Source organism: Pithys albifrons, chromosome 9 (genome assembly GCF_047495875.1).
Source record: "Pithys albifrons albifrons isolate INPA30051 chromosome 9, PitAlb_v1, whole genome shotgun sequence".
Lineage (NCBI taxonomy): Eukaryota > Metazoa > Chordata > Aves > Passeriformes > Thamnophilidae > Pithys > Pithys albifrons.
Window position 1 is genome coordinate 13,083,355 of NC_092466.1, and position 224,443 is coordinate 13,307,797.

Below are 224,443 nucleotides of genomic sequence, written 5' to 3' on the forward strand. Positions count from 1 at the left end.
ACTGAGGCTGAATCAGCACTGAGCAGCTCTGAGAAGCAGCTGGCTTAAGACCTGCAGCACAAACCTCCCTAGCCTGGAGTTAAAGTTTCCCAAGGCCAGCCACACACTGAGGTAAAGGGAATTCTGTAATCCGGGATCATAAGTAGTCTTGGTTGTTTTAGTGCAACTTTGTTATTGGAAAAAAACAAACACACAACCAAAAATAAACCTACCATGCTTCAAAGCTGTCTGACAAGCTCAGCAACATTTTCTCCACTGAGTTGTTGATTTCCTGGAGTATTTTATTTTCTTTGCCTCATTTACTGCATCAGTGTTGCTATGTAACAAAAGGGATAACATCACTGAAAAATTCTTTTTTATAAGGTCAATTAGCAGATTTTTGGTCCATGCCATGACTATTATTACAGTATTACCTGTCACAGAGTAGGCAGAGCAGATAGAGCCAGCCACTAGAGATTGATTTGAGGCCTCCTAGTAGTAAAACAGTTTTACTGTAAGCTTTGTTTTCAATTCTTTCTTCAGAGATTCAATTTCTTTTGTTTTCCTTATTTCCAGGCTTTTTTAAAAGCCCTCTTTGCAATGTGCTGGCTTTCATCAGAAGTCTAACAGCCTGGAGCTTTGTCATACAATTATGTCTATACTACAGCACAGAAATGTGCTTCCTGCATCTGTAGACAATGATTGTACACCACCAGCACAGTATAGGGGCTTTTCCACTGAACGCTCTGTTGTGTGTCTGGAAACAGTGTGGACACCAGCCATTCCTTCCAGCTGCTGCTTGGTAATTGCTCTGTGGTTCATTCCAGGGATCTCCCTCTCTCCTTCAACATTCCATTTCATCTAAAGTTCAGGAAAAAAGGCTGATTTACACTTAGTTCTAGAGACATAGCATACTCTATTCCAGCTAGAGGCATCTCTAATCTCAGTTTTTATTACCTCTTAGAAAAGATCTCTGAGAAGAAACATGATGTGATGTTGTGTGATGGTGGACTTTGACATTTTTTTCAGCACATTGAGAATAAAGAGCTGAACATGAGGATGTTACACAAAGCAAATTCAAGTCTGTCACATGCAGAAAACCTGCAGTAGCTCTTGTCTTCTGTTGTTGCCAGACCTGTGTAGGAGGACAACTGCAAGATTACAACAACACATAGCAGACTGAATATTTCTGCTGCTCTAGTTCAGTAGATGATCAGACCTTAAAGACCTGGGCATATTTGCTTTCAATGCCCATATGTTGTTTAACTGTTTTAGATGGCAGGAGCTGACTCAATAACTACAGGAAGAGGTCCTGGGCTTCTACAGTCTTTTCTTTTGGGGCAAGAATACAAGTAAATTTACCTCCTCTCTTATTTTCCAATAAAAATCCTCTTTTGATCATTAGAAGCTTTCCATAAAGTCTCCCTGTAACATTTAAATACTTCACTGTTTTGCATCTGTGTATCTAAGCCATAAACTGAGAAGTCACAGTAACTGCCTGCTATTCTGTGCTGGGTCTGCAGTCTGGCCCCATGACACTGATATTGGGCATTGACTGCCACTTCATTTGAAAATTTCAAAAGAGCATGTTAAATGCTGGAAATTGGGAAGTAGATCAAATAACACAAGAATGGCAGATATAATAATAGCTGTGAAACTTTTCATTTTAATGAAGGTTTTCAAATACAGTTCAGAGTTCTTTCAGGGTCCCAAAATGCTCAACTCATGAGTTTGATGAAGTCCATCATCACAACCCTCTCCAAGCCCACTAAGACATATGCACCTTTCTCAGACTAATTCCTTCATCCTGGGGTAGTTGTAACTGCTTCCTGACTGCTAGGAGCTCCCTCAGGTAGTCTGTCTTGCCAGTAAGCCTAAGCTGAGTCACATCAAGCATGCAGATGAAAGGACTAACACATACATCTGTAGCACATCTCTCCAGAATGACGAGCTGCTGAACCTGCTACAGCCTGGTCCTCCTCACTCTACACGAGTTTCCCCACAACATTTAAGACAGATTACCCCTGTGTCATGAAAGGTCATGACAAGCTGGTGATGTAGGTCCAGTCTGCATCTCTTTTCCAGCACCACAACAAACTTCACTGGACAGGTAACACTTCTAAATGCACTAAGTAGCCTTTTCTACAAGCACAAGAAAAATCCTGAGTAGTTTACATGGATTTGACATGAAACATCCGTGTATTGCACATTCTTCATTATAATCAGATATGTAATTCTGATGTGTGGCTGATACTAAAGATCTGCAGAACTTTGAAACATTGTGGGGGTTTTCCAGAAAGGAATGGATTGCTTTTTCCTAACTGCACAATGTTGTTTTGCTACTGTGCAAATCAGATTGATGTTTGTGTTGATAAAAATTAGGTCTTGTCAAGTACTCAGTCATCCAGGAGACAGGCAGGACAGAAAAGCCAGGAGAATAATTTGCAGCTTAAAAATTTATCCAATGACTTTTTGCCACTTACAGAATAGCTGCAAACAAAGACAGAATCTCCTTTATTTCAAGCAGGCAGAAATATCTGCTATAAAAAAGCAAAAACAACCTCAGAAGATATGGTGACTCACAAACATGCTAACATTAATTTGGTCAGGTACTACTAGCAATCAGACTGGTAACACCGGTCTCAGAATGGGATACTGCTCAGGATTTGCCTCTGTCTTGAGTATGCTCCATCTCTGTTCAGTTTTAAATTATGGTTTGTTGCTTGCAGAACTAAAAGCTAACTCAGGTGTCAAGTCTGTCCCCAAGTGCCATTGGCAGAGGATCAGATATGTGCCTTGTATTTAACTGGATTGTATTTGTTTGGGAAAAAGACATCTCAAGGTATTGGCTCAGTGTATCCAACCAAACAGGTGAGATGTTGTGTCCCTTCCAGGTAAAATTCCAGGCAGTCCTGTCTTTTTCTAAAAATGATAAATTCCATATGGCAACACAAACTAGGTTATTTTAGCCAGTTTCCTATGCAGTCAGTCTGTTCATGCATATGGACCAGGGAGGAGGAAGGTCTGTCCCTCCACCTCCTGCCAAGTAACTTTGGAATCCATCAAACAACTTTCACCAGATTTGATAGATCTGTAGAGAGCTCACCTCCAATAAATTTTAAGCAAGCAGGCAGATGGATAGAAGACACACTCATAATGCTGTGAAACTACACAAGAGGTCTTTTAAATGTCCCCAGTGCAATAAAAGACAGTTGTACTCATGTCTTTGTAGAGCTGAAGAAACAAGCTGTGAGGAAACAGGGCTGTGTTACTACTTCGTCTACTCTCAAGATGATGCACCCAACTTTGCACCAGAGCCTTGAGGGAAAATGAAGGGAAACAGACATTCCCATCATATTGATTGGACAAGTCTGGTCTCAGAAATATGAACAAGCCCCAGCTGTGGATCAATGTTACAGCGTTCTTCAAAAGAAACTTCACTTTCCAGTTCTGTTACATTTAGGAGTGTCATCTTGGACTCCTCAGATGCTAAAGCAAAATCTTTGGCTGCAGAGGCTTGAGGGACTCTATAGAGCAAAGCTGCTGAGTCATTGTTTGCAGAGGTGCTGCCTTTGAATAAAGCCACCGAGTTTCCAAGTAATTATAAATCTGTCTAGCTAAAACCAGAGCTCAGTGTTAGAGGAGGGGAAAAAAAAGGATTAGCAATTTCTGCTTTGGAGGTGAGTATTCTGTTTTATTGATCTGCTCTGAAGGGAAAATGCAGAAGGTGCTGAGGTAAAAACACTGTTTAGGCATTGGAGCATTTGTAAAATGTCTGTGGCACTGTTTAAAAATTATGCCCAAAAATAAAAAATAAAACCCCACTGACATTCTTAAAAGTGTCTTAGGTGCTCTGCAGGAAAAGGATTGTTTTAGATGTGAAATTATCTTCAAATCCACCACTGGACTCAGCCATTAACAGTCTCAGCTCAGCAAAGGCTTAATCATGTGTAAAGAGCCAAGATTCAATTTATTGTGCTACTTTCCAGCAGAGCCATGACACTTTAAATGCCATTGGAAATCCAATTAGGCACCTTTTTGCAGACAATTTAATATTCAGAATTCAACACAGTGCAATACAGGCCCAAGGGGCAGAACCAGGCAGAACTGGGATCAGTAACCACACTATTTACAGGCTGACTCATCAGTCCTCATTACCTCTCCAGGTGCGCCAAAGCAAAAATTCATTCTATGGCTCATAACCTTCAGTCTTGCTCTCTAGCTCTCTGCTAGGAATCAAACAGCACAGAGGGATTTCCCAGATCTTCAGGGAGATGATGCTCAGCTTGCTAACATGTTCCAGGTCTCATCCCTGCCAGCTTACCGCAGGCAGGGCAGGGCAGAGTAGGGCAGGGCAGCCCTGGGTGGTTCTTGTGCCTGTAAGCACAGATGATGCACCACAGCCCTGCCTGGCCTCCGTCACACCGGCGTTCCCACACAACAGAGGTGCTCTGCACTGTCACCACCATATTCCTGCCAGTTCAGTTCCCCCTCAGGGTTATCACATCATGTCTGTATTACGAAGCTCCTGTATGCAAAAATAGAGAAAAGCAAGGCTTGTCCACATGCAGCTTTCTACCAATGGCCCCACACTGACTGTCCTGCCAGAGCCACACCTGGCAAAGCTTTGGAGGTGAAAGGTTTGATGCAGAGCAGAGATACAGCAGCACAGAACAGCCAAGATGCATAAAGCATATGGACAGGAACTGAGAGGCAACAAGTCTGTGGGTTTGAATACACAGGTTGTATCAGAGCTGTCTTCCCACACAGAACAGCTGATTAATCACCATGCCTTAATTATTAAAATTAAGAGGAGACCAAACTCAGCTTCAAGCCTAAACAGGCACAGAAAAGAGCTATGTGATGAATATATAGGGGGGAAAAAAACCCAGCCACACTCAGACATGTCAATTGGCCCAGAACACATTCTTGATGAGAGCTCCCTTCTGAGGATGGTTTGAGTGACAGAAGGAAAGGCACAAAAGCATCCTTTGGGGAATGTTGCCAAGAGCCATGGAAAGGACAGTATTAAGCCATAATACCTCTGTTGATCCTCATCAATTCTTCAGGCAGTCTGAAGTTGACAACTTTTTTTCTCCCATTTTCCTCAGCCCTCCTATGCCTTTCCTATGTAGCCTCGTAGGTGACTCATACAAATGGTTTTCAGCTTACAGGAAACACTGTCTGTTCCCTCCCCAGCTTGTGGCTGTTCAGTGCCCCTATTCTTGGCTCCCTTTCCCCTGGAGAGATGGCTTTTTCCATCAACTTTGCCAAGAGTGGCATTCCTAAGACACAAACCTGCAGCATGTGCTGTAATTCTCATGAGCTCCCTCCTGCACATCAGAAGATGCTGAGAGGCACAGAACAGGCTCAGTTCATCAGTCCCCTACCACCACCTGCATTCTCACTCCCTCCTGGGCTCAGAGTGCTACTGCAGACTGCTAAACAGATGTCACACACCACCCCAAGCAGAGCTGTATCTCACTGAGAAGTTTTAAAAATTCTTTTTCAGTAAAACAAAGTGGTTTAGTAGCACATGGCATCACTAACTTACTCAGACAAAGCAGAAACTGCCATTCTTGTTGGCTTCAACCAGCACAAGGAAAGACTGTTTCCATCACAGAAATTGAGAAATTGGGGATGATTTAGGAAAAAATTGTGCCTGACCTCATGACTGTGAAGAGACTGCATTTGCACCAGCCATTCCCATGTGAAACCTGTGTCCAAAGAACAGTGGTGAAATAATCAAGCACTAGTAAAGAAAGAAGAGAGGATAAAAACAGCCAGTTCTCAAAACCTGCTAATGCAGGGGAACACCACAGATGCCACGACAGTGGAAAACCAGGGAGAGCAGGCCCAGGACATGTAACATTGTGCCAACACCACACGCCCAACACATGTGCTCACACACAGCCAGGCACGTCTGGTGAGCTGGACAGACAGCTGTTAAATCAGGCATGGCAAGAAGCTGAGATTTCCTTTTCTGCTCCTTTTTAATGGATTAGAAAAAGCAACAATTCCACAGGCATCTATATAGAGTTCACACAAGTGTTTCAGGCGTTCCTCATATGTGACATTTGAGACTTTTTAAACCAGTATTTCCAGTTACTACCACTTTAAGTCCAAGAACACAGAGCTTTCTAACACCTGCCTGGACAGAAACTTCTCAACAATTTCTCCAAGCAAGAGCCTTCTGTCATACTCACACACCTATTCACCCAACTTCCCACTCAACTCACCCAGAACTCTACAAAACTGAGAGCCTGGGATCCCCATTTCTCCCTCTCTTCATCTTGGTTCCCTTCCACCTTGCTCTTAGTTCAATACAAGAGCTCCTAAAATAATGAGAACACAAAAGCTGGACCACATCTCCCATTACCTTACCAAGAACCATCTCAAGGACATCAGTAAAGATGTAGAGGCATGTTACAAATGCAGGACAGAACAAGGCCCAATGCTTTGCTAATCTGAAGTTTCTATTATCCATCATACTACTAAAGTCAGTACTGTTACAAGACAGACTGTCCTTTTTTGCTTGACAGTGAATTTATCTTCTTTAACCTGTGCTGAGAATAGTTCTATTTGGTGACTCAACCAGAACAAAAAAAAATCAAAAAACTAAAACTTTTTTTGAAAGCCATAGTGCCACTAACAATTTTTAAGGGCAAAATGTGGAGCAGATTGTGAGTAAAGACTGTATTTGCTGTACAACCTGATCCAAAGATGATTGTAAGGAGAGCTCTGAGCAAAGGGCAGAGCTGTTCATCTGCTTGATCCTTTTCTTATCAACTTCCATCTTTCTCTTCTGTTAACCAAAACTGAAGATGTGCATTTTCTTTTCTTGGCCTCTTTAAATTAATAGTGTCTCCTTTAGACCCATCCACAGAAAGGAGAGAGCCAGTCCATTCCATGTAACTTGTATTTTCCTTTGAAAACTGGGCCAAACTGTTGCACATTCATTACCACATTAAAAACACTTTGCCTGAGGCCTGCATTTCTGGCTGTGCTGTAATGAGTGCAAGACCCCAGCTGTCTGCCTGGGGGTTTAGAACACAGATATTTAATAGTAAATTATAAGGCAGAATATTTCATTTTACTTTTTTTTTGCTGAGGTAGCACATTTATAATGGTACCCTACAACCACTAAGTAAAGATGGGGAGAACACATCTTTCTGTTTGGACAACACAGTCTCTGGGTTACCACGATCTGGCTCTAGTCAGTTCAGTTTTTGGATGCCAGTCTCTGCTCTTGTTATCTCCCTAAAGTCTCATCTCCCACTAGAGCCCAATAACACACTGAAGCAAACTGTAACATATTTCTAGCACTATACTAACAGCTTTTAACAAGCCCTACACAAAGCAGAGCAGCTAATAAAACCAGAATGTTCTGCAGTTAATCCTTGGAAGTTTGCCACTGAGATCCCACCAACACTACTTCAGAGATAGTGGCTTTATAAAGCTCAAACCCTGCTTTCATCTAATGAAGAGACCTAGATCCACATTCTGACAACACACTTCACAGCTTTATGCTTCCTCTGGGTTCTCTAATGACAACCTACAAAACACATAATAGCATCACATCCCAACTGGGAAATATTTTAAAAGACCTTGGTACTCTAGCAGGAACTGCAGAGTAATAATTATTTCTCTAAGTAGTGCCAGATGTGTTTAAAAACCATAAAGATAAACAGGAGAGGAAAAGCCACATTGCTTGAATTAAAGCTAGTAAGAGCATAAACAAGCCTCTCCAATAGCTGTAAGGCTGACAAACCAAGCTCCTACTCATTCTTTTTCCTCATCAAATCTGTCTCTCGTATCTGCTTTCCTGCTTTTATAAAAGCATGCACCTCCTCAGGGTTAGTGTGCTGGCACAGAACATGTTAATGGTAAAAAAAACATTAGTTCACTTTTCCTCCAGAAAAGCTCCAAGCCTCAATTACCATGAAATCCATGAACCACCAGCTTCTGCTATGCTATCTTACCTTACTGCAATGTGAGACAGATTGAACAGTCTTGGGTATCTCATGACAACCACCTCAGCACCACATGAAACACAGCCCTGCCCCTGGACACACTGCTTTGCCTTATTTCTTTATGCATGCTTATTCCCTGGAATTATGGCTGGTTTGGGTTGCTAGTGGTCTGACAGATACAGACATGCACAGCTGAGCAACATCGAAAGGGCTCATAGGTCTTTTAATCCCCTACGTGAACGGAAAAAAAGGAAAAAAAAAAAGGAAAAAATAGGAGAGAAAGTTTTTCCTGTGACTGCTTGTGATTCAAATAATCTTAAGCCCACTCTGCTATATTAGCATAGAGGATTGCTTCAAAAGATGTTCAACTGAAAAGCTCTGACCCTGCCATTTACCTGATGGAACAGAATTATTCATTCCCTCACCAGCAGCAAGACACCACCAGTACATAATTCTCAGACTGCTTCTGTTCTCTGATTTTACCTATACCTTGGCAAGTACAGCAATGCTTTGAGTTTTGGAGCAGAACAGAAAACAAAAGTCCTCCTGCTGAGGATATGGTTTCTGTTGGCTTTACTCCCTACTCCAGCTCTTAGGTTAGAAGCTAGAATAAACACTACCCTACTTCAGAAGGATAGAGAAGGATTACAACCATACACTCTCCCTGACCATTTGTAGCCCAAACTGGAATTTTATTAGATGGTCCCTGTGAACACGAGTTCAGAAGGGATAAGTGGGTAGGACTGCAAGGTCAGCGGTTTGGCAGTAGCTCTGGCTAAAGAGACAGTTTGTACTAAGTAACCACATATTAACTTCACAAGCCACACTATCTGTTTTAGCCTGTACAGTCCACTGCTCCTCTCTGCATAACCCAGTGACTCATAACTGCCCGGAAAGAGGAAGGAAAAACTGTTTAAAGACAACATTGTTTGCTTTTTATTAATTTTAAAGACACCAGTAACACAATTTTTAAACAAGGTAACAGCATCAGTTCAGGCACTGCCCACCAGCAATGTCTACAAAAAGCCCAGAAATTACAGACCATCACCTCTGAGTAAAGACATTTTCCTTTATGCAAAATACAAGGCCAGCAATGACTTTCCATGTCCTGCTTCAAGCCAGCACATCCTTCTCCTGACAGGAAGGAGTGGGGTTCACAGAAATTTTCTCAGCCTTTTCAGCACAGATTTATTCCCAGTCACGAAATGCAAACAGAAGAGCCCACACCAAATTACACTAACTCTCCACAATGGAAAACAGCACTGACACTTCAGCAAAGCTCGTGCCTACTGGCACCTCAGAGCCCATAATCACAAGCCTCAGGGCTATTCGCCAAATACAGCTGGAGGTAGTTTTTGAATGTCTGTGGGTCAGTCATTGTAGCCTTGACAGCAGGGTCCTCCTTCATGGCCTCCATCCAGCATTGGAGTTTTGGGGTGTTATTCAAAGAGCTACAGGAAAAAGGAAGAGACTAAGCAACACAAATGGAAAAATTGGAGGGCATCAAGGAAGCAAAACAGCTTCAACAGTTCCATTATACAACTTTCTCCCTCCCAGTAAAACGCTCAGCTTAAAGCAGGTGACAAATAAATATCAGGCTGCAGAAGACAAACCAGCATTTGGAATGTGCACTCTGGAAAGCCGAGCAAAAAACACAAGCAAGCAGTTATTGTGCAACATATCAGCATGTTTTTGTTTACTGTTATCCCTGCTGCAACAGACACAGCTCTTATTTATCATCTGCCCTGAGCTGAGGGCAGAGGCTTGTGCTCCACTGCCTCCTTCAGGAATGCTTTGTTCATGGTGCCTCTGGAAGCAAATGCTGTGTGCAGTGGTTGAGTTCTCCCTCACAACCCATGAACCTCTTAGCCCTCTTGAACAGCAAGACAAGCTGTGCAGTTTGTACAGCCCTACAACCCACCAGCTCAAAACAACATAGTCTATTGAGGAAGTTGAGGATTTGACTAAATCCCATAGATACTAAAAACAAAACGAAACAACAAACACCCAACCCCCACCTGCCCTGGCCATGTAGCAAATTGAAAGCTTAACAGTGTAAATTATCTTCATTCTTGGTCAGGCTGACACAACTATTTTACATTACAATTTCCAACTCCCAAGATAATTAATGCACAGCTTATCCAGGTAACTCATTTTACAGCTGGCAGAAGTTTCAATACTAAGGATTCCCAGCATCTTTCTTGTTCTTCAAGAATGGTTCAGACAGCAGGATGACACTAACTGTTCTATACCCATCTTCCACTTATCACTCACTTCCTCACACAAGTTGACTTTTCAGTCCTGTTCTAAGCCAGCTATATCAGTTTTATTTTGATACCATTCCCTGCATATTAATGCAATACCATGGTAACTGGAGCCGTTTTAAGACTAACAGACCAAGGCATTGATTCACATACTTTAAAAATCCTATTAAAATAGAGACATTTATAACCTGTAACAAGGTAGGATACAGTTTACTATTCTGAAAACAAAATTATTTTCCTTTGTCAAACTAGTGTTTCCAAACTGACACAGAAGACTGCACAGTCTGAGGTTTTAGACCAAGAAATTTGAACCTAGGCTGCCATATCTCCATCCCTTCAAATAAAGGCCATTTTCATCTGTGATACTAGGGATGGAGATAAAGTCCTGTATTTCAACCACTTCTTCCAGGCCTGTCACAATTATCTGGTAGGAAAACAGACTCAGTGAAGAAACCTTGTTTGCAAAAGATCCTTGAACAACTCATCTCTCTTTTGATAAAGTGCTTTCCCCAAACTGCAACACAATAAAAGCCCTCTTCAGCAGCCCCCAGGAGTGTCTCACTGCTCCAGCGTATGCAAAGAACGTGTGCAGCACACAACAGAACACAGCAGAAACCAGGCAAGGTACTCACTCTTTCAGCTGGAATGGTTCCAGGCGTTCAAACCACGGCCAGATCATGTAGTCAAGCATGGAGATTGAGTTCCCACCATAAAACACAGTGTTGCGCTTGGACAGAATCTGTGAACAGCCAGAGATGTCAATTGCCCCAGAAGGAAAAGTACAACAGAGCACTGTGATACCAGAAAGTCCACTTCAGTGGAATGCAGAGATACTGCAGGGATCAGACAGCAAATAAAGGATACACAGTGCATTTCTCTTGTCCATGCAATATTGGCAAAGTCAGAGCTAGTCAGTACAGTTAAGCTTAATATTACAGCTGCTATTGCATAAACTGTCAGTTCAACTCTCCTCCTGAGGTTCAAAAACTGTCACAAAATATGAATCATTAGCAAGATGCAGCATGTGCACAAACAAAGGAATTTAGCTCTCAGAATCTGTCAGTTTGTGATTTCTTACTTGTCAAAAATCATTAATGGCACAGACTAATCAAACAATACAACACACATGCATTTTTTAGCAATAAATACAGCTAAATGTAACATCCAGGTAAATTAGAGCATCATTTTAGAAGGGACTCTTCCCATAGCAGTTGAGGCCAAGTGGTGCCAGGGCAGTACTTCTAACATTACATCTTAAAGTGCATTTCATTCCAGGTGCAAAGGCAACAGGAAGCAAGTGTAAGTTACACCAGAAAGAGATACTCCCAGCTCAGCATAGAAAGCAGGGCCACAAGAATGTGGCTAGTTCTCCTATAACATTTACAATTCCAATGCATTTTTAATCAAGTTTAACATGCTTTAAGGACCCTCCAGAGCTTGCTCTCTTCTTTCATTAGACTAGTCCTTCTGTTTTCAGGCATTAGGCATTTCGAGATGGAACTCTGGAGACCTTACAAATCTTTGCCTTTTTGGGCACTCACCCCTATTCTATACTCATATGGCATTTATTCCATTTCCTAACCCCCATGATGTAGTAGAAATTTTACAGCAGCCCTTCAGGAAGCATCGAGCTGTTTGAGTTCCCACGTGTCTGGCAGAACACAATCAGCCTCCACACAGGTGCAGAGATGGGAACACAGCCCCCTCTGTCGGGCAGGAATCGAAATAGAGAACTGTTTGGAAACACTTTCCCTCTGGAATATCACTTGCCATAGGCTGAGGGAAGTTTGCATGGCTCTGTTCCTGCCTCCCATCCTCAGCTGACCATCAGCTGCTGCTGCAAAATCATTCTGAGAATAGTAAAATAGAGACACTGAAGGAACAGCAAGTACTTCACAGCATTAATCAAGCATGAAGTTTAATCCTTCCTTAATGTTTAATACATTTATATTTCAGGGAAGTGAAACACACATGACTTCCCCCAAAGAACTAATTTGTCATCTGCACTATTACAACTTCAGCCTGATCAGACAAACAAGACTACCCTGAAAACAACTCAGCATATTCTATGAACTCTTCTCAACTGACCCAGACAAGCAGTTATGACTGTTAAAGAAACAGAAGGAATGAGTTCATGACAAAGGCAAGTCCAACAGCTGTTCAGACCAGCCTGGAACCACTATTGACAAGTGACTAATACAGCATCAAAGCCACCTGAGAGCGCTGGAGCTCTGCTGAAGTGGCATTACACCACCAGTGGCAGAACATGGTCCAGGGCTGAATTTCTAAAAGGCACAGACTACGTTCTGCTTCCTCTTACCCCCAATAAATGTAATCTGTAGAATGAAAAAGACTTTATATCATCACTGGTGTGTCTACACTAATTTCAGCAGAGTTACAGCACAGATGGTCTTCAGCAGCTCAGACTCCTGAGCCATTGCTCTTAGTACATCCTGCAAGGTGTACCTACATTTAAACCAAAGGAGAGAGATTCAAGGCAACAGGAGTCTGTTAGAATTTAAAAACTCCAGAAGTCCACACAGTCTTCATCATCAGATAAAGTTTAGTTTAGTTACTTGGAATTTACTTTAATGGTGCTGTTGTGCATCCCAGGCTAGGGGTATTGTTCCCTTGTTGTAACTATCAGCTCAATGGGATCTACCTCCAAAGGCCACAGCAAGAAACAAAAAAAGGGATCATACAAAGGCTGACAGTCTGCTCATTATCACGAAATCCTCTTACCTCTTCAAGTTTGCCAAACTTGTCAGCAATCTCTGCTTTCAGTGTTGTGGTGTCCTGTCCGTCTTTGACTGCCACAACATGCTTGAAAACTAAGGATGTGATCTATACAAAGGAAAGTATAAAGATTTTTATATGCCTATTACAATAATACAAGTGAGTCACTCAAAACTGAAAATATTAACTTAAATGTTAAGATATTAAATGCAAGTTAAATCCTATAGATTTGACTTTAAAGTGTTAAATAAAGTCCATTAATAAAAAATTTCTATACTTCAAAAAAAAGGTAAGCAAATGCTTAGAGAAAAAATGAATACAAATAGCAATGAATTTTAGTATTGTAATAAGAGGAAAATAGTTAAAAGAAGGGCCTGTTTCCCATCTGCTCATTTTCTTTCTTGCAATATCCTTCCCTGTGACCCTCCTCCCACCAGATCTATACAGAAAGGCCTGTTGCAAATATTTTGTCCACATATCTTTGCATCTTTGTTGCTTCCTCTCCTGTCTCATAGCCAAGCTTTCTTTCAGTTCCTAGCTTGCCTGTACAGAGGTAATTCCAGTCAGCCATCTCCAACCCCCAGTGAGTGCCAAACCCAGCCTCCTTATACAAGTCTCACATCTACAGCCATTTGCCATTTCTTGTCCATGGTTATAGGCTTTCTCCATCAGGCACTCCTCACGTTCTGTATTCACACAGTACTTCTAACACAAATACTCAGGATAAATACAGCAATTGTCACTGCCTAAGTCTCAACTATTCAGCTGGTTTGGCCTACTAACCTCTGCTCTCTTGTAGGATGCTCAAAATCCTACCTCAGTCATATAAACTTTCACTAGAGTGTCTTCCTGCATCCATCCCCAGTCATAAGTGCTGGGAGCAATTCAGAGATAGCAGAAGACTCCAAATACCCTGTCTGGTTATTTAAATGCTTTTCCCAGACAAGACCTGCCTTAAAGGATGAAGGCAGCATCAGCAACAGAGCTGCAGTTTTTGGTGTGATGGTGAAGTAAGAAGCACACAATCCCACACAGATCAAGCACTACCTTTGAGAAATCTTCCAAGAGCATCTTCTGAAAGGCTCGCTCATACGGATCTGAAGGCATCAGCTTCTTCTCTGGAAATGCCTCATCCAAATATTCACAAGTGATTGGGGACTCCCAGATCAGCTGGCCCTTGGTGGTCTCCAGAACAGGGACCAGCCCAGAGGGATTCTTGTCAAAGAACCACTCAGGTTTGTTCTTCAGATTTATGTTGATTACTTCATGGCTAAGACAGCAAAAGAAACAAGACAGTCCACTCCACAGCTCTTGCTGTCAATGCTAAAAACAAAGATCAAAACTCAGCACACTTATCACATGTGAGTTCAACGGCATGGTGAAAAAGAAATAATTAACTGCAAATAAGCTATACCCCAATTAAGAAATGCAGCTGAACTTTAACCTGTCCCTGCACCAAAGAGCAAATCAAGAAAGCATCCTACCTACTTATCTTCCCAATCTATGGCCTCACATAAAAGAAGTGTTTAAGGTAAAGGCAAATAGATACTCTTAAAAAAAAGATACATGGGAAATATGTCCATATTAGCAAACCATAAGTTACATGCCATATGTGTGACCCTAGAAAATTCCTAGTAACCCCAGAAATCTGCTAAACAAGCTGAACCTACAAATCACCAGAAGGCCACTACCACACCTAGCCATAAACCCCCTCCAGAACCACAACAAACCTCCCAGCTCCAAAAATCATTTGAAAGACACTAAATGAAGACAGAATTATATTGACCTGGAAGTTTTACTCCATCTGTTCTTTCAAAAAAAGACCCATGAAAAAACCAAAACTGACTCAACTCTCATCTTGCTGTCAGGAGGATGAATGGTAAGCATTCCACGTGCTGGATGAACTCCCATCCCAGCACTGTGTGGGTTAACAAATCATTAGCAGGCCTGGGACTTGGTAAAACCATAAAAAGATATATCCTGTTACTTTGAAGTTTTGAGGGAAACGTTAGACCTCATTTATGAACGCTGAAATGACACGGCTTTCTTTAAAAGAAAAACACAAGTACTGAATTCTATTACTTACTGCAGAACAGAAATGAATGTTACAGGAACACAGTTCAGTTCCTCTTACAAAAAGGCCACTCAGTCAGTATAGTGTTTTGCTGGGCAGTAATACAACAGAAACACTTAATATTCACAGCTCCCAGAATTTTCACTGCCGCTCTCATCAAAAACAAACCAAAGCGTTACCTCTGTACTCACGTTTATGCAGGACAAGCTCCATCGCTATCACTGTAAACATTCAGGATGACCACCGAGAAGAAAGAAAAGCAGCAGCTTGGGGTATTGCCCTATGGATGTGGACAATTTCCCTAAAGTTTGGACAACGATCACAGGCACAGGGTGTGACTCCTGGGGATGTCCTGTGCAGGGCTGAGTTGAACTCGATGATCCTTGTGGGTCCCTTCCAGCTCAGCATACTCTGTGATGCACTCTGGGCCTTTACGCAGTTCATCTCATACATTTGCTCCAGAACCCTCCCCCCCAAAACAGCGTTAACAAGTTCAAGCTTTAGAGCAAACCCACTCACTGAGGAGGGCGGCGCACAGCTCACCTGATGCCCTTGGCGCGGAGAACGAGGCGCGTCCGCTGCGCGTACGGGCAGAAGCGCATGCTGTACAGGCGGACCCTGCCCGCGGGCACCGGCCCCGGCGCCGCGCTGCCTGCGGGGACATGGACACGGCCGGTCAGCAACGCGCCCCGCCCGCCGTCCCGACACCGCCACCGCGCCGCTTACCCTTGCCCAGGCTGCGGGAGTGATCGCCCGCCATCACGATACGCCGCCCTCTGTCGCGATCTGCGCTGTCCCGCCGCGCTGCCCTCCCCCCAGCACCGCCCGCCCCGCCCGCGGGGGCTGGGCACGGGGCGGGATGGAGCCACCGCCCGCCCCTATCCCTGCCGCCTTCCTTCCTTCCCTGCCTCCCATCCCTCGGGGTCAGGCGCTCTGTGTCTGCTCCCCGGTGGTCTCTGAGCTGACCGCCCTCCCCACCCAGCCGGGACAGGCACTGCCGAGCTGCTCTCGGTGCTCTCCCCCTGTAACCCCAGCACAGCTGGCGCTCCCGTGGAAACGGGACACCCGCGGCCGGGCTGCGCCCTGCAGGGCAGGTGTGTTGTTATAAGCAGTGCCTCCAGCACCTGGCGGGGCACCAGGCTGCCCTCACTGCATCACCAACTGCCCTTCAAAACCCAGCGTAACCAGGAGGGCTTCTCTCTCCTGCAGCTACTCTGCCTCAGGTGAAAATGCAAGAGGAGAAAGCAGATAACCCATCGGACAAGGAGGTACAGCAAAAGCTAGAATTAACTTCATTACTACCTTGCAGTCATAGGGGGTTCATGTTTGTTTGGCAAACAGGACCTGTTGGGAGCATCAGTGGGTGCACCGAGCAAAAGAACCAAAGCTCAGACCGCTCTCCACCCCTTCTGCTCCCTCTTCAGCTGAGATGAGGCACCAGGGCCTTGCTTACACCATCTTTTCCTGTCGTATAATAGTGGAAATGGAGGAGCTTTCCTTTTAATGTATTTTACACACAGTGTCCAAGTTGATCTATAACCACTGAAGTGATTCCTTTTCCAGGGCTCCACACACTTATACCTAATCATAACATCAATTGGGTTGGAAAAGACCTCTGAGATCATCAAGTCCAACCCTTAGTCAAACTCCAGTCCATTTACTAGATCATGGCACTCAGTGCCACATCCAATCTCAGTTTAAAAACCTCCAGGAATGGTGAATCCACCACCTCTCTGGGCAGCCCATTCCAATGCCTGAGTACTCTGTAAAGAATTTTTTTCTGATCTCCAACTTAAATTTCCCCTGGCAGAGCTTGAGCCCATGCCCCCTTGTCCTATTGCTGACTGCAATAATCATCAGGTCAGAGCTCTCCATTGTCAGAAAACAGCACCTTTCTAGGGACCAGAGGGCTGGGGCAGCCCTTTCCAAAGGGAAGGAAAGTCCCAGTCTTCCTGACAAGGCCCACATCTCTCTCACACCTGCAAGGCTAACAGAGGAACCAGGGATTCTCCAGTCTCATCAGTGGATCTGTACTTGCACAGTGAGTCACTGCTGGTGACTTCTGGTTTAGTTTTGTCACTGGAGTTCAACCTCAGGAATCACATCACAAAGACCCATATTTTCCATGGTGATCTCTCCTGTAGGCAAACACCAAGATGGCCACTAGTAAAGTAATCATGAACTTGACACCATTACCCATTGAAATAGAAGCACATGATTTTTATTAAGTCATTGCTGTTTGATCATGTGAATAACAAGCAGCTCAGCAGAGAAAGAGGGTAGTAATTTGTTGCACAAGTCTGCCATGCCCCAGGCAAACAGAAGCTGTTCATTAGATGCCCTTTGCCAACAAACTAATTTCTGCAGCCATAAAAACAAAACAAAACACACACTATCACTACCCTATGTTAGAGGGATTATTTCTCATTCCTCTGAGCACCTATCCTTAGGAAAGGTTCAACAAAATTTTGGGCAATGAAAAAAGACACAATTTGAGATTAATTAAATCAATTTGATATTTCTCATAGCAATTAAGAAATACACGAGCAGTCCATTGACTCACAGCCTGGACACAGGAACCCAAAGCAGCATGCTACAACAGGCCCCCAAAGGCACCACAGAAAATAAACCTACTTCCTCATTCTCTCCTGGTTTTGTGTGGCACACAGAGCACCTGTGGATACAAAAGGCAAGGAACAGGCATGTCCTGCTGCCTGTGGACAGGAATGTACAGGACTCTGCGGTGTTGCTCTGCACTGTTGTGGGTGCACAGCAGCACTGCAGAACCACACTCTCCACTGTACAGATAAATAACAGCAAGCCAACGCAACCCAAGACACTATCAATTACATTCCTCCCTTTAGAAAAAGGAAAAGGAGATCTTGTTAAATCTGCATTTTAAATATTCAAAGGTTTTTACAGTGTTACCAGGCTAAAAGCCCCAAGCATGTGGGCAAAGCCACAGCTGTACTTTTTCTTTCTCCCAGCACACTTCTCAGCTCTCTGAAGCTTCAGGAGCTCCATCTTACACATTCCAAGAAGGACTGAAGTGCCTTATAGACTCACCAAGACTGGAAGAGACACCTAAGATCAGCAAGTGCAGCTGTCCACCCAGCACTACCACTGCAGCCCCTAAACCAGCACCATATACAGATCCTGGGAACACCGGTAAGGACCGTGGCTGGCACCTCTCTGCTGGATGCATGATCTGTTTCGTTTTCTCCTGGAAAGCCCTTAGCTTGTTTTATCAGCTCTCTAGCTGCTTTAGCTGAATTCTGATTGGATAACCTTGAATTAAGTTATATTTTAGCTTCTGCTATGCCTTGTGGTATCTGGAAAAAGGTAAATTTTCAGTTAGTGAACTCCATAGCGTGTAGCTTTTCTCATATGTACACTCAGAAAGCCCCCTCCCGAACTAAAACTTAAATCTTATAACTAAAATTGCCAAAGTTACATAAAAAAGTATTTAAATTAACATGTCTTATTTATACAATTTCTTATCAACTCCACCAGGAAAGGAAAGACTCAAGAGGCAAAAAGGTAACAGGTACAGCTGTCCCGGCTATCTAGGCCGGGAGCAGGGACACACAGGGTCACTGAGGGAGGAACCCACCGTCACTCCCACTTCTGCACCTGACACAGCTACCTGCTTCCTAGACACAGTTGCAATGATCACCCAGGTTAGAAACCACAGATATCAGCGGCTCACGGGCAGAACAACTCCTATCTTAGCAACAAGAACGGCTCCTTCCTCCCCTTTGCACCACCCATCCTCCCTCCCCGTACGCCCGCCCGCGCCAGCACTCCTTATGGACTTCTGGCGCCTTGCTGGCCATTTAAACACTGGCCCGAGCTCATCGATTGGCTGACTCACGGGCGCGGCCCAATCAGGTGCGCGCTCCGAGCCCGGCCAATGGCAGGCGCCGTTGCTGTTGCCGGGGCGCGGGGCCGCGGTGTGATGGCGGCGCCGGGCGCGGAGGGGGCGCCGGGCCCGAACCCCCCGGCCACGGAGGCCGCGCTGGAAGTGAGGTGGGGGCGGCCGGCACAGCCCCAGAGGGCCCCGCCGTGGTGGGGTCTGTCAGGGCAGGGGGGGAGGACAGGGGAAAAAGCACCTGCACGGGCACCAACCATAGAATGGGCCAGGTTGGAAGGGATCACGAAGGGTCACTTGGTCCAACGTCCCTGCCCAGGCAGGGTCATCCCAGAACACATGGCGCTGGATTGCATCCAGATGGGTCATAGAGTCATAAAATCGATTGGGTTGGAAAAGACCTCCGAGATCATCAAGTCCAACCCTTGGTCCAACTCCAGTCCCTTTACCAGATCATGGCACTCAGTGCAACGTCCAGTCTCAGTTTAAAAACCCCCAGGGATGGTGAATCCACCCCCTCTCTGGGCAGCCCATTCCAGTGCCTGATTACTCTCTCTGTAAAGAATTATTTTCTGACATCCAACTTAACGGTCAGGAATGCCTCCAGTGAGGGAGATTCCATAGGCTCTCTGGGAAACCTGTTCCAGTGTGTGGTCACTCAGACAGTAAAGAAGTAATGAATATAGTTATATATACATAACTTTATATACAAACATATGGTCAGTGCTCCAATTCCCCTTTGGCTACACTTGACTCCTCTCGTGTGTAGCAAAAGAGGCCAAGAGCAGAAACTTAGAAAAGATGACAAGAAGTTATTGCTGAACATAAATATCTCAAGACTAGTAATTTTGAACAGTTCCTAAGTATGAGAGTGTTGAGCCTGTAATGTGGTGATCTCCTAGGATTACAAAGGATCAGCAGCTGAGCTGATCTTATGACTGACTTATGTTCGTAAAAGGAGCATAAAAATGCTTCTGGCAATTCCAGAGAATAAAGGTCTCTCCCAGGCAAATGCTTTTATTTGGAAGAAGAGCAGAGATGTTATATTTCTGAATAGAAATTAGAAGGGAAGGTGATAACAGCAATGTTGTTACACTGCTGTTACACCTCTGGAACTGGCCTGTCAGTACTGCCAGGCTAAACTGACATCTTCGTTTAGTGGTCAATGCAAGTCCCTTTGATAAGAGGACCCTGGTGTTTATCCACACACTTTCTGAAAGGTAAAAACATCTGCAGGCAGTTACGAATTTGTTGACATGTAAGTTCATAATCTGACTCCGCTTCAGTAATTTATTTCAGTTCTTGTGTAACACATCCTGTTTACATTCCAGAGTTTTGAAATACTGGTGTCTTTAAAGCAGAACCGTCCTCCTGGTTGGGTTCGTATAATCACAAGTTGTGCCTTCGTATGTTTTTATTTTATGGGAATGAGATGAACTATGACAGTGTAAAAAGGTTGAGCAATCACAATTGGTTCCCAAGGACATATTGTACCTGTGCAATTCTTTCAGAATAAAGGCATTTCATTTACTGTGATATATGAATACAAAACCAGAGCCCGCGAACTGGTTAACTTTGTTTTTAGTGAAAACTGAAAGAAATACAAACATCTCTCCATGTTCTTATTCCAGTCCTTTGTGCTCCATCAGGGTAAGATTGACCCTGTGCTTTTAGAAACACTGAACTACTGACTCATAATACAGATCTTGAAGTTATTGTGGTTTTGCAACATTGTTGTGAGGATGAGTCTAACAAATACAACTTAGTGTAACTTAGGCTGCAACATTCCCTTTAGCACAGTATTTTGAGAAATGTGTGTCTTATATTAATGTTTTAATATTCGTCTGCTCTATTTTTAGTTGGGTTCAGGGATTCTCAAACAAGAACTTTGGCTTTATCAACAACCAAACTGTCTGCTACCCTTGTGGTAGTTACATCCTCTTCCTGGACATTGAAACAAAGAAGACAACAGCACTGCCGTGTCAGTCAGGCCAGGTGGGAGCCTTTGCAGCAAATGCCAGCAGTGAAGTGGTGGCCTTTTCCGACCGGAAGCTGAATCCCATCATATATATCCACAGTTTTCCAGAACTGAATAAACTGACAGAATTAAAAGGTAGTGATGTGGTAACCCTCCTCATCACCATTTCATTAAAACAATACTTTAATTATCCAGTTTGTGAAGGGTTTTTTTATTAAGACTTGAAAAAAGTGTAACAGGAAGCTGTGTCAGGATGAGATTCATGGAAAGCAGTGGAAGGAGTTTTCCACTGCACTACTTTTACTTAGGTTTAAGCTAGAGGGTGATACGACTACATAATGAAGCTGATTTAAAAGGAAAACAAAAGGAATGAAATGGAATTAGTTTTAGGAAAATATAGTCAGAATAAGCAAAAAAAATCATACTGCAGTAGACTCCCAAGCAGACTGCTGAAAGCCAGATGAGAAACCCAAGTTGTGAAAGCAATGAGGGTTCGTGCAGGTAAACTTTGGAGTCTGGGATCTAATTTATATTTCTGCCTGCCTCATAGCATTACTTTAGTCAAATTACTTACCCTACCCGTGTTTCAGTTGCCTTGTCATTTAAATAAAGATCATGCTACTTGCTTTTTCCATGTATATGAGTGAAATTATGACTGCCAAGGATTTCAGGGTACTTGGGGAAAAGTGCTTTACAATTTCAAGGTATTATTGAAAAAAAATTGAATAAATTCCAAGCAGGGATACATAGGAAATATTTTTATGATCAAATCAAAAGAATAATCTGGAAGGAAGCAAAGAAATCAAGAGCCTGAAGAATATCTTTGAAGAATTAGAGATGATATAAAAGGAGGAAAGAGTATCTGTGATAGTGTACAATAGAGTGGGGCAGTAAAAGACCATGTGCTTTATTTTTACATTTCAGGTAGTGCTCAGCTGGACTACACCTTACTTGCATTTAGTTTCACAGGCCCATATCTAGCCAGTTACTCCTCGATTCCAGAATTTGTTCTTTCAGTATGGTAAGAGTTAAAAAAAAATCACTAATACCATTTGCATTTAATTCACATTTTTGTGTGTGTGCTGTTCTATCATAGATTAATAAATGTAGAACACATACTGATTGCCTTCATCTTGTTTTTGTTCCCAACTGATTGTTGTCTGCAAACTTTCTGTGACCAAAATTGCTGCTTATTTTCTAGCATTGGTAGCCACTAGTCAAAATGGCTGTTAATTTTACTAGAGCTGTCTTCTACCATCTTGCAAATTTTGTGTTTTGGAGTACTTTCAAAGTCTTCAGTGTCAGTTAATTATCTGTTCACTGTTGGAAATTGAGCCCCATGCTGTTTGAAAAGAGGAAGAGGGTTCTAAAGCCGATTTGTACCTGTTTGTCTCCCTGGACAGCTCAGTGGTCCTCTTAATTACTCTTGCTTGATCTTAGTTCTGGTTTATGATTTTGCTCAGTGATTACAGTAAAATGAATCACTGGATTAGGTCATAATTTTCTGCTCATTTTCACGGAAAAAAAATTACATAATAGGATGCTGGTAGAAAAAGTTGGAATATTTAATATTTTGATTGTACTGGAAAATCCCAGTCCTGCTCTTGCCTCCATTGCCCGCAAGCTCCCATTGACTGTGGAGTCTGAGGGTGAAGTAGAAGGAAGACAAGCAAGGACATGTAAGGAACAGTCTGTGTAGTCCCAGTTTAATGAAGATCTCATGTGCAATGATTAGTGAAGATGCAGGAACTCCTGTAACTTCAGAATTTTAGTAACAATAGTAGATACTATTACAGGTGCCTCTTGTTTATCCCTCATGAAGAAGAATTCTGTTTGCTGTGAATTCTGATCCTACACAGTAGTTCAGGAAGGAGGTCTGTGTGTCTATCACAGTAGAAATCAGCACAACAGCCTCACTGGCCTGAAGAGCTGACACACTTGTCACTTACAGCAGAAGTAACACACATGGTCCACTGTGTTCATTGTGTGCACTTAAACTAAAATCCACATCTGGACTTGTCTAGATTATTCTTAAAATCAGAAATACCTAGAAATGTTTAAATGCTTTAGAGTAGTGGCAATTTCCAAGGTCAACCATGTTTAACCAGTTTGAATTGGCTTGTTACAGCTATCAGCACCCAATTGTCATAAAAAGACACCCTACATTCCAGTCAGAAAGAATTTAGCAACAAAATAAAATTACGTTTCAGTATTACTTAGAATTTATAATAACTTAAACAGAGGTGTGTGAATTTACTGTGAAATGAAGACCTTCATTTTTGTAATTGGATTATCTTGTGCAATCATTGTAGAAACGTGTGTGTACAGGTGATGGAAACCTCAATGTTTTGCATTCTTAAGGTGTCATTACAGTATGATGATTGCACAGCTCCTGTATTTTAAGCAGTTAGTTTGGAATCAGAGATAGAAGAGATGTTTTGAAAGTTATGTCAGTCTGAAAATATAGAAAGCTTATGGGTAACTAAAAGCTGCCTTTCTTCTGAGATACTTTATCCCTAGATCTTTATTCTTTTCTGCTCAAAGGAGAGGCTTAATGCCAGATTCTTTTCCAGATACATGTATCATATAGTTTCAGATCCTAGTAAATTATCTGCTATAAAAGCATGTTGACATTATCTGTTAGGTATGAGACTAGAACATGCTGACAGATTTTTAGAAAGAAATCTAAATCTGCACTGATACCTTTAAAATTCAGAATTGTAACTTGTAGCTTTCTGTAATTTTGATGAGAGTTACTGTGTATGTGTGAATCCTTCTCATTTTTTGCATATGCTGCCAATGTTAAACATTGTCTTCCATCCTGATCTGTTTCTGTGAGTGAATTTATTACAGGCCAGAATAATAGGATTATACTAAATCCATTTACAGCAGTGTATGCATTTCCTCTTACCAATAATGACAAGTACTAAAGCTATAAAAGTTATTTAGATTAACAGTCATATATTGTCTAAGAAATTAAGAAACGGTTTTAACCATTTTTTTCAAATGTTGTTAATCAGTTCTTGGACAGCACCTAAAAGTGCAAATGCAATCAAGAATTAATCTGGATAATGCAAATTAGATGAGGAGAACGTAAAATAGCTGGACAAAACATAAAATATACTGGATAAAGGAAAAGTCAGTGGAAAGCATATTCCCAGGCTTCTGTCAGCTCTACATAACAGCTCCACACAAATTCTACCCTGGTTTGTGCTCAAGTTACTTAATGCAGCCATAGCTTTTATGTCTGCATTCACTACACAATTAGTGTATTAACTGAGTAATTAATCCACAGATAATCACGGGCTGACTGTGTTTTATTTCTTAATTAGAATACCCTGCTGCAGCCAGCATTACAGTCATTATATATAGATTGTAAAAGCAAGGCTGTGGTGCTGAAGAGTTAATTGTTTGGGCCCATTTGAGTAGTCACTGATGGAACTGCTGGAAACAAAATCCATTTCTTTTGAGTCTGTTGGTCTTTCCACAAAAGGAAATGCATGGTAATGTTTCTAAAATGTCAGCTATTCATTTTCTAGCAGTAACAATTTTACGTGTGGCTAATTAACCACATCCTTTTCATTCTCAAGAGAATCTAACTTGTTTGGCAGCAGAAATTTTTTGTCAGTGACAAGGTATTTCTTTCCCAAACTGGATCTTGAACGTCAGTCATAATCAGATCTAGATCTTTGTCTTCAATGTTTTTTACTTTTTAATGGATTTGATTTTCTTTTACTCTCCTTAATGAAGGAACTGGCAAGAAAACACCCTCCTGTGCAGCGAGTCTCAGCCAGGGGTAACAGCAACCTCTCTAAGTTTTAACCCTATGAATTGGCAACAATTGTGTTTAGTCGCTGAGAGCTCCGTTTCCATCTGGCACATTGAAAGGAACAATGACGAGTATCAGCTTAAGCAAAAGTAAGTGTAACACCCTCTAGGTTGAGAGTAAAATCTAGAAGCATATTTCAGTAACTAAGACTAGCAACACATCTCTTTGCAAAGGATTTACTCTGATTTAGTTCATCTAGCACTTGCAATCAGAAATCCTAAATCCCAGCCACCATGAATGCATGTGGTCAGTCAAGTGAATTGAATTTATGATTTCATTTCTTGCCACTCACATGACCAGATTATGCACACTATGAAGCTCATACTAATCAGCTGCTTTGGCAGCTTCCATGAAAAGCTGCGTGACTGAAATAAGGTACTGCCTGCTCAGTTTTTCTGTAAGTCACTACATTGAGCATTGCTTTTGTAGCTATGAAACATCAAATTTGGATCAATTTCTTCCTTGTAAGCATAGTTAAACAATATGTTGTTGTGATCACAAACTATACCAGAAGCAGTATCAGCTTTCTTTGTGATTTCCAGCTTGTATGGCTCATTTACAGGTCCAGAAAAGGTGTTTCAGTCAATGCAATTCTAGTAAACTAGGAAACTAGTATTTATGTGTGCTAAAATGTTTTTTAGGGTTGGTATAAAAGTATTATGGATCATTCAAGTTGGAGTCCTCAAAGTATAACACTGGTGCTCTTTCAGTGGCAGCTACTTTACCATTCCCAACTGTGTTTAATGTTGTTAATTGTAATATGATCAGCATATTGCCACCGACACAGTTATACTAAGGAATATATAGATAATGCCTTAATTTGTGATCTGAAAAGAACACTGAAGGGTTCTGTGCCTTTTATCATTGCAGAGTATGTGTGTAAATACATATATACACTGACGTTTTCTCCATTACTTTTGCAGAAAAAAAGCCCATTTTGAAAACATGTTCCTCCATTTTGTATCAGCATTTACTATTCATAATTCTTCTCCTCAGAGTGTGCCTTTTGGTTTTTCTCAGCCCTGTGGAACTCCCTGATGAACAAGGGACTGTGAGTCCTCATGAGGATTTGTTTTTCCCAGTTTCTCGTAGTGATGATCCATACCATGGCCCTGATTTGCCAGTTTCAGCCATTGCTGGGCTCACAGGAGATGAAGCAGAAACATTTGTGGTAGTTATTGATTTTTTTCTTTTTACTGTGCCAAGTCATTATACTTTCTGTGCAAATATATGTAAATAAATGAATAATTTTAATGTTTGTTAAATAGGTACCACCTAGTAAATAGATCTTTTATCTCAACAATATTTTTGAAATCCATTTTGACAGGAGACTGAGAAGACACAATGCTGCTTCAATGTTCAGATTTCTGACACAGGCATTAGCACAGTAATGTATTTGTGCAGTGTAGACACGGATCTCTATCCCAGAAACAGAATGAAGTGTGTCAGCATTTAACTATGCCCACACTAATATAACCTGCTGAAACCTGGAAAACCTATTCCCGTGCTAAACCATCAAGTATCCTTACTTCCCCTTGGGATTGCTTTCTTTTTGACTTTGAATATGTCTCAAGGTATGGAAACATTGAAGGCTTCCTTGCAGACTGCAACCCCTGCTTTTGAAATCCATTTCCATATATATGGCACACCAAAACCCAGCATGCATAAGATGATACTGGCATTATAATACATCTTCTCTACAGACAAATGTGAGTTCTCTATTATCAGATTAGTATACCACGGGTTTCTGCCATAAACTTTTCTTACGAAGCAGAACTGAAATATAAAAGCAGGGAATGATGCTTTCCTGACCCCACCCTCTTCTTATGACTTCTTGCATTCAGAATCACAGAAGTTTTTGACTGTGTAACTCATTTCCCTTGGTTTCCAGAATGATCAAGAACTATAATGTCCTTTACTGATTCTGATTACATGTGAACTGTTTATATCTGAGATCACTTAGGACATGGAAAACGAAGATTAGTTTGCTCATCTGGGGCACTGCCTTTTCTTCTGCCTTACTGCCTCTTAGTTTAGGTGCAGATGATGAACTGCAAAACCCACTTTGTTCTTTAACCTGTAAAGTGAATTACAAGAAGTACAAGAAGTATTGGAGGGAAAAAAGCTCCTCTAATTAGGTTTGTGAGTCTTAATAGAATTTGTCCTTGAATGGATACTATTCCGTTCAGGAGTTGTAGGTTCTTATGCTTGAACTTGCAGAACCATGTCATGAACTTTTCCACATAGGCAAGTCTGTGCCTTTAACCGTACCAGATACCTCTATAAGGTCTTTGCATTCCCAGCTGCCTTCAAGAAAACTAGATTTCTTTTTATCACCTTTAAGGAGATTATTTTCTTCTTATACATAGAAATATTTCTGCAGTAAGAGTAGATTGTTCTTCTAGTCTTCAATGAAGATTTCCTCTTCTTTCAGATTATATGGTAAATATTTTGATACTTATTTACTATCCAAATTTCCTATTTTGGTAGTGAATATTGACAAAGTAATGAACATCAGGTTATTTATAAATGAAAGGTTTTATGTGGAAATACAAGCTGTTGTTCCTTTTGCTGTGCTGGTGGTATGATGCTTCCTGTGTGCAAAGTTGTGAGGTGATACACTCACAGTTTAGCACTGGGAAGCAATGAGTCTGTTTCTGACATGTTTCCACCTTGCTCCAGGTTGTGGTAGCTGAACAATTTTTTGCAGGATTGTAATTTATTGTGCCTTAGAGCACTAATTTCCCCATCCACACATGGCTGTGCATGTATACTCCATGTCTAACCGAGCAGAAAAATGCTGCTGGAACTTGGCACTGGGGGGAAATCTAATGCACATGTCCAGCGAGGTTAAACAACCCCTTCCAACACCCCAGCATTGCACATACAGTTTTGGCAAAGCAATTCCTGAGTAAGTGCATCAGAGTATACTTAAGGCGGAAGATACTTCTTTGAAATACTGTTTTATCAAGAGCCTTGTGTTGAAAAGTATGCAGGAACTTTTTGAGAGATTTAAATGAATGAAGTTGCTGAGTTCCTCTTATAGACAGCAATCTTCATGCTGCATTTGCTGTAATGGACCAGACTGTCCCACATAGAGGTGCTACAAGCAGCATTCTTCAGTGTCTTTATAAACTGACAGGCTGCTGTGGCACATCTGTCAGTGGTTACTGTCACCAATGATTTACATACCAATGCAAATGTCCACGAGCAGTTATCTGACTCTGGCCCAAAATCTATGCCTCAACTTTTGGAAACTCTGTAGAGTTGTTTTCCTCTCTACCATCATAAATGGTTTTTCAATTAGAAGGAGAAAACCTGCTTCTTCTGTGGTGGTTAATGAGGTGTTTTCAGCTGAATGTAGTGGGAGTGGTATCATGGCCTGAAGAAATGCTTCCTGTCTCTGCAAAATTAGACAGAAGGATTTTTGTTCTTTATCACTAAATCCAAGTTAGTTGAGATTGATGTTTTTTCACATTGATGTCAGTGGAGAACCATTTATTCAGGCTATTATGTAAAGGAGTAACCTGTATTCCCTTCGAGGCTGTATCCCACTCCTAAGGAATGGGTGAGAGGCAAGTAAGGAAAGCAAGCCCGATGCCATTGTGATTGATTGCCTCTTGGAAAAGTGTTCGTGTTCCATACTCTACAACCACATACTGAGGCTGGATACGTACCCAAGTGTAACCACAGCGGGGCAGCAGAGGGAAAGGAATTGAAATATCCTACAGCTTTCCGTCCTTTTCCTTCTTGCCTTAGATTGATGTAATTTTGTTTCTGTATTTCTTAATGTTGAGACCTGAGTTTTCTTAACATTCTTTTCCATGACAAGCTCATTTGAATCCACTTCCTCTCTACCACCAATTTTATTCAATTGTCTTTTTATAAAATATCATGGATTTTTTTTCCCTGATGGGGTGCTGCTCAAAATGGAGAGAAGTTAAAAAAAAAGACAGTGTTGTGATTATGATTATGATTATTATGATGCACCACTGTACCAATGCACGGTTCAAGAAGCAATCTGGTTTGGGATTTACATAATTTCATCCTAGGATTAACGTATTTTACCTAGTTTATGTGTAAAGACAGTGATGACAGCAGGTACAAAGGAATATTATAGAAGTTGTGGTTACACAGGAATTGCAGAAATTCAGTTACAACGTTCCCAAAGATTTGTGGTGTTCAAGCCTCATAAAATCACTGAAAGTGCCTGTCGTAAATGTTTCTCTGGGTGATGTAAAGCCCTATTGCCTATAGATTTATTACTGTTAGTCCTATTTGATTTATAAAGTAAATATTAATATACTTTATTTCGGTAACATTTTCCCCTGAGAAATTAAAAGTGCTTTGTAAGCATAAATAGTGAGTTACTTACCCAGAATCATATAGCAAGTTCTTGGCATATTTTGCTAATGAACTCCAGGTACTTATGAATCTCTGTTCTATGTTTTCAGCACAAGTCCATCCATATTTTCTGTTTTTATAGAACCTTTAGGAGCCAGCAGGTGTTTTATCAAATTATATAATCTTTTCTTCTTTCATCCGTCCTGTTGTTTGGTGTTCCTCACCGCTTCTGCACCCATGCACAGTGCTTGGAATCCTCTCTTGTAAATGGTTTCCCAAAGTTTTCTTGTGTTTTGTTCCACTCTTCCCCTCCCTGAATTCTCTTTAATCTGGTTCTATCTATCATGGTATTTTTATGATACCTGTTATTGTTGTATCTGAACAGGTTACTCTCTGTCTTTAATAATATTTGGTGGAGAAGTTCTGTTCTTCCTGTTTTGCGGTTGACAGATTTACAAGACTATTTTTAGCAAAATGAAATTCAAGGCATATGACAAGTCTGGGTTAGGGATATTCCTAGCACTAATTAGCAGATGACACAAAGGTTGACAGAGCTGTTTTACAGAACAATTTGGATTTTACAGTAAGATAAGCTGTTCAAACAAAGTGTGTTTTAGTACTGCCAAGTATGCAAGAACCACATGCTTACGTTATGGCTACAAAGTAGAGGAATATCCTGAAAAGCAATTTGAAAAGCTTTTGTCACAGTGAGTAACCATTTAAATTCGGGCTTCCAGTGCCCTTCTGACATTTAAAAAAATCTAGGAATCCAATGTGTTGAATTTTATGATAATTTTTATCATTAAAAATTTGGGAGATGACATGGTTATCATGAGACAATATCTTTGTGTGGATGGGGAAGACACCAGAGAGATTTTCAGACTAGACGACAAAACTACAACAGATGCAAGTGCTGGAGAATAAATCCAGATAAAAGCAAATTTTAAAATATATAGGTTTTCATTGAAAATACAATTCATCATTTAAAAAATCTTCTAGAGAAAGAGAAGTGGTTTCTCCACTGCTATCTCCAGACATACACTTTTCTGGAGAATGTTCTCCTTTCTCAAGTTATTGGCTTCAGTGAAGAGATGATTGAATAAAATAAGGCTGATGTTAAACAAGTGGTCAGACTTTATAAGGTAATGATTGTTTGGAGTTTTTTTCCTTGAAATGTATGTAACTGCTTGTAATGGTATTTCCCAGCTGTTGATTGAACTTGTTTGTTTTCATGCTGAAGCCTAGAAATTTTATTAAGACTGCAGTGCATCCCACTGCCCACTGCTGGACTGCAACTTCAGAAATCTACATGGGCTGTGAAGAAGGATATGTTCTGGCAATTGATGCTGAGAAACACAGTGCTTCTGTTCTCCAACAAAAACCTCCACCTGGTAAGAAATAGCTGTCTGTGTTTTATTCAAGTAGGGAGGAAAGTGGATAAGTGAAAGCATTTCTGCTTCTGTTCTCCTGTTGTGTACCTTATGGAAATTAAAAAGCTGTATTGTAGAACCCTGCTCTTTTTTTTAGTATGGTAAACATTTGAGAATGTCTTTTGAGCTTCTGTGTGGGTTTCTTTAGCATCCAATAACTGACTTTCATTTTTCTTTAAATAAAAACCCTCTGAATACATCAAAATTGATAAAATTATATTTCCAGGAGCCCAGATTGTATTAACCAGCCTTACTGGATTAACATTAAACTATTCATATAACAGGTAGATACAATGTTTTTACTATTAGTTAGGTAGCAATAATTTATTTTATTTTACATTAAATATTGGATAATCTTCATTTGCTATGTTAGGTATTGCTAGAAGTGATCTCTGAGGGCTCATGATGAGTCTTCAAACAACAAAACTCAAGTAGTGTTGCTTAATAGCGTTCCTTAATGTCAGTTCTTATATAGACTGTTCTAGAATGAAAACAGGGGTGTAAAGAGTACCAGGCTTTATTGCAGAACATGTGAAGCAGAGAAAGTGAACAGAAGATGTCTTTGGCTTCAAACAAAGAAATCTGCTTTTAATTTATTCTAGAATTAGAGGACCTGTGATTGATTGCGACTTGCCAAGGTGATTTGTCTGCCCTATATATACTCCCAATCTTTTCTTCTTTTTTCCTGTAATGCATGACTTTTTAAGCTGCAGCAAGTATTCCTGACTTTTGCTTTTGATAGTTAATACTGAAATGGAAGACTGCTTTAAAAACCAAAACCACCACCAACAAAACCCTAACCCCCCTCAAACAAACAAAACCAAGACTCACAAAAACCCCCAAGCCAACAAACCAGCATTATTGCTGTTTTTGAAACTATCAGAGTGTTAAATTTAGCAAATCAAGAGACAGAAATCATAAAAAAAAAGAAGAGGTGTGACCAGAGCTGGTTTTGCCAGTTGAGTAGAAGGCAACAAGAATATTTGCCATTTGGGCTTTTTCTTGGCCTGTATATTCTTCTTTGAGTCCTGTCCTAAAACTGTATCACAAAATGGTCTGTAATTATGTTATACTGAAGCTTTTGTTTAATTTAAAACATACTGAAATCTGTATTTAGCAAAATGCTTGAGTGCATGTCCAGCTTTAAGCACATGCTGAATTTTTGTTGTGGTGTTGCAAACAGAGTCATAAGCAGCCCCATCATTTCACTTGGGCATTTTTTATGACTGGCTGAAGTTTCCTTTGTAAATATATCAACTTTTTAAACAAATCATTGTTAGAAATAACAATATCATAACTAAACACTAGAAGAAAGACGAATCTTTACCACTCTCCATGCCAAGTGCTGCTCTCTCCCTTTTACAGCTGTGAGCTGAACCACAGAACTGTGTTTGCTGAGTTGCACAGATGGCAGAAATGGTGGATATTGGGGAATTAAACTTAACCTGGCCTTTGGTTCAGCAGAGCAGAATACAAGTGACTTTTGTTGCAATACCAGCATATAAACAAGGTTGACATTATAAATTGTTTTCTTTTGTGCAGAGTACATGCAAAAAACATCAGATGTGGTGTCGTATGTTCGTAGAGAAGTACAGAAAAAGAAAGGTAATTCTATGTTCAAATCAAACTAATATATTATTAGGCAGCACCACTGATATCTGGGAGTAAATACGTGACTACAGCTGGTTAGAAAATTTCATCTCGCATGAGGCTCTGTAAGACACATTATTGGCAATCTTATGTGTGCTTACATGAGACAAGATTAATAGCTTTTGTGCTAATAGACAGCCTAATTAAAAGCCTCGGGAGAAACAGCAGCAGTGGAATAATTTCTGATTGTTCTAATTTAAATTGGAATAAGTGATGATAGAATAGGTTACCTACTGCTTCGTTTTAGCAACTTTTTTTAGAAATGCAATCACTTGTAATTTATTTGAGTTAGGATTTAGGGGTTCATTTCAAACATTGCTTTGAGCTCCATGGTACAAAAAAAATTAATTTTGTTATTTTTTGTTGGATTTGTGCCCTCAGGTGGCAAACCAAATGATCTGCAAAACCCAGTATTTTCCATGGCATTTTGTAATGAGGGAATGTATGCAGCTGGAAGGGTAAGGCATCCTTTATGCTTTTAACTTACTCTTATTGTGTGCAAATCAAAGAACATTCAAATGGAGTATATTTGCAGAGTTCACCACAAAAACAGGAGTTAGAAGAAAGTGAAGGACTTAAGGACTATAAACGTCTGGTGTTGTCTTTATTTTCTTTGTTAAGACAGGACAAATGGGAGCAGGGTGTGAAAAGATTACATTTGTGTAGTCAAGGAAGCAACAAAAGAGGACAATCCTGTTTTTAACAAAAGACAGAACATTGTAGAGGAACAAAAAAGAAGGATGGACAAAAAGTAGAAAAGGAGAGAAAATGGCCAAAAGAACTGCCAAATTGTTTTCTGCAAAATCTAACTCAGTATCTAACTCAATCTGACAATGCCATTGTGCATTCCTGCTCAAGAGTGGGACAAATTCTTATGCTGTCTCGAACAATACGAAATCTTAATTAGTAGCTGACGAGAGAGTCTGTTGTTATCAAACACTGACTGTTACTAAGAATTGTATTAAAGAACACCTTCATTTTCAATAGACTTATTATCCAGTGTAAGAGTCCTTTGGATTTAAGGATGCTAAAGACAAATGAGACCAGTAGTGGTGGGATACAGTTAAACACTGCTACTTTAGAGGTTTTCAGAAATTCTTGCACTTCAGTTTGCCTGATAATATAAATGATATAGACCTTATGTGGATTTGTACTTTTCTGCACAGGATGGCGTTTTACTGTTTTATCACATCAAAGATCTGCAGTATGAGATGAAACTCTGTGCTGATATCTCACAACCCATATCCAGCCTCGTATTCTCGCCTGATTACACCTTTCTTCTGCTTGTCACTGAGCAGGTATCACATTTGAGATAACAGCACTGCATAATGGCATGTTCCTGTGATTCTGTCTGTGTATACTGATACTATTAGTGTGAAATGTCTCATGTAATCACACAAGTCAACAAATTATATCAGAAGTGCACACAGTCCTTTCTGTGTTTTTTACTGAAAATTGGAAAGACTTTTAATGAAGCACAGAACAATTGTCTCCTAAGTACCTAATGTTGTGATTTCCCAACGGAAGTACTTGTATGTGTACAGCAGAGTACATGTTCAGGGTCTCCTGTGTGTCCAGGTCATGGGGGACCTACTGAGCATGAAATGTAGGGTTGATATGTGCTTGGACAGCATGAAAAGTGTGTCTGGGGCATATCAGTCCTACTGTGACTCTGCAATTGTTCTCTCCGTAAAGTTGTCTGGCAACCCAGTCCAAGATCCTTCTTTGACTCGCCTGATGTCCACAAATCTTACACAAGGGTCCCAAATACTCAAATTCCACCTGTTTTCCCCGACCTTAAATAATTTAAATTGTCATTTTTAGAACTCTCGAGCTGTTGTCGTGTGTGAGTCAGGAGGTTCTGTGTACAGGACAGCAGTGCAATGGTAACTTTGCTCATGTTCCCTCTCTGATTTCATTCTCCTTTTGTAAAATGAGTGGAAGAAATTCTAAAATCTTTGTCAATACCAGCTATGAATTGTTTTTAAGAGATTTTGAGATTTTGAGATGAAAACATCTTTTAAAGCTTAAGATTTATTATTTTTGTTTTGTGTTGTTTTAGAATATTTATTAATTTCTGGAGTAACATGAAATTGGGTGGATTTAAGTTATTTTATTAAAGTAGTTTTGAGAAACAAAACGTCTTGAAAATGTGACTAGCTGGATCTCTCTAAAATGAACTAATCTGATTTTCATCTAGCATCAATTAATATAATTCACTAGATTGAGAAGAATCCAACTGAGCACTTTTTACCTCAGTTTAGAGTCAAGTATAAAACTTCAAAGAGTGAAGCTCAGAAAGATGGGTGTTTTGCTGAAGCCTTTGAAAGCTTATAATGAAAAGTTTCATAGCCCAGTGATGGACTATTTCTCTTTATTTATCAGGGTCCAGTCTATAGTTACAAACCTGCTCATAGTGGAGAAGCTGTCAAACTTTTGGACACAAGCAGCAGTTGTTTTCTGGCAGCTGATTTTCTTATTCCAGGGGAAAAGTACTGTGTGGTAAGAAATTGCATTGTTTCTTGTATAGAATAGTGGCTCATTCTGGGTTGCTAAGGGACAAAATTAAAGGCCTTGCAGAAATTGGGACTGTTCTGATATTTGTTACAGTTGTGTAATTTCTCATTAAGGAAGGAAATGACATTAATTCAGGTATAGCCTATAAAAAGGTCAGAACTTGCCCTAGAATGCAGGTTGTATAATTTATGGTTGCTGTAACATTGTATCGGTTCTGCTGCTGATTTGTATGACTTCCTAGTGTTTGGGAAGATAGCTGAGCAAAAGGTGAATTCAATTCAGAGAACTGATGTTGGAAAAAGACATTTCTACTGATCTTTTCAGCCTTCTGCACAAATTGGAACATCCTAAGAGATACCTCTGTCCTGGGTCCAGGGACAAAGAAGGCCTTCCTCATGGATCTGTTCATTCTGAGAAATTCCTTGCTTTCCTCCTATGTCTTTTACTCCTGCAAGACATGTACTTTAGCCAGCAGTTCAATTCCAGGCCATGAATTCTTCAAGTAGGCAGCCCAGCAAACCTGGTGTCTGTGTCAATTAAATTGGCTGAATTGCTTTGTTGGCCATTAGTCTGGGAACAGAAAATTTTACTGGACACTGAATGAGTCATGTGAGGCTTGAGTGATCTCTAGTCTTGCTTTACTGTGGAATTACAAAATAGCTTATAATATATAGGCTATTATATATTATAAGGCTATATCCTTATATATAGGATATAAGAAGAACTCAAGTACCGTTATATGCATCATCTTTCTTGTGAGAAAACAAGACCCCTCCTCAAGTTGCAGCAATTCACAAAAATTATTAAATGTTTTCCTTAGGCAGGTGTACCTTGCAGCAACGAGACTTAAAGGAAAAACTAGATAATCCCAAGTGAAACCAGTAACCCTTGATCTGCTGTGCTCAGGATCAGTTGAATTTATTTTCTGTAGAAGATCAGTAGTCACTTCCTGACTATTTGATTATTTCATCCCCTTCTGACCATGTTTTTCTCTTTTCAACAGTCCGTAACAATTTCAGGTGAAGTACAGATTTGGGTTCTGGAAGATGGAACTTGCCTCAGCAAGCTAAACCTTGGTATTGAGGTACACATAACCAGAAGCTTATATAGTGATTGATACTTAATTTTTTTAAATTATTTTTCAATTGACAGCATAATATTACACAGATTTGGATCAATCAGTGCTGGTGGAAGCTTAGTAATGTCTTTGAACAACCCATGAATGAGATTTAAAAAATCAGAATGTTTCCTTGAACTAATCATGTGTTTAATTTGACCATAAAGCAGAGAAAAAATTTCAACTAAATGTCCTAGTGATGTGTCTTTAAGTACAAATTTGTAAATAACCTCTATATTTTTATATTACTTTTATTTTTTAATGAGTAACAGAAACTTTTTGGGAGTATAAGAACTAAATGCCATGATTGATTGGTTTTAAGAATTAAGTTGATAAAATTATTGCTTTGTCCTGATTTAAGATTCATTCAAACCCTGAAATCTGACATAGTAAGAAAAAAATCCCTTTCTATAACAGCTACTTATAACAGTACACATAACAGTGCACTCACTGTCCTATTTAGGGGAAACTTCTTTCACTTCAAATCTGGATACTGGATATGATGGTTGGGTTTTTTTCTGAAAAGAACAGAATAAGCTTTTGACGTGTAGCTACAGAGCGTGGGTAAAATTCCTGTGATGTCTCTTAAACACTTTCTCTGTTAAAGAAGTGGGTTTTAGGTAAACCACTTGGGGTTCTTCTTCAAATTTTAGAGACTTTTAAATAGCAAAAGAAATTGCATATTAACACATAACATAAGATATAAAAATATATGGAACTGTTAAGTATCTTTTACCTCTCAACTAGGCAACTGCTATGGCTTGCTGTCCCTCCTCCAACAGTGTTGCTGTAGGGGCCAAAAAAGGTCAAATCTATTTCCTTGATGTTACCAAAGCTGAAGCTCCACGGGTTGTTCACAGAATTTTTCTTTCCAACTTTCCAGTGCTGTCTTTGCAGTAAGTATGTAGTAACAAGGGTAGGAGTACTGTTCATTTATTGCTTGAGTAATAATATTGGAAGTTGAAAAAAAAAGGCAGTTTTTATTCTAAGAATAATGAATTAAAATATTTTAATAGCTTCTATTTTTCCCAACACAGTCTGAGCTGCCTGCAAGAGGACTAGTAGCAGGACTTATATGAGAGAAATATAAGAAATCTGTATTTGAAAAAGGTTTATCTGAGCACTGAGGATACTGATATATAAGACACTTTCTGAAAGATCACCATATGCAGTAATTATGGACAATTCCATGTGTCTAACTCTAGAGAATTACTTCTCACTGAATGTAAATTTGAGGTTTTGTGAAGTTAAGCTTAAGCCTTTTGGTAATGTCTTCTTATATGGTGGATTTTTGTCACCATTATTCATTTGCTTAAAGTTCTGGACTTCAGTTGTGTTTAAGTTCTCAGTGAAGTTAGCAAGTTATGGGAGTGAAATTATTTGACTTTTTATTGACTGTATTGAACTGATTTCTACTTATATTTTACCTAGTTATGATCAGAGTGGCCAGTTCCTCATTGCAAGAGCTACTGAAGGACATGTCTTTATTCTGGATGCTCGGCCATCAAAATTATTCCAAGTTCTGGGATATATAGGTAATATATGTAACGACATTAATTTTCTTTTCACTGTTTTCTGTAATTTAAGTACACTTGCTGATCAGACTAAGCCATTCTCCTTCATTCTACTTATTTTCTTGGAGGACTAAAGATATTCTTCCCACGTATTTTCACCAGTCCAGATTTTTTCCCCTCTGTAATTTTAGTTAACAAATATACCAATATTACCTTTCTTCCACAGCATGTATAAGTAACAGGGAAAAGAACAGATTAGCTGACCAACTGATCAGAGCTCCAGCACAAAACTAATAGTGATGGAAAGGAAGTAAAGACCTTTGTGAGAATTTAGACTAAAACTGCAGGTTGTGATATCTGTGTGCAATCTCCTGTTACAAGTTTGCACAACAGACTCTTTAACATGGGGACTGCTGAAATTGTCAGCTTTGCTGGCTGATCATGAAGAATAAAATGTGATGGAATTTTAACTCAGAAAAAAAATCTGAAATTTGTAAATTTATTTTTCCAGTAGCATCTTACAGATCACATCTTTTTCCATTCCAGTAACATTATTTTTACTGATCACATCTGTTTGTATAGATCTTCAGCATAATTTTAAGTATAAATGACATTATTTTAGCATTCTAATTGGTATAACAAATAGGATTTTATCTCCTTAAACAATTTTCATAATTTGCCTGGTCATGTTCTCATTGTCTGTCTGGCATTTTAAAGAAGGGTTTTTCTGTGCTTTATCTGGCAGTTATCAGCAGACAGCCTCAAAATTGCAACAATTCAAGCTAGATGTAAACTCAGATTTGAATGTTTAATATAATAATAACACTCTGGTGGTTAGGGATTCCCAGCAGCCAAAGCCTGCAGGGGAGCTGTGTGAATGCAGCACTTCTTGAAACCAAGTTGAGATGAAGTGTATTCCCAGCAGGGATCTTGCTTTGTTCCACTTGGTATCTTAGTGAAACTAATGTTACCATGCTTCAGTAACAATTTCATTGGTATTTCTTACCTGCTTCAGTGTTGGCAGATGAAGTGCTTGATCTTTCTGTTGTTTCTGACTTCAAGAATGACTTAGTTGAAGTCATGGTACTTCTTAATGTAGCAGAGGTCCCACGAGCAAGACTGGAAATTTTTTGTCTCTCTTCAGCAATCGCAACAGGTGAGAACTGAAATACAAACTATGTGATCTTTTCCTAAGGCTTAAAACTTAGTGTCAGATTATCTAGTTAGTTACATTTAATTTTTAAAAGGCCTTACAGTTAAAACATTTTTAAAAAAGAAGTTTTCAACTAAGTATTTACTTAAAATATTCACTAATGTTGGACTTCTTGTGCCTATATTTAGACCTATAAAACAGGGCTTGATTTTCAAGCTTCAGATCTACAGGTTTTGTCTTAATTTCGGTCTTAATATCAGGTGTCTTATCAGTCTTAATTTCAGGTGTCCTCAAATTAAGGAACCAGAAGTCCTTTTGAAGATGTGAATTTTTAGTATTTTACCACCCAGACTATGTGTTCCGCATGGCAGAGATGCCTAAAACAAGTTCTGGATGCAGGCAGTGATGACATCAACCTGCATGCAGACTAATTAGCACTGATGACATAATATTCAAGATGCAGAGTAAATTAGTGTATGCAAATTGTCACATCACTGTGGATAAACTGTTTCTAGTACTTCTTTAGAGCCAGTAGAGCTATTGCTCTGCTTCACATCAGCACAGCTCAGAGTTAATGTTAAATCTAAGTATCTTAATTCCCAGTCTCTTCCCTGAAAACTCATATCATGCTCACTCCTTGCTGAGAATGGTTTTCATAACTACATGGTAGGCAAAAGCACTTGCATCAGAGGCAGTGATGCCCTTCCTCCCTCTTTCTTTTGTCAATCTTTTAGATAATGATAAGTATGTGAATGAACAAGGAATGCTTAATGTTACTGCCCTTAAAAAGAAGCAATATGATCTGGATTACCCTTTGAGCTCAGCAGTCAGATTGAAGGATAACATTGTGTATGGCTGCTGTATCTGTGCACCTTTCATCTGTAAATACCATCTCTCTGAAGAGGTAATTCTCTGAAGTTGTATTATTTTGGGTGGTGGTTAAATATCAGCAAACAAAGGCTATAGATGGAGTGAATATAGCAGGCTGTTATCTTGAAGAAATCTTCTCTGCTAAAAATACCTACCCCATCTGTACTCCTCAACTTTCAGTATCCTACCAACTACTCAGAAACTTGGCAAAAGCCATTTCCTTGTTCTGCTGTATTGGTTCTTAAACTCATACAGCTTGCAGGCAGTTTACATGTGGCTCCTGTGCTGGAGCTGTATGTTTGTGCAGTCTGCTGAGTGATCTGGGTACCCAGGTAGTGAAGGAACTGAAGCAACGTGAACCCAGGACTCTCATATGCAACTGCAAACCCAGCCCAGCCCTGCCTCACACTGAAGGCAGTGGGAGCTTCAGGAAGTCACTGCCATTGCCTGCTGAGGAACTGCAGCTCTCTGCAGCTCACAGGGCTCCCTCAGTTTAAGTGTTGAGTCAAGTAACAAAGTGAATTCCAAAGGTCAACATTTCTCCTTGGCAAATCCCATCCTTTCTGAGCCAAGAAACTGCAGGACCAAACATACTGAATACAGACCTTTTTGAAGAGATGAGATGCTAATCAGCAGCGTAGCAATTGGCACTGCTTCCTGAGCTCAGTAATCCAACAATCCAACAGCAGCTTAAATTGCAATGTGTGTGGTAACTCAGAAAGCCTTCATTAGTCTTCTTAAAATGGCAGGGATATTTCCATCATCTGAACTGCTGCCAACATTTTGTTTGTATGGCAGAATATGTTGGAAGATCCACCAGTATTTTCATCAGAAGAGAGGATTCCTAGCAATCAGTTTGGATCAGGTTTCCTCTGTTTATCACCCAACAGCCAGTGGCTGGCAGCAGCAGCAAAGGATGGTGTTTTGTTTATCTACAGTACTTCTACTATGGTAGGTGGGCATCTGGGTACAGGCTTTGTTTGCTTTACATGAGAAATGGGTGTGTAAAAGTTACTTTCCTTCACTGTAAACTTTTCTTCACTTGAATAAAAGTATTCTAGAAAAATTTATGTTGAACATGAACTGACATAGCATTATACAGGACAATTGTTTTTGTAATGAAGATGTATCTGATCATACAAACAACTTACTTGCTTCTTCAGCAAGTCTTAGAGGAGTTATTTTGTTACTCTTCTTTATCTCTTGCGAAATCAACGTACTACAAACCTACCCCATCTGTAGTCAAACCTTTTAAACTTATAAATCCTAGTATCTTATGTACCTTGTATTGCCATTTTGGATTGACTTTTATCTAAAGACAGAGAAACATTAAAATATTTAAAAAATTTAAACATTAAATATTTTTCAGACATATTGCACTATAAAATTTATTTGCTGATACTGCTTCTATGACTTTTCTAGGATATACTTGCTCAAAAGCATTGTCACTCATATCAAGGAGGAGGAATCAGATCCATGATTTTTTCGCTGGATGGCAATTTCATCCTCATTAATGATGAAAATGATGGTGCCCTGGTGTGTCTGAAGTGGAAGTATGTGTAAAGAGGCAGACCAGTGTTGATGGTGTCAATTCCTGTACCTTGACAGATAAATTTCTGCATCTATTTGTGTTCTAGACTTCCTTTTTCTTGACTCCAAGTAAGGAGAAGAATTGGATAGAAATAAAACCACTCTTCTCAGCTTTAGAGGTGGTCTGGTCTTCCTAGCTCAGGAAAAGTCTTTGGGTATGGTTGCAGCACAAGATATAGGAGTATCTTCTGAGAAGTTTCACCCACAGTGAGCTTCTTACCACTCTCAAACCACCTGGAATGGGATATAATCTCCTGAGATACTGTTTGATCTGGAGACATCACAGCTTTTATGGGAATTCAGCTGTGGCTACAGAGAGCTCTTAGCAGACATTAAGAGTAAGAGACACTTGAAACCACAGTTTTTCTGTAGTGTAACAAATGTTCCGGTAAATGCACAGATTAGAGATGACTCCATCAGAGCTGTATTTCTAATCTGGGTAATCCATCTTTCAGAATTTTTACTTCTGTGGAGACTTCACTTAATTATGCAGTTTTAGAACTCAAACAATACTGACTCATGTAAAAATTTTGAATAGGCACTTCTAAACAACTTAGTAATTATGTTATAAAGAATATTTAATATTTCATCCATGCACAAAAAATGCATCAGTTCCCTTTTTGTTCACAGGAAGATAAAGCAAACTGAAATTGAGGAAGCTGCTTGTTACTGGCAATCTCTTCGTGATATACTGAACAAGTCTACTTCAAATGAAAATGTTGTTCTAAAATCTATGGCAGAATGGCATTTTGACCCTGAATCCACATCAAAATCACTTCCAGAAGAGAAATTAAAGGTATTTTCTTCATTTTTATGGGGGGGAAAATGTTTTATTTTTATCATAAACTTGCACATGATAAAAATTGTCCTCAAAAAAACTCACTGATCCTCTTGTTAAAGTGGAATAATACCTCTGAGCATAGATGGAATATGCTTAATTATTAATTTGTGGAAGAGTACTATCGAAGAAATGAAATAATTATGAGATGATAATATTCACATCTTCAATTTCACTTGTTTTCCTCCGCCACAGAAAACTGTGAGAGTCAGTTTCTCCTTGTGAAGTTACTGTTGTTCCAGTGTGATGTTACTGTGACACATCATGTATTATTAGCTGTATATTTTTCTGATGAAATAAGTAAAAAAAATTATTACAGAGATAAGCACAGTCAGCCCATTTCAGTCAAAGGGGTTTGCATAATAGCAAGGGTTTGCAGGATCAAATCTGGGAACTGGTCAAGGAATAAAACTGTAACACTGTAATTTAGCGGTGGTGGTGGTGTTTCTAATGTGAGTCCATTTTTTATTTCATTTCTGTCTCACTCTCCTTCTCTCTAAGTACCTAAGTACACTTATGTCCTTAATTTCAGGAGGCACCACTGGAATCTCTCAGTGTAGATGTGACAGAAGAAGATGAAAATGTCCCGAATACCAGTGACATGACATGGATAGGTCAGAAAATACAGAAGGTACTTTCATAGAACAAATATTAATCAACGTCTGAGTTTTCAAGAGTCATTAGTGATTTGGGGTGCTAAATTATATGCTGTAAAGTTGTCTGGTTGCTGAAGCTTTTCTCAGATTTGGACCTCTCTTTAAGGCATTGTGATCTAGACTTTTAGAAATCCTAGTCGCCGTTATAAACACACCAGAAGATGCTTAGCATAACAGGAACTATAAAGACTAAAGGGCCACTTCTACACACTGAGTAAACTGAGGAAAAACAGGAAAAAAAAAGAAAGTCTGAGAAATTGGCTACTTTTAGAAATTTATAAAAACATTTAAATTCTAAATGTCAAAAAGTTGCACAGATTATTACCAGACAGCAGGCAGGTGCTCTCTTCTTCTCAAGGGCCAGAATAACAAATAGTACAGCACTGGTAAATCAATACTCAACAATAGGACATTAATTGCAAAATCCCTGAGGTTTATTTCAGATTAAGGTAGGTGACTGTGTTACATAACCAAAGTTTTTATAAGTAAGAGTGCAAAGATCAGTCAACAGAGAGGGAATTTAGTTAGCACTTTGTGAACTTAGAATATGCTATTTTTGTGTTAGTATAGATAATTTTTTCCCCAGAAATATGGATTTATAGATGCTAGGAAATTCCTTCTGATATGAGCCAGTTTATCCCACTTTTGAGGCTAGGTGATAAGACAAGGGCAAGATACTTTGCTTTCTGGCTGATATCAGGAGTGACTCTCCAAATTATGATGCAGCCTTACAAGGGGTGCAAGTCAGTCTAAAACGTTACTGCCAATGAAAGTGAAGTGTTCTCCACTGCTCTCTCAGACAGGTATTCCCGTCTCTGCTTTGATGCTGGCACTCATGTTTTGGTGTCTAGTCAGATTTTTTGACAAATGTGACTGTGAATACACAAGTACCACAGACTGTTAGTATCAGATAGGGACAGGTAATGAGAGGCAAAGGGCAACATTGTGTCCCAGATTGTTTTAGACTGCTTATTAATGACCTAAGAGACTTCCATCTGATTTTTAGAGGATGCAGGCCTTCAGAATGATACACACATGCCAGAGGTGCAGGCTAATTGCAAAATTTTCCCTAAGAGATGAATTGGCAAGACTGTAGGGACAAAGAAAATATCACAGCTCCCAGAATGACTAACAGATATCAGTTTATTTATGTCCTTAAATATCCCACTGAAAATCAAAAATACAAGGATTAAAAAATTCTGGCAGTAGGTTTTGTGCAGTTCATTGCAGTTGTAATTATTTCTTTCTTTAATATTTTATTTCTTTGTGCTCTAGTTTACCATTTGACCTGGTTGTACAATCTTTTTTTCTCTTGTGAAATTCTAAGAATCATCCCATTGACTTAGGATTATGTCTTTTCAGTTGGGAGTTTTATTTTCTGTACAGATTATGTTTCTTTAGATTATTTCAATTTTTTTTTCTCTTGTATTTTTATGTCTTTCAACAACCCATTTAATATGTATCAGGTCATGAAGGAAGAGACTCAGAGGTTTGCTAATCAGAAGCAAGATCTGCAAATGGGAATTAAAAAGCTACGTAAAACTGTGAGTTTCTTACAAGGCTAATTGCTCAGCTTCCCAGTTTTGTTTACAAAAACACTTTCTTTTAAGGCTGCCAGCTCTAGTGCTCAGTTACATTTTTGCCATAAACCCTGAGCAGACAGGTAATAGATGTGCTTCTTCAGGGACTATAGGCTGAAACTGCCCAGAGCTACTATCTGGTTCTGTTTCCTTTGCTCCAAATAAATATTTTGTGCCACCCTCACACCTTGAGCAATCTGTGCCCTCAGCAGGCTGGTTTCTGCTTGTCTAACAACCATCCATTATAGAAAATTCTGTCCTCTCCTCTTTTTTCTGTTTCTTTCAATAAAAACTCCAATCTGCAAGAGAATTAGGCCTCTGGTCACCTAGAGCACTCTGCCTTAGGACTGTGTCTGGACAGATTTTGATTACATCCAGAAATGGAGATTCCATGACCTCTCTGGAGAACCCATTCCAGCACTCAGTCACCCTCACAGTAAAATAGTGTTTCCTGATGTTTGCGCAGAATCTTTAGTGTTTCTGTGTGTGCCCATTGCCTCTGGTCCTGTCACTGGGCACCACTGAAAAGAGCCTGGCTCCACCCTCTTTGCACCCTCTCTTGTGGCATTTATATACATTGATTAGATTCCCTAGAAACAATTTCTTTTTTCAGGCTGAGCAGTCCCAGTTCACTCAGCCTTTTCTCATATGAGACGTGCTCCAGTCCCATATCCCCTTTCACTGGTCTCTCTCCAGCATATCCATGCCTCTCACCTCCCTCCCCCTGTAGCGACACTTAGGACAGCCCAGGATGCTGCTGTGAGACTTCTTTGCCACAAGGACACATTGCTGGCTCATGGTCACTTTGGTACACCAGGTGCCCCAGCTACTTTTTTCGAAGTTGTTTTCCAGTTTCCCAGCACCCAGCGTGTCCTGGTGCATGACACTGTTCCTACCCAGGTAGAGGATTTTGCATTTCCCTTTGTTGAACTGCAGGAGACAGATTATGATCTAATAAAGTGGTAACACCTTAGTAAAGGTCCCAGAACTTTAGAATAAAGAAATGTGTACTTCACATACAACATTCAAATCAACTTTAAGAAAAGATTAAATACACTAACATAGTGCTGTCTGTCACCAAATACAGGCAGCACATTCTACCAATTACCACAAAGCAGTTAAAAGTGCAAGTAATTAGAAGAATTTTCTGAGAGAACAAGTTCTGTAGTGTTAAAAATAGTATTTCCTCTATTCATATTCAAATTACTTTTTAGTCCTGATGCTTATTTTTTAAAACACAGATTCAGAAAATGATGCATGAAAATGAGCAGGTGCCAGATATTGAGAAACTGGAGCACCAGGAATTCAACCTGGATATAGAAGAAAAGGAAAGACTGCAGGCAGAGGCTGAACAAGAAGTAGCCAAGGTATGACAGAATGGGGGAACATTTTAAAACTGTCCATAGAAAGGAGAAAAATGATTGAAGAACAGAGGATTATCTCAAAGTTGCTGTTCACTGCCAAGCAATAAAACTGGAAAATATTTAAAGTCACTTTTTGAAGCAGGTGAAAGTGCTGATACAGACATTGCAATCTGGAGTATGATCTATGCCAGAAACTGTAGATCTCACACTGGGGTCTCAGGCATGTTGCTTAAGTTCTAGAATGCTTTTCTTCACGTATAAAATGATGCCTTTCAGTACTTTGCAGTACAGTTTTTGGAAAAGATAGCTGTGATTGTCTAAGATGATGAAATATTGGTAATTCATTTCTCCTGTTAGTTTTCTTTCAATAACTCAGTACATATTGTCCATATCTTGTTATTTTGAACCAAATCTTGTTATTTTCTTTTCTCTGTCTTGAAAGGTGAGAAAGGAGATTGAGATGGAGAATTTAGCCAACTGCTACTTACAGGATTTCATCAAATATGAGTGCTGGGATATTATGTGTGTAAAAGGACGTGCAGTTAAGGTAACCCCTGCTTTCTGAGTAATTTTCTGAAGTATTTATTCCTAAAGGTACAGAGACAAAATAACATATTTCTGATTTGCTTATGGTATGGGAAAAACTTTACTTCTTCCCAGGGCTCACACAAATCTTTCATTCTGTTCATTTGATCTGAGCCTGGTTGATTTTACCTTCTAAGGTAGAAAAGAGTGCTGATAAGCAAATAAGCAGCTCTAGTTCCTTGATCTCAGATAATGTATTTACACAGTACTGCTAAAGGGAGAGGTAAATACTATTTTTCTGTGTGCAATCAGTATGACTTCTGCTACACAGAATATAATGGTGAAATTTAACTGTGATTTTGCCTGTTTAAACACAGGTACATGAGTAAAACTGATGATACTGGATTATCTCAAGGGTGGGGGAAGATCAAATCATTTTACAAAAAGTCTAGTTTTATTTTAATACTGTGGATGAGGAGGCCATATCCATAGCTAATGTGAAAAAATCTGTTTTTACTGTATTGTCTGTATTAATTGATCCTCAATTTTATTCCTGATTTTAAGAAGTCTTAGTAACTGTTTAGTATTCAGGTATTGAACAAGTAATCTTATAGAGGCATTCTGAAGAACTTTTTACTTTGGGTTTGTGCTTTTTCAATTTGAACAGTGCTTCCATATGGATTGTGAAGTAAATAATTATCCACTGGAGGAACGCAGTAAGGAAGAACTGGAAACTTTGGAGAAAGTTCTCAGGTTAAAAAAGATTGAGACAGCAGATCATAAGGTACAATCTGTTTGAAGTACTGCATAAAGGTATTTCATATCAGAGTGTTCTGAGCTGGCATCTTAACACTTTTTATCCAGTTACATTCCTAAGGTCCATTTTCTTGCTGGAGAAATTGTCAAAAAAAAATTAAAAGATAAATAAGGATGAAACATTGTGGTTTTACTCAGAAAAAAATGTATGAGTCTTAAATAATCACAGAATAGTTTATGTTAGAAGAGTCCTCTGGAAGTTATCTAGTCCAACACTTTCAGAGCAATTTACTCAGGTCCATGTCCAGTCAGGTTTGCAATATCTCCAAGGATGAATGATTCCGTAACCTCTATGAACTACCTCTTCCCATGTTTGACAATCCTCCCAGTAAAAGGATTCCCATGTTGTTTGACAACTCTTTAAGGATAAAGAATCCCCCCAGCCTTCTCCTTCTTGATATCAAACAATTCCACTTCTCTCAGTCTGTCCTTGCATGTTAGATGTTTCAAATCCTTAATTGTATTAGTGGCCTGTTACTGGACTTGCTTCAATATGCCCATGTGTTGTACTGGAGAACCTACAAATGGACCCAATATTCCAAATATGATCATTTCAACTTGCATTATTTTGATCACTGAATTTAACTGAAGAATATAGTAGCCTCTTGAATTCTTTTCATTTGTGGTCCACTGGATTGTATACAAATGTAACACGGTGATCATGTTTGTGAAATGCAGATTCAAAAGGAAAATCATGAGACTGAGTCTGAGACTGTATCTGAGGAAGAAGGAGAGAAGGCAGCAGAAGTTGTGGCTGATGGTGGTGGATCTTTCTGCCTGACTGGAAGTCTGAGCTCTCAGTATGGTGGAGACACATCTATCCTATATCAGCAATGTGACTTGCACACCAGGGAGCAGAGAGTCAATCAGATAGTATTATTGAAGGTGACATCTTCTGAAATTTGTCTTACTGCAGTGACACTGTCATATCTGTTTGTTTTCACAGCAGTCACAGCCACTTAGATTTTGGGCATACTGACACTAGACAATGGAGAGTTGCACAGGTCTCTCAGTAATTGAGACAAAAGCTGGCACATGCACATAGTGTAGTAGAGCACCATGTAGATTTGCCACCTCATGTTTGGAAGAACAACATTTTTATGAAATTGGTTACCCAATTTGAGGGTATCTGTATCTGCCCACTGGTACCTCAGTTTGAGTTTTCATAGCCAAAGACAGCTTGCACATCTCAGCATGCCCTGTGACATCATGACCTCCTTCCCTGTTATCTCTCTCCCTGTTATTTGCTGCTGAATGCAAGTTCAGCTGGATCCTCACACAATTTCCTTTCTCTACAGTCTTACCAACCTTTCATTTGTAGTCTTCAATATTTCTGTTATTTATTATTCATTAGTATCAGAATCTTTTCTCTACCCTGTCCAGTTTATTAAGTCATAAACATGCTACAGAATAGCTTCTTAGGAGTGGTTAAATGAGTTTAAGGCACTGCCTTCTCAGAGCTCTTTAGGGCTGTCAATGGTAGCAGAGCACAACAATTAACCATCATTATACATAAAATCTGGTAGATCCCCTAGTGTTTAACGTAGATGGTAAAGAAACACAAGGAGCACTTTTCAGTGTAGGCTTAGATATAACAATCTTTTTACTGCGTGGCTTTACAGACTCATATAACTAAGTGTAGATATATCTTCAGTGCCCTTGGCCAGTGCAGTGAGTTTGCTGAGGGCCAGATGATCACTAGACTTTGGACACAGCCTTTTTCCTCCCAGCAACATGGTACCTTATCTGCTATCCTGTCTGACTACATCCTAACTTATTATTACATTATAAATCAATGAAATAAGCATCAGACACAAATATTTATTGCAATACAAATTGCCAACAGCTAAGCATCTTAAAATGTGAGGTTTAATGATAGAACTTGAAATCCTTTTCATGGTGTATTTTAGCAATTTGACACAGTAAGAGAGACACATGGTTTTCTCTCTCAGTGTTCTACTTTTCTTTGTTGAGATCAATTATTTACACAAAAAGATGTATCCACTAAAAATATATACTTTTTAAAATCATTATAAGGTCTCAGGTGTTTTAAAAGTCAGTTTTTAATGTTTGTTTTTTTAATAGGCACATTTTATTCTTCTATATCAGAGAATCACATGAAAGCATATTGAAATTGCAGTTTGCATCAGGAAAGTATGTCCTTTGCTCTAACTCCCTGCATGTGGGATTTACAATCTCTAGATTTACAAATCACATGTTTTTTTCTTTGAACCTCCTTCTTCTTCCAGCTGAAAAGGGCAAAACTCCAGCAAATAGAGGGCAGCCTAATTTTTTCATCTAGCTTTGACAGCCGTATGTTTCAGAATCTTTGTCAAAGGGCAAATATGTAGAAGAAAATGAATAAAAATGTCTAGGGAAAAAAATAATCTGCCCAACTCCATGTAAAAAAGTTGAGCTCTGCCCTTAGGATTTTCACAAAATGGCTTTATCATTTATCTCCCTGTCTCACATACAAATACACACAATTATGATTCTGTTGGCTTGTTGGAGTAGTGTATAAACATGGATGGATGTGACCTGTGCAGTACTGCTCTTTCCTTTTTTGGTGTTTCAGGACATCATTTACAAAGTGAAAACTGCTTTTAATAAGGAATTTGACATAGTTGTACAACAAAAGGAGCAGGAGATAGCACGAGTGAAAGAAAGAAACCTGAAGATCCGAGAAATCTTGGCACAACTTGACCTTGAAGTGGAAGTGTGGGAGCCAGCCCTTACAGATGATGAGATGCCAGAGCGAGCACTCACTGTTCAGGATTCAGAGGTGTCTGAAAAATACATCTTTTTATTTCACCTACTCAAATACAGTTCTCTAATTCTTCTCATTCCCAGGCCTTTTGTCAGTACTGAAAACCCCTAAGCCAGATGTACCTGTGTACTTAAATTCATTTTTTGTCTCATTTCCTTCCCTTTTGTTTTAAGGGAGAAAATTCTTAATAAGTCAATCTGAAATGAATGAAATGTATACAAACTTAATTTATTGCTGTTAAAAGTTTATAAATGCCCATAAATTCAGTAGAAATTCCCCCTGTTCCTGAGATTCAAACCAGGCTTTCAGGAATAGCTTCCACAGATAAGGGTTTTTCTGTTTTCTATGAGGACCATTTTGAAATTAAGTATCTAAGTACTAAAGCATTCTCAGTGTTGTACTTATACATTCAATTGACAATTTATAAAGAAACACCATATTTCTTATACAATATATTTAACTGATCTTATCTGCTCAATCTTTTCCCACTTCTCTGCTCTCTCACCATCCATGTTATTCCACTGTCAGAGAAGTCATGCACAAAACACAACTAGTATCAACAAAAGGATGGTAGCTTGTACTTTTAGGATATTTAAATACAGTTTTCGGATTTGTTCAAAAGGAGAATTTTCATCTTGAGGAATATTATCAGAGAGATACAAAAAGCATTAGTAGTTAGTATTACACCACTGTCATGGTTTAACCCCAGCCAACAACTGAGCACCACACAGCTGCTCACTCACTTCCCAACCCACCAGGGTGGGGAGGGAATTGGAAGGGTAAAAGTGAGAAAACTCATGAGATTAGAACAGTATAATAAGACTACTACTACTAATAATAATAATGGTGATGATGATGTCATAATCATAGATGTAATTAAAAGGAAAATAACAAAAAGAGAAAGAAACAAAACCCTGGAAAAACAACTGATGCAAATGAAAAACAATTGTCCACCACCAACACTCTGATGCCCAGGCTGTGGGATACACTGTACCAACTACCTGGAAGAAAATTAACTCTATCCCAGCCAAAACCAGGACCACCAATTTTCCAAAGGTTCTTAGTTACTATGTATGATCACATTTGGAGAAAAGAACCCCGATCAAACCTCATTTTCTTCCTTCAGATTAAAGCTGAGAAATACTTGACTCAAGAGGAGAGGGAGAAAGCAGAAATGCTGGCTAAGCTTGAAATGGAAAGACAACTCGCAGCTACGGTAATTAAAATAGTGTCCTTTTACTGAATAGGCCTTTATCTCCAGTTAGGCTTATTTAATTAATGCTGCACTGGAATGTTCCAGGAATGTATTATAGAAAAATAAATTTGAAATGGCAGGTAATGATGATGTGTGCCTTTTCCTTCTGATTACTGTTTACAATCAGACCTACATAGACCAGCTAGGGGAAGAAAAGACAGAGTGTTAGGCTCATAGTTTTTAAAAACATGCTTAGTGGCAGTCTTAAATACTGTATCAGGTGGCTGGGAAGTAGATACATTTTCAAATTCATGCTACTGTTCATGCTTTGTGCTTGATAGATGTTTGTTGATAGAGCAGCCTCTGTCCTTCAGGGATCAGACTAGAAGATCGTAATGCTTTCCTCTGGCTTTAAAATGCATCTGTGTAAAACCTAAGATGGTTCTGGCCCCTAATTTGATATATAGTAAGACAATGACAGTACAACTTCCTTCATCATAGCTTGCCAACTGGCCAGGAGTAATCTATGTCTACATTTTCTTCACAAAACTGCCAGAATGGCAGTTTTAGTAAGTTATTTGGTATATGAACATCTGTCCACCAGAAGAAACTGTGAGACTTTTGGCATGTTTCAAATGTATCACCAAAGGGCATTATTGCATTATTAGTTGACAAGGTGGTATTAGGTCATAGTTTGGACTTGATCTCAGAGGGCTTTTCCAACCTAATTGATTCTGGGATCTACTAAGTGACACACAGAATATTTGTAGGGGTGATCTAGAGGTGAACACTACAATCATCCCCAAAACTTACAATTACTACCCTTTCTTTTGTACCTGAAAATATTTCTCTGTGGTCATTGCCAGGATGATGAAAGACTGCGTGCTCTTGATGACATGATGGGTGGAGTGCTGGAAGTCAGAAAGGAAGACATCCTGAAAATGGTGAGATGCATTTCTGCCATGTTGTTTGGTAGCCTGTGGGCTCTAATGGCAATGTGAAATTCAACTAGCAAGTATTTCCAACCTAAGTGACAGAAGATAGTTGGAGAATTGTAGAATTGCAGTATGACTGGATAGACTCCATAAGAGACACACTGAATTCAAAGGAGACCACAAGATTCTACTGCCTGTATGAGATTTACTCATCGACACCTGAACATACCACAATGAAATAGTGTAGGAACATAATCCAGTATTACCATTACAACAACTACATTCCTTGGGGAAGGGTCTATTATCCACGTCTATAATCTTACAGAAAAACATTGTGTTCCATTTAACTCAGCAAATATAGATAGTACAGTAGTACAGGAAGAAAAGAATGTGAAGGAGTGTCACAGAAAATAGGGTAAAGCAGACCCAAGCACTTCCCCTGGAATTGATCTGTGTTGACAAATTAGGACTCCACTTAAATGTTTACATTAGCATGGAGTTATGAAACAGAAAATGTTGTATATCTTGTATTGACAGTTGTGTATTTGAGTACAAAATGCTTGTATTTTACGAAGTTCAGTAGTGAATACCTGTAAGCAAGTAAGTGCTAGTGGTGCAAGTAACAGACTAGAGCAACAGAATATATATATTACTTTGACTTGAGGCTTGTACCTTGCTAAGAAATACCTTCTGTTAAATTTGATGCTTGACATAGTTCATTAGTGTGCTGATGAAGACTTAATATTGCTTTTTAAGTATATTTTTCTTCAATACTTGCAGGATATTCCTCCACCTCCTTTTATATCCAAACCTGAAGAACTTTGGAATGATGAAGAAAAGAAACTATTTGGAGAATATGAGAAAAAAGTCCAGGAATTGAATGAAGAAAAGGAAGAGTATAAACAAGTAAATTAAAATGAGGAAAGGAGTGGTTTTGTTCACAGTGCTCTTAAGCAAAGCTTCTGATCTTTCTCAGGAGCAAGTTCTAAAAATTAATACTAATAAATAGGATAAAGAAAGAACAAATGAAGAGCAAAGATCACTTGGCATATTAAATAAATCCTAGCTTGAACAGTAGAATAAGGCAATGCCCACTTATACCAATTAATATGTGCCAAAATTTGGGGTATCTGAAAAAGGCAACTTTCCTTCACAAATGGAATATTTGTATTCCTAAAATGTTTTTCATGTTCCGTTCGCCGAGTTGCTGATGCCATTCACAAATAACACAATTGTATTTGTTCTCAAAGTGGTATTTGAACAGCCTAACTTGGTAGCCTGGCACTCTCTTTCCAAACAAATATTTCTGGAGCCTTTTGGCTGAAGTATATAGTTCCATATTGTGCATTTTCCAGCATCTCATATATGTATATATAGATATAGATATATCAGAGATGATTTGTTCGTCCAGATGTAATATTGTTGTTCTTGTCCTTCCCTTCCCCAGTCACTGGAAAATGAGTGGAAGAAACTTGAAGCTTCCATCCAGGAAACAACACAAAAGTTTGATGAGACTGTCTACAAACTCTTTGAAAGGAAAGTGAAATCAGACATGGTCATCTACCAGGTATTGCAAAAACCATTAATTTTTCATCTCTGTCTCTGAGCATCAGGAGCATTAAACATTTTTTATTACAATCATTTCACAGGAAGAACTCAAAATAGCCAGTCTCACTTGTGCTTTACTCTTGGATGAAGAGTTGGACACTAGAGAAGCTGGTCTCCGTAACTGTCTTACAAAAAAGAAGAAAGAAAAAGTAAGGTATCATTTGGAATGCTGTTCTTGGGAGAAGTGTAATATTGACAGCACAATTTCTTGTGAAGTCTGCTCTTTCGAAATCAAAATCTTGCCATAGAGGACTTTCTGACAATTTAAAGAGTCACTGATTCTTTCTTTTCAGTGCCATACATTATAAGTAGATCTGGGGTTTTTTAACAGATACTTGACTTGGTTCATCTGGAGTTCTTTGGTAAAACTCCATACGTTCAGAAGGACATGCTGCTATTTGTTTGCTGTATAGAATGTTTTTTAGTATCCCATATCAAGCTGAAGTACCAATTATGATGCATTTGTGACAAAAGAATGTGCAATGTCACCACATTTTTCCTGAGTTACCCAGTGGAGGCCAGGGCCACGCTGACTTGTGTTTGCCAGTTCAAAGCATAGGCAGAGGTGGCATGTAAGAATCTGACCATGGAAGCAGAACATACCGTGGAGTACAAAGTGTTTATAGTTTTATCAACCAATTTAATCTCCTGAAGAGTTTACTTATCCCTTTCAAATCATACAGAAGTCAACAAAAGCCTGAAGGGCACAAGTAGTAGGTCTGAGTTTCAATATAAGTGCTTACTGTGATAGTCTGAAGGTTGGTTTGGGCTCTTAGGACAATATTATCCCATTTGCCTACTTTGTCTTCATGGAGCCGTTCATGAGTCCACAGATAATACTCTAATGCCTCCCCATGTCACATCTCCCACTGAACCTGTACAGAGCACTGTGTTTGGAGCTGCAAGCAGCCATTTCTCTGTGAGCTACAGGGTGGAATTCCAAAGCAGGCATCTAAGCCTCTACCACTCAACAGGCTGACCTAGTTTTAAAATTATCCAAGGCCAAGAGTATACCAGCTTACATTTTTCAAAATTCATCTTTTTTTAAATTTTCTGAATGGTTCCGTTGTTATCTTTTTGTCCCTGCAACCTGTCAAATACAACAAAATGGTCTTCACAGCAGAGTATTAGCATTTGACAGCCTCAAGAAAACAGATGCCCTTAGTATCCTGACCCAGAGTAGAACTGTGTCATGACAATGGGGAAATAGGAACTCTCTACTGAACCACATTGGAGATTGACTGGTCTTACCTGGTATGACATGAAAGGAAAAAAATCTACATGGCAAGTGAGAAAAAGTATCAACAGATGTCCTTACATTCAGTGTTTGAAAAGACTTGTAAGCATTTCTAGCACAAATTTTTTACATTCTTAAGCAGTGGAGTAGTTTAATTTCCTACCTGTCCATCTTTTAGCAGTATCTACAAGTGACCCCTAAAGAAGGCACTATATTGTTAGTAAAAATAGCTAACAAGGTTTTCTCTAGAAATAAGAAAGTGTCAGCTTCCTCAGTGTATATGAATAGCCATTCAGTGCTTCTGCTGGCTGTTTCAGTCCTGAAATGTTTTGGTTTTGCTATAGGTCAAGAAGGCAAAAACAGTCCTGATGGCACAAAATAAAGTTGAGGCTTACACAGGCACCTATAAAGATGCAACAGATGAAGAGAAGGTGAGACTCTCAAGAAACACAAGAACGTACAGAAGTTAAAAGCTAATGTTATGTCTTGATAATGAGGAGAACATACTGCTCTGTAAGCAAGAATCTGGTCAACTTGCTGATTATTAAAGTTAATAGTGCTGAAATAAAGCAGCAAAGGACAGTGTGTGCATAGAAGAATGTATGTAATAGTTCAGATTCCCCTGATGCTTGGGAGTGCTTGGAAGAGCACCATATTCTGTATTTCTGAGAGATGGGCAGGCTGATGCCTTTTTAAAAAAAATAATATTGTGGTAACAAGAAAGTTTTCTTTCCCTCCCCAGAATCTGGAACGTGGTTTTGTAAAGCAGTTTGCTGATATACCTAACGATCTCCTTAAGGAACTTTTCCAACTTTACACTCATCGACCAAAGTAAGATCCCCTCTGGTTCCATTGTTTAAACACTAATATTTCTTATGAGTCAAGAATGAGAATGCTACTTATTTCAATATTCTAAATTATTTTGCCTGGTTTTTATTGAATAGTTAACAGTGGTTGATTTCCCATCACACTAACAATTGCTGTTCTGAGTATTTACCTTATTCACTCCACAAAATCTATTTTAAATGCAATCCAAATAATCATCAGGTCTCAAGACCATATATTCTTATTTTGTGTACAATGTAGTCTTACCTATTTGCTTTTTGCAAGAGATTGAGAGTGTGAAGCATTGTTTTTGTTTTTTACTTTCATTTATGCAAGAGAAAATAAAAAGTAAATCCTGTCTGTGCTGTGTTTGTGCACCAGGAGCCCAGGGACAGAAATGCTCCTTGACACACCTAATCCATATGGGAACTGGTCAGGATCAGCTGAGGATTACAAAGATGCACTTACCCTTTTAATGAAAGCCATGGATGAACTGGATAGTCCTGAGCACATGCCTGATGGCTTAGACGAGTCTATATGGAAAAATTTTTGTCTAGCTAGACGAAATAAAATCGAGAATGAGGAGCTGGTATGTAAAAATCTTTATTTTGCCAGTATACTTATTGACATTTTCAATTCTAAAACTTCAGTGGAGTTTTCATGTCGGGTCAAGCTAGGGGGAAATAACAATGCAGGATACATAAACTCCATTTGACTTTGAAAGTTTCTTCTGACCACATTTAATTCAGAATAACAGGGAAACCTGTTCCCTAGTTCTAGCTGTAGTTGTTCTTCAGAGGAAAAATTAGCATATGTATGTGGACAGATTTTATCAAAATGATTGCAACCTTGATTTGGTTTCATTGCAAATAAAAAGATAATTTTCCTTTTCTTCTTCTGTATCAACAAAACTGTAAGGTATTTGATTCCCACCATCTGTTGGAGTAATTCTCTCCCATTAGCTTTCTACATTTGCACCAATGAATTCCCATATTTTTCTAGAATATAAAAAGCAATTATTAACAAAGGGTGCTTCTGGAAAGTTCTAGCAATCTGTTTGTTCAGTATAAAAGCATGAAGGCATAAATCTGAATTATCCAGAGACAATGTGAAATTTGACCAAAAGAGAAGGAAATATGATTTCCCTTCATGGGAATAAACTATGCATATATGAACAAATAATTTTCTGAGCAGAATGTAAGGATTTTAATCTCTAAGTCTCATATGGTTTGCTGGGATTCTCAAAATACCAGGCTGCACATTTATATATAAATAAATTTTCTTAAGAACTTGTCTTCTCTGTTCTTGGAGAGGCTGACAAAGCTGGGTAAGTTCAGACTGTCACAGTGTTACTTGCCCAGGTGAAATGGAGGGCCCGAACACTGGCAGAGATGCAGACCTTTCTCCAGAGAAGAACGGATGAAAATGAGAAGATGAAGGCACGAATAGAGAACATTTTCAAGGAACTCACTTGGTAATTTTGTATCTTTTCCTATGTTCAGTTACACCTTAAATGCTCCACCAACACAGAACCAAAAGTTACAAACAGAATTACACGTGTGTTCTTCAACACTCTTACCTAGGTTTCATTGCTGCTTGGACCTGCAATATTTCAGTTTTTCATATACATAACGTAATTTCCATGTTCATTATCATTCAAGAACAAACCCCAGAATAAATTATACAAGAAAAGCAGTGCTGGCTAGAAGTCTCCTCTGTTTTCTTTTCATCTGATGTTTAGACTTCTTTTCAGCAACAACAGTTGCTGTCAGAACAACTGCTGGAGTATATTAAACTGCATCCAGTAGTTGAAAACTTCATGTATATAATGCCAGGATTTGCAGATTTTGTAGTCACTTTTGGAGCAAACAGAAGACAGGCTGTCAAAGACTAACCCCTACATGAACATACCTCTTGCCTGTTATTAATATAAACATTTATATAATCGTGTTGAAATCACTGAACACTATTTTTATTTTTTGACATTTTAGGCTGCAGGAGGAGAAGATGAAACTTCAGCAGAATGTGACTGTCCAGTTTTTGCTAAAACAAGGACAGGTGGAATTGGCAAATACTGAGATCCCAGACTACTCTGATGCTATTCTCATTAAAAAGAATGTTGTTGAAGAACTGAATTGCTCTATCGCGGTAATTTACATGATCTGAAAGAAATTTAAGCTTTTTAAACAAATGTATTGTCCTTCAGGGGTTCTGCTTTTTCTCCAGTTTGACATCTACTTTCAGTTCTTTACAACACACCAGCAGAATGAATTGTAATCCAGAAACTATTGGGAATTCCCTAATGTCTCTCATCATGATGTAAAGATTGCAATGCAAACTGCTTTCCTGATGTTTGGTCAATACAATTCAGATCAATGACATGGCAACAGTTTCTAGACACACTCTCACTTACACATATACTGTAAATAAAAAATGCTAATATCCAGTCCAAAAATTCCCTCAAGGCAAACTTACAGTCATGTTAAGAAGCATTTAAACAGTAGCTTACATTCCATTTTAAAAAATGAATACAGTTTTTTATGTTAGGTGAAACTGGTGATGATATTTAAAACGGTCTTTCATACCCTCATTAGATATTCTTTTTTTAGACATTCTAGCTGTACAAAAATTGTCTTTTACTGCTCCTGCACAAAGCCTTCAGTAACAACTGCAAAGTATCTCATACAGAGCAAGCTTGTATTTTGTAGACCTAAACATTATTTCTTTCTTTCTTATATGAAATAGAAAGATGGAGAAAGAGATTAGTTGTCATTTTCTTCATCTGCTTCTCTGATCCAAGGCTGTGCCACAGAGCATAAAAGGGAACAGACTTCCATGAAAGATAACCATCTGGAAAGAAACTGCAGTATAGCATGTTTAACTGACTAAAATTATAACTTTGGAAGCTTGCCCATCTTGTTGCAAGCAATTATTCCATAATCTGTAAAATGTGTTAAGATTGATCTATTTTTTCAGGCTCAAGGAGAAAAAAAAATTACTGCCATAACAGAATTTAAAGAATTCTCTAAAGGGATATTGCGTCTGGAATGGGAACACAAGAAAATGAGAATGCAGATAGAAGATTTGAAAGAGAAGGCTCGGGATATTGTAATACTACCTATTTCAAAAGATTGCCAGCTAGTGAGTTGCTTTCTCTAATTTATATTTTGACTGCAGAAAATTATGCTGCCTATACCTGTAGGAAAGATTGTTTATACCTCTTAAGTCTTCTACTACAACAGAGAAATGTGATGCCTAAAAGGTCAACAATTCTGCTTTCAAAGGGAAGATTTACTCATGAGACTGATCGGTGATGAAATTCTTTGGGGTGTCCAGGTATAAATTAAGGCAAAATTTGCCCTTAGTGTTTCAAAATTGGCATGAGTAAGGGTTTAGGGTTTTGCAGCGACAAGGAGCAGATGTTTTAAATTGAACAGCATCCTTTTTAAGTGAAAGGTCTGAGGTGCCCCCATCTGGTATCACACAGAAATACTGTAATTTTTGCTCAGTAAACAGAGGGTGAGTGTTCCTACAGGAGCCTCCCTGAGTCCCACCCACTCCCACCAGCAGCAGAACAACAGGGAGTTGTTTGCCATGCCTGGCAGGCAAGAGGGTGCAGCTGGTCAGCAAGTCAGCACCACACAGCTTTGAACAAGCCCAGCTGGCAGGCCAGGAAACACAGGTAAAGGTTGTCAGAGAGCCAGGGATACCACTTGGAGAGGAAGGGAGGAAGAAGAAAGGTTGTGACTTGACAAAGAGGTATTTTAGTAGAAAACTTAATAAATTCAATGAGCAATGAAGAAAACTTAATAAATTCTCTCAAATCTCTGTTACTATGCAGATAGAACAATAAAAGAGGTAAGAATTACTAGGAAGCTATGAGACACAAAATAATAATTTTCCTCTCTAGCCTAAAGACAGACTGTATAGCACTTTGACCTCCAGCTGTGAAAGCTTAGATTGCATAAGCAAAAGCGTAGCTTGAGGTTCTTGACAACCTCAACAAAATTGGTCTTTGTTTCCATTAATACATGATAGATAACATCCTTTTTAACAGTGACACACTCTAGTACTCACACAGAGCCCAAAAATATCTTTACAATGTCCATTTATGATCACTAGTAAGCCTTTCCACTACAGAATTATAGCTTTTTTCCATTTCACATAGTATGATTGTCTTTATAGAGGTATGGAATTGTTGAGAATGAACTGGCATAATAATAGTTTATTTCTGGTTTTGCTTCTTCAGTTCCTAACTGTGCTGAACTACGACAGCCACATTGCCCAGCACCTTGCAGGGATGAAGCAGACTCTTGAAGTCATGGATAAGGTAAATCCTAAGTGAACAACTGCAGGGGTCAATAACTCTTTGCCAGAAGATATTGCTGCCAATGAATCAGTTGTTTTCACTGAAAAGCTTCCTTGCCACCTTGAATATGCAAAGCTTTCTCTCTGATATGTGAGGAAATAGCAAATGCCACGGGCTTTTCACCTCCTGCAGGGAGAAAGGGGGAGCAGAAATAATAAAACTCAGAGAAGAATGAGGTGTGTCTTTTCTCAGCCCAGTGCTTTTTGCAGCACTGCTAGAAGTTTTGCTTTGTAAGTTCTCTAGTGTTCTCACCTTCGAAATAAGTATTTTTGGATTCTCTCTACTCCCTTGGCATTTTGGGGGATACCTGCATGTATCTTACTTTACAGACCCCACATATGAGAGACACATCCTTAGTTTAAATACAACTCCTTGCCTTCATTAGCAAGTGTTTGTAAGGAGTAAGTGCAATTGATACAGGCATGCTAACTCAAGGGCTGTTGGCCTACAGCCATAACAGCACACACAGATACACAGAGTAAAGTATGTCCATCTGGCTTTCAATAGTTTCTTCAACTTGAGCTGCGCTGTCTACAGCAGCAGTTCTCTAAAGTCTCTGGAAGCAGTCATCATACATGCATTGCTGCAGAGATCAACCCTATGGAGAGAAATCTACTTGCTTTGTTAGGGGAATTAAATGTTTTCCTATCCTGAACATCTGAATGCAGGTCTGCTAATTACTTCTTACACAGCACTCCCATAAAAGTCACTCTTCCATTTCTAATGAAGCATTCTTTCAGTCCTGACTGCTTAATGTTTCTCTGCAGGAGCACCAGCTTATTCCTAATATCCCTACCCCCCTGTATTCAAAATAACAGAGACATAACAATCTGATTTACTGGCTCCCTCATCTATTTCATCATTCAAATTATGATTATCCTTTTTTTTAAGAGATCCCACTGGATTTTGTCCAAGTTGCACTAACTGGCATCAGCCTCCTCTTCAAGCTTTAGTATTTATCCTGTCCCTTCCCAGCCCATCCATCAGCTTCAGCACAACACCACTTTCTTCAGGAGCTCCCAGCAGCCAAGAGCATGTCCTTAAAACCCACTAATTCCATTGACTTCCTATTCTCCCTTTGCCTTTCATCTTTAATGTATCTTTAATATCTTTCTCTCTGACCCACTCCTCTTTCTATTAAAACTCCTTGTAACAGAATTCCATAAATGTACTGAAGATACAGCATGGGAAACACTATAGGAAATAAAGCTTAGAATGTGCTACTGGTCAAATCAAAATACATGAAAGTTTATTGAGCCACAACACAGTGCTTAAGATGGTAGGTTTCCATCATAAGTTTGCTTTTTTTAACAGCTTTTTTATAACCTCATATATTTGCTTTATTAATTTCAAAATGGACAGTTGCACAAGAAGAATGTGAAGAACCATCAGAAAAAAGTTAGAGAGCTGAAGAAGTGCATTCGTTTAAAAGAGCAAGCAAACTACGAGCTGAGCCTGGAGCTGAGGGAAATGCTTGTCTCTGTTTCAGAAAGGAGGCACATCTTTGAGGCAGCTGGTGAGTCCAGTAATGCACTTTAAGTCACAAGGAAAGAACATTCAGAAAGTAACTCCAAGGCTATGCAATCCTGTTCTCCCCTATCAACTAAGGGACAAGGAGTGCCTGGTCTGTTCCTATATGTGCACAATTAGCAGCGTCCTTCCTACCAAAATCTAACACTGCTCACTGAAGAGTGTATCTGGAGATTGTGCCTCTTTGTAACCAAAGCTAGTTGACTAAATTCCTGAAACTATTCAAGTAAAAATTGTATTTTCATTGGGCAACATGCTTTCATTCGTTCTCAGCACTGTTCAATGTGCTTCTCTCCACCCTTTCAAGGGTACAGAGGAAGTAACGTGGAGCTGAGAAGGGTATTCATTAGAAGGAAAACCGTAGAGGTCTTTCCACTAGTGGAAAACAGTGGGTACTTGCCTTTTTGAAATATTTTCCTTTATTCAGTGATATAAAGGCTCTTAAGCCCAACTGTGAGCCTTCTTTAAAATGCCTGCCTGTTTTATACAGAACTTGGAATAACTCCAGGGCGGGTCCAATATAAATATAGGCTCCACATCCCCTATGAGCACAGGCTAACCCTTGTATTTTGTTCTGTGCAGACACACGGGATATTTCTGAAAAGATTGCAAAGCAGCGCTACCGAGAGATTTTGAAGCAGACGTATGTAAGGGGTCTTATAAAGGAACAGAAAGAAGAGTTTGAAATTCTTCAGTCAGAACTTGAAATACTAAGAACAAGATCACCTCCTCATATATAAAAAATCAGACTCCAAGTAAATGTATAATACCATAGTCTTCTCTAAGAAAAAGAGCTTTGACAGCTGATTTTTCTCCTTGAACTTGTCTTTGACAAAAGATTTCTTCTGTAATTTCCTTAAAAATAACTTCAGTTTGAAAGATGCATTTGGCTGGTTTGTGTATTTTTCACCTGATCTTATTCCCATTTTATTTCAGTTGGTGAGATTTGTTTCTGCTGGTGTCACTACATAAACCTCATTGCAGAAAACAAAGGGTACAAGATACCCTAGAGTGATAGAAGGACAGGTGTGTTTGTGTGTCCACTGTCTGCTATATGCAATTGTAGAACATTTTAAAGGCAAAGCACTGCAAGAAATCTATGAATTTGCATCTGCTAAAATTCATGTCTGTGCCTTTGACTTAATATATTTTATACCTATAATGGCAAAGGTGTAGGTTGCTGAGAAGATACAGGTGTGCTTCATCAGGGCCATGTGTGCTACCTGGCCCAGTCCCAAAAGCTGCTGTGCCTCATGACAGCATAATTACCCACAGCCACCAGTAGCTGTGGCTGCTGCCACTGGCAGAATCACAGAAAAACTGAGTTTGGAAGCATCTGGCCTCCTGAAGTAGGTGCTAGCATCTCCCATCCCTTTGCACTGATATGCAGTCTATTCTCCTGCCAGCTTCCTCCAAGACAACTAATTAAAGTAAAGAAACTGTGATAGCCTGATCTACCTAATCACACATTCTCACTGCTTTTCATTTCCCTTGTCCATGGTGTGGAAGAATTCTTCTGCTTTCATAAATTCACATAACTTCTAACATTCCATTGTGAGAGCAGCAATAGCTTTACCTTAGTTTAACAAAATCCTACACTTTTAAGAAAAATTACTTCTGTTGTGATCCTGTACAGTACTGCCCTTTTTGCTTTACCATCTCTAACTGAGATCTGTAAGGACTCTAATTACACCTTGCTTCTTGCACGACTTTTTCTTCCTGCTGAAACTTCCTAGAAGCAGCAGAGTTCCAAATCTGCCAAGGATCTTAGGGAAGAGAACTGGCCCCTGCACCAGGTACCATCATCTTTTCTTATGAACCTAACGAGGTAGAATAAATAGTGCTTCAATACTCAAAATGTGATTAGCAATAAATGTTGTTCTGCATTAATTCTCTGTGGACAGCAGCAGTCAGTATTCTTAAGAGCAAGTTCCAGGTACAAGTTTAAGTGTAATGAGTCCTTATTGATGTTAAAGGGGTCTGTATGATCTTTGATTTTCTTTCCCTTGAGATGTCTAAGGAATTACTCCTTTATTAAGGACATAGGTAAGGTTTAATCAATAAGGAATGTGATCACATAGAAAACAATTCTTAGCAGGGAGACTTGTAAATAAATAAATAAAACCAGACGGAAGGCACCACACTCTGTGCTCAGGCCATGATGAGAAAATAAGCAATTAGAAGTTAAGATGAAAAAAAAACTTTTTAAAAATACATATATTGGAGAATAAATGAACTGGTGAAGGTTTATTCAGCTTTATGATGCTGTGTTTGAAGCAATCCCATTAGACAAGGCCTTTTTTTTCTTATTTATTTGAAGAGAGAAAACATCTTGACTGTCAGGTGCAGTAGTAGAGTAGAAAGGTGGTTGCAATTTTCTTGCCTTCCCTTCTATTATGTCAGGCTGGGGCAGAATGATAATGAAACAGTGGCCCTGAAGGCAACACTCTGGACCAGAACCCAAAAGCAACTGCATCGCGGCACATTTCCCTCCGTAACAATTAAAGGCGGTGAGAACATCTTATCACAACCTCAGAATATTAACATGACAACTAGTTATCTTAAATTACAAAATGCTGTCATTAGCCTTCATTCCCTGACTGGCAGCAGGAAGACATTTGTAAAACAGGGATGTATCATGAACAAAACAACTGAACTCTTCTCCATCTGAACATGAACAGAAATTACAATTTATTTCAATACAAGTAAGCATGCAAAGACTAATCAAAGAATGGACTGCCTTCTGCCTGTTCAAGTATGACTTCATTTTATTTTTATTAAATAAAAATTCACTGACCAAGTTATTAAGCCACATTCTCCAAAACATCACAAGTTTGATCTTTTCCTTAAATAATGCCCTTTACAGTGCCTACTGTATCTAAGTAACCAGCTTTATAAGTATCTCTGCAGAAAACCTCCTAACCCGAAAGCATCAAGTCCACTGCCTGATCAACACTTCTGATGTAATCAGAATTCATTCAGTCTTTTCTGTTTTTGTGTCTGTGAAATGAAAGCTTTGCACCTGTAGATTATGCATCTACAAAATCTTCTTCTGTTCTGTTGTAGTGCAATAACTGGTCTTCTAATCCAAAAGTATCAATCAGCTGAGTGAGACTCACTTTCTTGCCACCTGCAGAAAAGGCTGACTGTAGTTCATACAGCATCAGCTGGGTGCTGCTTCTCCACTTCACTATCAAAGCCTGCAGTTCACACAGGTTGTTCTGAAATTGGGAAAATAGAAAACAGAAATTGCCATTTGCTGACCTGTGGGGGGTTTGATACCCTGCAGATATTGTTATAAAATGCCTTAAACTTACACAATACACAAAGAGCACACACCAACAGACCAGGGAGTCAGTGTTTGCCTCACCTTAGATCGATACATCTTCACCAGTTTGAGCCTACGAAGTAGTTCTTCCTTCTCTTGCACTTGTTTCACCAGCCTTACTTTTTCTTCCAGGGACTGCTGCTGACCAAGATCAACCTGTAGCACATCCAAATTCTCTGCTGATCCACAGGGATCACTCTCCTGTGAGGGACTTTTGACACATGTATTTCCAGTGCCGTTTCTTTCCTGGTTTTCAGAACCATCTTTTAATGTGGAACAATCTGTACTTGTCTTTGACAGGCACCCTGTGGCAGGATCAGCACAGTCTTTTTCTTCAGTGTCTATTTTGAGCCGCTTTGCCACTGTAAAATTGGCATTAAATGAACGTCTTGTTTTCCTTAATCGCTCCCTCAGAGCTGCACTCATTTGCTAAAACACAAACAAACAAATAAAAACAGGTAGTGAGAATAATCTTAAATTTTTATCAAATCTCTAACTTACCTGGTTATTATTTACATAGAATATGTAACACAATTAACAATCATTGTAAAGCCAGACTTCCTGATTCTTTCTATAGCCTTCACAAACTTGAACAACTGTAACTTCTTCCTTTCATGTGTATTTGCACACACAGCTGTAAGATATGGAAAGATGTAACTCCACATTTTCTAGGACCAAATCTTTTATTCTATTGAAGCAAACCTATTCATCCTGTCTTTGTGCAGAAGAAATATAGCATATTTCAACTTGGCTAATTCTATTCTATCAAGTTCAGTTTCCCCCTCTAGTTTAATGGAGATAAGGGGTTATTTTCTGCTGTTCCATCTTACCACACATATACATCTGCACTAGCACTAGTATAAAACATCTGTATTATACTTGAGCATATTGCAGATATCTGTATAACTCTGACTTGTTTGTGCTTTGAAATACTTCACCAATAAGCACCTAAAAAGTTGGTGGTTTTCCTCAAAATAAGTTAATTATTTTTTATAACATGTCTTAACATTTTTACTTACAGAAATACACTAAAATACAGGAGCATGGGATTAGGTAAGGAATACTTGCAAACTAGCCCTGTCCTGCAGAGATCTGGATGCTGTGACAGCATCACTGTAACATGTGCCAGGATGAAGACCAAAGCAGAGCTCAGCACTATTGAGGATATACAAACTGAAAGCAGTGCACTTTGTTACAGTGCAGGCAGAAGTCACAGCAAGTCATCCTGCATGCACAGCAACCCAGAAAAGTAGGATTTGAGAAAGCTGAAAATGACAGGTTAAAACAAACAAACAAATAAATCACCACCAACCCTAAACAGTATCTAAATTTATTAGTATGTCATTTAGGTTATGTTGCTCCATCACTTTGTGTTCAAAGGAAACATCTGCATATTCACAGCCAAGCATACCAAGCACATTCCTTACCTGGATAACCCTATAGCTACAGGTGTAAAGTACCTGTCCTGAGCCTTCCAGCAAACACTATTCTCAGTGACTTTTGACTCCATTATTTCACAAGAATTTTTTTTGCTATGAAGAATCATGTTACTGAAAAAAAAAAAAGTTTCCATACCTGTTTCCCTGAACTAGTCACCTGTGGAGCTGCTGCTCCAGAATCCTTTGGAGTATTGCACAAAGATGGCAATTTATCCAGCATTGGTTCCTCCATCTCGGGATGGATAGCAGTCTCTGTTAAACAACAAAATGAATTATGGTGTCATTTCCACCTGATTATAATGAGCCATGTGGCTGCAGAAATGAGTACAAAGATCTAGTATGGAATTCTAAAGCTTATTTTCTAATTAGCATGTTCAAAAAAGACATCTGCAGAAGTTACACAACTGTTTCATGTGCTAAGGAGCATCTTGCTTGGAGAACAGCTTTCCTTCAAGAGGGATGCACGGTACTGCTAATTGCTGTAAAATATGTTACCATGAACTTTATATATTACATTTTTCCCTCACTCCTAAAGCTCTATGGAGAACAGCTTAGGAAGCAACTGAACCCATTATGGTCTGCCAATAAATCCAAGGTCAAATCCTGCAACATCAAACTCATAAAAAAAATAATCACTCCAAACAAACTGTATTTTCTTAACCTGAACGACTCTTACTGCTTGTCTAACCCAAAGGAATAGTCCTTATTAAGTCAGTTATTAAGAAACAGTCCTTTCATTTAAATGCATCCCAGATAGTAATAAAAGGATTGTTGGGAGCCAGATCTTTGTTGTCCACATTGTGTAAACTATTCCATCTTTTCTATAGAAGAAAATTGGGTATCCAGGTCTGTGAAAATAATCTGCTGTATCATTTGATCTTTCAGGGGGTGCTGCTTAACAAAAGTAATTACTCACAGAAGTAGAATGTTTGATTAACAGGTAACATCCCCGTTCCCTCAGAAAGGCACGTTAATTAAATTGTTAAGTCACACCTCCCAGCACGAACCAACTTCAAATCGATTTGGTGTTTGTTTCACTTAGTTTAGCAGTTATGAAGCACCTGCTAATGACCAGAATGCAGCTGGAAAATCGACAACTACACCTCTGCTCACCTGAAAATTGCAATTAGGAGTTTTGAAACAGAAGCCTTGCAGGAATAAAATGCTGTAAACAAGTCACTGGGGAACGTAACACGGGCACAAGGGCTCCCTCCTCAGAGATGAAAAATGCCAAGGCTTCAGTATGGCAAAGCCTTAATACCCAGCAACCTGCTCCTCTTGGCTCTCTCCCAAAGGACGGAGGTTCTCATGTATCTGTAAGATAAATGAGTGCACGTTCCCTCCCAGGTGTTCAAAACTGAACACACTGTGCTCTGTTAAAAAGCCCCAGACCCTTCGTGTGCAGTTGGGTATTTTAGCAATCCATCAATTTAACAGCCAGCCCACAGCATCCATTAAATATAATGAAAGTTTATCAATATTATTCCTCAATGTAAGCAAGAGCCTAAAAGCTACATCTTGCCTACGTATAAAGCATGTCACAAATATGTAACTTTAGTAAACAGCAAAATCATTTCAAGCCTGAGTTGGCTTAAATAGAGAGCTTTAAAAAAAACCTCATAAACAGTGCCTCTCTGCCTTTACTTTCTAATGCAGATCCATCTTCCAATGACCATACGTACCACAAATACTTTGCTTCACTGATGCTGTTCCTGGACAGCAGAGTCACACGGATCTCCCTTAAAACCCCAATATCGTATCCTAAGAACCCTTGGCGTTTGCAAGCAGTGATGCCTTTCAACACAGAGAAATGAACTATTATTATGTCCAGCAAGTAAAGAAAACTTGGATTAGAAGGGGAAAACACGATATTGGACTTCACTACTTACTTGATTTTGAACTTTGGGTAAGTCAGTGAAGCTTCGTTCTCAGCTTTCCTGCTTATAGGCCCGTTCTATAACTCACTGTTTTCACTTTCTCAGCGGAAGACTCTATTAACACTCAATACAACCTTTCCCTCGCCAGCTCCCACCCGTAGAGAAGCGGGATGAGACTGGGCAGGCGCTCAGCAGAGACGGGGCCGGGGAACGCGTTCCGAGGGGATGCACCCCGGAGGGCTCCGAGGCACTACAGGAACAAACCCACTGCACAGACGGCTGCGGGGCGAGGGGAAGCCTCTGTGGGAGCAGGAGACCCCAGCGGGCCCCAGGAAAAGAAGAATCCCCGCGGGCCGCCCCGTCCCGTCCCTGCGGTAGAAGCGCCCACTCCGATCGCGCTCCAACCTCCCGCCCCGCGCGGGGCCCGCCCCGCGCCTGCGCACCAGGAGGGGAGGGGCGGGTGCGCCTGCGCAGAGCGAGGGGCGTTGCGGGGCTGGGGCTGGGAGAGTGAGGGGTCATCCCGATCCCGATCCCGATCCCGATCCTGACTCCCCGGGGGCCCTGCACACAGTTCTGTTGCATGTGAGCACGCACGGCGGTGCTGTGCCACTCAGGCCAGCGCGGACCTGCCACTGGGGCCTGGGCCAGGTGCCGTCTCAGAATTACAGAATCACTTGGTTTGAAAGGACCTCTGAGATCATCGAGTCCAGCCTGTGACCCAACACCCCCCTGTCAACTAGACCATGGCACGTTCGACTGCCTTGAACACCTCCAGGGACAGACTCCCGCCTCCCGGGGCAGCCCTTTCCTGTGTCTGATCACCCCTTTCTGTGAAGACATTCTTCCTAATGTCCAACCTAATCCTCCCCTGGTGCAGCTTACGGCTGTAAGACTGTCCTGCGAGTGTCCCTGTGCCAGGGAGAGGAGCTCATGCCTCGGCAAGGGGCACAGGCCCCCATGGATGGCACGGCAGGCACAGCCCATGGCACAGCCAAGGGAACCACAGCTCCCCACCTCAGGTGCCATTACCCTTATCCCCGGCACTGTCTCCTCACAGCCAAGGGAACCACAGCTCCCCACCTCAGGTGCCATCACCTTTATTTCAGAATCACAGACTATTCTGAGTTGGAAGGGACCCACAAGGATCATCGAGTCCAACTCTTAAGTCAATGGCCCATGACCTTGGCATTATTACAACCAAGTTTTAACCAGCTGAGCTAATCTCAGCGTTTATTCCCAGGCACTGTCTCCTCCCAGCCAAGGAAACCACAGTTCCCCACCTCAGGTGCCATTGGCTTTATCCCAGACACTGTCTCCTCACAGCCAAGGGAAAGACTGTACCTGAGGAGCAGGACCTGAGCCCGCACTGTCTTGGTTGTGGGGAAGGACAAGTGAAAATGAAGAAACTTGACTGGAGAGACAAGCGGGGAGGTTGTGACAGGGACAAGCTGCAGCAGTCCCAGCCGTGGCTGCTTCGTGCAGTTCAGGGTTAGAGAGACCCTGGTACTCAAAGGTGCTGCTGAACCAAATGTGATTTTCCTGTCTCTACAAGCAAACAACCCTTCCAGCTGCACACCTGGCTTTCCCACATGGATTCACGTTTCTCAAAACTGATTTCTACACAATGTTTTTCCAATATAACTGTCAGGACCGACAAAAGGAGCTGTACAAGCCGTAACAGCGACAGCTCCCAGCCCGCAGGGATGAGGTACCAGCAGCTCCTCCAGCAGCACCCACGGCCAAAGTGCCCCAAGCTGCCCCTGGACACCTCACACAGCTGTGCTGGGAGCTGCACACGTGGCACAGGCACCCACATGCCCTCGCTGGATCATGCCCTTGGCTTGTGTGTCAGAAGTGCATTAGTTTCCTGCCTGGTTCCTCCTCACAGCTACAGATGAGGATGTTCACTTTGCCTTGTATAACTCACATCTGTATTGAGACCAGAGACAGTCTTGAACTGAGAGGTGAGTAAGCACTGAGTGTGGGTGTGATCAGATGCTGTGCTTTTGACCTTAAGTATGCCTAGATTCACCCACTTCAAGTAGAACTTGATGGGAATGATAGCAACCTTTTACTCTCCTGCAGTAAAAAGTATCAAAGCATTCGAAACCCATCCATCTAGAACAAGTTGTTTAGGGAAATCTGAGAACTTGAGACCTTTAGGTTACTTCCTGTATAAGATTTTATCTGTTGGTGAAATTGATTTAGAAATAATATTTTCTGTAGCAAATGTGAGAATTTATGTGACTAAGCCATGCGATCTCTTGTAGCATCCAGCAAAAACAATTGGCATGATACCTCAAATACCTCAAGGCCGTTTGGAGGCCTTTTTTAAACCTACCCCTTTTTTGTTGTTTTTTAAAACCTGCAACTAATTTAATGTCATTAATATTGTAACTGGAGTGTTAAAAATGGACTCCTGAGTACTACAGTGAAAGTGCTGATGGAACTTCTGCTGCAAATGTACTGGGTGGGTTTGATCTCAGCTGTTCTGGAGCTTTGAGATGACATGGCTCCAAGTTCACTGGGTATTTCCTTCAGTCTCACGGATGGTCCCTGCTTTCAATTACTCATGCTCTGTTGTACAGACATGTTAACAGATGAGTTGCACAAGAACAACAGAAAGTTTCAGATTTTAGATCATTTGCCAGGTGAGATTTCAGTAAGATTTTACAAGGACATAACACATGAAAAAGTCATCCTGTGCATTATCATTGCTCTTAATTAGAGCAACACCCATATGTGCCCCACCCCAGGTGGGATTACAGTTGTTTGGGACTGTGAACACAGAAAGATGGTGCCACACATTGGATTTGTGAGTTCAGTGTACGACAAAAAGAGTAGAGAAAAGGAAATATTATCCTCAATGTTCATAAATCACACAAATAAAAGATCTTGTTCAGGTTGGTATTTAATGTTTAGCTGTGTTTGCCACATTTTCTTTTGAATTTACTTGGTCTTAACACATAGTACTAGAAAAATAGGCCTTGCCCAGGATCTGACTGGAGGCCCCTGATGGAGGTGGGAACTAGAGTGTCATCAGGCACTATTCAGTTGCTACCCAATACTTTAACTGCAGAAACCCAGTAGTGATGGATATTATGCTATCCTCAACTTAATGATGGCAAACCAGAGTCAGATGAAAACCTTCCTCTCAAAAACTGCACATCTGTTTCACTTGAGAGAAACAGATGATCCATGTGTGACTGATATGGCATGTTTATGGCACACTGTAGAGTGTGTCTCATGCTGTTCAGTGACGTTCACCAGTACGTGTAATAGTAGCACATTCATTGCCATACAGTCTTTAATAAACACTATAATGCTCTTGGTTTATTTCTTTTATTCTTTCTGTGATCAGAATAGTTTGGGGTAAGCAAAATACAAGGAAAAAACATGCTTAGGAAATTGTCCACTGGTTAATAAAATTATTGAGTTCTGTTTCCTGAACATACTGCTTCCCTTCAGAGAAACTTGTTTTCCCAAGGAACCAGAAGGAAAATGTGCTTTCTGGTTTTATTCTCTTTGATGTTTCTGTGATGACATTTTAGTGATAAGAGAATTTTTTTTCCTGAGTGTACACTGGTTTGTCTGCACAATTGAAAGATACCATCTATGTATTGTCTCCTTCGGTGATCTTGGGGTACCAGAAGAGCACTAGGGCTGACACAGCATCACTGATAAGATGAGGATGTGTTATAATTTCCCTATGGGAATCATCTGTAGTAGCAAAGTCAAAGTGGAAAGTAATATGAAAGGATACTGGCTTTGGGTTTAGAGACTCCAGTTCGACCTTCATGTGTTCTCTTCCGGAGTTCCAGAAGCGTCATTAACCTTCCGTTTAACTGTTTGCTGGGTGCAAGAGCCAGGCCTTTTCTCCTTAAATATTGCCACTGAGTAACTGGGATGTTAGTCAACATATTGCCTCTTAAGGCACATATGCATTACCCAAGTCTCTCCTTTTTCCTGAAATCTGTTGGTCTTGTTTGAAGCCAAGTGATGTATCCTGACGCATGAAGTACGCTGTGCACTGTCTGCAGATTCTCTCGCCTGGGGCAGGAGGGTGGGGTGTTTTTGTGTGCCTAACCACCAACTGCTGCAGAAATTTTTAAAATCCTACCCACTTCAGCATGAGCTTAGGGCTGTGTTTTTGCTGGCTGCTCTTCACTGCTTGTAAAACTGTTCTGACTTGCTTATAGCCATGTAAATATATCAAGAGAAGGGCTTCACAGACCAGATTCCTGGAGAAAAGCCGGTTTAGTGCAACCTGTCCTTGAGAGATTGATTTACTCTCATGATGGTGAAAATGTCCAGTAACTAACAGTGAAGCCTCTGGAGTAACATCTGCATAAAGCTAAAGCAAAAGTAAAATTTTGTTGCCTTTTCTGCTTTACATCTGGGGCTTGCTTAGACTACCCCTTATTTTTCACTTCAATTTTCAACGTACCTGTCTTGAAAAGAAAAACTGCCTGGATTTATTTGTAGGTGAGGGGCACTGCAATTCGGCATTACAAAAGATAATGTAAGAGGCAGGCGAGATGGGCGTCCTAGTTCTCACTACTGCATGTAGGAATAACCAAGTGGGTGAGGCACAATGCTTGTAAAAGGGGGCAGCACACAATTGCCTCTCATTTTTGTGTCTGTTTATGGCATTTTCTCCAGCATAACAAGCCAAAGATTACAGTTTGAATCCTTTACGAGACTGTAGCAGATAAAGGAAGCAATAAACAGACCTTCAGTGTTCTTGCCTTTGCTGGAGAACTGGTTGATCGTTATTTTAAGAAAATTCAAGCCTTGCCCAAACTAGTCCCAGGTACATCTTGTCATCTGTGAAGGTCTGAGCATATTTTTGTCATAAAAGTATTTGAATTGTTGTGGAGTTTGGAGAGTCATTTCATTTTCTCACATACTTAATGTAAGAGTTCAGACCATGCTGTGTGCATGTAACTCTTGGGTTGCTCACATCTGTGCTACTGCAACTGGTGAAAGTGAAAAAGCAGACACGGTTTATTTGCAAGTGCAGATGAGCTGGTTTGGGAGCAGTTACCCATAGACTGGAGGCCCTGTGTGGACCCAGTGGATTAAACTGGTGTACCAAACAAGCCATCTAGTAAGCAGGTGAGCACAGATGGAGATGCACATCTCTCCTTCTTCCTGGACTCCTGGAGATTTCATTGTTGCTCTGAGTGCAGGCATGAGTGATCAGTGTCCATCACTATCATCACTTCAGAAGCACCACTGGTTTCTGTTTTGTTTTAGAACAAATAACCATTCTACTGAGCACACCTCCTTCCCTACCAAACTGCATCAGCAGCAGGCAGGGTTTAAAAATACACTTCCTCCCTGTTATTAAGAAGCAAATTAGATCATTTACCTGGGGCTAGAGAAAGCTTTATAAAGTAAAAATTTAGAAGTCTTTACCTAGGATGAAATACAAAAGTGTTTGTTGGAGTTTTCCCTCTCTGGATACTGCTGAGAATAAAGTCATGTCTAGAGGGCTGAGATTTCAATATGGACACGTTGTCAGGCACTGACTGCCCCTGTGTTGCAAATCAGGCTCTCAGTTTAGTACACTGATATGAGAGCTGGCTTAAAGCTCTTTCCTGTTTTCCGTACTGTTAGTAGCACTTTAAATGTGTATAATTGTTGTGATATGGGGGATATGTCTGTGTATTAACCACACAAACAAATCACATGTCTAAGGACAGCTGCCTCAGGTTGGCAATTCACCAAAAATTATGAACAGATATGAAATTTGGCACTTTTTAATGCAGAGGTTGAAGTAAGTTCTTTAAAAGTCAAAGTAGTTAAGGTACTCACAGACAATAGGAACTCAGTAAATACTCGCCTATCACCCCTCCTCCCAAAATGCTCAGCTGTAGGGAAGACAGTAAGAATGTCTTCTGTGCCATTTCCTTTAGCAAGTAAAATGTGCAGTGAAATTTTTTTGATTTCTCCTTTCTTGAGTAAAGTGCACTCTTTAGGCTCATTTAAAAATAATTTTTTCAATGTTTATGAGCTGTATTGCTTTTGTTGCTATTTTTTCTAAAGTAATTTCAATGCAAATTTTCTTTTCATCTTCCTGTTTGAAATAACTCTGAGTCTCTTTGTCTGCACAGGCATAAAAAAAGCTTTACTGATAAGTGTGTGATATTTTCTTAAGACCTTAGTGAGTTCAAGTGATTACTCTTATTTTTACTGTTGTTGTGTTCTCTTCCTGCAGGAGCCCTTGTGACATTTGAAGTCATTGAGAAAGTTCCTCCTGAACTGAAGGGAAACAGAGCTATGCTGATGGAAGTTAGTGGAAGTGTGACATATGGAGTGAACTAATGGTATGATTTCATGTGGTGCTGAGATACTGAAATTGCAGCTGGCTGCATTAGTATAAGTGTTTCACACTGTGAGAAGGCAACCAGTCCCCCTCTGAACACATTAGGAAACTGTATTTTGGGTGAAGAACATTTGTCTTAAGTGGAGTACAGGAACTCTGAGATGATGCCAAGTGAACCAAGTTAGCAAATGCCACCTGCTTTAGCTGGGGACGCTTTCCCATCAGTAGCACATGTAACTCTGAGTCTGTGTCCTGGCCACAGTGACCTCCATCACACATATCAGTAGTCACTGAACATGCTGTCTTTGTCACCAACCTCTGGTGACAGCCGTGCCACACCATTTCACGTGATCCTTCGGTAGCTCCCAGTTCATTCTGAAAATGTTAGTCTGGTTTTGATGTTTTAAAGTTTAGTGTGTTTTTTCCTTGAGTTAATTACAAGCATTTCATGGGTAACATGCCAGAATAAGCTATTTCATCATTGTTAAATGTGTGGTGGTAACTCAACACATGGGTATGCACTGACAAGTTTTCTCTTGAAAGACTTCTCAGGAGTTAGATCAGAAGACAGATCACCGTGAAATTTTAGATTGCACATAACTTGCCTCTTCTTGAGGCTGTGAAAACAGGCATGAGTAGCCTTAAAACTGTCCCCACTGATGTCTGGATGGGAAGTCCTATATGGGATTGATTTTTCTAGGATCAATAATGCACGTGTGGGTGTGGCATGCGGGTGCGAAGACTAATCAAGACTAATCATCTACTCTGTGCAGTTTTCTCTGTTTGGTGACATCTTTCTTCTCTATTTCAGTGAGGAATTCTGGGTCAGAAGTTTTTTTCCGTAAAGCAGGATTCTCACTATCTGAAATCAAGCCTAGAAGCTGTTAAACTCTCTGTGGTTTAACACTTCCTCGTCCTAAGATTTTCTCTCAAGCTTAGAGTCATGCTTTCTCACAAATAGCACTATAATGCAAGAACTGCTATTACTTGGCCCTGTGAATTAGTGTGCCTAGCTGTAACTGCTGATTTTGTAAAGATCTGTTTAACAAAATAAAACAGGGAAAACCAAACTCAACCAACCAACCAACCCCCCAAAAAACCAAAGAAACAACCAAAAAACCAACAAAAAAAATCCAAAAACCAAAGCAAACCAACAACAAAAGCCAAAAACAACCCCCCCCCCAAAAAAAAAACAACAAACAAACAAACAAAAAAGGCAAAAAGCAGAGGTGGGAAACAGCAAAGAAGAGTTTTATTTCTCCAAAGAGAATGTTTGTTCCAGTAACTCTTACTGAAAGGTTTTGGTGTTTTGCTGTTGCCTTCTCAAGGTGTTTCAGGTTCCACTTAGAACAAATAAACAGCTCTCCTCACCATCTTCAGCTTCTCAGGTACACTATGGACGCATCTTGCAGGTGAGAAGGACAAATACATCTCAAAAGCCAACACTGGTGAGATGCTGAAATCTGATGCTGGCACAGTCCCTGCATAGCACTGCCAGGAAAACTGCAAATGAAGATATTGCCCTTTCTGCTCAGTACCACAGGCAGATCTCATCAACTCTGCCAGTGTCATTATTCCATTTTTATTCATTTTTATTATTCATTACTGACTTGTAATTGTCAAGCCTGCAGTCTTATTTTGACACCATACAATCAACCTGAGGTACAGCTCTCTGAAGAGTCCACCAGGCACCAGAGAAGTTGAGAGGGCCTCAAGAAGCGAAGGAATTCATACATTTTCCTTTTATTTTACACTTAAGTTCACCAAAGACCAATTGCCATGCATACTGCCAAACCTCAGAAACAAGGCAGAGGGGTGAAGTCATTCACTGATGCACTTTCAAGTCTCGGGTGTGCCACCAGAAGCACAGGAGCAATACCAGTGAGGAATAACAAAATAGTAAGCACATGGCTCAAATATATATATAGATATCTTACAAAGAAATCTTTTCATAAGTAAACCTGTGTGCAAGAAGTGTCCCCACAGATACCATGGAGAAGCTGCAAAAATTTAGCATCCAAATGTGAAGGATCAAACCCCACACACTGAAGTTACCATGATAAACTCAGCTAAGAATTATTGCATATAAGAATTATTGTTGCAATATTTATTTTTGAAATGGCAAAACCACATGGGCCAATTTCATCTTTAGCTTAGCTGATTGCTTGGGAATTGATGATTTTATACCAACAACTAATTTTGTCTAATTAATTTGTAAGAATTTTATTCACCTGCATAATTTGGGTAGAGGAAAGGGATAAGATTGAATGCTCAAGTGGTTTCTTTGTGGAAAGAAACTATGTGGGACATGCAGCCTTCTTCAGTGTTTTGGCCTATTAAAGCCATTACCAGAATGAATGCAGCTGCACTCTAAGATTCTCTTTACTTTTATGTCCCACAGGTGCACCATGTTCATACTGATGCTGTAAGTGATTAAACTGTGACTTCATGTTCATCAGCTGAGGTGGAGAAATCTCAAGAGATGGTCACCAAATCGGGAAGCTCTTTCACGAAGAGGTTGGTTTGTGTTCAGATTATTAGAATATATTCTATGCATAAATGTTGAATGAGTTTTCCCACTGATGTTTTTAAAATGCAGATCCTAGATAAAGTGTTAAAAAATGCATTGAAGGGACACTTGTAGCACATTCTTTCTAATTCTTTAAAGTACTGTTCCCATTTGCCCCTAACAGTTCCTGAATACTTGACATAGACACATTCTATGAATATTGCATGTTCACACATGTACATAGCAAACAGTTCTCTTGGGTTTGATTATACTCTTGTTTATTGACAAGTTGTTTATGTGTTAGAAACTGTACATCCCAGTTTTTTATTATACACTTGTATTGCTTCTAGATGCTGGTCTTTTTTTCTCTTGTTTGTTATTGTTCAGTTGTGCAAACATTGTGAACTGACACTGCAAATAGCTACAATAAAGTCAACAGAACAGAAACAGGAGCATGTAATTCTAATGTCCCCTTTAATATCAACACAAGCATGGTTCACTGCCCTCCCTCCTGTGAGCTGATTGCTCTCCTCTGGCAAGTGCTTAGTCTCTGTTTCCATTCCGTCTTATTCCCACTTCTTCTCTGTCTGCCTAAGTTTTCATTATAATATTCTATGCACATGTATTGGCTTGTTGATTTCTTTATGTTTTGCTTGGTTGCATACACTTGGCATGCATTAGTTAGCACAGATGCTGTTCTGTCTGCTACACTTTGGTGTTCAAATGGAGGGGATCAAACCTCTGTTGGTGAGGATGGGGATATATGAGTGTATCTGTGTCTCAGTGTGCATTAAGTATTAGGCATGGCTGTTTATTGACAGAAGAATTTGCTTCTGGACATATTAAGAACACCAGTTTCCAATACACATAGTTCATACCTGCACTGTTAAGGAAATGTCTTATGAAACTCTAAGTTATACACTGTCTGCTGTCCAGGTAGTTCAGGTTCACAACACTTTGGCACTGGTCTTAGCAAAATATGGTAGTTTTTCCCTGCAGTTACGAGGGTAAAGGCATTTGCAAAACTGCAAGATTTATTATCAAAACAGTAATTAACTGAAGTGTCATGCAATTAAAGTAGACCAGCATGTGTTTGACAGCCTTGGGCGATGCTAGGAATGAAGTCCCCAGCTTAGCACAGCACTTAAAAATGTGTGTGGCTTTAAGCATATGGGTACAGCCCATGAAGGCTGGAGGTAGATCCCAGCAACCAGAGAAACTCGGGATCAGAGGAAAGCTGCAGGAATGGGAAAAGCTTAGTCTGGTGTTGAAAACCCTAATGGCAAATGTGACAACAGCATTCAAATACATAAAAGGCAATGGCAAGAAAGGAGATAAGTTACCCTGAGAGTGGAAGAGAGGAAGTGATTGTCAGCTGAAGCAGGAGATACTTGTTTGGAACTTCAAGACATTTTCTGACAGCAAGTATGGTGAGCTAATATGAACCAGACCACTTCAGGAAGCTCTGAAATCTCATAGAAAGTTTTAAAAGTCTTCTAAAGAAAAATCTATGAAGAATAATTATGGTGAACCTGAGCTTTGAACAGAAAGATGGGCAAGATACCTAATTGGTGGCCTTTTCAGCCTTATTTTGTACAGTTGCACAGATATACATAAAAATAAATTTATAAGACTCTTCTTTATACACTTCAGCAAATGTTATTTCTACAGAAGTGGGAGCAGTGGATCAATGCTCTTATTGGGCTGCATTATTTAAAAAAAATGAATTCAATGAACTCAGTGTACTGAACTCCAAAAAATACACACACTTGTTAGTGAGGGTTAATCACCCCAGCTCACCACCTATACTGTGTTTTATCCATTATTTTTATCTCATCCTTGTGCCTAACAGAATGATTTTCTTAGTACAGATATTTAATATTTGTGGGAGGAGGTGTAAATATTTTGTTCTGAACTCTCTAATTTATGCTGGAAATTAAAAACCTCATTAGGTGTTATGGAAACCAAAAACACCTTTTAGGTGTTGTGGTTACAAAGCCTTCAGCTGACAACTTTAATCATGGATGTTATTAAGGTAGAATACAAAGAGCAGTTCCTTTGCAGGCACTGGATAAGGAAGGCAGCCACCATTCCATGCATCTGGCAGCCCCATGATAACAATAAATACACCCCAAAAGATCCACACCAGCAGGAACATCTGAAATACATAACATATGGAGTGAGGATGAGCAGAGTGCCTTGATTTTAATAAGAAAAAGCTGTGTGTTATCACAGGTCTCACAAAATGAACTTCTGATTGAAGTAAATTAATGAGAATCTGAATGGCTGTGAAATTAAAAGTTTGAGTAACAACTAAATTTCCAGCCAGTCATCTTGCTGAGAAGTGACACACAACAGACCTGGCTTTTGGAAAAGGCAATACTTTTGTGCTTCAGATAAGAAACAGGATTTTTCAAGCAGAGGCATGAAAATAGAGATGGGCACAGCCAGAAGATTCAGAGCCAAGTCAGAAAACCTGCCAGAAACTGGAAGCAGAGGCAACTTAAATAGCTTGGATCCAAGTTTTGAGTGTTCACTTGCAAATGTTTTCCTCAGAACTATTTAAAAAATAATCTGCTAGTCTGAAGTCAGTGATCAAGCCCTGAAAAGAAAACCTTCCTGTTTCACCAGAGTTCTGCCCTACCAGCTGAGCAGCTGGAGCACAGTGTACTTGCCATCATGCCACCTTTTCTCCCTTTACTTTTGATTTTAATTACAGTCTTGGCATTGGAGAAAAGCTGGTTTGTAAAATGAAATGCTCTTGCAGGCAACATTGTGTGAGGGAGTGATAGAATCACTGATGGCCATTATTGTGTAGAGGAAGGAGTAAAACAGTCACTTGGAGCCTGGTAGGCAGAATATGTAGAGGCTTTTCCAGTAAAGCCAGTTACTGTATATTATATTATAGTATAGTATAGTATAGTATATTAGAGTATATTATAGTATAGTATATTAGAGTATATTATAGTATAGTATAGTATATTAGAGTATATTATATTATAGTATAGTATTATATTATATTTTATTATATCTATTATATTATATTTATTATATCATATTATGTTATATCTTTGTTTATATCTTTGTTGTTTTGCTCATTGCAACTGAAATTGTAATACCTTTTCAAAACTGATGAGCTACTCCAGGAAAAGCCCCACTGTGCAAGGCAGTGTGACCCTCAGCCAGGTCGGGATCACCTTTTCCATGTGACCATCAGGAGAAATGAGGGAAAGAAGTCAGCAGGTAAAATGAAGAAACATCCCTACCCAGCTCCACAGAAATATGAGCCCTGCTGAAAAGAAAAAATGTCCCCATCAGCTTTGGCATGTTTAGGAGCTGGTCCTACCATTGTCACCTTAACATTGTCACTTTGATTGTAACAATGAGTGACAGATCAATAAGATGAATTGTGATAGGTGAGAAACTTGGAACATCTGGTTCTAACTACACATGAGCTCATGTAAGACTGCCATGCCTGAAAGACCTGCATGATTTCTATAATAGTAATATTAACTATTATTATTATAATTATTATTGTTATTTTTATTATTACCACTGTTTGCACTACTATTACACCAGCAGTCATGGATACTCAGAAGACTGCAGGATAGAGAAGAGAAGGCTTTGAGATGACTCAATTGCAGCTTTCCTATATGTGAAGGAAGACTTTTTGGCAAGGGCATGTATTGACAGGACAAAGAGGAATTGCTTCAAACTGAAAGAGGGAAGGTTTAGATTAGATGTGAGGATGAGGTTCTTTACTGTGAAGGTGGTGAGGCACTGGAACAGTTTGCCCAGAGAAGCTGTGGATGCCTCATCCCTGGAAGTGTTCAAGGCCAGGCTGGACAGGGCCCTGAATAAACTGGTCTAGTAGAAGGTGTCCCTGCCCATGGCAAAGGAGTGGAAATAGATGGTCTTTTAGGTCTCTTCCAACTCAAACCATTCTGAGATTCTAGGATTCTACCTCTATGCTCTTACAAGGCAGAAATAATTAATATGAATGGAGTACTTTTCTCTTCTGGGTCACAAATCTCTTTGTTTATCCTTCAACATAGTTTTTGGTTGGAATTAGCATATCGGCTGTGGATTGTATGGAAAAGGTGTGTCTGGCTAAAGATTTGCTTGCTGAAGCATGATCTCTAATGAACAGTGAGAAACTTGGAGAGGTGTGAGGGAATGGGAACATAAGCAAAATAACCATGAATGGTGCTGAAAACTGCTGTAAACCCACATGAGAAGAAAGCTGCAGGCTAAAAGAAGTTCTAGATTAAAGAACAGTGAAGTATCATATAAAAAGATGGAAAAATACGTGTTAATGAGCTGTGACCCATGACTTCTTACTTTAATAATGTTGCTCAAATATTTACTCTTATTCTAACTATTGATACATGGTGTGTCTCTAACTACTCTGTAACTCCAGCCACAGTTTCCAGCTTTTACATATGTCTCTTCATAACTGACCCAGAGTCAAGACAAAAAAAGTGTGTGATCTGTTTTTAATGGATAGTTTCTGAAGAGAAGTAGTGCATCTGTGTTGTGACTGTTCCCTGTGGATCTGGTCTGTTGTTCTGCTGCTGTGGGCACATTTGTATGGTCAGGAGTTCCTTGCCAAGGTGTCAGATGTGAAACTTGATCAAGATTACTGAAGTGCTGCATATCAAAATAGAAGGATGTCCACAAATGCTATAATTTTAACATGTCAAGGTACAGATAAAGTGCACTGTGAAATAGATAATTAGAATTTATAAAAATTCATACTTAGCAGTTGAATTTGAGAATAATAGACCTTGTACCTTTTGGCCAAGATCTTAAAAATAAATCCCCATGTAGAAAAAGGCTGGATTCCAGTTCCAGTCTGTGCCAGCTTCCTCATGAGCAGAGCAAAGATCTATAGTACCTCCAGAATAACCACCACGCAGCAGTACTGCAGACACTTTATTCTCTCCAAACCTTTTCAATGACCAGTTGAGAAAAGAAAGACCACTATGCTTTCTGCAAACCTCATATAAAGGTATATTTTTGTAAACAACCTGTTCATCTTAAAATTCAAGATAGAGTATGTTCTAGACAAAGACACCTATAACATCCCTATTGAAAGAGATCTTTGCACGCTCTGACTCAACTTCAGATCTGCCAAACAGTATCACTCCTTTAATGCCTGGTTTTGATGTGTTCTTGTGGAGTCAAGGGTTGTCTTTCATGCCCTGCTATGGCATTTCTGGATTTTATTACTCATTACAGATAGTTCAAAACTTGTTCCATGTGGTGCATCTGTCCTTATCTTTGTGGAATGATTGAAAGTCATCATGTAATTATTCAGGCCATCCATGTTGTTCCATTTCCTAGGAAATTGGTTGATGGATTTAAAATGGCTTAAAAGTTCCATTATATGGATTAAGGACACACAATTAGGATGAGCAAGATTCTGTACTAGGAGTACCCAAGTGATTCAGAACCAGTGACCAAATCCATCACAACCTTGTGTGGTGTCTCCCCCTGTAAGCCTCTCATTCCTCTGTTGAGGACAAAAGCATTTGCAGATCTGTGGATCAAAGCTTCTGTGGATCCAGTATCAAAACTGTACTTCTGGATTGTATAACCTTAAAGAATTTTGGTCAGAGTTCTCTTTCCATTCCAGGTGCACTAAAAATGAAGTACTTTTCTTACCCTCTCACCTCTTCTCTCTGCATCCTTGCCATGGGCCCAGGGTGCAGTATAGAAGTAGCAGCTTTGGACTTAATGGTTTCTTTGCTTACTGAAAACAGCATTGAAAATAAAATACTTCAGAACTATTGTATCAGTCTTCTAGTGTGGACTCACCTGTTTACTGATGCTATAAACTACTTCTTATTTGCAAAAATCCAGTTCTTCATTTCCTCAGTGTTTACTGGGCTCAAGAGATATGGGGTGGGGATGGGAGTTAGGAAAAAGAGGTACATAGCAGCCTGCAAAACATATATGTAATTTGATTCTGTAACCAATGTAATAGCTGACATTTCTGATTAAATTAATATTCTATCATGAATAAATGCTTATCAAAACAGGTGTTATGCACAACATATCACCTCAGTATAGATCTGATGGTGCATTTGCCTACCTCAGGGGAGTGAATGTCCTTCCAGCAGAGCTTAGTGAGAACTGTGATCTTTCTTTTTCTTGGAAAAAGTGGTCAGGAGAGCTAAAAATCCTAGCACTTGTAAATTAAGGGTTAGGTATGAAATCCAGGAGTAGAAACATTGTACTGTAAGTGAAATGAGCAGTTCCATTGTGTAAATAAAGACCAGCTCAAGGCACAGTTGAAATGAATAGATCAGGAAAAGGTACTAAATTTGAATAACTCACAGAACTTTGCTTCAATATCTATTGAAACAACAGCTTCCCTCCTAGGACCACAAAACTTAGGAATTAATAAATATCCATAGTTCCTTGCTAAGAGGAGAAGATGAGGAAAATTTGTGAAAGAATTAGAAAGAGGCAGTTAATACCTTTGCCTTGAGAAAGATACTTAGCAGTTCTTGAAGACGGGAAGAGAGAAAAAATGTGTTGTAGACATAATTTTGGTAATGTCAGAGAATTTTTCCAAAGAGACAACTGAAGTGAGAGCTAGTATTTAATGAGATCGAATCATCCTTCACTTCAGTAATTTTTGCGTTGTGAGAGAGAAGGGTCTCCAAGGCAGCCTCTGACCTCAGTACTGAGAACACGAGTGAACCTTCCAGCTGCCATGTGAGGTGTGTTCTGGAGAGCGGTTCTACCCAGGAGTGTCATGTCCCATCTTGTGCTTGCAGTCCTGCAGAAGATCAGCAGTCTTCTAGTCATGTGTATTGGATAATAATATTTTATGCCTGTGGAATGTATCCTCTAATAAAGGAGTGCCATTTAAATTGGAGCTTTGCAAGTCTGCACATGGCAGGTTGAGCCTCTGTGCCCCAGGAAAAGCAGGTGCAGCATGACAGCAGCCAGGAAGGATTCAAGCCTTTCTGAGGACCAGTTCAGCAAATAAATATCAGTAGAAATAGGAATAAAAACAATTTCACACACTTTCTTGCAGTTATAGCAAGTAGTATGTCACCTTCAGAACCAAAATGAGATCCAGATTGCTCTGTTGTTGTGTGTTGTTAATCCAGATCTAGACAACTGCAGCAGAAACATGCACAGTCTGGGTTTATACAGATTGGAAACCAGTGTCTTGATTTAAAACTGTTTTGCAATACTCAGATAAGCATATATTTGGAAATTGATTTATGTCTGTGAAGCACCCAGGAGAACAAAGGTGTGAGTTGAAATGCCCATCCCTAATTATACCACCAATCTGTGCTGTGATAAACGCCAATCCATGATAAATCTGTAATAATCAGTGGCAATAAACAGGGCTCACAGCAGGTCGTGTTCCTTTAGAGGGAACACCTTGGTAGCCCAGCAGGGACTTTTCATTCTGTTGTTTACTTTGGCAGTGAAAAGTGAGCACCACCCTGAAATGCTTGAGAGCCTAATCACAGGAAGTACCTTCCTGGCAAAGAAGGAGAAGGTTTATGTTCACAGAGACCATCTCTGGACAGACATCTTGTAAAACTCTGCAGTCTCCCATTCAAAGTCTGACTCAGAAAAGCTGCTGAATGGCCTGAGACTTCATTATCCATGGTCCTGAGGGATAGTCAGAACTTCCCAGGATATATAGAGCACAGCTGTTCTAATATGTTTGTACAAACCCACTTTTTTCCCCCTTCATAAACTTTGGTATCTAAGATTGACAATTCCCTCAGAAATGTTATTATTTAAAGGAAACATTTTCTCAAAACACCTTCAGCCCACAACACCCTGTCTAATCACAGGGTTGGACTGACGTGGATTTGGGGCTGAAGAGTGACTTTTACCCCATCATTATGAATGTAGTGCCAGAGAGTATCTGCTACATCATTTCGTCTCAGAGAACTTCAAATATGAAGACAGAAACTCAGAGAGATGAGTTACTATTCTTGAATCTTAGCTATATAAACCTGGCAGAACTGAGTGAAGAATCCTGACAATATAGAAGAGCCTAGTGAGTTTGAGGATGGGATACAGAAGATGCACCATGAACAGTATAGACTCAGATGCAGTTCAGCTGTCCCTGCAGCAACAGGTCTGGTGCTTTCTTCTCTTATTCCCCAGCAGTGATCCCCAGTGCTTGGCCAGGTTCCTTGGACTGGATATGTGCTGTGGGTTTTATGCACAATCTTGTGTTTATGTTCATTCTCAGTGCCCAGGTACTTTCAGGAGATGTTCTTGTTCTGTGCACAAACTCACCTGAGTGACACAGCAGCATTAGTGGCACTTCTCTTCATAAAAGCTCCTGAAAATCCTCTCTGGCTTGTGAAATAATCCTTGACCAAAAATGACCCTTTGAAACTTAGCAGGGAAAAGGACTTGCAGGGCAGGAGTGTATAGGTCTGGAAAAGGGGAGAGCAATTCAGGATTTTTTTGTCAATATTGAATTTTCTTTCAAGATTGCAGACAGAAATTGGGCTTGTTTGCTAACACCCATCATTTTCTGAGGCAGATCTCCAAGACAAGGATTGTCTGCAGCATTTTTGTCCTGTGTGCACTGTTGCTCTGCAATTCAGCTGGTGTTTCTTTTTGTAATGGTGCTTAAACTCACAAGCTTTGAACTGGCACAGGTAGAACTGGTTGAATTGTTTGTTTGGAATGGTAATTGCTTGGAATGTGAACAATGGATATACTGGTGAACTAGTCACAAATCATATCTTGTTTTCTTTAGGGCTGCCAGAAAGGCGTTATTTTTGTTCACGTTGCCAGTTTTTTGCAAACAGCTTGCTTAGACTTTTCTCCACTGTGGATATTGGCAGCACCACAGCCAGGTCATCTGGCACTGGTTTTGTCCCCTTGCTGCCTGCCTGCTTGCCTTAAACATTTGATGTGTGAGATTAGTTTTTATGTAAAAGGCACCAGCATTAGAAGTTTTAAGCGTTCGTGGGTGAGCTTGCAAACAGACAGTGGTTTTCTAAAAGCCAGAGGATTGGAAATTATTGCATTCTGTAATAAGTAAAATACCCTTTGTCTCTGACCAAGCAGCTGGGCTGACTGGGACAAACTGGCAGCATGGAACAAGAGGCTCAGTCCAGCTCATAGCTGTGCTGCCGTGTGCAGCATGTGTTGCAGGCAACTCTACCTAGAGGACAAAGTGAAAAGGATTATTCATCATCCCAGCACTAGGAAGGAGAGGAGTCTTATGGATGAAAATTACTTAGTTTAAGCTCACAGCAAAGCCCCTCAGAGTGGCAGTGATTCAAATGATTTGCTTCCCAGCTCTGCTACCTGGCAGATGCTGTGGTGTGCTGGACAGCTGGGGTAGCTCCCTAATTTCTGTGGGGACAGGGGCATGAGCTGTTGGGGCTGAGAGACATGATAACAGGTCACCTTTGCACACAGATCTGTTGACATCCCAGCCTTGAAGCCATTAGAGATGAGTCTAATATGGGTGATAACTCCTGGCTCTGCCAGCCAACTCCTGCTGTTCACCCTGACACGTACCAAGATGTAAAATGTGCCCAAGCATAAACATGCATAAAAAGCTGCATGGAAGACAAGGGACCTTTAAGAGGTCACAGATGCGTTTTGTTTGGATCTGTCGGTCACCAAAATTACATTATCAGGTGCAGTCCCAGATGCACAAGGCAATCCATATATCCATCCCTAGCCCTTGGACTGAGCTGGTTGCTAGTAACTATTAGGTGGTTGTATTGCAGGGCACCCTGACGGCACCAGGGCCTGAGTGCCTGTACAGACTTGTCTCTGAGGAGAGGTAGACAGCTGTGTACAGTTACTGAAAAGACCCTCCTGTTTACATGGTAATAGAGCACAAGCCAGGCCTTCAGCCGCCTCCTCCCAGTTGCTGTCCCCCACCAGAACAGCCCAGCCCCTCCTCTGTGGGCTAGTGCAATTCGCTTTGTCCTGCACTGTTGAGGATCAGTGTTTTATGACACTCCCTATGCAATATAGCCTTATAGTAATGATTGCTTTTTAATTTTTGTACTGTGCTAAACATTAGAAGCTGTGTAGGATGTTATACAAAGCCAGAAGAGAGAAGGCAGTCTTTAGCTGTACAGTCTTTGTATTACTGAGGACAAATACCCAAGACTTCCTGATCACTGAAGTCTCTTGGGACCTGTGAGATTGAGTTAGCAATATTTTTTTGTGTCCTGCCATTACTCACCTCCCTGCACCCCAAAAGCATTGATCAGTTCCCCACAAGGCTTTTATTCATGCCCGAGGTTACTCACAGTGAGTTTTCCAAGTGATGTGCAAACTGAGGACTTGGGGCACTGAGTCAAGGGGGTGACTCAAAAGGCTCTGGTTGGTTCAGTGACTGCCTGACTCTGTTGTGTAAAACCAAGGCATGGAGGGAACTGCAGTTGCTACACAGAAATAGGTGTGGCTTCTTCTTCCCTGTGCGAACCATCCTTGTGTGGGCCTGCACTATTCCAATCAGCTTCTTGGCTGATTCACTTGTTATGTAATTTATGTGCCAATCAAGACAGAATTATCAGACCAACATGCACCTTATTCTGTGCTCCAAAGCTCCCTTCCAAATTGAAGACAAGTTATCACAACTTGACTGTTTCTAAATCATGAACACGCCTTAAGGTCTTAGAGAATGGCCATGACAAAATGGTCTGGTTCATTTTTGAGACTCTTTATCTTTGGGCTCTCCTTGCAGAGTAACAAGTGATTCAGACATGCTGTAGCCCAGCCCCCCTCCAGGAGCAATGAATGTGCAGGGTAGTTCTGCCTCAACTTCTTAAGTTTTTCAGTGCCAGCATCAGGTGCTGTAAACTCTTGGAGCATCTTTCACCAGGAGAATGGTGCTGCCTTCCATGGTGAATTGATCTCTCTAACTGACAGATGGAGGCATCAGGCATTCTTCTCGTGCTGGGAGCAGGGCAAGTAGCAAGCTCTGCATCTGGTAGAATATTCCCAGGTGTGACTCCACCTCTACAGACTTCTCCACCTACAAGCATGGAATGGAATGATAGTGATCGTTACCTCCAAGAGAAGCTCAAGGTACCTCCTCTGCTCTAACCACCAGTCCACATACCACTGTTATTGCAGGAGTGGCAGCTGGTGACATGAAGGAAGGCCTGCTGCAGTTCACTGACTATGCTAAACTCTGAGTATCTGAGGCAATCACTGACTTCAGTAAAAGGTGAAGAAGCTCAGGACCTCTCTAAATTACATCCTTGATGTTGATACTTGCCCAGTAGGAACCGGAGTAGATTAATAATGTGTTTTAGCAAACAACATCATCAACTCCATCTTCTCCTAAATTGCCCTTTTTAAATGTGGAGGCAGTGGTTCCCAAGATATGATTTATTTTCAGTTTCCTTTGAAGTCACCTCTATGTCATCCTCCACCTCCACCTTCTTTTCCTTTCCAGTAAGAAATTGGCAAAATGACTCATAAAGAGATGCTCCATGAGCACTTTGTTCTCAATAACCATTAAACCAATATCTTTGTCATGACAACACTACAGGGATTAAAATACTGTAATTTTCTTATTTTATCAAAATTATGATGGCTACCTTTTGTTTATACATTGATAAAGGGACAAAGGAGAAAGGAAATTTCTCCAGTCCTGAGAACATTATCTGAAAATGTGAGGCCCCATCTCTTGCTCCAGTGAAGTCTGTGTGACATGCCAGGAAGTCTCCCTCACACTGGTGGGTCTGACAGAGCCCAGTGCATTCAGTGCTGTCTTTTCGTGGACACCTTCTGTCTGTGGGCAGTCAGGCTGTGTCTGAGCACACAGTGTGGATTGTGCTGGAAGCAGATGTAAAATGAGGTGAACAAAGTGCAGGTTTTAAGTGCAGTTGGTAATAAGAGGGACAGTTTTGTGTTGTGGTCAAAGAGCATGAAGTTCAAAAAGCTAGAGCCACTTTTATCCTTTTGGTCAAAGGGCAGTTTGGCCATGTCCCAAGCTGAGCTCTACAACTCCTAATGACTTAATTACCACATGCAGCTTGTTTAGACAACTGAATTTCCTTTGATTAATGTTCTGAAGGCAGAGCAATGGATGCTTCCTCCATTCAGGGAGGAGATTATGCTGCATAAATCTCTGCCTGAATGAAGATAAATATAATTACAAGTTCTGAAATTTAGGAGATGCATTGATGAATTCTGAAGAAGTCTTGATCCCCATCAACAAACACAGCCTTTGGAGTGAAATGCAGTGCTGTAGAGCAGCCATGTCCCTACACACCTTTGGAAATTTCCAATATGGAATTTAAAAAAACAGAGTGATATCCTGACAGTACAAAGCTACAGCCCCTCAAAAGGTCTGAGCAAAAATCCACATGAATTAAGTTCTTTCCCATTCAAGGGAACAAATCTGTCAAAGTTTGTGTAGGGTGAGAAAAGCCAAGGTGAATTCTGATTCTTATAAAGAAGCACAGGGCACCAAATGGCACTGTCATGTTCAGTAGGAGGAAAAATCTTTACACCAGGTAGAGTAAAGCTTTAAAAATCTTTGCTGTAGGACACTGTACATACTAAAATGTACAATTTCAAAAACTAACTGGACAAATTAATGGAAAATTTCTGTCAAAGAATGACTGCAATGCTTCTGCATTTGACTCTGCACACCAGGAAAATATCTGCATATGCCTGTCCTGTTCATATGGTCTTCGCAGGGCTGTCACAATGAGCCATGGTTAGAAGGCAGGATCATGAGCTAGATGGAGTTTTGCTTTGACCCACCATGGCTGCTCTTCTGCTGTAGTTCTTATTCAGTGAGAAGTTTGCAGGTAATATACATGGAAGAAATTTTGTTCCTTACTCCATTTGGTGTATTTTTATTTATTAATATTGCTGTCTTCTGAATAGAGCATAAATATCTGTGGTGTTGGCAAGGCACTTCAGACCACTGATTTGAGTGGTTTTCAGCCAATTTGTAGCTGCTGGTAGTTCAGCCCCTTGTATTGGCAAGCAGCAAAATATGCTTCACTTGCAGCCAGCTTATAGTGGCATCAGCAGGTGCTGTGTAATTTCCTGTAATAAAATGCCAAAACAGACCTCAGGTCAAGGATCAGAAAGTACTGCCACAACTGGTAATGTTCTCTGACATGAGCCTTCACACATTTGTCTGGGATCTAAATAGTTAACCTACCTAAGCAAATAGGTAGGCGCTTTTCTTATTTCAATAAAGTTTGATTCCTGGAGGCAGATCTTTTTTTCCAGTGAGTGTCAGATAATTGGAAGGGTAGGGTGAGGCAGGAAACCACGACACGCCCTTGTTGGGACTTGTTTAACAGCACGGGAATAGAAAAGCAGAATAAAACAGGTTAAATAAAGAAGAGGTGAACATTTTTGGATGATCACTCAGATTCCACACACCTTTGGAAGGACATGATATAAAGTCTAGGTGGCAAATTTTTGGTAGAAAGGAAGCGGTTGAGGAGAAAAACAGATTTTCAGTTCAGTAACCAAAGCACTGCAGGTAAGTTATATTACTGAAAAAAAGCAGAAAAAGGTGTCCTTTATTTTCTGTCTTCCAGATTCCTTTAAGAACAAGGCTGTATTCTCAGGCAAAATAAAGGAGGTGTTACATTTTTCTGTGGGGAATACAATATAAAAATAAGATTGTGTAAGAGCTGGGTATTTTGGTTTTCTGTTTGCCAGTGAATACTACTCTTTTGAAGTAAGTATCCAGTGAAAGGAGTATACCTGCTGGAAGATTAGAAATATGAAGCCAATTTATGGGTATATTTTTAATGCATTTTGTGAAACTACTGTAAAATAGATAAAGTTTAGCTGAATGTTCTCTCTTCCATAAGGGTACCAGCATGGTGAAATGCAGATCATCTGCTGGCTGTTTTTAAAACTGAGCAGATCTGGAATGTGCTAGAGGAGTAAGAATTGTAACTTGGAGCTTCAGATGGTGGGTACAGGGTGTAATATTAAGTTGATTGCTAGTCCTGAGAATGCCTGGAGCTGCTTCTGAGTGAAGGTTTGTGTTGCTGTGGGCAAACTTTGCTTTGTCTCGAACAGGTGGGTTTATTTATCTGCCGTGACTCATTTACTATGGACTTTGTGCCATATTTTTGTTTAGAAGATTATGAAACACTGTAAGGTGTTTTTGTCACAGTAAGTCAGAAAAGTCTGATTTGAGAATCAGTTTGAATCCTCCTACAGCAGATCTAGCAACTTAAACATAGTGACATAAAGTGAAAGACTTGCTTCTTTTTGTCTTTAGACTGACTTGTAGAGTGACTTTGGGGAAGTTACTTGTCCTTGTGTGACTAGTTGCTTCATCTGTGAAATGGTGACAGCAGCACTTTCCCGTGCTGCAAACACTTATTTGATTAATACAGGTTGTTTGTATCCCTTTCTGTGCCAGAGCCAAGAAGTTGTGCAGGTCAGAATGGCTTTGCCTTGGCCTGTTTCTCTTTGAGTACCACAATTAAGTAGGGACAGTGAGGACACATTTTTGAAAAGAAGGCATCTGGCAGAGCAGAGTGAAGTCTGGGCAGCGCTGTTGCTCGTGATCTGGGATATGAGTACATACTGGTGCCAAAGAAGCCAGGAAAGGTTGTGGACTGGGCAGAATTTGCTTCCTACAGCATGTCCAAGCTTTGGTTGTCCATCTAACCTGTTTCTCTGGCATTAGCATGGGTCAGTGAGTTTACAAAATGAGCAGATTCGGAAGCATGATTTGGTTGATTTGATTCTAACTGCATTGATTTTTGTAAAATAACTCGAAAGAAACAGCTTTTAGAGCAGAATGAGAAGGTCAGATTCCTAGTCTGTGGGGTAAAAAAGAGATTAAGGGCCAATATTAAGCCAGTTTTATTGGGTAGAGGACAGTGGCACCTGAAAGACTTGGTTTAGAGGAAGGGGCACCCTAAAAGACATTTGATATGATGGGAGATAGTCAGTGGCATAATTTGAAGGCATCTACTGAGTCTCAGAGTATTCATGATCAAAGGGTTCCACTGACATTAAATATTATTAATCTCAACACTTGCTGGTGCCTCTTTCTCCTAGTGGAGTGTCTCACAGCAGGAGCTTCATTAATGGAGAGAGAAGAGAGCTGAAAGGATGTGCTGTGAGTGCAACAGCATTCTGACATGAAAACTGGGAGGAGACTGTGGAGGGATAAAAGAATCTGAAACATGCCTGCTTTTTTTCCAGTAAAATACATATTTGTAGCTATTCCCCTACCCTTTGAAATATGTCTGTAATAAACTTTATTACCTCACTGCAGGCAAGTGGCACAGGCGGTGCAGGAGGCACCCTGCACTGTCAGGTTTTTGTGGAAAGCACAGACCTGATCATGCCTTGCAATGCTGGACAGCTGTTACGATCCTGCTTTCAATGGTGTCCAGAGAGGCAGCAGTGTGCACAAGCGTGGCAGTGTCAGACCTCTCCTGGATCCTAGTGCCAATAATGTCTGCAAGTTCCCTGTGTCTGTGGGTGCCACAAGCACACTAAACCCCCTGAACTCGTGTTAAAGTGGCCATAGGGTTGCCCTGCCTTACGCTGCCCACTCTGCTTGAGAGTGACCCCACTGCACAAGTCTCTGCTTGTTGCTCAGGGGTGATTGCAGATGCCTCTGGTTCAACAGCGCTATTGCTGTCCACAGACGTAGCCCACAGCTATGTCTTTGTGAATCTGGATAGGAGCTGGTGAGATGAGTCAGTCCTGGCAGATAATGGAAATGCAGCTCAGTCAGCCTGCTGGAGTCTGGACATGCTTTTGCATCCACGTGGCAAACACGCATGCAACATGGATCAGAATGCACTGTGCTGGGGCTGGGCTGTGGCATGCATGGCTCCAAAGGTGTGCTTTAACCTCTGGTTGTTTTTTTTTAATTGATATCACAGCAAGGTATTCCCCTCTCTCAAGAGGGGGCAAAGATGCATAAGATGCATTCACTCCATGGCGGTGCTAGCCTCTTCCAGCATTCACAACCAGCACCGCTTTCCAGTAGCAGAGCTAAAGTGGAGTTTTGGGCCTAGAAAGCCACAAGAAAGTAGTTTCCAAATACAAAACTGTTCCTTGCCAAAAACACTGACAAAGCCACCAGTGCTGACATCTAGATATCAGCTTCCAGCATCTGTTTTTATGGAGAGAACTTGAAAGATGCTTCCACTGCTGATGAAGTAAAGAAGAGTAGCAGAGATACTGCCTTTCCTTGAGGAACCCTCCCGCTGCAGGGGACTGTCATCCTGCTGAAAGAGGAACTCTCTTAATGCATCTAGCTCCAGTCTTGCCCATGCCTTGGAAACAACACCCTGGATAAGCCCCTGGAAATTCACAGTGTTGGCAATCGCTGTGAGGATTGCTGCAGACAAGGTTGTGTAAGGACTTGGTTGTGTCCTCAGGAATCCCATTTACAGGGCTGTTTAGTTAAGCTCAAGGTCAGCAGTGCCAAGTGAGGGCTGTAAGTGCTGTGGTGTTCTCTGCAAAGTTCAATTGAGTCTATCATGGGAGGCTAAACTGGCTTGGCTGGCAGTGTGTCTTCTACACTCAAAGCGTTCTGTCCAGCTCTGGGAATAGCAGGAGCTGCTCAAAGTCAGAACTGAATCTGAACATTCCTGCAGATTCTCTGCTACATCCTTCCTTGTGCTGTTATTTATACATGGGCAGTACAAGCAAAGCTTCAAGTGGGCTACACTTTCCAGAAGAGTTAAATAGAGTCATGAGGATCAAACTCAAATGGTGGCTGGACTGGAGGGGCACAAACTTGGGTTCTGCCCTGGAAGGAATTTTGCACAAAAAAAATTTTTTTTTTAGACTCGGCCTCTTTAAGTGCATAGGGTTTGGTACAGGTGACCTTTAAAGAGGAGACTTCAAGTACAGTGACGGATTTTAACCTATTGCAAGTTTTGTTTGTAAATTAAAATCTCTTCCATTTCGCTGTTTGTGGCTGCACAAGATGAAAGGTTATCTTAGAGAGTCTGGGAGTGAGCAATTATGTGGTTCTTTCTAGAAGTGTTTTCTTTTCTAGATGAGATTTCTTTCCACAATCACACTTCATTGTGGTGTTCCTGCCTTGGCAGGCAGTCATACCTCTACTAGAGATTATAGTTTTGGCTAAAATGGGATCCAGGTCATGAAAAAAAGTGTATACAACATTCACAGGATTTATTCCTACACTGTGGACTGACCTGAGCTGGCATTAAATTAGATCAAATTCCAAAGCCACAGACAGGGTCCCCAAACTGTCGCTGCTCTGCCTGCAAAGCAAGACAAAGCACTTCTTACCTAAGTCCAGTCCGTGCTGTGGCTTTACCATCAAAGTACCCTGAGAATGCTGTATTACTGTCAACAGAGCTGTAATAGTATCTCTGCCCAGGTTTTGCTGGCGCTACTGACAGAGTGCAGGTAACTTACTCCTACAACTGCCTGCATGGCTAATCCTGTGCTGTTGAGTCCTGCCCAGAGCAGATGTGTAGGAACAGTGTTTGGATCCTGTGATTTTCATCAAACGTTTATAGGGGCACAATGGGAGACCAAAGTTTAGTACCAGAAAGTCTAGATATAAATCCAGGTCTAAACTCCATCACTGAGTGGATTTGCTTCAACTGCCCCTGTCTTACCTGTTGGCTTTACAAACCCACCTGGTGTTTCACCATCCAGTGTTCTATGTGCCTGTCTATTGGTAATAATCATGTGGCTCTAGAAGGGCACTGTAAACTCCCTGGCAGAGATGTCTTGCAGGCAGTCTAGTCCCCAGCTGAAGGGTGCAAAGTGATGGGACTTATGGGGAGCTGTTGTCATTTCCTGCTATTCACAGAGCTCTGAGCACAGTCCCTCTGTTTTTGTTGCAGGTGGCAATGATATGGATTCTGTAACAAAGAAGACGAGACAAGATGGATCAGAAGTTACTGAAAGACGTAAGGAGGAGATTTTTATATCGCGCCTCAGAAATCTCAGAAGCGGATGGCCAGTTTTGTAAGGAATTGAATGCTAAGCAGAGGTCCAGAAGTAAATTCTGACCCTGACCCTGATCTCTCTGTTGAAATCAGAATAAGGAATAGAATGGGCCAAGAGCAGATGTTTAGAGATGTGTATCACAGTCTAATTGTTTAATCAGATGATTTCCCTGTGGTAGCATTTCCAGCTAGCAGTGCAGACACTTGGATGCTGATCCTGCCTCTGATATCAATACCCTGTGTAGCCTAGAAAATGTTCTTTAGATATCTCTTTGGGGCTTTGTGTTAAACAGAGGCTGATTTCCTGCTGACCTTGAGAATTAACTAGTGGAAAGCTAGTAAGGGGTCTGACCTTGGACTTTGCAGTTACAGCAATGGGTGTGGCTCAGAAATGCCCAGAAAAAATACTACTCCTATGTTTTACAGGGGTCTTGTAAACAAAAAAATATTTCATGGCAGTGATGTTCTTAGTTAGAGATAGAAAGATTTGTAAGGAAACACGTAGCATTGTGTGCTAATGTAACCACAGCCCCCAGGCAGTCTGGTCTTGAGGGACTTTTATTTAAATGCACTGATCTGCTTTGACTGAGTCATGATCTTGCATGTAAAATAAGTAGAGCATTGATCTAGTTTGGCTATATTAACAGGACATTGCATCTGCACCCTTTTCTTCCCTCAGTTATTACAGAGACTGTAACCACAAGACTGACGTCCTTGCCACCCAGTAAGTAATTCTCAGTCACTGCATTACTTCTGCTCAGTGTTCTCTGCCCCTCCATGCTATTTGTCTGCATTATTTCCATTATATCCGTAAATCCCTGGGTGCAGCAGGTCTCAGTGCATGAAGATTTACACGCAAAGAAAAGCAATTTTCAGAAATGCCTTTCTTAAAGTACCTTTTATTGGGGAGAAGAAGGAGTATGTGGGGAGCTGTCTGGGTGTTGTCAGAAGCAAAGCCACATGCTCCACTATGACAGATATACCAGACTCTCCACAGATTTAAATCCAGATATACAGTTTCCATTGGTGGCTGGTTTTTGGGAACAAGGATCAAAAGTGATGGGTCTGCAACCTCCACTGCTGGGGCTGCAGTGTATTATTCTCCTGTCATCTTACCCAGCTGACAACAGTGAGTTCATCTTTTTGGGTAATATCAAAGGTTATAGGTCATTTCTCCCTCTCTAGGGAAGTACAAGTACTAAGTAGGGAAGAATCCTCCATAATCCTTATCCCACCATGTTCTTTATTAACTTGCTGCAGCTGAGTGGGAAAGGAGTTGCACTATCATCTCACTTACGGTGAGGTTTAACAGAAATATCCTTCAGTCTGTGTATCAAGCAAAACTTTGACTAAAGACCTGCTGGGTGTGGAGTGTGAATGCTTGTCTGCTCTGCCAAGGCACTTCCCTGCAGCTCTGATCTCTCACCAGACATGAAGCTTTACTTGTAACTGAGTGTGTGGACAGCTTTGAGTCCCTCCTGCCTTGTCTTGCAGTGTCTTTGCTCTTCTTACGTTCTGCCTTGAGACAATGTCTCATTTTGTGCTCATCTCTTTCAGAAGGAGGGAGCAGCAGTGGACTCAAAACATCATCCCATGCTGGAGGGAGTGGAGTGGAAAAGAGGTCTTACACCCATAGCAGCAGCTACATGACCTCAAGTAAGGAATTAAATCATTGCACAGTGAGGAAACAGAGAGCAAAGGCAGCAGAAGTGGGCTGAGGAGAGATTCAGGGCAGGGAAGTAGGAAATGCATATGCAAAGCAAAAGAATTCCTTCCCCAAAGTTGGCTTTGAGGATGAGTGAGTAAATGACAAAAGACCCATTTTTCACGGGGAAAAACCTGATTTCAGGAGAACAACAAAAATGCCATTCTCACTGTTTTTAAAAAGTCATGCAGAAACTCAATTTCCCTTCTTTCAGCTTTTTGAAATCACAATCTTTCTGACCATGTTGTTCCAAAGACCATTTTGGTTAATCTTTTTGTTGATATTGCTGAGGGTAGAATTTTATCAAATGATTTTCTAGAAAAAGTTTTCTTGTTTTTGTGTGCCCATGTCTTTAGCACATTGAAGAGTCTGCCAGATTTTCTGGATGTGCCAAATCATTATGTGCTACCTATTCCATAAAAACGGGGTTCTTCTCTGGCAGCATTCTTTGCTCAGCTCTTAGATTGTCATAGCAAAGGTTTCTAAAGAAGTGTCCTAGCCAGGTAACTGGCACACCTTTCTGTCCCCAGTGGTACTGACTGTATAACTATCCATATAGAAAGCATTCTGTGCTCCAAGGGAGCTGGCAAACCAGAGGGAGTGAAGTGCAGTGTGAAAGTTCAAGAGGAGAGTTAGCCATAGCAAACAGACCTGACAGACACCTGCATGCCAGTTAAAAATCAGAATGTGGGCTCTCTCTGCCTCAGGGCAGATGTTAAACAACTCCAGTGAAGATGTCAGTTTGATTGTCTGGACTGGCACCAGTGTGAGAACTGAACCCAGTCCTGCAAGCTCAGAGGACCATGCAGGATTGCCATCTTCCTTTTGCTTCTTTTCAGTGTGTGGAGGAAGAGAAAAGAACCTGAACTTTGGAGATCCTGAGATCTTGCAGTTTCCCAGAGCATTCTGTAATCTCTTCTTTCCTACTCTTTTGATGATGTTTTGTTTTGACTATAGGTGGAAGTGGTAGATTGAATTCAACATCATCATCCTCTGGCTACAGACAAGCCCAGTCTCCCAGCTCTACTCTCACCAAATCACCTGGCTCAACATTTGAGAGAAAAACCTATGTCAACCGTCATGCAACATATGAAGGTATCACAGAACATGCCATAGAAGGGGGGCAATGTGTACTGCACTCTGAGAGCACATTAATGCAGAATTGTCCCCAATAGCACAAGAATCCCATTGTGGTTTTCCTAGGAAATAAGCCATCAGGGACACATTTTAGTTATTAAGTCCTATTTATAGTAATCCTCATTCCTAAAAGGAGTTACAGCATATATTTGTTGAAAGGCATTAGCAGCTCTTTCATGTGATCCTGAATAGCTCTTCTTTTTTAAATGGAAATGTTTGCTGTGCTCTGGGATTAGACAGCTGGCAGGAAGACATGTTTTGAAAGCTTTTAATGATTTTGTGCAAAGCGTTAATGAACACATTTCTGTTCTTTGCAGGGAGCTCCAGTGCCAACTCTTCTCCTGAGTTTCCCAGAAAAGATTTTGGTATGTTCTTTTTTCAGAACTGTTCCTCTTAACATTATGGCAAGGTCATGTGAGTTGGTGACTACAGTGGCTTTTTGCACATGGCTGTGACTTGCTGGAACTACGATGTGTTCTGTACAGGGCAGTCAGTGCAGCTCCATGACTTCAGAGTAGTTATTTGGGATTGACCTTAACAGCTGGCAGCCTGGTCTGTAGCTGATACATATTCAAATGGAAGGTGAAAACAGTACCTGCTACTCCCAACTGCTTTTGTGAAGCTCCCCATATGGTATAGGGCATGGACAGGAGAACATAGTCAGGAGAACAGGGAATACTTCATAGCATTCCTCCCACCCCCACCATAGCTGGGAGAACAGCTGCAAGCAAGAAAGCCCAGACTCAGGATTTTCAGCTGTTGCTGGATATACTTTTCTAGTTGCTCTTTTCTAGACTTCAGCAAGTATACATGGAAATGTGATCTGGCTATCAAGTGTTATATTTACACTGAATATTGTCAGCGGGTATGGCTTGCCCTGTCCAAACTCTTGAGCTGCTGATTTTAATCAGTGAAGACAGTGAAACACTATGGTCAGGCCATCTTTCTGGCTCAGAGAAGAGACAGGGTTTCACAGTATTCAGCATTGGTCAGTGGGGTAGACAGGCCTTTTAGCTTCCTTTTGCCCATTTGAAATGAGAAATCACCATCTATGAACAACATTTCTGTGTACAAAAAGAAACTGCAGCTAGTCCAGGAATGCTAAAGGTACTACTGATTCCTTAAGATACCTTATGGTCTAAAGAGGGCTTGGTAAAAACTCTTAAGAGTTCAATTCCCCCAGCTGTGCCGTCAGAAAAGTTACTGTCTGAATCTGAGCACGCTGAACAAGATCAGTGTGTTGATTTTCAGAGATGTCACAGGCAGTAAAGGCTAACTAACATTGCTTTTCTCTCATTTCTGTTCACAGCATCAGCCTCCACAAGAGGGAGAAGCCAAAGTCGAGGTGAGTGGTACTGTTCTTTAAGAAGCCTTTTTTTCCTCACTGTAATTCAGGTGTGTTAAAGGGACATACTCTTTAACTGGAATCTACCAGTCTACCTGTAGAGCCATCAGATGAGGTACGTGGATTTATACCACTGCAGATATGAGCCATTTCTCTGTAAGCACCTGTTTAAACAAGCCTGGTGTAAAAATTGATCCTATTGAAGGTCATGGAGGTTTGGAATGCGTCAGAAAAGAGAATCTACTTGGGAATCTGGACATCTGAAGGCATAGGAGATAGTCTTCCATATTCTCTGTTCACTATGATAAACTCAGTCCATCCGTGCTCTGGGACCTGCCTCAGACATATTTACAGTAATTGCATTCATGTTTCTCGTACTGCAATCTGCCTTGCAAACCATAAAGCCATACCCTGAAATGATCTCATGCTGGTATTCAGGAGATGGGGAGCAAACTGGGGACTTGCTGTGGTCTGTGTATCCAGCTCACTGCAAAGCTCTGCATTGTTTAAATCATTCAGTTCTTCTAATAATTTATTAACAGTGTGGGGAAAGAAGGATTATATTAGTCTCTAAGAGTGTAATGTCTGTTCCCAGTTGCTTGAAGAGGAAAGTGTAATATCGCTTTATCCAAGTTAAATTTAGCAGTGGATATAAATCAAAGCATGCTCTTGCACGCTCCTCCTACAGTGTTACATTTCCCAATTACTCTGCCTCAGATTGTCACAGTCTCCTCTAGCACACTACATACCTGAGCTCCCAGCAGAACTAGGTCATACATAATAGAGCAGACACCAGAGAATCAGGTCCAGCTTCTCTATTACTTCAGAAAATAATTCCAATCCATCAACTTCTCCACATGAATGCCAAGATAGTGTTTCTTTTATAGTACATGCACTGTGAAATTTCATCTTGAGGAGCATGTATCACATGCCCTGGCTGGCCACTTTGCTTGTGGGAAGCAAGTCTAAAAGCTTGCCCCAACCAAATCACATTAACTTTGTAGTCTCTTGTGCAGTGCAGTAAAGGTCAGTAATAACACTGAGTACCTACTGAGAATGTTGGCTTAAAACTGACCTGGTTACATTCAGTGACCCAAAAGAGAAATCAGCACATGGCAAGAGACTAAACCACAGAGCCCATTGTAGAGATGGCAGTGTGAATTTTACCCAAGAAGTAGTAGGTCATTTGTGCATTTGGTAAGATTCTTTTGGCTCTATAGTTCCTTCTTCAGAAGGACAATAGAAATAATATTTGCGATGAGTGGAAATATCAACGTGATTGAGAGCTGCATAATTAGACCTTCTATGTGTCTGGCAGTAACAGCAGTATTGAATTCGACAGAGGCCTTCAATGAGTAAAATAGAGCTCTCTGAAATGTAAAGTAACAAACTGTGACCTCAAAACAAAAAATCTCCTAACCAATTTACAAGCAATTCACATGGGCCATGAGCACTGCTCAGATCAAGCAGATAGACAGCAAGATGGAACATAAACAACAGGAAGGAAGGCATTCACTTCAGTCTAAAGACTCATTCCCAGCCCAGGGCACAAATGTATCTCACTCCATATTCATGATCTGCTTTTTCTCTTTCCAGAGAGTGAAATACGAGTCCGACTGCAGAGCGCATCTCCCTCTGGCAGATGTAAGTGCCATGGCTTTTATTCCAGAGGTATCAGGGATATGATAGGGGTGTTGCTGCTAGGGGTATGTCTGCAGTGTCTCTAGGGGCCAGACTTCATGAGGACACATAGCAGCACATCATTATTTTTTTCATGTTAATAAAATTAATTTGTCTCCCCTTTCTGAAATAGAAAGCATGCTGTGGGTTAGGTGGTAGTCTTGCAAACATATAATTGTACTTAGTCCCAGCAACAAGGCTGTAATAACACATAGTCCCAGAATCAGGCCTCTCAAGTTTTGTTATTAGGTGGCACTCCCAGAAAGTAACAATTTCATAGACACTCAGGTAAATTCCACTGAAAAATTTAGCAAGCAAAATTACAGATCAGTGTAACAATGGCTTTTGGGTGACTCTGGACCCTTGCTTTTCCTGCCAGGGACAGAGTTGGATGATGTGAAACGGTTGCTGAAAGGAAGTCGATCAGCCAGCTGCAGCCCAACTCGATCACCATCGAGTACACTCCCGATTCCAAAAAAGGCCGTGGTGGAGACGAAGATGGTCACTGAGAGCTCTCAGTCAGGTACTTGGCTACTAGCCACATTGCAGGCATTCCAAACAGTATTGGATATAAAAATTACTCAGTTGCTAAGAATATCCAGGTAAGAATACATGGTCTCTGTTCCAGAAAGTGGTGACAAGGCAGAAAAAGGGTCAGAATGCTGAAAGGCTGTCCAGATCTTGCCATAACAAAAGCCATCTTGGGTAGCTTTCCAGTGACTTGTCTAAGTCCCATAAAAACAAGACCATTCCTGCTGCCACCAGCTTCAATTCAGAGGTATTTCTGGCAGAGATAAGACCTCTAAGCAAAAGTGTATGAGAGGGATTTGATCTCTTATCTCCAAACAAGATGGAGATAGCACTGGAAACAACATTTTGGTGAGTGTTGGATTTATTGGCCACACCACTTGAAAATAACTCATCAGGAACTGACAGGAGAAGGGGGAATGGCTTCAAACTGAAAGAGAGTATGGTTAGATTAGCTAACAGAAAGAAATTCTTTACTGTAAGGTTGGTGAGGCACTGGCACAGGTTACCCAGAGAAGCTATGTATGCCCCATCCCTGGAAGTGTTCAAGGCCCAGGTGGATGACGCTTTGAGCAACCTGGTCTAGTGTGAGGTGTCTCTGCCCATGGCTGGGAGGTTGGAACTCGGCGATCTTTAAAATCCCTTCCAGTGCAAGCCATTCTGTGATTCTGTAACTGAAGTGGCACTTAAAATAGTACAGCCATCTGTTGTTACTTGTAAGCCTCACCACAGGACCTGAGGCAGTGGAATTCACATTCACTCCAGTGTCTTCCACTGGTATCTAAGAACAAGCAATACCTTTTATCTTACTCATGGGTCCAATCCTGTCTAAAACTGGGAATTTTAGTCCAATACACTAGTGAACCAATCAGAGACATATGTGGGAAGCAAAACTGATATATCCCATGGCCAGGATTATTTATTAAGAGAATGGCAAACTGAAGTGTTTTTTTCTGGTATCACAACATCTACAAGCAGTGAAGTCTCTTAAAGGTGTTTTGTGAATGATCATGCTACCAGGTCGATCTTTATTCCATTGGTTAAAAATTGAGTGGGAGGTAATCAGCTGACACTTGAGGTCAGTTACACCACATTAGCCTGGAGTCATTGTGATTGAAAGATGATTGAAGGGTGATTGAAATTTAAAGTAGATGAAGTTGTTTGTCATGTAAATCTGCCGCCTATGCTAAGCCACAAGCCTGGTCTCATTAAAAAACACTTCTTTGTTTGTTTGTTTGTTTGCAGTGTCGGGGACATATGACACAACCATACTGAATACTGCCCTCCCTTCTTATATGTGGTCCTCCACTCTGCCTGCTGGTTCTTCCCTTGGTGGATACCATAACAGCTCTTCCTTGATTAATGCCATGTCTCACTCCACAGGATCAGGTATGACTGATCCAAACCTGGACTGCCAAGGTTTGAAGGATGTAACTCTGTCTTGAAACTGAGTCAGAAGCAGTGGGGTTTTTTGCAAGAACTAAAATGATGGAAGAATCAAGATGGCAAGGGATATGCTTGAATTTTCTCTGGTTTTTTGTAATTTGTTGCTCTCTGCTTCTACACTGACTGTATCTGAAAATCCTTCTTTGTTAGGATCTATTGTCCTGATTGTTTGACTATTGCTAAACTTTGATGATAGCTTTATCAATGAGGTCAAGCTTACATTCCCTATAAAAGCTAGCTTTAGACTCTAATTAATATGGGATTATTCTGGCCCATTGTAAGAATCACTCATACACTAAAAATGTTATCAATAAGCAAGCTTATACCTGGTAAGGCCCACTTCTAAATGCTGCATTTCCCAGCTACAGAGGAAAACCACAGGAAGTTTTATGATGGCATGCTGTTAGAAGTTTGGCTTTCCCTCACTGTCACATGATTGCAACTTATCTGAGTTTTCCCCTTTTTTCAGTGCAGTAAAAGGGTGGTTTGTTGTCCCAGATTTCAAGATTTCTCTTCTGTGCAATTATTGTGCATTTTCACTAATTGCATTTCCCAGTTTACTCTTAATTTCTGTGGCAGTGCCACTGACCTTTGGGTGCTGGATTTCTGATTTCAGAGAAGTAATAACATTTCACTTCATCTTTTTGCAGTTTTTGGGGTTCCAAATAACCTGGCTCCCAGCAATCATACTCTGAATGCAGGCCTGAGCTCTTCCTCTACAGGTTGGATTTTTCTTTTCTTCCCTTCACACTTTCACAATAACACGCTTCTAGAAGACATATACAGTGAAATACTTATATTCCAGTTTCTTTTCTGTTCCTCATCTCAGTGTCAGCAGCTTGTCTGCACACTCCAGTTATTCAGTTACGATGGATTTATTCGGAGGTGGCCCAGTCTAGCTGATGTTACCTCCTGTCTCTTTTTGCCTGTGAGGCAGGGAAAAGTTGGTATTTTCCAAGGATAATCATTGGTCTTTTGAAAGACACCTGTTAGGGCAGCCTGTTTCTTCCCAAGAAGAACTCAGGATAATGCTTTAAAAAGCAAACTCCTGTGTCGTAATCCATAAGGGCCCACTGCTTTTCTGTCAGTTTTCCCTTTGCTTAACCTAGCTCATGGCTTTTAGCAGACTCTCTTCAGCATCACTAAACCACTTTTATTCTTTTCACAGTCACACACACTATGCCTACACAGAACAGTGCCGTCATGCAGTGTCTCTGACTGAGCCCGCAAAGAGAGCGGGGTGTATGAGACCGGTCCCTACATTGATTCTGGCACCAAAGGGGCCACATTCCAAGCTGTTCATTTCTCTCTGGGTAGTAGCTCTGGAAAATAGTTTGACACATACTGCTTGCAGTTATCTCCTTGAATTTCCCTGAGTCAGTCCAAGCCAGTTTGCTGAATTTTCCTTTTTCCCTGCTCCACTTGCAGAAATGTCCATGCTGCCATGAGAGTGGCCTCACGATATAACTCAAGACAATGTTTTAAAATGGTCACCACTATTGTCCTGGGCCAACATTAACAACAGAGCAACATGATCTAGAGAAGAAATGCTTAGGCCTATGATGCCTCCAAATAGCTGGTGAAATTTGTTGGGAGAGGTTGTCATTATTATCACTGCTTTTGCTTTGGTTTTGTCCAGAATATCACCTGTGCTGCAGGGCTCCTGTAACCTCCATTGCCATGTTTTTCTTCGCAGTGTTTGGAGTTCAAAACAACCTGTCTCCAACCTCTTCAGCCGTGACCCAGAATGCTACTGCAGCCTCAGCAGGTCAGCCACAAATTAAGAAAGTGTGAGGGTCACCAGTGTGGGCTGCCCCCTCCCACCTTTTCTGTAGTGACTAGAAAGTTCATGTAGACAGAGAGTCCCTCATTACCATCTTCTTGTGTGGCACAGTGTGACATGAAGGGATATTGAGGAACATTTCCTCTTCTTTGCATGTGCAGGAACAGCTCTTGGGACCTATTTACTAGGGATTTGCTGGCTGGGGAAGCCCTTGATTGTTTGTGTTGAACACCGAATACGAAAAGATTTTTTAAATAGTTTGTAGCCCAAGGTTGGTGTGTGCAGATCCTTAACATCCTTCATCTTTGTCATTCTTGAATTCCTTCATTGCAGCATATGGGATGAAGAATACTTCTCAGAGCAACACCGTGGCAAGTACTGGTGTGTCTGCGTCAGCAGGTGAGTGTGTCATTTATAGTTGCTTAGTCATGGCCTTGTACAGGCATATTATAATAAAAATGAGTTAGGGTTTCAGCCAGCTGCGTGACACTCAGGTGCATAACTTGTCACTAGCCAAGTCTTCTACCAGTACCTTTCTGAAAAAAGCTAAGAGTGAACAAATTATCTGGTCTGAGTCAGATCAGCTGTTTCTGCTCAGCTAGCAGGGAGCTGAATAGAATAGCACACATCTGAAATTGTGGTGCTTTTAAAGCCAAAACATTTGCAAGGTTGCTCTTGAACATAATTTTGCAGTAGCACCAGCTTCAACTGCTCAAAATTTAAGGAATTGACTTATAGATGATCAAATTGTGTTTTTTTAATGTGAGAAGTTGAGGTCTTTCTACTGCCCTTTGTCCTTGAACAGTTGGAATTCATCCTTTCCAGCTTCCATGACCAGTGTGTCTCTTACAGGGTGCTCGTGGTAGTGGCAACCCCAATCACAATGTGACTAGCTATTTTAATGAACAAATGTGGTAGGGCTTGTAGTTATGATTCTATGGCACACACTTATCTCCTCCCTTTTACCATTTTTTATGAATGTTCCAGGGGGGACCATTTTGAGCTCCCAGGGAGATGACGTTCTGCGCAAAGACTGCAAGTTTCTGCTGCTGGAGAAGGAGAATGCCCCAGCAAAGGAGATGGAGCTCTTGGTCATGACAAAGGACAGTGGCAAAGTCTTTAGTGCCTCTACCACTGGACTTAATGGAGGTAACTTCCTTTCTTTGGGACATGTGGATATTCTGAGGGCAGAGAAATGGAGACTGATCATAAGGGAAGTTCAAAGTTTGGGACACTACACTTTGACTTGTCAGTCAAACAAGGAGCTCTGGCAGGCAGTTAGCCTTTAACTATACCAGCTGCAGTATGGGTCTAGCTTTTGCATTTGAAGCACCAGAGCATGCCTTGGGATATTTCATAAAGCTCAGGAGGTTTGAGAGCAAAATAACTGATCTGGTTTAAAAGGCAGAGCTACTGGGTCTTCCCAATAAAAATATGCCTTTTGCCAGTGAAAGAAGCTAGGCCTGGTTCAACTTGTGGTGTAATGTTTTTAATTATATTTGGTTCCTTTTCAGGATCCTATGCAGAAGACACCTTGAAGAAAGAGAAACAGGGATTTTCCTCTTCTTATGCTACAGATACTGGCCTAAAATCAGATGCAAATGGTAAGAGTTTGTCCCTGTGGAAATGCAGTAGAATTTTTTCCTTCTATCTCCATTACTACCTTTCCCTTTCAAGCCCCTGCTCTAAGTTTTGTTGTGCACAGAAAGGCTGGTAAAATCTCTCTTACTCTTGTTAAAACAGGAGGACTGAAATCCATGCCAAAAAGGGACAAAGAAACTTATGCAGGTAAGTGATGCAACTCAGACTTGCATTTTAAGAAGCACCAAAGCACAATATACAAAAAGCAATTATTCCCAAGAGACACGAATGATCTCTGTGCAACAACATCAGAGGGAGGGAATGTTCAGGAGGCTACCAGAGAAATTGGTACCAGGGATTTGATTGTAGATGAGAGGGCAGTTGGGGTATTTTTTTATTGCTAGAGAAAATCAGATAGCTGGCAGTCCAGCTGCATCCTCTCGCCAGGACAGGTTTATGGGAAGAGAAGGCTCAGACAGACCATACTGGCTATTGCTGTCATTTTTGGCTCAAATCTGTCCAAAAAATTGACTCCAAAGGGATAATTTTCAGCTGTTATTTTAAAATGCACTGGGTGTTGTCTCCTGTTGGAATTGTCTTTGGAAATACTGTTTCCAGTTTCCACAGGGATTAGAGTTACACCCACCATGTGCAGAGAGTGATGTAGAAATATTTCTCCACAGCCCTTTGTATAATGGATGAGGCCTTAGTATCCTTACTGTTAGAGTTTCTTAACTCTGAACTGAAGGAACTCTTCATTAACCAGGAGACTGCTCCTTCTGTCTTCCAGAAATACGGAATGGTGATGTGGGGGGTGCAATTGGATCAACACCATCCTGGTGTCCCTGTGGTTCCTGCTGTAGCTGGTGGAAATGGCTCCTGGGTTTGCTTCTAGCCTGGTTGTTTCTCCTTGGATTGCTTTTTGGACTCATTGCTCTGGGTAAGAAATAAGTGAGGAACAAAATGTTGAGTGGGATGGAAGGACAGAGGGTGTAAGCTGGCAAAGAGGCCAAGCACCAGAGACACCAAGGCAGAGAACTGAGGAACACACTCAGCTGATTGGTGACTGTCACTTGGACAGAAAGAATGGATGAGGAATATAAACCTTTGATGAGAGGTTATACAGTCTTGGGGTGAGCAGGATAGGAAAGCTCCTGAGATCTAAGGTCTTACTGCTCTGAGACTAAGTTGTCATTTAAACTTCAGATATCCCTTCTAGTCAAAAAAAGATACAAACTGTAAAACTCAGTGGCCACAGCAATCTGACAATGTTGCTGTGTCCCTGCCTATAGCAGAAGGTGTTTCAGGCCTGCATCTGTGGCAACATGTTCCATAGCCTTTTCCTTTAACCTTCCAGCGGAAGAAGTGAGAAAGCTGAAATCTCGTGTGGAAGACCTGGAAAAAATCAATGGTGGCCTCCTGGCAATTAACCAAGGGAATTCAAAAATAGAAAAGGATGCTAGAATAGACTTTCTTCATGGTATCTCACCTTCCTCGACCTTCCCATATGAAAATGAAGAGTCAGTCTGGTTGATGGTGAAGAGCAGATTGAACAAAGAAATGGAACGAGGTAAGCAGAGTGATGCGGCATAGGATGTATGAGATGCTGCATGAGACCAGATTATTTCAAGGGGAAAGGGACCATGTGCTTGCCCATGGGCCTAAAGACCACAACTTTTAGAGTGTAGTGAAGTCTGTCAAAAACAGTGCCCTCGCCTGTCCTCAGAGACAGACTGTGCTGGAGCTCAAAGTGGTGCCACTGGCACTGCTGGTACATCCCTTAAAGTCAGCAGAAAAGGGAGGAGAAAGAAACTTGTAGACATGCCATCCTGGGCCAGGATGTATCGTGTTTGCTGTAGCAAGTGAATTTTTCATTTTGGAAGATCTATAGAGAAAATTGAACCCTCACCTTATTTCTCATGCTACTTTTGTCAGCAAGGGAAAGGTGATTTACTTCTGTTTAGCAGATGATGGAAAGAGGTTAACAAAAGAGAAGCCTACATTCTCCCATCTTCAGAAATTTCATGGATTTGTGAAAACAAATTTACTGAGGAAACTCTCAAAGCCATATCGTGCTGCCAGTAGCCTCAAAATCCAAACAGATGGATGAAATGAGTAGCTACTCTGTTGTGTAATGCAGTCTTAACAGGCTCTTCACTTCCTCTTACAGGCTACTTCCGAGGGGAGAAAGGAGAACGTGGTGAGAAAGGTATGGCCATATAGTCCTTCTCTTCCCCTGCCCAATTCCTTGGCTCTGGCAGTGCACAGAACGCCAAATCTTGCATTGTGCCAATGTGAAACGCCAGGTTGTTCTTGCCACTAGTGGGATGGGTCTGATCTTGCACTATTCAATTGTGAAGTGTCCTTGTTCACTCTTGACTCCTTCATGTTTCATTGAAGGTAGGGAAGCAACTAGAAAAACAAAATGAATGAGTAATCACAGGAGGTATCTCCAGGATGTCTCCCGATTCAACTTTTTTTCTGCTTTTCTCAGGTGACATGGGAATACAAGGTCCCAAAGGTGAGTCTGGTGTTACCTGCTTTCTCAGGTAGATTGGAAACCTGCCATATGTCTTGGGTAGCAAATGGATTTTTGTTACTCCAGAAGTTACAGAAGCTGATATTAGTTATCTCTTAGTTCAGATATTGTTGTGATGGTTTGGGGGTGTTTTTGTCTCTTCTGGGCAAAACTTTTTAGAGTTCATAGCAGAAGAGATAACATTTCACTTTGAATTTAGAAACTTCTTTCACCTGGATGAATGTCTTTCCTGAAGTCAGGCTCTACCTCATTTAATCACAGAGTGCTTCAAAGGATTTTGCATGGTGTAAATGATTCAATTATTTGCATAAATACAAGGGAGACAACATGGCATTGCTGGAGGCAGTAGAACTTGTAAACATCCTGGGAACATGAACTCATATTTATGGAGGTGAGGGTCAGCCAAACTGGCAAACAGGGAAGACTATTCCTCATTGACTGTTTATTTCTTTCTCTCTACAGGAGAGCGAGGACTTCCTGGTGTCCCAGGTGAGCTGTAGAACAATTCCCCTTTGAGAGGGGACATTCAGTGACATTACTGTAGGGAAGAACAAATTTTTTGCACTGCAGATCTAGCTCAAGGTGGTTCTCTGAAAAGTCAATATTTAGCATAGACTATATCACTTGATTATTATCTTGGTGCTGAACTACAGACGTAGCTCAGAGACTTGGTTACAAGCAAGGTCTCACCCAGACTTCCACTTAGTTGAACATGCTGAGTTAGGGGCTGTGAAGATCCCAGTCTACCAATGAAAGAGTCCTACAGCTGCATAAATGCTTCCCCAATTTCTTTGTGCTTGTATGTATTGTGTTCTTCTAAAGATGTCCCTTTCAAGTTCCCACCATCTGAGTAATTTATTCTTTACCACAGCTGGTTAATCCCTCTAGGCTTCATGTTCTCCTAATTTGCATGTTATTCTTTCACGGTACAGAGTCAAGAACTCTGAACATTTATTGTGTTTTTCTTTCCAGGCATTCCTGGTCCAATTGGGCATCAAGGACCAGAAGGACCGAAAGGACAGAAAGGCAGCATGGGTAAGGCTGTCTGTCCATGCTGTGAGTCTTTCACAACTGATTGACACATGACATGGCAATACAGGCACCAGGTTGCTGTGACCATTGCCTTCCCCAGTGGAGGTGGCTGTGGATCCTTTTGCCCAAGGCCTCCTGTAGACACCTTGTTTTACAAGACATTTATTTCCTGTAGGTGAGCCTGGCATGGAAGGTCCCATGGGACAAAGAGGTCGAGAGGGGCTACCGGGGCCTCGAGGGGAACCAGGACCTCCTGGGTTTGGAGAAAAAGGAGACAGAGGTAAGAACCAGGTGACTTTCTCTGTTAGATAAATTGGATATAGATAAAAGCTAGAGTTTGGTCCTGATCACCTCAGTGATAGAATTTGATTATTCAAATCCAAATGTCATGTCAGACATTTCCCAAGACAGATGAATATGGCCTAAAGGATTCTTTTTGCCAAACTTATAATGGGTAAACGAGGCTTGCTTTGGTTTGAGAGGTCTCACAGTCAAATCTGAGTTTGACAGAACCAAAAGCACTTTGCTATCAAGGTCATCTTCTTCCCTGTTATCCAAGTCACCAAAGCTGGAGGATTTGTCTTGCTGAAGCCCAGACATCTTGTATTTTTTATTTACACAATGCATGCTTATTTGGGTGTTTTGAACTGACTGGCAGATTATTCATGCCACTTGTCAGAGAAAGAATAAAAGGAGATGGAATAATGAAAAAGTGGTTCCACAGTTGTATTTTACAATGTCTATTCATGCTCTTATTTTGCAGGTGCTATTGGTGAGCCAGGTCCTCCAGGTCCACCTGGACCCGCAGGTTCTGCTGGCCTAAAAGGTAGGTAAGAAGATGGAGAGAGAGGACATAGCAGAGTGGTTAGGAGTAAATGAGCACCCCAACTCTCCTGTTTCACTTTTGTTGCTCTGCAGAATCCAGAAAAGTGAACCAATGGTCTCAGTTTAGATAAAATTTACTTTGGTATTTAAATATAACCTTTAGAGCAATAAACTCTTGGAGATTTTTAATGAGAATTGGGAATGGCAGGGAGTTTTCTCAAAATACCAGTCTTTAAGATGTGTGATGTTTCCAGATGTTTTTTTCTCTGCTTTCAGAAATAATAAGGTAAACTCCATTTCCTTAACCACCTCTTAATAGAGTTGCAGTCCATGTAACTGAGATAAAAATTGCACTATAAAAAATGGGTCCCACCTGAAGCACAGACCCCAACATCTCAGCCAAGATGGAAGGCTTGTGTCTGTTCACCTTATGGAAAAACACTTCCTTAATGCCACAAAGAACCAAGTTCTGTAAATTTGTCCCAGTTTTGAGGATGCCAGTGACGCAAATTCTTCCAGTGGCTGGGAAAATTCCAATCCACTAAACACCTGTTGGATTGGGGATATTCTTGCTTAAACTGAAAGAAATGTGTTCATTTTCTAATTGTGGTGTTACTGAAGGAAAATCTGTGTTCCTTATTCACAGGTCTCATGGGTTCTCCAGGCCCACAAGGTCCTCCAGGTGAGTACTGCATTCCTTTGCTATGGCATCAAGAGACCAGGGAAAACAAAAACTGTGACAACTTCTCACAGTTTTTCTGCTTCAGTGATGCGTTGTGGTAAGTGGGATGAATTAAAGCCCCCATCTTATTTTCCTGCAGGTCCGCCTGGCCTACAAGGGTTTAGAGGAGAAGCAGGTCTCCCAGGTGCTAAAGGTAAGTTTCTCTTTCCCCTGGCACTTACAGCAGCACTGGCTGATGTGCTTTTCTGGCACTGGTCTGAGCAGCAGACTTGGTCTGACCACATCAAATTTGGATGCTATGGGCAAAGAAGAACATAAGACTGAGGAAAGGGGAGGAGAAACAAAACTTAGTCTGTGATTGCAAGCAAATATTGAGAAATACAGGAGACACAAAGGTAATAGAGCAGTCTAGGTGAGGAAACAGGTTTGGATGGATGGAGCTGTTTTGAAGGAAAGGAACTTCCAGTCTGAGTTTGTCTGGTATCTGAGAATCCATATTCCCCCCATGACTTTCCTTGATGGGTGAAATTCCTTTCCTGTATGACTTATTATTTCTATTCTTCAATCATGCATATGTCTTTCAGGTGAGAAAGGAGCCAGTGGACCTCCTGGACCCAAAGGTATGTTGATCAGTTAGTTGTCTTTTGTGGTTATTTTCTTTAGATTCCTTTAGATATGGATACTGTCCACAGACACTAACCCTGTCCTTCTGTGCCTTTTTCTTCTGTGCCTTTATCAGAAAGCAGAGTTTATTGTCTTTAATAGAAACATTTTACAATGAAACAATCTCACAGAATCCTTCCCTTTTTTGTACCACAGGTGATCAGGGTGAGAAGGGTTCTCGTGGAATGACAGGTCAGTAGATTGGAACACTGGAGTAACAGCCTATTTAAGACACATGTGCATTATTCAAGTTTTTGAATAAAAGTATAGCCCAGCCAACATCAGTTATCTTTCTGAAAGGTATAATGATGTTACTGGTTATAGGAGTTTTATTTGTGCACCAAAATTATAAACAAATAGATCTCATTCTTGATTCCTTCCTCGCATGCCCTGTATTCACATCACTTGAACTTTTCTAGTGCCCAGAAGCAGCCATAAATCCTAAGATCTGAACATTCTGTCAATGCTGTTTTTCAGTTGCAAAGCAGCAAATGTATCTGACAGTCATAAATTGTATCTTCACCAAGAGTTGTCTGATGCATTTTCATGACATTTTGCTACAGGTGAGCAAGGCTCAAGAGGAATGCCTGGACCTCCAGGAGAGCCAGGGGCTAAAGGACCTGCAGGTGGGTAAGAGAAAGCAGCTGTATTCATCTGTGGGGCAAAGTCATTGCCATCCAGAGTGTGTTTCTGTGAGCACAGACAAGGAAACAATGTGAGAGTAGAATTCTACTGGTTGTGATCCTTAGTCTTTTCTCTGGACAGCTCCAATTATTCTGTACACTCAGAAAAGTGTCCTACAGAAAAGTCTTGTGCAAATATTTCCTGGATCTTCTGTAACTGCAGCCAAGGTTTCTTTTAGACGCAATATGTTGAAAAGCCACTCTTACGTTTAGGGCTGTGCTCCACTTAGGAGGACAAGACAACTGTGATACTGTTTCAGTAGTCCCTGACAATCTCTTTTCTTTGGGCAGGACAAGCTGGCCGTGATGGACAGCCAGGTGAAAGAGGTAAGGGATTCCCTTGAGATGAAAAAGGTGAGGAATTCTCTTGAGGTGGAAGTGCAAGTACTTTCTGATTTGGCAGGAGGTTGATTTGTAAAAGGGATGGGAGAAAGATGACAGCAGGTTCCTGTTCTGGGATCTTGCTGTCTCAGAACTGTGGAGTCAACCATGCAAGCATGGAACTCAGTTATAATGGAATGGGCTGTAAACTTGTGACAGAGTTCTCATTACAGAACTCTTCTGTCACTGATGTTCCCCTCCCAGACACTGCTGCTGGAAATGGCCAGTTGGCTTTGAGGGTGCAGTAGGTAGAAAGTGCTGCAGCACAGCTGGTGGCCAAGCTTGAGGGGACTGGTAGCTTGTAAGTCAGTGACTTCTGCCTTTTTAATGGTAATTAAATCTGTAGGTGAACCAGGTCTCATGGGAATGCCAGGTGCCCGAGGCCCTCCAGGACCCTCTGGAGACACAGGAGAGCCAGGTAAAACATACAAAGAACAAAAATGCTTTTTGCTCAGTCAGAAACACAAATGTCTTTGTCAACAATCTCCAGTCTTAATTTGAATTTAAGGCTGGCAGAGGATCTCTGTACTGTAAGATGGTTATGAAAGGAAAATGCACAGGGAATCTAGACCTTTCATGATCCCAGGATTGCACACACTGCAAACATCAGCTACTATGAGCCATTTTTCAATTTACATACCAGTTGCTTGGCCAGTTTACACCACTTGTGAACTGTGTGCTATAATTTTATTTAATTGTAATCTTTTTCTCCCTGTCTATTATTTTCCCCACCAGAAATTTGTTTAGACATCTTAGAATTTTTGCCTTTTTCTTACAGGTCTCACAGGACCACAAGGACCACCAGGTAGACTTTTCTACTGTATTGCAATTGATCAATATTTACCCATATCACTTTGGTATGGGCTAAAATACCCCTTGTAATTTTCCCTCTGGGTTGCTTAGGGCTTCCAAAGTGATATCTCAAAGTTTCTGCATCTCCTTTGGCTTTTGAGACAGATTTTGTGGTTGGTGTGTAGTTTTGGAGCAATAAACAGCCGTGGAATGTTGAAATTTGCCTCTCCCCAAAACAGTTTGCAAAAAACAGCATGTTTCAGTTCCCTGTGCATCACTGAAAGGTCCTGCAGAAGCAGAAGGGAGAGGATGTAGTAATAGAGGTGGAAACAGAGGATGCGATCTGTAAGCAGAGGTGGTTTGGGGGTAAATTCACCAGGGAATTCATCTTGGAGCCTCAGGACAGGTAGCAGTATGTGGAAGAAGCTACAGGTAAATGTGAGGAGCAATGTCATCATCCAGAGAGCAATGGGAGCAGGGAAGCCCAGGGACATTACTAGTTCAGTCTGTTCCTCCACTTGCTGTCAGGGACCTGCTCATAAATGCTGAAAGCCAAGGTCTTGAGTAGGGAGCTCCTTCTGTAAACCCACAGGTGAAATTCAACTGGGGTACCTGGAAAAAGTACAGCAAACAGTATTTGCACTAGCCTTTTAAAATTGTTTGTCTACCTCATATCAGGACTTCCAGGCAACCCAGGCCGACCGGGGGCTAAAGGTGAGTTTTGTTGCTTCCTTAGTACTCATTTTCACTCTAAGGAATTCATTTTAGTGAGGATTAGATGCTCTGCTGGCCAGTCTCTGGATCAACAGTGGCATCTAGTGGCTTTGGAAAGGGGAGGTTTGAGAAACACAGTAGCCAAAGCTTCCCTGAGCATACAGGAAAGGCAGGGAGGGCATCTGCTGAGGGACTCAGCATGACAACTCTCCACTGAGAAAACCTTAGCAAGCCTGGTTCTGCCTAAGCATGTGAGTAAGATGCCTGGTGACTGCAAGGAAATCTGTGTGCCTGCCTTGGATAAGTTGAGGCCTGTTGCCTATGCTGGCAGATGTAGTGCTTGGAAAGCTGATCAGAGGATATCTCTGGATTAGCTGAGATCTGTTGCTTCCTCCATGACCTTCTAGTGCTATGACTTCTCAGACAAGAGATCAAGGGAAAAGAGAACAGAAATTACACATTTAATAACACAATGTCATTGACCTAGTTATAGATCTTCCCCAAAAGAGAAGCTCATCTTTTGTGTCTTTGTTTTCCTAGGAGAACCTGGAGCTCCAGGAAAAGTCATAAGTGCTGGTACGTATTGCTGTGAGAGTTCAAACATTTAAGCTTTTGGTGATTTTCTCTGGGTTTTGTTATGCATCCTCCATTCCTCTCACCTGTGTGTCAGACCTGTACTGAGCCTCCCTGTGTTGGGAGAATACATATGTGGTAGATGTGGGGTTCCTTAAGCAATTTGTTACACATTCAGTGCACGTGTGCACGTAAGTGGATGTGTGCAAGTGTATGTGTTTGTTTTTCAGAGGGCTCATCAACTATTACTCTGCCAGGCCCACCAGGTCCCCCAGGCCCCCCTGGCCCCACTGGACCCCCAGGTGTTCCAGGTGAGGAAGCTGCTCCTCTCGAGTGGTTTTTGCAGGCAACTCATGTTGCTGTGCATCCGGTTCTTATTTTAATGTGTGACGTTTATTGTCTCTGCCAGACTGCCCTGTCTGGGAGGCAGAATGGCTTATGAAAGGTCTTGTGGTCCTCACCCTTCCCTGCAGAGAGACCAAGTCCAGGCTGAGATAGGAAGGCAGCAGCCTCGAGGGAGAAGTGAGATACAATGACAGGGAAGGACAGAAGGGAGGGACAAGAAGATGAAGAAACTGAGCATACTGTTGTTATCCTTTGATCTGATGAGTACAAAGTAGTGATAGGTCAAATCCAGTAGCTCTTTTGCTGCTCAGGAAATCAGGCTGATCCCTTTCCTGGCACTGTTACTGAAAGCAGGAAGTGCTTGTTTTCCAGTTAGCTTTCAACTCAAGAGAGCAGAATTCCCACATGTTCATCTTGAAATTTTTCACACAAACACACACACACGCACAGACTGGCTATGCATCAGCTCAATCCTCAGATTCCTCTGTCCCGGGTCAGACACTGCCCTTCACATGCTGGTGTCAGGCAATAGAGTTCCTGAGCCCTGGTTCTCAGGACACTTCTGTGCCTCTTCCAGCCCCATAGCTGGAGCTAATTCTGCCTTGGTAGAGCCAGTCTGTTTGCAGCAGAGAATGCAAGAGGAGGCCTATGTATTTCTATTGTGGTCAGTGGCATTCTGGTTATTTCCTCAGTCTGAGAGGCACCAAGCACTTTAATTGTCTAATGATGGAAAATAAGCCTCTTCTCCAGAGTTTCAAATAATACAAGGAATATTGATGAATTCGTACCCCATAGCAATCCCTTTTTAGTTGTGTAGAAAAGTACATTATTTGATAGTCTCAGTTCTTATAAAAGGCCCATTGATTCTTTCCTGCTACTGTAAAATACAACTTAGAAAATCTAATGAAATCTGTTTTGCCTTTTTTTTTGCTTTGAAACCAGGTCCTGTTGGACCAGCTGGTCTCCCTGGACAGCAAGGTACCATTCTCCATCAGCTTTGATTATGCTTCTTAAGAGAACAGAATTTCTTAGTTTTCCTGTGTTCCTAATTCTCTTACCCCTTGGCACATTCCCTCTTCCTTTTGTTTACAATTACTTCCTTTCAGTTAATTTTGCTGCATTATTTGGCTTAATTAATCTTGCAAAGAATTTCTATTATTTTTTATTTTCCATGGGGAAAAAGAAGGGAGGTAAGAGCCAGAGTAATGTGGATGTTGCAAGTGTCTATTTTTCCTTACGTTATTTTATACCAAGGGCTGGTATTTCTAAGGCACTTCTTAAGTGCAGTTACCTCTCTGTGATAGGGAATGTAGCCCAGCTGGTTGCCTCCTTCTATTTTGAAAGGCAGGAGAACAAACTAGAGCCAAATTGGGAGTAATGTCACTGTGAAACCACTGCCAATCAGACAGACATCTTTTTGGAAGGGCCTGAACACAGCTGACCCCTAAGAACCTTTCTTAGCTGGTTTTCCATGATTCTGTTAGAGCAAATTGTGCAGTAATTTTCACATTGGCATGTGGTATCCCTCAGAGCTGGGAACTGAGTTCAGGCTTCCTGTGCATATAAGAAAAGTCTGAATCCATTGTCAGGGAGGTGAGGAGTGGGTACAAAATATCACCCTCTCTCAGTTACATAATTCACTTTTCTTTTTTTTTTTTTTCCTAAAAAAGGTCCACGGGGTGAGAAGGGATCCCCAGGGGAAGCTGTGGTAGAAACTATCAGAACAGAAGTCTCATCATTAGCATCTCAAAGTAAGTGGCCCTGCCTTTCCAGTCCTGTGCCTGGAGACATGTCAGAGCCTCAAGGCCTGCTGTCAGCTATCAGGAGATGCCCCTACCTCTTTCCTTTCAACGTGACACAAGGAAAGTGTGCGTGTGTGTGTCTATGTTTGGTGGTAGTACTGCAATGCCACCTACCTCTTCCACCCTCCTTCTCATCTGTGCATCTCAAAGTCATTTCAAACAGAGGTAGGTGGCATCAGGCCCATGTCACAGGGAGGAAAGCTTAGGAATGGTGACTGGTGGACAGCTGCTAACAGCAGAGGTGGTCACAGAGCTGAGAGGTTTCAGTCACTGTGTTCACTCAGGGCAGTTCCCTGTACAATATGAACATGGAGCCCTCTGTAAGAGAAGAGCCAGTTTAAAAAGGCACATTAATCTGAGCAACAGAAAAAAATATCTCTGCAAATTAGAGGATGAATTCACAGGGGAGCAAATGCTATTTTAACATGAAAATAAGTGGAGCATAACAGAATGGTTTAGCAACATCCCCAAAAAATTGCTTGCTCTGTGCAATACTAGTTGTGTGATGCACTTACAGTCAGTATTCCAAGGGTCTGAGACCTCTGCAAATGTGCAGCAGAGACAAGGTAGAAGAGGGTATACAACTATACACGATCCTTCCCTGATCACCCTATGAATGGTGCCATGTAGATTCAGTACTGTCCCATTCCCCATTCAGGAGTCTTGGATCTCACCATCACTGAACTTTGAGTTTGTGCCTTAGCTTAGAGGTGAGAATATATCTCACGGTACAATCAAGATAACACAGTGCAGCTATTTGTTAAATAATGTGTTACGTTCTCCTCCAAAAGCTTACCTCTCTTTTCTTCTCTTTTAAAGTTCTTTCCCTCTTTCTCTGACCTTTGAGTCCTTTGCTCTTGCCCTCAGCAACCATTACTCTCCTCCCTCTGTCCAACATGCTGCCAGCCTGCTCAGCACTGCATTTTGCTTCATGTCCTAACCTGCATGCTGGCAACCAAACACGTCTCTCCTCTTCGTTCTCTTCCTCAGATTTGGCTTAGGTCACCCAGGTCCTGCCTTAGTCCACCTTTGTTGTGAGCGCTTCTAACAGCAGTGTATCAACAAAGTTTCCATAGCAACAGTGGCTTCATAGCAACAATTTTCTCTTGTTTGTGTGTGTTTCTTTTGCACAGTGCTGGGAGATTTACAAGGGCGAGCAGGACCACCAGGTCCCCCTGGACCACCAGGTATGTAATACAGCAGAGTTCACAGGGGTATGCTCACACACACAGCATGTTTCTGGGCCATGCAGTTTGCTGAGTAAATATTCTGTAATACCCTTGTTTCTTTTGTCATCAGGTGAATCTGTGCAGGGACCTCCTGGACCTCGTGGCCCCCCAGGTTAGAGCTTGTTCCTCTGAAACAAAACAGGAAACTGGGGTGGTTTTCCACTGCCTCTATCCTGTGCCTTGCAGTATCCCAGAGTTTGTACCTGGTGGAAGTTAGTAGGCCTGACTTTACTGGAAGCAAAATGTCACATAGTGGGTTCCTACTAACACAGTTTCACTGCAGCAAGACACCACCCAACAGAGGACATTTGCTTTGGCAGAGGTTTCTAGCCAGAGTAGTAATTCTTGAAAGCTAGACTTCTTGGGAAGGCACCCAAAGCTTTCAAGTTCCCAACCCAAATAACTGCAATAAATTTCATATTCGCTTCTTATTTGTCCAGCCTTAGCTTCCAGCTGCTGGCAGATGGGGAGGTTCTTACCTTGAGGAACATATCCCCACTCTCCCTCCAGTAGCACAGATTTCCCTTTAACACCCAGGACAGGAGAGATGTAGAAGGACATGAAACAGGAGTATAACCCCATTCCTTGCTCTCTGCTCAGTAGGAAAAGGGAGCAGGTCAGCTGTATGATGAAATGAACATTCCCTTTCAGGGTAGTAAAGGCTAGCTGGGACAAACAAAGAAAGGAGTTTCTCTGTCTTTTGTCTGCTGTGGTGGTAAATTGTAATGAAAATTAACTTACAGAAATAGATGCGTGTGGAGAAAATTATATATGAGTCTTCACTGGGAAATACTTGAGCTAAGGCTGTGGCTGGAGATGTAGCAGCTCTGACATGCACTGATGTACATTGCTGAGGCTCATTTTTCCTGAAGCCTTCTTGTTCCATTTTGCCTAGGAGAAGGATTGCCAGGACCTCCAGGCCCACCAGGGAGACCAGGATCTTCCATGTCCACCTCAGGTAGGTTCTTCTGTCTCATTTCCTCCCCTGTGCCCTGGGAATGTCCTGTTGGGGTTCCAGAGAGCGCATACTTAGCTAGGACCAGGTAGAGCCAGAGAAATCTTGTGTCGTGTTCTATTGGATGTCGTGAAGAAATCTCTTTGTTTCAATTACAGAAGGATTCTTCACAGGCCCACCAGGTCCACCAGGCCCACCAGGCCCAAAGGGAGACCAAGGTAGGTATACCCTGCTAACTAACCTGCCATCAGTCTCTTTGGTGTGGGCTAAGTCAGTGCAAGGATGTGGCCCTGTGAGTTGTAGCTCAGCTCTCAGCTGGCAGGAAAACATGGGATCTGCTCCCTTTACCCATTTCTTCCCTGAAAATTGAAGGCCAAGATAATGTGTGGCAGTGTGGGCTGGAATGTTGCAGAACAGAATAAAGCAAATGATAACACTATTCCTCTGCTTCCCTGTTCACAGGGGAACGAGGTCCACGAGGATTCACAGGTAAGGTTTCCAGAAGATTCCAGAGGGGTTCAGGGTAGGTTGCCTGTGTATATAACTGCTCCTCAATTTCTGTCCCACGCAGGAGAACCAGGAGAACCTGGCCTTTCAGCATTCTCCTCCCATGGTCAGTCTGTGCCCCCTTTCATCTTTTGAGTTCATTGTCCCTAGGCTGAAACCAGTGGACTAAATCCTGCTCTATTGATTTTAGCTTGGTTTTAGTGGAGCCAGGATTTTGTCCACACACTTTATTTCTGTGAATGTCTGACTCTTCTTCTGCAATTGACAGGTGAAAGAGTCACCATACAGGGACCCCCAGGCCCACCAGGCCCACCTGGACCAAAAGGTGAAGTTCAAAATCTTCTTTCTTTCTTTGTTGGTGGCCTCACACAGCCAAGTGTGGTTGAGACTAAAGAATGGAACAACCTGATCCTTTGGAAACTACAGCTGTGCTCACCCTGCCTTTTCAGGCAGAGCATGACCATGGGGCTAGAATTGCTCTGAGCACAAGGCACTTGAGCAGGTCACAGAAGGCTCAGAAAAGCTGCTATGGCCTCTTTCTTATTCCCAACAATCTGCTAATTCAAGGCAGTCATTACAAGGGCTGGGTAGTTGCTTCTCTGACATTTATCTCAGCTATTTTACATCACTGAGTTATGTAAAAGGCAGTCACACCCATTACAGTTACCTGTCTCCCTCACTGTTTTCCAGGTGATGCAGGTGTCCCAGGTGCTCCTGGCATCCCAGGAGCATCTCGAGGTAAGAGGCCAGACAATCATTGCTCTGATGTTAAGAAGGAATGTTGACAGCCTGATGGAAACATTGGAAAAGCTCTTTTGACTTTTATTGGTGTGGTTGCCAACCTAATGCTGATGGGATTTGTGTTCAAAACCTCTTTTTGCACAGCTTGCCTTTTATCAGAAAATTTAAGAATTACCAGGGGTTTTTTTCTAGCTTACTGGGAATACTGTGGGCCAGAGTTTTTCCTCTGTGAGCGCGTTCTTGAGCTGGTGCTACCCAGGCTGACTGGGATTGGGAGCAGCAGGGAAGCAAGGTTATACTAATGAGCCTGAGTGCTTTATAATCTCCATCTGTGTTCTGCACAGCATTACACTCTGGTGCACAAATTGACCAGGTATGCACCTTCAAAGCCAGGAAGGTCTCTGGGCTCAGCCCTGCAGAGGTGCATGGGCTGAATTATAAGATGCTGGATTAATTGAAGGCATTATACCTCCAATTAGCCCATGCACAGATTGTGTTTAGAGACTGAGGGGGAGCCCTTCCATAGTCCATTTCCAGAGGTCTTTCCACACATGTGGGAAGGGCTTAACACAAGTACCCTTTAGTATCGCTTGGTCTAATGCAACCAGGACAAAACCACTCCTTCTCTTACAATGGTTTCTGTAGGTGGATCCAGACAAATTCAGGGACCTCCAGGACCTCCTGGGCCACCTGGTCCTCCTGGCCTGGGTGGAAGTTCATCTCAGGAGATTCAGCAGTATGTCGCTGACTACCTGAAGAGTGAGTATAATGAGATTTTTGCATGCCTATCTCTCTTTTTCTCCCTGAGCCCTTCAGAAACAGCATCCTTACTCCTCTGGGCTTATTTCTGTTAAATACTGTGAAGTGCTGTTGCCCACTGTGGCCTCTGCAGAACTGTCCTGTTGTCCTGGCTCTTTGCCAGGGGAAGAGGGTCTGGTAATTGTGCATATGGTCAGTCTTCCCTCTCAGTGATGTGGGCATATCTTGGGCTTCCTACCTAGGTGACAATGTAAGACAGTATTTGACTGGTGCCCAAGGCCCACCAGGTCCTCCGGGCCCACCTGGAGTTATCACCACTGCAGATGGGATCACCTTGGATTATGCGGAGCTGGCTACCCGTGTTATGAGCTATATGACAAGTAAGCACCATGCTGGTAAGCTCTATACTGAGTCACACTCTCAGATAAGCTTTGCAGCACCTGGAAGGTGAGAACCAGAGGAAAAACATCAGTCTTTAACTAGCAGCACCTCAACCATATTCATCTTCAGCAGTCTTTGCCCAGGACTCCACAGAGTTGAGGTGCCCTCTGAGCCTTGTCCTGGTTTAGTGGTTAGATTAGCTAACAGTTGCTGCTGTTTAAAAAGTCTTGCATTAAATATTTGCTGTTAGACCCTTTTAGCATCCCCAAACAGAGGTGGCTTTATTTAGTATACATAGTCTCAAGTATTGTGGGATTGTCTTGTATGCTTGGAGCCCTTGTAATGTAGATGAAATTCTCAGAGCTTTTGGAAGTAGATTGGAATCTGTCAGAAGAGCATAGACCACACAGCTGTGGAGATGACCAGGATGTGGGAGATAGCAACTGATTCCTAGCTGGGGGCATGAGAAGCCCATTGTATCAGTTAAACTGGATTAATTCAGCTTTTCTGTGTCCCTTCCTGACTCCTCTTCACCTTCTGTTTCATCCTGGCTCATGTACAACCTTTCCATTCCCACAGGCTCTTCAGGTCACTATGAGTTATTTGCCAGCTCAGCATCAACTACATCCATTTTGTACCAAGAGCTTCTGAACCTGCTGCAGAGTAAGTGACCCTCAAGGGAAACATGGGATTGAGCATAAAGCATCCCATCATCCTGGAGGTCTACCTTTCCCTTCTGGTTTCCTGTCTCCAACTGGAATTACCAGCAACTGCTTCAGAAGGCAAAGGCCTGTCATAGGTGCTGTTGAGCAACCTGTGATCTCTCCTTCCATGTTCTTTTGAGACAATTTTGTGTATCTTGTACTGGAGTGTTCACATGCTTTCCAGAAGCTCCCTTACCTTTCTTACCCTTTTTCTTTTCATAAGACTGTTGTAATTCTTCAGTTTCTTACTCTTGTCCTTCCCTCCTTCTCCTTGGCTATCTAGGTGGCATCTGCCTATGTCTTTCCTTTTCAGGAATGCCTCACAATTTCCCCCAATCTCCCTCCCACTATAACTTGGTCTTCTACTTTCCAACTCCCTCAGTCTCCCGAGGTCCCCCCATTTCTTTTGCCTACCCCAAAGCCGTGCTATGTCATTGTTCTTGAGGTGAGGAGGATCCCCAGCTCTCTGTTCTTTTCTATACACACTGTTACTGTGGGCTAATAGACGAACCTCCAGGATGTAATTTTGCTGTGTCTCAAGGTATTGATGATGCTGGGCCGGACTGTGCTCCAAATGCCTACTGAAATGTCACAGACCCCAGCATGGTCTTTTCCCAGCTGAGCTGCATTTTATTCCCTTTGCCCAAGATGTTGTCCAGGGTGTCCTGAAGAAACAGAGCATAAGGCAGTCCCTTCAACAGTCAAAATTTTCATCTTCCTCAAACACTTGTTGTAGGAGATTCACAGCCCTGTCACAAATGTTTCTGGCACCATACACTGGGCAGCTCATACTCAGAAAAGAGGGTGGGAAAAGGAGCTTTGCATCCATAGATTTTGGTAGTCTCCCTAGTGGCGAGGGCTCAGCTCACGGACTGGGAGCTCCTCACATCTGATGTCTGTGCAGCAGCTGGACAGCTTTAAAGAATGCTTTTTTCTTTTCTAGGAGAAGAAATTCGTCATTATCTCATTGGACCTCAGGGCCCACCGGGACCTCCTGGGCCAGGAGGAGACGGCACATCTCTGTCACTGGATTATGATGAGCTGACCAGGCGGTTTATCAGCTACTTGACAAGTAATGGTCTTCATTAGTGTGTGTTTCTCTCTGTTCCTCTGGGAGCTCAGCAGAAAACTCATGCTGTCAGTTAGTGGAAACAATTCCAGTGTTGACTATGTGAATCCCTATGCACAGAGATCTCCTCACAGGGACTGTGAGACACTTGGAAGAGAACAAAAATACCCTGTAGCTAAGATACTACCCACAGACTCTAGGAATGAGTTCTTGCTTTGTTAAAAATTGAGCTTAGGAACATAATTTCACTGTAACCATTTTATAAGTACCACCAACACATTTAAGTGTCCTCTATAACCCTTTTCTTACTGGCTCTGTAGCCAGGATATATCTCCCTGTGAAAGAATTGATCTGTGCCTACTCAGGCAGCTCAGGCAACAAACTGTTAGAAATTTAGTTAGTCAAAACAAATTCCATGTCTTTGCTTCATTTTCCCATCTGTAGAGGGGTGATACGGTATATAACAACTGTTGGATAGAGGACCTGGAGCATCCCCAGCAGCAGTGCTAAAATGCCTAATGCTGGTAGCTGCGACTGTCTGCTTAGAAGCACAGCCTGGTCCATGCTCCTTTTCTCTGAGCTGCCCTTAGAGACCAGATTACTCCTAAGATGGAGGGAATTTCCTTTTTTGGCTTTGGATGGAAGTGGGAAACAGCAGTTTAGTGGCAGCATCCCAATGGCTCAAGCAGGACAGCTGCATTTTGTCAGCAAGGACATTTCATTAAAGCAAACCACAAAGTGTAGAATGTTGTCCCAGAGCTGCAAGTCCAGGGGTGTCCCCACCATGTCATGGCTTCATGAGGTACAGAACTTTTGTCAAGAGTAGAGGCCTGATCCCTGACTGTCTGCAGGTGCCCTTGTGCTGGGATTAATGGATCAAGCTCTAACTCCAAGACTCAAAGAAGCCTTGAGCTCTGGTTTCCAGCACAGCCTGCTGATGAGAACACTCTGTGCTGCAGGAGTCACTCCTGCATTGCCTCTGAACAAGCCCTGCAGCCTGTCTGTTCATACTGGCCTGATAATGTGAATCGGTTTAATTTTGCAGATTCTGGGATGAACATTGGACTTCCTGGACCACCTGGGCCTCCAGGGACTCCTGGTATATCTTACAGTGACCTGACAGCGTACCTGCGAAGTAAGTGAACTTCTTTACTCTCCTGCTGTGGGTCCCTGCACCACCCCAGGGTCTTTTTTTTACAATCTCAGTCACAGAATTTCCCCTTTTGCCCATCATGACAATTAATTCTATTTGAATAAACTCTGATGGCCCCTCATCCAGCAGCACTGCGGACCTCTCAGCTCTGGTGGGACCTGCACACACCACAAGGGGCTTCAGCTGGATCACTGTGCTCCTGTGGGGAGCAGCAGTGAGGCTGCTTTGGGATTGGGCATGGAGGAGCCCTTTGTCACATCCAAACTGCAGCATAAAGGCATAATTTCTTATGCCATTCCTTAGAAGTATATTTAAAAAAATCAGGACTTCTCTGTTTGGAATCTCCTGACTTTTTATTGTGATGTCTACACACAGGGAAGTGAGGTGCCCCAGGGAGGCTGCACCAGAAGGTGCTGGGGAGAAAAAAGTGCCTTATATTTGTCTGTATCTGGCATTATCTGTATTGTCAAGGAACATTCATCAGGGTTGTGGTTGTTTGGGTGACTCTTTTCTTCCATTGTGTCTTACAGACTCTGAATTTAGTAGTCTTGTTGGGCCCCCTGGTCCTGCAGGGCCCCCAGGACCTCCAGGGATCCCTGGATCACCAGGCACCTCTCTGGAGGACATCTCTGCCTACCTACAAAGTAAAGCACTTGTGTTTCTCACAGAGATTCTGTTTGTAGGTGCTGGGGGGACTGAGACTGAGATTTAGCTCACCAGGGGTGTGACTGCCCACTGAGAACAAGGTCACTTTAAAGAAAAAAATCTCATCCGTATCATCTGTAACAGGATGGAAGTTGGGGTTGGAGCCTTTCAAGATTCACAGGCTTGTGCAATTTCCTTGTCCTGTCACTGATAGGAAACAATTCTTTCTTTCTCTCAAGATGTGGGATACTCTTCCCTTTCTGGAGTCCGGGGCCCACCCGGCCCTCCTGGCCCTCCAGGACCACCAGGCTTCTCAGGAACGGGCCTCCTGTCCTATGCTGACATCACCCACAGCGACGAGTTCAGGAGTGAGCTGATCCAGTACCTGAAGAGTAAGGGGACACTGTCCATCCTCCCTGCACACATCCCAAGCCATGCTTTGCCTCGAGTAGGCTGCTGGCTCTGCCACAGCTGAGGCATTCCTGGAGGAGCTTTCCCTGAACTGGGGCTGCAACAACACCTTACCTCTAAAGCCAGGTCTAAGCAGGACTACACTGCACTCCATAGGTTGGCTCCTCTCTGTCCAACTGCCCAGCCAAAGTCTGTGTTGTGACACAACAGGCACAGGCACTGGGCACTTACAGTGCTGAACAGTGAGTCCCCAGTAAGGTCACTGGCAGTTTTGCCATGGAAAAGCATTTTCTTTGGCAAGCACCTGCCCACAGAGCAATGGATGATGCAACACTAAGCCTGCTGTGAAGTAGCATTGGTCTGAGCTCATCCTGGCGAATCATCCAGGGCAATCTTTCAAAACTATGGAGTTCCCCTCACTTTTGGGAGACTGGTCACAGAAGGGCTGTTTTCACAGAGGTGCTGAAATTTGCCTTAGTGGAGAGCACCCTTCTGCAAAGTCGGCGGGCATGTCATGCCATCTGTAGACATCAAGATTGAAATACATGTCTGCTGCCTGAGAAATGGCAGGACAGAATTTCACAATCCAGTCAGGTGGTAGCACAGGGCCTCTGCCAAGCCCAGTGTCCCTGAAGTTCCCTCCTTACGTTTTACAGGTGATGAAGTTCGAAGCTACATCTCAGGGCCACCTGGGCCCCCTGGGCCACGGGGACCACCAGGACCCAAAGGAGACAGTGGCTTTGTGTCTGGGTCTATATCTTCATCATACCAAGGGCTACGGACTTCAGAGCGCTTGCATGGAGGATCCCTAGGTGCTGAGGGCTCCCATGGGGGATCACTGGGCACAGGCAGCTCATATGGCAGCTCCATAAGCAGCACGTCCTCTTACCACGCCTCAGTGGGCAGTGATGGCACTTACGGTGCCTCCATGGGCAGTGATGGGATTTTCGATGGGTTGCTGACAGAGGAGGAATCCCACAGCAGATCAGCTGGTTCCAGCAGATCCTACAGCAACTCCTTCACTGGTTCCCTGGATTACAACGAGCTGGCACTCCGTGTGTCAGAGAGCCTACAGAGTGAGTGAAAAGCCTGCTTGTCCTGATGCTCCCTGTCCCAGCCTACAACTCCTAATCCCCTGTGCCTGGTGTCATGCTGGTCACCTCCCTCCCCTTCCTGCTGCCTACAGCTCTCGCTTACACCTTCCTGCCTCAGCATCCAGCCACAGTTCTCCCAGAGCATCTTTCAAATGACATTTTAAATTCTTCAGGCCAAGGTATTCTCCAGGACCTGATGTCTTACACTGCACAGGGACCTGCAGGTCCCCCAGGCCCTCCTGGTCCCCCTGGCATCAGCAAAGTCTTTGCAACCTATGGCAATGTCACCGAGGACCTCATGGACTTCTTTAGAAGTAAGTGACATATTGACTTGGCGTTTCTGAATCATGCATATGAGATTTCACAGACCTAGTGATCTTCTCACCTTTGCATGCTGTGAAAGTTAAGGTACACCATTGGAGGTAGATGGTCTTTCAATTCAAGGTCCTTCCTCCCTTGCAGTCTTACCATTAGGAAGGACATCGGTTTTTCCCACTATTTGTAAGCAAGTCACCCCAAACCCTGAGGGCCTCTGTGCTTACAACCTCTGTGGCCCATTGTAACGTGGCTGGGCTGGCACATGTACAGCAACATGAGTCAGCTGCTCGCTCTGCTCACAGATTCCCTGCCCTGAGCACAGGCCAGCTCCAGTCCTGCTGCCAGCCAGGACACCTGGAGAGGGTTGCAGAGCAGTGCTGGTGAAATGACATCATAGCCTGTCCTTGGAACTTTGTTGGACCAAAACAATTTTTGAAAAACTTTCTGTCAGTCTAATCCCGTCTAACCAAGAGAAATGTCCTTCCAGTGTGACCCATGGCTTCTCTGAGTAAGCACAGTGGTTTGTCCCACTCATTCATCCTCTCATTTCCCTCTCCAGCATATGGTGCCATCCAGGGGCCACCTGGTGAAAAGGGAGAGAGAGGATATCCTGGACCCAAAGGTAAGGCTTGCTATCCTTTCCCTCTTTAGCCCTGTGATACCCAGGGAGCAGCACTGTGACCACACAGACAGTTGGCACAGCACTGTAGTAGGTCACACAGTGAAGGTGACACCTTCAGGGTCTCAGCCAAAACATTGTCCTGACTTGGTCTCCCTTACCTTGACCTGTGCCTGTCCATGAGCCACTTGTGCTCAGGGGCAAACTTGGTCTTCTCATCCCTTCAGGTGACCCTGGGCCAATGGGCCCACCAGGACGACAAGGGCACAGAGGACCAAAAGGAGAGAAGGGAGAGAAAGGTATGAACACCTGCCATCCCCAGGAGAGCAGGGTTTGCCTGTCAGGGAGTGGAGGATTCCCCAGGCACCAGCCCATCACTGGAAATGGATGGAAAACACATACAGCCCCATTTTTTTGTTTTGTATCTTTTATCTTCTCACATGAAGTTTTCAAATATTTCTCCGTTTTACATTCTTGTTCACAGGTGAACAAGGGTATTTTGGCAGAAGAAAAAGAAGAAGTGTTGGGGTTTAAGGAAACAGACAGCTCAGTTCTGCACAAGGCAGCATTCCCAGCAGCCTGTAGAGAATGAGCCTGAGTCTTCACTGCCTTAATGCTAAAAAGTCCTCGCCGCTCAGCTGACCCCTTAGACTTGATAGTTCAATGTTGCTGCAGAGATCTGACTGTCTTGCACACGTCCAGCATGGCCCCAGTGTGGGTGTTTGCTCCTGTTACTGATGTTTGGCTTCATGACCCTGAGCTTGCAGGCTGATGTCTTTGGGCTGACAAGTTCTCCTGTCTCGGCTAGTCCAGGCTTCTTGTGTTACTCCCAGCTACATAACAACCAGGGTTTTTTTAACAAGCATCAAAATATGCAGCAAAAAGAAAAAAGGAAAGAACCCCCCCCCCCCCCCCCCCCAAACATGTGCTTTGTCAGAGATCAGATGCAGCCCACAGGACCCAAGACCCTGAAAGATACCCTGGGATTAATCTTGCTCTGCACTGGGATTCCCTCTCCACCAGCCCTGCTGGCCCCAAGTGGGAGGCAGGAGCACAGGGAATGAACCAACGCACTTTTACACACCATTTGTTTAAAAATATTTTTCTATTTTTTTCTGGTTTTCTCAACGTTGAGGGAAAATAATTATAATGTAAAGAGCCAAAATAAAGTGTTTTAACCCCATCCCTGAACTGTTCAGGACCACCATTTTGTGTTTACAGGTTGTGTCATGGGGCAGGGTCAGGCACCTGAGAGGGGTCTAAGGTACAATGGTAAAATACAATGGCACCATGTTAAATACATTTTACACTCAGTTATTTTAAAAATTCTGGATTGCCCCCTTCACTCAAACATCACTTTTATTTCATGCAACTATTCCATCAACAAAACAGAGGCCATCTCAGCAAACTGTGATTTTTATTGTATTTACAGCAGAATTATTACAATATTCTACAGAAAGCCATGAAATCAAATTACTTTTAAAAACAAGACCAAAAAGAAAAACCCCAAAACTGTTGTATGGCTGCTACCGCAAGTTCACTTCCACAAGCTGTACAGAGACCCTCAGCCAATTATTCATCCATCTCATGATTTTTGGTTGCTTTCTGTAAGGCAAAAATAACTTGTTTTGCAGTTAACACAGAACATTCAACAAACTGCTGGGAGAACACGAGGCCGGTGGTGCCTCAGGCGCGTGCGCTTTGTCACAGGACTGTGACAGGACTCCTGCTCTGCTTGGCTTGCAGACAGAAAATGGGGGAGACACCTCAGTGTTAGATTTCACTCCATGTCCCTTTCTAGTTTCTGTTCTTTCCACAGTTCTAGGACTGATACTATGAAAGGCTTTACCACCTAGTTTGGTAATTGTGGAAGAAATTTTGGAAGATCAGGGTAACTCTGGGCTCAGCCACTCCTCCCTTCTGCTTTCAGCACAATGGATGCACATTGATGAGTTGGATTTGAGCATGTCTCTATTCAGGGGGTTGTTCTCTGGCACCACTGACTGCCCAAAAGCCAGATGTGCGAAGTAGCTACAGAAACACAGCTCAAGGATTGAGGTGGGAGAAAAGGAGTGCAGAACAACTAAAAGTTCTAAAAGTTCTGTAAAAGAGAAACACTGTAGTTTGTCTTCTCCCCTTTCTCTGTTCTCATCTTTTGTAAGATGGAAAAACAAACAAGGCACCCTGGCCTTGACTTGCCTTTGAACAGGGAAGGTTAATTCTCTCTGACCTTATTTCAACTGCTGTGAAGATGGCAGTAGTCTGGGAAGGGGAAATGTCCTAAACAATCCTCGCTGCCCTTTCCTTCAACAACCAGAGAGTCACTATCCTCAAAAACTTCCCCCACTTCCCCAGATGAACCAAGACGCAGAGTTCAGTGGAAGCAACTAGCCCTGAGCTTATCTGCACATTTTGGTTCCCAGCAAGGATAAGTGTTTCTGAGGTCCTGGGAGCACAGCAGCTCTGAAAATCAGGCTGCCTAAAAGTGGAAAATTGAAAACACCTTACTCAAATCCTTCCTAGACCAAAGCATCCTTGAAATACTTGCAAGACAGATACTGTTTCAGCTGGAGAATCAACTTACACTTCCTGTCTGATATTGCTGTCAGAGAAGACATGGTGTGATGAAAGCAATTTCATTGCTACTTTGCTTGGTTCTGTCTCAGTTAAGGTGCTATGTTTCCTAGTAAGAAAAATAATTCAGTAGCATGGAGTTATCATAAACTCCTATGGGACCAAAGAATAACTTTTTAAACTGTGTGATTGATTAGATATTGAACACCCATGAATGTAATTTTAAAAGGATATTCGCTTAGAAGATTATCTGGAAAAAAGGATGCAGCTCAGACTATCAGATTTTAAGTAATGTGAAAAATCACTGCGAGTGAATGCCACTGGTCAGGACAGCAGCCCTGCCACCTCAGAATTGGAATTCAGGTGCCAATTCAAATAAAGGTTTTCCTCCAGAAATCAGGATCCATCTAATCGATCATAACAACTACAATATTGTATCTTTACCTACCGTACACACTTCCTGTGCATTCAACAGAGACAGCAGAGTGCTTGGAGAAGGAAAATTAATTTTATGGAAATCAGAAAGGATGAAATGTTGGGAGTATTTCTCCTTCACCAGCAAAGTAAACAGCAAAGTTCCCTGGGACTCCAGGAGGCCAAGAGCTGAGCCAGACCATTCCCCCCACAACTGGTAACCCCTCCCCAGACAGCCCTGCTCAGGAAAGTTGTGGAGTCTCCTAAAAACAAGGGCACAGGAGCACCTGAGGAGCTTTAGCCCCAGCTCTCCCTGGGCTACTGGCAGCAGTGCATTAGTCTAGGACTAGAGAGCCTGCACAGCTGTGTTCTAGGAACTCAGGAGGCAAGCAGAGCCAGGGGCTCTGTCCTTACAAGGCCCTTTCCTGGAAAAGATGACTTAGCAGGTCAGAGCCTTCAGAGCTCAGGAGACACATGTGAGGTCTGACCCTGCCAGAGCAGGGGCCTGCAGGCAGGTTTCCTGTGAGGGTCAGCTGTAAATACAGCAGGACAATCCATACACTGACTGCAACCCAGGCACTGCCCTGGCTCTTTCCTGTGGACAGTATTTATGATGTGGTAAAACACAAAAGTGAGTAAATACTGATTTGTGGTCAGTTTTGCAAGAGCATGTGGGGACAATGAGACCTGCCAAACACTCAGTAAGAAAGTACATTGTTTTGGCTGTTGAAAATACATCAAACTACCCTAGAGATGGAGCTGCTAACATTCATTAAAGGGAGGTGACATGAGACAGTACAGAGATTGGATTTTGTATCTCAGGAGATCTCTTTTGGGCCTATGTAAGACTAAATTAATTTGAATTGTATTTTCTGACACTGATATAATATTGTAACACCTCTTTGATGTTCTACAACACTTAAACCTGATTTACCCAGTCTGTGTAAGAACTCATGCTAGTTCCTGTTACCACACAGAAAACATTATTTTCATGCTTGATATCAATTCTCAGCACAGTTCACGAGGCTACAACTGCTTTCCCAGTGCTCCCCACCTGGAGAGATGAGCAAGGCTTCCATCACCACATCTGATCTCTTCCTTCATCACAGGGCTCAGTTACAGTTATTTGTGCAATTTACAATGAGATCAGATTGCAGGGGCCTGTGTGAAAAAGATCTTCAAATAAAAGATTTAAATATGTAAGAGATTTAGACAGAGGTAAACAGAATGCTAATATATATTAGCAAGTTATGACTGAAATTAACACAGTGTAGTGATAAGCCAAGGAGTATTGGGTACATATTGAAAGGGGGGAAATTTAGGATAGATATTAGAAGGAAATTGTTTACTGTGAGGGTGGTGAGGCACTGGCACAGGTTGCCCAGGGAGGCTGTGGGTGCCCCAACCCTCTAAGCATTCAAGGCCAGGCTGGATAAAGCCTTGAGCAACCTGGTCTAGTGGAGATGTCCCTGCCCATGGTGGGGGATTGGGACTACATGAGCTTTAAGGTCCATTCCAACCCCTTAACATTCTATGATTCTATTATTTCCCTCTGAGGATTTAATGTGGATGAAGGGAGGGATAATCCAGAAGCGGAAATCTGCCTGCCCTGCCCACTCCCTGAGTAAAGCACTGAGCCTACTTTGCATGAAACTGCAAACAAATTCTGTTAAATAGAGATGAAGATTATTTAATGTTATCTCAGTAACAGTCAATTTATGAAGGTGGAGCTTAAAAAGCAAAAAGCCTTCAAAGACTTTTTTTCTCCCTAATAAACAAACAATTCAAAGAACTATGCATTTAGCAACAGAGAACATTCTAGAGATACGGGGTGTGAATTTACAACAGTACACAATACACATTTATAATAATAAAATGCCAGAAATTAAGGCTAGCTATTAAAGTAATTATGCTATCAAAAAGTTACAAAATTTAAATTAAAACATGCATTTTCCAATTAATTTTTTTACTGTGCTGTAAATTAAGTGTCTTCATTGAGAAGGTATCGGTTCAATGTCCAAGGATTTCAGCATCCAAAGTTTCAACCATAGCTGATTATAAAGTCTTATGTTAATTTATGAGTTCACTGACATGCAGCAACACTGTTCCCATGAAATGAGCATCATACAATGGTCACCAGCCACACGTTCAATGCAAGAGAGCAAAACAAAATGGTTGCAGTTGATGCCCAAGGACAACAGAAAGAAAATACTATTTTACAAATGGAACTCCAGCATACCCAAGTACAGCTCATAATACTGTCCTGATATGACTCAACCTCTACCCACCAAAGGAGTGCAGCAAAAAGTGACCTAACACAGCTGTATTGCCCTACCTGCTACATGAGAAACGTTTCAGAGTTTCCACTGCAGATCAGTCAGGTAAATAACTTATTGTACATCTATGAACTTGAAAAATAAAACCTGCCTATGTTAGTAGGTGGCAACACGAAAGCAAAACACCCAGCTTCATAAAGGAGTTTGTCTATATATTTAACTTAAATCTTTCCACAAAATAAAATGACTAAAATTAAAAAAAAAAGAAAAAAAATTGAATCTAACACTTCTAATGAAATCAGACTTTAGCCATGGTTATTTATAAATATGACCATCCACCTCCACTTTTCCAATGGAGTTTAAATGAACAGGCTTTGGTAAGAACAGAACAATGGCTCTACCCATTCCAGGTACAGTTAGAGAAACCACGTGCATTTTGTACCCCACTTTCTAAAAAATACATTCTACAGTTTTTCAATTTGTAGAACTAACCACCTGTAAAATAGCAAAGGAAAATAATAAACTGTGCATTTTAAAGTTAGCATTTCTTTCACCTTTACATATTTTAGTGCAAAATATTTTAGGGTGAGGATTTACAACAAAAATGGCAGTAGCAGCAAGAAGTCTTGTTTTGTACAGTAACAACAATGCTAAGGAGTTCTGTTTTTTTTTTAAATGACAAAACAGTATCCTGTTACCAGGATCAGCATATCTAAGTGTTTCAGGCACTGTATTAATTAAACTAGCACCCCATTTTGTTATGGAACTAATGGACAAAACATGTCATGGAGATCAGCTCAGTTCAATTTATGCCAGAGGTTTCTTTTCAAAGAAAATACAAAGAGTTTTGCTTTTGCCAATTGTGTTTAAACATAAGGGTTTGTTTTTCTGATGACTGGCATGTTCTCAGCAATTAGTTTCAGTCCTTGCCATGAAGACGCTGCTCCACATTATGAGACTTTAAACCTCTCATGGCATTTTCAAATGTGAAATCCTCTCGTGGAGAGATGTGATGCTTAAAAACACAGTAGCAGAACTAGTATTACATCATTTAAATGTTCATATGAGAAACCATTTTTTGTGAAAGAGCATAATTAATATTTCAGGCTTAAAGTCAAAACCATAGGTAACATACTTTTAGAGACCGAGATAAAAAGCCCACTTAGTCTTGAAACATCTGAAGGACGTGACATTACCATTGTACACCCACACCTTCTTTGTTTCTTCTGCTCAGAGAAGTGAAGAAACTGATGCTGTCGCTGATTGTCTCCACTGAAAACGAAAAGCGCAGGGTCCTCTGATGTACATGCGCCACAGATAAGTCAGGTAAATGGGAAAGGGTGGAGAATTCCAAATAGGAAAAAACCTATAGCAGTTCCCAGAGTTATGACCCAGTGGAGTGAAGGCTGGGGATTGGATAGAACTTGGAAATTCGGCTTTGCGTTGAAGGATTAAGGCATTCAGATTCTCCAGTCATTTTAAAGAAAACTTCCTGTTCCTGCAGTTTTCTGGCAAATTCTTCTTCCAGTGTCTAAAACCAAAATCAGATTGTCACAGGATTAACAAGGTAAAGTAGAAGAAACCCATTATTGTTGTTACATTGTGGTTGTCTGATATAATGCTGTAACTTCACAGGCCACCATCAAAATTAAAATCACCCAGCAAACATGAAATGGCAAGCCAGACAAGACACAGCAAGCCAGGAACATCATATGCCTGTAGGACACTCCCTGACCTGTGAGAAAATCTAGCACTTTCCATTTTAGAATAAAATCTCAACTCCAAAACCAACCTCCACCACCTTCTATCTGCTATTTATAAATTCCTAAATCCAAACTTATCTCCAGCTAAGTTTTCCATGCAAACACACACGCACAGTGCAGGAGGGAGCCCTGTGGGAGGCTGGTGACACACAGACTGTTCTGTTGCACCTGCCCTTTGCTCAGCTTTTGCAATTTTTTTACATCTTTTATTATTCAGTGAACTGTAACAGCTTTGTACACCAGCTTGACTCTCCTCCTCTGCAATACTTTTGTACTGTCTGTATTTGCTTGATGAAACCCCTGATTATCTCCTGATTTGGGAACTGCTCCAATTTACCTTTTTTCTTGGTCTCAGTTTCTCTCTCCATTCTTTCAGTTCTTGGCTGTGCTCTTCATCCAGCTCTTTCAGCTTCTGAGTCTCATGCTCAACCAGTAGATGGCATTTTTCATTCTTAAAACAAGATACAGATAATCCTTATGTAAAACTAATTCAGATTAGGCAACTCAACATTTGTACAGTGACATATGTTGTCCTAATTCTTTTTAATTAGCTTATTCCGTGTAAATAGTGATGTGAATAATTACAAGATAAAAGCATGTTACGAGGCTGCATTTTCAAAAGCTGATCTTTCCATCAGAGCCAACTGAGATAAGAAACACTCATAAATCCAAACACACTGATGAGTGTCACTAAGGCAGCAGCTGAGAGTTACTCAAAACTCTGTTTTACTGCCTAATAATGCTTTTCAAGGTCAGAGAGCATTTCTGCCTTGCTTTCTGAAGACAGCCTGGAAAATTTATTAAAATCAATTACATTAAAAAGGAAGCCATTTTTTGGAAATATTTCAACTCCTGATGCCAAGAGCTGAGATGAACAAAAGGGGTTTAGAGAGGGGAGAAAAGTGCTTGTAGAAGTGCCTGATGAAAAGGAAAAGGATCATCAAACAACACCTCAGCTCCACACTCCTCTCAGTAAGATACCCGGCAACTGCCTCACTTTCAGAGGACTTTTGAAGATGGCAAGGAAAAAAATTAAGTATTTAGTTACATCAAATCTTTGGGGTCTTTTTAAGAATAGGCGGTAATGGCCATATTTGTAGAGTTCCAGTCCCAAATGGGTCTGATGCAGAACACAGAACTACAGCCACAGAAACGACAAGCCCTTGGCTAGACCTGAGTGCAGCAAGAGGCCAGTTTTCCGTGTCAAGCTCAGAGCAGCCCTAATCTGCTCAATTTTACTTGAGCTGAAACTCTCACAAGGCTCCCACGGTACTTGGGGATTTACTGAGGCATATTAGTGGCACAGCCAGGGACTGTTTTTGCAGGATGTAAGAAAGTGAACAGAGGAGAACAAGCTTCATTGATTGTTGCACAATTTCTCTAAGCAAAGGTTATCAGCAGGTGATCATGTAATGCTTTAAAACTGCCTTGTGTCCTTGAAACAGGGAAAAGCTGATTTAATGGAAAAGGAGTTCTGGCCTCTGGTATACAGCAGAAACTTTTATGAAATGCATACCAAAAGGGACAGAATGGCAAGGAGAGAATTCCTTTTAAGTACGTTCCAGAAGCACATGTACACGTGGCAGCACTTTGTAAAAAACCCTCCTCATTCACATACTGCTGCAAACATCCTGTGGTGACGCCTGCTGCTGTTCTGATTAGTGACATTTCAGTAAAACCAGGTTAAGAAGAAATGTTGCCTACAGAAAACAGCCCTGGGAACTTGACAGATGTTCCAGAAGAGGTCATCTGTTTCTGGTTCATGCTCTTCTTGCATTTAAAATTATTTCTCATTAATTGATAGAAGCACATGCATCAGGTTAAGCAGTGTGCTGCAGGCCCTCGAAAGCAAAGCTGAAACTCTACACTGTCCAATAAAAATGAAGGAGATGTTTCTGCTTTGCCTGCATCTGTTATTAACCCGAGTCTTCCCACTGAATGGTCATTTAATATCATCTATTTTTAACCTGTAACTGATGCAGTTCCCTGATGTTTGCTTCACACTGCAACTGAAGGTCCCGCATCTGGTTTTCGTGTTTTTGATGCTGAGCCAGTCTCTCATTCTTCTGCCTCTTTTCTTCTTGAACAGCAAACTAAAATTAAAAAGATTATTTATATTGTGCCTCTGAATACAACAGTTTACATGAGCCAAAGAACTGCACATAACAGAATTAACACATAGCAAGAAGAATGGTTTTAGAGGATTTAAGCAATAATTTTCTCTACTCTTTCTTTTTTACAATCCTTACAAAGAGTGCACTCTATCCCATCCTCACATTTAGCATCTAGACTATTAAAACCAAGTATTAATTTATTAATTACCTGCTTAATTTTTTCACGATCTTGGTCTGGAGAAGCTAAGGAATTGATTCTTAAACTTTTCTTAAACATTGCCATTCGAGTCTTTGCTTCACTTCGCTGGATTTTAGGCAGTCTGGCTCTTTCCTGAGTTTGCTTGTTCTTTAACTCCTCAATAAGGCGTTGATTGTATCTCTGCATTTGTTCTGTTTCCTGAAATGTTGACCATGTGGAAATGTTACAGAGCACCTGTTAATGTTACATTATTTGCATCCTCTCATTTTGCCAATGAGCACCTGGTGCGAGTCGGTGCCTCTCGACAGAAACCAGTCCCAGCCGTGGGGACATCCGTGGGGAGCAGGGGCTTCTCCCAGAGAGCCCCTGTGAAATTCCCCAATTAATGTGAATACACACATATTTTACCATCAGGAATTGCCTTTAAAAAGTCTGTTAATTCAAAGGGATGAACTTCTGTGTAACTGAACTGCTGGGCTGCAGCTGTGGAGGGTCAGTTTTCAGCAAGAGCTGTGAAAGCAACAGCCAGTATGGGACAAACCAGAGCAGACAGGACAAGCCTTCACTGGAGGCTGTTTGTGCTCTGATCACCAAGGAGATCCTCTAACAACATCATAACATGTTGGATTATTTTCAAAAATTGAACCATTTTCTTTAGTCTATTCTATAAAAAACAAAATACCTCATGGAAAATAGGGATTTTACAGAACTTAGCTATAAAGAGACAGTTGTCAGCTACTTGCCCAAAAGCTAATCCAGTTCATTCCTCTCATTTAATTCCAGGGTGATTTACTTCTGAGTAAATTTATTTAAACCCAAGTCAAAACTGGGTTTGGTATCAAAGCAGAATTCAGTATTTTTAATAGAATAAGGTAGATGTTGTGATTGGTTGGGTTTTTTAAGAATTGAAAGGGAAAATCATTACTGTTGATACCTTTACGTACTACTAAGGTTTTCAAGTAAAATGATTAGGATTTTTTGATTTCAACAGAACATGTAAACAGCTTCAAAACATTTGTTTGTTTGCACAGGCAAGAAGACTTACAACTACTAGAAGAGATCATAACACTACTGATAAAAAACTGGATATTCTAATACACGAGAGAACGTGTCAAATCAACACTCACTTTTTCATGCCTCTTAAGCAGCTGATGTCTCTGCATGAAGTACTGATCTTTGAGCTGCTGTTTGAGGAGCTGGTGTTTCTCCTGCAGATGCCGCTCCTCCAGTTCCCAGATTGCAGCTTCACGAGCTGGAAAAAAGAGGAAGCTGGTTCAGGAAAGTGCAACAACCACATGGTACTTCCCAATCTACCTGCTGGAGGCCCACAGGTGCATTTTAAAAACAATGCTGTTCCGCAGCCGATGTTTTTATTACCATTCTAGATTAATCATTAAGGTCTTGAAATTCATAAAGTGAAGAAAGACTTTGCTTTGTTAAAACACAAGGGCCTGCTTTTAAAGAGAGAGTCTGATGCTGGGTACCTCTCATGAGCTGCTGCTTGTTGTTGAGGCAATCTCGTTCAATAGTAGCCAGTTCCGTCTTCTGCTGCTGAATAATTTTCTTCAGAGATGCATCCAGTTCTTGTTGCTGCTTCTGCACAAACTCCTGCTCCTGGTAAAGCAATACAAGTAAATTAAATTGTGTTCTTCTAACAACACTACATTTTAATGAAACTCCCAGTTCTCTCAGCATTAGCTATATATGAAAACAAATGCATCTATGAAAATTTGAGCTAGCATGCCTTGACTATCAAATTATTCATCTTTTGTATTTCCTATGTACAGCGTAGGTAAGAGCATATTTAATGCTTAAATAATACCTTCAGAAATAAGACTAAAGGCAACAAACTAGTCACCAATGTGCAGTTCATTCTATATCTTCTCTCTCCCCAAGAACAAGTTGCAGGTTGAGAGCCAGCAAAGATAAATGCTCAATATAAAGTTAATCTCATTCTATCAAGGGTTAATTATTCATATAGGTAAGAAAATAAAGGTATGTATGTTTATTTTCCTTTGGGTGATTAGTTAAAGCCTATTTATTGACACAGATGGGTTTCAGATTTGTGCAGTTTATTTTTTCCTGAAGGCAGAGGTATTGAGGCTGGGAGTTCTGTGCAGACACCCCACGGTGCTGCAGGACTGTAACCCTGTGACACCTGAGCTGAGCTGGCTCCTCACAAAATGATTTACCACCTGCCACCTGATGCAGTCCCCATAGCAACTGCATCTTCCCATTATCCAAGTGTATCCACTGCTGCATCCCATCATAAAAAGCAGGCAGCAGGAGGAATCCCCCTCCCATGCCCCAAGACCTTACTGTTGCCTTTCTTCTTTGCAACTATGAAAAACCACAGCTACAAGCACGTGAGCATGCACAGACACACACACACAGAGCCCTCTGTAAGAACAAGACATTAAATCAGATGCTTCTATCACAATATCAAGATCAAAAGAAAGGATGATGGCAGGGTCCTGCCAGAGTCAAGGGGAGCTGCTGAAGCACCTGCTGTTCTACATAAAATAGTAACATTAAAGATGGTCTTTTGGAAGGGAAATGGAAAAACTGGGCTGCAGCTGATCAGTGGAAGGGTGTACTTATTTTTTTTTACTAAACCTATGCTACTTGCTAAAAGAGTCGTCATGTGGAATTAAATGTTCATTTAAAGTACTTGTTATCATGACCAGGCGAATCCTGGTTTTCATCTTCATGGGAAGTTATTAATAGATGAGGCTTTCATCTCTCTCAGTGGACAGCAGAGTTACACTGAGACAGGTAACACAAAACCAGAGGTGAAGTTGTCAGTGACAGACCTGAGGGTACAAAAAGAACTGGAAGGTGATGTCTGCAAATTAAGTCAGACATACCTAAACAAATACATGGACTGATGAAAAATACTATTGTTCCCCTTTCTAGATGAAAAGGATAAGAAGAAGACTACAGGTTTATTATTCTGAGGCTGCAGATACATAATTAACAGTCTTTAATTTGCTGGGAGGTTTTTCATTTGAAGGGAGCGGGGAAAGCTGTTCTGGTGTGGTCATGGTCAAAAAGTGACTATGCTTGAGCTTTACACAATCATTTAAATGTTGTTGCTCTTCTCTCTACATGGTAATTCTTAACAAGTTTTTTACCTGCTAGCACTGTAAGATAAACCAGTCAATCTCAGGAAACACTCTGGCCTTTCCACCTCCCACATCTACTCAAGTGTTACAAAAAAATAAAGGTCATTGACTTTACCAAAGAATTGTTGGATGGTTAAAAGACAGAGCAAGACAATCCACCTTCTTCAAGCTACTGCTTGGGTTTGCCCAGTAAGTATCTTAAAATAAAGTCGGATATCTTTAAAATACATAGTTTCACTGCACACACAGCACCCAAGTCACACAATGTTTCTCACATGTGCTGAACAAATGAGAGAACAGTATCATATTGTATGTGTGAAACCTCAGTGTCTCAGCTCAGACTAAGTAACTACTGTCATTTTGATCTTTTGACTACACATCATTGCATAAATTTGTGCTCATCAGTTTGGAGACAGCAGTGACATTGATCAGCACATATGATCAGGACAGGAGAAAACACACATTGAAAAATTAAAGAAATAAAACTTTGTTTGTTTTGCATTTTAAGACTTACATCCTGCATTTGTGCGTTGAAAAGTGTACACGAAGACAACTGAAAAGACTGAATCATAACCTGAGCAACGCCCTGTGGGACACAATGTACTTCCTATGTCATGACATAATGAAATATATTTTTATTCTTAAAAAAAGGAAGAAATTACATCTGCTGTATATTAGGAATAAGCATTCAAAATGTCACGGCTAATCACACAAGTGGATGCTAACAGAAGTTTTTGATACTCCCAAACTAAACATCTGCACCTTGTCTAGCACTTCTCATTCCAAGTAAGCATCTTTTATATTTAAAATTTTCTTTCACCTCTCTTCAACAAACCGAAACCAGCAAAGGAAATAAACCAAGTCACTACAAACACCATGCAAAGCTAGAGGTTTGTTTCCTTAAGAAGTGTATAGAGACAGGTATCTTTGGTATGGGGAGAGCACTGCAATTCCATCACATTCTATCCTGGGAAATCCCCTCTTAAATTAAACACATAATCGAATAAAGTTACTATTATTTTCCACTCGGTCACTCAAATAAACATTTAATCTTTAAGTTACTCAATCCAATCCTGTGGTTGAAACTCGCTCTGTACAAGCTGTGGCCATCACAAAACCAATGTTTTTCTAAAATACTCACCCTCTTTCTATCTGGGTCATAAAGAAGCAGCAAGTCTGAAGGCATGAAATCGTAGATGATGTTTCTGCAAAGTTTCCATACACCTACACTTTGACATTTAAATAACATTTTACCTAATCTCTCCTGCTTCTATAAACAAGATGCCTCATGCTTACACATTGCATATATTTTCCTCCTCTGCACTTGTGTTGCTCAAAACTACTTCCAACTACAAAATCTGAAAGGACCTGTGGGGTACTTACCACTTGTAAATCCACTGTAAATACACTTGCTGTAGAAAAATGCCATTCTTTTTCGGTACAACACACAGAACACTGCACTTGACAGTACAAACCTGGGAACCACTGCTCCTACATTTCTACCCAGCTTAGTCTATGAGATGTGACATGGGAGTACTTGAAGAAAGAGAGCAGTACGTAGGGTTAGTTTGAGTTAAGTTCCATATTCACTCAACAACAACAAGAAGTGAAATCATCAAGCTGTGTGAATACTGCTGCCTTTTGTATTTTAGTAGCTTGAAGCTGCTGTTGTTACCTGAGCATGCTGGCTTTGTGCAAGCTCCTCTTTCTTGCGTTTCATGAGCTCTTTTCTCAGCTCTTTTGGTGCTTTCTCCACTTCACATAAAACCTACAGTGTATATAAGCATGCAGAAGGTGGCAAAAAGAACACTTTTTCTCCACAGCAAGCATTACTGTGAACACAGGACATGCAGGTCAAGCACTAGAGGTACTGGGAAGCATGCATTACTTCAGTGGCAGGGATGTTAGTTTAGTGAAAAGAGCTTAATGAAAAGAGAAGGAACAGTAGGTGCTTTATGCATGCCAGCAGTGCAGAAAGGAGGGACGTGCCAGCCGCTTTTTGCATGCAAATGCTGCCCAGTGCTCTCAGAAATGGAGTCTCACTTGTGTTTTCATGCAGCAGCCAGAAGAATCCATAGTTAAAAAAACCACCACCTGCAGAAGTGGTATTTTCTTGAAGCACTATGGCAAAAGGACTAGAGTATGTTTACCTCAAGGTAAAACTGTGAAAAATAGCTGGAAGTTTAAAAAACTTCCCCTGAAAACCAGCTATTTCTGACACTGTCTGTAACTTGAATTTACAAGATGCCATTATTAGTGTCTCCAACAACAAATGACATCTACACAGGTTATGCCTTCAAAATATCATACAAGCAAACAAAGTATTATTTGGTTGCAAGTGTTTGGTTCTGAAGAATTTAAAGCAAAACCATCAATAACTGTGTTTTCCAGAAACCTTTCGTGACACGTATGCTGGGATGGAACGTGTTTCAGTTCAAGGTGAATTAGACTAGATTAGCTCAAAGATTCTAAATATAACCTGGCTAAATCAACTGACTGTTAATCTGTTAATTTGCTGATGTGTTTTATTTGTTTTTAAAAATTATAAAAATGTAGCAGTGCACACTCCAGTGTAGCATGGACAGTTTTAGAGCACCAGCTGCATTTTCCTTCAGACTGTACATCGCCTTTTTAAGCTTTAAACACAAAACTATGCACCCAGAGACAAATGCCTGTTTGTTTAATAGTGGAAGCATCATCAGAAAACAGAGTCCAAATCACCACATGCTATTCCTGTTTCCATGAAAGAACTGCTTTTAGCTCAGAGCAATAACGCAAAATTCTCCCCAATTTCCCATGTAGGACCCAATCACCAGTAAATAGAGAGAGACTCAAAAATGCAAGAAGTACCACAAAAGAAGAAAAATTGTTATTTACATGTGAGCAATCAGTTCAAATTGAATACAACTTATTTCTTTAATGCAGTTTTGTGCTACAGGATCATACTATGCAAAAGCATGGACAGTACAGCTTTCTAAAGGTATCTCTGAGTCTACTAACTATCAGAGCAAACACTAGAGCCATTTATATATAAATAGGCACTACACAATTGATCCAAAAATGAAATAAAACAGCTTTTAAGATGCAAAATCTCCATGGGAACACATCACCTTCTCTTACCCTAAAGCAAACAAATTAATAGCACAAGGTGTCAGTGTCAATTGTCATTCATCTTGCCTTAACTGTGTGACATGTATGAAATCTATGGTAAGAGATTTTAGGTTATCCACACTTCTCTCTCCTGGCTTTCTTTTTTAAGCTAAAGAACCAAATCCATATTACTGCTGTCACTTCACGGAGAGAAATTCTTAAGAATAACAGCCCATGCTCAATAAAAATCTAACTAATTACTGTAACAAAAAAGAAACATATCTGAAACTAAAGTGGTTCTCAGTAATATAGACTGTATTATTGTCTTCAAAATTCTAACTTGATAAGTATTTACTACATAACTATAGCTGGATTTGTTTAAAGTAGAAATGGTTAGCTGTTTGTATTTCACTTTAGGCAGTAAAACAAAAGAAACAACACTGACTGCTAGTGACACTTTCACAGCTCAGTTGACAAGGCTTCTGGGAGACCTAATCTCAACTGTTTACTATGTCTACACTCCTTATTTTCTATATTATTATCACCATCTCTTACCTCTTTTTTCTTGTTTTTCAGCACGTTCTGGAATTTGGACAATTCCTTCTCCTGTTCTGCTTTGATGCGTTTCGCTTCATCCCGGAGGCGATTCGTGTGCTCCTGTTCCAGGCGCTCGATCGTCTGTTTCTGCTGCTTCTCCAGATTTTCTATTTCTTGATCATACTGTCGCTTTTTACTCTGTAAAAATAGTTTGGCACTTTCTTTTAGAGAACTAAGCTGTGCTCAGTGAAGTGCTGTACCACAGCAGGGAATGGTTGTGATGAACTGCTATGGTAGGCAAGTTCCAACACACAAACTGGGCACCCACAATGGAAAACTCTGCCTTTTATTAACAAGAATGAAGGCCAAGCTACAGCCATCATAAAAGGAAACACCTGATTTCTGCGAGCAGCATTCTGCCTACTCCATCAAGACATCATACTGTAAGAGCACCAAAATCCAGAAACTCACTGTCATTTCCTGTTCAAAACGTCTGAACATCTGTTCTCGCTGCTGCAAAAGCTTATTACTGAGCTGCTGTTGGGCTCTCTGCTCCTCCTTCTGAAGAAGTCTCAGCTCTCTGAGCTCTTGACGTCTAATAAGGAAAATGAACACTTAATATTGATGGAAAAGCAAAAGAAGAGGAAAATTACAAAAGACAGAAAGGAGCATCTACAATGTAGGTCCAGTAAAACTAGTTTTCAATTAATTGTCTTATGAAGAAACACTTTACATTCATCTCTACTAAAAAATAACATAAATTAAACCCTAAGTATTACTGGAGTAAGATCATTAGCCCCTTTTTTATTCAGAGAGAAAAAAATTAGCTGCTAACCTCTTGAAAACTTTACTTATAGCAACACTTACCGTAGGAATCGCATTTCTTCACTTTTTGAGTCATTTTCAGTAACTATTTTTGATGTGGTTACACTCACTTCTACTCCATCAACGACAAACTTCCGAGTTTTCTTTAAAGTTTTCTTCTGTCTTCTGGTTTCCTAAATAAAGCATTGTTAAGTTATTCTGTACTTATTTAAGTTATATTCTTTCAAATGTTTCTGTGAATGCCTACCATACAGTAATCAAGAGTTCTTCTCACTTATCAGGTATCTCACTAATCAAGTGAGAACCTGAAAAATTCTAATCAACTTACACTTTCTCTAGTCAGCAAAGGAAAACTGTAATTATTGATTGTCCAAATTGCCAGAAGAAAAAGAAATAATCTAGATAAACTCTGAACAAAACTGATGCAGTTTTATTTTCAACAGCTGCATTTCCAGTTTGCTTATAACCAAGATTTTCCCAGTCATCAAAAAAAGATACTTAACTCTGAAAAACAGTTCCAAAACAGAGTAACAATTTACTCACCTATTTATTTCTGCTTTGGAAATAAATGAGCAAGTTTAAATTTCTTATTCATATTTATTAGCCAGAAATGATGTGGTGATCCTGCTCACAACTGGAGATATCTCGGTTCTCAAAGCTGCTGGTGTTTCATTACAATAGAAGAGACACCCCAGCTGAAGTTGCATCTTTATTGTGTCAGGGCTACTGCAAACACCCTGAACTGATGTTTAGCACAGCTATGCCAAGCTATGGGGGTTTACTTTCATTGGTTTTTTAGGTTTGTTTTATTTCCATTCAAACGCGTGTTACACAGTGACTACTCAGTATGGCTATAATCATATTAGTATAAAGATATAAATAAAGTTCATAGTCTGGAATGTGCTTCCTCTGAGTAAGATCATTCATACTGGCATAGCTGCACCAACACAGTACAACCACAGGAGCAGCGTTTGGAATAAACAAACCCAACAGAGTATCTGCCTTGGATCTCCCAAACCTAAACAGAGAGACAGAAGATGGAAGTGACAGGAATTCAATATAAGATGAAATGTTAAAGGAGATTTTTCCTGTTAAACAGGGATTCTGTGCAGAGTAAGGCATTGAACTGGTCTGCTTGAATATCAGCTCTGAACTACAACCATTCACAATTTTTCACATTTACTATTGTTAGAATTCTTGTTACATGCTAGTCCACATTTTAAAAATACAATTATGCAATAAATTAAGAAAAAAATTAGCATAAATGCACAAAATCCAGAATTGTTATACTGTGCAATTTAGAATACTTTGATTTCTGAAAAGCTTTGTATGCATGTCATACTAGTTTGTTACTCAACACTTTTCTTCATTGCAAAAGTCAAATTTAGAGATAATTTTATGGTCACACTCACATGAGATTTTATATTAAAAAAGGTATGATTGCTTACACTTACCTGTAAAGATATTGATCCTGTCTCTTTGTTTTTACTAAGGAAACTAGAAATGGACAAATTCAAATCAATGCTGCTGTTATCAGCTGTAGAACCAGTGCCTGAATCCGCATCATTTTCCTTCAAATTCTCCGATTCTACCTGCTGTGAAGTTTCAGTATTGCCTTGATGATCCACTTTGGCTTTCTCATTTTCTTCAGTTATACTAATACTGGGGACCGCAGTGACTTCAGAGTCATCAGCTTGTTCACTGACAGCATTTTGAAGCCTATCCTTCATTACCTCATCAGAAGTAACTTCCACACATTCTTTGTCTATCTGAATGTTGTTTTCCTGGATATTCTCAGGTCTGTGTTCTCCCAAATTTTGGTCCATATCCGTCAGTTTATCTACCACTTCATTAGAAACATCCTCAGGCTTGCTCTGTATTGCCTTCTGGTCTACAACATCTTTTCCAGAGACTTTGATCTTTGTTTCCTCCGTGTTGCTTGCATTACTAATATCCTCAATTTTACTTTCTGCCAGTTTCTTGTCTACTTTGATCACTTTATCTTGGCTTTCTGGTAGAGTTTCTCCAGAGCTGATTATTTCATGGACCTGCTTAGCCTGACTTTCCACTGGCTTATCCTCCAGCTCAGGTATTTTATCCCCATCACTGATCACTATTTCAGCAATACCACCTAGCTCCTTAACGTTGTCAATTCCATCCTTTATTAGTTCCGTTTCTTCATCAGACACTTTAACTGTAGCATTAGGTAGAGTTTCTGTAGTGGTGTCTGCTGTTGCCTCTTTCTGATCTTCATCTTTATCTCCCTTGTGCTCTGTATCTGTATTTTCTATTGGGACCTTTTCTTCCTCAACTTCCAAGAGATCCGTTCTGTTCTCTTTCTCTTCTTTTTCACCAGTTTCCTTAGAAATACCTTCTTCATTCTCTACACTATTTTCAGTTGTGGGTACTACTTTCAGTTTATCATATTCTGTCTGTTCATTTGCTATGGCATTTTCTTTCTCTATTTTTAGGTTAGGTTCATCCTTTATTTCTGATTTTGTTACCGCTTCAAGTTCTTTCCCTTCTTTCTGGGGTTCTGTATCCTCATGTGGTTTTTCCAGGCTTTCTGTGTTTTCTGCTGGCATTATTTTGCCTTGCTCATCTTCACCAGTTGGCACAGAACCATTCTGCACTTTCATATCATTAACAGTAGTATCGCATATGTTATCAGCTGTTTTCCTAAATTTAATGTCTTCAGATTCATCTCCAGTTGTTTTGCCCTCAATTGCATTACTTTCTGTTTTCTCAGAAAGGGATTCCAGGACAGAGGCATTCTGTGACAGTTTGTCCTCTTCAGAGCTGGCGATGCTGAGGTCGGAGGATGCGCGTTTCTCGGCAGGCAACTGCTACAAAATTGAAGGAACAGAAACATTTCATCATTTTGTAACTTAATCCAAGTACAGTTCTAGGGAAGAACACCTGAACAGAGGCTGATACTGTGTTCACAGGCAGAGCCATATGGATTTAACAACCTCAGGGTAATTCACTTGGCATAACCACCGAACTGCAGACAGGCTCTGAACAGTTCACAAGAACCCTCTTCCATCTCTCACAATTTAAAAAAATACACTGTGACTGGGGGGAAAGAGATCGTGGCCATCAGCCGCTCTTCAAGAAGAGTCTTTTTGTTTTCAGATGGCTTTTTTATCAGTTCGGTTCCTCAATAATCTCAGCTACACTTGGATTTGAAAGACACATCTTCATGCCAGTTTGGCCAGGAAGAAACCGTCTAGCTTTAGTTAGTGCAGCACTGATAAAACGAAGTATTAAGACCTTCTGCTGCTTTACTTTATGTTCTTTGTCAAAAATGCCTGAATTTTTTTTATCTGTTTTTAATCACTGCAAAACTCTATTAAAGTGGTGCAAACCTCCAGCAGATCTGATTAAGCGACAGTACAGAACTAGAACAGAAACAGTTACCCCACTGCAGAAATTGCTGCTGCTGGAACATGAATGTTATCAGATTACAGACAGATATACAAAAGAATATATTAATAAAATATTATTTTAGCCATAATTGACCTTTCACTCTTCAAAGTGATTGCAGTATCTCTCTGTCTGTATTTACTGCCAGAACCCTGTAATTTGCAGATCAGGCTCCTGATTTGCCATTGGGAACATCCCTGGTTAGCTCTTGCAGCAAGAATGGGTTTGATTGCATATTTCCTACCTTACAGATTTTCCAGGCATACAGAAAACAATTCCTTTTAAGTCAAAATCACTTTTCAAATATTTCTTCATGCAATTGTTCTAGAAACTTAGTGTTGATCTCCAAGGAGTGTTTAAAACTACCACAAGTAAATAATGTTAATGCATCTACCTCACAGTTTCTTAAACTGCTGCTTGTGAGACATTTATTTGAGTCTCAGGGTAGACTCCAACCCTCCCAGGGATTGATGGCTTAGCAGCTCATCAGCGGAAGGAGATGATGGATGATCCTTAAGAGATAGAGAATAAATCCCGGAGAAAGATAGTGGGAATAAACACTTGGAGATTTGCTGGGGTGGACCGGGAATGGGGTGTCAAGGCCAGGGGATGTGAGCAGCACAGGGATGGGCGAAGAGGAAATGAAGGGATCTGCTCCTGTCCTTGGCTCCTTCAGCAGAGCTGGGCTGGCAGCAGCAGCTCCCGCGGGCGCCACACTCGCTCCAGCCGGGGGGCAGGAAGCACGTGGACCACACTCAGCAACCTGCCACCCATCCCTGAACAGCAGTCTGCCCTCTGTCAACCACATGTGCATTGCAAGATTCTTAAAGAATCTTCAGAAATACACCCATAAATGCAATCGTGTCTTAGTAAAGTATGGAGGGTTTCCTGCTTTTTTCTCCTTTGACAGCCATGCTGTAAAATCACAAACTTAGTTTATAGAATAGTAGTCAAGCACCTTTCTTAATCTTTTAAACTCTTTACAAATGCACATTTCCTTCTTCATCTAGTCACTTTGACTTAAAACCATTGACACAAAAATCAGTATCCCACTTTTAAAATATCACATGTAAAAAAAATAAAATGTTAGTCTTTATTATCATTTATTATTAGTTCTTAAGGAGTTTAGGAACATGCTGATTTTGAAATTGTTGACTACATATTTTTTAATAAGGTTAGAGTATGTTCAGGATGTTATTGTTAGAAGACTTCATGAAAAGTTGGCTATTCCATCAGAAACTGAATTCTCCATAGGAAACTGGGGATTGCTTATTTTAAAAAGTAAATTTTAAACTGACCAGAGAATTTTCTGCTTCTTCTTCTTCATCCTCATCTTTACCATCTTCAACTTCTTCTGTAACTTCAGCCTTAGCTTCTGCAATCAATTCTCTTATTGGTTTATTGGAAGTAACAGTAACAAACGGATGCTTGTGAAAACAAAAAAATAAGAACAATATTAAGTGGTAACTTCACTGTGCACAGTGGTAAAATCATAACTTTAAAGAAATACAATATAGAAAGAAGTTACTGTGGTTCTCTCTAATTTGAAGACTTACAATTAACATTAATTGTAATTGTCCTATACATTTTTTCTGCAGAAGTCTTAATATCATAACATTTGTATTGAAACATACAGTGTAACAGTCTAATGAACTTGCTAAAAATACAAATAAATCATTTATACTGACCTTTTTCACAATCCAAAGAATAGAAGTAGAAATATTTTTAAAAAGGTTATTTTTCTTGGAAACAACTTTCATTTCAGTTCCACAGTTAAATTATTTCCTGATAAGCTTTATCTAGAATTACTATTTCTAGAAAAAAAAAGTGCTTTGTCTTTAGAACAATTCTTCCTAACACAAACTAGAATTCTACCCTTTTCTTTAAGAGCAAGCAGGTACTGGTTCTTCTCCTCCTGTCTGAATCTTCTTTCTCTGCTTGGTGCTGCTGCTTAAGTCTGTTCAAGATATGCCAGATGGATTGTGGATGAAGTAAAGGTGTGCTGACGTTAAACACAACCAAATGTACCTGCTCACATCTATTCCTGCTCAGCTGTTCTGCAGTGACGGCATTACAGGGAGGGCTGAGCCCTAAAGCTCTCAGAACACCTGTCAGCCACTGACTGCACACGTCAGTACCTCCTGCATCCATTAGAGGTATCAAAGTGTAATTACTTACACAAAGTAATGAGTTACATTACATCAAAATATGGTAATGAATAATTTGATCTGCACTCAGTATCATTTAACCAAATTTTATCAAGTAAGGATAGAAGCCCCAATTTTAAAAGCAGATTGTGTATGAACACCCAATTTGAAATTAAACAGTTACTATAATACTGCTCTGCTTTTAAAAAACACAAAATATGCTTGCCTTAAAGAACAGTTCTGAACATTTAACTCTTCCTACCTGTAACAGCTGAGTTGCACTCCACCTTGCATCTACATTCTTTTCCAAACATTTCTTCAGAAAATCCTTAAAATCTGATGACCTACACGAAAAGCAAATAGGTAGTGATGGTTCTTCTGTTTTAATAACAGACTAGCATATACTGAAATATTCTTTTGCTTTCACATGAATCTACACTGCAGCTTTTCTATTGATACATCAAAAAACAAAAAGAGCACAGGAATGCCAAGACCAACATGGCACAAATACAACCTTTAAATTGTTTGCCCATTAATACAAGAGTTCATTTTTCCTTCTGCATTTTTAATACATCACATCTACTATACCACTGAATCATGTAAAGACATTAAATTGACCAAATAGATAATGGCTTTTAAAAATATTTTCCTAGTCTCTTCTTACACAATCTTTTTTTCTTTTATAGATGGTCTTCAGATCTTTTACTGTATTTGTAAAACACTGTATCACATACATTTTAATGCAAAATCTGCAAAATATTTCAGTATAAAAGCTTCTATACAGAACTATGACAAAAAGACCACAGTTCCAATTGTGTGAGCAGATACATCCATGTGTGCATACACGTACACACGTACACAGGGTATGTGCCTGACCACAACAGGGTTATGCTCATGAACACGAAGCTCAGAAAACAGACAATATGGCATTCCTTGCACTCCAAATCCACAAAGCTGTAAATAAAATACTAACCATTTTGAAGGCTGTGCTAACGTGGGTGGGTCAGATTTTGCGATTTTCAGAAGCACTCGCATGGGATTTAATTCATGATGAGGTGGCTCTATTTGAGCCATTTCTATTAAAGTAATGCCAAGAGACCAAATATCAGCCTTGTAATCATAAGGCCTGTCTTTAGAGGTCTCACACATTACTACTTCTGGAGCCATCCTGCAAAGAGAATAACGAAGTACCAGATTAGAAAATGCATTCTGATCTATTCTGAGAACACTCTACATACAACATTCACTGAAGCATTTTAAGAAGCACATTCTACCCTCACTTAATATATTTACACAATATTTACCAAGCTTGTAATATTAAAATTAAAGTTATTAGTTCTTATTAAAAAGTCAGTGCACTTACCAATATGGTGTACCAATAAAAGAGTCTCTTCTCTGTATTGTTCTTGTGTTTTTAGCTGATACTCCAAAATCCGCTTAAAGCAAACAGCAAAATACTATTAATGGCAGAGTGGAAAACATACTTTATTTTTTATTTTACAATTGCCGTTTAAATGTTGTATGTTCCAGAGGAAACATTCTGCAGCATTAAAACTTCAAAGTGAGATAAAAATATTAGGTTTTGATAGCTAAATGCCAAGGTTTTAGAGCATTTCTAGTAAAAGATCTTGATTAAATCCAACTCTCCATTTCTAAAACAAAAAGTAATGCTACTCTTGGGCTGTGTGGGACAAGAGTAATATAGGTATTTACTACACAAATAAGTGATTTAAATTACTTTAATTAGAAACTAATTTCTTTAGCCTATGAAGTCTGTATTCCTCAGACATGCCATTAACTGTCTCATTAATTCAACAACTCATTCAATTTTTAATTTCAGGACTCAAATTCTCATAAAGTAACATTTTCCCTTTATCTTATAGGTTTCTTTTCACATGATTTTCATTTTATATTAAATATCTGAAAGCTTGCATATCCACCTTTGATGTAATATTCAACCAAAATCCAACTTTATCTTTGCAATTACTTGTCTACAAAGCACTACATTTCTCACTTTAAAAGAAAAATATGACATTTGAATAAGTGTTCTATGCTTATTATAGATGTAATTTTGTTAATGAAGATCTAGAGATTAGAGCAAAGGGACAAAAATAGCCATGTGTTGCCATCTTTAATCTGTACAAAATTACTTGATGGGCTCAACACTTGAGAAGTCTAATTTTGCTCTGTGGAAAAAATATAAGGACGTTTGCACTGGTTCAAATGCAAAACTTGAAATCTTAAGGGACTACAGATACTGAAATAATAAAAATCGAATCCTTAGACAAATAGAATGCAATGAGGCAAATTTATTTATCATTCACATATTTGGAAAACAAGTAATTATCAAGTTCTGTATATAACAGAATCAAAATACAAACAGTTTAAAAGGAGTAAAATGCTCCTTCAAATGATGCTGTACACTTTTCAAAACTAAAGCAGATATTTTTTAGAAAGCTTAATTAGCAAACCCAAATGCATCACTAAACGTCAGTATGGAAGAAATCTCCCTGTGGTCTGAACTGTTTAGTATCTTGACACCCTGCAAGGTGCTGTTTATCAGGTAAGCTTGACAAAATCTTAAAACAGTTCCAAGTCTTTGTGAAGAGAAGCCAGGCCATGTGAGGAAATTAACAAAAACAAATGACTCTGACCACGAGACTCCTGCTATGGTCTGTGGTTTCTTTTACAGTAGTACTAAGAATCTAAGGTAGTGGTTCTAGTACACTTAAAAGTAAGGCCTTTGACCATCACTAAGACTTCAGGCTTTGAAGTTAAAACAGTAAAGTTACATGTACTTTGCAGATTAAAAGAAAGTCTATGCAAGGATTTTATGTACAGGCAACCATCATTTGTAAGGGGATCCATGCAAAAAGCACACACACACTAAACTGATCAATACAGCAAATCAGGTTCTTAAATACTCCCAACTTCTTAACAGAGATGTTGCACTGACCCTTGCTGAGACTCCACAATCAACACAAGTCAGGCAGTGACATATTCCTGAATTTGGACATATCTTGTTTACATGTACAAGGAATGTCTGTATTAAGGCTGGGAGTTCAGAGCCCCAGGTCACTGTGCTGATATTCTGACCCTCCTCACCTTTACCCTCTGTGTAACGTGCACCCAGAGAAATACAACTAATCACATGCACCATGTAGACAGAAGGTTCTGAAACCTGAGCGTGAGCTACAATGCCATGGAACTGTGCCACGGGCAGAGCTACTGCAAAGGCTGACAGCCCATACACATCTGCCCCTGAAACAAAGTGGATCCAGACAATTCCTCTCTGTTCCTGGCTGAATGAAGGGATGCTATTCACCACCAGGAGTCCTTTGTCAGTTCTGTATAGAGGAATCGTCATGGACTCCCTACCACAGCAGAGTGAAAATGTGGATGGTTACTTAAATTCAGATTAAAAAAACAGGAATTAATAATAGTGAACTTGTAATAATCTTCTTCTGGACTGTTCTGTCTTAATTTCAGTGTAACAAACAATTGACAGATGAATGGGAAAACCTAAGACGAGTAATTGAGATTATTATTCCTCTCCCAATAAAGGACAAGATAACAGTACTAGGTACTGGTTTATGGTGATAGCAAGGAATGTTCATTTTCCAAACTTACAATTTCAAAGGAAAGTTTTGATGTTACCATACTAAAGGCATCCTAAGTGAGAACATTGTACTGAAAACAGTAGGACCTGTGTCTGATTGAAGGCAACTTGGTGCTGATACTGATATGACTCCTACCCCCACTGATTTTGAGGTGTGAAAGATGAGCCAAGTATGGTCAGGATATTTGCTCAGAGTTGGTTTCTTTTGTTCTTGACAGTAGCAAACCACTTCCTTTTGAAAAACCTCTCATTGCTAGATTGGTTTTTCAGTAGGTAAATAATGAACTCTGACAAACTACAGCCCAAGGAAAACACAACAAAAAAACTGCCAAGTTCTCGGAAAGTCTTTTATATGCAACATGCTTACCTAGTTTAATGTCTCCATCTAATGTGAAAAGAATATTGCCAGCCTTTAGATCTCTGTGGATGATCTTATTTTCATGCAAGTAGTTCAGTGCTTCCAGTGTCTGCCTGCACACCACTTTGATCTGTGGCTCTGTTAACGGCCTTTCAAGCTCTACAAGAGACACAGAAATAATCATAACATTTTTGCATTTTACGTTATGTGTTCATAGCAATCTGCATAGTAACAGATGGGAAAATTCTTTTATCTGACAGATTCTAAACATCACATGTCAGAAAAAGATTCTACGTTACAATACTTGCTCCTCTCAGTAAAAATTTCATGCCTTGAACCCAAACACTTCCTCATTATCAATTATGCATCTCTACCTTTCTGAACTGTGAAAAAGCTGCATAGTTTAGAGATTGGTTCTTCTGTGTGGTACACAGAGATGCTAAAGACCAGATCCTTTATTTAACTGATATCAGTATTCTCCTAATTTGAAGAATAAGCACAGAAAAATCGAACAGTAAGGTAGATGCAATTCCCAATGTAATTTGGAAGTGGAAGAGGAAGAATGAGATCCCAAAGAGAGCTCATACAGACTATGTTAAAACAACAGAGAGCTTCATAAGCATGAGAACAACACTTCACATTCACTTAAAGGATTGAGACAAAAATGTGGTTAGAAAGTAAATAAACACTTTAAAAATGAGAAAAAATAAATCTAATTTAAGAATTTATAATGACCAAACTAATTTTTAAATCCCAACATTCAACATATATAGCACAACAATTACAGAAATATTTGCGTATCAAAACAATATTTGTATGAAATAAGTGCTACAATATATATTATCATTTTAAAGTGTTAAGTTCATTATTTGAAACAATTTATTTACCCAACATTACAGCATCTACTGCTCCTCCTGCACAAAATTCGATCAGGATCTGTATTTAAACAAAAGAAATACAGAAATTAGAAATTAAAAAGTTCCACCAAACTAAATAATTGATTGAGAGCATTACTGAGAGATCAGAGTTTCAGACTATTTTGCCTCAACAAATTATTTTACTAACCTGTAAAATGCTGGTACTGTTACCCAGCCAAAAGTAGGGCTGTGCTGCTCAAGCAAATTATTTGAAAAATACTTGGGAGATTCTCAGACAAAAGTTTTAATCCAAATATAAAATAGCATAATAAAACTCATAAAACATAATGAAACATTCAGCTTAAACCTACTCCTTGTAATGTGATTTTCATAATCCCTGCAAACTCATTTCTTGATAATTAAGCTCTACTTCTATACTATAATCTCCCTGACTAAAAAGTCAAAGAGCTAAATGATTTTCCAGGAGCAGATCCTATCTCCTGTAATGTTCCAGACAAGATGAAAATACAGAAAAATACCCTTAAAAGCTACAGAAAATCACTAAATTCAGATGTTTACATGAATTTTCCTTCATTTTCACTCATGCTTATGACACATCAAGGCTTTTATCCCAGAATACACTAGAACAAGTCCATCACAGGTTCTGAGTTTCCATTTGAAGCAAAAACACGCTGGAACTACTTTGGAGCACAAACTTTGCTGACATAAAGGATAGAAAGAACACACACAAAAGAAAAAGAGGGTAGACAAAGGGAATGAGGAGAGCAAGAAAGATCATCCAAGACTGATATCCCACTCTTCCATATGTTTTTTCTTTAATTTGAACTTTAAATTGCAATTTTCAGGCTGACAGATAACAAGTATTTTTTTGTCAGACACTCAATATTGCAGGAAATAAGATGTTACTCTTTTTCTTTAAAGAAATTTTAAAATCAGAGCATAATTGCCTTTAAAAAAGGAAACCTCAAACTATACCTTATACCATGACACTTATATATGTACCACTTATGTCACATATTTCTTCAAATTACTATTGCAATTAATCCCCACAATGTTGATACCAACAAATGTATTATATAATGCAATTCTTCGTAAATCCTTTAAACATTATTCCATTTACATGCTTCTATATGCCAAGTAAGTTAAGTTTGGGGAATTGTAAGTAAAGAATTTATTTCACTAATATTTGCTGTTGATCTGACAAAGGTCTCTTTGCTGAAGAAATCCTATTTACAAACCAGGAAAGCAAAAGTGTGTGTCCAAATACCATTCTTCTCTTTTTTTCCTTCCACTAAATTATGTTTATTTACCACATCATTAAGCCTTCCCTTTGTTGCTTTCATGCTGCTGCACTTCACTAAACTATGTAGCTACAACTTTATTTTCAAACTATTTACTCCTCTTCTATCTGTGTTCTGCCAGAGAAGCCTCTCTGCTCAGTTTCATATTTTGCCTCTGGCCATACTTGCTTCCATGCTGACCTTTATTACAGAATTTTTTTCACTATTCCCCTGTTTTATACAGTACCATTTTACTCTGCCCTAAGATCACAAAGTTTTAAGCTTAGCAAAATAAATGTACATGAGGAAATATGGCATTACACATCCACCATGTTCGTGACTAAAGGATCAACTTTATAAGACTCCAAGGCAATTTTCTTTTCTTTGTTTTAGGTATCTTTTTTGAGTACAACTTTTTTTAAAAAGAAAAAACATGTATTCTTTGAACAACTCCAAAAGCACTTATGAATATTGCACTGGATCACCTGAAAGAAAAAATTATATTCCCATAGCTAAAGCTGCTCAAGTGAACACACAGAATATACCAGAGCAGTGAGGGACAGTCACATGTGTGCTCACCACACTGTAAGGTTCAAATACCTAGGGATTAATTAATTAATTAATCGAACCAAATTAATTATGGTTCAAGTACTGGTAAACTGTCCTACATGAAAGTGCCACTAAATTCTCTCACATCTAAAATAAATACTTCACAGGTGACTTTTTCAGCACATTATTTATTTTTCCAGGTGTGGACTCTGAATCTCGCTCTAAATTGTACTAATGTAATTAGTCTGAGCCCTGCTGCAACAAATAAGCACCAATTAACTCTCTCAATGCACCAAAATGAACTGCTAATTTCCACATTTTCAATTCAAACCCCTGACCAAATGTAGCACAATTTTACAGTGACAATTTCCTAACTTATAATTTAAAAATTAGTTTTGAAACTGAATAGTTATCCCAGTAGTGACAACTCAGATGAAACATGATTGACAAATGATCTTTTAATAAAGAAAAAACCTGTAATTTTAATAACCTTCTGAAATAAGTAAAAACACTTAGGGAAGGAAAAATACCTACCCACAGATTGTTTTCATAGTAGAAAGCATCCAAGAGCTTGACAATATTAGGATGATCGCAGGAGGCTAAAATATCAATCTCCACCATGTAATCTTCAAGTTCTTCTTCTGATTTAGTATCTATCACCTTTGCAGCAGCCAGAACTTTTGTTTCTTTGTTCTGAGCCTGTAAAAGAAAAGTCACAGCAAACATACATAGGTGAATTTCACCAGATAACTGGAACCAGCAAAAACCCCCACAAAAACCCAACCCTCTCCTGACAGTTCTGTACTATTGTCCTGCCTCAAGCTTCCTTCTCTACAAGGAGAAAACACCTGCAAAATAAAGAGCAGACAAAATCTAGCAGAAAAAGGGTTTAATAACTTTTCTCAAGATTGAGAAACAGTGAAAGACAAGAATGTAAAAATATTTAATTCTTGTCACATTCTTTAAACCATCATGCAGTCAACAGCTTCGGGGTCATTACAGCTTTGTGCTAAGTTGAAGTTCTGTGCTGCTCCCCAAAACACCATCTATGAACACCTGGCAAGGTGTATGAAGTGCCTCCCCCTTCTGTTTCTGCCCTTCTGACAGTCCCCACGTTGTGGCAGCACCGCCGCTCCCAAAGCCACACACAGGACCAGGAACCAGCTCCTCTCCAGGCGGGGCTGTGTGGAAGCTCCCGGGTTAAAGAGCTGCTAAGCCATCCTTAGTTTGTCTGGGCACTGTGCTCTCTTTGCTTCAGAAGTCTGGGAGGACTCAGGGATGGAGACTCCCCATGGAAGGTGGAACACCGGGAGTGCTGCCAGCCTCTACCTCATTAGTTCTCACCCCGGGAGGAGAAGCTGGAACTGCTGTAGCAATAAGGTCAACTACAGCACCAGCACAGCAAGGAAAGGGAAAACAAGACCTTGGGTACCACTCAAGGGGAAAAAAATACCAACATTTCTGCTATGCATTCAAATACTTTTTTTTTTCCAAACCTAAGGAATGAGAAACAATTAGGGTAACTTATTTAAACAGCAAAACATTTCAGGAATCAGTAACTGCAAATAATACTTATTCACAGAATATTCCTGGAAACTAAACCAGCAAAACTAGGCAAAGTGAGGGGTATTTTAATATGAGAGGGAATAAAGCAAATACTAAACACACAGCCTATACGTGTGTGTACATAAACATGCACAAAATTATATACACTCTCTAACAATTCTCTTGCAAGTTATGTTTGAAAGAATACTACATTCCAAGGTGCACTACATTTTAAACAGGAAGGTATCTTTTTCTCAAGCCATCATAAAAACACTATTTTGTCAGGGCATTTCCACTGGTTATCTTATCTTTTGCCTCTGAATAAAGGAAGTGTAGGACTGAAGTCTACTTCACCCATTATAGGTAAAGACCGTGAAGCAAAGGCCTGTATTTACTCCACTGTTTTTGATATTCAAGTGAAATTAAATGGCAAGTGGGGACACACTCTCTGCTCTCTCCAAAGCAGCAAAAGACGAGGAGCTGCAGGGGCAATTCTGACTCCTGATGTGAAGCATCACCAGGTGGTTCATCCTGTCTCTGGACAGGTGATTCATGGGGTCCAAACCTACTTGGGATGATGCCAGGACAGAACACAGACAAAGCCTGAGTTTTGTTCCCCAATGTCTTTATACCAGTAGCAGACAAAAGCTGCTATCAAACAGCAAGTGAGAATCCTTAAGAATGATTTCCAAAGTCTAAATATTATTACTTTCACAGCTATAAATAATTCTCTCAATATGGCAAAAGATAATAAAGACTAACATTTATAATAATATTCAGTAAAATAGCAATAACAGCAAGACACACTTGTAAGCACAGTCTCAGCTGATTCATCTCATGTTGAGGGTAAAGGTTTTCTGTAACATTTCTTTTTATCTCAATATTGTTTCCAAAACAAAAAACAACCAGTCTTCCCAACCTCAATATTTGCCCTCCATGTTTAACAACAAAGATAAGGAATCTGTGTAACATTACTTGAAAACAAACTACTGAAAAATTTTCCAACACACATTCTAATAATAAAAAGGAAAGGTCTGCTTAGCAACGCAAACATCATTTGTTTTGGTTTCATGCAAGAATCAAAGACCAACCTTCCTATTCTCAAGCTGCACTCTAAATTAAACACAAAAAGTGAAACAGATGTCTGACCAAAACAGAAATAGACTTGCTGGCTTTACATGTGCAGAAAAATGGGCTTTAAAGCACCTTTCTAAAGAATTCAAATTTTAATGGTGAATGTACTTTTCTGAAACACACGTGGCCACACACTCTTCACTGTACCTTAAAGGATACTGAAAAAAATCTGAAAATAATTTTTACACAAATTTGCTTGCAAAATATAGAATGGTAATATTATTTTGTTTAAATAGAACTATCGACATCAATCAGGTAACAGAAAGAGATGTTACTGCTTTCTGATTGAGTTCCACCTCTGAGTGGAGCCATCAGTAAGGTCACCTCAGATTACACACCTCGGAGTTTGCTGCATTTCCAGCATCTGTTGCTTTTTTTCTACTTTGTATTTTGATTTTTCCCAGATCCTTTTGCTTGAAGTAACTAGAAATCTGCTTTGAGTAAGTTTCTATGATTTCCTCCTTGTGGTACCTCTATTAAAACACCTCATTACAGACCAGAAGTTATTATAGAGACAATATGATTATCTTTATGAGCGTCTTGACAATTAGAAACAAATGGTTGCCTTTATTCTGATCTAAGATGGCAACATTTTGTAGGTCTAGATCCAGACTATTTTCTCAGTTTTTAAAAGAAAAAAGCTTTAGAATTAGCATATTTCTACTGGATATTTCTGAGGACTGATAAAACATTTTAAATATACACTGAGCTACACCTGAAAAATAATTATCTATTTTACAGTTCTTCTCGAATAAGATAATATTCATCTCCACCCTACTCTAAGAAATACCCATCTATGTGACTTGCTATAAGAAGTACGTAAGAAATGTGCTCTTTTGAACTGTGTAGGAAAGGATTTTACTGTTCACACATAAGATTTATGACTCACTGTACCATGAGGGAAAAAAACCCTCTGGATTAAAAGGAACAAAAAGCATTTACAGCTTTGTGTGGGCATATTTGTTTTTTCTAAACTTTGGCTCAAGTCTTTCTTCTGCTACAAAACATTATCCAAAGGTCAGAGTAGGAGCCAAAATGACTGTGCAGATGCAGCCTTGATTTACATATTCTCGTTTTGCATTTGGTGACACCAACATTTAAAGTCAACCCACCATTCATGTCATAGAATCATAGAATCATAGAATCGAATGGGTTGGAAAAGACCTCCAAGATCGTCCAACCCTTGGTCCAACTCTAGTCCATGTACTAGATCATGGCACTCAGCACCACGTCCAATCTGTGTTTAAAAATCTCTAGGGATGGTGAATCCACCACCTCTCTGGGCAGTCCATTCCAATGCCTGATTACTCTCTCTGGAAAGAATTTTTTTCTGATATCCAACTTAAATTTCCCCTGGCAGAGCTTAAGCCCGTGCCCCCTTGTCCTATTGCTGAGTGCCTGGGAGAAGAGACCAACCCCCACCTGGCTATAACTTCCCTTCAGGTAGTTCTAGACAGTGATGAGGTCACCTCTGAGCCTCCTCTTCTCCTGGCTAAACAACCCCAGCTCCCTCAGCCTCTCCCCATAGGACTTGTGCTCCAGTCCCTTCACCAGCCTTGTTGCTCTTCTCTGGACCCGCTCCAGCACCTCAATATCCTTTCTGAACTGAAAATATGTCACAGGACATATTTTGAAAGGGCAGAACCCCTAAGCAGCCCAGCAGTTTCTTCCTACATTGTAGCTCTCAACTAACCAATTCATGTTATTCCAAATGCTCTGCTTAAAATACAGTTGATTCTGTTCCTGTGAAGGATGGTTTAAGCTTCAGTCCTATGCTAAGAAATTGAAACTGGCATTTTCAATGGTTATGTGAAGACAAGGAATAAAGAGGGGGGGAAGATTCATTAACAAAATTTGATCTTTTCAAAAGATACATAAGTAATGGATGAAAACTGAATTGCAGTAACTCATTCCCTCAAGATGTGACTAATGCAATATGACAGGGATATTATTAACTACTACATGCAACAATACATAAATATTGCAATCCTTTCACCAAAATTTCTATTTGGATTATTATTTATTAAGGCTACTACAGCAAACATTTTAACTTCCAGAGTGAGAGAAAGCACAAGGGAATAACAAACTGTATGTTACAGTGTGGTTTCTGCAATCGATGGCAGTTTCATTAGTAGATAATCCCAGAAAAACACACCTAATTCTAAGTTAAAGTACTTTGATCAAGATGGATTGCAGGTTTATAGAGAATAAACGATCTCTAAAATTAGAACTTGCAAATTAATTTCTGTCTGAACTTAAATCCCTCACACTAAAATGGCAATGCACATCTAATCCCACAAAGATCCAAAAACCTGAAAATGTCTCAGTACAAGAAAGAAGAATAACCATTCTACACAAAATCAGGACCTGCAAGTATGTGGAATCAGTAACTTCTCCCTAATAATTCTGGATTTTTGTACAGTATCATATAACTAAATATAAGTTCTAGGGGCAGAAGCTTTGTGCAGAGACTGATAGCAGAATATTAAAAGGCAGGTTTACTGTCTGGGCACTAGGCCAAGAAGTTGCACATTCCCAGCCTTGGACAGCAGGGAGAACAGAGCCACTGCTCCACAGTAATAGGATTACAGCTCAGAGATAACTCACAGCCTTTCATCTTCACATGGCCAATATGAAGTTTCAGCCTTGGTTGTGGGGAGCTGGTTCAGTTTCCTATTGCCAGCAAACATTTCCTTTCCAACTGTGCAGCTCCTCTCCTGCAATGCAGCTTTTAAAAATTAAACACTATTCACAACTGAAAAGAAGCACATCCTTTGCCTATTGCTCAGCCAACCAGAAACAAAGCTGAGATATGAGATAGAAAATTGTTCATCACCTTTCTTCCTGATGCCTGATCTCTTGTGAGATGTTACATAACCCAAGGCATGTTCTGCAGGCAGCAAAACAAATCAATTAAGAAGCTTTTCCTTTCTGACTCATTCTTCTTAACAAAACTTTAGTCATAATCATGGATCATCAAAGTTGTCAAAAAGTGAAAAATACACACATCCCTATTCAACAAAAGATGTTTTCCCCACATAAAAAGCTCCACTTTTGTGTAAACTTGGGATTGTCAGACCTAGTTCTATATAAGCCCAAGTAATCAGTACTGAGAAACTGCCCCTGTACAGTACAAAGGCAAGAGCTGGTTTTCTGACCCGTCACAAAGCAGTGATCTCAGTCCTTCTTCAACATATGAATCAAATAAGAGAAAAATGCTATAGTTCTAGATTTTAACAGCTTTATCAAATAAAAATAAAGGAAGCAGTGTGGCCTAGTGCAACAATTACACTGGAGTTCATTTTTTGTAAGTTTATTATACCACATTTAACATTGTCTTGTGCACTTTGAAACTAGAAACCCCTGCATGATGGACTAGTGTCAAGTGGTCAAACTTATTTTCAAAAACATGAAAGGGGGTTGTTCACTAGTGAACTTTATAAAAAAAATTTACCTTACTTAGCCAGATAAAAGGAAGCATTACTTCTAACACCAAATGCTGGGAAATGTAATCAAAAATACCAGTTTGATTTCAAGAGCTTCTTTTGCAACATTAAACCACAATTTTAACAATAAATCACAAGATCAGCCAATTCATAGATTTCTGGAAATTACAATGAGCCAGTCATTTTGAAGAAATAATGTTATTTTGCACCAGTCTGCACTGCAAAATGTTTGAAAATGTAATGAAATAAAAAAAAGAATTTGAGCTTTTCATTTAATTACAGCTACAGTTTGTTTAAGGAATTAAAATAACAGCTAACTTCAGTTTTACATGCTAAAACTTGTTGAAATGACTGTTACAGAAGACTTATTCAAAGGGGTAGTATCTCCCAAAGAAGATACACCCCTGAACTACAACTGACCAGCCAAACATTTTCCTGCCTGCCCAATGTATCATAGTTACTACTGTACAGTTTCTTCGACCTCAAAAGAAGTTAATTAAATTCAGTTTCCCCTGTTTAATGCCAGGGGGAAAAAAACTGAGAAAGAAGTGCAGATAAAATTGCCTCTATTTCCTACAAGCAAATGCTCTTCCTTACAAAGTGAAGGCCAAGGTTCAACGGCGACTGCTGAAGCATCTTTATGATCCTGTGGTCTGTGCTGCCTTTGTGGCTGTGCTCGTTTGGGAGATGTTTCCATGGCAACTCCACTCTTTTAATATTATCCTTGTACTTCATACTCATTGTGGTTCTTTTGCTTCCTCCACAGTTGGTTTCTGAGGATTCCACAAGTTATTTTGGGGAGTGATATGGAATATAATTTTCATGTTTAACCTCATGTTTTCCTTTCAGTATTCTCATTAATTCTGTGGTATTTTGTACACTAAGCAGAGTTCCCATCCTGATTGATGCAGTGTGCCTCTGAAATCAGAAAGAATATTTATATGCATATTTGAAAATTGTCTGGGCTGACCTGGCAAATATGTCCAACATAACTGAAACAGAGATATTATATCAGATTAACAGAGGATATTATATCAGATTCTAGCATAAATCTTATTTAAGGAAATACATTTAAAAAAATAGAATAAAAAATAAGAAAAAAAATTGCTAAACACTGGCAAGAAAAATTTCCAAAATATGCTATGCTGTTTTACAACACCATATTCTTATTTTCCCTTCCCTTGCTGCATGGTGGCTTTCATAAGAGCAACAGGGAAAACCAGTTGACAATATAGGGAAAACATTTGTAATTAAGGCATTATTAGGTGGTGTCAGAGTGTAAGTGCAAAGGACCTTTTCCTAAATTCTGTTATAACTGTACATACTACTTGTGAAAGCAGCATTAAACCCAACAGTTCTGCTTTGCACCCAGCTCCTAAACTTGAGAAGGGGGAGGTGTGACAAATTGAGGTTTATCCCTGCAGTGCTAAGCTGCTTTGCCAGTATCTTTCATCTGCAGAGGACACCAACAGTTGCTGGCAAAGGTATTCTCAGTTTTATCCAGGACCAGACAATGTCAACCACAAACTAACTTTTAACTTCCCAGAAAAGGTTGTAGCCCAGTGTATCTTCATCCTGGATCACAAATATCCTACCATTATTTATTCAGTCTTCTGTCATTAGAAAAAGAACAACATAGTGCTTCATGCTTACTTATGTATTTTAGTGACTACAGCTTAAAATTCAGTCTTTATTCCAGCAATAAACAGACCTTTATTCCAAATTACAGAAATTAATAATGCTTCCAAGAAACAAAGTTATTAAGAAATAAATATTAATCAAACCATAATTGCTACCTTTAGCTGTTCACTAGAATTACTTCTAAGACAACCAAGGGGTCAGAGTTGAAGCTGCGTATGGATGGCTGTTTTTTCAGAAAATTATCCCTGTGCCAGGTTGAGCTGAGAATTTTATTTGCTTTTGCTAACTTTATTATTTGCTTGAACACAGGACTTAAGAAACCTCTGATTCCTTGACCTGGGAGGATTCTGTTATAATCTGTAACAATCAGCTGACTCGAGCTCAGAGAAGCAGCATCACTCTTGCCAACCTCTTTTCACAGGGACACATTTGTAGCTGCAAAAGCCACCTCTGGACTTGCTGCAAACAAATCCACCACTGAGCCTTTCAGCTCCATGTATCAGTCTAGAATCCTCTTTCTTTTTTGTTGTTTTTGTTTAAATAAAGTGGCTGGGTCAGCCCAGAGTTTGTCCTTACCCTGTTCCTTGGAGTTAAGTTACAAACCCAGCCCGGGATCTGCCCTGCAGGAGCCTTGGCCAGATCAGATGCAGGATGGCTACAGCTGTTTGCTGACCCAGCACAGCCATTCATTAGAGCACAACAACAAAATAACAGTACATCTGACTTGAGAACAGAAAATTCTGTCCTTTCTAACTGGGTATGAGCAAGTCAGCAAAATAATAAAGAAAGAAAAATGACAATTTCTTTGGACTTCAAGGACCCTTCAACTAAGGCCTTCTGACATGTTACTAAGGAAACTACACAGGCACAGAAATGCAATGTGACACAGTCATTAAGTTAAAAAAAACTTGCTGTCAGAAAAGTAAAGAATATTATTAAAAGCTCTACATTTCATACAGCAGAAGGAAGGCATTTAAAGACCTGCACTAAGACAATTTATTTTATGCATTTATTGCAGAAGATGATGGGCTATAACAGATGTAACTGTTAAAGTGTAAACATCTTACTAGCTCAAAAATACGGGCAATTTGAGAAAAGGTTCATTATAATTTGATGCTGCAATGTGAGCCATATTCAAATCTTGCATAAGAACAGCTAAATAGCCAGAGGGGAAAGATTAAATTAAACAAGATGAAGCTTTATCACCCCATTTCATTCTTTGTCCTTTTAAAATGAACAATAAATACATTATACTTCATGTATTTTAAAGGCAAAATAGAAACTAGATAGGCAGTTCAAGATTCAGTGTTTTACAAAAAGATACATTTGTAGCAGAGGGAAAGGAAATGTGACCACATCAATACCACATTAAAATTGGCAACAGCTCTTGCAAAACTACCAAAGCATATATTCTGTTGCTCCATGTCTCTCAGTTTGCTAAGATGAAACTTCCTCTATTTCTGAAGGAACAAAGAAAGAAGTAGCTTTAGACAGCTTTAATTTAAAAAGCTGTACATCATAATTTCTCACTTTTAAGTGAAAATGTTACAGAAACTAATTCATATACTCATTATGGTATTAACATATTTTAGAAAGAAGATAAAACTTAGAATTCTAGAGGGAAGTCACTGCTTCCTTATGTGCGCATCTTTAAAACAATCTAACAGACACCAACTGCAAAGGCAGCAGCAAAAACAAAGAAATAAATATAGTCAGGCCAGTAGCATTCAGCACTCTTTAATGCAAACAAGTTATTTTCAACTCAGTCCTCCAACTAAGTATTAATTACAAAACTCACTGTGCTGGCATAGGCCATTTAATGTTTGTACAGTCTGTGACTTGCCCATAGTTTTCCTGTGCCTTGTCATGACCCCAAAGACACAAACAACGTCACAAACATGAAATCTCTGACTTGCAAGTTCAAAAGGTGCCTCACAGGGTTTACAGTGACCTGGGTATCTTTGTGCTGCAGGTATGACACCTCAGGAGATGGGAAAGAGCCATCTGAACACACAATTGGAATTCCTTGACAATTGGCTATTCCAGAGCATCTTGGGCTCTGTAAGTGAACATTCATATTCAGCACAGTAGTGGAAGATGTTGCTTCTGGTGTTGCCTACCAGATTAACTGTTGGGCCTGTTGGAGTTTTTTTAATTGTTGAACTTAAATAACTAACCAATTATGAAAACAGATTACTTTGAGAAATTATATGAATGCAAATCCAATTACTTATCAGCAGATTTCAAAAGAAGTTTTAATTGAGAAGCACACTGATGATGCTGATCTTTTTCAAAACCTGATGTTTTATGCATTTGCTGTTTGACATTTTACTGATTAGTGCAATTCATTCAGAATTTACCTAGAATGCTACTGATAAACATAATGGCCATGGGAATAATTGCATTACTTGATAAAATTATTATAAACAAATCCTTCAACTCTTTGAAGAGCTTGATGCACAAAATATGCAAAGAAGAAACAGTTGCTTTATTCAGACATTTGCAACTAATGAGTTTGTGAGCTTCTATAACTAAAAGGTCTTTATGCAATGTTGGAACATTGTTCTTCCTCCAACAGAATTGTTGAGCATCATGATAATGTTAAACAGTTAAACACACAAGATGTTCGAAAGGAAGTTCTGTTCTGGCCCCAACTGTGGAAATGTTGCTTTGAATGGAATTATGAAAGCTTTATTTTGCCCATGTTCTCAAGAAGTGATGTTGCACGGCTCTTAGGGGGAGGTCTCATCAACACAAACTGACTTCATCTCTTTCTTCTACTCCTTCCTCTCTCTCTTGTTTATTTTTTTAATTTATTATTAGGCTGAAGGCTTTTTGAAGCAGAGGACTATCTTTTGTTGTGTATTTGTACAATGAAAAGAAATGCAGAATTCCATTCCTCTTGGAAAATTATCAAAGCCATTTCTTGCTTCATAACACTCTGTTCACTCTGAAATTCAATTCAGTTTCTGTATTTTCCTCATACAAGGCAGATTTAGTGGCATATAAGAAGTCTTATAAAATTTTCATTCTTTTCTAGCAGTTAAGTAGCACACCTAAAGAAGAAAAGAGAATCACCACCTAAAATAAAACCGGGAACAGAGGCTTTTAGTAAATTTCCATTTAAAGATATGTCTACATAACAAAATCCTCCCAGCACGGACATCAGGGATGCAGAGGGGCAGAACTACTGGCTGATACCACCAGCAGCATTGAGCAAAACTATCATTTGCTAATAGCAAATTGCTCATACAACAGGAGTAATTTGATTTTTCCATTTGTCCTGACAAAAAGCATTCACCTGACGCACCTTAACAACTTCAGAATGTTGGTGATGCTTCCCTTTTATAGGTGTTAAAGCCAATGCTGACACTGTGCTGTCAGTTTTCCCCTACATTAGCAGTGTCACTTGTCTGGCCCTCTCTTGAGCTGGTCTGGGCAGCCAAGAAGATTACACGTACAATCAGCTTTTGTGTGGCTTAGTTCCTTGAACCAGATCAACACTGGGCTGGCAAGAACCAGGCTTGTCACAAGGAAGGAGGTGGGAATGAGAACACACTGCCAGAATTCCAGCTGCACTGACTTGCACCTTCGGAAACTGTAGTGGAAAACAGTCACAGCAAAGACCTCGACACTCATCATTCCAAAGTCACTTCTGCACTTACTAAAGCTATTAAAATGCACCACTTTGAGAAGATGTATTGTTGGCTTTCAATGAATATCACAGTTCCATACTGTTCTAGGGTTTTTCAGAGATTCAAACAAACCTTCTTCATATTGCACTGGCTTAAAGGTGAGGTCCCAAATCAGCACAAATAAACATTGAGACATCACAAACAGGAGAGGGATCAAGTCGGTACATTAATTCATTTTTGTATCTCACTTTTAAATGCTAGGGACAGGTGTGGGTGTTTTGTTTGTTTTTATTTAAGTGTAACAGGCAAAACTGACATTTACTGGGTTATTAAGATGACCAGAATATCCAAATTTGCTACCAAGAGACAGCTTAAAATTCTTCCTACAGCCAAAACCAAAGCAGACATTTTCAGGTACCCCAGCTGGCCCTGTTAGGAAACACTTGACACTATTCTTGTTTAAACAATGGTTTTTAAGCTTTCATACTTCCCACCCCAGAGAGATGAAAAATAGCAGACAGGTTCCTTACTTAGTACACCTCCAGTATTACAAACACTAGTTGGAAAGGGTAATAGAGTAAAAAAGTTTGGCTTAACTCTGAAAGTACCCATTTCTCCACATCCCTGGGATGATTTATTTGGGGAATTCCTGTACAAACCCTTCCAACTGTATCTCCCACTGCTGAACACAGTTCACTGTGTAATGGAGCTGCATAAACCAGCGGTCCTGACCCAAGACTACCCAGCAATGAAAAACAGAACAGCTTCTCTCAATGGCAAACTGAGAGATTTGAGGCATCCACAGAAGTTGAGCGAGTCAAAGAATGAGAGGGACAATTAAAATTATTAAAGAGTCAAGTGGTTGTCTTATAAAAAGCAGACTGAAAAGGTTGGGCCTCTTCAATTAAAACAGGAAAAGCTGAAGGTGGGGCAGGAACATGACTGAACTTTACAAAATAAAAGAAGGCAGCACATGAATTGAATAAACCCTGATTGAGACAATGGCTGTGAAGAAGAGGATTTACTGCAACATTCTAATTTTTGCTGAAGCAGTCAATTAACACTTCTCCATTAAGGTTTAACTGCCTTTTGATTACAGAAGTATTATCTGTTTTCTTTGATTACAAAACTATTACCTGTTTTCCTGGTAAAACACTGCTTAGAAATACAAGTGAAAAGTTACCTCCCACAAAGTGAAATCTAGAAATGTGTTAGATAAAAGCTTTGGGTTTACAGCCTAAATCTGATTCTGAACAACCATGACCTACAGGATAAAGAAAGAACAAAACTCAACTCAAAAGTCGTCCCAAGTTATTATGTTTCCATTAACAACATTACAGTAACTTTCCTCAGAACACTGTTTCTGAATCACGCCTATGACTAAACATTTCTAGAAAAAAAACCAGTTCCTTTAAGTCCTCCTTAAACAAGAAAGTCTCAGATCTAAAATGTTGTTCAAGATGATATCACAAAATTAAAGGGACAGTCTTTTCCCAGCTCATTATGAAGTTAGATGGATTAAAACACAACTCTGCCTTTGGATGGGGATTCTCTGCTGCTTCCAAACCAATTCTGAACTAAGCAAAACTTCAGTTTGAGAGTGATGGTTCCCCCAGAAAACTTCACTCTGTTCACTCACTCATTTTGAGTAACTGCATTAATGCAACTTCATAAAAATTCTTTCTGAAAATAACAAAGTTTATCTACTCACAATGGCCTCCACCAGTTTCAGATTTTTGGAAACAACCAACACACTAATTTGTAAGATTGACACATTTAGTCCTCTGGATTAAGCAGAGATTTACCACAATTCAAACATTAATCAATATATTGATTTGGCTATTGTAATATGATCCCACTTTTTCACTTCTTCATATTCTTCTCCATAGAAAATTCAGTAAAATTGAGAAGTCACATCATAGAATAGCATGCTCCAGGTAACTGGAACATTCTTAAAGATACATTTTGCATGGAACTTGATCCAAGCATGAATCTATGCATGAGCAATTTCTTGCTCCAGGCTACAGGTAATTACCTAAATAGAAAATGACTCAAAAATATAAACATGGCAACGTAAAGGGGAAATATTTTGTGTCTTTCTCTTGGCTTCCAAAGAACCACTCATGCTTAGCTGCCTTACATTATTCTCTCTATATAAAGCCATGCAATCCCACAGAATCCTGAAAACCAGCCTCAATCCAAAAGAGAAAAAAAACCAAGAAAAATCTATAACTTTAATATTATTGTTTGCTTTTACATACATTTAGAACTCCTTCAAGAAACTTTATGGTCTCCTAAAATCAAATACAGTAGTTTAAGTATATTGAATTAAACATATAAAGAACCTTCCATTACTGTTTAATTGTGATTGTTTTTTGCTTTAGGTAAATCTGCTGCTGCATTTATTTTGGTTGGCTTGTATCAGGAATATGGAGCATATTCAACAGAAAATTTGAAATGCCAGTGGAAATTGAAATATGAGTACCATTACACACTGGTTTGAGGTAGCCTACCAGCTTTTATTGAATACTACTTAGCCAGGTTTTACTGCCTGACATCCTTCAAATATATTTTGCAAGTATTGGGTCTTCTTTCTCTCTAAAAAAATTTCTTACCATTTGTGAGTGGAAAAATGTGTTTCCACATGACATATTTGAGACGTATCTGACAGCTGAGAATTCTTTCAAGCATTCCATACTGTAATCATGTTATAAAAGCATTAAAAATGAATTAGAGGGAGTGACAGTATGTATTTTATATGGGTTTTGCAGAAAAATTGTAAAACATAATTCATTTCTCTTACTCTGTACTAGGAATTCAATCTGCTTTCTGTGCTATTAATTCCATTTTCTAACTGTAAATTTCATGGCTTTTCCATCACTGAACATGGAAAACTGGAACAATCCAAACAGTATGAAAAGAAAAGGCAGCACAAGCATTGTATTTGAGTAATTTGGCTGCTCCTGTAAAATAAGACAATGGGCAAAAAGGTGAGACACTACAAATGTCAGCTCTGCACACAATCTGAGTATAATTAAAGGGTATTTGGGGGGGAGCACAAAGAAGCAAAGACTGAAAAAATATTTATATTCAGCCAACAGGGTCTCAAGGAATGTATTTAAGATCTCAAATCAGAGTGTTTAATTACAGGCTCCTCTTTCACACAGACACAACTGTCATTGAAGGAGAATGATGTTTATAGTCTTATGAGATGCTTAGAACGTGGCTCACAGCTCGTGAAACATGGAATTCATAACTGCATTCAATTAAAAAAAATCCCAAACTGGGTATAAGGACTGTGGCATTTGCAAATACAAACTCAATAAATTATTTCTTCAAAATTTTTATGGGATGGTCAAAACTGGAATTTGAGACTCTAACAAAATAAACTTGTCAACTACTGCTCTGCAACAATAACATCTATTGCTACTTGGAGGACTGTAGTACTGGAGGACCACTGCCCTACCAAAGAATAAGCTCAAAAGGTTTAACTCCATTGCCTTCAAAACCTTAAAAAAACCCACTACAAAACCAAAAACAAAACAAACCCCCAAAACCCCAAACAAACAAAACCAAAAACCAAAACAGAGAACCCACAAAACAAAAACAAAATAGTGCCATGATATTTTTGTTAGCTCCTATATCAGAATTATTAAGTTAAACAGACTGCATGTGACTGAAGATATGACGAATTCTTTCACCAAATTAGAACAGCTTAAAGAAGCTTCATTCTGCCATCTATTTAACATTCAACAGTCACATTTAGCTTATGTCTGAAATCCAAAGTTTTACTCTCCAGACAAGATACCACAGTCCAAACACTTACACAAATAGCTAGCTAAGAAATATATCAGATTACATGAAAACAACCAAAAGGGGACTTTCGTAAACATAAATAAAATTAAATAATTATTTTCTATTGACTTAGAGATTTAAACAGTTTATGTAACTATGCTCACACCTTGGAAAAGATGACTGCCTTACCAAGGACTGATAACATGCATTCTATATTTATCCTCCACAAACTTGTCTGCAGTTCAAATTCCAAATGCGACAGACAGACAATACATTACTCATGAGTTAAGTTTGTGATGCTGATTTTAAGCCAAGTGATGTAAATATGTCCAAAAAGTGAGACACGTGTTATGCTTCTTTGCAATATTTCCTTGCTAAAGACAAAATGGAAAGGAGTTATTGCCTTCTGCAAGAAGCCATTTAAAAGAAGAAATTTATCTCATTTACAATTTACAGATGATTTTCTTGCACTATAATTTCTTCAGAAAACTGAGCTGGGATGACAATAGGAGTAAACAGCTCTGCAAAGCTTTGGCCTTGACACATTTCCCAGGGTTTAAAACAGTGATACTGCCTTTTCCTTATCTGGTATCTTCTAATCAGGCTAAAACTGCAAGAGTGTGAAAATAAAGATAACATTGTAGAGTAACTTACCAAGCTGTTCAGCAAGATTAAAATCGTTTGTCTTCTATGAACTGTCATGCATCTTTTTTCACCCAGCCAATACACAGCACCCCAAAACACTCAGGCTACCCTTACAAAAATTACTGTTCTTAGCAAGCTTTAGAGAAAGTTTTAGTTCTATTTTACTTGGACTAAATATTTAAATTTTAATATTAGCACCTTATGCATTAGTCTCTTGAGAGTAAATCAACTCTCCATCTCCTCTAACTACTAATGCATCTATGGATAAACAATGCAACGTGGCATTTAAGTGAATATTATTAATTCAGATCTCTCCAGGGTAACAGCACTATTTTACTGCTTCAGTTTAATGAGAGGTCAACTTATATAGTCAATTATGAATGAAAAATAGATGAGAAGAAAACATATTTAGTATGGCAAACAATTTTAATCAAAATGGCCACTAGTTCTGTACCACTGATTCATTCTTATGTATTGAAATTAAATTTAGGACGTTTTCACCTGCTGTTTCTTTCCAGGTCTGGACTCCTGGCAGAGTCACACGTGGAACTTCCAGCTCATGAAACACAGTATTTGACTGGCAATTTTCAACATGGATTTTTCTTTCAACTAGTACCAAACATACAGTACTTCAGATAAACTCAAACAATATCTTTTCACAAGGAATGTTTGCCAAGCTCCAACATCTCTAACAAAGTCTTCTAAAGAATTAGTGGAACTAATGACACCACATAAGTGAAAAGGTAAAGAGTGGGAAAAAACCAGCCTGTCTGTGCTTCAAGCTTCAATATTAATTAAGTGGTCAAACCCTGTTCCTGCGGGTCTTTAAGTTAGAGATGTAAAAGATACCCATCCCAGGAACTAGCAGGACACATTGCTATCCTTCAGATATCCAACTGTAGGAATTTAGAACAAAGTACTGTAAGTCCAAAGAAACTAGAAAATATAAATTCTTCTTGCTCTGTCCTTATTTTGTTTTCAGGCCAGAGTAATTAATGCATTTTCTATGATTAGAAAATAAGCTGTGATGTTGGTAGTACACAAAAAACGTACTTCTAAACAGCCGACAGCAGTCAGTTCATATTTTAACATTAAAAAGAGTTAAGAACATATAATCATGAAATTATATAATTGGTCCAGTGTTATTAAATCACTACTTCAAATTCTATGTGTTTTTACTTCTGTAGAAGACATTAAAGCAAAAACAAGCTATCCTGTAAGTCATACAGACTTACGTTCCAGATAAGATTGTTTCAAATGCGGACACAAATGTGTCAGGTGCAGTGACACAGGTGCAGTGACACAAATGCATAACCCAAATGAAGACCATAATTAGTTTACTGGACTTTAAGAAACACCGTTATCAGAACTCCACTGTCACCAGCCAGAGGCGAGACTGTATTGGCCACTACTGCCAATATAAGTGTGAAAGAATGCTTAATGCAGTCATGATTTTCAGAAGTTAACGCATTAGGAGGGCAATGCTGTTCACCATGATTATGGTTATCAGCCTCCACATTTCTTCCCTGAACCTAAAGACAAAACAGAGCAGATTTTTTAACCCAGTTAATTTCCAAGCTCAGAGTTGGAAAACTTGTCTTAGTAATTTCAGATGAAATACAAATATTTCATTTTCCAAATTCCTATGAGAATCTTGTATACACAATGTTTCCAACATCTTAGATTCAGGGTGATAAATGGGATACTATAAATGGAGAGGGTACTCCAATTCCGACAAAGAAGCATGAATGAAATTCAAAACCAGACAAGTTGAAAGGATTCTCTATTAATAATTTGTCACTTTCTACATGCATATACACTATATATTCCCTCTATATACACATACCATGTATTCATACACATACCCTATATCATATGTATTGTACTGACAAATACATTCTACCTCTATAAAACCTGTTCCCACACAAAATTTTAAATTAATGTGTTTGTAGAGACGGTACTAATAATAATCATAAGGATGGCCAAAATCCCTTAATTTCTTGGAGGAGTATCCTCTAGTGAAGGACTCACATGACACCAACTAAACACTGAGAAAGTCCCTTTCTCCAATTTAAGTGCTCCACATTAGTGTACCATGTTCTTACTACAAAAAAAGGGCTGGAAAATTTCACTAAAATATAGTCCCAGCCCTTTATCATTCAGAAGGTTTAGTTAGGAAGATATTCACATTTTCATTAATTATGCACATCTGTATGATAATGTGTCCATCAGGAACTTTGTCAAGAAAAAGCCACAGTTCAAATCAGGCATTTAATGGTCTGTTTTTCCATCATCTGAACATGAATTTTAGGGGAATTTAGAAAGCAGCTTAAAGCTGATGGGGGTTGTTAACACTCAAACTGATTTACCTAAAAGCAATGTTTATATTGTGCACAGGACTGACATTTGACACAATAGGGAACTATAACACATAATACAGCTACATAATATAATAATGCAACTAATTTCTAAAGAAAAGTGATTACATATACAGTAAAAGGCAAAATTTTTTCACGACACTTAATCTGATCAAGTCAAGAGCAGTTTCAAACTGTTCATCTTTTGGTTTCTGGTTTGGTTTGTTTTTTTAAGGTAGTAGTTTCTGTCTAACTCAAACTTTCAAGTTGAAATCAGCCTCCAACGCTTATACTGCTTCTTCAGTCTGTCAGAACTCTACCAGTCCATTCAGTAATTGGAAACAATCCATAAAAGCCAAATAAAAGATTAGAAAAAAATTCTATCAGCAACCTCGAAATTCTCTTTACAAGGGCCATCACCTGACACTGAAGTACTGCAAGAGTCTATACATTGAAGGAGGACAGAAAACTACACCATTATTCATTAGCCAAGAGCAAAATGAAAACAGTCTAGAAGTGGCCTCTTTGAAGAGGCTGAAAAGGGCCAGAATGAAAAGTCCTATAGAGCCATAAACCTTTGCCATCAGTAGCCTGCAATTACAGACCCCCTCTGATCACAAGAGACTCGCAGCAGCAGTTGAAACATTCAAGAGTATTTCTAAACATTACTTAGAAGTTACTGAATACAAATGTATGAGTTGCCAGAACTCAGAAAGCCTTAGAACGCTAGAACAAACAGCTTCAAAGGAAATAAGCTCTTCCAGCAGTTTGGCTAAGGTATTTAAAAAATAAGCAAGATTCTTGTAGTTAATTGGGGAGAAGGGGAATGAATCCCAAGTTTCCAATACCCTTAAGACTTCTGTACAGAAAACTAGTTATCACATGACAGCATCTTAAGTAATAATTTTTACATTTAAAATAATTTAATCAGTGAGGGTTCCCAGTACTGTCAGAATCATTTAAGAGTTGCTTTGAACTTTTATTTAAATATTTTGATATTTTATCCAGATCAGTTACACAACCAAAATAAATACTCCTCTATGGGAAATCATAGCATGTAACCAATCTAACCTACTTTTTACTAGAAATCCAAAGCATACAAAGCCTTATTTATCTGCCAACTGCCTTTCAACAAGTATGTGCCAAACCCCTGCCATACACAGATCCCAGGATGTTAAACAAAGGCCAGTGTAGTTTTGGCAAATGTAACTGACACCAGCATGGTGGGGGTTTTTTGTAAATAAAACAAACAAAATTAAAACCCCAATCACCCACGCTTCAATTTTCTGAAGACAGAGCCTTCAAACTTACTTGAGGGCTTTGTTCCAACTTATAGTCTTGAATCCAAACTTTGAGAAGGAATTGAATGGCTATTCCTGCAGTTTCTCATTAAAGGTGTATATCCATGAAACAACAACCTAACACAACTTTGCTTTCCAGGCTCTTGCCAAGTGTACTCAGAGGCAGTACAAGTACAATTAGTATCTGTGTGCACTCCTTCTTCTCAAACTAGATGAAAACAAAATGAATGCTGCTGAACTCATGCAGTAAGAGACTTCTTTTTTAAATGGGAATTTTTTTTCAAGAATACTAGTCCTTGTTAATTCTCAAAAGTGCTCAAGTTTACCAGTGTAATCACACGTGTTAACTCTGACTGCTACAGTTTTTAGAAGAGGGTTTCATTTTGAAAAATTCAATTTCAACAGTTAACTCTGTTTTCCATTTGGATGTGATTTTTCACTTTAGATTTCTTTCTGACCATGGAATAACATTCTCCTGTTTGTGTACCAAGTATGCTGAAATGCAGAATTTACAGCTGCCTTACTCAGACACCTTCCTCTACTATTACTAATACAGACGTGCCTACAGATAAACATGAAGTGAGAAGAGGTTTGAGGATAGGAGGGGAAATGCACGTGGGGGAGGAGCCGAACACATTTACTATTGTATCTCTGAGGCACATACTCACAAAATGGGAATCAAAACTCCACTATGATGCTCAAAGAGAAACTTTAATACTCTGCAAATGCCATTAGAGACCTTGTGATTTTATACCCAGGAAGCTTTATTATAGAGCCACTTCAGACATATTCTCAGTCATTTTAATAATAGAAACCCTCTAATCTTCCAAAATTACATGAGAGCCACCATCTAGACTGTGTAATGCACCAACATCTAAATAAACCAGATACTCTCAAAATAGAATATTAACACGAATTCCTGGGGCTAAATGACCCCGTCTAACATTCTGAACTGACTGTGGCACTTCTGCTCAAATTTACAAATAGGTGATACCACAGCACAATAGAATCTAAAATAGTTTTTACCAAAAATAGCACAGGTTTCATGAGTATCCAGATGTCATAAACTCTCAAAGGTATACTCTAAATATAAATGTTTCTTGACCGAATTAGCTCTCAGAAACACTGTAAATGCTATTCTCTCTCATGCTACTTTTTCCTTAGTCTCAAGAATCCGCTCCAGTCTCAATTCATGTCAATTCCCAATTCTTTCATGCTTATCCCTCCAAGATGTTTTTTTCCACACCATCCCCAAGTCAAATATGGAGCATTAACACCCTTTTAGACAGGCAAAGTAGCTCAAGATTTACCTGAAAGCTGCAGTCTTGTCAAACACTAGCAGGGTTATATCTCTGACATTGTACTCCACTTGGCTTGATAAATTCTAGATAAGCACCCTTAAAAGCACTACTTGCACCAGTACACTTAAAGATTTAAAGAGCAAACAACTGACAGAAGTTAGGAGACCCAACATGGGAATTCTGCCACACAGTGAGAGCCAAGACAACACAACTGTTTAATTCAACTTCACCACATGGAGCTAGATGGGGGAACACCTACTAAAGCGACGATAGCTTTGCTCTGCATACTAGGCACGAGGCACAGAAGTCAGTCTTAGTGTTCAGGGGCTTCCTTCCATAGAGAAACTTAAAAAAAAAAAAAAAAGGAAGCACCTCACACTTAAGAAAATACAGTCTTTGTAAGGTTAGAAGCCATACGGTACACGACTCCCAAAAAAAACCTAAAATGCAGAAGCGAAGGATTCAACAGCGGGCAGGGTGGAGCAGAAGGCGGGACAATGACCTAATAGGTCTTTTCTATCTTTAGTTTCGGGAGGCTCGGTGGACAAGCGGCGCCGGGATACCCCGCTCTGCCTCCCACCGCTCCCGAGGGCACCGGGCGTTCCCAGCCCCGAGTTCTGCCGATCCCGCCGCTCCCAGCGGGGATCCCGCGGTGCCGGGGCGGGCAGACTGGGAGCCCCAGGCAGTGCCGGAGGCAGCGCCGATGCTGCGAGTCATTTCCCGGCCATGAGCCACACGGGCGGCCCTTACCTTGAACACTTTACCGAAAGCACCATCTCCCAGCTCCCCGATGATTTCCCAGAACTCCTCAGGGTTCAAATCCCTCTTGACGTGCTCGTATTGTTTCTTCTTCTTCTCGCCGCCCAGCTTGAAGATCTTGCGAAAGTTGAAGAAGGACATTTTGGCTCCGGCCGAGGGCGGGCGGTGGTGCCCCCCGGTGCCGGCGGGATCCCACGGGGCGGGTGGCGGTGCCGAGACCCGATCGGCGGAGCGGCCCGGGCAGCGCCGTCCCCGCGGGGACACCCCAGCTGCGATGCCCCGGCGGGGCCGCGCTCCGCTCGGCGCTCCTACTCGGCCGGGCCGGGCACCATCACGGCAGCAACAAGTGCCGGGCTCTCTCCCCGGGACAGGCGGCGGCGGAGCTCGGGGAGGGGTCGCGGTTCCGCTGGGACGGGAGAGCGGCGAGCGGGGGGGAAGCGGTCACGTCCCGCCTCGCAGGATGTAAGGAGGGGTGGGGGCTGCTCCGCACGCGGCTCCCGGCCGGTGTTGCTCACAGAGGGGCGTCCCCGGGGTGGCGGCAGCAGGAGGAAGCGGCGCTGTCCGCTGCCGGCCTCTCTCCCGCGCTGTGGCGAGCGGGGCCCGGGCGGCTCCGCTTCCTGCGGGGCGGCACCGCCGGCGCCCCCGCCCCCTGCGCCCGCCCTCGCCCGCCCCGCGCGTGCGCGCGCCCCGCCCGCGCTCCCGGGGCCGCCTCGCGCCCCTCCCGCCACCGCCGCCCCCTCCCGCGCGTGCGCACGCGCCGCACCGGCAGCGGCTCGTCACCGGCACAGGCGCGGGGAAGGGGCGGGGCTTCCCCTGATCACGTTACACGGCGGCGACGGCGCCAGCCAATAAGAGCGCGCGGAGTCTTCCGGCGGGTAAGTCGGTGTCAGGGCCAACATGGAGGGGTCGCTCCTGCCCCTCCCGGGGGCAGCGCCGTCTCTCCTTCCCTCCCTCCCGCCCCGCCTGTGCCCTCCCTCGGGAAGGGAGATCGCTTCTCCTTTTCGCCCTCTGTGTGCTGCTATGGGAGAGGCGTGTAGCAAAGCGTTCCTCTGCCCTGACTGCTGCTCGTCCCGCAGGGCCCCCCGCGCCCCTCCCGGTGCCGCCCGCTGTCCCGTGCGGGAGGTGTCCCCTCCGTGTGGCACAGCGCGGTGTGACCAGGGCAGGGGCAGGGGCAGGGCCTGCCCTCCCGGCAGAGCCCCCAGCCCCCACCCCGCGCTGTGCCCGGAGCTGCAGGCGCGGCCTCCGGAGCGTCTGGGCTCGGACGAGGCTCTCCGGGGAAGGTGTTGACAGCAAAAAGGCGATGCTGGAACACTTTGTTTTATTTGTGGGCCAGTGGTGCTCTTAGACCTGCTCCTGGCTGGTCACGGCGTTCGGTCATAGCTGGGTGTGATGTTCATGTGCTGCATGTCTGGTATCTTCGGTATTTTATTTAATCACCGGGACAGGCTTGAATTTCCTTATCTCACAGCCTTCTCCTCCCACAAGTGATTCCTTCATCACCTTGAAGTATGATTGTATTTTAATAGTTGTGTATATGCCACCAAGTGTGTGGTGTTTCTTCAGTGGAAAGCATGAGGGATTCCCTTGCCTGGATAAAGGGCGATTGTTGGACATGGAGAAAAGTTTGGGCTGTGACAGGCAGGAGTCGATCCAGCAGCTGAGGCGATGTTGAGAGACCTGAGAGAGATCTGACAATGAGACCAACAGCCAGGGAAAATCGTGTAATGCCTTATCCTCGTATGAACCTGAGTGCCTGCGGTTGCCATTAATTTAAGCTGCATGATGAGCTTCTAAAGATCCAGCCTCTGGTGTCTGTCATCCCTCAGACCATTTGATTAGCATGACACTGGTTTGCTATCTAGGGAGAGTAGTCCATATGTAAACTCAGTAATAATAATGAGGAATTGGCACGCACCTGTGATGGTTTTGTTGTTGCAGCCTTTGTAATGTCCTTGAAAGAAGCAGTTCGTGGGAGCAGCTGATCCTGGGCTGAGTCAAGAAAGGGGTTTCAGCAAGAGCGTTTTCTAAAATAACAGGTTTTTGTAGTGAATTTTAGAGAGGTGGTTCAGAAGGAAGTAAAAGGCATCAAAATTGCCTGAAACTGAACTTTGCATCATGTAGTAGTAATGTTGGATTTAGCTGAAACCTGCTGGGATAGAAGCCTTTTAAGAATATGTTGGTGGTGTATGTTCAGTAATTAGTGGTGCTAACAGTATTTACAGTGTATTGGAACACCCTGTGCCAGGCACTGTCCTGTCCCAGGCCCCTGACACACAGAGTTTATGAATCAAACAACAGTGTTGAGTCATGAGTCAATCTCTTTAAACTGTATAAAATCAGTTTCAAGGGACGTACCACTTCAAGGATAGAGGGCCTTTCAAGAACTCTTGCTAACCTGATTTGTTGTAATAATCAACGTTTGCTTTTCAAAAATTATGTTGGGCTTAGTGGTGCCTTTGTACTGACAGCTCGGCCATAAAATGTAAAACTGTTGAGGAGGGTCTTAAAGCCAAAACTGTTTATTCATTTGAGTGTAATAACAAGAAACAACTGCAGTCCAAATTTTTGTTTTCTCTTCTGTGATCTGGCTGGGTGACTCCAGCTATTAGCTTCATTTGCAAATTTCATGGAGATTGTTTGGATTAAATACAGTAATAAAGAAAGTGATTGATAAGATTTCTCTAGTGTTACCAGCAGCAATTTAGCTTCTGAAATCTTAATTTTTAAAGTTCAGTTTCTTTTTCTCTCTCTAATCTTCATGTGGGATGATAACTTTGTTTTGGATGTTAAAATGCAATGATGGCATTAATAATAATTTTCTTTAGTATTTTTAATTGGTTATTTTGTTTTTGACTGTCCTTCTCTTGGATGAAAAAGTGCTTTGGGACTAATTTTCATAAGTTTATTTAAACTGACTGATTGATAGAGGATGGGGAAAAAAGAATACAAAGTCATAGCATGAATTGCTTGTGCTTAAGCAGGATTATCTCTTCTTCGGCCTCAGGGTTACTGTCACAAGGCAGCAGAGGGGGGTGTGTGTGTGTGAATGTCAGAGTTTGTAATAACTGGAAATAAATGCAAAACTAAAAGAAAATTTCATAAGCTGTGTGTGAACAGGTGTAGCTGAGCTGGGAGTTACGGGATGGGATAGCAGAGCCTGGTTGTTCTCAGCTCTGTTGATAAATGAACATTGGACTGTAAGCACTTCACACCCACCATCTCTGTAATGTGTCATTTTGCTGTGAACTTGTGTGTGATCAAAGAGGTTCACTCAGAGCAGAACGGAACAGAAGGGTCATCCAACAGTGGCTAAAAGTGAGCAGGTACTACTGCAAATGTCTTGCTTTAGGTTTATAAAGAGAGTCTTCCTGTTCCAGGGAGCTTTTAATTCACATAACACTGAAAATATGAAAGGCTGGCACAAGAAAGGAGAAATTAATCTAGTGATAAAGTTTTACTTTTAACTTTTTTTTTTTCTTACACTTTAACAAGTAATTCAAGATAAAACCAGTGTGTCTGAAATGGGAAGCTGTGGCTCAGTCTCATTTTTTTCCTTATTCTTTCACTCTAGAGTTACAGCTTGCCACTCAATCCTAAAAATAAACTCTGTAAGGTGAAGGTTAAGTGGTAGTAGCAAATCTTTCCCAATTTGTTTTGACTTCCTGGTACGGAGGAGGCTGTGTGAAGCCTGGGGTTTTGTGTGTGTGATTTTTTTGTTCCTGATAGCAGGAGTTTTTAGCAACTGTAAATGTTTCCAGATGGTAAGGATAAAAAGGTAAAAGTAAGTTGTATTAAAATTTCTCCGTCAGGAATTTAAGGCAAAGCTTCTTGGAAATTCAGTGCTTCCTTTAAATGTCACTGGAAGATGTTAAAGTGGAGATATTAAAGAACTATCTTGGTTGTTCATCAAATGTGTTGGCTTGAAAATAGCTGTAACTCTTTCTGGCAGTTTTTTCATGTCTTTGTGGTTTAGAAGTTTCCTTTGTCCTTTCTGCTGCTTAATATCACCATCCTTTCCTGTTGCCTCAATCACACTTGCCACTGTTCCTAACTCCCTCTTTAAGGTGTACTTCTGTTTTATTTAAACTGCTCCAGTGTCTCTTAATTGAAAGTAAACACTTCAGAAATTTAGTTTGAAGTATGTTCTTCACAGCATATATTGCCCTTTCACTGCAGTCCTACATCTTGTCCTCAGTTCTTTCAAAATATTTAATGGTATATTTTTGTATTGTCTTGACTTTCTGTCCACCCACACTTTCACTGATTTCCAACCTTCTTTATGGTGACTGTGTTCATTGAACTGCTGTAAGGTCACAGGTGGCTTGTTCGTGGTTAAATCTGAAGTGTAATTCTCGTTTTATCCGTCTTAATCTGTCTGTCACCTTTGGCACTCAACACTGTCCTTTCTGTTTTCTTTAATTGATGCACACAGTGTTTTTACTGATGGATTCCAGTTACGTCGTGGTTTTTTTTCATGGGCTCTGCCATTTCTCTTCTGATCCATTCCCAAAGTGCTGTATTGGACTCATTTCAGTTCTAAGCACCACTGCACCTTCCAGATCCCTCTGGTTAACTCACCACCTTCCTTTCCAACCTCCTTTTTGCATTCTTAGTTCTTGCCGAGACCTTGTGTGTGCAGCCCCTGTATCAGAAGCTATTTCCAAATGCTGTCTTGCTTCCCTCTGAATCTGACTTCTTTTTCTTTGGAGTTCAGGATTTTATGGAATTAAGTTCTGATACTTTGTCTTGTATCGCCATAACTTTACTAACTTTCCTCATTCCTTTGGCTTTATGAGAAAGTTTTGCTGACTCTCCCATATCTGTGTTTTATCTCCCTTCTCTCATTCATCATAAGCCATTTTTCCTTTCATTCTGTTCTGAATATGTTGGCTTCTCACAGAAGCACATCAATTCAGTGGATTTTAAATACCACAATGTTTTCAGTTGCTTTCAGTCTTGTACATTGACTTTAAAGATACTATTTTTCATATCTCCATGATCTTTCCATAGCACTCCAAGTGCCGTATCCGGACGTTTCTCAAACACTTCCAGGGATGAGGATTCCACCACCTTCCTGGGCAGCCTGTCCCTATGCTTAGCCACTCCTTCAGTGAAGAAATTCTTCCTGATGTCCAACCTGAGCCTCCCCTGGTGCAGCTTAAGGCTGTGTCCTCTTGTCCTGTCACTGGCACACCCTCACCTCACTGCACCCTCCTTGCAGGGATTGTAGAGAGCAATAAGGTCACCCCTGAGCCTCATCTTCTCCAGGCGAAAACTCCCAAATCCCTCACCTTGTCATAGGTCTTCTCTAGACCCTTCTCCAGCTCCACTGTGCTCCTCTGGACTTGCTCCAGCACCTCAATATCCTTCAAGTGAGGAGCCCAAAACTAACACAGCACTCAAAGTGTGGCCTCAACAGTACAGTGGGATGATCACTGGGTTTTGTTTTAATTTTTTTTTTTAGTGCATCACTGCAGGACCAGTTAATCTAAGAATTGCCACAGAAACATGTGACATTTGGAAGCTTCAGCACATGAGGGTATTACTAGATGTTTGCATTTTAAAAAAGAGAAAAAAGTGTTAAAGTGTTTAGGAACAGCATTCATCTAATCTTGGCTTCAGAAAAATCTGTGTGTTTTTTGTAAATTGGCCATGCTTTTTCAGTAGGCAGTGGGGAAATGTACCTTCAGAGGGCAGCTCACCTTTCCCCATTTTAGACACTAATTAATCTTCATCACAGTATTTCACTGTGGGAGATGAGTTTACCTGGAAACCTGTGATGACAGTTCTTCTTCCTGCCTATGGAGAACTCTTGGAGTGCAGTTCTCTTCACGTCAGGCAACACCTCTGAGCATGATGACAGACCAAATACAAAAGTTGCCAAATTACCTGAATGTTTCCAAGTAAACATTGTGATGTTTTATTGAATAGGCTTTATCTTAAATTAAATAGCAGAAGAAAAAGCAGTAATAAAAATATTGAAATGTTGAATAAGGATCAGATATTTCAAGAAATAGTCTAAGAATATTTCTTGGAAACATAGTAGGTCAAAGGTATTCAAGTTTTAACATGTTGGCTGCATTGAAGTTACTGCAAAAAGAAATGGTTTTTTTTCTTGTTCCTTCTAGTTGATCTGTAAGAAAATCACCTTCAGGGCTGCTGTTCAGAAACAGTCCAATGTCATTGGAGGGGAGTGAGACACAAACCTCAGATGTAATGGAAGGTGTCAACAACTTGAAACTAACATGGCTAATTCTCTTTATTGATTAACTGACTAATGCAACTGAAAATTTCACATCCTCATGATAAATTTTTTCAAGAAGGTTGGACTCTTTAATTTGTACTTATTTGAAAAACTCCTTTTACAGGGATTTTCAGTTAATATTAAAATATTGAGCTGCACTGGTGGATAGTTGCATTTTTTTAATAGTTAGTGTAATAGAAGTTCTCTCCACATTATGATGATTGTAACATTCTTCCACAGAACCACACAGGAATAAGTCTACGTAAAATACTCATTTATTTTAAAATAAAATCCTTTAAAATACTACTACTCTTAGCTGTAATGCTGTATTCTTTCTAACCATTTTAAACATTTGAGATTGTATTTAAAACAACATTTATTTGATCAAAACTATACATAAACACAAGGCAAAGTTTTTAAAACTCACAGAGCCCCCTCCATCTGATGGATATTAGAAGCTTTAGTTAAGTCACATGAAAGTATGTATTGCAAATGCTTCACCATGTTTGTCTTTCCTCTAGATGGTAATTAGACCTTTTCCTCTTGCACAGCAGTCACGAGCTGATTTGGTCTTTTTGTTTGTGGCTTTCAAATTTGCATTAGTTCACATAGCAGCAAGGATTAGAAATTTATTAAGGGATAAAGATAGCTTTGCATCTCAGTATTGCCCTCAGTCAATACTGGCACAAAAAAATGTCTGAACAAAAACCCCACATGTGTTGCTGCTTTTCTTTCTGCAAATCCTCAATTTCTTCCTCTTGTTTCCCAGGAGCTTTTTTTTTTTTTTCCAGAAGGGACTTTGTATTCTCTTGTGATCTTGATCAGCTCTGGAATCTTGGAACCAAATAACTTGTTCTGTAATATGAAAATTAGTTGGTTTTAAATCTGTTTTTTAATATGGCTGGCTAACCAGCCAGCAAACCCATTCCTGGTTATGTGGTGAGCATAAGAAGGAAGTTTATTATGCCTTCTGCAACTATTATTAAAAATATACCGTACTGAACATAGGGAACATTTCACACACACAATAAAGGACAAAAGGTAGCACTAAAAACTATTGATTATTTAGTAATATCCCAAAGAGAGACATTGCAGTGGATAATACTGGAGATGTGTCTACTAGCAAAAAGGGGAATTAATGTATAGAATGTGAGATATCAACTGTTTAGTAATGCAAAACTGGACTTGAAAATTTTAATTGATTTTACTGAAAAGACCACACATTTCTTCATTGAATAATGTTATTTTTATATTACATCCATGTTTATAATAGGTTTTGTGTGTGCACTGTTCTCCTCTTTTTACCTAGATTTTATTAGGCTATTGTACAATTTTCATTTTGGAGGCAAAAGAATAGTTGACTATGTGTTGTAAAGTAGATTTTGGTTTTATGCAGGATCTCATCTTGGTACATCAGCAATGAGTGGAGCTGGAATAATATGTCAATTGTTAAGGCAAACAGCAGCTATTGTGTTCAACAATAAATAGTATGTGCAAACTTTGGGCACTACCACTTGCTTATGATAAAATGGATCATTGTGATGTGATGCACTTTTTGTCTCAAGTGTCCTGAAATGTTTGGGGGTTTGACAGAAGGGACCTTGAAAAGCAAATCCACAAAATTATATTTTAGGGTACACCATGCAATATTTATGGATTAAGCCAAAAAGACCCATTACAATAAGTGGACTGAATTGTAGCAGAAAATATAATTACCTATATGAAAAATAGTTCCTGTGGCTTCTGACTGAACTACAACATGTTTTTTGGATAAAGTATACAGGACTGACTTCATTTCAGAGCATGAGCTGAGGAGTGGCATCTGTTCAAATTCAAATGCACTAAAGGACACAGTTGAATTAGTTTATAAAAGGCTGTTGGGTTTTTTACATACCAAGAAGTCAGAAATAGTAATGACTTTATCATGTTAGCTGTAACAGGGATTCACAGAAGAAGTTACAGCCACAGCCATCAGTGAGGTATTTTCCTTCAGTAATCTTCACAGTGTTATGTCCATTTAGTGCCTTTTGACTGGATTTGGAGAAAGGTTTTACAAGCCTTGCTGCCTCTGCTTCGTGGGGAGAAAAGCTACTAAGAAGATACTTGTTGCAGGGTGGGTATTCCTGGGCAGTTTTGGGTTGTTGTGTATCAGTCCTATATCAGCTCTCTGTGATGAGACTTGGGCAGACCTCAGAGGGAGTGTCGGTAAGATCCTCATTTTTTTGAGAATGTCCTCAGAGAATTGCAAAAATTGCTGACCCAGAGTTAATAAAGGGCAAGCTGAATTTTTAACACATCCTAATAGTTTAGCAGCTGAAGATAAGGGATTGTGAGCCAGCTTTCCTTAGCAGAGAGGAAACTACTCTTCAGATTATTCACAGAATGCAGTATAAAGGACTGTGCAGAACCATTTGTCCTAGGGAATAAGAAATATACCTTTGGCATTTCTAGAACTTTCTGGTTTAGAGCCCAGGTCAGAGCAACCTGGGTGTGACTAAGAAATCTGGTGCTTGATTTCAGGTATAAAAGTTCTAATCCTCAGAAAGGAGGAAACAGTAAGAAATTCAGAGAATAGCAGTCTGAGAATTGTACCATTTCTGATACAAAACCACCACCCTTTTGATACTTTTCCTAGATGTTGGCTCAGAGAACGTGTGGGAGGAGCATTAGAAAAGCATAAGAAAAGCTTTATTCTTATGTGGGATGATAGTTCAAACTTCCCCAACTAAAAGAGAGAATACTGTAATAATAAATAGTCTCAGTGCTTGTTTGTTTGTTTTGTTTTATCCCTGGTACTCTTCCTTTTGCACAGATTTGACTTTTGGGATTTTTCTACAAGAAGGGTCTTCAGACAGGAAGCATTACAAGTCTTTATTTGGAGGTGGGAAAAAAATCATTTGTGGAATAGCATTAAAAAAAACAAAGAATAAATGTAGCTGGTCTAGAATCCAAGACCAGTGTCAAGCTAACTGCATTAATCTTTCTATAGTAGGAGTTAGTTATGTCTCAATCTTCCAAAAGAGCTCCAAATGAGAAATCTCAGGCTTTAGTTATGCTCACAAAATATGTGATGGTCCTAACTGGATGTGAGATTTCAAAATTATTCTAATTTTAATTACTTTGTATGTGTCAACAATGGTGCTATTTGCACCAGGTTTCAAGCGCATCTCACAGTGTTCTGATAATAGTTAAAAGGTTTCCTTACATAGCAAATAAAAATGCAACTTGATTTCAGAAGATTAAGTGCATTTGTCATAATCTAATGCTTTGGTATGTGCCAGGAATATTTTCAAAACTTCAGAACACACAACTGTGTGCCTAGACCAAATGTTAAATTGATTATATTAAAGTCTGTGGTTGTAACTAAGTGCTCTGTTGTGCTATGAATGTTCATATATAAATTCTGGTTTATTCCAGAGACTGTTCTAATTTGCACCAGATGCATAAATCAGTTTAAAGGGGAAGGAGGGAAATGAGCAGGAGCACTTGCCTGTAGAAACTGAGTTACCTTTGTCATGGAGTTTGCAGGCCCAGTCACTTCAGAAAGGTATTAAGTGCTTACCACTTCTATCCAAATTTCTGAAATTTGAAAGTGTTCATTCAGGAAGGGGCACTAAATATATGTTCCATTGCTATACCGAAGTAGGAAAGCTGACTCTGTTACCATAAACCAGGGTGATTTAGGTTTTATTTCCTTTTCTCTGTTAGTTCACTTGAAGGAGATAATATTCCTTTATGTTGTATCAGTACATTACAAAAACACAGAATGGGTAAGGTCAGAAAGGTCCAACCTCCTACTCAAGGAGGGTCCTCTACAGCACGTTACTCAGGATTGTGTCCATGCAGTTCTGGAATATCTCATGTGAGGGAGAGTTCACAGCCTCTCTGGGCAATCTGTTCCAGTGCACAGTCACCCACACAGTAAAGAAGTTCTTCCTCGGGTTCAGCTGGAACTTCTGTGCATCAGTTTGTGCCCATTGCCACCTGTCCTATTGCTTGGCATCACCAAACATAAGCTCCATCCTCTTGGCTCCCTCCCTTCAGATACTGATGGACATTGATGAGGTCCCCTCTCAGTCATCTCTTCTCAAGGCTGAAGGCCCCGTTCCCTCAGCCTTTCCTCATAAGCAAGATGCTCCAGGCCCCTGATCTTTGTAGCTGTTTGCTGGACCCTCTCCAGGAGCTCCATGTCTCTGTTGCACTGAGGAGCCCAAAACTGGACCCAGCACTGCAGATGAGGACTCACTAGGGCTGAGTAGAGGGGCAGGATCCCTTCCCTATTATACTTATCTATCAGAAAAAAATCCTTTTCCTAGAGGGTCTTTGGAATCTTCGTGCTACTAAAGCTTTCATAACACATTTTTGCCAAGAAAGAAGCTTTAGTATTTGTAAGAAGTAACTTATTTTTACTTTTGTTTATATTTATCACTAGTAACTGAGAACCTTCTCTCCCAGGGAAAGAATGTCTTTTCAGGAGCTCGGCGCGTTCTGTCAGCACTGTGGGTGATTAAGAGCTTTCAGGGAGAGTTAATCATCTTCATAGGCTTCCTCCTGCCCTTGCTTGAGAGAGGTTAGGGAATTAGTTGAAGGAGGCACTTCAGTGTGATTATCCAATAGCTTTAAAATACAAATAAGTGAAGTGAAGGAAGTCAATGAAGCTTTTTGAATATCAGTAGTGAGTGCTACTACCTTATTTCTGGTAAGCTTACAGGTGAACATGAGAAATACACACATAGAGCTAGTTTACTGGTCTGATGAGCAATTTGCTCATTTCTTTTTCATAGGAAATCAGCTTGTGACTAACCATGGGACAAGGTCAGAAAGAGCTACTTCTACTGTTTATTTTGTTTCACACTTCCTTGTTAGTTTTCCAGAACCATGCTTTTGGAAAATAGAATGCTGAAACCTTGTTACAAGGTTTAACTTGCATATAAACCACGTTTAAATGACAAAGAAGGCAATCTGGGACTGCAAGCTTTGTCCCCCTTCCTTCTAAGATTGTGGATGTTGAAAGAGCCAGTCCTGCAGCCACATGTGCCTGTCCAGAACGTTTTCTACGCAGTGTTGTGGAAAGGAAAAAACAGAGGGAAACATGTTACAGGTTATGACATGGAGACATTAACTCTGCTGGAAGTTTATTACACAACAGTGGGGTCAGTTTATTGATAAAACAAGGGTTCCTTGCCCCTATCTATATCCTGATTATTATGAGTATTGTGGACAATGCCTTTCTGTGTTCTTGATACAGTTCCTACTGTCTAAAGGTTGTGGTGATGGGCCTTTTGCCTTGCACTGCCATTGCCAGGCAAGTGTATTGCAATATAATGTAATTAAAAGATGTTTGATGTTTAAAATTTCAAGGAGTATCTTTAAGGGGAAAAAATCTGTTGTTCTTTTTGGTTAATATGTTATCTGAAGATCTTAGACAAACATTTAACCCTTCTACAAGTAACATTTTAGGAAGTGCTAAACTTCTGGAAGTTCAGAATTTTATTTTGAGACCATGTTTTTAAATTGGAATTGTGCTTGCTCTGTATATGAGATCTACAGGACATGTAGTGCAACATGTTGTTTTAGCATGTAGCATCAAAACTTACAGGATTTAAAATGAGTTGGAGCAGAAGGTAGTTTATTAGGAAAGACTGGAAGTGCTTATGTTCCCTTGATTTTTAATAGAATAACCATGCAGAAAGTGGATTCAAACTGACCTTACCTTATTGTTGCCCAGTTGCTAAGTTGATATCAATACTCGTTTTTCCAGAAGCCTTTTTTTTTGTCTTTGAGTAATGGTTTTGTGAGTTTTTTTCAATTTTAGATTCTTGGTTTCATATTAACTGTAACCAAAGGCTTTACTTCTCAGCTCAATAAGATCTACTTGTACAATAATATGGTGGGTTTATTTGTTTCTAATTTAAAATGTTGTATGTGGCTGTGGGTAATTAAAAACATTTCTTGAAATATGGTGGTTTTGACTCTACATGCTGGGATTGCCTCTGCTGATCATGAAGAGTTGAATAATACTCATTTGTCATGTAGGGTGTTGACTCAGACACAGATGATTTCAATTCAGATGACAGAGGGTGTTACAAAACCCAGCTGTTGACTCTGCTCCTCCTTCCACAAGCTGCTTTGTCTGTGGCAGGGATGGCTGACCTATGAAGCAGTTCTTTTACAGCCATAGTTTGTAGTCTAATTTATTCAAGTAAACCCGTAGTGATTTTAAGTTGTTTTAAGGCACTGGGTTGGCAACTCCAGCAGCTTAGGAGCTGCTTCCTGTGGAAATCATAAGTGCTGGTATAACTAGTGGCAGTCTTTGGAGAAGAGTGAAGGCCTGGTGGGATGTTTAAGCTGCTTGTATTAATGCATAAATTCTCTGTTTCTGATTCACAGCTACCTTGAGAAGGAATCTCTGCAGCAGCCTGCCAGCAGTTGCAGAATAGTTGCAGACAACGGCTGGCAAGACACCTTTTCTTGTCTCCATACAGTTAGTCTCAAACTAAGGCAATTTTCTCCCAGAGCTTTAGTTGTTAATCAAATTGGGAGAAAATACTACAAGAAACATTAAAACAGATAGTCTTCTTTGAAGTTTCCATTTCACTGGGATTGGAAGACAACCATTTTACCTTTTTTAAAAAAAGTAGTACATGGTGGACACAATATGAGCAAAGAAATTTATTGACCAGAGCTAATTCTGTTGAATAAATCATTCTGGTGTTAAATAGGAAGCTATTCTAACAAGGCTACCAGGTAGGCTGCTTGGGACAGAAGAAAGAAAACAGGTTTGGGTTTGGGTGGTGGCATTGTTGGGAACGGTGCCAGTTTTCCTTGGTTTGCCTTCTTTCCTTTTTAGGATAATACCTTGCTGAGCTCACGAGATAACTGTAAGGATTATGGACTTGGTTTACTTCTCAGTGCAGTCAGGAAAGCTAATGTTGATAGCAGTAGGTGAAAGAGACAGCCTTATTTTAATAGGTTAGAATAATCTCAATTTGAGGTTTTTCATTTATTTGTATTTAGATATCTACTATGTAAACTTCAGGTTTTTGCCCTTGAAACAGAGTTATTTTCCCAAGAAGAACCTAATTCTATTTTTGGTTTTGATTATGGCTCTTTATACCCTCTCTTTGGAGTTAAAAATAGAATACAGATATCTTCTATCTAATTAAGCTGTGGACCAGATGCTTCTCTTGCCTTTTTTCTCCTATAGCAGGATTGAATTCCTTGTACTACAGCAACCCTGAAATCATTACACTCCATTTAAAGTAAAATTCAGAAAAGGATGACCTTTTGCTAGGACTCCCTGTTCTTTGTATTGCCAAGCCTGATCACCATCTTCTGTCAGAAGCCACTTTACTCCTTGAGCAGGTGTACATACAGTATCTGTTCAGAATTGTCTATTGTTGCTGTCTGTGTTCTCATGGATTATGACACTGTGCATCTCCCCAGTGCCAGCTATTGGCCCCTTGGATCTCCATTGTACAGGCAGCTCTTATCTTCCTTGCTGGTGACATATCACCAGTGGTACCAGTTAGGAGCTGAAAACACTTCCAACATAATGGAAAGTTCTACTTTTGCCAGGATGACTCATTGATTAAACCCTGGCACATTCTGCCTGGGATGGAGAGGCTTCCTGTGCCAATTTAAGAAAAAGTTACGGGAAGATACTGTTATATAGCAAAAGATAAATTGATTGGAAGAATTTTGTGTGCCTTGGAGGAATTATCTGCCTGAAGCGAGCTTGGAAACTCATTGAACAATACTTTGGAAATGGTTAACATCTTCCTTTGCTATAGGAGCAAACAGACAACTGCTGAGAAGAAGAATGGACTGGTAATAGGAGTGTGTGGAGGCAAGCAGTACATCCAGGAGGGAGTAAATAGCTTTTCCTTCCAACTGACCACAAGCTTTGGCTTTAAATAGGTCATTGTTCAAATATAGCTACCAAATGGCCACTTGGGAGGGAAGAAAGAATAGTCTTGGGTTTGGGTGGTGGCAGGGATTGGGAAGGCTGTTGGAACCATGAAGAGGCCAGGGAAGACTGCCCTGCAGAACACCCTTTGTGTGCCTGTCAAACATTGCTGAAGGTGAGTGGGTGGCTGAAGTGTGTTATCACCTGGTGTGGATGGAATGTCTGTAAATCAAGACTTCAGCAAATTTGTCCTGTGGACTTCAAGGAATCTTGTGATGCCTTCACAGTGCTGCAGGCATGATTTGCTTGTTGTCAAGGAATCTTTGCCAGATCTGTAAGATCAAACTTTGTCTGTTTGTGGCAGTCTTGAACCAAGCAGAGTGTTCTGTACATTAAGACAGATGAGATAGGTGTAAATATCTCCTGTGAAGAACTTTAACAAAACCTGGGAATCAGAAGGAAGCTCCAGAACTTGAGATTTAACTCCCAGTAGTTTCTGAGACAGAGCTTTTGCTGCAGAAATCCTTCTCCTTTTGGAACAGGGAAGCAGTAAAAAAAAATTGGGGAGATGCTTCATTTAAGCTAAAAGCCTTGTTTAAACTTCATCTGTTAACATTTGGGCATTTCAGGCATGACAACTGTTTACTAAAATATCAAAATGCAGATATTTTTAATAACCAGTGGAGCTGATTCATTAATTTCCCCTCAAACACACACATGCAGGAGTGACTTCTGCTTTTTGCCCCAGTGAGTGTCTCCTTACCCAAAACAGAACAGGTTAGACAGACTTGTTACCTGATTGTCTCTTTTTGGCCTGTTAACTCAGTCTGCTGTCTGTCTAGGAGTAAAAATGGGTGCTGAACTGTGACAGGCTTTTTGCAACCATGCAGAGTAAACTGGGGGGCATGATGCAGAAAGGAATATTACTTTGTGTTAGAGACTACAAGCAAAAAGAGAGAGATTGTCATTGTTAAGACAATGACCATGTAAGTAGAGTTCAGGTTTAAACCATTTGTTTGCTTGGGCAACTTCATGGTCTATATTTGACATGGTTTATAGCAAACAACCAAAGAACTGCCATATGGAGGAATAGCAGCTTGTGTTAAGATCATACACTTAACAGCTTTGTTTATAAATTTCTGTTGAGCAGTGTCTGCAATTCATCAGCTGAAAAAGGGTGCTCCGTGGGGAGACTTGAGTGAGATTTGCAAGTGCAAAAGGGAAAGGTTGGGGAAAACCTGTAATGGGGATAGAGATGTAGACCCAGGTGTGAACAAAACTATTGAGTTAGTTACTCAATGAAGTGAATGGTAGAACTGACTAAATCAAATATTTTCAACATCTTACAAATGTAATGACCAAAATAACAGTAATATTTTGTTATTTAAATAACAAAAAGTTGGAAAGGAATCTGATTGTTGTCTGCAGTTCTTTACACAGGATAGAGTAATGTCAGCAACACTCTGCCATGTTGTGCTACACCTTTTTTTTCCCCTTCCAGCTGGAGTTTAAGTGTTGAAAGTGAAATTATCCAGAATTCAAGCTCTGTAGTTTCTCCAAGAATAAAGATGCTAATGTGCTATTCATGGTGTGTTGCCTCTCTATCAGTAGCTAGAAGTGTCTCCTGCAGACTGCACAGATCACTGGCCACCCATAATTGGGAGCTGCTCCCCCTCAGGAGCTGTGAGTGCCAAATCTCATCCCTATCAGACACTATTCAAAATCAGTCCACTTACAACCTTTGCCCAAGAGCTGCAAGGGGCTGAGGCCCATTGGAGAGTGACCTGGAGAGGTTTGGGGGAGCAATTTAGCTATCCATACAGGAGGAGCTCATAGAATGTATTTTCAGCTTCCAAATCTTTATGAGAATCCTTCTGAATTGAGTGCTGGGTTTTTTGACATCAGTACCATGATAAGCAGAGAATTGGATCTGGTAATGGCAGAAGATAGCAAGCCTTAAACAGCAAAATCTGAAAAGGTAAAAGGGGAAAATTACAGTTTTCAAGTTAATGGAGACTGTGTCCAAAATAAAGAAGGTTCGCTGCTTTTGTTTTATCTAAAGTCATCCTCCCCCACCTCCACAATAAAGCACAGGATAAACAATGAGAAGAATATGTTATGGGAGGGAAAGATAATGATGGGAGGAATAATAATTAGATGTACAGGAAGTAGCCAATTAGCATCCTACAATCCTTCTCTTTCAAAGAAGTGTTGTCTTTGATTCTCTGTCTATGGATTCATAGGAGAAAAATCCATGAAATTCTGATTCATTTGAAGGAACTGGGGAAAATGCTGTTGATTCTCAGTACTTTAAACAAATCATGAGTATTGATACTTTGAATATTTCATGTGGTGACACATGAAATATTGATAAATAAATATAATGTTGCATTAGATAAGCTCCTGTGTCTCATCATCAGTTCTGCTGTGTTATTGTGTGTAAATTCATGAGCTGTTTTTTCATTCAATTGGAACATATTTGAACAGCTCTTTACTTGTGTAGAGAACACTAAGTCCCTCTGTGTTCACAGGTTTTGAATGCAGTCTGAATCCAAGAAATATGAAGAAGAGGCACCTTCTCTGCACTGGGGGCTGGATCCTGTGTTTTCTGCATTTGCAAGACTCTATATTAAAGATATAAAAGAAATGAGAGAATCTAAACAGGTGCCAGGTATGTATTTATATGTGCTGATTATGATACACACAGTATTCTAATTGATTTATGTTGTGCTTTTAATCAAAGGATTGCATGGTGCTTCATGAACATCAGTAGTTTTCTATACTCTTAAGCTTAAGTGGCATTAGTATCTCTTAACAGTTCTAAGAACAACAGATTGTATGTGAGATATATGTGAAAAATAAAATGCATTCATTGCAATGGATTTTCTTTCTTATATATGGATCCAGAACCTCTTTTACGTTAAGGTATTGTTGTGTTTCCTCTGTGTGGTAGCGCTTGTTACATTCTGATAAAGTTAATACTAAAAAATTCTGGTCCATTCTGGCTGTATATGTTACATCTTTCCACTGTCTCTACAACATTTGAGAAGGATTTTATGCCTTTTTTTGCAAAATTTTGACAATTGCGACGTTGCTGCTTGTGTGTATTTTGCTCTTTCCTATGGATATTATTGTATTACAAAACATAGAGGTTTTGAGTTTTTGTCTGCTTAATTTCTAGATACGATAGATACATGACATTCTTTGTTCATTTGAACAGTCTTACTGTAAATTCTGGCATCTGTGCTGGATCTTATACCATACCTTTTACGTCCAAGCCATTGTGGCTTTTGTCTGCTTTGCACTCTGTTTCCTGCTGGTCTTCAGCTGGAGTCACCTACACATGAACATTGTCTGAAGCAACATGGATCTGATCTTGAATTTCTATTTTCACTGCAAAGTCTTTAAAAGACTGCAGTATGTTCATTGCTCCAAACTGAAGCTTGACAAGGTGCAAGATTATCAGGGAGGAATGCAAAGAACTTAAAATTGATGGTGAAAAAGCAACAAACCCTAAGTAGGGTGTGTGCCTTTGGTTTGGTGTTTGTGTTTTTTGTGCACTTTTTCTGTCCACAGAGGCAAGGGACATCTGTTTGGCTCTTTGAATATGCTCTGCTTTGTAGGGTTTGTTGTTCTTCTTTAGTTTTCTTTAACAGCAAGGATAGCAACAGTGCTATTTTTGCAGAAATGAAGGACTGGTAGTTTTTTTGCTCTTCTCACAACTATTTTTATGTACATAGGGACTTCACAAACCACAGATGCCAGTATATACCTGTACATACATATATATTTATATATATATAGAGAGAGATATCTTTGTTATTGACCATGGTGGGAGACTTTTGTGTTAAATCTATTGCAGGAATTAGGTTACAGACTGTTGTTGATGTTTGTCTTACAGTGAGGACTATTTAGATGCCTTTTTCAAGTGTATTGTAAAAGTTTTGCAGTAGTGCTGGTGTAGCAAATGTATCTGTTAAAAACTGTTCTGCTTCAGTTAGAGATATTTTAATTGTTTTCAAACAAAATACCAAACAATTCAGTGTCAGCAGGGTAAGATTGTAGTTTGGACTTGGACATCAGTACATACACATGTAAAAATGTATTTAAAATAATTAAACTTATAAACACCAAAAAATATTTCATGTTAGCAAGAACAGTCCTAGAAAGGACAACACTGCTCTCTTTTTTAAATTCTAAATTACCTATATTTCCCTTCTCAATTCCCTTCCTGTGAGTTGGCTTCTGCTTCAGCAACTCTTCCAGTTTTGTTATCATCTTTTTTCCCTAAGATGATCCTAAGGAAGAGGTGTCTGTCATGTCAAGATACAGACTTTACAACTGGTGCATGTGAGCTCTCCCCACTTCCTGTGCACCTGGTGTTCTGCACATCTAAGCCTGCTTGCAATCCCGTGTCATTTTCTGAACCAAACTCTAAAGAATAAAATGCAATTTCATAAAACAAACATCCTGAATTATCTTTTATTCTCCTGGTGCTGTGTATATGCCAAACCAGATATCTTTCAGTGTATCTTATATCTTAGCAACAACTGCCAGCACAACAGAAACACTAAAAAAATAAATCTTTTGGGGAAGGAAGAACGTAGGTGTTTGTTGTCAATGTTTCCTGTCTTTAATGGGTTTTTAAAGACCATCTGAAGCTAAGTATATGATTGGCTATAAATCAGTCATTAAGTAATGGTAATTAAGAATGAATGACTGCAAAACAAAGAGTTGTAACTAGGAGGAATGCAAAGAAACACAGAATGAATGTCAGGAAAAACATCCCTAGAATGACATCTGCTAAACCATGGAACAGCCTTCCCAGGAAGAAGGTGGGATGCCCTTCACTGGGATTGTTTATATCCTGACTGTACAGATTGCCAGGAATTTACTGTACAAAATGGTCTAGTATTGGCCCTGAGGAAATGGACTAAATGACCTAATGACTCTTTTCTTTCCATTTTTAAGCATTAGGGTTTGATGCTACAATGATTAATCCCTTAAACAACATGGAGGAAAGCAGTAAACCTGGCCAATTACTCTCCTGCTATAAATGGTGACAAGAAGGCTGAAAAACCTCCCAGATAAAAACAGCAATTGTGTTGTCTTAGAGGCCTTGCAATGCCAGTGGGTGTCAAACTCAGTTGTAACACATAATCACATCATGGAAATGAGCTTTTCTCAGAATTATCATGCACCACTGCATTGTGACAGCTTATCAACAAGAAAGGGAAGCTACAGATAGCATAAAAGGAGGTAATAATAATTAAAGCAGTGTCGAACAGCTCTGTGCTCAGTAAGGCTTGTAAAGACATGACCAGTACTTGCTCTAGAGAACTCTGTATCTGTAGCCCCCTGTACTCCTGCTGTGGCTTCCTGTTGTGGTAAGAGCCTAGTGCTGTATGTGTTGTTTACTGGGTTATTAGGAGCCTCACTGCATGTGGGTTTCCATAGCTTCAAATGTTTAGTAGTATATTTTTATTGCTACCAGTATGGACATATTTGGAACAAATAAGCTGGCAGGAGAAACAATTTATACCTTGAAGTCATCAAGTCCAACGACTTTTAATAAGTTAAATATAATTTCATCTTTCAAATTAATTTGGATAGTTTCTCAGAAAGTAAGGATGGAGTTCTATGTGAATTTATGGGATTGGAAAGAACCAGTTTGATTCAGTCTCTGTCATTTGCTAAAACTCATCTTACTAACTGGGAAATGAACATAATAACATGTTGCTTGTTTGCATAATCAGGAGCTTGGAGGCTCTGCTCTAGAGACTTACCCTGAAACTAGCCCAGACCTTTTATTGAGATGCTGTGAGATTCAGCAAATAACTATATACACTGGGAGCACCTCCATTGAGGGTTTCTGTAGCAGTGTCCTGGTAAATGAGAGAAAAGTGGACAGACCTGCCAAACATTCTGTGTGCCAGGCCTGACCAGTGACTGCATGATTAGTGTAACCAGATCAAAGATGAATGACAGGTGCATCCTCAAGACATTGCAGTGGATTTTCATGAGCAAAACTTTTTGTGATCTGCTGGGCTGATCAACTATGATTTCTTCTGAAACTTTGGGTTTTGTCTCTGTCTTGTGTGAAGAAAGTTAATTCCAGACTCACTTAAGGCTGGTAGCTATGTAGGACAAGTTATTTTTGGATTTTGGGTTTTGTTTTGTTTGGTTTTTTATGCAGAACATTTTTCTGACTCCCTTGCTGCTTTGTTTCTCTTTCCCTTTGTAAGAATAACACTTGCCGCAGTGTATGGAGCCAAATGTTCCTTTCTGAGTCCCTTGAGTTATCTAGTTTTAAGAAGACAGTTATTGAACATCCCAGATGGCATATTTCAGTAAAGCAGCAGTATTCAAAAACTGAAGAAAACTCGTTCACTGAGAACTAGCCAGCCCAGGGTATATTTGGAGCTTATTGCCCTATTATTCCCCTGCTACTGGACTGAGAAGCCTCAGTGTATAATGTTTACATTGGTGCTTGTTAATAACATTTGTCACTCTCTTGAAAGGGATTGCAGAATGAGGCAACCTCAGTGCTGCCAGAGTCCACTGGGCTCTGGTTTCTCACTCTTTCCTGGACATGTTTCTATGTGTTATTCAAGTTATCTTTATAGATGCACAAAAATAGCTTTGAAGGGATGTTTTTAGAACGTGGTTTTTTCAGAAACTGAAGTTCAGGATGCAGTGCACAATGACTACAGTAGTGTATTCCACACTCTGAGAGAGTTGTTGCTCTACCCCTGCCCCCATGGCTCCCGTTCTTCTAGAAATGAAAGACAGAATTATGTTAGTTTTCCTTTTAGAGGCTCTGCCTTAATCAGGAACAGCTGCATTGTGAGAAGCTCAAACTGCTTCCTTTGTGTTCTATTATTTATTCTGAAGCTCGATTAAGTTAGAAAAAAAATCAAAACTAACAAACAACAAAGCAAAGCAAAACAAAATAAACCCCCAAATTAAACAACAAAATAAAAAATAAAATACACTCTAATGCCTGCAGATGTTTTTCAGATCCAAATATGTGTGAAAACAAGAGGTTAATCAAGTTCTGACAATCTACGAAAGCAAGATTTTGGTATCCTAAGTAGAGCTGATACTTTTCCCTTTCAGTGTTCCTGGTCTTGAGTATCCAGGGGATTTTTCCCATATAAGCATTGTATAATTTAAGTTTTATTAAATATGTAAGAAAGTATGTTTTTTACTGACAAATGTGACTGTGTAGGGTAGGATATTGAAAGAAATAGTTACACTAATCAGGCATGTTCTATGTCTAGGTATATTCTTTTATAATGGACATCCAGTGAGACAGGTGGATGTTGTTGGGATAGTGGTTCAGAGGAAGGAGCGAGATGCCTTTTATAATTATGGAGGTAAGAAAAGTTTCTTTCTTCTTGCAGTTATCAGCCTTCTAGTTTTAGTTACTGTTAGAACTGAAAAGATTCCTTATTTTGATCATGGTCTGTTCTTGAAACAACTGTGATGTTATCCTGATATAATATGTATCTGCAGCTCAGACCTGGCAAATTTAGGGAAGCTACTGCTTATCTCTGCTTCAAAATCAGAGAATTGTTACAACAGAGTAACTGATTCATTTGGGGTCATGTAGCAAATCTTAATTTTGGTTGTTGCTTTGTCACTGGACTCCCCCACTTTCCTCTCATATGTATGCAGTTCCTTTGGTCAGATACAAACAGATTTAGCAGTGCCTGCAAATAGGAAATCTCTGCTTCCTTTTTTGAACCTTAGAAATCTCTTCTGACTTTTCGTATGTTTTGTCATATCTTGGAGGAAGCTTTTAATAGCAGTCAGGAGCTTGTTTATGTTTAGATGCACAAGAGTAACTTAAGCATCATAGTACCAGTCCTTGCCAGCACCAACTGGGAGTTGTCTCCTCGCTATTGCTTTTCCCAGTATTCAGACAATGGTATTAACGTGGAAACATCTGATTGTCATTTTGTTCAGCTGTCTTTGTCATCTGGAGAAAAAGCAGAGTGGAGTAGTGGTGATGTGGCAAGTGTCAAAGGGTGGGGTGAGGTCACCTGACAGTAGGAAGAGGGAGCCAAATGCGTAGACCCCATTGACACCCATACGTGTCTTCCTCTGCCTTGGATTTCCACCTGATGGATGTAAGTCAGAGGGTGCCTCTTGTTCCCAATTCCTTTGCTTACAAAATTGATTCAACAGCAGTTCCCTGACCCACAGGAGTATTGTGAAGATAGAGCCGACAACTTAACCAGGTCCCAAGTTCCACAACACCTGCATATGCATTGAACTGCTGCAGAGCAGCATTGGCTGCTGGTGCATATAACATCCCCTGCACTATGTGCAGCTGCTCAGAGCTGACTCTATGCTCTCTGTGCAAGTGTCTTAGAGTGGATATTTTCTAGATTTTCTTAAGTCTAAATTCTGAATGTTTGTTATTATTTCACCATTATGCTAAAAAATGAGTCGTCAGTAAATATTTTGAAGCACAAGATTCTCTGGCACTTGAAGTAGCATAGGGTAATCAAAGGCCTAAGTTAAGAGGTGAAGTTGTAATTGATGATGTAATGAAGTGTTGAAACGTTAACTGAACATAAGCTATTATTCTTTTATGTCACTAGTATGCAAATACAGTTACCACTTCCTGAGAACAGAGGAAGACAATCAAAATGACCAAGGCTAAACAATTGTATTAATAAAGGTTTTCTATGCTGCTCTCAGCATTTGTTTAACAAGTAAACCTGCTGAAAGTATTTGACTGGGGCAGAAAGTGAAGGGATAGAAATAAAAAAAAACCAGAGTAGTGGAATTAAGGCCTTAGTGTTAAATCAGCTGACCTGTAAGTGCAGCTCTCAGTGAGGCTGACTTCCTGCTGTCCTTTCACATCCAACTCCACGCTTTGTTCCAGCAGTTCCTTGTTTGAGCTTTGAGGCTACCTGCCAGGGTGCCCCTCCCCAGCCTGCCCTCCCTTTCAACAGGCCGACTGCCAGTGTAAAATTTTAACTTCTTAGACAGTTTCCTGCTTGTAACTTCTTGCATTTCTCAGTTCAAGACTGTAGTTGGTGAGTCATGGAGCCGACATTGCATCAGTTGGAGTGCCACACACTGCTCAGGACTTGCTCACTTTCCATCTGCTTAAAAGTGACTTAGAAAGCAATTCTCCCTTTGTACTTTTTCTCTGATAGGGAACTGAAATGTCCTTGTGTTGCTGGCGCTCTCCCCCCTCCCTCGTTTCCTATCTGTCTGCTTCAGAATACACACTGCTCACTTTAAAGAATCTTCGGTCCTCTCTACTGAAAACCAGAAGTGCTGACAAAATAATAATTGTAAAAGAGAGTGAATTGACTCTTTCCTGCCCAGCACAGCATGTAATTTTTATTTTTTAAAACCTGATTTTGACATTTTGATTCAATTGTTTATAGCTGTTATTATGATCAGCTAGGAGAAAGGTATTTAATTAAAATGTAGCTTTGACCAAGCTCATTTTAGCTTATGCAGCTTTCTGACCTCTTTTTTTTTTTAACCTTCCCTCTTTGACAAAGTCAAACATTCACATGTGGTTTTCTGTATACTTCAGAACTGAATTGAAAGGATGAAAGGCACTTGCCCTAAAAACAAATGAAAAAAATCTCATCAGGCACTCAGTAGGTTCAGGCAGACCTTACAAGAACCATACCCTTTTTGTCATAAAGAATAAAAATGAACACTATTACCTCATTTACCAAGTAGCTATGAGAGTTAAATAGTTAAGTAAGAGTCAAAAAACCCAAACCCAAACAAACAAGAAGCAGAAGGGGAAAAAAGCAAACTCACTAAAAACCAAATAAACAAGTTTAAACCCAAAGAGATGAGGAAGGGTGGCACAGGGAGCACAAGAAGTTTTCAAAAGCTTGTAGATCCTTTAAAATTGATTAATATTCTCTGTCTAATTAGAATACAATTGCAAGAGTTCTCATTCATCTCTGCTTCAGGAGTTGCTTGTCTTTTTGCTCAAAGCTTTTATGTATGAGATGGCAAAATTTCATTCAGAACCTTGCTCTGCTACCGGGTTCCCTGTGTGGTCAAGTACAGGTCAGTCTCTCCAGAACTCCAGTTTCAGCTGTTAGGTTGAGGAGGAGGAGAAGTCTGGCCTCCTAATCCTTTAGCCTTGTTTTGGTTTGTTTCCAAGCCCTTCTTAGGAAGCGTGTCTGTCTCCGTTGGTGCAATAGGCAGTTGCAGGCTGGAACATGGAGAAGCTGCAGGAATGTAATAGTGAAATGTCATCTGCCCTCTTTCTCACTGCCATTGCTGGTTTACGTGGATGGCTTGGAATGGTTTATGTGGGTTCTGAGCACTAAAATAGTTGCTGTCTGTCTATACCAAGGAGAGGAAATCCTACCAGCTAGATCATTATCCGTGCTCTGGTACAAACTTAAAGCTGCTGAAATCGTTGCAGACACAGCAGCTCAAAAGGGGGGTAGCAGAGATGAGTATTCTTTTGTGACTGAGTTTGGAATTGCCTGGATCTTATAAATGCTGTATGTTTGTTAATAGCAATGTGCAGCTAAACTACTGGGAAACAGGAAGGCAAGACAATGATTTGAAATTAGACCCCCTAAATGCGGAGATTGTTTCTAAACACATGAGACAATGCAAAGGCATTTTGCTTTGATGCTATGGTTCTCAGAGGAAATGACTGCAGGTACCAATCAGCACCTTCCTGGTAAACATGGCTGTTACTTTTTTAGTCATAGATCTGGTTTTTAAGGAGCAGGGGGAAATTGCAGGTTTCCATTTGTGAAGAGTGGAATCTGAATCCTGGAGATGGTTACATTCAAGAAGCAAGGGTGTTTGGAGCATTGGCTAGATCCTTGAGAGACATTTAGTGCCTTCCTATATAGAGAGTGTTTGGTGGACTGGCCATCTATGTGGTCTCTCGACCTGTAGAACAACTTATTCTCCTGATAGTTTTCAGTTTCCTTTGGGTTTTGTCGTCTTCTGCTGTCATCGACAGTGCAGTGCCTGAGGCAGAAATGGTAAGACTTATTTGGATTGGGTACTAGCAAAACAGGAAAAACTAGACAGCTCCTGTGCTCGGAACAAGGTCTGGAGCCTTTTCAGCAATGGAAGTGGCATGCATGCCACCAGTACCTGTGCTTTATGTTGGGAATTCCTGGCCTAGAGCAGAACTATGAGCATGTGCTCTCTTCTGACCTTCCTGGCTAGAGGAGCTGCCTTTCTGCTCACTGAACATCTTTTACAGGAAAGGCCAGCAGACTTTGAACACAACACTGCATGGAAACCAATGCAGCAGCACTTCTGGTTTATTCACATGGTTGTATTACCCAATGCTGAAATGCTGTTTTCTCACTGTAACAGTAAATGCCTCTGTGGTTTGTGCCTGGTTTTTCTGCTTTAATTTGTCTGACTTCAGCTTTAACATTCAACATTCTTCTGACCTTGTCAATGAGATTAAAATCCTTTAGTATTCAATATATGTGCTGAAGCCTCATCATTGAAATTAGCACTTGATCTTTCTTTGAGAGTATATCTTTTACTTTGGTGACCATGCACAGAAGTGCATCTGGTGCTGAGCTAATTCCATGACTGAAACGAGTGTGGAAATTTTTTCAGATATATAAGTAGGGGTTGGACACCCACTTTCCCTTTCAAACTGGTTGGACTGAGATATCCTTGGCAGTTATCAACATGTATCTTCACTTACTGGAACTTATCTACCTGCTTTCCTATTCTGGAATTCTTGCAATTTTTTTTTTGCAGTGGATGATAGTACTGGAGTTATAAATTGTCTCTGCTGGAAAAATCCCATGGTAGCAGAAACACCCTTATCAGGTAATTTATCAAATAAATAATTCCTTTTTTGACTGTGTTTTTACCTGGGTCTGTCTTACATAATTTAGTAAGTGGTCAAACTTGCAGAACAGTGAATTCAACTATTTTTTATTATTAGTTTAAACCATCATATCCTACAACCAGGGCCATTTTGGTAATTTTGTGTTAGTTTTTGTGTTGTGTTCAATGGTGATGCCAATAAAACCATTACGTTATGTCCTGTCCTGCCTTTTCCTTATCTGAGTAATATGATACTGAATTCTATGCTGTGATGCTGTTCAGAGAATTCTCTTCTTATAGTTCTTTTTGTGACTTCATCTAGTGAGGAACGAGGCTGAAAATGTGCCACAACTCCTGTTTCCAAAGTCCGTCCATTGACCTGCACTTGTGATACAGTGATTTCAGGACTAATCCTCACTCTGTATTCATATTCTCTTGCTCACACATACAATGAACTTGAAAGTAGCTTAAAACCCAGTGGGAGGATGCCAACCCTCTTTTACAATTTGGGAAAGTCCTAAATGTGCAGTAATTGTACATTTGAAAGTAATCTATTATTTCACTCGCTAACAGAACAACTCAGTGTCTGGCTTTCTCTTTGCTTTTTCTCCCACTGTTTCTTGTAGATTAAAGTATGAAATGCTTTCTACTTTGGATCTTTTTGGAAGTCCATGTAGGAGATTGACAACTCTAATATGGAGCTGTTCAAGTCTTACTGAAATAAATGTTACTAGTGTCATCTGCAGTGTTAGGGATACATATGCATAGAAGGGAGAAAGGAAAGCTTGATGAAAAAGTTAAAAACTCTTATGTCTGTGGAACAAGCACATTTATACAGGCAGATAATTCATACTTATACTTCAAAATGATATGACAAGGGATAGAAACAGTCCCAACTGGAATCTAGAAGACAGCTCCCACTTTAGAGAGGTGATGTTCTGGCACAGCTTTCAAAAAAAAAAGGTAAAAAATAGGGGAGACACACAATGAATCAGTTTTTAATGAGGAACTTAAATCCATTACAATGAAAGGCATGAAATACTGCTTGAAATAGAATCAGGGCCCAGAATGCTTGTTTCAGCCTTGTGTTCTTATTTTACAAGTACATCAGTAATGCTTGGGTGGATCTTATGTTAATAATGGAAACTAATTCGTTTGTACCTGCTAAAGAAAGCTCCTAGGTGGCACAGGAAACTTTGTCCCAGCCTTTTGTAATTGTGGTCCGGGGTACTTGGATCATTAATCAGGTTTTGAGTTACGAAGGATTTATTGTCCTGCAAAGGCATGTTACGTAAATGTGAGTTCTGTGAAATTGCATTCACCTCAGTGTAGACATCAAATTGCATCACATGAATTGTTTGGCCCCACCTCAGATGACTCATTCTTCTTTTATATGAAAAGTTCAGCAGACCTTTCTTTTCCTGTCTTGTCCATCTTAGCATGACAGAATCAAAAAATGATAAAAACCATTTCAAAATAATGTTTCCATTTTGCAACCCATCTATGACATTTTCAGTGGTAAATCAGGTGAACTATTTAAATAAACATAATACTGTAAACTATGCCACCAAAAAGTTTTGCTACACAGGACACATGGTGGCTGAGACCTTACCCCTTTTTCAGTAATGTGACTCCTGTGATGCATAGGTGGATGAATGTAAAAGAACAGTCCTCTTGACTTCAGTGCCTATTGCCCTTTCCCTCGCTGCTTGCAGGTCATCCAAGCACGTCCAGCAGTCTTCCTGTGTTTGAACAGATGAAGAAACTCCAAGAAAGACTGAGCCAGAAAACCAAGCTGGAGCTCGGGGATGTTGTGAGGGTCAGAGGTCACATCCGAACTTACAGACAGCAAAGAGAAATTCAGGCTTCATGTTTTTGTGAGTGTTGTGAATCTGTGACATGTAACTCAGTTGTCTGTGAAAATATCTAAGCTGTATATAATTAATGGAATATTTTCCACTTTATTTTCTGGCATCTCATTTTTCTAAAGAGATTTTTGCCTATATATCTTTATTTCAGTGTTAGCACTGTAAGGGTAGAAGACACGCTACTTAATGTGTGGGATTAGATTGCCTGTAAATGAGACATTCCTGGAAAAACTGTAAAAGATAACTAACATGCTTACAAGAATGCTCTGCAGATACTATAGCTGGATATCTGTGGGAGTGACTTGCTCTTCAGATTTCTTTGTGTTGAAGCAGACCAGCCAAGCCCATGAGAAAGGGCCTGGTGACTTTTTATGTCCCACTTCATCCAGGGCATTCTGCTTTGGAGAAAGGTCTGCTGTTTGTTGCAGCCTGTGCAACCCGTTCCATGGGTGAGCAACAGCACAAGGACAGTGTTCCACTGAGCCCAGGTTCTCCTAAACTCCCTGGCTCTGCAGAATGACTCAGAACTGTTCCTCATCTTCAGTCATCCGGGCACAGATGTGTATGCAGGTGCTGCCTCTGCCTCTGACAGCTCATTGGGCAGCAGAGCTCTGCAGTCCACTGTTTACACCCTGGGAGCTCCCACTTACATAACTTCTTCTCTGTTCCGTGTCTCTGCTGTTGTGTAAGAGTTGGTTTTCCCTAGTGAAATCTTTTGGAGATAAAACTAAAATTATTTCTTTGGTGGAGAGAAGCCTGTCTTTTAAAAATCCTCTGTAATTCAGATAAAAAGTCTAGATTTTTCACCTCTTGGTAAAATGTGCAAGGAAATTAAATCTTCTTTTCCAGACAGAAGATTTATGAATATATGCAACCCATACAGGGGCTGGTAACAACACCAAAGAGAGCCATGCAATCAAACAGCCTCTAAATTGTGTTCGCTTTGGCTCCTTGCTCTGTGTTAACTTCATTTAATGGATGAAGAGTGTTGAAAGGTAAAATAGAGATCATAAATTCTGGTTAAATATGTTGCCAGACAAAAGCATAATCTGCAATGCACCCACAACAGCCCATTTACCTCCTTGTGAACTGTAAAAGGAGTGGCCTTTGGGGTTTTGTTTTTATAACAACAATAGTGAACATTTGCCAGTCTAATACTGGCTGTGATGTTCTGTTGTGCTGCCTCAGGTTTGCTTGCTTAAAAAAGTTGATGTGGCAGTCCTGGCCAAGTTTGTGTATTCTTTTTGCTGCTGCAGATAAAGTGGATGATCCAGTGTATGATGTTCAGATTTCAAGAATGCTGGAGCTCCCCTGCCTCTATAGAGAAGTTTATGATAAACCTTTCCAAGGCCCTGAGGAAATACAGAGGTAAATGCAGTATCCAGGCTGGTCTTGGGGCAAAGTGTGGGATTTTGTGATTGTTTTTATTTTGTTGTAATGACTGTGGAGAAAGATAGAACAGGGCCCAACTGTTATCACGACTCTGCATAAACATACAGTAGCAGCCTGCTTTTCTCCCAAATGATTGATGATCCATACAGATGAGATACCTGTCCAGGTACCTGAGAAAAGAAATATACTGAATCAAAGTGAATATTAGGAAGGTAGTAAAATACTGTGTACAGACCTCTTGCATCTAGTGAAAAATGATGGGATTTTGAGCAAGATTTGGGACTGAGATCAGCAGAACGGATGGAGAAGTGTCCTTTCCTGGTTTTGTTCTATGTGTAAGGATAAGGAGCTATTCCATTGAAATGCTCTACTGTCCTTGTTGTCATCAAATCACAAATACATGACCTCAGTGAACTGAGGCAACCACCCATTCCTGTATTCAGTGGAAGGGTAGCTGAATGCTTATTGGGAGGTCTGATGCATGTAGTGCGGTTTCTGAGATTGCAGATCTTAAAATCACACCGCAAGTGATTGAAGAGGAACAATTGAATGTTTATGCATAGAAAAATGTTCTAAATAAGGATTTAAATTAAAATTCTTTAAAGACAGTAAAATATCTTTTGCCCTTTGAAACCAGTCTAGTGGCCTGAATTTAGGTAATTGTTCTAAACCCCATTTCTTGCCTTTTGATTTCTTGCCATCCTTACAGTGGCCTGGAGGGTCAGAATTTCTCAATCCATATGCTGCATGAAAAAGTGCAAGGCTTTCTATTAGAAAACAAAATCCAGTCCTTTTACCAGCAGGAGCTGGAAGCAATTGATACTCTGGTATCTCTGGCTGATGTGCATCTACCCAGCCCCAGCTGTCAGGAGGTGAGTGAGGGGAAATAATACCATGTACTGGTTTTAAGCATAAACAAAGAGAAAAGAGGGTGGTGTCTTCAGAGGATTCAAAAACCACAAGTGCTTTAGCTTTATGCATTAATTATTTACAGAACTTGAGGAAACCTTGTCACTTTAGATATATAAAACTGGGCTGAAGAAAGCCATATAACAACATTCAGTTGTTAGGGCTGAGCAACCGTACAGCCTGCAACAGGTGCTACCTTATCTAGATATGTAAGTAGTGGCAGTGCCAGAAAAGGAATCACTTTAAGGCCCTTGAGCTGTTTGGGGACAGATGTTTGATATCTTGAGTCGGGTCAGGAAAGGGGAGCACAACATCTTAGTCTTGTTTCTCATTTGAAGCTCAATATATTAATAGAGATGTAGTTTTCAGAAGGAGATTATGATGTTTGGATCAACATTGCTCACTGCTACATATTTCTTATGTTGTAAATCTCTAGTTGTGAAAGGCCATGATTGAAAGCATCAGAAGGTGGGATTAAATTGAAATCAATTTACAGGCAGTTGCATGTAACCAAATTGTTAAGAAACTTTCCAGTGAGTTTGTATGCTCTTGATCAACTGCAGAATGGGAAATAGAACAGAAACCATTTTGTAAATTGGCTTTGTAATGCTCTGTGTTAGTTGGATAAATTATAAACCAGATCCTCAACTGGTATGGTAGATTTTCAGTTGGTTAAATCTTGGTTGTAATAATGCCAAGGTCATGGGTTCAATCCCCCATGTGGGCCATTGTCTTAAGAGTTGGACTCGATGATCCTTGTGGGTCCCTTCCAACTCAGAATAGACTGTGATTCTGTGATCAGTGCATAATCTGTGATTTTTACAAAGCTAAAAGTTACATCTTTTACCCAGATGGCAATGGCAACTGAAACCTAAACTGGAGTGTTGTGACTCACTTGTTTACTTTTTGGTTTTCTTTAGAGAAATAAATCCCTGACAGTCATTTTCACTGCCTGTTTTTGATGTGCACTGTAATGTTAAGTGCTATGTAATGTTGACTTTTGATGTTTGTTTAATTCTTAAAAAAAAACAAACAAAGCAACACAAACCCCAGTCCTTTGCAGATGAGGTCAAATAATAATTAAGAGTAGCTCTATTCTTGTTGGTCTTGTTGAACTGCTTCTGATAGCTGCTTCTTGATAGCTGAGTTGGGTGGTTTTCTGTTTTTATTTAAGTCATTTTTTGTTTGTTTTAAAGCAAACATAGCTATTAACACTAACAGCAGCTATTCTCATTTTTAACAGAAAAGTTTGATACTGAATATTCAGCATGGGACAGGGTATTTCCTAAACTAGCTGGAACAGAATTAAAAGTTCCCAGACACTACATTAAAGGAAGTAGTGGTCATTGTGACCAATACTGAAAACTTCCATCTTAGAAGTTGCAGCATTTAGATAAAGATAAATAACTTGCAAAGCCTTTCAAAGTAGGACCTGGTGCAGAACAAACATTGAAAGACTCTAAAACAATCCCAAAACCCCTACAAAACCCAAACCAAACAAAATCCCAACCAACAAACAAAAAAACAACCCAAAAAACCCAAATCAAGAAAAACAATGTAGCATCAGTGTTGTTAGCAGTCATGGGGAGCTATCATAATAATTAATAGTTTCTCCTGACCCTGATGCAAGGATGTGAGTAAATGCCCCAGGAATTTGGGCACACAGATGCTTATTTAGAAATTGCAGTTCTCCCTACTGGCCTTTGGTATTAATTTCTTGCAAAGAGACTTATCTGTCTTTGCATAAAAAAGGACCTGCAGTAGTCAAGTGGCCTGAGTGCCTGAAGGGGAGTGCCTAGTAATGCTCTGGGACTTCATTTTGTCGTTCCTCCAGAAGGTGTCACTTCTCATAATTGGCAAAGGGTCAAGTACCCAGTTAGATCCACAAAAATAAGTGTAATAGTTCTGATGCCTGTCTTTTTTCCTTTCTTTTCCCTTCTGTAGTCTTTAGGTTGGCATTGCCCTCAAACCAAAAAGATAAATGGTGTTGCTGATGTGGAACGATGTTACTTCATGCCTAATTGGCAGGGCAGCAGCTAGATGGGTAGATCAAACTAATTAGGCCACACCACAATATGCACACTTGTTCACTACTTGCACTTTCCCTGAATGTGAAAGGATGAGTTATTTGGATGTATAACTTCACATTTTTTTACCCTGATTCCAGTGTTCTAGAGCATGGTTACTGTTAAATTATTGGTTGCCTTTCTCTGCCTTTCCCCCTGATCCCAGTAGATATAGTCCACCCCCTTCATCTCTTTCTAAACTTTTAAAGTACTTGCACAGTGTTCATCTTAGTGGGAGGGTATCTCCCCATGGAATATTTTCTCCAGGGAGGTAGTGAGCTGCTATGGAGTCACCAACAGTGGAGTGGAGTGGAGCAGGGACTGAAGATGGAAGGAGGTAGCTGGGATAGCTTGAGATAGGAAGCATCTCTCTGTTCCTTTTCAGTATTACTGTGTATCTGAGCCCTGTCCATATCCCATACATGGCCTACAATACCTTATTCCAGTCCTAATGGCTCCCCAGCAGTGCAGTCTTCTGTCTCTCAAGAAGAAATTTCCCTTTAGCAGATGCACATGGCAGAACTCAAGTTATGTCCTCTTCTCAGATATACACTAGGAAAAATTAATTTTACAGCCTACAGAGGATGAGTAAGAGAATTGAAAGGCTTGGTGTTGTTAAAAATAGTTAAAAATTAACAAATTTGTTATGACCTTTAAAGCCAGTGGAGCTTTATTTTGTGTACATGGTGCCCTGTCTGTCCCTAGGCTGTAGCCTTTTCCTTGTCCCTTAAACAAACAGCTTTTGAAACTGGAGGGGTGGATACCAGAAGGCAGGCTACAAGCAAAAGCAGAAAAAGTAATTTTGTGCTTAGAGAACCTCCACAATGTACTTGCCAGACTTAGGCAATTATGTTTGATAAATGGACAAGCCTTTGGTTCCTTTTTTAAAGAAAACTACATGTGAACTGGATCCATTCAGTTTCTCAACTGAATTAAATACTTGCAACCAACCAGTCTTGATTACCCATTTTTATGCACTTCTCTCATACATAAGCTATAGCATGAGCTGTTTTGGTGTTACCCTTCCAGTTTGTGTATGTCACTGGCCTGGACATGTAACTTGGGTTGTGCTTTCCAGACTCTGCTGTTTGCACTTCTTTTGATTTGAATATTATCACAAGGTCATCAGTGCCAAGTAATTAAAGCTGGAAGTTGCACAGTGGTGTTCACACTCACTGTATATACCCTGTACATTGTAGGTGTAATACAGTGCATTGTATATTCTTGATGCTATGTGCTTGTCTTTCTGCCTCTTGAAGCAGCTTTACTGCTGCTTTAAATATGTATATTGCAAAGCTTATTATAGGACATCAGGATTGACATGTCCAGAATCACTATTACTAAAATTGTCACCTGTGTAAGCCAAGGATTAAACACTGCATGAGAAATTGCAGAGGGCGATTCCAAGAGTGGAATCACGTGTGTGGTTATACCAGGAAACCTGAACACCATCAGGGTGTGTTGTGATTCATTATGAGTCAAAGGTTACATACTTTTGTTGTTTTGAACAGACTGACTGATTCCTGTACCACTTCATTTCTTTGATCTCTTATTGATTGTACAGAGAGTTTGCCTTGTTTTAAAGATCTGAGAATAACTGGTAGCACAGCACCAACCCACTAAACTGCATGAGATCCATCACATGGAATATATTGATTAAAATACTGGCTTAATTCTGTAGACATAGATTCTTCTGTTGGCTTTGCTACAGAGTCCTTGGCTGGTCTTGAGAGCAAGGGTAGTGATGGTAAAATTATTATTTAATAGCTGCTTCTATCTCAGAACATACACACACACAGGTACTTCACATGTTTTGCAAAAGCAATGAATGATTTTTGTTTGGATATACAGCTTAAGTTATTTGAATGGGAGCTGATTTGGGAGCGCAGGGGAAGTTGTTAGTCCTTCAGAGAACCCAAAATGGTGCACCATGAATCGAAGGCATATCCAAGGGGAGCACTTTGCAAAATGAAGTGTGAACATTGAGAGGTGAGAGGCACATTTGAAATTCAGATTCAAATCTTGCTGGTGCTTTGTATCAGCAGTTAAACTACTTAATATCTGCATTTTTGAGATGAAAGGGTTGTAAAAGTAAAGGGATGGCTAATAGGCTGTGACGTAGAAGGAACTATGTTAACTGCTGTAATACATCTTTATAACTGTTGAAATGCAAGTATTTCTCAATCTCCTCCTGAAATAAAAGCAGAGATGTAAAATCATGTAGAATTTCATAGTTCTAAATTTCTTTTCTCTGTGTATAGCCTCATGTTCAGTCTTCTGCAGATATCTACTCAGTAGACTAAATCACAAACTTTGGTGTATATTGACTCTGAGTGAGATCTAAGTCCAGCGGAAATGAAGGCTCGGTTTGGCATCAAAGTGATAAGAGGAATGGAGAAGAGGAAGCATATTCTAGAGCACACTAGGGAAACCCCCCAAATTTTTCCTGTAATTTCATTATCGTATTAAAGCCCAATAATATAAAATATTATTATATTAATATATAATATGATAATATTAAAGTGGACAGGAGCCCTCATTTGTTTTTCAGAAACAGTCCTTCTGCCATGGAGCCCTTTCCAGTGGACTCTGCAGCACATATGAGAGGGTGCTGATTTGTAACAGCTGCTTACTTGTTGTAAGGCCTTACTGTCTTCACTCTGTCATTGCCTCGACTCGCGTTCTTAGTGATTCTGTTTCAGTATCCATCCAGGCTTAGCTGTGTGTCAGTTCACACAGAGTCTGTTTTTAATTATCTCCTGTTTCTGACAGGATCTCAGAATTGAGCCAAACTGCATAATTATTGTGCTTCTTTTGAGATATTTTTATCTTTTTTTCCCCCAAATGTTTGCTTTCACATTAAAAATTGATCAGAGCCTTGAGTTGGTTGCTTTGCTAGCAATTTCTTACATTCTTGAGGATCTATTACTGCATTTGATGAGAGACAAAGTCTGTTCTTTTTACATATGGTTACAAGAATGTGCTTTTCCATAAGAAAATGTTCACTCTTCATCTAATCCTTCCTGCTACATTTTATGTTTTTTTCTTCAGTCCATCAGAAGGGGCATTATGAAGAGAAATACGGTAGTGGTATTAATGTTGTGTCTGGAATGGTGTCCAGATGTATGGTCAAGTTTCTAATTAGAAGTGGAGTTGTTATCCCCACTGATAGCTGTGGTGGACAGTAGGACAGACAAAGTCCTTCTGTCTGAAACAGAGAAAACTGAACTGAGAATATTAGCCATTGTTCTATGTTAACTATCTTTAACTATTAGGCAGATAGCTTTTACTGTTGATTTGAGAGGAAAAAGAGTTAGCTGTTTTGGGACAGAGAGAGAGATGTGATCTGATCATGGCCTGCTGAAATACTGAGGGTTAGCTGGTGGAAGGGGATGGAGCAACTTACAATGCATGCTAACACCAATATCCCTTTTGGATCTCTGAACTATTGCCAGTTAGGCACATCAGCTTCCAGGCTTAGAGGCAGTTGTAGTGTCACTTGAGAACTGCAAATAGGTTGAATGAATGTTTTGTGAAACATATTCTTCCATTGCTCACGTGTCCATGTCTCATATTCACGTGAATTCACTCTAGTGCGAGGTGGTTGCCTGCTTCACTCCCAAGGCTTCTGTGAGCGCTTCTGGGGAGTGAAGTAGGATATGTGAAGTCTGATACTTTTGTTCAGAACAGGGTGGGAGCATTTATGGTGATAGTTGAAGACATGGCTTGGCAAATCTTGCTTTGGTTGCTCTGGTGTGGTTCTGGTTATCTCACATTGGTTTGTGGGAAGCAGTTTAGCTCTCTTCTTAAAGAAAACCACAGAGAGCACAGCGTGCTTCCAGCAAATGAGAAAACAACTGGGAAGCTGAAGCAGTCTGTATAGATAAATAGAAGGCTGAAGGACAGAGTAGGACAGATGGAGAGAGGTAAATCATAGTCTTGATTTTATCTACACATACTTTCCCCTCTCCACAACTGGTTCCTAATTTCCTTCTACTTCCCTAGCTGTCATGGCACTGTCTTAGCTCTTCTTTACCTCCAAACAAACCCTACTTTCTCCTGGATTTTTCCCCCCTTCCCTTCCTTCCTTCCTGTTAGATGTGTCCCAAACACAGAACACTGTGTTCTAAATAACCTCCTCAAGTATAGACTTCCAGGCACATTGTTCTCCTTTCACAAGAGACTCGTTTCCTACCTGCCCTCAAAACTGAATACTTTGTTCCCTTATTTCATACACTTGTCTTAATTTCTTGCATGCTTTTTATCCTTTCATTTCATTAGGCTATGGAGAAGCTACTGAGAGCATGACCAGAATGTTTGTAAAAATCTGGAAACAAAGAGGGCAAGAAACAAATACTGGTTTTTTTTCAGTTTTCTCCTTTCTGTGTTTGAAATCAGGAGATGGGAATCCAATCCTCAGCCCTTGGATTCCTCCTGAGCATCACTTTACAAAATACTGATCTTCCTACCCTTATTACCAGGAAAACTGAATGGGAACAAAGCTTGATTAGCTAATTAGTCAAATGGTCTGCAAGCATCATAAGCCTATTCCAAAAAAAAGAGTTCTCACTACGTAATCAAAAAGCTGCTAAATACAAAGCAAGCAGTTTAGAGATTGTGGTTCCTTAACTGGCACAAGCTTCTGGTGTTTGGGTTTTGTTTAAAGCTCGGGGATATTGGTTAGTTCATACATAACAGATATAATTCATGAATTACTACATGAAGAAAAATGTGTAAAAATCTTCACGTGTAAAGATGACCTGTAGTCCTCTTTCTCTTGAAAGTATCTGGAGCTATTGCTGATAACTTTAACTGAGCTGAGATCTCTCACCATCTGCCTCATTCCTTTCTTCCCATCCAGGTGAAGTCAAAAGGTAACTCCAGTTCCAAAAGAATTCACAGTGTTTTTAAGGATGCAATAAAGATGCTACAAGAAAAAGGAGTGGTTTTCCAGAAACCTGGTAGCTCCAAGGACTTATACCATGTAAGAAACTGAGCTGTGGTAGCAAAAAAGTTCAGGGGTATGACTTTCATAGTCATTAGAAACAGTAGAAATATCACAGAAAAAGTAGAAATGTTTCAGAAAAAGAAGCTAGACATCCAAGTGCTTTCTGTTTCCTCAAAAGTTTTATCTGCAGCACTGCTAGTTTTACTCTGTATAACCCACGGGGTTGTTGTTCCAAGTTCTATGTGTGTTTACTGGGCTGCCAAACTGTGCTGATGCAGCTGAGCTCCCTGAAACCTGGGACATTTCTTCTAATTGAAGTGGATTGAAGGTTGGTGTTCTACCGAGTCAGTCACCCTCCTTTGGGCTGAATTCTGTTCTGTCATTTTTCTTCACTTAACTTATGGATGATGCTAATAGTAGTCAAAATAATACTTGCAGATTTGACGTTTATTATTAGTCTTGGAGGCAGTATATAATGCAGACTGTAGGTATCAGTGTTAGCTTAGAATATATCATGTCCTTGGAGTGTTTTTCACCAGCCAGGCCATGTACTGTGAAATAGTCTGCTATAAATTGCCAGTTTCTTCTTTTTTTCTCCAGGTGACTGACCATGATAAGGAACTGCTTAAAGTGACCCTTGATGTGATTAAAGAAGACTGTAGAAAACCCAGGCGTGAGTATCAGAGTGATCAGGGCTCTGATGAGCTGATGTTGATACACTGATGATAGTGTCTTCTCCTGCTGCTGGATTAGATACTCAGTTTGTCCTTACCCCTGAACTCAGAGCTGTTGCTGGTGTAGCTCATCAGTACAGCTAAAAGTGCCAGTGCAGGAGCAGCTTCCTGTGAGCATGGAGAGAGGAAGAGCAAGTGTGTCCAGCAGGAAGCAAACCTCTCGGATCTGAAATAAGCAGCCATTATCTTAGATCTGTATCTTTTTAGAATACTTAGATTTTGGGAGGAACCAAGGGTCATGAAGTTAGGTCACCAGCTAACAGCTGTTGTTGCATTGCACTCTGAAGAAGTAGCAAATCTTGCTGGTTCGGTTTCTACAGGGGAGTTGACACAAAAGTGACCATGCAGAAAGGTGAAATCCTTGCCTCCATTAAGTCAACAATAAAACATGCTTAAGTCAGTAGAACATTCTCTGTAGATTTTAAGCTCAGGTAGAGCTCAGGTGGTTGTTCTTTGCAGGTAGGGATTTCAGTTGAATAAAGTTAACTTATTTTAAGCTAATGCACCTCGAGTGGCTTCTGAGTTCTCTGTACGTGAAGCCTCTTGTGCCTTATTGCCATAGTGATAGTTTGTGCTTGACTGGAACATCTGCTAATTACACAGGTATATTGCTACAGAGTGTCTTTCAGTTCATCGGGCAGAATGTGCCAGCAGGGATCAGTTGCTGCTGGAGTGCAGGTATTTGTGGGGTAGAATATGCTTCAGTACAGAATAATGACTGACTAGAATATAAGGCATATAATCTTAAGTTGCTCATATCCTTATACTATCATAACTATAATAGTGCTTGCAGGACCTGGTTATCCTGCAGTGAAAACAGGTTAACTGAAGCAGTATTCTGTTTGAGTTTTTGACTGCCTATCTTAAAAAGTGGTGCAATTTTAGACAAGGTTTGGGTGTGGAGGTGAAAGTTCCTGTATCTTAGGGGGATGGAGGGAGCTGAGGTTACTGGGCATGCAAATTAAGATGGGCTCATTTGCCTTAGGCTGTTTCAATCCAAGAAATTACCATATCACATTGTTTTACTGTCTTTTATCCAATTAACAAACTTCATTAGAGTCAAATCATTCCTCTGCCCATTTTATACATCAGCTAGTTCACCTAGTTGCCTGGTTTTTGTTTGTTTTTATACATAACTGCCTCTATCAAGGCCAGAACCTGTGTGCAGTTGGCACAGGGCACTGAGTGACTGCCTGGCATTTGCTCTCCTCTTGTGCATTGTCACACTGGCAAAGTGATCTGTGATCTATGAGAGGTTGGGAAGTTCTTTCAGTCAGGAGTCAACAGAGAGAAATTTGTAGATCAGTCACAGAAATACTTTAAAGAGTTCTGAGTCCTCAAAGCAAAGTTTTCCATGCTAATCAGGTGAAAATTAGCAACTGCTTAACAGAGCCTCTTGTTCTCCTTGACATATTCCCCCTTACTTAGTTTCCTTCAGTAAAGAGGACAATTTCCAGATCAGTGTCCCTTTGCTGGTTTTCAGAAGGACCTTTTCGATGTCCTCGTCACTGGTGATAGAAGAAAAGTCATGAAGTTTCAATCGAAACCAACAGGGCACTGCGGGTGTTTGTTGTCACTGAATGATGCAAGAGCGCGGAGCTCAGTGCGGCTGCCGGCCCCCCTCTGCTGGCGGGAGGGCGCTTCCAGCCGCCCACTGGGCTCCCAGGGAGAAAGTAAGGACATGAGCCTATACCTTAAGGGCTTTTGCTTGTTTGTTGCAAGAAATTCCTCCCTGTTTTCCTTCAAGAGCGGTAGTAATCTTCCATGACAAGAAGGCTGATTTATGATAAACTCAACTCTTCTCTCCAATGAGTTACTTCTGTGCCAGTTTTCCAGGCAACGCCTCACCCAATTACTTTAGTTGTGACACGTTCTCAGGCCCAACCCAGCTGTCTGGAAGTATTGTACAAATAATAAAAAAGTCTTAAGTGTGCTTTCTGAGAACTCCACAAATTCTGATCCAGTATGTGCCTACGTGATGATCCTAGTTCTTGGCTCCACTTACAATTCCAAACAGACTGGTCTTAAATGCCCTCACGTGAGGCCACTGTAGGTCCATCTGGAAACTTACAGTACATTTTGACTCCAGACTGAACTGCAAAATGGATATTTTTTTCAAATTTGCTATGGCTTTAGGCTTAGATCAGACTATTAGTAGAGAGGACAAAAAAAACCAGAACCACCTGAAGTTAAATTTAATAGTCAGAATGTACCCTGTATGAGATGTCCACAGTGGGCAAATGGTAGCTGTTCTGTGAGTCTGTCCCCTCTGATGTTGGTTGTTGGGCACAACAGTTGGTCATGGTGTGGCTCACCTGAACAAAAGCTGGAACCCAGGATGTCAGTGAAAGAGCAACAGCGTGACTCCACTACAAGGAGTGTATTCCCTCAAAGTTGGCCTGTAGACTAGGAGTGTCTCTGGGTTGCTTAATGACTGTACACACCTGCAGCTACCCCAAAGTGCCACTTTCTATGACCATCTAGGAGGAAAGTATGTATTGCACTGTTGGGTAACACTTGAGTCACTAATTAATTCATTATGACTTAAGTTACTGTAGATCAGGGATGGACACTTTGGCCTTCTTATGGCAAACCTATGACAAATGCAAAATGCAGTTACCCACTTTGTTTACAACAACAGTCACCATGACCAGGTAGAAGCATTGTTCTGTTCTCTGCACTTACCTTTCTCAGGGAGGTGGACACATTTTTGGCTACCAGCCATAAAGGTCTTTTATCACTCTGGGTCACTGACATTCTAAAGTACTTTTGCCTGAATCACTGACTAATAAGAATTAGGCTGAACTGTTTATACACCACTATCTACCACTGGTGTTTTTCAGCAACTTCTAAGGTACTTCTGGGGTTCTACAGATTCTAGAGTAGAGAATAACAAAAATAAAAACAAATGCAGCAACAACAAAGTATAAGGACCTCCATGGCAATTTCTCAGTACCCTTATCAAACTTGCCTTGCATCACATGAACTGAGGGCTGAGAAGGAAAATAATTCATGCTGATGTGTCTTATTTATGCTTGTTTTCCACTGTTAGCCACCAAGGAGAAGTGTGTAGCAGAGTTCAGCACTTGAAGAGACTGCAAACCTGCAGCAGTGATGAATAGTGTGTTACAGGGTCTGTAGGAGGAAATGTTGACTGGAACAACTTCAAACGATGGCTCCACCTGGCACACAGTAGCTGTGTGCAGCCATTGGGAACCTCTATGCTTGTTATTTTAAAACTTCTGCTCTCTTGTACATTTCAGAGCTAATTCCTCTTAAAAGGAGATAAAATTTGATACTGAAGTTCTGTCACTTTATGCTCCCGTGATTGTTTGAGTAGTCTGAAGGGCGGGGACGGGATTGCATTGTGAGGTGAATGGAAGTTGCACCGCAGCAGTTTTTCCACAAGGTGCCAGCGTTGGGCAGACTGTTACAGGTCCTGGCCACGCACCTCACTGCTGTGCTAGGGGGTTTTGAAGTGGAGTATGAACAAAATTATTTTCATTTGGTTCCTTCTGAGGCTGCAGAAACTGGATAACTCGCATAGGTGCAGTGGAGGTACCTTTATGTTATTAACCTCATCAGCAAGTTTACTGAATGATCCCTTGTATGTTACAGTTGGCAAGACTGATATATCTTTCACCCTCATTACTACTGCTGCAGCCCCAACACTTCCAAAAAAAGTCAGTGGGGACAGTTGATAACTGGAGGACTGTAGGCACAGACTGATCTCTCTCCTCTGAATACACACATCTCTGCTTTAGCATCTAGGGTATTCTTTCTCTCCAACAGCTAAGACTGGTCTGGATTATAATAGTTCAAAAGAGACAGACTGAAGTTGTTCCTCTATGCCTGGCTGAATTTTCCTTTTTTTTTTCTGCAGATGCTGAAAAAGGCTGTCATTTCTTTCATGTCCTGAGCTGTGTTCAGCAGAGCTACAACCCCTCTCTAGCTGAAGTGGTGGTGCAACGTGTCTTGGGACTGCTGGAGAGTAACAGTGATATTGTCAGCACTATGGAAGGATATTATACAGCATTTTAAAGAGAAGAGAAAAGATAAGATATATTAATTGTTGTCCATTCAGGAAGAGAGAAGAGAGAGTTTGAGAGACTCTGAAAAGCTATCATTAGCTGGTATGATCTAGATAGGGGATAAAAAAGCCTTCTGATTCTCCAAATGCTGTTTTTGTCCAGCTTCAGAGAGGTTGTTCAAATACTTGTTTTAATATTCTTCCTGACTTCCTTGCTATTCCTAGTGAAAGTTGTGTCAAACTGATTCTGGACATTCTAATACAGCAGGAGAACTGGAAAAGAAACTGGGCTCTTTCCTTGCAGTAATTATGAGACATTGACCATCCTCATATTTGTATCCATTGGGCCCTAAAGGCAAATCACTGCTAAAGAGCACTGTTTACAGCAGTGGCCATGTCAGGACTCATTTTTCTGGCTTAAAGACTGAGCTTGTGCGCTTTCATATGGTAATAGCTGTGGATCTTTCTTTTTATGTAAACTTTATAATAGCTGGAGAAACAAAGAAGTATTTGCCTGATCTTCCTGGCAGTGCCAGTGTACCTATGTCTGTAAATGGATCACCTTCCCCACTGAAGCAGTCCTCACCTTTCCCTGGAAAGTAATATTCAGGAACGGGGTCCTGCAACCCTTCCCCATCCTACAGCCTTGCCCCCTGGTTGTCAAGCTGCTTGCATTGCCCTGGCTACCAATTGTGTTACTGATGCCTGTTATTGTGGATTTTTTTCAAACCAGAATTCTCAAAATCAACCACCATTTTGCTGTTTATTTTTAAGTTGCTTCCTACATCACCAATGGTAAAGCATAAACTAGATGTTTGGAAAAGAAAATACAAAAGCTATCAAGGCCCACTGTAATCTCCATGCTGCCTATTGCCTTTTTTCTTTTATTCTTTGTCACCTTTGGGGTAAAATACCACCCATATCTGTGCTTGCAGAGGAACACAAGACAAATGAAACAACACTGGCCTAAAGATGATGTTTGATCTGGAATAATCACAACTCTGTTATGTGAAACAGTTCAAATCCAGAGCTGTTCAATATTTATCCTTGGAGAGGGCTAACTGCTGCAGGGGCTTGTCTGTTTAAAATTAATCTGTTTAATTAATGGTGTAGAGGTGAGACCTTTAGCTTGAAAAGAGTAGAGAAGATTAAATGTATCCTTCTTTTTACTTCTGCACCTTCCCTTTAACAGTTGAAATAGCAGACTCCCAGGAGGCAGATGTAGTGGTAAAGCCCTATAAGGATTGACATAGCAGGGAAAAATAAACCATATGCATGAGGAAAGCCAGTGAGGAGCCCCATGTGTGCCAGGTCTCTGGTTTGTTATATTATATGCCTCATTCCAAGCCCTGACTGCAGTGAGATATAGGCTAAGAGAAAGGCATGACAAAATATTTGGCATTTGCATTCAGAGGCCTGTGGAAAACTCTGGCCTTAAAGAGATGGTAAGTTTGTTCATAGTAGAAAACTATGCATGAATCGTTCATTTGCTGTAAATCCCTGCTTGGTGCAGGACTCAATAGTTGGTTTCCCTGCAGGCTGCCCTGCTCTTCATGCTGCTGTTCTCAGTTGGGTCCCTTCTTAATATGGGCCCTGAACAGGTCCTGAAGGAATGTACCTGTGCAGAAGGAAGTAGAAGAGGGTTAAGGAAGAATTGTAGAGTGTTTCTTCCCCACTCTCTCCCCTCATAAATATCTCTGTAAATCAGGGAAAGAAGGCAGATTCTGAGTGAATTGGTACTGAGGGGAATTGTAGCTTTATGCCTCTGGGAAGGTCTGGTTGGCCACCTGGGGAGATTTACTTTTTAACTCCTGCTCTGATTACTGATCAGGAGTAAGTGATCAGTAAGTGATGCTTAAAAACAAAGGATAACTGGAAGAAGTAACTTGGAATGTTGATTCTGAAATTCAAATTCACTTCAGGAGTTGTCCATAATCAAGCAGTACCTGTGGTTAAGTTGCCTATTTGACATGAGCTTGAGGTTATTTTAAAGTATTTGGTATTTTGGACCTTGTGAAAGAGCATGGCATCTACTTTAAGACAGTGGCTTGGCCATTTTCTTGAAATGTTCCATGCTAGCAGAAGCCCATTTTGTTGGGAAAGGGTTAAAGGAGGACTGCTAGCTCAGTGGAAAAGGTGATCTCCTCTCTATAAGTTAGAAGAAAACCTTGGTTCTCCTGGGGGTGTCAGCCAAGTGTGTGGGCTGAATGAGTTTTGGGAGGAAAAGAGAGTTTGGAGATCACGTTGCTCTTTAAGATCTCTCTCAAATAAATTCCTGCCAAAATAGGATTACATCTTTGTGTTTTGCGTTTCTGTTGCTTACAACTTTGAGGCTGCACTGCCTGTGTTTCAGATGTGTTTCTTTGTGTTAAGTTTGCCTAAAATTGCTGTCCACTGATTTTCTGTGCTTGGAGGTGAAGAGGGCACTTGTGTCTGCATCAGTCCTGCCCCTGTTGCAATTTGAAAGTGCTGACCAACTGCAAAGCCTCCAAGATGAGGTGGGAGGAACTTCAGTCAGAAAACACAGATAGGTTGCTCTGGAAAGAACCTGTCCTTGGAAGTTTTTAAGTTGATCCTTGCTGGCAATGCTCAACTCTTGTGATGGAGGGTGAGTTCTGTTGGAGATTGCTCCCCAAGAACAGGAAAAAGGGATTTTCTCACTTGAGTTGACTCAGGGAAGTAAGATGAATGAACACAGAGGAGCCTACAATTTTTACAAGATTGAAAGGTTAAGGTAAAGTTAATGGAGGAGCCTAGACTTGAGCTTCACAGTTTCTAATTCTGAATAACTGTACAGAATAGTTGTGTCTTAAGCTTGTATGCTTCATTTTTTCCATGGTAGCCACCCAACACAGACTAACATTCTGGTTGACAGCATTCCCTCTCGTACCTACAGGGAATACCACATGCATGTGCCTGCACACAAGTACCCCAGCGAGCTGTGGAAGCACAGAGCTCACTGTAGGCTGGTTTACCCATTCACTCAGTATCTCTACAGTGTGCTTCTGTGACAGCAGTCTAGACATACCCATATTGGTATAAGTCACCTTTATGTAAGTCTAACTACACACACTAGGGCTTTTACTGCTAATAAACTGTCTCTCTGTTTAAAGATCAGAGCCTTAACCAAGAGAGTCATATCATGCACACTGTTAAAATTCTTAGACCACACCTAAAAAATATTGTGCAGAACATTCAGTGAAAGCATGCTTTCTTGTTTTGTTTAATTGGAAAGCTCGTTAGGCAACACAATTATTAGTGGTTTATTAAAAGACTTTGAAGGTGGCACTTTAATGTAAAACTGACAAGAGAGAATTCATGTTGTATGAATGCTTCATGACCAGTTCCAGTTTCCATAGAAACACTTGCAGCAGTAAAAGGCAGGTAAGTAAAATGGAGTTTTTAAAAGCAGTCAGCCTTTTCATGTTACCTTAAAAAGGTAAGTTTCCAAAGAAATGCAGCACCTGAGAACAAAAGATTACCAAACAATCTCAATATTCTATTCCAACAAAATGCAAGTTGTTTGCTTTTCTGACAAGGAAACAAAAGAACAGCTCTATCTTCAGTCCCCACCCTCTGCTTAGGTGAGAGAAGGGACGAGGTTGCTTCATGCCTCAGTTTCCCTCTTTTGTGAGTTGGGGGTAATACAGCTCCCTGTGCGTAAGCCTCACTTTTTGTTAATCCTAGTCATTAAAAGCTTCTTGAGATCAGTCATTGGGAGCTATTAGAGAAGAACTCTGTGGCTGTGTGGGAGGGAGTGAATGGATAGATGCTGGAGTGGGACTTTGAAAAAAGTTGCTCTTGGATTAGAAATAATAGCTTTGTGTTTTTCTGCCTCTCTTTCCATGCATATTGCTCTGCTTGACTTGTCTTCTTGCTCTCCAGGTCCTATGAAGCAATAATAGTCTCCCTGGTTTTATTTGTATCATATTTTTTTCCTGGAATCCTATTCCCTCTTTTGACTTCTTAGATGACTTCATAAAAATAGAAATACAGATAAATGAGTTCTGAGTATTCTTGTTTTCAGATATTTGGACTGTAAATTTGTACCCATGAGGGTATGCATTTTACACAAACTACCTGGAAAATGAAGCTTTAATTTCAAAGTAATAAATGAAAAAGGTAAATATTGGCTACATGACTAAAAGCTGGTACTGTTGTGGATCCATACAGACTTGTGTATTCCAGTGATGAACACCATAAACAGAAGGAGTTGCTAATTCATTATTCAGAATGGGAATTAATCAATGAGCAGCCAGTGAGGCATGGAGCCACATGGAGAATTACGAGGCAAAGTACTGAAAATCTGTTTGTCAGAGAAGTGCAGTTTGGTTTACTTTTCGAGTAAGCTGATCCTATAGGGAAAAGATGTGCCTAGCAAAGATTTGTATCTATAGTTACCTCTAAATGGGAAG

The 224,443-nt window shown here is 40.3% G+C and overlaps 6 protein-coding genes and 2 long non-coding RNA genes across 13 annotated transcripts; 4 read left to right on the forward strand and 4 right to left on the reverse strand.

Moving 5' to 3' along the window:
* Positions 1-8,864: 8,864 nt before the first annotated feature.
* On the reverse strand, positions 8,865-15,862 carry GSTO1 (glutathione S-transferase omega 1). The gene is made up of 6 exons (XM_071563849.1): positions 15,753-15,862; positions 15,570-15,678; positions 14,000-14,222; positions 12,959-13,060; positions 10,849-10,955; positions 8,865-9,403 (listed from the first exon to the last, which is right to left on the reverse strand). Exons 1-6 carry the CDS (start codon positions 15,784-15,786, stop codon positions 9,250-9,252), a joined length of 729 nt encoding a protein of 242 aa, XP_071419950.1. The 5' UTR covers positions 15,787-15,862; the 3' UTR covers positions 8,865-9,249.
* Positions 15,863-17,058: 1,196 nt separating this feature from the next.
* LOC139675864 (uncharacterized) lies at positions 17,059-18,352 on the reverse strand. Its single transcript, XR_011698556.1, has 3 exons — positions 18,093-18,352; positions 17,661-17,700; positions 17,059-17,164 (listed from the first exon to the last, which is right to left on the reverse strand). It is a non-coding gene; the product is annotated as an uncharacterized lncRNA (long non-coding RNA).
* Positions 18,353-18,974: 622 nt separating this feature from the next.
* Positions 18,975-62,298, forward strand: CFAP43 (cilia and flagella associated protein 43). Its single transcript, XM_071564034.1, has 39 exons — positions 18,975-19,055; positions 20,757-21,010; positions 21,800-21,896; positions 24,626-24,793; positions 25,725-25,875; positions 30,289-30,439; positions 32,021-32,083; positions 32,510-32,586; positions 33,295-33,426; positions 34,514-34,630; positions 35,649-35,729; positions 36,510-36,658; positions 37,194-37,297; positions 38,292-38,432; positions 39,164-39,333; positions 40,098-40,250; positions 40,722-40,852; positions 41,520-41,685; positions 42,260-42,358; positions 43,850-43,927; positions 45,205-45,330; positions 45,770-45,874; positions 46,520-46,636; positions 47,347-47,553; positions 49,244-49,450; positions 50,562-50,651; positions 51,497-51,574; positions 52,346-52,471; positions 53,013-53,132; positions 53,215-53,322; positions 54,755-54,841; positions 55,153-55,241; positions 55,617-55,824; positions 56,597-56,709; positions 57,227-57,383; positions 58,212-58,376; positions 59,485-59,565; positions 60,967-61,120; positions 61,717-62,298. The coding sequence occupies exons 1-39, from the start codon at positions 18,985-18,987 to the stop codon at positions 61,872-61,874; spliced, it is 5,049 nt and encodes a 1,682-aa protein (XP_071420135.1). The 5' UTR covers positions 18,975-18,984; the 3' UTR covers positions 61,875-62,298.
* A 1,106-nt stretch (positions 62,299-63,404) lies between these two features.
* Positions 63,405-68,177, reverse strand: SFR1 (SWI5 dependent homologous recombination repair protein 1). 2 transcript variants are annotated; one of them, XM_071563626.1, is made up of 6 exons: positions 67,791-68,177; positions 67,584-67,695; positions 67,015-67,215; positions 66,038-66,153; positions 64,505-64,891; positions 63,405-64,355 (listed from the first exon to the last, which is right to left on the reverse strand). In XM_071563626.1, the coding sequence occupies exons 4-6, from the start codon at positions 66,131-66,133 to the stop codon at positions 64,164-64,166; spliced, it is 675 nt and encodes a 224-aa protein (XP_071419727.1). In that variant the 5' UTR covers positions 66,134-66,153; positions 67,015-67,215; positions 67,584-67,695; positions 67,791-68,177; the 3' UTR covers positions 63,405-64,163. The 2 variants fall into 2 exon arrangements, with proteins under 2 accessions (XP_071419727.1, XP_071419729.1); XM_071563628.1 differs by lacking the exons at positions 67,015-67,215; positions 67,584-67,695.
* A 1,481-nt stretch (positions 68,178-69,658) lies between these two features.
* Positions 69,659-76,582, forward strand: LOC139676004 (uncharacterized). Its single transcript, XR_011698576.1, has 3 exons — positions 69,659-69,742; positions 74,002-74,110; positions 76,511-76,582. It is a non-coding gene; the product is annotated as an uncharacterized lncRNA (long non-coding RNA).
* Positions 76,583-89,862: 13,280 nt separating this feature from the next.
* On the forward strand, positions 89,863-128,555 carry COL17A1 (collagen type XVII alpha 1 chain). Its single transcript, XM_071564370.1, has 57 exons — positions 89,863-90,110; positions 94,447-94,512; positions 95,231-95,275; positions 96,109-96,207; positions 97,214-97,351; positions 97,711-97,758; positions 98,703-98,738; positions 100,335-100,382; positions 100,798-100,941; positions 102,192-102,335; positions 103,043-103,114; positions 104,089-104,160; positions 104,509-104,574; positions 105,163-105,324; positions 105,690-105,779; positions 105,919-105,963; positions 106,547-106,696; positions 107,114-107,326; positions 107,927-107,965; positions 108,251-108,277; positions 108,758-108,784; positions 109,268-109,330; positions 109,503-109,607; positions 110,091-110,153; positions 110,799-110,834; positions 110,974-111,027; positions 111,419-111,454; positions 111,654-111,689; positions 112,061-112,123; positions 112,472-112,507; positions 112,908-112,979; positions 113,340-113,366; positions 114,032-114,067; positions 114,608-114,643; positions 114,871-114,951; positions 115,928-115,963; positions 116,656-116,736; positions 117,921-117,974; positions 118,087-118,128; positions 118,912-118,974; positions 119,130-119,189; positions 119,434-119,460; positions 119,543-119,584; positions 119,747-119,803; positions 120,169-120,216; positions 120,865-120,978; positions 121,221-121,358; positions 121,939-122,022; positions 123,007-123,135; positions 124,178-124,267; positions 124,816-124,929; positions 125,170-125,322; positions 125,998-126,417; positions 126,609-126,749; positions 127,313-127,375; positions 127,600-127,671; positions 127,857-128,555. The coding sequence occupies exons 2-57, from the start codon at positions 94,458-94,460 to the stop codon at positions 127,904-127,906; spliced, it is 4,542 nt and encodes a 1,513-aa protein (XP_071420471.1). The 5' UTR covers positions 89,863-90,110; positions 94,447-94,457; the 3' UTR covers positions 127,907-128,555.
* A 217-nt stretch (positions 128,556-128,772) lies between these two features.
* On the reverse strand, positions 128,773-178,728 carry SLK (STE20 like kinase). 3 transcript variants are annotated; one of them, XM_071564372.1, is made up of 19 exons: positions 178,097-178,728; positions 157,081-157,245; positions 154,727-154,775; positions 153,849-153,998; positions 151,226-151,298; positions 150,836-151,030; positions 150,125-150,206; positions 149,014-149,142; positions 145,744-147,132; positions 144,332-144,462; positions 143,936-144,059; positions 143,483-143,662; positions 141,513-141,605; positions 138,197-138,326; positions 137,840-137,964; positions 136,722-136,910; positions 136,367-136,492; positions 134,737-134,850; positions 128,773-134,167 (listed from the first exon to the last, which is right to left on the reverse strand). In XM_071564372.1, the coding sequence occupies exons 1-19, from the start codon at positions 178,244-178,246 to the stop codon at positions 134,021-134,023; spliced, it is 3,741 nt and encodes a 1,246-aa protein (XP_071420473.1). In that variant the 5' UTR covers positions 178,247-178,728; the 3' UTR covers positions 128,773-134,020. The 3 variants fall into 3 exon arrangements, with proteins under 3 accessions (XP_071420473.1, XP_071420472.1, XP_071420474.1); XM_071564371.1 differs by having other exon boundaries at positions 145,744-147,135; XM_071564373.1 differs by lacking the exon at positions 141,513-141,605 and having other exon boundaries at positions 145,744-147,135.
* Positions 178,729-178,904: 176 nt separating this feature from the next.
* On the forward strand, positions 178,905-222,320 carry STN1 (STN1 subunit of CST complex). 3 transcript variants are annotated; one of them, XM_071563373.1, is made up of 10 exons: positions 178,905-178,980; positions 194,790-194,929; positions 199,542-199,637; positions 204,010-204,081; positions 205,797-205,958; positions 207,206-207,317; positions 208,051-208,213; positions 215,178-215,300; positions 215,865-215,937; positions 219,882-222,320. In XM_071563373.1, the coding sequence occupies exons 2-10, from the start codon at positions 194,797-194,799 to the stop codon at positions 220,037-220,039; spliced, it is 1,092 nt and encodes a 363-aa protein (XP_071419474.1). In that variant the 5' UTR covers positions 178,905-178,980; positions 194,790-194,796; the 3' UTR covers positions 220,040-222,320. The 3 variants fall into 3 exon arrangements, with proteins under 3 accessions (XP_071419474.1, XP_071419475.1, XP_071419476.1); XM_071563374.1 differs by lacking the exon at positions 204,010-204,081; XM_071563375.1 differs by lacking the exons at positions 199,542-199,637; positions 204,010-204,081.
* The last annotated feature ends 2,123 nt before the right edge of the window (positions 222,321-224,443 follow it).

Bases quoted from the DNA above. Each gene is read 5' to 3' on its own strand.
- GSTO1 (XM_071563849.1), bottom strand. From the start codon at position 15,786: ATGGCGGGCGATCACTCCCGCAGCCTGGGCAAGG. The intron at 14,223-15,569 runs GTGAGCTGTGCG...TTGCTGTCTTAG, and splicing joins CTCCGCGCCAAGGGCATCAG to CCATGAAGTAATCAACATAA. The intron at 13,061-13,999 runs GTAGTGCTTGAT...TCCTTTGTATAG, and splicing joins TCTTGGAAGATTTCTCAAAG to ATCACATCCTTAGTTTTCAA.
- CFAP43 (XM_071564034.1), top strand. From the start codon at position 18,985: ATGGCGGCGCCGGGCGCGGAGGGGGCGCCGGGCCCGAACCCCCCGGCC. The intron at 25,876-30,288 runs GTAGTTATTGAT...TTCATGCTGAAG, and splicing joins ATGAAGCAGAAACATTTGTG to CCTAGAAATTTTATTAAGAC. The intron at 45,331-45,769 runs GTATGACAGAAT...CTGTCTTGAAAG, and splicing joins CTGAACAAGAAGTAGCCAAG to GTGAGAAAGGAGATTGAGAT.
- SFR1 (XM_071563628.1), bottom strand. From the start codon at position 66,133: ATGGAGGAACCAATGCTGGATAAATTGCCATCTTTGTGCAATACTCCA. The intron at 64,892-66,037 runs GTATGGAAACTT...TTTGTGTTTTAG, and splicing joins TGACTAGTTCAGGGAAACAG to CAAATGAGTGCAGCTCTGAG. The intron at 64,356-64,504 runs GTGAGGCAAACA...TCCCAATTTCAG, and splicing joins TGAAGATGTATCGATCTAAG to AACAACCTGTGTGAACTGCA.
- COL17A1 (XM_071564370.1), top strand. From the start codon at position 94,458: ATGGATTCTGTAACAAAGAAGACGAGACAAGATGGATCAGAAGTTACT. The intron at 107,966-108,250 runs GTATGGCCATAT...TGCTTTTCTCAG, and splicing joins AGGAGAACGTGGTGAGAAAG to GTGACATGGGAATACAAGGT. The intron at 112,124-112,471 runs GTGGGTAAGAGA...TTCTTTGGGCAG, and splicing joins AGGGGCTAAAGGACCTGCAG to GACAAGCTGGCCGTGATGGA.
- SLK (XM_071564371.1), bottom strand. From the start codon at position 178,246: ATGTCCTTCTTCAACTTTCGCAAGATCTTCAAGCTGGGCGGCGAGAAG. The intron at 151,299-153,848 runs GTAAGCATGTTG...GTTTGCTTTAAG, and splicing joins AGATGGAGACATTAAACTAG to CGGATTTTGGAGTATCAGCT. The intron at 136,911-137,839 runs GTGAGTGTTGAT...TCAACATTTCAG, and splicing joins TGCTTAAGAGGCATGAAAAA to GAAACAGAACAAATGCAGAG.
- STN1 (XM_071563373.1), top strand. From the start codon at position 194,797: ATGCAGTCTGAATCCAAGAAATATGAAGAAGAGGCACCTTCTCTGCAC. The intron at 199,638-204,009 runs GTAAGAAAAGTT...TTTTTTTTGCAG, and splicing joins TGCCTTTTATAATTATGGAG to TGGATGATAGTACTGGAGTT. The intron at 215,301-215,864 runs GTAAGAAACTGA...TTTTTTCTCCAG, and splicing joins GCTCCAAGGACTTATACCAT to GTGACTGACCATGATAAGGA.